This window comes from Podarcis muralis, chromosome 8 (genome assembly GCF_964188315.1).
Source record: "Podarcis muralis chromosome 8, rPodMur119.hap1.1, whole genome shotgun sequence".
NCBI classification, from domain to species: Eukaryota; Metazoa; Chordata; class Lepidosauria; order Squamata; family Lacertidae; genus Podarcis; species Podarcis muralis.
The window spans coordinates 194,589-474,398 of NC_135662.1; the positions used below are offsets into that span (position 1 = coordinate 194,589).

General features: G+C 55.4%; 5 protein-coding genes, 1 long non-coding RNA gene and 1 other non-coding gene across 8 annotated transcripts in view; 1 reads left to right on the forward strand and 6 right to left on the reverse strand.

Moving 5' to 3' along the window:
* The window catches only part of NRBP2 (nuclear receptor binding protein 2), a 17,743-nt gene extending 11,836 nt beyond the window's left edge, over positions 1–5,907 (reverse strand). Inside the window, exon 1 of one of the 2 annotated variants that reach the window (XM_028735858.2) lies at positions 5,664–5,907. In XM_028735858.2, the coding sequence (XP_028591691.2) occupies positions 5,664–5,798 (135 nt within the window). In that variant the 5' untranslated portion in view covers positions 5,799–5,907. The remainder of the gene's footprint in view (positions 1–5,663) is intronic. The other variant, XM_028735859.2, reaches the window with a different exon arrangement.
* A 12,205-nt stretch (positions 5,908–18,112) lies between these two features.
* On the forward strand, positions 18,113–21,426 carry LOC144328651 (uncharacterized). Its single transcript, XR_013393842.1, has 2 exons — positions 18,113–18,395; positions 18,518–21,426. It is a non-coding gene; the product is annotated as an uncharacterized LOC144328651 (long non-coding RNA).
* A 474-nt stretch (positions 21,427–21,900) lies between these two features.
* On the reverse strand, positions 21,901–24,710 carry LOC114600111 (epiplakin-like). Its single transcript, XM_028735894.2, has one exon. The coding sequence runs from the start codon at positions 24,637–24,639 to the stop codon at positions 21,955–21,957; it is 2,685 nt and encodes an 894-aa protein (XP_028591727.2). The 5' UTR covers positions 24,640–24,710; the 3' UTR covers positions 21,901–21,954.
* A 22,326-nt stretch (positions 24,711–47,036) lies between these two features.
* Positions 47,037–84,355, reverse strand: EPPK1 (epiplakin 1). Its single transcript, XM_028735860.2, has 2 exons — positions 84,280–84,355; positions 47,037–69,786 (listed from the first exon to the last, which is right to left on the reverse strand). Exon 2 carries the CDS (start codon positions 69,699–69,701, stop codon positions 47,985–47,987), a length of 21,717 nt encoding a protein of 7,238 aa, XP_028591693.2. The 5' UTR covers positions 69,702–69,786; positions 84,280–84,355; the 3' UTR covers positions 47,037–47,984.
* An 11,596-nt stretch (positions 84,356–95,951) lies between these two features.
* Positions 95,952–230,552, reverse strand: PLEC (plectin). Its single transcript, XM_077933604.1, has 75 exons — positions 229,948–230,552; positions 191,971–192,032; positions 190,309–190,398; positions 187,951–188,028; positions 187,756–187,848; positions 185,405–185,571; positions 182,863–182,978; positions 182,610–182,716; positions 182,402–182,521; positions 181,497–181,592; positions 180,657–180,784; positions 180,150–180,243; positions 179,891–180,045; positions 179,222–179,534; positions 178,569–178,646; positions 177,642–177,803; positions 177,445–177,549; positions 177,062–177,157; positions 176,721–176,846; positions 175,413–175,565; positions 175,157–175,311; positions 174,509–174,635; positions 174,196–174,379; positions 173,231–173,388; positions 172,899–173,077; positions 171,867–172,005; positions 170,515–170,871; positions 170,004–170,087; positions 169,775–169,879; positions 168,855–168,953; positions 163,916–167,296; positions 156,540–162,890; positions 141,425–141,507; positions 138,568–138,697; positions 135,532–135,778; positions 134,274–134,564; positions 134,018–134,029; positions 131,797–132,377; positions 130,678–130,749; positions 130,300–130,461; positions 127,028–127,194; positions 123,845–124,004; positions 122,607–122,691; positions 121,995–122,245; positions 121,509–121,628; positions 120,510–120,617; positions 119,847–120,065; positions 119,548–119,751; positions 117,526–117,745; positions 117,009–117,235; positions 116,640–116,762; positions 115,204–115,305; positions 114,624–114,725; positions 113,104–113,259; positions 112,630–112,860; positions 112,337–112,534; positions 111,488–111,616; positions 110,632–110,802; positions 109,396–109,551; positions 109,066–109,272; positions 108,776–108,895; positions 106,777–106,946; positions 105,829–105,988; positions 105,488–105,691; positions 104,441–104,566; positions 103,434–103,577; positions 102,694–102,882; positions 101,789–101,909; positions 101,330–101,499; positions 100,742–100,904; positions 99,662–99,816; positions 99,083–99,157; positions 98,591–98,708; positions 97,536–97,720; positions 95,952–96,726 (listed from the first exon to the last, which is right to left on the reverse strand). The coding sequence occupies exons 1-75, from the start codon at positions 230,450–230,452 to the stop codon at positions 96,169–96,171; spliced, it is 21,735 nt and encodes a 7,244-aa protein (XP_077789730.1). The 5' UTR covers positions 230,453–230,552; the 3' UTR covers positions 95,952–96,168.
* Positions 109,657–109,797, reverse strand: LOC114601440 (U4 spliceosomal RNA). The gene has a single exon (XR_003707762.2). It is a non-coding gene; the product is annotated as a U4 spliceosomal RNA (small nuclear RNA).
* Positions 153,439–156,541, reverse strand: LOC144328650 (uncharacterized). The gene is made up of 3 exons (XM_077932641.1): positions 155,816–156,541; positions 155,066–155,221; positions 153,439–154,568 (listed from the first exon to the last, which is right to left on the reverse strand). The coding sequence occupies exons 1-3, from the start codon at positions 156,116–156,118 to the stop codon at positions 154,383–154,385; spliced, it is 645 nt and encodes a 214-aa protein (XP_077788767.1). The 5' UTR covers positions 156,119–156,541; the 3' UTR covers positions 153,439–154,382.
* Positions 230,553–279,810: the final 49,258 nt, after the last annotated feature.

Below are 279,810 nucleotides of genomic sequence, written 5' to 3' on the forward strand. Positions count from 1 at the left end.
TGCTGTGGGAAACTATTAATAAATTTGCTAAGCTAACCCCCATGATCAAAGGCAGTATATTTCCGAATACAAGGAAGGGTGTGCATGTGTGTGTGGGGGTCTATTGGGCTCCTGCCCTGCTACTCAGCCTCTGTGGGGGGCACAGAGGCTGATGGGGATGGGGCAGGAGGCACACTTTCCCAGCCTCTCTGGGGGTGGCATCCAGGGCAGGCAAAGGAATGTGGGATATCTTTTAGTAAACAAACGCTGAGATTCCCAGGATGCTTGGGGGGCGGGGAATGTAGCCAGTGGTTCCCTGGGGGGGGGGAGAGAGATCGCCATGGCCCCCCAATTGGCCAAGCTACCTGGGCCCAGACCCAGCACATCTCCTTGGCAGAAATGGGCGGGGAAAAACAAGGCCCCGGCTGTTGCTAGGCAAGGGCAAAAGGCAGCCTGCCAGCACAGCCCTGGGCTCCGTCCTGCTCTCCTGCCTGGCTGGCCACTCCTGCCGCAGGGGAAGTTGAGGCAGAGGGCTGGCTCCTGGATGCGGGACCGAGGGCATGCCCTGCAGGGGGGCTGTGCCAACCCCTCGGCCCTTGGGCACCTGCCTCCTTGCTGTGGGGCCTCCGACAGCAGCAGGCGCTGGCAAGGGGGGGGGGGAGGCAAGAGCTGGCCCAGCACCTGCTGAAAGGCAGGATTGTTTGTGGCCCAGAGAGGACACCCTGTCCCGTCCGCCTGCCAGGTCTTGGGGCACCAGCAGACGTCTGCCTTGGCAGGCCAGGAGGGACAAAGGCCTCCAGCCGCAGCGCCAGCCCGAGTTCATTAAGAGGGGAAGATGGAGCCGTCCTGGCAGCCGCGCCTCATGGCCCAGTTCCTGCCAGGGGAACAAAGAGCCCCCATTGTCCCCATCCTCCCCCCCCACGCCCGGCCACCTGCCTCCCCCCAGGCCAAGGAGTGGGGTTGCCAGGGCCAGAAACCAGCCGCCTTCACCCTGGGGTGGCTCCGCTGCTGTCTGCCCGGCTAGCTGGCATGGGGACCCCCTCAGTCAAAGGCCCAGAAAGGTGTGCCTGGGATGACACACCTTGGCAACTTGCAAGAACAGGGCACACCTCACATGGGCACCGTGCCAAGGAGACCCACCAAGAGGGAAGGGGGTCTCAGAGGCAGCGTCTGCCAGGAAGGACCCTGCCTGCCCCCTGGCCACGGTGCGGAGGAAGCCACAGTTGGGCCAGTGGCCAAGCCCAACCAGGGAAGGCCTCCGACCCCACTGCCCATTGCCACTGAAACGGGTCGCAATCCGCCCACCTTCCCCACATGATGGGCAGGCGCCACCCGCTTGCCAGTCTCTTAGTTGGGATTGCAAAAGGGGCAGCCAAAGTGGACATCAGACTAACTCCCCCCCCCCCCCGGAAAACGTCTAATTGAAGGTCTACGTCCCCCCACAAGAGACCAAGGGGGAGTGACTCACTCCAGAGCCAGTCTTTGTGGCACCTTTTGATTAAGCAACCCCGGGGCAGGGTCCCCAGGAGCAAAGCCCAAAAAGGACTGCGGGGGGGGGGGACACAGGCATTTCTTCGTCCAACAGCCCCCACCATTGCTGTGCAGAAAAGGCTGAGACTGCTTTGCTTGTGCAAAAGGGTTCATTGCTCTTTCGCCTCTGGCTCTGTGGCCGGGGGGGGGGGGGGCAGAGGACAACCGTTTTAAACGAATGAAGGGTGGGGAGGCACAGTGAGGGTGGAACCTGGGCAAGCTGGGCAAATTCATTTCCTGGGGGGGAGGATGGCGGGGTCCAGACGGGAGCCTGACGTTTCAGGGAGGGATTGAAAAGGAGACAGGCAGCATCACACAGACACCCTGGGGGGCAGCAAAGGAGATGGGGAGGAGGGTCAGTGGCCAGAGGCAGGTCTTGGGAGACCTTCCTTTGGGAAATTCAACCTCCTCTTTGACAGCCTTCCAGGTGGCAAATGGGGGGGGGGGGGAGGAAGGCAACGGCTCTTTCCCACTGGCTCTGCTGCTGACTTTCAGTGGCTGGCTTTGCATTGGCTGTTGATATAATTGAAACCATTTTGGTTTCCAGCTCTGCTTACAACTTTGGTGTGCGGTTTATAAATGTTTAAATTTGAATTTTGATGAGCTTCATTTTTTTAATCATTGATTGCCTTGAGCAACATTCTGTTGGGAAGACGTGAGATAAATGTCCTTAACAACCACCCTCTCTGGGGGAAGGATGCCTGACAACTGCCACAAGAACATCGTGCTGATGCTGGTGAGAAATTCCTCGGGCAAAAGCCCTGGCTCAAGGCAGCTTACAAGAAGAAAAAATACTAACAACATAACAAAAGTGGTCATAAACAATAAACGAAATACTAAAAAGTATATAACCAAACTGAACAGTTTCCACATAAATGACAAGATACAAAATAAAGATACAAAAAACCAACAGCAACAACCCTGACAACAGAAGAAACCCAAACAGCACCCCAGCCCATGAGTCTGTTCAGCAGCCTCTGCTTTCGTAGTTGGAGTCAGTCTGAACTCCATCCTCCCAGGCCAGGTGGAGAAACAGCCAGCAAGGCTGGGAGCAGGTTCACCAAAACTCACAACCAAGATAGTCTCTGGCCTCTTCAGAGGCTGGAGGTGCTTCCTTTCTGCTTTCCCCCTCCCATCCCAGGCAGCCAATGAGGAGCAAGAGGGCTTGGCTCATCAGCCAACAAGATGCTGCAGGGCCATCTGGCTGGGTACCACAGCTGCTCTGGAGAAGCTGTAGTCATGGCAACTGCATTGCGAGACCCAGGAGGCAAACAGGGCCAGGCATGTGGAAGCCTTGCGGTCTCTGAGACTGCAAGAGAGGCAGCTGCCAAGGGGGGCGGGCTGCTCCTGGGCCTTTAAGGGTCATTTTGTGAGGGGACACTTTTGCAAAGAAAGTCCCTTGAAGTCCCAAGAGGGCCTCTGCACCATGACACCATTTCCCTCCTTTCCTTTCCCTCTACCTCTGCCTGCCTTCCTCAGACACACAGCCAGGCCACAATCCAGGAAGGCAGAAGGAACACGGGAGAGGACTTCTCGGTGGTGACTGCTCTCCCACAACTTTGGGACCTCAGAAGCCAGATGGGCTGGGCTCCCTCCTTGCACACCTTCCACAGGAGGTGAAGACAGTTTTATTTTGACTGGCCTTTGGGAACCGACTGTTATTTAAGGAAAGGGCGGGTCCTGCGGTGTTTATATTCTAATGCTTTAGTGGTTTTTTTTATATTCACATTGTTTAATTGTACTAATGTTTAATTGTTTTTTTAATTATTGCTTTCCCCCTATATTTTAGCTGCTTGTATTTTATCTGTAAGGTGCCCTGAGACCCTGTTGGGGAAGAAGGCAAGAAAATAAAATAATAATAATAATAATAATAATAATAATAATAATAATAATAATTCCTCAAGAGGCCTCATTCCAGAGCAAAGTGGAGCAGGCAGGCAGCAGGTCTGGAGGGGCTGAAGGCCGAACTGAAGGCCAAAGCCCCCCTCCCCCCCCCTCTAAGCCTGGCACAGCAGGAGGCCCTGATAAGCCAGCCCAGAGCCCAGGTCTGCTGCAAGATAAGCAGCCCTTCTGCAGAGGTCACCTGTGGGCCTCCTGGCTAGCACCCACCCCCTCCACCCATGGCACCCCACCCATGCTTATTCAAGGATCCTCCACCAAGGAGCAGAAGTGGAGGGCGGTTGGCAGGACTTTCTTCCTTAATAAGAGCAGGAGGCAAAGCGGGGAGGGAGAGGGGGGCAGGCCAGACCCACAGCTTGTTCTAGGCATTTTCCCCCATTAACTGCATATATTGCTTGAGTATTATTTTAAAAAAACGACCCTCCAAGCTTCCCATTCTCTACATGGACATTTTCTTTCAGAAGACAGGGATCACCGATCTGGTCCTGTGGGGCTCCAGAAGTCTGCCCAGCCCCAGAGGGACACCAGCACATCCAGGCTTGTCCCCAGAGGCCAGAGCAAGTGGCCCAATGGGTGGGCCAGGCTCCTGAGGCAGCTTTGGCAATGGTGGCGACCCCCACGAGGGAGAAGCCCCCCTCGGCAGGAGGTGGGTCATAGCAAGGACTGCTGGCACTTTGGCTCTTGGTGCCAGTGGCATCAGCCAGGCCAGTGGCAGGCGGTTCCATAGACCCGTTTTGTGCCAATGGAAGCCTGAAGCTGCCAAGGCTTTGCAAACAGCGGAGGTGGGGAGGTCAGCGCAGAAGAAATCGCCCTGCCTTGCCTGGGATGCGCCAGCCTGTGTTTGCATTCTGCCACCAAAGGCCTTGGCTCCCGAGACCCTTTGGACTGGGATGCAGCCACGCTGTGCGCAGAGGCCCAGGAATGAGTGACCAGGAGGGCAAGAGCCTCTCTGGCACTGGGCAGAGCCAAGAGCGGGAGCTCCACCCTGTGCCTCAGAGCGGCAGCGAGGCCACCTGGGCAGGATCCTCTTCCCTGGCACTTGCAGAGCGGGGCGATGGCAGGGTCCCAGCAGTCCTGGCCAGCAGAAACACAGGCAAAATCTCAGGTGTGTCTCTGGGCGAGTGCAGAGTGCAGCTCAGGGAGCCTCATTCCCAGGCAGGTTAAGCCACGCTGGTAAGAAGGAGGGGGTCACACTGCCTGCGTGCTGTGGGGCAGGCCTAGCCTAGGAGGAAGTGGGGTTGCCTGCACTGAGCAAACAGATCCCACCAGAGCCCCTCTTCCCAGCTGGCTCCCGGCTGCTGCCCCCACTATCGTGGCTGGGGCCCATGGGGCAGGCCCCCCAACACTGGGCAAGCAGGCCTCCCCGGGGGCATCCCCTGAAGGCAAACATGGGCCTTATCAGGAGCAGGAGCACCAGAGGCGCCTGGGGGGAGGGCAATGGAGGGGGGGCTCTGCCCCGTGCAAAGAAGGCGGGTCCTGTGCCAGGGAGAGGGTGTCCCTTCTCCAAATGGAGGGGGACTCGGAGGCTTCCTCCCGAAGGAGAGATTTGTTCAGGTAGGCAGGGACCCAGCCAAAGACATGCTCTGTCTGTGGGCGACAGGAGGGAGCTGTCTTCTGACTATGGGGCGAGGCGGGGCTGGCTAAGGGGGGCGCAAGAGCCAGGAGGGCAAAGCCCCCTGCCGCCTCCAGGGCTCTGCCTCGCCCTAGCGGGATTGAGCTGGGCTGCCTCCCGGCCCCACTTCGCTTCTGGGGCGCCACATCCAGATAAGCAGCCCACGAGAGGCCGGGACAAGCGCCCGACCGAAAGCAAGGGGCCCGCCTGGGACCCCCCCTCCCCGGCTCCGCACCGGGGCTGCCCCGCTGCCCTGTTTTGCAGGAACCCCGCGGCTCCCCCTCGAGGCGGGGAGGCGACTGCGAGGTGCGCCGACGGGTCCCGGGAGCCCCGCTCTCCTGCCGCCCCTCGTGCGCCCACCTCGCCGGGTTGGCGCGGAGACCAAGCAAGGCAGAGCTGCGACGCCCGCCGAGGCAAGGGGGGAGTCGGGCAGGGAGGCACCGGGGCGCTGCAGACCCGGCTCGCCCGGCACCGAGGAAGCCCGGCTCGGCCTCCGTCCTGCCCGGTCCCCGCTGCAGCTTGGGGGGCAGCCCTGGCCCGCCGGAAGCGCGGCGCAGACCCTCGGGGCGCCCCTCCTGCCGCTCGTGGACCCCGCGGCCCGGTGTCTCCGGGAGCTGCCCGCCCTCGGCTCCGCCGCCGCTACCTGCTCCTTGCGCTTCTGCCAGCGGCCGCAGGGACTCTCCTCCAGCACCTCGCTCTCGTCCTCGCTCTCCTCCTGCGACGCCGCCGACACCGGCACCGCCGCCGCCGCCGCCTCCGCCTCCGCCGCGCCCGACATGCCGCCCGGAGGACGGACGCGCCGCTGGCGCAGCTGCAGCCTCCGTCCCGCCGCTGCCCGGCCGCCGCTCCGCCGCCTCCGCCGCCCGAGCCCCCGCTGCCGGGGCGGGCCCGGGCTCAGCTCCGCCCGCCTCCCCGCCTCCCCGCCTCCCCGTCGCCGCTCCCGGCGCGGAAGGCGCGGCTGTCGCGGCGGCTCGGGAAGCCGCCCCGGGTCCGAGCGCCGGCCGAGCGCCGCCGCGATCTGCGCTGCCCTCGGGCGCCCCACCGAGGCCTCCGGGTCCTGGCGGCGGCAGAAGCCGGCCCGCCCCGCCGGAGAAGGGGGCCCGGAGCTCGACGGCCCTCTTCTGCCGCGGATCCCCCGGGAGGGGAGCCGAGGCGCCGCCGCCCTCCCTGGCCAGAGGGGTCCTGGCAAGTGGGCGGGCGAGGCGCGCTGCCTGCGGGCGGGGGGGGGGGGGCAGCCGCGGGGGCCAAGCAGAGCGAGCCCCCCACCTCTGGGCTCCGGGAAGGGGCTGTCGTGGCCCGCGCAGCCTCAGCCTCCGAGGAGCAAGACGCAGATTCTGGGTGGCGCGCAATCGGTGGGCTTTGCACGAACCCGGCTGCGGAGCAGGGAGAGGGGGCATCTGTCACCCCCCGGGGGGGGGGCTGCTGGTGTCCGACCAGGGCCGGATTGAGGTTTGATGCGGTCCTCAGCTCCTGAAGGTAATGGGGCCCTTTCTATGTCCAGCTGTCCTTTGTCAACAACAAATTGTCGCTGCTATATGGTAATGTATGGACATCATAGGTATCTCAAGCCATTTGCACATGTTGCCGTGCAAGCAGTCCATGCAGAATGGAGGTACCCTATATATAGAAAGGAGCAAACCAGGGATATTTGAGGGAGCAGGCGGGGCCTATGACTTGCATCACAGGAGCCTACACAACACAAAACACTGCTGCTGTTTGTAGGTTTTATTTTAGGTTTTTTTTATCTTATCTTTTGGAAATGTACACCCAGTTTCTACAATTTAAATTTTTTTTGGGGGGGGCCAAGAGAGTGGGGTCCTAAGCCATAGCCTTTTTAGCTTATACTTAAATCCGGCACTGTGCCCATCTTTGCCCGTGCAGAATGAAATTGTGCATGCACATGACAGAAGACCCCCAACAGCACCCTTGACAGAATTCCCATAGAGCATGCCCCCTCCCCAAGTCTGTCTGTGGAAGAGGGTGAATTGGTCAGGCGGAGAAATGTGGGGGGATGTTCTGTGATGAGCGCTGGCACAAAGCCAAACGTGGCCCCCCTTTTGTGTGGGGAAGGATGCTACTGGACGGGACTCAGGAAGGCAGGCCGAGATGTCCAGTGGCCGAGGCAGGCGGACCTGGGTCTTGAAATCTGCCTGTTGCTTGGCAAGTGCTCCTTCCATGTCCTGCTACAATTCTGGCTGGCTAGTTTGTCTTTCAAGTCCCCAGAATGGCTGGAGTTCAGTCGGTAGCAGAAGCTGCAGGGAGGAGGAGCCTTGCTGCGTGCTGCCCCCCTGGACCCAAAGGGGCTGCCCTCTGACCAGCCAGGGAGCCACCAGCTGCCCCACTGGTCTGCAAGGGGGCAGAGAGCTGCCCTGCAGGTTTCTACCCTGGAACCTTTGAGTGAAGGGCAGAGAATACCGGTAATTGTAATGAATGCAATCAATAAGAGAGACAGAGGCACAGAGACTCCCCATTGCAGAGCCGCTCCCTCGGGAAGGTGCCTGCTTGGGGGGGCTTGGGGCCTGTCTGGGGAGCAGGGTTGGGGGTGCCCTTCAGCCAGAGGTTCCTCTGGAGAGGGCCCTAGGTTCTGTTGCTGCTTTAACAGGGAGCCCAGGGTGTGACCAACTCCACAAAGCCGCCTGCGGCTTGACCAGGAACAGGCTGGGTGGGGTTCTAAGTCCCTTGGCCCATCCAGGCAGTGGCAAGACAATCTCTGACAAGGCTCCACAACATGGAGGGCCCAGCCCCCAAATCTGAAGTGTGCAGATAAGCCCTAGGCGCTTTCTTCTGGTCAGAAACAACAGCGCCGTGATTGTGCAACTGGGTTGAGGGTCATGGGATCCTCAGATGTTTGGCCTGTTCTTTGGAGCATTGTGAATGGGGGAGGGGGCAGGTAGCTCAGGGAGAGGCCCTTGCTCAGCCTGCAGAGGCCACCCCCCTCCCCGGGCCCAAATCCACTGCCAAAGGGCCGTAACTCAGTGAGGTCCTGGTTCAGCCCCTCCTGGCATCTCCACGTGGGGCTGGGGAGGCTCCTGCCTGGAACCCTGAAGGGCCAGTGCTGCCAGCCAGAGCTGGACAGATCAAAGGTCTGACTCGCTATAAGGCAGCTTCCTATGTTCCTGTTGGAAGGCCAGACTCTGCTGCAACTCAGCGAAGGAGGCACCTGCCCCTCCCCCTCCTCTTCTGGGACTCATCAGAGACAGCCAGGAATTTGGTCTTGGCAAGTCCTGGGCCTCTCCAGCTCCCTGAGGAGAGGAAGGGAACCTTTTGAGGCCCTGTCATGCGTGGCTCCAGGCTCCTCATTTCTGGCGGCTGCTGGATTGGAGCAGAGCACCCCATGAGGACTAGGAGCTTGGCTTTCCTTCAGTCCTCTGGTTGCCTGGGCTCTGCCAGGGGCTGTGGCCACCTCAGGCCCTGCCTCGGTTGCCCCCAGGGCTCATGCAGCCGGTCTCACACACCTCTCTTGGTCCTCAGGGGTGTATCAACCCTGCCACTCAGGGGGCCACTTTGCGGTTTTGGTGCAGTGGACGCAGGCTCTTGGAGCTGCCGGCCACAATCCGTCTCCTTGGCTTTATGGTGCCACTGAGGCTGCACACGCCCCATACGTTTAAAGCACATTCACACACACCCCTCTCCTAAGTGTGAAGGAGAGAAGGGGGTGTTTCTGTGTGGGTGAAAAGGTGCTTCATTGTGCATTCTTCATTGTGCATTCCCCTTCTGTGGAAGCACTGGCACTCTCCCCCCTCTTGAAGAAGCAGGCTCTGTCCCATGACAGGAGCTGTGTTTGCAACAGGAGGGGGCCACTCCTGTGCCAGGAACACCTCTCTCTGCTCCTTGGCAGAACCTGCCGCTTTGTGCGTGCATCTTGTCCAGAGCTGATTCCTGGAAAGGCTTTCATCCTCCCCACATCCTTCTTTCTCCTCCCCACCCCCGCACGTTGCTTTCAGGCCTGGAATAGCTCACTGTCCCACCAATGGAGAGAGGAGACGGGTCTCCTCCTCCTCCTCCACCCACCCCACAAGGTTTCTGGGGAAAGCAAACAGTTTGCAGGAGGAGACTGGAAGCAAAGCCGCTCCTGTCCTTATGAGGAGCAAAGCCATTCCAAGCTCAGCAGCCTGGTCCTGGGCACCTCCCTGCCCCCCCTCCAATATTACACTGTGCTTGCTGCCTCGCCCCATGGACCCCAAAGCCAGCTGAATTCTTGCTCCCTACTTCACAGCCCCTCCAGTGTTCTTTGCAACTCTGATGTGTTCCAGTCTGCCTTGAGCCAGCCACTCATGCCTTGGTACGAACGCGGCCTGGTTTCTACTGACATGAGATTTGATGGACAAGGGCTGACTCTTGTCAGGCACTCAAATAAGGCTGTCCAGAGCTCCAGGCTGCAGTGTCCTACACTGAAGGAGGAAGGTGCTGGTGTGATGTCCCTAAATGCTCTGGGCTCCAGAGGGCCACCTCCTGCTGGAGACCTTCTGGCGCCTTAGGTCTGGCAAGAACCGTCAGTCATGCCAACAGCTCCAAGTTCCATTGGCCAAGGCAGCTATTCCAGATGCCTTGTCTGGATACATCCCCCATCTTGAGGTGAGGATCTTCAACAGTGTTTTGTGCTGATATTCCAGATGAATGAATGCTGTACCCAATCTGTGCATTTTTCAGCTCTTGATATTTTGGACAGGATCGACTCAAGGTTTCTCCAAGTTGTGCTTTGTGGGACCATGCATAACACCCTCCCAAGCTGCCCAGACCCACTCAGCCTGCCATCCACCAGGCACATTTTCTGGAGACAGCTTCCTCGGAGTGGAGGATCGGCGGCAGAGAGCGGCTGCCCTTCTCCTCAACTGGGCTGCCCTGCGCAAAGCTCCACCGCAGCGGAGAGAGGCTGCTGGCCACGGCTGCTCCATCCCTGGGTCAAGCCTGAACCAAGGGGCAGAGGGGCAGCAGGATGGGCTTGGCAGTTGCAAGGTGTGGCAGCCCCCTCAACACTGGGGAGGCTGAGCCCCCTGCCCCAAAATATTAAGGGGGCTAAAGCCCACTCCGCCCTATACTCTGTGCCCCTGTGTGAGACTATCCATGATGGACTCTTCAGCTGTTCCTCTCCCCCCCCCCCAATATTTATGTTATAATAATTCTATGGTGTCAGAAATAAAATCTAAGTGAACAAGGTAAGCACACATAAATACGTACACAAACCACATGTCTGAAATAGTAGAGGAGAGCAATCTTGAAGCCATCTTGACTCTTAATGGCTCCAAACATTTCCTTTGCAGAAGGAAATACCTTACTTTTCCATTGTTAGCGGAGAAATCTGTGGGCTCCCTTGGAACAAAAAACAAGGACACCAGCCAGGAATACCAGAGCAAAACAGCAGCCAGTAGGCTTGGTCTTGATTGAAGACTGTCGCGACTGGACTCCCACCTGCCACCAGGTGGAACAAGATGGAAGCCCCCAACAAAAGAGAACCCCAACTTTTATTAGCTGCTAATCCCCATATTACACCCTCCCCAAACTACATCACTCATACATCACGGTTACATCATGAAAGGGGAGGTCTGGTGGCCGTAATCTGAGCATCCTGGACCCTGCCCCATGGTTCCCCTTGCCCTCCACCAAACACCCATCACGTGGAACAAAAGAGACATTTACATTTCCCTGTTTCCCAGCCAAGTTAATCACACCTTTTGTCTCCATCTGGGTTTGTTCTTTCTGGAATGGCCACCTGTCTAGCACTCAGGTATCAGGATGCCAGGGGTTATCACTCAGGCAGAGGGGCTGCTGAGGAGCTGAGCTCACATGTCTATAGGAATTTCTGAAGTTTCCCCAGTGAGCCAGTGCATAAATACATTTATCAGTGAATTGTTACAATTGGTATCGTGCAGCAAAGGCCTTTTGAATAGATAGGAAGAAACTGTGATGAAGTGTTTTGTGGGGACAAATCACAAAAGTCTCAAAAGTGATTGTGCTGATTCTGGTAGTGGGCTGCATGTGCAGGATATCTGCTGGAGGGGCAACCCCCCCCCATACACAAATTCCTGCAACACAGAGTATAACAGTAGGTTTATTTTACTAAGAAAGAATGTTAAAGGGGGCCGGGTAGTCGTATACACGGATAGTACATGGGGGAACTTGTGATTGGTTGCTGCTGCGAGCCGGAGATTGTCAGCTGCTATTGGGCGTGTTATTGGCTGCTGCAGCAAGATAAGGTGTTGATTGGCTGTCGCTGCAGTAATTGGGTGGGCGATTTGCGGCTTTTGTTGGTGAGGCGACAGAGGATAGGTGGTAATCCTCCCCCCAAAAAGCTCAACAACTCTGGGCAATCCTTACCAAAACACGGGGGGGGGGGGGGTGTTATACACGGAAAAATATGGTATCTTGGAAAATCCTTTCCTAGGAGTTATTTCAAATCCTTCAAATACAGTCAAAAGAGCACAGTTTGGGGAGGCCTGTGACAATGGCTTCAGAAACTAGGGTATCGTAAACAAAATCTGCCATTTCCCCCTTATGGAGTATCCAAGAGTCCGTATAGAGTCCTTGAGTGGGTTCCCTATCGGTAGGAGAAAATAACAGAGGCCAACCAGAGAATATTGAGAAGCAAAGCAGCTCGTAAGCCTGATCTTTATTGATGTGTTGCAACAGGGTGCTCCCCTCAAAAGCAGAAGGAAGAGGAGGACCCAGAACCCAGGTGTGCCTGCCCTTAAATAGACATTTTAAATTCCCTGCCCTGGAGCTCAAGACCACTCCCCACAAACATCATACCTACGTCACAGAAAAGGTGGTCTACAACAGAAATGTGAATGTTGCTGTTTTTCCTGTCTGCCAGCTTATCTGACAATGCCTTATCTGATTGCCTTTCCTGGTAGTCTGGCCATTCCTTTGAGATGGTGATTACCCAATTCCTGAGACAATGGGAAGGTCCCCTCACCCCCTCCCTCCTTGCAGCGAAAACATTTGGTCAGTTTGGCAGTCAAAATGGTTTCAGGATGGTCTTCCTGTGCTGCTCCAGACATGTGGTCCACATATGCTTGGTTGGTACATTCATGAACATTTATTATATATATAAGACCTTAATTTTTTTATTTCAGTGTCACCCCATGCTCGTGGTTCTTACTCCTGTGGGGACCTGTTGCGCAACAGTAAAGATTGTGGTCTACGGACCGTTGTTTCGCTCCAAATTACTTGGCTGGAACTTCCTTCTTTTTCTGACTGCGTAGACCCACAGGGGACTTGCACTCCGATGATCTGGGCTGTTGAGTAGTCTCTCACCCTGGATTTTTTTCCATAGCAGGCAGTAAAAGCCAACCCCAAAATGTTCATATAACGTATGTTTAACTCAGGTTTGAAACATCTTCTCCACAACAGAAATAAACCCTCCCTTTATGCCAGAAACACCCACCACCACCACCACCACCACTGTCAATATGTTTTTTTTATTTTATTATTTTTAAAACATGATATTTATTAAGATTTTACAGACAAAAATGAGTTACAAAATTAAAAAGGAGCAAGTAAAAAAGTAACAAAGAAAAATAATAATAAAAGGTATAAAAATGCAACAGAAAAAATACAAAATACATAGAAAGTAAAAAAAAAACAATTAAAAAGAAATCAGTATCTTCATATCTTATATTTCATTTACTTGTTTCCTGACCTCCTCACACCTCCCTTTTTTGTATTCCACTTCACATGGTTAATTCAGCAAATCCTTTCCCTCTTTGTTTTTATCTTAATTCTATATCTTAACATATTATAACTTCGTATTTTCATCTAATTATCAATCCATTTTTACATATTCTTTTTAACCTTATTGCTAAAGCCGTTTCATTTCAATCCAACATCATTTTAACATTCATTAATTTTACAATATTTCTGCAAATAGTCTTTAAATTTCTTCCAATCTTCTTCCACCAACTCTTCTCCCTGGTCTCGGATTCTGCGAGACATTTCCGCCAATTCCATATAGTCCATCACCTTCATCTGCCATTCTTCCATGGTGGGTAAATCTTGTGTCTTCCAATAGTTTGCGATGAGTATTCTTGCTGCTGTTGTAGCGTACATAAAGAAAGTTCTATCCTTCTTTAACACCAATTGGCCGACAATGCCCAGGAGAAAAGCCTCTGGTTTCTTCAAGAAGGTATATTTAAATACCTTTTCCAATTCATTATATATCATCTCCCAGAAGGCCTTAATCCTTGGGCATGTCCACCAAAGGTGAAAGAATGTACCTTCAGTTTCTTTACATTTCCAACACTTATTATTGGGCAAATGGTAGATTTTTGCAAGCTTGACTGGTGTCATGTACCACCTGTAAATCATTTTCATAATATTCTCTCTTAAGGCATTACATGCCGTAAATTTCATACCTGTGGTCCACAACTGTTCCCAGTCAGCAAACATTATATTATGTCCGACATCTTGTGCCCATTTAATCATAGCATTTTGTCCAAAATTTGCAATGATTGAAACAAAAATAACATTCCACTGTCAATATGAGGCCTGCCTGGGGTGGGTGGGGGGAGACTGTGCACTTCCTCCCCCAGAGAAATGCATGGCTGTGTCACCTTATATGAGAGCCAGTGTGGTGTAGTGGTTAAGAGCGGTAGTCTCATAATCTGGGGAACCGGGTTCGCGTCTCCGCTCCTCCACATGCAGCTGCTGGGTGACCTTGGGCCAGTCACACTTCTCTGAAGTCTCTCAGCCCCACTCACCTCACAGAGTGTTTGTTGTGGGGGAGGAAGGGAAAGGAGAATGTTAGCCGCTTTGAGACTCCTGAAGGGGAGTGAAAGGCTGGATATCAATTCCAAATCCAAACCTTAAAGGCCATTGCAGCTGCCTTGTAGACTTTGGGTCCAGCTGCATTTGCCCCACGGGAGCCCTAAACTAAGGCAGTCCTGCTCAGTGGGAGGCCCTGGAAGGAGCCCAGAGGAGTCCTTTGCTTGCCTCTCGGCTCCTTTGATCTCTAGGATGGGCTGAAGCAGCCTTGGCGAAGTGCCTCTTCCTCCTGCAGGGGGCAGCAGCAGCTCAGAAGAGGGCCCTGGCGGCTCCATCTATGCCAGCATCCTGTTCTCACAGTGGCCAACCAGGTGACCATTATGGGAAGCCCCAAAGCAGGACTTGAACACCAGGACAATGTTCTCTCCTGTGGCTTCCAGCAGGACTGTCTCTGACTGCGGAACCCATGAATTTGTCCAAGCCTCTTTTCAAGCCAATGCTTTTGAACTCTTTCGTTTCATCTGGGCTGATTTTGCTGCATGTATGCGGGTGGCGCTGTGGGTTAAACCACAAACCTAGGGCTTGCTGATCAGAAGGTCAGCGGTTCGAATCCCTGCAACGGGGTGAGCTCCCGTTGCTTGGTCCCTGCTCCTGCCAACCTAGCAGTTTGAAAGCACGTCAAGTGCAAGTAGATAAATAGGTACCACTCCGGCGGGAAGGTAAATGGTGTTTCCGTGCGCTGCTTTGGTTCACCAGAAGAGGCTTGGTCCTGCTGGCCACATGACCCGGAAGCTGCACGCCGGCTCCCTCGGCCAATAAAGCGAGATGAGCGCCGCAACCCCAGAGTCGGTCACAACTGGACCTAATGGTCAGGGGTCCCTTTACCTTTTACCTGCCTTATTCTGGTTCTTCCTCTTTTAAGCCTACCTTGGGCCCTTTGAGCAGCTGGCAAGAAGTGGGGGCTGTGGGCAAGAGCAAGTCCACCCTGACACCATCACAGGCCGGCAGCAGTCCTCTGTTCTGCAAAGGGAAGGAGCAGAAAGGGACTCCTCCTCCAGGATCTGAGCAGAATCCCTTGCTGCCGGCTGAGCACCCACCCACACCCCTTGCCTCAATTCCCTTCAGGGAATTGCTAGGTTTACACACAAGCAGAGGCCTAGAAGGGGAGTTTACATACAATAGAAAGGAATTTGCAGAAGGATGATCCTGGTTCATGTCAGGCTGAGATCAGGAAGCCACCAGCTTGCAATTAGGCTAATTGGCCGGCCTAAAAGAGTGTGACTTGTGTTATGCACAAGACACTTATTGGGGTAAATGCCAACAGGAGTCATAACACAGACGGGACCGAACCAGTTTTCAGGATCCTGGGGCAGAAGTGTTTGGCCAGGCACTGAGCACCAGGCAGGATGAGCTGGAGGCTGCAGCCGGAAGCAGGCAAGGCGGAAGAGACAGAGCGCAGTTAAACTATGGAACTCACTCCCACAGGAAGCAAGGGTGGCCAAGGCCAGTGGGGGGGGGGGGGCAGAAAGCATAGCTCCATCCCAACCATGCAAAAGATGCACGATCCTACATCTGCCCCCCCTCCAGCTGGGCGTGCCCAGGAAAGCAGCCCTTGTTTTATTTCTATATTTAATTTACATTCTGCCTTTTAGACAAAGACTCTCACAAGGCAGCTTATAGGCAGGTGACAAATGATGCCAGCAAATGCTTAGTAGTTTTAAAATAGCAGAGTCTAAATAGAAAGGCAGCAGAATCTCTCCTGCCCCCCTCGGGCCAAGCCCCACATGGGACACATCAAAGCCCCAGAAGAGAAAGTGGGGCTGGGGGGGGGCTGCTTCTTCTCCTGGCAGAAGCTGCAGCAGCCCACAGGTGGGGGCAGCTGGCTGACTGGCACCCACAGTGACTGGGCACCTGCATTGGTGCCCAGGCACAGCCACACCCACCCTACTTCTTAGTCCAGCCCTCCATTCCACCCCCAGCAGCCACACGGTGTGGTATTTCGAAGCCCAAGGATGTGGCACATTTCGAACCTCCACTAGGCAAAACATCAGAAATGCTCCAGCTCCTTTTGATTGAGAAAGCTGCGTGTCAGATGCAGGAGGAGGCACAGGAGACAGAGCAGCCGCTGCCATTCAGCCTGGGAGAAGCAGGTTCCTCCCGCTCCTATTTACAGCACAGCTGCTCACTGCAAGAACAGCCAGTGGCAGATTTACGTAGAAGCTAAACAAGCTATAGCTTAGGGCCCCACTCTCTTGGGGACCCCCAAAAAACCAAAGGAAAAAAAACCTGGATGTACATTTCCCAAATATAAGAAACAACAACAACAACAACAACAACAACAACAACAACAACAACAATAATATATTTATACCCTGCCCATCTGGATGGATTTCCCCAGCCACTTTAGGCGGCTCCCAACCAAATATTAAAAACCACAATACAGCATTATACATTAAAACTTCCCTAAAGAGGGCTGCCTTCAGATGTCTTTTAAAAGTAAGATAGTTGCTTATTGCTTTGACCTCTGGTGGGAGGGCGTTCCAAGGGCAGGTGCCACTACCGAGAAGGCCCTCTGCCTGGTTCCCTGTAACCTCACTTCTCGCAATGAGGGAACTGCCAGAATAAAAAACAAAATAAAACCTACGTACAGCAACCGTGTTTTGTGTTGTGTAGGCTCCTGTGATGTAAGTCATGGGCCCCGCCTGCTAGCCTGCTCCCTAAAACATTGCTGGTTCGCTCCTTTCTATATATAGGGTGCCCACATTCTGCATGGACTGCTTGCATGGCAACATAAATTACCATATACCATAAATTACCATGTAGCATATGGTACACAAAAACACACACACAAAAGTGACAATTTGTTGTTGACAAAGGACAGCTGGACATATAAAGGGCCCCATTACCTTCAGTAGCTCAGGGCCTCATCAAACCTAAATCTGACCCTGAGAACAGCTGTGGAACTTTCCCAGGCAAGGTCTGGGTTTTTCCTTCTCCCTCCCCCTCTCATTTTGTTTACAGGGAGGTAGCAGTGTTGCTCTGTAGTAGTAGAAACAGTTGCAGGAATTTATGTATAGGTTGGGGGGGGGGGTTGCCCCTCCAGCAGATATCATGCACATGCAGCCCACTACCAGAATCAGCACAATCACTTTTGAGACTTTTGTGATTTGTCCCCACAAAACACTTCATCACAGTTTCTTCCCATCTATTCAAAGGGCCTTTGCTGCACGATACCAAATGTAAGAATTCACTGATCAGTGTATCTCTGTACTGGCTCACTGGGAAAACTTCATCTAGACCTGTGAGCTCAGCTCAGCTCCTCAGCAGCCCCTCTGCCTGAGTGATAATCCCTGGCATCCTGATACCTGAGTGCCAGACAGGTAGCTATTCCAGAAAGAACAAACCCAGATGAAGACAAAAGGGTGTGATGAACTTGGCTGGGAAACAGGGATATGTAAATATCTCTTTTGTTCCACTTGATGGGTGTTTGGTGGAGGGCAAGGGGAACCATGGGGCAGGGTCCAGGATGCTCAGATTACGGCCACCAGACCTCCCCTTTCCTGATGTAACCGTGATGTATAGTGATGTAGTTTGGGGGGCTGTAACATGGGGATTAGCAGCTAATAAAAGTCTGGGGGGTCTTTTGTTCGGGGCCCCCATCTTGTTCCACCTGGTGGCAGGTGGGAGTCCTGTCGCCACAGTCTTCAAGCCTACTGGCTGCTGTTTTGCTCTGGTATTCCTGGCTGGAGTCCTTGTATTTTTGTCCAAGGGAGCAATCAGATTTCTCTGTTAACAAAACAAAATTTAAAAATTCCTTCCAGTAACATCTTAGAGACCAACTAAGTTTCGTGCATGCAGACTAAAGCTCATACCAATAACGAAATCAGTTGGTCTCTTAAGGTGCTACTGGAAGGATTTTTTTAACTCTCATTTTGTGTTGTCTTTCAGATGGTAAACTTGCAGGCAGGACTGCCTGGCTTTTAACTTGCATCCTGTGCGGAGTCAATCCGCTGCGGCCGCTGGTATTCTGGGCTCAGCCGAGGCGCAACGGCTGCGGCGCCCTCTTCGCTCCGGAGCCGCCCCAGACCTTTAGGGTTCGGGGAGGCGCGCGGGGGGGGGGGGGCAATCGCGGGCATCCGCGCTCCTCCCGGGGTTGCCGGATGCGGGCTGAGTCTGGCGCGCAACAGGCACCGCGTCTTCTCCGGCCAGGCGCCCTTTGCAGCGCACCGGGCGCAGGAAGGGCGACCCCGCGGGAAGGGTCGAGGCCGTCCTGGGCCAGCGAGGCAGCTCGACGGCCGAAACGGGGCGCGGCGTGGCGCAGCGCCCGGGCCGGACTCCTTCCCCCCACAGGGCAGCGCTCCTGCTTTCCCCACGGCGAGGCGTCCCGGAAGAGCCCTTCCTTGGCAGGCAGAGGGTCCCTGCTCAGTCCCCAGGCCCCTCTCCGTGTGAAAGGGGAGGGTGGGAAGGCGGGGATGGAAAGACCCACCAGGCAGAGTGGACTGGAGAAGAGGAGACCCAGAGATGACCTGAGAGCCACCTCCAAACATCTGAAGGCCTCTCAATGGAAGGTGGGGCAAGCTTGTCTTCTGCTGCTCCAGAGGGAAGATCCCGAACCAATGGAGTCAAGTGACAAAAAGGGAGATTCCAACTGAACACCAGGAAGACCTTTCTGAAGGTAAGAGCTGTTCCAAACATACTCCCTTGGAGGTGCTGGACTCCCCTTCCTTGGTGGTTGTTAAGTAGAGGTTGGGAGTTCCCTCGGGTCCCTTCCAACTCTACTCATCTCTGCTTCTACAGGTAAACGGTCTGAGTTGATAGGAGGCAACTTCCTGTGCAATTGCCATGAGATGGGAAGATAGTTCTGAACAGTCTCCCATGGACCTCCTGCCCATGCTTCTAGAACTGGGGTTGGTTGAGAAGGGGGCTTTGGAGCTAGCAGGGTGGCCAGAGATGATCAAGTACTTTGCCTGATGATGATGATGGCTCTTTCCAAGCCTGGAAGGAGGAAGCCCACCTGCCCACCTCTTCTCTCAGCTGGGTCAGGTGCTGACTCTCGCCTGTGAAAGGGAAGCTGTGGAGGAAGGAAGCTGCCTGAGGAATGGCAACCAGAAAGGGTGGTGAGGCCGAGGGGAGGAGGCCGAGGGCTGAGCCGCTCTCTGGAGGATCTATGGGTGCCCCTTGGTACCTGATGAGCAGCAGGGAATTTAGGGCACCTGTGCTCAGCCTGGAAATTACCCACGTCACAAAACACCCGTTCTGCCTCTAGTTTCCTCCTTCCAAGGAAACAGAAGCCCTGGAGATCTCGCCACTCAGAGAACTGGGGCATTGCTCCATATAGCACTGTGTCATTTGCCCCACATTCATACTCTAGTCTGCAGCTGCTGTCTGAAAGAGTCAGCACTGTGTGGTTTATGCGCAAGAATTTATGTGCATAGCGAAGAGAGGCAGGATGACGCCACACTTCACACTCTGAGGAGTCACATGTCAGCAACATCTTAACAAGGCCCAATGCTTTTGCAGAAGGCAAAGGGACAGAAGGGCAGGTGACCCAGAAGAAGAATCACTCTTGGGGTGGGATCTACACACATATAAAAAAAGGTGTGAAATGCTTTTTTTAAAAAACCGTTTTTGGAAAATACATTGAATTTTGCATAGCTTATTGTCGTCATCTAGTGTCACATTTAAAACATTTTATTTGCAGCTGTGTAGCTGAGTCCTTGGTCAACAGGGAGAGCTGGTAGAAATCCCAGAAACAAAAACGAAACATTTGCATAACTGGCCTCAAGAGAAATTGAAATCTGTGGGGTGAAAGGAAGCCCTTTGGAACTGGGCCTGGCTCCAAGCACCTCTGGGACCCAGGCAGGGGTACAGAATCAGGCTACCAGGAGAAGGTCCAGAAATATCTTTATTGGCAGGGACTAAAATGGAAGAAGGAACTCTGTGGGGCCATCTGCGAATGACCCACACGAAACGCCCTGGGAGGTTCCGTGTGGCTGTGCTGACGCTCATCCTTTCATGGCTTCTCCCATCATCGATTCTGCAGCGCTGCATGCTGGGAACTGGTCAGCAGTGACAGGCAGCCACCGCTGGGTCAAGCGCCTTTCCGTTCCTCCTGTTCCATTCTTCCTCAGCTGTAGGCAAATGTGGCATCAGCAAAAGGGGAGCACCCATGACCCCCCTCCCCAGTTGGTTACTGCCACCAATAGAAAGGGGCAGCTTGCCCATGCTGGTCTCCCATGACTTGATCCAGTGAGCAACTGCTGCCAGGATCCGTCCCTTAGTCTCTCTTGCCTTCTGAGCCCCATATTTCACTCTCTGTATCTGGAGTTCACATCAGGGACAGGCTTTCCTCCTGTCTCCAGAGGGAGGTGGTGGACTCTCCTTCCTTGGAGGTTTTAAGCAGAGTTTGGGGGGCCACCTGTCATGGCTGCTTTGGGGGAGATTCCTGCATTGCAGGGGGTTGGACTAGATGACCTTCTGGGTCTCTTCCAACTCTACAATTCAGTGATTCTAGAATCCAAAACTCGGCTGCTGCTGCTGCTGTGTTGTCGCAGTGCAACCAGCCCTGCCTTGGAGGCCTTCAAAGCACCCAGGGGGGGGGGGCTTCCTGCACTCCACCCTCACTTTCTTCATCACTAATGTTGTCAACTTTAATCTTTCCTAGCTTTGACTGAACCTCTTACTAGGACCATTTGGGGGCACTCCCTGCCCCCCCGGACTTTCCAGGCACTCCCCCTCTGTGGCTGGTTGTGGCTTTGACAGAGGGAGGTCTGGATACCTCTCCCCAAAGAAGGGCCTGGCAACCCAATGGTCCTGCTGGCCGAGCCAGCCCCTTCCCCCACCTGGCAGAGCCACTGGGATTGGGGCCTTTCTGGGACATGGTGCCCTGAGCATGTTTTGGAGCTGCAGGTTGGCACCGAGTCCAAGGCGCCTTCCTCCTGCTCTTAGTCACCTGCTTGCCTGCAGATCGTAGCCTGGTTTGGGGCGACGACCCTGAGGTCAGTTCCCCCTCCCTCGCCCTGCCAGGGGGAAGCAGGCTCAGGACCACATCTGAAGAAGCCCCATCACAGTCTCTTCCTCTCTCTCACACACCAACCTCATCATCACGGAATCGTAGAGTTGGAACGGACTCCGGGGGTCATCTAGTCCAACCCCCTGAAATGCAGGAACCTCACCTAATGCATCCATGACAGATGGCCGTCCAACCTCCTGCCCCTTGGCTGGAGATGCTGGCACGCCGACCCTCACCCGACTTCTCCTCCCCTAGGCATTTGGTGACAATGCCCGTGACCACCTTTTCCATTTGGTCAGCCAAGAGGATCCCAATCCGGAACATCTTGGAGATCCCAGGCCACAGGGAGGTTAGGCTGGCCTCAACCAGAGCCAGGGCTTTCTCGGCCGTGGCCCCGATCTGGTGGAACGCTCTGTCACAAGAAACTAGGGCCCTGCGGGACTTGACATCTTTCCGCAGGGCCTGCAAGACAGAGCTGTTCCACCAGGCCTTTGGCCAAGGCACAGTCTGACCCCCTCCTTTGGTAATCCTCACAGAACTCTAGCCCAATGGTTGCTGTTAATTTGATTTTGAATTGATTTTAAAATGAATTGATTTTAGAATGCTGTGTTACTTTTATTGTTGTTAGCCGCTCTGAGCCCGGCTTTGGCTGGGGAGGGGGGGATATATATAAAATTTATTATTATTATTATTATTATTATTATTATTATTATTATTATTTAAAATCCCCAAAGAAGGAGAGCTTCCCACCCCCCGAGGGAGACCGGTCAAACGGCTCTTACTAGCAGAAAGTTCTTTCTGAGGTTTAGCCATCATGGTAGTCCTTTCCCCAGTAGTCCTTTCCTGGCCAGCTAAGGGTCTCCTTTGGGTACCCTCCACACCTCCCACAGCTACTCCCTCCAATTCCCTGGGAGGGCTGAAGACTGCACAGTTCTTTGCATCAGGACTGGCCGGTCTGTCCTGTAGATGAGGCTGAACTCCATGCCTGGATGGAGCCCCAAATCTCTGTTTCCCCAATTAACCCCCCCCCCGCCCTCCCCCAGCCTCCCTCTTATAGTGGCCTACTTACACTATTATCCCCTGCCCTCCCCCCTCCCTTCTTGGCCTCCCCTTTCCCCCTCCCCCACCCAGAAGGGGGTGCTCTGCTGGCCCCCCCACTGCAGCCGCCAGCACCTCTCTGCTCTGGAACCTGTCGCTTGCTGGTGGCTGCCTTGCTCCAGAGCTACTCCTGCTTCTGCTCAGGCCCATGCACAACGGTGGTGGTCATGGTGATCTCACTGTAGGTCACCCTCCCAGCTTTGGGCGCTTCTTGTTCGTGCGACTGCAGCAGGTCATGCACAGAGCCCGACTGGGCCTGGGACGGCCCAAACATCATGTAGGAGGCCTCAGGGTGCAGGAGGCCAAACAGGTGTGGGATGCTGGTGGAGCTTCTCTGCCTGTGCGCCTCGACGACGAGGGCAGAGAGGATGCTGACCATCTCCTGGCTGCTCAGGGCTCCTGTGACGTATCTCACCAGAAGGTCCTGTCTTTTGGCCTCTGAGATGTATGTGGAGAAGAGCAGGTCCCACATGGAGATTCTCCGGCCTTGGAACTCCCCGAGGGGGAACTCGAAGGTGAGCACCTCCACCGTCCTGTCTGAGGGGCTGTCTTGGGGGAAGCCGGTGCTCCTCGCCTCGCTGGGGGCTCCTGCCCCTTGGCTGGAGATGCTGGCACGCTGACCCTCGCCCGACTTCTCCTCCCCTACTTTGGTGACGATGCCCGTGACCACCTTTTCCATTTGGTCAGCCGAGAGGATCCCAATCCGGTACAGCTTCAGGACCTCTTTCCTTTTCTTCTCTGGGAAGTACTTGGAGTGGAGAAGGTCCCACACGGACACTTTGCGCCCACGGAACTCGCCGACAGGGACCTCGACCATCCTGGACTTCAAGACCTTGTCCTTCTCATCCTGCCCTTCATCGTCGTCGTCATCATCAGCGTCGTCATCGTCGTCTTCCTCCTCGTCGTCTTCCTCAAGTGATGTTGCTGGGGAAGAGGCTGCCTCCTGGGCTGGGGCCTTTGCTGGCATTTGCTCCAGAGTGTAGAAGAGGTCGTGCAGCGAAGCCAGGATGGTGAGCATGGAGGAGAGATCCTCAGCACTGAACTGGCCATCTCTGTACTTCCTCAGGAGCTCCTCCTGCTTGTCTCTTGTGATGTAGTGAGAGAAAAGGAGGTCCCACACGGAGACCTGCTGGCCCCGGAACTCTCCGGCGGGCAAAGTGACCATTTTGGCCTTCAGCACATCATCCGATTGCTTGTTGGGCGAGGGGTCCGCAGCCTTGACCTCCTTGGCTTCGTTGGCCTCCTTGGCCTCCTTGGTTGCTGATGACTCTCGGCTCCGACTTTTCACTCTGATGGAGAACTTCTTCTTGCTGGCTTCTGCTCTTTCCAAGGTCTCACTAACAGCCAGTGTCATTTGTCCAGGGCTGAGCACCCCTGTCCTGTACAGCTCCATCAGCTCCTGTCTCTTCTCTTGGGAGAAATATTTAGAATAGAGAAGGTCCAGCACAGGGACACTTTGCCCTTTAAACTCTCCAAAGGTCACAGGGATACGCACCAACTGCAAAGATTGCTTCAGTTGTCTCTCCTGGTGGTCGGCTCTGTCCCCTTCGCCCTTCGCCATGCCAGTCACCTGACCCAGCCCTTTGGCTTTCTCCTCCTCTATTTTGGCCACAATGGCAGTGACCACCGTCTCAATTTGCTCCATGTTGAGGATGCCCATCCTGTACAGCTTCAGGATCTCTTTCCTCTTCCCCTTGGGGATGTACTTGGAGTGGAGCAAGTCCCACACAGAGACCTTCCTCCCACAGAGCTCCCCAGCAGGCACCTTGACCAACCTGGACTTGAGTGCCTTCACCATCTCGTCCCGCTCGGATGTCCGCTTGCTCTTCTCTGCCTCCGGAAACGCTGTTGTTTGGGTGGCTCTTTGCTTCTTCACACAGCTGGGGTTGCTTCTGGCCTCCACCTCGGTGATGATGGTCGTGAGGGTCTGGGTGATCTCCTCAAGGGTGATGGTGCCTGCTTTGTACTGCCTCAGCAGCTCCTGCCTCTTGTGCCGGGGGATGTACCTGGAGAAGAGGAGGTCCCAGATGGAGACCTCTTCGCCCTGGAAAAGCCCCACGTGGACTTGGGCCGTGGCAGACTTCAGGCACCTCCGCAGATTCTCGTCCACATGGACAGACCCTTTGTCCATCACCTGAAACATCAGCAGCCCAGTGACAGGGTCAGGAAAGCACCTGGGCAGCAGCTGCAGGTATGTGAGGTTGTCGCGGGCGTTGGGGTCAAAGCACCTTCTCGTGTGGTTGGCAGGGTTGGAGACCAGGTGGAAGATCTCTGCATCCAAGTAGCCCCACTTGTAGGCCACCTCTACAGGGAGGCGGTGGCTGTGCATGGGGTGGATGAGGCCCCCCGTGGCGACCTGAGCCTCCAGCAGGCGGATGCCGTGGTCCTTGATGAGCAGGCCTTTCTTCATGGCCTGGAAGAGGGAGATTTTGCTCCCGGAGAAGGGGTCAGTGTAGCCTGTCACGGCCTTCTCTGCAATGAGGAGAGTGTTGAAATGCTCTCGGTCGACCAGGCCAGCGTTCTTGGCATCCCTCACAGACAGCAGCCGGTTGTTTGTAAAGTCCACGATGTAGCCTGAGACGGCCTGGTGCTCCAGCAGAGCCAGGCCTGTCCCGTGGGTCAGGAGGCCTCGGTGCATGGCTTGCCGGATGCTCAGCCTCTCCTTGCCAGGCTCCTTGAGGATGCCCGCAATGACATGGTCCTCGCTCAGGTCGGTCGCACACGGAAAGGGCCAGCGTGGCTCTTCACGGACTTGGACTATTGGGGCGGCGTCCGTGCCCCCCTTGGGGAGGTGCTTGTCCTGTGGCATGGCTCGGGTGCAAGGGGGTCCAGGCGTGTCTTCTGGGTGGGTGATCGTGCAGGGGGAAGCAAGAATGTCTCTGGAGGAAGAGAGAGGCAGAAAAGACTTTGTGAGACAACTGTGCTCCCATTTTGGGGTCACAAGGGAGGCTGTTTTGCAAAGAAGGGAGAGCAGCCAGTGCCAGCCAGGCAGGGGAGCGTTTCCACACCTCCTGTCTGTCCCAAATGCAGACCTGTAAAGTTGGCCCTGGGTGGCACGTCTGGATCCTGCCCTGGGCAGAGGTTGCTCCCTTACTGGCTGCCAGGAGATGCACAACTGCCCTGTGAGGTGTGCCCCAGACATCTCTGGGATAAGCAGCACAGGCCAAGCATTCGGCAATGTCATTTAGCTGTGGCATCGCCAGCAGGTGGGGACAGGGGGAGCGAAGGTCCAGGACACCAGGAGGGCATTGGCTTAGAGAAGGCTAGCTCACGGCCATTTTCCAGGGTAACCGTGAGAATGCAGACCAAGCCCCTTCCCAGACACTTCTCTAGGATGATTCTCCAGCACATGTCCCCTCCCCACAAGTCTTGCCCACTTCTGTGCCAGCCCTGCCCCTCCTTTGTTGACTATTCAGGCACCAGGTGGGGTAACTGTGCCAGTTCAGTACCTGCTGGTGATGATGCCTGGTGCCGGGGGGGGGGGGTGTTTGGTCCTGGGGCAGAATTCCTGGCCAGGCTGCCTTGGAGGAGGGACTCTGCTGAGACCTCCTGTGACAGGAATTGCTTCCTGGGATTCCACCGGTTCAGGACAAGTGGGACCTGACGCTAAGCTGCTGGGGCCGCGGGCGGAGGAAGAAGAAGACAAAGAGGGCACCCTGCTTGTGCCACGGGGCTCAGCCAGACCGGCCTGGCCAGGCATGTGACCCTGTCTTTGCCCCCAGCCAGGAAACCTGTTTGCAGGCCCTCCATCCGTCCGTCCACAGGCTGTCGACTCACCTGCGTCATTATGTTAATTGCCGTGTTTTGGGGCTTGGCGCTGTTCGCTTTGGCTCATCTAGTGCTCAAATTGGAAGCGGGGCTGCCTGCCTGGTGAGGTAATGCCCCAAATGCTCCTAATTGGGGCTGTGGTGGAGCAAAGCCACTTTGCTGGGGAGGAAGTGGAGGAAAAGGGCTCCTTTGGAACAATTTGGGGAAACCACACAGGAGGCAGGGTTCGGGGGATGGGCGCGTGTACACAGGAACTGCACACACCCTTCTTCCTCTCTGTGTTTGTGTGAACGTGCCTGGGGCAAGCCCTTGCCCTCCCCGCTCAGTCGCAGAGTCACAAAGACAGGTTTGGATGCAAACACCCTCAGCCTTCAGCCTGAGCGGAAAGGGCAGAGAAGACCCACCGGCCCCTGGCTCTGACTCACCCCCCGCCCACTGCAATGGCCGGTGTGGAGAGGCAGCTGGGCGGGGGGAAAGCCCCATTCCCCAACCACCTACTTAGTGAGCATAAGGAGTTGGGAAGGACGCTGCTGGATCAGGCCAAAGGGGCCCTTCTCAGTCCAGCATTCTCTTCTCCCTGTAGCCCCCCAGATGTCCCTTGGGGGAAACCAGCAGGCAGGACTCAGGCACAAGAGCAACACTCTCCCCTCCTGTGACTCTGGAAACAGAATCATTGGACAATAGGACTGTAGTCAGAAGGCACCTCAAGGAGAATCGACTCTTCCCTTCTGCAAGGCAGGAATCGCTAGTACAGTGGTACCTCGGGTTACAGACGCTTCAGGTTACAGACTCCGCTAACCCAGAAATAGTACCTCGGGTTAAGAACTTTGCTTCAGGATGAGAACAGAAATTGTGCTCCTGCAGCGTGGCGGCAGCAGCAGGAGGCCCCATTAGCTAAAGTGGTGCTTCAGGTTAAGAACAGTTTCAGGTTAAGAACGGACCTCCGGAAAGAAATAAGTACGTAATGAATTTGCATCCTTCCCAATTTGCTCACACAAAGCATATGCAGAGGTTAGATTAAATCCAGTCTTTACTGAGCAGTCTGTTTGCAGGGAAGTTGTGCGCTGATGCCGGCTCCCCTCTCCCAATTCCCTTGCAGGGCTTTGGGTATCCTCCATCCCACACTCTTTTCTGCTTCACTTTCCTAAACACTGCTGCTTTTCAAAAGTGGATTTGTGGCGCTCGGGTAACAGAGGGATTTAATCCACTTTAGCTTGGCAAACCTCCACCTGCAGCCTGTACCTGAACCCCTTCCACACGATACGGGCACAGGGGAGTCCGCATGAAGTGCCAGAGTCACCAGGGAGCAAAGGCAGCAGGCAAGGGGGGCAAGGGCTGTGGGTGCCCCCTGTCCCGCTTGCCAGCTTCCCTATTGGGCATCTTCTTGGCCAGTAGGACTCTTGCTATGACTTCAGTTAGAGCTAAGTGGAACCTCTGTCTGCAAAGGCAGTCTACCCCACTGTGCTGGCTGCTGTAGTGCAAAAAGCAGCGAGGGGGGGGGGTTGTAACCCCCCTCCATGTCCCGCTTGCGGTCTTCCCAGTGGGGCATCTGGGTAGCCATGAGGGAAACTAGGGCCAGGCTAGAGGGGCCCACCTGGGCCTGATCCTGCAGGGCTGTCCTTGAAATGTGGAATAAATGACACACCAGATTGCAGTGAAAACACAAAAGTGCTTCATAGGCGCCGACCCAATGGGGCTTGAGGGGGCCCGAGCCCCCTCAAAAATTCGTTTGGGGGGGCTCCGCCCCCCCAATAATCTCCGGCGCCCCTCCAGCAGAGCGCCATCGCCGCCCCTCCCCCAGCCCAAAATGCACAGGGAGGGGCGGGCTGCATGCCTCCTGCCCTCCCTCCCGAGCAAAAGCTCCACCCAATTTCCTTTGGAGCTGATTAATAGGCGCAGCACGCTCTCCCCTATTCGCTCACGAGGAGGCGGCGCCACTTTATTTGCATATTCATGAGCTTATTTATTATTCATGAGCTTTCCCGGCCCCCCCCCAATATTTTTTATAAGTCCGCGTCCCTGAAGTGCTTCCAGGGCTCTTGTGGCAAATGCAGCCGAGGACCCCTGGGAAATGCAGCAGCTGCTGGATCAGGCCAGAGGGGGGGGGCTCATCCAGCATGCAATTCTCAGTGGGCAAAGGGGGTCCCAGAGGGAAGAAGCCCCCAAGAGCAACCGCAGCAGCAGCAGAGCTCTCCCCACTGGCCCTTCCCAGCAAGGTCACCTGCCATTGTGGCCATTAGGCTCATTCTCCCTGCATCTGTCTGATTCTCTTTCAAAGTTGGCCTTGAGCCCCATCAGGGGGAAAGGTGGGCTAAGGATGATGATGATGAAGGTCATCTAGGTTGGCGGCCATGGCTGCCTCCTGCATAGTTTTAACCGTGTGCTTCATGTGGAAGGACGTCCAACCTCCAACTTCACTGAATCTACGATCCCGAGAGGGAGAACACTTTCTGAACCCCACACCCAGTCTTGCCTGGTTCAAGGCCTGGAGTCCAGGGGGCTCAGAAAGGCTGCCCGCTCCCTCCTGCTCCCCTCTCTCCCACTGCGGCTTCTCAGAGGCAGACGGGAGCTGCCTGGGCTCCTCCAGGTGAGTGACAGGCCAATTGTCTTTTGGGGGAAGAGGTGCGGGAGCCGGATACATCCGGAGTGCCAGGAGGCAGCCAACCACATTCCATGCCCGCCTAATTGCCACCCGGGGAGGCTGGCCCGGTGCTGGAGTCCTGGAGGCAGAGGCCACCTGCTCTGCCAGGGCCAGCCAAGCAGAGGAAATGACACAACAACAACACAACAACAACAGCAGGAGGAGGAGGAGCCGGGAGCACAACTGCCCAAATGGCCTCCTGCCTCTGGGGCCAATTTGCCTAATGGTCAGCTGGCCCCTGAGCCTCTCTGGGGACCTGTGGGGCTGGCATGAGCCTGGCACAGGGAAGCGGGGAGAGGCTGTGCTCTGGCTTGGCCCGGGTGGGCCTGAGGGACTTGGCACCAAAACACAGGGTAGTGGGATTGGATACCCCTCTGAGGCTGCGGCAGCCGGGTGCAGAGAGGGGTGCCCCCCGCACTGCTTGGTGGAGCTGCTGGCCTTCCACTAAGGCCAGCAGGATCTGCCCCTTATCCCCTCCTCTCCTGACAAGCACCCCATTGCAGACCCTTCCTGAGTGCCTCTCACCCCACTGCTGCTACTTCCAGGTCCTGGCCAGCAGCTGAGCAAGGCGGTCCCTCCAGGAGCCCAGCCTCCTCTCCCTGGTGCTGAGCTCCTGCAAACAAGGTGCTGGGCACCTCCTCCTGCTCCTCTTCTGCATCCTGCAGCCCCTGGGGCTGGGGAAGAGTTGGGGGGCCAAACAGGCAGGTATCTTAGCCACACTTGGGGCACGTCTGGATGAGGGAGTTTGGCCAGCCTCCTGTGGGCTCCCCATGGGGCTGGGGGGCTGGAACCTGCAGCTTTGCCCTCTAAGCGTCACTGTGGCCCAGGCCCCCATTTGAAGTGGGGTGCAGAGCGGAGGGTGCAGCCGTGTCTGGGTGGGAGCGCTCCTGGAGAGAAGGCTGCAGCCTCGTGGGCGACTGAGCTGCGTGTGGGGCTGGTCTGGTCTCCAGCCTCCACTTGGCTGCTTCAGCACCTGGCCAGAGCCCCCCTCCATCCCTTCCTCCATCCCTCCCTCATTTCCCTACTTAATTGGGTCGGAAAGGCACTCCTGCTCTCCTCTCCACCCACAACTTTTTAAACTGAGTGAGGATAGGGAGGTCTTGAACTCAAGGGGGTGAGGGGTCCGCCAGCTGCCCCGCTGGAGAGAGGGGGCTGGAGATGATGGCTCCTCCACCCTCATCCTTGGGCTCCTTGCCAGACCCTGACTGGGCAACCCCATCCTGGGGGGCTAGCAGGGGCCTCAGCATCCCCTTGCCTACTTTCCTCTTGAGGATCTGAGCAGGAAGGCACTGCTGCCTCCGCCTCTCCCGCCTTGGCACCTCTCAGGTGCCCCACAGAAGGTGCCCCCAGCCCCTACCTGAAGGCTCCTGGTGAAGCGCTGCTCTGATCTCTTCTGCCTCGTCCGGCTGCCTCTTCTGACTGTCCCACAGGTGCTGCTGCCTCGGCTTTAAAGCTGGCCACCCCGCCCAGCGATGACACATGGCCCAGCCCTGCCTGCCAGGCCAAGGTGTGGGGCAGGCACACGCTGCTGCCACAACAACAGGGCAGAACGAAGCCTCTTCCCGCCTCCCCGGGTCCTCCTTTGCCACCAGGGAACCAGAGGCCCAAACAAGGGGAGGGGTCTTTACAACGGGGGTGGGGTGGGGGTGGGGTTATTTTTGGCCCCTGCCCTTTGGAAAGGCGTCTCCATTTTAATGTGGAAGCACAAACAGAAACAAGCCTAAAACCTGAATGCAGCGCAAGGAGCAGGAGGCATCATTCTGGAGTGGTTGGGGGGTCAGAGGAGGGCCAGGGAGAGCTGGGTCCCAATCCCACCGCAGCCTTGCAGCTCAGCCTCTCTCAGCTTAGCTGACCTCGCAGGGCTTGAGGGGAGGAGAAGATGGGGCAGGGAGAACAGCCAAGCTGCCCCCCAGCCCTGCTCCTTGGAGGAAGTCAAGGAGCCCCCAAGACCAGGCCAGCAGCTCCTCACAATAAACCCCCCCCACCGAAAGAGCTGCTTGAGCCACCCCTCTGACACCCCCCCAGGAGGCAGGCGGCTGAGGAGGGAGCCCCTTCTGCCAAGGGGGAAGACCCTGGAGAGGAGCCTCTGCCCTCAGAGCCCATCCTGCCCCACATGGAGAAGCCTTTCAGAGCCCCCGGAAATGAAGGCCCAGGGTACCCCCACCATAGCCAAGCTGGGCCAAGGGAGGCCGCCTCCTCTTTGCGAGGGAACAGTGGGCAGGCAAGACCTGGCCCAGGGAAGACTGCAGAGGGGTTGCCATCCCACTGCACTGAGCCCCTGCAGGGGGACACGGTCAAGGGTCCACCAGGGGAGGAGAATGCCAGTGGGGGTTCCCCTGCCCTCCCTGCTCCCAGCTGAGCCTGCTCTGGAGTGCAGGGTGGGGCAGCAGAGGGGGCACAGCCAGCCAGCCAGCCTCCCTTCCTCCAGCTGCTCTCGAAGGTCCTCCCCTCCTGTGGCTGCATCTGGAAGAGCCTGGACAGATGGAGGCGTCCCGGGTTCAACTCCTGACAGCTTCCCCCTAAATGAAGTCAAGCACTTGACTTGCAAAAAATAAATAAATGCAAAGTAACTGCCTCCATGCAGCCAGCCTTACAAAAGCTGAGAGCTGACAGCCAGAGCTGGGCAACAATGCAAGCAGTTTGGTCACCAATGCCAAGTCCCCCCCCCTTGTAAAATCTAGCCCAAAGAGGTCAGTAGCTCCAAGCCCCCCCCCCCCAGCATCAATTTCTCATACGGCACTCCCCCCCCCCACCAGGACACCCCATGGGGGCCCCTGTTCAGGGCTGGGAGCAGGCAGGCAGGTCTTTCCATCCCTTGGCTCTAGGCCTGTCCCTGGACCTCTGGGACGGATGCTGATGGCAGCCAGAGGTGAGGGAGGGGGCCGTGGTCTTTTGCACCGGGAGAGGAGGAGCTGGGCAGGGAGGACTTGCCCTCCCAGATCGAATGTCAAGATCACCATCCTTTGTTCATGGGGAGGCTTCAGCCCCACAGCTCAGCCAGTGCTCCCATCCAGCCACACAAGGACAACCAGCTTCTCCCCCCGGTTGCCTGCACCCCAATCTCGGAGCAGGGAGAGACTCTGGGGGCTCCCCACGGTTTGGTTTCCTTGGAATGAAGGTCCCTGAAGAGTGTGGGGTCTTCATGGAATTGTAGAGTTGGAAGGGACCCCACGGGACATCTAGTCCCTGCAGTGCAGGAATCCCAGCTAAATAATTCTTGAGAAATGGACTTCCAACCTCTGTCTGAAAACAGCTTTATTTACGCAACCTGAGCAGAGGGGCTCACAGCAGATCTTCCTCCCTGTCAGGGATCCAGCACAGAGCAAGGCAGACCTCTGTCTCTCCAGCGTCAGCCAAAAACTCACACACAAAACACTCTGGCTTTTGTTTGTCTCCCCTACAAGGTGGTGCTGCTTCCACTTGGGGGGTGGGATTTGCCCCCCTTTGTCTCTAGGGCAAAGGGCAGCCTCCCCCTCATGCAAATGCTAGTCCTTAACTGGCCGGCTAAGGCCATTACCTGAGCAAAGGAACTGGTCTGGCTGGTTTCCTCTGATAGATTCTACCCACAGTTTGGGAGGGAGCCGGGGCATTCGCAGAATGGTAGCGCAGGGAGGGGTTCCCAAAGACCATCTAGTCCAAGCCCTGCAGTGCAAGAGTTGCAGCTGAAGAACCCCTGACGGACAGCCACCATCCAGCCTGAGCCCCAAACCTATCACAGCCCTATTCTGGCTCATGGCTGACGTTAGACAGTTGGGGGGAAGTGGCAATGGAGGGGGTGTGAGAGAAAGAGGGAGAAAGTGATAGAGACAAGGAGGGAGGGAGGTTCTGGGTGTGGGGAATTGGGGGGGGGCACTGGGTGTCAGGGTGAATCTGAATGTTTGTGTTAATGAGTGTGTGTCCCTAACTGGGACAAAGTGTGCCTCTAAGGTGTGTGTGTGAAGACCCTGACCACCGCCCACCATGCCCACTTGCCTTTGCCCCCCACCCCATCCAGGGCCACCTGCTGCCAATGCCAAGAAAGGTGCCCGCTGCCACTCTAGGGACTGGGCGCCACCCAGGTTGCCTCTCCCCTTGTGGAACTGGCCATGGACTCTCCCTTTCCAGCCCCCTTTGGCCCATTCAGGAGCTTCTCTCCCCTCCCCCTCCCTGCCTCTCCACAAAATGAATGGGAGCTTAAAAGATGCCTTGGTGCTGGTGCTGAGCCCTGAGCCGGGGTGGGGCGGATTAATTAAAGCGCTGGACACTTTTGAGTCACGCCAACATCCGAGGCCTTCCTGGGTGCAGGATGCACTCTCTCCCTCCTGCAAGTCTGCACATCTCCCACTGCTGCCTTTTTGGCTGGCCAGTTCAGCTTCGCACCTCACTGCAATTGTGTGTGTATGTGTGTGTATGTACTTGTTGTTGTTTAGTCGTTTAGTCGTGTCCGCCTCTTCGTGACCCCCTGGACCAGAGCACGCCAGGCACCTCTGTCCTCCACTACTTCCCGCAGTTTGGTCAGACTCATGCTGGTAACCTCGAAAACACTATCCAACCATCTCGTCCTGTCGCCCCCTTCTCCTTGTGCCCTCCATCTTTCCCAGCATCAGTGTCTTCTCCAGGGAGTCTTCTCTTCTCATGAGGTGGCCAAAGTACTGGAGCCTCAGCTTCACGTGTGTATGTACTATTGGTGTTTAATTACAGTGGTACCTCTGGTTATGAACTTAATTTGTTCCAGAGGTCCATTCTTAACCTGAGGTACCACTTTAGCTAATGGGGCCTCCTGCTGCTGCCGCGGTGCGATTTCTGTTCTCATCCTGAGGTAAAGTTCTTAATCCAATGTACTACTTCCGGGTTAGTGGCGTCTGTAACCTGAAGCGTCTGTAACCTGAAGTGTCTGTAACCTGAGGTGTTTGTAACCCGAGGGACCACTGTACTTGTTGATTATTAGCATTCCTATGTTTTTAGCTTTTTCTATTTTATCTGTGTTTTTGCATTTTGTACCTACAAGAAAATGTGGGCTCCAAATAGATGTAATAAGAACGAGAGCAGCAGTCGGCTCTTTGCTCCTCCGTCTGACAGGTGGCCATTTCTTCACCTGGAAGGTTTGCTGGCTGCTTCCAAGACCAGCAGAAGCCCCTCAGTTGCCCAGGGGGAAAGGGGGCAGCAACTGGACCTCCCTGAAGCAGGTGGAGAGGGCAGAGGCCGCCCCCCAACCCAGCCCCAACATGGCAGCAGGCAGAGGCAGAGCCAGCCGTTGTGGCGCTTGGCTGGTTCCTGCCTGTTCTGCCTCTGGAAACCCCTTGATTATTTGCCACCACGTTTTCCCTCCTGACGCGGGTGGCGCTGTGGGTAAAACCTCAGTGCCTAGGACTTGCCTAGTCACTTGTATGGTCAGCAGTTTGAATCCCCGTGGCGGGGTGAGCTCCCGTCGTTCGGTCCCAGCTCCTGCCCACCTAGCAGTTCAAAAGCACTCTTAAGTGCAAGTAGATAAATAGGGACCGCTTTATAGCAGGAAGGTAAACGGTGCTGGCTCGCCAGCTGCAGCTTTGTCACGCTGGCCACGTGACCCGGAAGTGTCTTCGGACGGCGCTGGCTCACGGCCTCTAGAGCGAGATGAGCACGCAACCCTAGAGTCGGACATGACTGGCCCATACGGGGAGGGGTACCTTTCCCTCCTGGCAAGGAGGCCCATCGCTCCACTTCCCTCAGGCTCTGGAGCTGCTGGTGGCTCCGCTGGCTCTGTTTTAGGCAGAGGCTGCAAGTGGAGAGGGGTCCCTCCACTCACCCTCCCTCCCTTCCTTCCTTCCTTCCTTCCTTCCTTCCTTCCTTCCTTCCATCCATCCTTCCTTTGCTTGGCCTGCCGGGGGGTCTCTGGCCCCAGCCTAAGTGGCCTCAGGGGCCATGTCAGGCAAGTGCGGAGGCCGCTGGGCAGGCCATGGTGTGGAGACCCCCATGATCACAGTGATCGCAGGGCGGCCGAATCAAAGGGACCCCCTGAGGGTCCCCCAGCCCCACAGGTCTGCCCCCAGGCCCAGCCCTGCCTCCCGTGGCCTTGCTGGGTCTGCCACGAGGGACCGCAGCAGGACAGGGGTCTCCCGCCAAGCAGAGCCCACGGAGCAGGGCCAGGCCAGGCAGCAGAAGGAGGAGGGAAGTGGACTCAGCTGCTCTCTGTGGGGCTGACCCACATTTCTGCTGGGTTCCAGCGCTGGCTTGAAACCCTCCATGCTCCTGTTCCAGTTTAATGGCCCAGGAGAGGTGGTGTGGCATCTGAATATAGACTGCATTTTTAATCAAGGCATATATTGGCTTATATTTGATCAGGTTCCTAAATTAAATGGGCTTAGATTTTCAAATGTTTCATGCCAGGCAAGAAGGCCAGCTGTTTATAGAGAAAACCTTGGCCATTCTCCTAAGACAAGGGGCCCCCCTTTGATTTATAGCAGAAAACAATTCTCAAAGTCATAAAAGCTGGAATTACAAGTTAAAGAGCAAGGTTACGGACCCAACATAATTAAGAGTTAGTAAACAGTAAAATAAAACCATGTGCCTTAAACTTGAGCCAGATCTTCTTTCTAAGGTTAAAAGGCCAAGACCAAATGGAGAAGCATCTAGCTGGCAGAAAGAGAGGCTTTTTGGGAAGTCTTTTTAAAGCATTTTTGGGAAGTCTTTTAAAACTGTTTCTTTCTTAAACTGAGAGAGTTTGAGGAAGAGCTAATGGAAACGAAGCAGCTGGCTGAAGGGGGGGGGGATGTAAACTAAAGAACCTTCTTTAAAAACTGTTTTTTACTGAGTTCCTTCCTTTTTACTTTGAGAAGCTTTATTCTTTTAAAAGGTTACCTATGATAATGTATGAAATATATTATCTTAAATATATTGGTTTAAATGTAATTATGCAAAGGATCTAGAAAGAAAGAAATGTTAAATTCTTATTTCATAGAGTCATATTGCTGTAGGAGACCAGGGGGGGCAGATGAGCCTAGCTCCCTGCCAGAAATGAGACGCCAATCGAGCACTCATGACAAATGGCTGTCAGACATTTGTTTAAAGACCTCCAAAAGGAGATATTTCATTAATGATGCATGAGAATATGAACCCAAGGTCTCTGACATCTGTTCAAGATAAAAATTTAAGATTAACCATTTGTTTTAGAAGGCAATAGGGCAAGGAGGGCAAAGAGGTGAGCTGGTAATTAAGATTCCTTGTTGAGACACATGTAAAGATATATTAATACTTGTTTGCCAATTATAAATGGAAGGAAATATAGCTCTTTGTCTCCCATAAAAGGCAATAGGAAATGAGTGTATTTTTGTGATTGGTCATACCAATCAGCCAATAGGAATTCCAACCAGGCTGGTTGGACAGATGCAGCCAGAGGAGAAGCAAAGGGGGCTGGATTAAGGAAATATAAGTGCTGGCCATAATGGCAGGAGGCCAGGCCAGAGCTTGGTAACCATATACCACTGTGCCTCTCATTTATTTGTCTGACAAATAAATTATTATTTTAATTTCTCTATTGCTGCGTTGAATATTTCATTCCAGCTAAGCGTTAACCACAAGCAGGGTGCTACATTTTATGGTGCCCTGTGACTCGGATAAGTGGTCTGCTGGAACGCAGCCCCTTCGCCTACTGAGCAGGGTACAAGACAGAGGATCACTCACTGCCTACTCAGCGCGCAATGGAAAATTTTTTTCCAGGGGAACGCAGCAGTCTCGTCTGTCTGATACCCTGCCCACCGACGGCGACGGACCGGGGGGAAACGGAACCAGCTAAGGGTAAGTGCACTAAAGGGTTTTGGCCCTCCAATTAATTGGGAGGAAGAGAAGTCCTGATCAAACTTCTGCGTCTCAGTAAAGGGGAACTGAGTACGCTAGGTGGCTGGGTACATCAGATGGTGATCTGGTGTAGGGAAAAGGGAAGATTGGGAGGTAGAGTGTGGGTGAAGTATCTTGCGCATTGCATGTGTGAGAAAGTACAATGTGTAGCTGACCTAAGTGTGGAGTGAGTGCTACTTCGTTTCCCAGTAAGGTGTGTGTGTGAGTGACTGAGTGGATACTTCACAGGGCCATACAATGGGAGTTGGGGGTTCAAAGGGGGGAAATACACCTCTTGAATGTATGTGAAATAATTTTAAGAAAGCCTTCTCAGGGGCATATGGAGTCAAAAGGACGCCAGAGCGCTTGAGAACGTTATGTGAACTAGAATGGCCAAAACAAAATACTGAATGGCCATTTCAAGGAACCTTTGATATAAATTTAGTAAGCAAACTTTGGTCTAACATCACCAAAGAAACTGGAGGGTGCCCAGAACAATTTTCATATATAGATTCCTGGCTGAGCACATTAAATAAAAATCCTCCATGGATAAGGGAATGCAAAGTCCAACGATGCAAATTATTGGCTGTAAAAGCCAAAGCTAGGAAAGGAATCTTGCCAAACAAATTCAAACCCTCCACCAGTTGTAACCCCAAGGCAAGAAAGTGGAATGAATAATGGGGGTGGAGTCATAGAACTTGATTCCTTGATAGATTATGATAAATATCTTCAGGAGGCATTGGAGTCCTATAATGAAGCCCAAGCAGAAGTGGTTATTCCACCTGTGAGTCCCAGTAGAACTCCATCTACAGTCTCTTTTAGTGGAGCAACTGATTGCCTACCCCAAACCCCTGTACATCCAAGTCCTAGAGAATTATTACAGAAGTTACAGGGAGACCTTAATCGGTCAGCAAGCAATACAGCCAGGCGTATTAAGCTGCTAAAAGAACGCCTTGGGACAAATACCATCCCCTATGATTTGAGGCCCCTAGAGCAAAGTGAAGAAAAAGGTCACGTAGTAGCCCCTCTCAGAAGAGTATTTGATGCACTTAAGGAGCCTGTGCTGGTTAATGGGCAACCTGGACCAAGGCCACCTCGAACTTCGACCCTGCAATGTATTCCATTCACAACTACAGTCTGATGAATTGGAAAACGCCCCATCTTTCGCAGAAAAACCTCAGGCTATGATGGACTTGGTGACTTCAATAGTAATACTCTCTTCACCACTGAGGAAAGGAGAGACATAATTGAAAAGGCACAGATATATTTGCGTGAGCAGGCCAGAGTGGGAAATATTTATAATATTGACCGTCATCTCCAAGACAACTTTCCCTTGGAAGATCCTAATTGGGATCCAAACAATGCAATTCACCTGGCCAGACTTACCACCTACCGCCAGACGCTTGTGCAAGGTATTTGCAGGGCATGCCAGAAGCCCACTAATGTGTCTAAAGTTTCAGGAGGGTAGATGTGTTACCCATAACACTGTTTCGTGTTCGGTGCGCACCCACAAAAAGACTTAAGTTGTCACCTTTTGAGCTCCTGTATGGGAGGCCGCCCTCCTTTGTTCAGGATATTCCAACTGACCTCAAACAAATAGGAGACCATGTGACACAGGGATAAGTGCAATCTCTCTCCCGTGTTTTTGTCTCTCTCCCGTGTTTGTTTGTTTGTTGTTGTTTTTTTCTTAACAGGTGGGCCCTCAAGCACACGCCGTGCAGCATTGCTGAGCAGATTCATCAGCTCCAGGCTGGCATAGCATATGGGTGAAAGAGTGGAAACGTGATCCACTCGCACCTAAGTGGCGTGGACCTTACACCGTCTTGCTCTCTACTCCAACAGCGGTGAAGGTAGCTGAGGTGACCCCCTGGATTCATCACTCTCGTTTGAAGAAGTCTGAAGGCAGTTGGACGTGCAAAGGTGACCCCTCTAATCCTTTAAAATTGACTCTTTCTAAAAACCCCTGTATCTAGCCCTACCGGTAACGGGTTAGGTCACGGGCAACATTAGACGACCGGCCTGCTGCAGCCACAACTTGGAAGCTGGCTGACCTGCGCACGCCTGAAGCTTGAGGAGCGTCTGAACCAGCGACTGTGAGCGGGAAGATTCTCTTATACAATTGATTGACTGCCCCCTTGTGGAACAATTATCAGAGATATTACACATTGGGGATCCTTGGGATATATGTTTTGGTCTTGGTGGTTCCCCATTTCTGTCACTGGGGGAATTATATTGGGACTAATAGTTTTATGCTATCACAATAAGGTAATCTTTTGTGGAAGGAATGCATATGCTAGACATCAACATGATTTTATTATTAATCCTGATCTCTTGGTAAGGGGAAGGGTCCTTGAATCTGACCAAATTTGCTAAATATGGATTCAGCTATGACCACAATATGTGGGTAGGTTTAGCTGAAATGGTAGCCAATGTTGCAAATAGGACCAATTGCCTTGTTTGCTCTCTTGGGCCAGATGATTCAGAGGGAGGTATGCCCTTATTACCGATACCATTAGATGCCATTGGTATGGTAAGCGAAATGCCACACCAAACAGAAATACAGAATTCCCCCGGATGGAACTCAACTAAACCATTACAGTTACACCTGTACAAGGGGAATTCTGTGTACATAAATCATCAGATGCAGCTGATTCTACCATGATAGGCTCTTCTCATTGTCACTATACTTGGGATTATATTAAGAATAGTCATACCTGGGCACACGGTACTACCTATCGAACTCGGAATACCTTGCCCTGTGCACCTCCTTTTATTCATGCATGGAAAGTGGTATGGAACATAACTGTGACAGAGAAAGGCAATCTAACATACTGCACTGTGAACTCTCTGCCTCTTTTGATATTTCGCCTTCTGTACTCCACGTACCAAAAACCTCAGACCCGATGGTTGTGGTGGATATGTGGAGAATGGGCATACAAGAAACTCCCTTCCAAATGGAGTGGGACTTGTTTCCTGGGACGGGTATTACCACTAATGTGGATTTTGCCCACTAGTTCAGCTAAGCGAACACAAAGAAACGCTGATATTTCTCATATAGCAGGAGGAAGTACCCAAAGTTGGAGCGGTACTGATGATTGGCCACCAGAGCGCATTATAGCCTATTATGATCCTGCCTCCTGGAATCCTGGTGAGCTCATACAAGGGGCATGGGATCCTATTTATAATCTAAACAGAATAATTCGATTGCAAGCAGTAGTGGAACTTGTAACCAATGCAACGGCCCAGAGTTTGAGACTTATTGCACGACAGTTGGATGACTTGCCAAGCAGGGAGGCCTATGTGGAGTCTTGAACTTGACAGGGAATGCCTGTTGCTTTAACATTTCAGATAATGGTTTTATGTATGGTGCCATGTATCATCTCATGTTTTAGGAGTACAATTAGCAAGATGATTTCAAATGAAACTTTACCTCATATCATGGCACTATATAGAGCCTTACCTCAGGAATATGATGTAGATCAAGCTATCAAGGACGCTTTGTAGCCAGGTCCTTGAGCTTGAAAGGGGGGAATGTGGCATCTGAATATAGACTGCATTTTTAATCAAGGCATATATTGGCTTATATTTGATCAGGTTCCTAAATTAAATGGGCTTAGATTTTCAAATGTTTCATGCCAGGCAAGAAGGCCAGCTGTTTATAGAGAAAACCTTGGCCATTCTCCTAAGACAAGGGGCCCCCCTTTGATTTATAGCAGAAAACAATTCTCAAAGTCATAAAAGCTGGAATTACAAGTTAAAGAGCAAGGTTACGGACCCAACATAATTAAGAGTTAGTAAACAGTAAAATAAAACCATGTGCCTTAAACTTGAGCCAGATCTTCTTTCTAAGGTTAAAAGGCCAAGACCAAATGGAGAAGCATCTAGCTGGCAGAAAGAGAGGCTTTTTGGGAAGTCTTTTTAAAGCATTTTTGGGAAGTCTTTTAAAACTGTTTCTTTCTTAAACTGAGAGAGTTTGAGGAAGAGCTAATGGAAACGAAGCAGCTGGCTGAAGGGGGGGGGGATGTAAACTAAAGAACCTTCTTTAAAAACTGTTTTTTACTGAGTTCCTTCCTTTTTACTTTGAGAAGCTTTATTCTTTTAAAAGGTTACCTATGATAATGTATGAAATATATTATCTTAAATATATTGGTTTAAATGTAATTATGCAAAGGATCTAGAAAGAAAGAAATGTTAAATTCTTATTTCATAGAGTCATATTGCTGTAGGAGACCAGGGGGGCAGATGAGCCTAGCTCCCTGCCAGAAATGAGACGCCAATCGAGCACTCATGACAAATGGCTGTCAGACATTTGTTTAAAGACCTCCAAAAGGAGATATTTCATTAATGATGCATGAGAATATGAACCCAAGGTCTCTGACATCTGTTCAAGATAAAAATTTAAGATTAACCATTTGTTTTAGAAGGCAATAGGGCAAGGAGGGCAAAGAGGTGAGCTGGTAATTAAGATTCCTTGTTGAGACACATGTAAAGATATATTAATACTTGTTTGCCAATTATAAATGGAAGGAAATATAGCTCTTTGTCTCCCATAAAAGGCAATAGGAAATGAGTGTATTTTTGTGATTGGTCATACCAATCAGCCAATAGGAATTCCAACCAGGCTGGTTGGACAGATGCAGCCAGAGGAGAAGCAAAGGGGGCTGGATTAAGGAAATATAAGTGCTGGCCATAATGGCAGGAGGCCAGGCCAGAGCTTGGTAACCATATACCACTGTGCCTCTCATTTATTTGTCTGACAAATAAATTATTATTTTAATTTCTCTATTGCTGCGTTGAATATTTCATTCCAGCTAAGCGTTAACCACAAGCAGGGTGCTACAGTGGGGGTGCCTGGGAGGCCCTTGCCGTCCACCTCCCCCCCACCAGACCAAAGAAAAGCCCCTCACCCTCCCAAAGCATCGGGGGGGGGGGGGCTTTGTTAGCATCATACTCTCCAAGTGTCCTGATTTTCCAGAGACAGTCCCAGAATTCCAGAAGCCGTTCCAGCGTCTGATTTGATCCCAGAAGGTGCTGCTTTCCCACATCTTGGAGAACAATTGAAAGTGGTGGAGAGATCAGACCCGTCCCTCAGAGGACATGCATGGAGTATTGATTCCTTTATTGTAAATGGAACCTTATGCCGTCTACTCAGAAGTAAGTCTCACTGTCAGACTGGGCAGCCTTACACTCCAATCCGAAGCATTTTTACTCAGAACTAAGTTCCAGAATTCAATAGAATTTACTCTCTGGAAAGTTCCTGATCATTCTCAACAGCTTCTGTATAATTATTATTATTATTATTATTATTATTATTATTATTATTACTCACCCTTTCCCCTGTCAGGGACTCAAGGCAGCTTCCAGATAAATTTTTATTTCATTCCCTTTATCTGTGGAAGATGTTCTACATGATCCCTTCCCTCACTCATTTTTTCTTTACAACAACCCTGTGAGGTCGGTTCGGCAGAGAGGCGGTCATTTGCTCCAGGTGCCCCTTCTACATCAGGAAGCTGCTCCTCCATTTCATCTCCTGCACACACAGACGCCACACATGGATGTAGAACAGAATGTCCCTATTTCCATTTGAGAAATGTTGGAGGACATGAGGAGGAAGGGGGGGCTGAAAGGCCCCCTCTTTGGTGCCCCCCTCTGATCATCAAAGCCCTCTCTGCATCTCCCAAAAGCCTGGAGAGGAAGCCCCTAACCCCACCTGCCCACTTGGAAAACACCTGAATGATTCAGCCAGGTGTGGCTGCTCCAGCTGACACACGTCTGCATGCAGTATGTATAGAGATAGATGCACATTTGCACGCACATACATACAGTAGGCACTCGATTCTAAAACGTGGGTGACGTGACCTTGGTGCAGTGGTGGCAGAGAAGGAGGGCCTGGTGCAGAGTTCCTCCTCGCCCTCTTTCAGGGCCAGATCCTGGTCAGCTGGCACCCCCTGCTGGGTCCCCTGGCTTACTGAAGCCTGCACCTACTTGGACACCATACGGGGCAGCACCTCTGAGCCTGGGCAGAGAGATGTTTTTCCTGCTCACTGAGCAGGAAATCAGTTTTGATTTATTCAATTAACAAAATCATATATACCACTTAACTGTAGTAAAACCTCTAAGCAGTTTACAATTTCAACAAAACCCCTTAATTTAAAAGAATAGTGAACAAAATCTGACAATAGAGAGTCCAACCTAGCAGAAACCAGAGGCCTTTCTCCTGGGCATGGCCGGCCAATTGGTGCCAAAGAAGGATAGAACTTTTTTTATGTATGCTACAACAGCAGCAAGAATACTTATTGCAAAGTATTGGAAGACAGAAGATCTACCCACTGTGGAAGAATGGCAGATGAAAGTTATAGACTATATGGGACTGGCAGAAATGACCGGCAGAATCCGAGACCAGGGAAGAGAGACGGCGGAGGAAGATTGGAAGAAATTTAAGGACTATCTTAAGAAACATTGCAAAATTATTGAATGTTAGAACGATGTTGGTTTAGAAATTAAGTGGTTTCTAGCTGTAATGATTATGTAATTAAGAAAAGAAATGTTGAAAATCAATAGAAATTATGGGGGGGATTTGCTGAATTAAATAACTAGAAATTGGAATACAGAAAGGGGAGGTATGAGGAGGTCGGGAAAGTAAGGAATTAAGAAAATAAGGGATCGAAATTATACTTGTTGTTGTCTGTGTTTGTATTCTTGTTCTTTTTTATTTTATATAACTTTTTTGAAACTTAAATAAATATATTTTTTTTAAAAAAGAGAGTCCAACCTAGTAAGCCCTAAAATTAATTAAATCATGCTGAAATACAGTTTCAAACCAGCAGACAAATTGCCATCTCAGCTAAAAGCAGATTGAGACAGATGGGTCCTCAAAGCTCTTTGAAAAACTAAAAGAGGGTGGCGCCACTGAAATTCCTCTGTCTCTGGCGCCCACCAAGAGCTGGGCATGAAGACACTCCTCTTTGGGTGCTGAGGCGGCTGGTGCTCAGGTGAAGGGAGAGCAGGTGACAAGGGGGCCTCTTCACGGTCGCATCCTGCACTGAGGGGTCCAGGCCATGCTGAGGAGGCTGAGCCTGAGTCTGCCACATGGCCGCTGGGGGGCACCCTGCCCACACCTGGCAGCTTCTTTCCTCCCTCTGGTGCCCGCTGGGCTGCTTTCCATTTTCTGTTGCGTTGATGGAGTTTGGGGCATCCCCGGCCTACTGCCCAAATCATGGCCCAGTTTGGGACGGGGAAACTGGTAGGGCTGGTGTCGGCCTCTAGCATCCTTGGGTTGCTGACGGGAAGCAGGATGTGTCCAATAATGTAAGCCAAAAGGAGAGAGAAATGTTTTCAGAGATGCTGGAAAGAGTGGTTTATTGTTATATTAGCCCACTGCAGTTCAGCTTGAAGGAGATTTGCCCCGTAAAGATGATTTTGAGCTGCTGATAGAGGAACAAAGTGAGATAAGCCCTTAAAGCCAAAATGTGTTGTACAAAATATAAAAATAAACCACCATCCCCCCCCCCGCATCTTTGAGAAACCTTTCTCTTTCTTCTTCTTCTTCTTTACATCCTGCCAGGGCCCAGCGCTGGGGCCAGAGCTGAGGGTGTCCTGCTGACGCCTGGCCCAATTCTCCCCACCCCACCTTAAAAGTTTCCTTCCATGGCCCAGCTCAGGGCAGCTGCACCAGGCCCCCATTTAATTCCCCACAATGCCCCTGACCTAACATCACGCTGGGGCATTGTGGGAATTTTAAAGGGTGGATAGATCTGGAGCCAGCCCAAGAGAGGACACATTGCCCATGGACCCCTCAAACCTGCGGCCAGGTTTCTGGGAACTCCCTGGCTGGACGCTTCTCCTTGACCAGCCACATGCTGTGGTGCATGATCAGCTGAGCCTCCAGCACCGTGACATTGGGACGTGTTGTGGCAGAGGAGAGCCAGTGACCAAGAGGTGAAAGGGGTCAGGCCACTTCAGAGGCTCCTGGGCACTCACCTGCCACCCCCAACTCAGAAACTGTCCCCCATCGGAGTCTCGGCTTGGGGTGGGGCATCTCAGCAGGGCTTTCCACCTCTCGTGTAACACTGGAGCCCAGCAGGATCATCCAGTGAAGCTGAATGTTGGGAGATTCAGGGCAGAGGAAAGAAAGCCCTTCTTGCCACAGGGCAGAAGGGGGAAGCAAAGGCCTTCGCTCCCAGAGGCAGTGATGATGGTCACCAACTTGGATGGCTTTAAAGGCGATCAGACAGATTCAAAAAGGATCAGGCCACTGATGGCTACCAGATCCTGAGGCCACGATTCCTGCATTGCAGGAGGTTGGGCTAGATGACTCATGGGGGTCCCATCTAACTTTATGATCTCTCCACAGCTAGAAGCAGTAAGTGCCTCTGCATAGCAGTTTCTGGGTTCACGGCCTGCAGGAGAGCGTGGGAGCTGGGTGGAGACCCTTCAGGGCTTGCTCTGGCAGCGGGTCAGACCCTTGGTTCCTCCAGCTCAGTGTTGCTGGAGTCATAATAATATTAACAATATTAATTCTTATTCTTAATTTATTATTTATACCCCACCCACCTGGCTGGGTTTCCCCATTGCCTCTCGTACTTGAATATGCCTTTGGGGACTGAACCCTCCACAACAACATTGTTTCAAGGCATGGATTATCAAGGAGCTTTGTGAATTTTGCACAGAATGACAGCAAAACCATCAAGAGACCACAGAAGAGCTGTGTGGACAAAGAGGCAACCTGTGATTCAGTGAAACGGATTATGAGGCTCCGAAGCTCTCCATGCCTCTGAGCCATGTTTTCCCTCATGCCAGTGCTGGAAAAGCTCCTTTTAGTGACAACCAATCTCCCCCCCCCCCCCCGAAATGCAAAACTTGAAATCAATCTTTGCCCATTTTTCAATGCCTCAGGGTGGAGAGGAACAGAGAGCACCTGAAATACAATTATTTAGAAATTGCCATCATCTGTGCAGTGGATCTTTAAGGTTCAGCCAAAAACATTTGACGGTGGTTGTGTGTGCAAAGTAGTCTCATCATTTCATGAGATTCTCTTTCACTGTCTCCCGACTCTTGTGGCACCCCTCTTTCTTCCTCCTCCCTCCCTCCATATTTCCTCCATCCGCTACCCCCAGTTTCTCAGTTTGCCTCTGCATGGTTCCATCCTTATTTCGGACACTGTGATGTATTGGCATATTGCAATGTTGATAGATCACAATCTTGAAACCCAGCCATTGCCCGGCCCTCCCCAGTTCACTCCCCCTTTGCCCCAACACTCACTACTCAGGTGCCAGTCTGAGGCTTGAGAAGCCCATAGAGCTGAATCAGGAAGGGAAGGGAAGGCCTCCCTCATGAGCCCAGGAGAGGAAGATGGTTTAGGGTACAGGTGGTGATCTCTGCTGCCTCTTTCTCCATCTAGGCACCTCGCACTGTGGACTCCACCAGGTTTAACCCTCAGGAGGAAGGCAGTTAAGGCCTCCGTGGAAGTCTGCAGTCTCTGTGGCCCCTGCCAGGCAGGCTGCTTGCCAGGGCTGATCCTTGCCCGATGTCTGGATTTCCTCTGCCTCCAGGGTCCCGGTTCTGACAGATTCATCCCACAGTCTGAAATGGTAGCTCTCGGCCCTAAGGCAGGGGTGAGAGGCCAACAACACGTCAAGAGCTGGTGGGACCCAGTCACCGCCCTGTGGCAGCCGTGGGTCAAGGGGAGCTTGGCTTCCCCATTGCGGACACTGGCTGTGGGCTTCCTGGCTGGTTGCTGCTGCCGCTGCCTTTCTGAGATGGGGTGCACAGAGGGACCCCCAGCCTGGGCAGGAAGCTGCTCTTCTCTATCAGGGCTGTGGGTGGGCGAGGGACGCTTCAGGTTACAGACTCCGCTAGCCCAGAAATATTACCTCGGGCTAAGAACTTTGCTTCAGGGTGAGAACAGAAATCGTGCTCCGGCAGCGCAGCAGCAGCAGGAGACCCCATTAGCTAAAGCGGTGCTTCAGGTTAAGAACAGTTTCAGGTTAAGAACAGACCTCTGGAACAAATTAAGTACTTAACCTGAGGTACCACTGTAATGAGTTTCAGTTCTTTTCCTAATGATCCATTTCCTAAGGAACCCACACACTGAGTTGATGTCTTCATCAAGGTGCCCCCTGCGATCCCAAGGTCTCATTCCTGGTTTGCTGCCACCAGTTTGCTGCCACCTCAGGAGCGCATAGGTGCAATTGAGATGTTTTGCCCCAACATGCATCACTTTACACTTGTCAGTTTACCCCCATGAGCTCAGGGAGCTCAAGCCCCATTATACCACTTGGACAGTCATGGCTTCCCCCAGGGTGCTGGGAATTATAGTTCTTCAAGAAGTTGCCTAACATAGGGGTAGCCATTGTGGTGCCCTCCAGATGTTGTTGGAATACAATTCCCACCTTCCTTGACCAATGGCCATGCTCATGGGCTGATGGGAGTTATAGTCCAACAACATCTGGAGGGCACCACGTTGGCTACCCCTACCCTAACCACTCTCATGACCTTATACTGCACTGGTTACGTTGACTGCCTGCTTTATTCCAACTCAGTTTTAAGCACTGTTGACCTTTAGCTTTGGGACTAGGTTATTTGAAGGCCTTCCTGGGCTTGTCAGAGCCTGCCCTGACCATGAACTTGACGTCAGAGGGCCTCTGCTCACAGGTTTGGCTGTCCAGACCCATCGGCCCAGGGGGCAACAGAGACAGGCAATGTACAAGGAAGGGCCCATGAGCTTTCAAACAGGCCTTAAAAGATTTCAGCCAGCTTTTCGTTAAGCACACTGTGAGCTGGGCTATATATTGTTTTAACTGCTGCTGCTGGTTTTAATTGGGTTGTTTCTATGTATATTTAAGACTTATTTCAAGTTTTTCATGTTTTACGTAAGCTAGATTGGGAGGAGGACTTTGCCTATAAATACTAAATTCTGGAATGAATGAATGAAACTGTCCATCTTTAGGAGACTGAGAAACAATGGATCTTCAGAAGAAATGTCAATGCAGCCACATAGCCCTACAGAGAGTTTTAAAGTTGTCCTTTATTGTTAGCAGAAACAGTCAAGCTGAGTAGTTGCTCTGTGACATCCTTCCAGTGTCCTTTCTCATGAAGGACCCGCTCTGGAACTCGTCACAGAATGGAAGGGCCTTTGGACCTGGGCTCACAGCTTCAGCCCACTTGCAATGTTTCCAGGGCAGGTGTTGCAACCCCAGGTGTGGAAGAAACAAAGATCAGTGAAAATTGAAGCCAAGTTTCCTATGGTCCCCACAATCTACAGGGAAAAAGCAGCGCTTGACCAAAAAATGGATGTATGTGGAAATCAAGTATGCAGCCCAAGTCATTTCCCACTGTGAACTCCACAGACCAGCTTAAGAGATTCTGAAGGGGGTGGGGGGAGTAACATTCTGCTTTTGAGCACTCTCAATGCACCCTCAAGTCACGAATAATTCACTCTTGTCCTTGGTTGCACCCAGGTTGCACCATCCTTGAGTAGCCACCAGTGGTGATGGAGACCCCTCTGTTTCATGCAGAGATTGCTTGAAGTCACAGACACTATTTTCACACACACCGCATGCCTTTCAGGGCACACAAATGTTTCCAAATAGAAACCCAGAGTAGAATTTCCTAGAAAGTCCCTGAGGTACTTGCCACATTTAGGAGAGTGCTGTATGAGCAGAACTTCTTTCGGTTGTGACTGGCAGTCCAGGGAAGAAGTCCAGATGCTCAAGACAAGAATTGCCCCAGGCCCCCCACCAGTGTGCAAATGCAGCAGTAGAGAACGGAGAGAAACGAGAGCATGAAGAACTCTCAAAAGGTGACAGCGGATGAAGGGCTTCCTGCTGACAGGCCCGTCCTTGGTGTGCTTGTGAAGGAGAATGTTGGTTAAGGATGGAGGCTGGAGGAGGGGGGCAGGCAGCCTTTGGTCAGAGAGAGACGAACGAGCCACCGGCCTTTGATGACTCAGTTGGCTATGAGTGGGCACCCTGGTCCTTCCAACATACTTTCCCTTTTCTGCAGGACGTTTTTCTGTTGTGCTTCCCATGCTTGCTTTCAACCTCATCAATCATGGCAGTGATGGTGGATATCATTTCTTGAATGGACAGTGTCCCTGCTCTGTACAGTTCAAGGAGCTCTTGCCTTTTATCTTGAGGGACATACTTAGAAAACAGAAGATCCAGCACACACACCTTTTGCCCCTTGTACTCTCCGGCAGTCACGTGGACCATAGTTGTCCTCAAGGATTTCCTCAGCTGCTGCTGCCGTGCATGTGAATCAACGTGTTCCTCCGTGAGGCTGCCCTCTGCACTTGCTGGCTGATCTCTGTCACACTTTTCCATTTTGGTGATGATGTTGGTGAGAATGCCTATCAGTTCCTGCACAGAGAGCGCTTTGGCTTCACATTTGTTTAGAAGTTCCTGCTTCTTCTCCTCTGAGATGTATTTGGAGGAGAGGAGATTCCAGCAAGACACCATCTGCCCTTTGAACTCTCCAACTGGCACCACAAAACTCTCAGAGCGTAGCATGTTTTCCAAAGAAGAGGAAGGGGAGAGGCAAACGTTCTCATCTCTTTCTGGCAACCGTGTCTCTTGTTTTGGACTTGCAACACATCCAGAGTCAGTGACTTTCTCCTCCTCTGTTCTGTTGATGATTGAAGTCACGACGGTTTCCATTTGGTCAATGGTGAGGATGCCAGATTGGTACAGTTGCAGCAGCTCCTTCCGTTTCTCCTCAGGGATATAATGAGAATGGAGTAGATCCCACAGTGATACATGGGGCTCATGGAATTGACCAATGGATACGTTTACCAGTCTGGATTTCAAAGAATCCTGTGTTTTCTCTTGGTCTTCTGCCTGAGAAGTGTCAAGTGTTCTGGGTGGTTTAATGTCTTCAGTGGGAATTTCCTTACTTCCGCATGGTGTGCCACTACCCACTGCGGGTTCTGTAATAAGTGTAGTGATGCTTTGAATACTTTCTTTAACGCTTACTGTTGGTGCTCCATGTCTGTGTACAATCTCCTCTTTCCTGATATTAGAGACAAACCGTGAAAAGAAAGGATCCCAGACGGAAGCCTTTTGACCATGGACTTCTCGTATGGTGACATCAATATTTTTAAGGCGCAAGGTGTGCTGGAGAAGGTCATAGTATGATGACTCTGGAGCTTCAATATCCTTTTGCTCAGTTGTGTCACTGCTAAGATGTGAAGTCCTCTCCGGATGCTCCTCAGTTTTAGTGACAATGGAGGTGGCAACAGTTTCTACTTGGTCAATGGTGAGGATACCAGATTTGTACAGCTTCAACAACTCCTTCTGCTTCTCCTCAGGGATGTACTTGGAGTGAAGGATGTCCCACACAGAAAGTTTCTGTCCACGGAACTCACCTATGGTGACTTCCACCATTCGGGATTTCAGAGCTTTTTCCTTTTCTTCCCATTCCAGAAGTGATGCTTCTTCTGTCCCAGATGAAGACATGTCAGCAGCTGATAGATTATCTGCTGGAAATTTATTACCTTGCTCTGACATTTCAGTAATAAGAGTAGAAAGAACAGCTGCCAATTCCTCAGGAGTAAGTTGACAATTTCTATATATGCTTAGAAGCTCTTCTCTTTTGCCCTCTGAGATGTACAGAGAGAAGAGGAGGTCCCAGAGGGAGACTTCTTGCCCCTGGAACTCACCCACATGCAGGACCACAGTGTGATTCCGCAAGGGCTCTTCCCAGCTTCCTGAGGGCGAGTGGGATGCTTCCTTTGTTTTCTCCTCCTCTGTTTTGTTGACGATGGCGGTGACTACAGTTTCCATTTGGTCGATGGTGAGGACTCCAGATTTGTAGAGTTGAAGCAGCTCCTTCCGCTTCTCCTCAGGGATGTATTTGGAGTGGAGCACGTCCCACACGGAAACCTCCCTTCCATGGAATGCGCTTGTGGTGACTTTAACCTTCCGGGATTTCAGAGCCACTTCTTTTTCTCCCAGTTCTGGCGCGTCCATCTCCTCTTCATCATCATCATCATCATCATCGTCTTCTTCCTCCTCCTCCTCCTGCTCAGGGTCATCGTTGCTGGTGCTTCTCACTTTAATGTCCAATTTCCTACTTGTGGCTTCCTTTTTTCTGACCAGGGTGGTGAGGACATGGATCAACCGGTCCACTGATATCATCCCTCTCTTGTACAAGTCCAAGAACTCTGCCCTCTTTTCTTCCGTGATATAGTTGGAGAAGAGCAGGTCCCACACAGTGACCGTCTGGCCTCTTTGTGGCCCAGCAGGCATTTGGAGGGTCGTGGACTTCAAGGTCTTCTGCCAGTTCTCTTCAAAGGATGGCTGGGCAGTGTCTTGCTTTGGTGATGTTGCTTGAGGGGTACGTGGAGCGTGTTCGTGGCCTGTCGGCTTGGCGTTCTTTTCCTCCGTCTCGGTAACGGTGGTAACGAGGATGTGGGTGAAATCCTCAAGGGTTAGAGTGCCAGCTTTGTACTGCTTCAGCAGCTCCATCCTCTTATGCGGAGAGATGTATCTGGAGAAGAGGAGGTCCCAGGCGGAGACGTCTTGGCCCTCGAAGAGGCCCACGCCAACCCTGGTCTTGGCAGACTGCAGGGCCTTCTTCGTGCTGTCGTTCAGATAGAAGGAAAAGGAGCCTTTGTCCAACACTTGCAGCATCAACAGACCGGTCTCAGGATCGGGGAGACACCTGTGTCGGAGCTGCAAGTAGGTGAGGTTCTCGTGGGTGTTGGGATCAAAGAAGCCCTTGGTGTCATCGGAGGGATCTGAGAGGACGCGGTTCATTTCCTCGTCAAAGAAGCCCCGCTTGTACGCTACGTTGACGGGCAGGCGATGACTCTGCACTGGGTCGATGATGCCGCCAGTGGCGATCTGAGCCTCCAACAGACGGATGCCGTGATCTTTGACGATGAGGCCTTTCTTCATGGCCTGGAAAAGGGAGATCTTGTTCCCCGTGTAGGGGTCGTTGTATCCGGTCACGGCTCTCTCTGCAGAGAGAAGCTTCTCCTTCAGCTCGGCACCCACCAGCTCGGCAGAGACAGCTTCGTCCACAGAGAGCTTCTCGTTCTTCAGAGGGTCCGTCATGAACCCCGTGGCGGCCTGGGCCTCCAGCAGCACCAGGGCGGTGCCCGGCCTCAAGAAGCCTTTCCACATGGCCTGGTAGATGGTCATCTTCTCCATCTTGGAAGGGTCTGAGCGGGACGGCACCAGAACTCCGGCAATGCAGCTGGTGCCCTCCAGGTATCGCTTCACCGAATCTCTTTCCGTGACCTCTTCCACAGTTTTGGTTCCGTGCGTGAGTTCAGAGAGTGTTTCCTTGTCAATGATTTCCGAGTTGAAGAGCTCCGAGGCTGTCACCTGCCTCCTGAGCCCGGAGAATTTCAGCTTGTTGCTCTTTTCCTCCATCTCCTCAATGAGGATGGTGATTCTTCGGACGAGCTCCTCGCTGGTCAAGGATCCTCCTCGGTACTTCTCCAGGAGTTCCCGCCGTTTGTCTGTGGTCACGTATTTGGAGAAGAGAAGCTCCCATGCGGACTGCCTGTGGCCTTTGAACTCGCCCGAGGGCACCTCCATGGTCACCTGCCGCAAGGCACTTTCCAGTTCTTTCTCGTGCGAGGATGTTTCCCTGCTGGGACTGCGGGGAGCTTCTCCATCTCCGCCGTGGCTTCCTCCTGTCTCTGTGAGAAGGGGGGCCAGTGTGACGATCATTTCCTGAATGCTGAGGATTCCCGACCGGTACTTTGTGAAGAGCTCCTCTCTCTGGGCTTCTGGAACGTATTGAGAGAAGAGGAGGTCCCACAGGGAGACTTCTTGCCCCTGGAACTCACCCACATGCAGGACCACGCTGTGATTCCGCAAGGGCTCTTCCCAGCTTCCTGAGGGCGAGTGGGATGCTTCCTTTGTTTTCTCCTCCTCTGTTTTGTTGACGATGGCGGTGACTACAGTTTCCATTTGGTCAATGGTGAGGATGCCGGATTTATAGCATTGAAGCAGCTCCTTCCGCTTCTCCTCAGGGATGTATTTGGAGTGGAGCACGTCCCACACAGAAACCTCCCTTCCATGGAACGCGCTTGCGGTGACTTTAACCTTCCGGGATTTCAGAGCCACTTCTTTTTCTCCCAGTACTGGCGCGTCCATCTCCTCTTCTTCTTCTTCTTCATCATCATCCTTCACTTCCTCCTCCTCCCGCTCAGGGTCATCGTTGCTGGTGCTTCTCACTTTAATGTCCAATTTCCTACTTGTGGCTTCCATTTTTCTGACCAGGGTGGTGAGGACATGGATCAACCGGTCCACTGATATCATCCCTCTCTTGTACAAGTCCAAGAACTCTGCCCTCTTTTCTTCTGTGATATAGTTGGAGAAGAGCAGGTCCCACACAGTGACCGTCTGGCCTCTTTGTGGCCCAGCAGGCATTTGGAGGGTCGTGGACTTCAAGGTCTTCTGCCAGTTCTCTTCAAAGGATGGCTGGGCAGTGTCTTGCTTTGGTGATGTTGCTTGAGGGGTACATGGAGCGTGTTCGTGGCCCGTCGGCTTGGCGTTCCTTTCCTCTGTCTCGGGAACAGTGGTAACAAGGATGTGGGTGATCTCCTCAAGGGTTAGGGTGCCAGCTTTGTACTGCTTCAGCAGCTCCATCCTCTTATGCGGAGAGATGTATCTGGAGAAGAGAAGCTCCCATGCGGACTGCCTGTGGCCTTGGAACTCACCCGAGGGCACCTCCACGGTCACCCGCTGCAAGGCATTTTCTAACTCTTCCTCGCACAAGGATGTTTCCCTGCTGGGACTGCGGGGAGCTTCTCCATCTACACCGTGGCATTCTCCTGTCTCTGTGAGAAGGGCGGTCAGCGTCACGATCATTTCCTGAATGCTGAGGATTCCTGACCGGTACTTTGTGAAGAGCTCCTCTCTCTGGGCTTCTGGAACGTATTGAGAGAAGAGGAGGTCCCACAGGGAGACTTCTTGCCCCTGGAACTCACCCACATGCAGGACCACCGTGTGATTCCGCAAGGGCTCTTCCCAGCTTCCCGAGGGCGAGTGGGATGCTTCCTTTGTTTTCTCCTCCTCTGTTTTGTTGACGATGGCGGTGACTACAGTTTCCATTTGGTCAATGGTGAGGATGCCGGATTTATAGCATTGAAGCAGCTCCTTCCGCTTCTCCTCAGGGATGTATTTGGAGTGGAGCACGTCCCACACGGAAACCTCCCTTCCATGGAATGCGCTTGTGGTGACTTTAACCTTCCGGGATTTCAGAGGCGCTTCCTTTTCTCCCAGTTCTGGCGCATCCATCTCCTCTTCATCATCATCATCTTCCTCCACCTCCTTCTGCTCCTCCTGCTCCCGCTCAGGGTCATCGTTGCTGGGGCTTCTAACTTTAATGTCCAGTTTCCTACTTGTGGCTTCCTTTTTGGTGACCAGGGTGGTGAGGACATGGATCAACCGGTCCACTGATATCATCCCTCTCTTGTACAAGTCCAAGAACTCTGCCCTCTTTTCTTCCGTGATATAGTTGGAGAAGAGCAGGTCCCACACAGTGACCGTCTGGCCTCTTTGTGGCCCAGCAGGCATTTGGAGGGTTGTGGACTTCAAGGTCTTCTGCCAGTTCTCTTCAAAGGATGGCTGAGCAGTGTCTTGCTTTGGTGATGTTGCTTGAGGGGTACGTGGAGCGTGTTCGTGGCCTGTTGGCTTGGCGTTCTTTTCCTCTGTCTCGGTAACGGTGGTAACGAGGATGTGGGTGATCTCCTCAAGGGTTAGAGTGCCAGCTTTGTACTGCTTCAGCAGCTCCATCCTCTTATGCGGAGAGATGTATCTGGAGAAGAGGAGGTCCCAGGCGGAGACGTCTTGGCCCTCGAAGAGGCCCACGCCAACCCTGGTCTTGGCAGACTGCCGGGCCTTCTTCGTGCTGTCATTCAGATAGAAGGAAAAGGAGCCTTTGTCCAACACTTGCAGCATCAACAGACCGGTCTCAGGATCGGGGAGACACCTGTGTCGGAGCTGCAAGTAGGTGAGGTTCTCATGGGTGTTGGGATCAAAGAAGCCCTTGGTGTCATCGGAGGGATCTGAGAGGACGCGGTTCATTTCCTCGTCAAAGAAGCCCCGCTTGTACGCTACGTTGACGGGCAGGCGATGACTCTGCACTGGGTCGATGATGCCGCCAGTGGCGATCTGAGCCTCCAACAGACGGATGCCGTGATCTTTGACGATGAGGCCTTTCTTCATGGCCTGAAAAAGGGAGATCTTGTTCCCCGTGTAGGGGTCGTTGTATCCAGTCACGGCTCTCTCTGCAGAGAGAAGCTTCTCCTTCAGCTCGGCACCCACCAGCTCGGCAGAGACAGCTTCGTCCACAGAGAGCTTCTCGTTCTTCAGAGGGTCCGTCATGAACCCCGTGGCGGCCTGGGCCTCCAGCAGCACCAGGGCGGTGCCCGCCCTCAAGAAGCCTTTCCACATGGCCTGGTAGATGGTCATCTTCTCCGTCTTGGAAGGGTCTGAGCGGGACGGCACCAGAACTCCGGCAATGCAGCTGGTGCCCTCCAGGTATCGCTTCACCGAATCTCTTTCCGTCACCTCTTCCACAGTTTTGGTTCCGTGCGTGAGTTCAGAGAGTGTTTCCTTGTCAATGATTTCCGAGTTGAAGAGCTCCGAGGCTGTCACCTGCCTCCTGAGCCCGGAGAATTTCAGCTTGTTGCTCTTTTCCTCCATCTCCTCAATGAGGATGGTGATTCTTCGGACGAGCTCCTCGCTGGTCAAGGATCCTCCTCGGTACTTCTCCAGGAGTTCCCGCCGTTTGTCTGTGGTCACGTATTTGGAGAAGAGAAGCTCCCATGCAGACTGCCTGTGGCCTTGGAACTCGCCCGAGGGCACCTCCATGGTCACCCGCCGCAAGGCACTTTCCAGTTCTTTCTCGTGCGAGGATGTTTCCCTGCTGGGACTGCGGGGAGCTTCTCCATCTCCGCCGTGGCTTCCTCCTGTCTCTGTGAGAAGGGGGGCCAGCGTGACGATCATTTCCTGAATGCTGAGGATTCCCGACCGGTACTTTGTGAAGAGCTCCTCTCTCTGGGCTTCTGGAACGTATTGAGAGAAGAGGAGGTCCCACAGGGAGACTTCTTGCCCCTGGAACTCACCCACATGCAGGACCACGCTGTGATTCCGCAAGGGCTCTTCCCAGCTTCCTGAGGGCGAGTGGGATGCTTCCTTTGTTTTCTCCTCCTCTGTTTTGTTGACGATGGCGGTGACTACAGTTTCCATTTGGTCAATGGTGAGGATGCCGGATTTATAGCATTGAAGCAGCTCCTTCCGCTTCTCCTCAGGGATGTATTTGGAGTGGAGCATGTCCCACACAGAAACCTCCCTTCCGTGGAACGCGCTTGCAGTGACTTTAACCTTCCGGGATTTCAGAGCCGCTTCTTTTTCTCCCAGTACTGGCGCGTCCATCTCCTCTTCTTCTTCTTCTTCATCATCATCCTTCACTTCCTCCTCCTCCCGCTCAGGGTCATCTTTGCTGGTGCTTCTCACTTTAATGTCCAATTTCCTACTTGTGGCTTCCTTTTTTCTGACCAGGGTGGTGAGGACATGGATCAACCGGTCCACTGATATCATCCCTCTCTTGTACAAGTCCAAGAACTCTGCCCTCTTTTCTTCCGTGATATAGTTGGAGAAGAGCAGGTCCCACACAGTGACCGTCTGGCCTCTTTGTGGCCCAGCAGGCATTTGGAGGGTCGTGGACTTCAAGGTCTTCTGCCAGTTCTCTTCAAAGGATGGCTGGGCAGTGTCTTGCTTTGGTGATGTTGCTTGAGGGGTACGTGGAGCGTGTTCGTGGCCTGTCGGCTTGGCGTTCTTTTCCTCCGTCTCGGTAACGGTGGTAACGAGGATGTGGGTGATCTCTTCGAGGGTTAGAGTGCCAGCTTTGTACTGCTTCAGCAGCTCCATCCTCTTATGTGGAGAGATGTATCTGGAGAAGAGGAGGTCCCAGGCGGAGACGTCTTGGCCCTCGAAGAGGCCCACACCAACCCTGGTCTTGGCAGACTGCAGGGCCTTCCTCGTCCTGTCGTTCAGGTAGAAGGAAAAGGAGCCCTTGTCCAACACTTGCAGCATCAACAGACCGGTCTCAGGATCGGGGAGACACCTGTGTCGGAGCTGCAAGTAGGTGAGGTTCTCGTGGGTGTTGGGATCAAAGAAGCCCTTGGTGTCATCGGAGGGATCTGAGAGGACGCGGTTCATTTCCTCGTCAAAGAAGCCCCGCTTGTACGCTACGTTGACGGGCAGGCGATGACTCTGCACTGGGTCGATGATGCCGCCAGTGGCGATCTGAGCCTCCAACAGACGGATGCCGTGATCTTTGACGATGAGGCCTTTCTTCATGGCCTGGAAAAGGGAGATCTTGTTCCCCGTGTAGGGGTCGTTGTATCCGGTCACGGCTCTCTCTGCAGAGAGAAGCTTCTCCTTCAGCTCGGCACCCACCAGCTCGGCAGAGACAGCTTCGTCCACAGAGAGCTTCTCGTTCTTCAGAGGGTCCGTCATGAACCCCGTGGCGGCCTGGGCCTCCAGCAGCACCAGGGCGGTGCCCGGCCTCAAGAAGCCTTTCCACATGGCCTGGTAGATGGTCATCTTCTCCATCTTGGAAGGGTCTGAGCGGGACGGCACCAGAACTCCGGCAATGCAGCTGGTGCCCTCCAGGTATCGCTTCACCGAATCTCTTTCCGTGACCTCTTCCACAGTTTTGGTTCCGTGCGTGAGTTCAGAGAGTGTTTCCTTGTCAATGATTTCCGAGTTGAAGAGCTCCGAGGCTGTCACCTGCCTCCTGAGCCCGGAGAATTTCAGCTTGTTGCTCTTTTCCTCCATCTCCTCAATGAGGATGGTGATTCTTCGGATGAGCTCCTCGCTGGTCAAGGATCCTCCTCGGTACTTCTCCAGGAGTTCCCGCCGTTTGTCTGCGGTCACGTATTTGGAGAAGAGAAGCTCCCATGCGGACTGCCTGTGGCCTTGGAACTCGCCCAAGGGCACCTCCATGGTCACCTGCCGCAAGGCACTTTCCAGTTCTTTCTCGTGCGAGGATGTTTCCCTGCTGGGACTGCGGGGAGCTTCTCCATCTCTGCCGTGGCTTCCTCCTGTCTCTGTGAGAAGGGGGGCCAGCGTGACGATCATTTCCTGAATGCTGAGGATTCCCGACCGGTACTTTGTGAAGAGCTCCTCTCTCTGGGCTTCTGGAACGTATTGAGAGAAGAGGAGGTCCCACAGGGAGACTTCTTGCCCCTGGAACTCACCCACATGCAGGACCACAGTGTGATTCCGCAAGGGCTCTTCCCAGCTTCCTGAGGGCGAGTGGGATGCTTCCTTTGTTTTCTCCTCCTCTGTTTTGTTGACGATGGCGGTGACTACAGTTTCCATTTGGTCAATGGTGAGGATGCCGGATTTATAGCATTGAAGCAGCTCCTTCCGCTTCTCCTCAGGGATGTATTTGGAGTGGAGCACGTCCCACACAGAAACCTCCCTTCCGTGGAACGCGCTTGCAGTGACTTTAACCTTCCGGGATTTCAGAGCCGCTTCTTTTTCTCCCAGTACTGGCGCGTCCATCTCCTCTTCTTCTTCTTCTTCATCATCATCCTTCACTTCCTCCTCCTCCCGCTCAGGGTCATCGTTGCTGGTGCTTCTCACTTTAATGTCCAATTTCCTACTTGTGGCTTCCTTTTTTCTGACCAGGGTGGTGAGGACATGGATCAACCGGTCCACTGATATCATCCCTCTCTTGTACAAGTCCAAGAACTCTGCCCTCTTTTCTTCCGTGATATAGTTGGAGAAGAGCAGGTCCCACACAGTGACCGTCTGGCCTCTTTGTGGCCCAGCAGGCATTTGGAGGGTCGTGGACTTCAAGGTCTTCTGCCAGTTCTCTTCAAAGGATGGCTGGGCAGTGTCTTGCTTTGGTGATGTTGCTTGAGGGGTACGTGGAGCGTGTTCGTGGCCTGTCGGCTTGGCGTTCTTTTCCTCCGTCTCGGTAACGGTGGTAACGAGGATGTGGGTGATCTCTTCGAGGGTTAGAGTGCCAGCTTTGTACTGCTTCAGCAGCTCCATCCTCTTATGTGGAGAGATGTATCTGGAGAAGAGGAGGTCCCAGGCGGAGACGTCTTGGCCCTCGAAGAGGCCCACACCAACCCTGGTCTTGGCAGACTGCAGGGCCTTCCTCGTCCTGTCGTTCAGGTAGAAGGAAAAGGAGCCCTTGTCCAACACTTGCAGCATCAACAGACCGGTCTCAGGATCGGGGAGACACCTGTGTCGGAGCTGCAAGTAGGTGAGGTTCTCGTGGGTGTTGGGATCAAAGAAGCCCTTGGTGTCATCGGAGGGATCTGAGAGGACGCGGTTCATTTCCTCGTCAAAGAAGCCCCGCTTGTACGCTACGTTGACGGGCAGGCGATGACTCTGCACTGGGTCGATGATGCCGCCAGTGGCGATCTGAGCCTCCAACAGACGGATGCCGTGATCTTTGACGATGAGGCCTTTCTTCATGGCCTGGAAAAGGGAGATCTTGTTCCCCGTGTAGGGGTCGTTGTATCCGGTCACGGCTCTCTCTGCAGAGAGAAGCTTCTCCTTCAGCTCGGCACCCACCAGCTCGGCAGAGACAGCTTCGTCCACAGAGAGCTTCTCGTTCTTCAGAGGGTCCGTCATGAACCCCGTGGCGGCCTGGGCCTCCAGCAGCACCAGGGCGGTGCCCGGCCTCAAGAAGCCTTTCCACATGGCCTGGTAGATGGTCATCTTCTCCGTCTTGGAAGGGTCTGAGCGGGACGGCACCAGAACTCCGGCAATGCAGCTGGTGCCCTCCAGGTATCGCTTCACCGAATCTCTTTCCGTGACCTCTTCCACAGTTTTGGTTCCGTGCGTGAGTTCAGAGAGTGTTTCCTTGTCAATGATTTCCGAGTTGAAGAGCTCCGAGGCTGTCACCTGCCTCCTGAGCCCGGAGAATTTCAGCTTGTTGCTCTTTTCCTCCATCTCCTCAATGAGGATGGTGATTCTTCGGATGAGCTCCTCGCTGGTCAAGGATCCTCCTCGGTACTTCTCCAGGAGTTCCCGCCGTTTGTCTGCGGTCACGTATTTGGAGAAGAGAAGCTCCCATGCGGACTGCCTGTGGCCTTGGAACTCGCCCGAGGGCACCTCCATGGTCACCTGCCGCAAGGCACTTTCCAGTTCTTTCTCGTGCGAGGATGTTTCCCTGCTGGGACTGCGGGGAGCTTCTCCATCTCCGCCGTGGCTTCCTCCTGTCTCTGTGAGAAGGGGGGCCAGCGTGACGATCATTTCCTGAATGCTGAGGATTCCCGACCGGTACTTTGTGAAGAGCTCCTCTCTCTGGGCTTCTGGAACGTATTGAGAGAAGAGGAGGTCCCACAGGGAGACTTCTTGCCCCTGGAACTCACCCACATGCAGGACCACAGTGTGATTCCGCAAGGGCTCTTCCCAGCTTCCTGAGGGCGAGTGGGATGCTTCCTTTGTTTTCTCCTCCTCTGTTTTGTTGACGATGGCGGTGACTACAGTTTCCATTTGGTCAATGGTGAGGATGCCGGATTTATAGCATTGAAGCAGCTCCTTCCGCTTCTCCTCAGGGATGTATTTGGAGTGGAGCACGTCCCACACAGAAACCTCCCTTCCGTGGAACGCGCTTGCAGTGACTTTAACCTTCCGGGATTTCAGAGCCGCTTCTTTTTCTCCCAGTACTGGCGCGTCCATCTCCTCTTCTTCTTCTTCTTCATCATCATCCTTCACTTCCTCCTCCTCCCGCTCAGGGTCATCGTTGCTGGTGCTTCTCACTTTAATGTCCAATTTCCTACTTGTGGCTTCCTTTTTTCTGACCAGGGTGGTGAGGACATGGATCAACCGGTCCACTGATATCATCCCTCTCTTGTACAAGTCCAAGAACTCTGCCCTCTTTTCTTCCGTGATATAGTTGGAGAAGAGCAGGTCCCACACAGTGACCGTCTGGCCTCTTTGTGGCCCAGCAGGCATTTGGAGGGTCGTGGACTTCAAGGTCTTCTGCCAGTTCTCTTCAAAGGATGGCTGGGCAGTGTCTTGCTTTGGTGATGTTGCTTGAGGGGTACGTGGAGCGTGTTCGTGGCCTGTCGGCTTGGCGTTCTTTTCCTCCGTCTCGGTAACGGTGGTAACGAGGATGTGGGTGATCTCTTCGAGGGTTAGAGTGCCAGCTTTGTACTGCTTCAGCAGCTCCATCCTCTTATGTGGAGAGATGTATCTGGAGAAGAGGAGGTCCCAGGCGGAGACGTCTTGGCCCTCGAAGAGGCCCACACCAACCCTGGTCTTGGCAGACTGCAGGGCCTTCCTCGTCCTGTCGTTCAGGTAGAAGGAAAAGGAGCCCTTGTCCAACACTTGCAGCATCAACAGACCGGTCTCAGGATCGGGGAGACACCTGTGTCGGAGCTGCAAGTAGGTGAGGTTCTCATGGGTGTTGGGATCAAAGAAGCCCTTGGTGTCATCGGAGGGATCTGAGAGGACGCGGTTCATTTCCTCGTCAAAGAAGCCCCGCTTGTACGCTACGTTGACGGGCAGGCGATGACTCTGCACTGGGTCGATGATGCCGCCAGTGGCGATCTGAGCCTCCAACAGACGGATGCCGTGATCTTTGACGATGAGGCCTTTCTTCATGGCCTGGAAAAGGGAGATCTTGTTCCCCGTGTAGGGGTCGTTGTATCCGGTCACGGCTCTCTCTGCAGAGAGAAGCTTCTCCTTCAGCTCGGCACCCACCAGCTCGGCAGAGACAGCTTCGTCCACAGAGAGCTTCTCGTTCTTCAGAGGGTCCGTCATGAACCCCGTGGCGGCCTGGGCCTCCAGCAGCACCAGGGCGGTGCCCGGCCTCAAGAAGCCTTTCCACATGGCCTGGTAGATGGTCATCTTCTCCATCTTGGAAGGGTCTGAGCGGGACGGCACCAGAACTCCGGCAATGCAGCTGGTGCCCTCCAGGTATCGCTTCACCGAATCTCTTTCCGTCACCTCTTCCACAGTTTTGGTTCCGTGCGTGAGTTCAGAGAGTGTTTCCTTGTCAATGATTTCCGAGTTGAAGAGCTCCGAGGCTGTCACCTGCCTCCTGAGCCCGGAGAATTTCAGCTTGTTGCTCTTTTCCTCCATCTCCTCAATGAGGATGGTGATTCTTCGGACGAGCTCCTCGCTGGTCAAGGATCCTCCTCGGTACTTCTCCAGGAGTTCCCGCCGTTTGTCTGCGGTCACGTATTTGGAGAAGAGAAGCTCCCATGCGGACTGCCTGTGGCCTTTGAACTTGCCCGAGGGCACCTCCACGGTCACCCGCCGCAAGGCACTTTCCAGTTCTTCCTCGTGCGAAGATGTTTCCCTGCTGGGACTGCGGGGAGCTTCTCCATCTCCGCCGTGGCTTCCTCCTGTCTCTGTGAGAAGAGGGGCCAGCGTGACGATCATTTCCTGAATGCTGAGGATTCCCGACCGGTACTTTGTGAAGAGCTCCTCTCTCTGGGCTTCTGGAACGTATTGAGAGAAGAGGAGGTCCCACAGGGAGACTTCTTGCCCCTGGAACTCACCCACATGCAGGACCACAGTGTGATTCCGCAAGGGCTCTTCCCAGCTTCCTGAGGGCGAGTGGGATGCTTCCTTTGTTTTCTCCTCCTCTGTTTTGTTGACGATGGCGGTGACTACAGTTTCCATTTGGTCAATGGTGAGGATGCCGGATTTATAGCATTGAAGCAGCTCCTTCCGCTTCTCCTCAGGGATGTATTTGGAGTGGAGCACGTCCCACACAGAAACCTCCCTTCCGTGGAACGCGCTTGCGGTGACTTTAACCTTCCGGGATTTCAGAGCCACTTCCTTTTCTCCCAGTACTGGCGCGTCCATCTCCTCTTCTTCTTCTTCTTCATCATCATCCTTCTCTTCCTCCTCCTCCCGCTCAGGGTCATCTTTGCTGGTGCTTCTCACTTTAATGTCCAATTTCCTACTTGTGGCTTCCTTTTTTCTGACCAGGGTGGTGAGGACATGGATCAACCGGTCCACTGATATCATCCCTCTCTTGTACAAGTCCAAGAACTCTGCCCTCTTTTCTTCCGTGATATAGTTGGAGAAGAGCAGGTCCCACACAGTGACCGTCTGGCCTCTTTGTGGTCCAGCAGGCATTTGGAGGGTCGTGGACTTCAAGGTCTTCTGCCAGTTCTCTTCGAAGGACAGGTGGACGGTTTCATGTTCTAGTTTTCTCTGTTGGTTGATGCTCTGCTCCTCTTTCTCTTTGATTGTTGATATCAATGTAGCAATCATTTCCTCAATTGTTTTTTTTCCAGATTTGTATAGTCTTATGAGCTCTTGGCTTTTATTTTCTGTAATGTATTTAGAGAAGAGGAGATCCCAAAGTGAAACCACTTGTCCTTGGAAATCACCCACATTTACTCTTGTTGTCGTAGACCTCAAAGTCTTCTTTATATTTTCATCCAAACTGAAGGCAATTGAGGTCTGATCCTGTATTTGAAGCATCATTAGTCCAGTTTCTGTGTCATGAACACATCTCTTAAGCAACTGCATATACGTGAGGTTCTCGTGGGTGTTGGGGTCGAAGAAGCCCTTGGTGTCATCCGTGGGGTCTGAGAGAATTTGGTTCATTTTCTCATCAAAATAGCCCCGTTTGTAGGCCACCTCAACAGGGACACGATGGCTGTTGACTGGGTCAATTATGCCCCCTGTAGCAATCTGGGCTTCTAGCAGGCGGATGCCGTGCTCTTTGATGATCAGATCTTTCTTCATGGCCTGGAAAAGAGAGATCTTTTTCCCTGTGTTTGGATCAGTATATCCAGTGACAGCTTTCTCAGCACAAAGGAGCTTGTTGTGAATTTCTCCACCCACCAGCCTGGCAGAGATGGCCTCATCGACAGACAGTCTCTCATTCTTCAGGGGGTCAATGATGAACCCAGTGGCAGCTTGTGCTTCCAGCAGCACCAGAGCAGTGCCTGGCCTCAAGACATTCTTCCACATGGCCTGGTAGATGCTCATCTTCTCGGTCTTGGAAGGATCTGTCTTGGACGGCACAAGCACTCCGGCAATGCAGCTGGTGCCTTCCAGGTAGCGTCTCACCGAGTCGATCTTTGCCACGTCTTTTGCTGTCTGCTTTCCTTCCTCCAGGCTCTTCAGCGTCTCTTTACCTATTATTTCTGCTTTCAGTAGTTCCGAAGCTGTGACTTGTTTCCGTAGCCCTTGGAACCATATGTCTCTTCTATTTTCTTCTTTTTCTTTTATTATGTTCAGAATTTCATCTGTGATGTGCTGCAGAACAGCAGAAGATTCCAGTTTGTATTTTTTAATCAGCTCGTTCCTCTTCTCTTCAGTGAAGTAGCTTGAAGTAAGAAGGTCCCACAGAGACACAATCTGGCCCCTGAATTTCCCAAGTGTTACATTTACTTTGGTGGATGAAAGTATATTTTTTGTTATTTCATCTACATAGAAATAGTCCCTCTTGCTCAGCAGCTGTAGGAGGTACACCCCTGTCTCTTTGGTGCACCTGTGCAATAGTTGGGCGTAGGTAATCCTTTCCTGGGTGTTGGGATCCACAAATCCTTTGGTAGCATATTTTGGATCAGAAAGCCGGAGGTAAGTGCCCTCATCCAAACACTCCCGTTTGTAAGCCACCTCCACAGGGATGCGGTGACCATGCACAGGGTCAATGATGCCGCCAGTGGCAATCTGGGCCTCCAAAAGCCTGAGAGCAAGTTCTTTCTCTACGATGCTTTTTTTCATGGCTTGGAAGAGAGATATTTTGTTCCCTGTGGAAGGGTCAGTGTAGCCAGTAACGGCTTTCTCTGCAGAAAGAAGTTTCTCTCGAAGGTCTTCACCCACAAGCCTCACAGAGATTGCTTGGTCAACGGAGAATGTCTTCTTCTTCAATGGGTCGATGATGAATCCGGTGGCAGCCTGTGCTTCCAGCAACATCAGACCATGTTCTGGGGACAGGACCCCTTTCTTCATGGCTTCATAGATGGTCATCTTCTGCCCTTTGGCTGCTAAGACTCCGGCGATGCAGCCTGTTCCCTCCAGGTATCGCTTCACTGAGTCCTTCTGGGCAAGTTGCTGAAGGGCACCAGGCCCCTGCTGAAGCCCATCCAGGGTCTTCTTATCAATGATCTCAGAGTTGAACAGCTCTGCCGCTGACACGTCCCCCCTTGGTCCCTTCACCTTGAGGGCCTGCATCTGCTGCTCCGTTTCCTCGATGATAGCAGTGATGGCTTTGCTGAGTTGTTCCAGGGTCAGACCCTCAAACTTGTACTGGCGCACCAGCTCTTTCCTTCTCTGTTCTTGGATGTATGGGGAGCAAAGGAGGTCCCACATGGAGACGGTTTGGCCTTTGTACCTGCCAATGTGCATCTGCATCGGTTGTGCTTGCAGGAACTTTTTGGTTGCCTCGTTGATGTAAAAGTACCTTCCACCCCTTTTGACTATTTGCAGCATGTACAGCCCAGTCTCTGGATCTTGGGTGCATCGTTCTAGAAGCTGCAAGTAGGTGAGATTCTCGTGGGTGTTGGGGTCAAAAAAGCCTTGGGTATCATCTGTGGGGTCCAAAAGGACCTGGTTCAGTTTTTCATCAAAGTAGCCTCGTTTGTAAGCTACTTCTACGGGGATGCGGTGGCTGTGAACAGGGTCAATGATGCCCCCCGTGGCTATCTGGGCCTCAAGGAGACGAATGCCATGGCTTTTCACAATGAGCCCTTCGTTCATGGCCTCAAAGAGGGAGATCTGTTCTTTTGTGTAGGGGTGTGTGTATCCTGTCACAGCTTTTTCTGCGCTCAGCAGCTTCTCGTAAATCTCTCTTCCAATCAGCCCGCCTGCCAGCGCTTCGTCTACTGACAACTTCTTGTTTCTCACTGGGTCAAGGAGGAAGCCAGTGGCAGCCTGGGCTTCCAGCAGCACCAGAGCTGCCCCTGGCCGGAGGAGACTCTGCCTCATGGCCTGGTAGATGCTCAGCCTCTCCTGGCTTGGCTGTAGAAGGACTCCAGCGATGAAGTTGCAGCCCTCAAGGTATCGGCTGACTGAATCCATCTTGGTGACTTCCTGGACAGTTTTCTTCCCCTCTCTCAGTTCGTCCAGAGTTTCCTTGTCTATGAGCTCCGACTGGAAGAGGTCGCTGGCTGACACCTGCTTGCGCAGGCCCTTGAAAGTGAACCTCTTGCTCTGCTGATCGGTGTCTTCGATGACCTTGGAGGCAGCCACTGCAATCTCATCAAGGATCTCAGTGTTCCCCTCTTTGTAGGCTGCCACCAGCTCTCTCCGCTTGCTGTGGGTGATGTACTCAGAGTGGAGTAAGTCCCAGAGAGAAGCCTCTTGGCCTTTAAACCGCCCAATGTTGACACCGACAGTGACAGATTTCAGCACTTCCATGGTCTGCTGATCCGCATAGAAAGTGGCCTCTTCCGAGAGAGGAAGCAGCAAGTGTCCTGTCTCGGCATCCCGGACGCACCTCTCCTTCAGCTGCTGGTAGGTCAGGCTTTCCTGTGTGTTGGGGTCAAAGAAGACGCAGGTGTCGTCACTCTGCTGAGAAAGGGTCTTGTGCATTTCCTCATCGTAGAAGTTGTGCTTGTAGGCCGCTTGGAGAGGAAGGTGGAGGTGGTGGATGGGATCGATGACCCCTCCAGTGGCCAGCTGTGCCTCAAGCAAGGGGATGCCAGCCGTGGTGGAGATCAGCTCCTTCCGGATTGCCTGATACACTGAGATGGGCTTCCCTGAGTAGGGGTCAGGATAGCCTGTCAGGGCCCTCTCAGCCTGCAGTAGCTGCTCCACAAGTTCTTCACCCACAATGCCAGCTTTGATGGCCTCTTCTGCTCCAAGCCTCTGGTTGGTCACGGGGTCCATGATGGATCCTGTCGCTGCCTGGGCTTCCAGAAGCCTTGCCCCTGTGCCTGGGAGAAGGAGGCTCTTCTGCATAGCTTGGTAAATGCTCATTTTCTCATTGGAGGCCTGAATGAAGACCCCAGCGATGCTTCCAGTGCCCTGCAAGTATTTCTTCACGCTGTCCATCTCAGACACTTCTCTGGCTGTCCTCCTGCCCTGAGCCAGCTCTCTGAATATCTTTTCCGAAATGATGCCAGTATCCAGAAGCCAGACTGCGGGAACTGCACCTCTCAGGCCTTGGAAAGTGACTTGGCTTTGAGCCTTTAGTTCCATTTCCTTGATAAGTTCCTGGACAAGGGTGACCAGCTCCTGTAGTGATATTGCCTCAGACCGATACTTCTCCAGGAAGTCTCTTCTCTGCTCCTCCGTGAAGTAGCCAGAGTTCAGGAGCTCCCAGAGGGAGACCCTTTTGCCCTGCACATAGGTCTCCCTGAAGAGCTGCTTGATCTGCTCATCTGTGGTGGCAGGAGAAGCTGCTTGCGGCAGAGGTAGCAGGTGGACTCCAGAGGCTTCATCCTTCTGACACTGATCTATCAGCTGGCTGTAGGTCACCATCTCCTTTCTGTCCAGAGTGCTGAAAGTTTTGGCACCACTGCTTGGGTTGGAAAGTGTTTTGCTGAAGTCCTCATCCAAGTAACCTTTTTTCTGGGCAAATTCTACTGGGACATAATGTCCACAGTGCGGATCAATGACGCCCCCCGTTGACAGCTGGGCATCCATCAGCTGCCTGGCTTGTTTGTCAGCCACGAGGCCCTTCTTCATGGCTTGGAAGAGGGAGATCTTCTTGCCTGTGAAAGGATCCTTGTAGCCAGTGACAGCCTCTTCTGCCCGTTGGAGTTTCTCATAGAGCTCGGGGCCAACAAGGCCTTCCTTCACAGCCTCATCCAGGCCCAGTTTTTTATTCTTCACTGGGTCAACGATGAAGCCAGTGGCTGCCTGTGCCTCAAGCAAGGGCACAGCTACCCCTGGCACCACAATGTTCCTCTTCATGGCTTCGTAGAGACTCACTCGTTCGTTGGAGGGCTGCAGCACGATGCCTCCGATGCTTCCAGTGCCATAGAGGTATTTCCGGACAGAGCCCATGCGCAGAACCTCCTCTGGGCTCACAGCTCCCTCCAGCAACCTTTCAAAGAGGGTCCTGTCGATTATGCCCATCTCCATCAGGTGGTAGGCAGTGACGCGGCCCCTTATGGCTGGGAACTGGATGCAGGCCCATTTCTTCATCTCCTCCTCCAACATGAGCCGGATTTTCTCCAGGGTGACCTTCTGCAGGCAGTAATGGTTGAATATTTCCCTCCTCTTTCCCTCGCTGAAGTACTCGGAGTTCAGCAAATCCCACAGGGAGAGCCTTTGCCCTTGGAAGCGCCCGTATTTCACAAAGACCGAGGAGCCCCTGAACGCTTGCTTGGTGGTCTCGTCAATGAAGCGTGGCTTCTTGCTGTTCAGCGGCAGGAGGCAGAGGGAGGTTGAGGGCTCTATGATGCACTTCTCCTTCAGCTGCAGGTAGGTCAGGTTCTCATGGGTGTTTGGGTCAAAGAAGCCCTTGGTGTCATCACTGGGGTCCGAGAGAATCAGGTTCATCTTTTTGTCAAAGTAGCCCCGTTTGTAGGCCACTTCCACAGGCAGGCGGTGGCTGTTGACGGGGTCGATGATGCCCCCCGTCGCTATCTGTGCTTCCAGCAGGCGGATGGCATGGTCCCTGATGATCAGATCCTTCATCATAGCCTGGAAGAGGGAGATCTTTTCTCCTGTGTAAGGATCCCTGTAGCCAGTGACAGCTTTCTCGGCAGTCAGGAGCTTGTCGTAAACATCTGGGCCAATTACGTTGGCCTTCAGGGCCTCGTCCACAGAGTATTTCTTGTTGGCTGCAGGGTCAATGATGTATCCTGTGGCAGCCTGAGCCTCCAGGAGGATGAGGGAGGTGCCTGGCCGCAGGAAGCCTTTCCTCTTTGCTTGGTAGATGCTGATCTTCTCCTGGGAGTCGGGCAGGAGAAGCCCACTAATGCTGCCCGTCCCTTCCAGATACTTCTTCACCGTGCCCATGCTGACAACATCTTTGGCCAAGGTCTCCCCTTGGGTCAGCTTCTCAAACAAATTCTTGTTGATGATGTCTGAGCTCAGAAGCTGGGCGGGCGTCACCTTGTCCCTCAAGCCCTCAAAGGTGACTCTGGAGTTGGCAACGGCTTGCTGGATGGTATGAGAGACTTTGTCAGCCAGTTGCCGAGCGGAAAGGCGCCTAGAGAGGTACTGCTGGATGAGGTCTGTCCTCTGCTCTCCTGTAAAGTAGTCTGAGAAGAGGAGCTTCCAGAGTGAAACGTGCTTCCCCTTGAATTTCCCACAGGACACAGACACAGCCATGTTCTCCAGAGCAGACTTTGTGTTGTGGTTAATGAAGAAGTGCTCCCTTCCATGGCCTCCTGAGAGAGGCAAGAGGCAGAGACCCGTGTCTGGATCTGTGACGCATCTCAAGAGCAGTTCTGCATAGGACAATTTCTCCCTGGAGTTGGGCTCAAAGAACCCACGGATCTCATCTGTGGGATTGCAGAAGAGGCTCTCTGTGTCCTTGTCTAAGTGGCCCCGCTGACAGGCCATCTCCACAGGAAGCCGGTGATGCGTGTGGGGGTCGATGATGCCTCCAGTGGCAAACTGGGCATCCAGCAGGAAAATGCCAGGGTCCCTGGGCACAAGGCCCTTCTTCATGGCTTGAAACAGAGAGACCGTCTCACCAGTGAAGGGGTCTTTGTACCCTGTGACTGCTTTCTCTGCTGAAGACAGTTTCTGATGGAGCTCTGGCCCAACAACTCCTGCGCGGATGGCAGCATCGGCCGTGAACTTCTCGTTCCTTACAGGGTCTATCAAGCACCCTGTGGCAGCCTGGGCCTGCAGGAGAATCACAGCTGTGCCTGGCACTAGGAGGTGCTCCGCTAAGGCCTGGTACAGACTCTTGCATTCATTGGTGTGCAGCAGCGCCACACCGGCAATGCTCTTTGTCCCAGAGAGGTACCCCTGAACAGAGTCCATCTCCGCCACTTCCTGCGCCGTGAGCTCCCCGTCATGGAGGGCTTTGAACATGTCTGAGTCAATGATTCCAGCATCCAGGAGCTCATGGCTGCACACAGACCCTCTCAGCCCAGGAAAGGAGATTTTCAGTGGCAGCAAGAGCAGGCCTCTGGTGTGGTCACAAATGCACCTTCTCATCAGCTCCGTGTAGGTGACCTTCTGGTTGTTGTTTGGGTCCAAGAAGCCCTTGGCCTCCTCGTTCTCAGGGTCAGAGAGGAAGTTGCTTAGTTTCTCATCAAGGTAGCCCTTCTCATAAGCCTCTTGCGGAGGGATGCGGTGGCCTGTGGCTGGCTCAATGGTGCCCCCAGTGGCTAACTGGGCCTCCAGCAGATACAGGCCCTGTTCCCTTCCAAGGAGCTCTTTCTGCAAGGCTTGGTAGAGGGAGATCTTCTCCTCTGTGTAAGGGTCTGTGAAGCCCTTTGCTGCTCGCTCTGCGCAGAGCAGCTTCTCCTTCATCTCCAGCCCTGCCAGTCCCATCTCCAGGGCCTCTGCCACAGAGACCAGCCGCTTTCCCGCAAGGTCAACGATGCCACCAGTGGCTGCCTGGGCCTCCAAGAGAGCTGATGCAACGTCAGGCTGCAGCAAGTGATGCTGGACAGCTTCATTGAGGCTCATCGTCTTGCCAGAAGCGGCCTCCACGTAGACTCCGGCAATGCTCTTGATGTGTGGGTCTGCCTTGGGTGCTGCTGAGGTGCTGCTGGGGGAGATGTAGCCCCCTGGCATGGCTGCTGACCCTGCTGGCCCCCGGGTCCCTGGGCCCCTGGCCTCCATGCTGTTTGTGCAGTTGTTCTGAGTCTCCCGCTCCTGGCGCAAGCAGGCGACTCTTCTGCTCCCTTTGCGGGTGGCAAGCGGGTCTCTGCAAGGAGAGGAAAGAAAGGAAACAGTCAGTTGTCATGAAGAGCAGAAACCTTTTCTCTTTCACTTTCCCCCTGCTAGGCATCCTCTTATAAACTTCTGTTGTGCCACTTCTTGCTCTAAACTTCTTTTCTCTAAACTAGTAAGTCCCCAGTGCTGCAAACCTTCTTCACAGAGGAGTCGCTAAAACTCAGTCATTTTGGTGGCCCTTTTCTGAACCTTTTCCAACTCTACAATATCCTTTTCATGATGCGGTGACCAGACCTGCACACAGTACTCCAAATATGGTTGCCTCATAGATTTGTATAATGGCATTATGAGACTGGCAGTTTCATTTTCAATTCCTTTCCTAAGGATTGCTGGCATGGAATTCCACTCTTGATGCAACCTGAAACCTGACTGGCACCTGCAAAGTGTCCTTGGAATGCACCTTCTACCTTCACACACATTCCCACGGGGGAGACACAAGGGGAAACTTCCAAAATACTCCCTGATAATTGAGGAGAGAAAGAAACAGATTTTAAAAGTGTTTCCTCACAACTGCGCACGTCTGCTTTTCCGGTTGTAAGGACACTCCCAGCAATTACGAGCGATAATGGAGCAATGTTACAACACACCACAAGCAAAAGCTTGGCATGAAAACCAAAACCCTGGTAATAAAAGAGAAAGCAGGAATAAAAAGGCAGAGATTGCAGGAGGGGCCCATGTGGTGTGTGCAGAACCCACACAGTCCGGTAATGGGAAGCTGGCCTGGGGAGGCCCTCTGCGCTTTGGGCTGGGCCAGTCCCTCTGGAGGATTTGACAGGTGAGATCTTCCTTGGGTACACGGAGTCACTGCACCAGAAACCTGCCCTCAAATAAAGCTGGAACGGAGCCCTTGTCAAGGCCAAGCGGAATAATGATCAGCCACAGCGTATTATCTCACCCCCTGTTGCTTCATGAGCTCTCTGTCCCCTCTCAGCCTGGCTGGGGTGGGAAGGAGCAGAGTGGTGAAGGAAGCCCAGACAGGTTTGGCATCCTCCTGAGCCCAGCCCCAGCCGCTTTCAACTTCCCCGCTCCTCTTACATTCTGAGCATTTGCCAAGGTTGAGCAACAAAGGAGGGAGACAAGCCCAGGCGACCCACTTGCCTCTCCCCTCCCCAGCCCAGCCCTGTTCCTCCTGGTGGCAGATAATCCCCATCTGCGCTTGGCTTGCAGGAGGGGTCAGGGAGGGGGGCACGCAGAGAAGGGGGGACACAGCACCCGGCTGCTGGCTCTGAGACTGCCGGCCGCCATGGGTGCAACCCACACTAGCCCTGGGAGCAGCCCAACGTCATGGAAAAAAGAGAGAAACTGGTGGCAGGCCAGGCCTTGAGGGCAGCCAGAGCCTAGCCAAGCGAGAGGCTCACCGGTCTTATCTCAGGACTCCTGCGCGGGGCCAGCTTGCCTGTGCGTTTTACAAAAAGTAGAAACAATGTGTAAAACTTGAGCAGTTGCTGCTGAAGCTGGTGGCTTTAGAGGTCCTGAAGCCTAGTGGTTAGAGAGGTGCAAGGGAGGCCCTCCCCCTCCCTGCCTCCACAGCAAAATGCTCTTGGGGGGCAGCTGCAGTGGAAGGCATGGCAGGGGAGGCCTCTGTAAATGGGGGGGGGTGTTTAGGATGTGGTGCCCTCAGGGCTAGACTTCGTGGTCCAAGCCTGGGGCCCCACAACCTAGGCGTGGGGAAGAAACACCCACTAGGAGCAGGCAGTAGGTGACAGTGGCCGCCTGGCAGAGCATCAGTGCCCAGCGTGGGCACGTTAGGGCTGATGCCCGTTGTCACAGCATCCCTTTTTCTTTCCTGAAGAAGCCAGCTCCTGCCATCTTGGTTTCTCCAGGAGTGCCCCTCCCTCTCAGGGACTGAGCATGGCGGGGGGGGGGGGCAGCTGCAGCCAGCTGCTGCCTGGCTCCACGGTGGGCTTTCCAGAGCAAAATGGTTTGGGTCTTAAAGGAAAGGAAAGAATGCCTTCCTGATGCTGCCTGCTTCCCTCCAGACGGCTGCTTCTCAGGTGTGCAAATGGCCTTGAGAATGTGGCTTGCCCCCCCCCCTGCTTGCTTCCTTGCCCCCCAGTTCCTGAGGGCACCAGAGAGCTGCCTGGGCTCTACAGGGACTTGGGAGCCACCCTGTCGACAGCCATTTGCAGCTCACTTTCCCACAGTGGGACCCCGGAGCACCCGAGGGCTCCAGACATCTCCAGCGTCGGATTCTTGAGCTGCGGTTCCGGCATTTCAGGGGGTTGGACTAGATGACCCCTGGAGGTGCCTTACAACTCTACAGTTTTATTATTCTTTTAACCTATGATTTCCACACCACTTCACAATCTCAAAGGAACCTCGAAGTGGTTTACAACCTACCTTAAATAATTTGTAAAATTTCAAATGCTGCAAATGAGAATCAGACACAAGCGCAATAAGGAAGTGCAATAAAGCCTCTTTATAAATAACATTAGCAACTATAAATGAAATAATAATAATAGTAATAATAATAATAATAATAATAATAATAATATTTATACCCCACCCTCCCCAGCCAGAGCCGGGCTCAGGGCGGCTAACACCAATAAAATCACAGTAAAAACATATTAGGGAAAAGAAAAGAAAAAAAACAATTTAAAATACAGGTTAAAATGCAATTTAAAATACAGCCTCATTTTAAAAATGCATGAAACAGATGTTGTGCCCACAGTTCCTCCCCACAAATAGCAGCCTTGGCTGTGGATGGGCTGTGGCCTTCAAAGAGAGTGGCTGTGAATCGTAAATCTGTGAGGGGCAAACTGCAGAGCCCAGGATGCTTTGAGGGGGAAATGTGCTCCGCAAGTGCTTCAAAGGGATCTGGTGTGCAGGCAGAGGACTGGACTTCCAAGCAGCAACTGAGGCCTCACAGGAAGAACAAGAGAGCCAGACCCCTTGCCTCCTCCTCCCAGCCAGGTGGGGGCCAGGCTCACTCCCCCTCCCCCCAGGGGCGTTAAGCAAGTTCAGAACCCTCCAATCATTAACCTTTATTGATTGGCTTTATTTGCATTTTGCATGTAAGCCACTTTGGGAGGGTTTTGACCCTGAAAGGCAGCCCAAAAGTCCTGGTAACAAATACTTCTAATAGGTAGGCAGATGAAGGTGATGGACTACATGGAACTGGCGGAAATGACCGGCAGAATCCGAGACCAGGGAGAAGAGTCAGTGGAAGAAGATTGGAAGAAATTTAAGGACTACCTACAGAAACATTGTAAAATTAATGAATGTTAGAATGATGTTGGATGAAAAGTTATGTGGTTTTTAGCTACAACGCTATAAGGAGTAGGAAAAAAATGGACTATTAACAGGCAAAAATTTAATGTTACATTATTTTAAGATTAAAGATTAGGATAAATAAAGAGGGAAAGGATTTGCTGAACTAACAAATTGAACGGAAATACAAAAAGGGAGGTGTGAGGAGGTCCGGGAAACAAGCAAATGAAAGATAAGTGATTGAAAGATGGAATTGTTTTTTTTAACTATTTTCATTTTGTTTTTCTTTTTTTTTTGTTTTTCATTTTGTAAAATTCTAATAAATATCTTTTTTTTAAAAAACAAATACTTCTAATAGGTAAACAGTTCAGCCAGTGTGGCCAGCAGTGGGCTTTGCTGGGATCACCCCAAGGGGCTGAGGGTGGTCTGAGCTGCCCTTGGCAAGGCAGGATTGCATCCAGCCCCCTCAGACCAGAGCAAAGGCACGAAGTTAGAACTTAAAGGAAATGCAGAACTGAAGAGTTCCTGTCCAGCTGTAACTCCACTGCAAAATGGGGCTGAGGCATCATTCACACACCTCAAATATTTGCATGAGCTCCCTCCACCCCACCCCCCCAAATAGGCTCATGCCTTTTTCAAGTTAGAGGGGAGAGAGTTTTGCATGGAGCGTCTTTAAGACAGCCATGCGCAGAGCAAGCTCAGCACCAAGTCCCTTAACATTTCACTCTTCAGCACAGCGCAGTCTAGAAATAGCTGCCTCTCACATCTCTCCGGAAATTCTGAGGGAAGAAAAATGAAATCAGCCTGTGCTTCTGGTGTGTTGAACTTTTAAATAACTATGTTTGGTTGTAAAATAATAATAATAATTCCTAGGAACTGTCATTTGTTAAGGGTGCTAGGAATTACAGCTCTGGGGTAAGCAACAATTCCCAGCATTTTTAGGGGTGGAAATGTACTTTAAATGTGTGATGTGTACACATCCACAATCCTGAAAAGGATGGGAATGTGGAGGTAAGGGACAGAAACCTGTAATTCAGCTGAAATACATGCTGTTAATATTGGGTGGAGACAGATGAAGACTAATTGCATGCTTTAAAATGCGGGTGTTATCTCATCATTTGTGAACCGTAAAGGTAATGTATAATTCACTTAATTGATGCTGTACTCCTAATGGGTCCTGATATGAGCCTCTGAGGCTGGGAATGGCAGACTCTGCCAGGGTTAAACACTGTCCTGGCCACAGCAGGGTCTTCCTTTTACCACCAATGGCCACCCAGGGAGCAAAGACGGACGACCATTCTGTGGTTCTGTGATCAGTTGAAAGCTGACACTGGGCAGTTCCACAGGACCCCAAACAACGCACCACGTGCAGCTCTCCCACCCCATAACGCAACTCTGTACAAAGCCACTCCCCATCAGATGAGTGAAAGCAGCAAGGAAGCCTCTTGGAATGGTGGCCAGGATTCGCAAAACTCCAACCCCAAATGCCATTCATGGACATCCAGAACTTCAAGAAGTCTTATGCTATGTTGGATTTTGCAGTTCTTCAGAGGGGAGTTGGAAGAACTTTGCAGACTGTGAATGACTGAGTGAACCAGAAGGCCTAATCACAAAAGGGAAGTGCATTGTTGCAGCACAACAAATGAGGACAGAGATCCTAGATCTAGAACTTATCTAGACCAGAACTCATCCATCCACCAAGGATGTCAAGGTCTAACCATGGGCTGCTGTAAGTGATCCAAGTGGACAGTGTGATGGCCAGGTTCTGGAAGGGGCAGAAAGAACAAAATCTCATGCTGTGACTTCTGATCTAGAAGAACTGGATCAGAACAATGGAAGGATCCTTTAATCACATGATAGACCTTAGGAAAGGTGAGCAGCTGACCTTTGTGAACTGTAAGGCTGACCTGGCTTGGTTCTCAGGTCCTCCTTTTCAAGGTCTATTGAGATACTTCCCTTGCCTAAGCACTGAAGAATATGTCTGTTTGCTTTGGCACGCCTGATCAACATGACCCACAACGCAAACTCATTTACAGTAGCAGAATTTCAGTCATTTCTGGCATCTTGCAACTTTTGCCATATTGCCACCAGCTCAAATTACCCTCAATGAAATAATGGGGCAGAGAGAGCAGCACAGACTGCCAAGAAAATATTGAGACAGGCTGTCCCACCTGTTTGCTCTTGTAAGCTACAGGTCAACTCCGTTGATAGCAACTAGATATGATCCAGAATCAGTGCAATTCAGTGTGAAAACTATGCCATTTAGATCCAGAAGAGCAAAGAGGGAGCTTCTAGCATCAGGGCTCGTCCTCCACACTTTTTTTTTGCCCCACTGTTTCCCAGCTTGTGTCCAGGTGCTTCCACCCCTAACCCACCACCAGATGCTTCTCCCAGGAAAACACACTCTTTAAAGCTGAATTGGAACCAAGGGCAATTTGGGTTTTCTGCCCAGAGTCAGTGGTCAAGAGTGGGTTTTTGTGGAGAAAGTGCCAGGGCAAAAAACAGAAGGGGGAAACTGCTCAGACACAAACCTGGAAAGCCCGGACCCATGCCTCCAATGTGGAGCAAAGCTAAGAGTGGATGAGCCCTCAGTCCTGCTGGAGAACAGACACGGCAGAACCCAGTCCCTGCACAAGGAATCAAATGTGATCTACTTTGCAGAAACCAACAACTTGTTCTTGAGAAGGTAGAATCGCCAAACACAGAAGCAGTACCCAAAAATCCAAGTTCCTCTACTGACACTGCCTGAGCCCATTTGTAAAATTGACATCCATTGCTCATGCTTGGCAAACCCTCACCATGATCAACTCCTGCCCAGAGTCCTATGTCCCCAATGTGGAAGGATGTGTGGATCCAGAATTGGCCTCCACAGTCACTTATGGACTCATTGTTAAAACCGTGTTTATGGAAGACAATCTTACTCGACTACAAAGGATTGCCAAAGAAGAAGAACTCCAGTCAACTTATTTGGAAGCCTCCAGGATTTGGAGATGAGGGAGGGGTTGCCAAGCATTTCAACAGTGCCAGCTGATTTAATGGCTTCCCTCCCCTGCCCCTTTAACACTGGGATAGAGACTCTGCAGCCCTTGAGAAGCTGGTGGGCTATGACTGCCCACCATCCCTGGCCATTGGAGATGGAGCCCAACAGCATCTAGAAGCTCCCCCCCCATCCCTGCCCTGTTTAGGGCATCCCCTTCCCTAAATACATGGATTTCTCTACCCCGAACATTCCAGAGAGATTTCTTTATCAAGTAAGCATCTTCTAACAATTAGCTCCCATTAAGGAGTCAGTTTTCCCAGTAGTGATGTATGGAAGTGAGAGCTGGACCATAAAGAAGGCTGATCGCCGAAGAATTGATGCTTTTGAATTCTGGTGCTGGAGGAGACTCTTGAGAGTCCCATGGACTGCAAGAAGATCAAACGCATCCATTCTTAAGGAAATCAGCCCTGAGTGCTCACTGGAAGGACAGATCGTGAAGTTGAGGCTCCAATACTTTGGCCACCTCATGAGAAGAGAAGACTCCCTGGAAAAGACCCTGATGTTGGGAAAGATGGAGGGCCCTAGGAGAAGGGGACGACAGAGGATGAGATGGTTGGATAGTGTTCTCGAAGCTACAAACATGAGCCTGACCAAACTGTGGGAGGCAGTGGAAGACAGGAGTGCCTGGCGTGCTCTGGTCCAGGGGGTCACGAAGAGTCGGACACGACTAAACGACTAAACAACAACAACAACAAGGAGTCATTCTGAGCCATTAAGGAGTCATGAAGCAGTTGTTTTTTCAAAGCAGCAAAAAAAGCTAATGCTATACTAACCAGACTGTATCAACCTAAGTCGAGTGTCCTGATCAAAAGTCACATTCTGCCCCACCCAGAATGCCGTGTCCAGTTCTGGGCACCCCAGTTTAAGGAGGGTATTGACAAGCTGGAACATGTGCAGAGGAGGACAAGCAAGATGCTGAAGAAAGAAAGCCCTATTTATGAGAAATGGTTAATGGAGTTGGAGATATTTAGCCTGGAGAAGAGGCGACTGAGAGGCGACAGGATAGCCATTTTCAAATATCTCAAGGGCTGCCCCATGGCAGACAGAGCAAGCTTGTCTTATGCTGCTCCAGAGGGCAGGACCCGAACCAATGGATTCAAATAACAAGGAAGGAGATTTTGACTAAACATTAGGAAGAACTTTCTGTTTGACAGTAGAACAGGCCATCTTGGGAGGCGGTGGACTCTCCTGCAATGGAGGTTTTGAAGCAGAGGAGGTTGGATAGCCAGAGATTATTTAGCTTGGTCATTTTTTCATTTTAAAAAATACGTATATACCACTGTATCATAAATAAATACCATGGTGGTTTACAACAATATAAAAACATAAAAACAGACAATAAAGGTTTTAAAAAGTTAAAAACAAAAATAAATTAAAAACAGGCATCAGTAGACGATTGTGGAGGATGTATTCTTAACTGCCTGCATAGGCCTGGCAAGATATGAAAGTATTCAGCTGGCATTTAAAAATTGGCCCAGAAGGTGCCTGCTAAATCTCTAGTGGCAGGGAGTTCCACAGGACTGGGCCGATGACACGGAAAGGTCAGTTTCTCCTTCCTGTTTGGGGCTAGATGACCCTTGGGGTTCCTTCCAGGTCTACAATTCTATGTTTCTATCATTTGGAGCTATTCCTTTTCCTTTTCCCAAAGTGATCCTGCCCGGCTTCAAGGCGAACCCACCGTCACAGCCAGCAAGCAGCAATCTTGCAGGACTCTAAAGTCACAAATGGGAAGAGGCCGTCATAGCTCAGCCCCAGTGCAGCTGCGTTGCATGCAGAAGGTCCCAGGTGAAGCTTCCCCCTCACAGCATCCACATGCCAGGAAAAGGTTCACCCTCGGGCCAATGCCAGGGGCTTCTGCAGCTATTCGATGCACAGGACCCTTTGCAGGGGGTGGGGGGGGTGAGAGACTTCTGCTCCCAGCCCTGGCAGGGGAAGGAGGCAGGCGGAGGCTCCTGCTGGGCCTGGAAGAAGCCTCTTCCCTGGGAAGCACCTGCAAATGCTTGTTGGTTCAGGAGGCCCGGGATCTGCGCAGCGTTGACACCCCAGATTCCCAGTGATAAAAGCTGCTGGGCCGGTTGGGAGAAGGTTCTGCTCCCTGCAAATTAAAGGGCGTTGGTCTTGCCTGGAAATTGCTTCACCTGCCTTTCTGAAGAAGGGGGAGATTTCCTGGTCGGCCAACGAGGGGGACACTCCTCCTCCTCCTGAATTGACTGTTGCCTGCTTGGACCCAGGTCTGGCCTTAGACGTGGGCTGGGGCAGTGCCAGGCTTGGCACAGCTCCCTGGGCTTGTCCACACACATGGCAGCAACCACAGTCACACATCACACGTGCAACACCAACACCGCCTTGTTTGCACAGCTGCAGCGTCTCATGGCAACACACACACAGAAACTGGTCCCCACCACACCCAGCAGAGCCTGCGCACACGGCAGGACTTGGCAGGGAGGGGGGCAAACCCAGCACTGCCCAATCTGACCCTCCTTTATAGAGACTCCCATCCCCTGCCCTGGTCCCTTCTTAGGGAGTCACGCCCAACCAGACCCTTGGCCCACCCCTGTCAGTGCTGCCTGCTCCCAAAGGCAGCCCGGGCTCTCGAAGGCTTTCAGACAAGGGACGTTCCCAGCCCCACCTGGAGGGGCTGACATTGGGAACTGGACCTGCAGCAGCAGCAGCAGCAGCTCTGTCCCTGGGCTGCCGTGGGCCTGGACTCACAAGCAGATCCGTGTCTGGCTGCTTCGAAGCCCACATGGAGCTACTTCATGGGAACACGGCCCGGAAGTTGCTCTTGTCACCGTTTGCACCCACCCACTTCCACCCCCTGGATGCAGGCTGAAGGCAGAGAAGGAAATCTTAGGCATTGGAGGTCCTTTGCTGAAGGCTAATTGCATTCTGATGGAGGTGAGCTCTAATACAGAAGAACAAACCCCTGTGTTGCAAACTTAACACAACAAGCAACACACAGACCAGTATACTAGATAGCACTGTAATTCTTATTGCATAATATACATGATTTAGTAACAAAAACAAAATGTGTGCACTTGTAAATTCACTAATTTAGCTCTAAAGCATGGGTAGGCAAACTAAGGCCCGGGGGCCGGATCTGGCCCAATTGCCTTCTGAATCCGGCCCGCGGACAGTCCAGGATCAGCGTGTTTTTACATGAGTAGAATGTGCCCTTTTATTTAAAATGCATCTCGGGGTTATTTATGGGGCATAGGAATTCACTCATTTCTCCCCCCCAAAAAAATATAGTCCGGCCCCCCACAAGGTCTGAGGGACAGTGGACCGGCCCCCTGCTGAAAAAGGTTGCTGACCCCTGCTCTAAAGGGAAGGGAGAGCAGCTCAGACTGTCTCAAGCAGCTGACCTGGGATAGCATGAAAGGGAAGCAAGTGGGGAGCTTTTTAATTGAACCCCACGGCCTTGGTGGAGTTCTCTGGGGACAGAGCCTCTCGCCCCTTGCCTTGGGCAGAGGAGGGCATGCTCCGCTCCAGGTGCCCCCGTGTCCTGGGCCAGCTCTGCCTCAGGCTCCACAAGTTCATGTGTGGTTATTCATTTATTAATCTATGCGTCGCCTTCCACGTGACTCTCAAGGCCTTTTTACAGGCACACCATAAAAAATGCTGAAAATAAAAAAGTACAAAACAACAATTAAAGATGTGATCCAAAACAACACAGAACCAGCACCAAAGGCAGAGAGGCCTTTTCACTCAGCTAGAATTTTTCCCCAAGTCAAATCTGTCCCTGGTTGTTTATGGGAAGTGACAATCATGGATGCCTTGCTGGGACTCAGGAGGGATGCTGTCCATGGAAGACGAGTGACCCCCCCAAAAGGCCTGCCCCGAGTTACTGTGGAGGGGGCTCTTGAGATCTGGGGGGATTTGAAGAAGGAACTCTTCTGCAGGCCAGAGTGGCCGGCTAGGGGGCATGTCAGGGATCAGGGTCTCTCTCAAGTTCCCTGGGCCTGAGCTGCATTGGGCCTGAGCTGTTAATTCCAAAGCCTTGAACTTGGCCCAGAGGCAGAATGGCAGTCAGAGCTAGTCCCACAGACAAGGTCACAGCTGCAGCCTCATGAGTAGACCCTATGTACATGGTTGTACATAGGCCCCCACCCTCACATTATCACAAGGAAGGAGCCTGATGAACGCACTCAATATCCCACCTTTGCAGCAGTGGCACTCCAGACACTCTGCTTGCTGGGGGGGGGGGTCTCTATCTCTAATTCCCCAGGTGCCTTTGTAGCATCCATAGAGACCCACGGAAGGAGGAATGATAAAAACCGCCTTTAACATTGCGCCACGACAGGCTGGCAAGTCACACCTTTCAGCAGGCAATTATTCTGCAATTATGTGGTTTCAGCCTAATCCAAATGTAATTATGTGGAGAATTGCTGTTTATGAAGAGTGGATTGGCGCAAAGGAGCCTCTGGCACAAGGTAGTTGGTTGGGGACAAGAGGTACCAGGAGATGATGACCCAGTCTGGCCACCCAGGCAGCTCAGGAGATGCGAGGGAGGGAGGAGGGGGCCGCATTGGGGCTGGGAGGGAGCCTGGAGCAGCAGTGATACCAAGGGCAGGAAGACCAAAGACGCCTTGGCTGAAGGCCTGAGTGGCACCAGCACCACACAGGACACGATCCCCACCTGCTGCAGGCAGCAGGGCCCCTTTCACACGAGGGAGAGCCCCTGCTGACCCTCAGAGCACCCAGGGACCTCTCAGTCTGCCAGAGGCTCAGCCCAAGGAACACCCTGGCGGGTGCCCAGATCATTGCCAGAGCATAATTTCAAGGACTGCTGTGTCCTGCCTGACTGCCTGCCTCCCACAGCATCCTCCGGGAGCCCCAGAAGTAGTTTAGAGCTGGCCAGGAGTTAGGGACAGGTTCTTCTTTTACTAGTATATTCACTTTCAAAACACTTTTTTTCCTGAAACTGCAGTCTTGTCATTTTCAAATGTTTGCCATCCGCCTTCCTGAGCATTCAGGGATCAGGTAGGAGGGGGGAAGTTTGTGGCTGACTTCGGGGCTGGCCCATGCCTGCAGGAAGAGAGCAGAAGTTCCTGAACCCAAGAGGCACTCCAGACATGGAGACGTGAAGATGTTTCATAGCAGCTTTCTGGGGTCCCAGCCAGGGGGCGGCAAATGGGTGCCTTGTCCAGGAGCTGTGCTTTGCTCCCTCCTCCAGAATTTTGTGTGAGTGGAAAATTGTCTTTTGAATTTTTGTCATGACAGACAGTGACAGCTTCCACCTTGCTTTTATAACAGGAACAATTTAAGACTAGGAGCCCCTGAAAAAAAGTGGTGAATAAGGCAGGACTTCTGGATCCTTGGGGTCCCTTCCAACTTTACAGTTCTATGATTCTAGAGAGCAAAGGCACAGCGAAAGTCTCTTCTGGAAGACCCCACCCCGCCCGCCAAGTCTGCTCACCTTCCCTGACTGAAGGTGGATTTTGCAGGACCGCTCCTGTCACTCAAGAATTGCTTAAGGCAGCCTGCCTGGTAACCAGAGAACCTTTGCAGATTTAAACGCTGGACCTCTGTTTGCAGAGATGGAGTCAAACTCCGCTCTGCCCCCCCCCCCCACCTGGGCTGAGAAGGATGGGCTGCTTTTTGCACTGTGGATGTACCCCTCTGAAAGCATCCCCCCTTTTAAGTATTTCCCCAGAGACACCCCCCCCCCAAAAAAAAATACACTCTGAAAACCTACATTCACATACATGCGCCACAACTTATATCAGCATACATCCTTTGGAACTGGTCTTTGGTTTTCTGAAGAATTTGTAAAGGAAAGCATTCTTGTAAGTCTCAAACTCCATCTCACTGGCTTTATCCAAAATGCTGTGCCTGCGGTACTCGCCCCCTCCCCACCCCCCAACTGCTTGACCAGGGCTGCACAGAAGGGCGCTTACTCTGCTTCTAAACCCAGATTGTGTGTTTATTGTATTGCTCGTGTGATACAAGATTAAAGCAAAATTTTGGATAAAACTGGTTTGCAACTTTCTAGTTACAGCATAAACTGTTTTCTTGATGTTTTGGTCTCCCCTTGTTCACTGTCCCCTTAACATCCTTTTTTCTAAAGAAACAAAAAGCATGCCAGTCACTCAGTTGGCACTCTTCTCCTGGGGGTGCTCTGTGCCCCATCTGGAAAAGTAGTTCCCCCTGCTGCCCCCATGTGACGGGGAGGGCACTCTCAGGGCTGCAGACAGGGGCAGGGCAAGGGGCACAGACCCATAGCACAAACCTGCACCTGCTAATTCATAGGCAAATTTAGGCTGACTTGCAGAGCAGCTGGGGAGAACCTAAATTTGGGCTCTTGCTGTCAGGCCTGAATTTGCCTCTGGACAAATGAGGATGCTGGGTGGTCCCAGGGGTCTCATCGGGACTGTGATCTGCAGCACCTTTGGTCACCACTTCTGTAAGTGAAGCGCACATTTTGTATTTTTGCGTTGTGAACTGCTCTGTGATCTTCGGATGAGGAGCGGTATACCGTATAAATGTAAATGTAAATAATAATAATAATAATAATAATAATAATAATAATAATAATAATAATAAAGATTAAAAACACACCCACAGCATGAGATTAAAGGACCACAGAGCTTCCCCCAAATAAGCCTGGGAGTGTAGTTTACCCACCACAGAGCACCAAGAGCAACCAAGGATTCCTGGGGGGGGGGGGGGGGATGCCATGTGATTTAAATGGGCTTCAGATGTAAAGGAGAAAAGAGGCCAGAAATGGGGGGGCGGAGCTCTAGCAGAGACGACCCAGGGGCTTGTGCCCCCTGCCCACCCCACCTAAGAGGTAAGTAAGGAAGCCCCCCTTTCTGTCCTGCATCTGGACCTGATCCTGCCCTTTCCAGTCACTGCCAGCTGCCTTTCTAGACCGCGCATCTCACTTCTAAGCCTGCCTTCCAGAGCTTATCCTGCTCCTGTGAAGGAATGGGGAGTTAGCACAAGATTTTCCAGACCGGTGCAGGCTGGGGGCTTGCCCAAAGACCCCTTCAGGAAACGCTAGTGGGGCCCACAAAGCCAAGAGCCTTGGCAGCCCCATAGCTGGGCTCTGGATGCTCCCCGCTCCCCCACCCCCGGCCTCATGAGGCTCTGGATAAACCACAGGCACACAAATGTGGGGGACACTTTCATGGAAGGGACCCCAAAGGTCCAACCCCCTGCAAAGCAGGAATCACAGCTGAACAAATGGACACCCAACCTCAGTTTAAAGCCTTTCTTCATACCAGCTACTTGCCAAGAAGTTGCATTTCTTCAGAAGGCTTTGCCTCTCCTATTAGAAAAGTGAAAATGCCCCTAACAAATGAAGATGAAAACTCCACATGGATAAAATTAAATGCCTGACTAGCCAGTGGTGCCTGCAAAGGTGTCCCTTGTGAAGAGGAGGCCAGCAGGTCTGGCTTCACCTGAAAAAAGACCATGAAGGTGCAAAGGGCGTGTCGCTTGGAAGGGGCCACCACTGGAAAGGCCCACGAGCTGCTGGAGGAACCTGGAGCAAAGACCTCCTCCTCCTCGCGGCACCTGGGAAGCACCTTGAGCCCTCCTGAGGCATTTTCTCTGCCCCCTGATGCCTCACCTCTGACTGGCACAGAGAGAGAGGGTACGGGCCTAGAGGGCATCCTGCTGCCACTGCTGCTGCCTTGCTCCTGGTCCTGCCAGCCTTCACCAGAGATGCCCAGGGAGCAGCGTGGGCACCAAGGGCAGGCAGAGCGGCTGGTGGCAAGGTGGCAGGGAGCAAACAGGAGCAGAGGCAGACCTAGGCTCCCTTGAACCCTTGGCAAGGACACGTTTCAGCATGGGGAGGTGTGATTTTTCGCCCCCATACCTAACCAATCCCTAGGTACGCCCTGGAACAGGAGACCCAAAGGGGAGCCCTCGGTGGTGGGCTCGCAAGCACTGCAGGCAAGAGGAGCCACCTGGGCAGAGAAGCCTGAGGGCATGCATGGAAGGGGGGTCTGCCTTTGAGGCTGCTTCCCCCCCCCCCCAGACGTGTCCCCCGGCAAGAAGGCCTGCACTGGCTCCCAGCAACACGTGAGGCACCTGCCTGCCACAGGCAGCCCAGCCCCATGGCGCTGCTTCTCACTCTCATATGCCTGCCCCTGTCAAGGGCACCAGCGCCCAGCACTCCCAGTGGCCTTGCCAAGGGGAGCAGAGCCCCCCACTCGCCCCTGTTCCCCAGCTGATGGCCCCTAACCAGGCATTCCTCAGTCCTACCTGTGGGTCCTCTGCCAGGCAGGTCCTCTGCTGTTGCCGCCGCCTCCTGCTGCTCTTTCCAACTGTGCCAAGGTGGGACGGCCTGAGCGCAACCTTGCTTTTATGTCCCCGCCCTGGGATGACACACTGGCCCAACCCAAGTGGTGCAAACACGGGGAGGGAGGGAGGGAGGGAGCGCTCCTGCCATACACCTGCCTCTTCACTTCGCACAGGCACTGGAGGGGGGAGGGATGGTGTTCCGGAGGGAGGGGATGGTGTTCCAAAGGAAGGGTGCAAACACACGCGCACACAGAGGGATTTTGTGCAAGGCTGCCTGGGATGGGCAAGAAGAGTGTCGCTGGGGGAGAGGGGGAGACCGGGGGCTCACGGAGCACGAGAAGACCCTTTGGCGGGGTCCGGGCTCTCAAGTGACAGGAGCAGCTTGGAGGCGGTTTTGGTTCCTCTCCAGCTTGTCAATCCTAATCCTTGCCCAGGTGTGTCTGCAACGGAATTCCTGCCGCCTGATCTGCCCTTCGGGGCTTTCCCCGTCCTGCTGCCGCAGCAGAGAAAGCGAGATTCGCCAGCGCGGCTTCCTGGGAACGGGCCGGGCCGCGTTGTGCAAGTCGGGGTGGGAGCAGCGTGGGTGGAGAGAGCAGAGAGAGGGAAGCAGTTCTCCCTTCCTCTGAAGCAGAGGGGCCATCTGCGAAGCTGAATGTTGGAAGGGTCGGGGCAGATTGAGGAAATGTTAACCTGTGGAACTCACCGCCGGAGGAGCCAGTAATGGCCATCAGCCTGGATGGCTTTGAAAGAGGGCGGGGCAAATTCGTGAAGGACAAGGTTTTCTGTGCCTACTAGCCAAGATAGTTGTGTTCCACCTCCTTTCTTAGTGTTCCACCTCTGAAGGCTGGTTGCAAAGCATCACCAGTGGGGAGAGCCCAGCATTTTGCTTGGGCTCTGCTGGGGGGGGGGGGGGCTTGCCCGAAGAGGCAGGCTGCACTCAGCAGGCAGAACAATCCAGACGAGCAGCAACTACCCAACGCCAGTACTCCTCCAGCCAAACTGGGGGGCGGGGGTCAATTTTTTTCATCAGCGTTGATCACAAGGCAAAGCTTCTCCTGGTTTAAATGCCAGCCTCAGCCCCCTCTGGACAGGGCAGAAGAAGACCCTCCAGCCCACCCTGCCCTTGCCTACCCCGCTGCTCTGCTACATGACATGGATCCAGCCCCATCAGGATGAGTTGCCAGCACTCTGTTCTGCATCGCCTCCCCCCCCCCCCCCAGTCCCAGGGAGAACTGACATGGCCTCAGCCTCCGTCTTGTCTGCAGAGCTGGGCTGGGCGGCCCAGTGGGAAGAGTAACCGGGCTGGGAGAGCAAGGAGAGCAGCTTGCTGTGTGGGGCTGCTTATTCTTCCAGAACCATCCTTGCGAGAGGAAGAGGAAGAGGAGGAGGCAGCTGAACCTGCTCAAAGTTTTGTGCAAGGCAGTTCAGCCAGCCGCGTCTCCTTTCTCGCTGTGGCTTTTGGCCCCTGTGGACCTGGCTTGGTACAGAGAAGGAGAAGATGCAGGAAGAGGTGCCAACTTGAAAAAAATATTGGGCGGGGGGCAGGTACGCCCCACCCCACATAATTGATCACGAGATTCAGTGCACACACACCATTTGAATGGCATCAACTTGGGGGAGAGCAGAGTTGGGACTAGGAAAAGTACGCAGAGTGCTGAGATGCTCTCTGCAAGAACTCCCTAGTGCCGGGGCTTCTCAAGCTTGGATCTCCCTCTGCTGTTGGACTGCAACTCCCATTGTCCTTAGTAAGCCGGACCAGTGGTCAGGGATGATGGGAATTGTGGTCAAACAACAGCGGGAGGCCCAAGTTTGAGAAACACTGTGGTCCCAGCCCTAGACATCTGGGACACAAGTTCAGGGCCGGATTTAGGTTTAGGCTACTGAAGGTAACGGGGCCCTTTATATGTGATATTTTAGGGAGCAGGTTAGCAGGCGGGGCCCATGACTTACATCACAGGAGCCTACACAACACAAAACACTGTTGCTGTATGTACGTTTTATTTTAGTTGTTTTTTATCTTTTTATCTTATATTTTGGAAATGTACATCCAGGGTTTTTTTCTTTAATTTTTTGGGGGGGTCCCAAGAGAGTGGGACCCTAAGCTATAGCTTGTTTAGCTTATGTGTAAATCTGGCACTGCACATGTTGGAAGTCAGCTGTGTCTCCACCAGTGCGCAACCCGTATAAGTCTATCAGAAAAGCCCTGTAGGAGCTGGATCAGGCCCAAGGGGCCCACCCAGTCCAGCTCCTTGTTCTCACGGTGGCCAGCCAGATGCCTCAAAGGGAAGAAGCCCACCAGCAGCAGCCATTGTCCCCTCCTGCAGTTCCCCGCATTGGGCATTCAGAGGCAGACTGCCTCCCACAGCGGAGATGGAATATCGCCATCATGGCCAGCAGCATTGACAGCCCTCTCCATTCATGCCTACAACCTCCTTTCAACGCCACACAAACCGGTGGCCACCTCTGCTTCTTGTAGCAAATGCCCTCGTTCCACGTTGCACTCACTGTGTGCACAAGCAGTTCCGTGTCAGAAGGTGGGGGGCTCTCCTTCATGCCAGGAGCTCCTTCTGCCAGTCGTGCTTCTAGTTGTGCGTGGGTCTATGATGCCATACATGTATCTCCAATTGCTGGTTAAATAAAAAACGTATGTTCTTTGGTTCCAGATGTCCCAGCCCTCAGCTTCCTTGAATGCCTGCGAGTTCTCCTCTTCTGAGAGAGGGAGAAAACTTTTCTCTCTCCTCCTTCTCCAGGTCAGGCGTGACTTTATACACTTCTAGCATGTTACCACGTGTTGACAATACAGAGTTAAGTTTCTGCCACGCGCATTCCTTGAGCTGGGGAGCGTCCTTGGCCAGGAGCCGATGACACAGTTCAAAGACACGGAAGCGCCAGCCACCTCCTCGGAAGGAGCCGGCCAAAGCCACCCCCTGTCGCCCTGAGAAGGAAGGAATGCGCCACCGCCGAGTCTCCGCCACAGCTTCTCACGGCTCGAGGGAGTCGGCTGGGCGGCTCCTGCCACCCAGAGCTGATTGCCATCACCTGCCACCTGGATGTGCGCACTGTCTTCCTGTCGTGTTTGGCCCTCCAGTAATCGGGGTGTAATTTGTGTTTGTCTTGAGCTCCAGCCTTGCTAAGGAGAGGACAAAAACCTCGGAGGCAGAGGCGGCCTGGGGTCTGGGGCGAGGCAGGCAGGCAGGCAGGCTTCCAGGAAGCGAAGGAGCCAGACACGTCTCGAAACTGGAACGCGGGGAAGGCGTCGGGCCGGTTGGCTGTCCCTCGTGGCCCCGTGCAAGAGGGCCAGGCCCTCCCTCTCTCCGCAGGGGCCACAGAGTCTAGGGATGGAGGGCCAGGGTTGCAGGCAAAATACGGCTCTGGGTCCCCAGTGCCCCAAGACCCACCGGGGAAGATAATAACACAATAAAATCCGAAACAGGACCAATTAATTGCGCATTCATTCCAAGTGCAAACTATGTAGTTTAAATAATTGAACAAAACTGATGAGCTTGATAATATAATAATAATAATAATTTATTATTTATACCCTGCCCATCTAGCTGGGTTTCCCCAGCCACTCTGGGCGGCTTCCAACTGAATATTAGAAACAATACAGCGTCAGACATTAAAAACTTCCCTAAACAGGGCCGCCTTCAGTTTTCTTTTAAAAGTAAAATAGTTGTTTATTCCCTTGACATCTGCTGGGAGGGTGTTCCACAGGGCGGGCGCCACCACCAAGAAGGCCCCCTGCCTGGTTCCCTGTAACCTCACTGCTAGCAGCGAGGGAACCGCCAGAAGGCCCTCGGATCCAATGATTCCAGCTTTTCAAAGTCTGAGACTCCTTTACACCTCCAGCGCCTCCCTGTTGCCACCCCCTTGCCACTTAGCACCCCCAGGTAATCCACCCCAAGGGGGCAGGACCACCCACTGTGGGGACCACTCCTGTGAAACCATCTTGTGCAAATTTCCTAGCCTGGCAGCCAGCGCAGCAACTTCCCAAGACGTGGAATGGCAGCTGCAGCTGCGGGGCAATACCTGGTTGCACGTTTGTAAGAACCTAGTGTGGCTCTTTGGAACTCCCTGCCAATTGATGCTGAGCAGGTGCCTTCACTGTACTCTTTTCGGTGCCTGCTTAAAACATTCTTGTTTAGACATCTTGTTTACCCAAATGCTTAGATAGTTAAGCGATTTTAATCTGCTTTAGCATTTAACTTTTGGATGTTTTAAAATAATGCTGTAAATTTTTATTAGCAATGATTTTATTGTTTTATCTGTTCTGTAAACCGCTTTGAGGCATTTTTTTTAAAAAAACAACAACAACAATCAGATGGTATATAAACATCATGAGATAAATGAATAAATAGCCCCGGCCCCAGCTAAAGGACTCCGGCACGCAGCTGACCCGGTTGGTGAGTCCTGTGAGGAAGGTGTAGCGCGATTGCTGGGCAGCGGCGGTTCCCTTTCCCAGGAAGGCCGTGGCAGCGGCATTTGCATGTGGTTTATCTTCCCGGCTGCTTTGTTTGAGATAACGGGCAGCTCCACAAACAAGGCTGTCATAAAGACTTGCGCACCGAATTTGCATATGAAAATATTTGCAAATGTCTGCAAATGAAGATGCACAGGTGAGCCCCTGCATGTGAACAGGGAGGGGTCCCGTAGCCCCCAGATCAGGAAGGAAAGTGGGGAGGCGCCAGCCCAGCCTTGGGCACCAGCAGAGGGAGGGCTTTCTCAGCACCCAGGTGGATGGCAGAGGGTCCCCCCCCCCCCCGTTCTTGGCCGCCTTGTCAACCTGGGGTGTGCCTATTGATCTTGGCATTCGCAAAGCAGGCAGAGCCTTGGCAGAGTCCGCTCGCTGCCCTCCTCCGATCCAGGCATGTCCTGATGCGCTCGCTGGTGGCAACTGCCGGGAGGGCTGCCAGCTGGCGGGGGGGGGGGGGCGTCAAAGGACGACTTGTCAGTTCCACGGAAAAAGATAAGGCGGCCGCGGCTCCTACTAGACATGTTGGCTGGATCAGAAGAAGGCCAGTCGCTAAGGGCAGATCTACGGGACTCAGCACCCATGACTTTTCCGTTCCCAGGGCTGCCACTTCCAGCACCCTTAAGGAACTACGGTTCCCAGGACCCTTGGGGGAGAGCCTCGTGTTTCAAATGTCTAGGGGTGGCTCTGCCCCTTGCGCTCCTGAGAAGGGGCCTGGCCATGGGCATGGAGGGCCCAGTGGAGGCTGCTGGGTTCAGGATTAGGCCTTCCGCAGCGGGGGCTCAGCACTCCCTCAGCGCCTCAGGCTCGGCAGGGCAGTGGCAGGGCAGGCAGCGGCTTCAGCACCGCTAGACATGAAAGGCCTCCGAGGAATCCGCCTCGCCCCTCACTTGGCAGCCAGGCAGCCACGCCGCCCTCCGCTACGGCAGCAGAGGAACCAGGAAGCAAAAGGGTCCCGCGTGGGGCTCCCAGATCCGCAGTAAGGGGCTGAGCTGCCTCCATCACCCCAGGGCTCAGCACCATGGGCGCACCCACGGATCAACCCGCAACTAAACTCACCAGCAGAGGGCTTCAGAGGCCGGTGGGGGAGCAAGAAGGGGGCCAACTGAGCACTGCTCCCACCCAACGGGACAGATCCATGACACAGACTGAGTTGCTACAAGGGAGGAGGAAGCTGCTCGTTTGCAGAGCCAAGCCTTGAGGGAAGTCGCCAGAGCACTAGGGCAGGATTGGGGCTCCTGCCCAGAATGAGGCACCTGTCTCTGCTCCAGGAGGGCTGTTCAAGCCCGTCCTGGGCCCTGTGGGAGGAGGGCTGAAAGGGGCTCTAAGAATTGCTGGTATCCGTCTGTCTCGGGAAGTCAATGGAGGAGAGCGCCTTTGGGGGTGAAGTCAAACCGCTGGAGAGTTACAGCGCCTGCTGTGGCTGTAGAGGCCGATACGGGAGACACGTTTGCAGCTGCTGGGGAGAAGCCAAAATATGATGGGGCAGGAAAGGGCCGTCTGAGCTTCCTCTCCTTAACACGCCCCCCCCCCCACAAGCCGGCGTAAGCAGCACCCGCCCCCGCGCTTGCTGTTGGAAGTGGAGGCTGGCTCCCCCCTCCCTGCTCCCCAACATAGGCATAGATGAATGACCTCATGTCTCCTCCCCACAGCTTTAAAAAATCTCTGCGCTACGTGTGAATGCTGTGAAAAGGGAACAGTGTTCCGGCCCAGCGGAGGCAAAAAGGCCTCAATTGTGGGGTGGGAGTGTGGGGAAAGAGCTCTCTGTGAGCCCCAGAATGGTCTTCTCCCGGGACATCAGACTTCAAGAGGAGGAGGAGGCTGTGACCTGCCTTCATCCCAAGGATGCTCGTATCCGGAAAGGGTGAATCACCTGGGCAACTTGGCCCGTCTCTGCAGGAGGCGCAGCCCAAGAGCACCCGGAGGATGCCTCAGATTCCATCCCGGAGCAAATGCGGGTGGGACAGGCGGAAAAAATTACTTGGCAGTTTCTGCAGAGGCGTCAAAGCCAATGACGTGGGGACGGGGGCAAAACGCCAGGAGTGGGGCAGAACTTGGGAAGGGCTTCCTCAGCGGCATGAGGCGTCTTGTTTGGCAGCGCGCAGGGTGGATGGGGCCAGCCTTGCCCACCATCCTCCACCCTAAGGATTCCGGGGACCACCCCCCAGCCCCGCCAGACATGGACGAATCAGCTGCCCCCTCGGGCTGCCGCTCTGCTTGAAGCTGGTCCAGCAAACCAGACTCTGAATTCTCTGGCCGAGCGATCAGCCCCTGCTTGTCCCGTCCCAAATGGTGGGTGGCTGCAATTTTCATTGGGACCATGGTGGGTGGGGAAACGGTTAACCCCCCCTCCCTTCTTGCTGCACTCCCATCAGGCTGCACTGGCTCTTGGAAAGGAAATGGTTAAAGGGCTGGGGCCGACTCGTAGGGAGGCGAGATGAAGGTTCCTCGAGAGGGGAAAATGGCAGGGCCGTTCTGTACAAAGAAAGCAACATTTTCTGCGGGGGGAAGACATGAGAGGAGGAGGCCTTGATGTCGACCTTGTGCAGATGCCCAGTGAAAAGGGAGTGAGCCAAGCGTGGCTCTTCTTTCTCAGCGGGTGTGTGGCTGCAGAAAGGGTCGCGCTGCTCTCCCCCGACTTTGGGGAGGTTGCCTGGAGTGGACACCTCCCCGCCAACGTCTGAATGCCTTCCCAGGGGGATGAAGGGTGCTGTGGGCTCCTTGGGACGGAGAGGCCTGCCGGCGTCAAAGGATGATCCACTGCCTAGGTATTCGCAGCAGCAAATGACGCACCAGGCGAGAGCTTGTTCCTTCGCACGCCTCGCAAGGAAGGCGCCTGGAAAGCGCAGCGAACTTCCTTGAGAAAAGCCGAAACGAACAAAAAGGGCAAAGCTCCCGCCTTGCCGCCTGCGCGTCGCCGTCGCCCCCCCCCCACGCCCCAGGCAAGAGGGGCTGGGCAGGCTGGGTGGATGGTGCTTCCCAGCCCCACCCCTTGGGGGCGCCAGACTAAAGCTGCCCAGCTGAATGGGTCCATCTAGTCCCGCACCCCACTTCCCAAAGGGAAGCCCCCGTGCAGGGCAGAAAAGGAACGCAGCACACACACACCCATTACTATAGGGCTGGAAAGGGGAGGGAGGGAGAGAGGAGTATTTCTCACTTTTCTAAAAGGTCAAGGGAGATTTCCTCCACCCCCAAAATGGCAGAGAGGGTCATTCGGACCGAGGACAAGCAGAGCCGTGAGTGCTCACAGGTTGGCAGTGATCCCAGGCAGTGCTAGAGGAGGAATTCAAGTTGAAACCAAACCAGCAGGTTAAGTGGTTAGAGCCTCGCCTGCTTCCCCAAGGGCAGATGGCAAGACTGGCAGCAAAGCCAACAGGGGATTGGGAGTCCCTGTCCCAGGAGAGGCCGGCTGCGTAGCACAGGAGCAGCTGCCAGGCTGAGCTTAAGCCTCTGCTGGCACAAAGCAAATGTGTTTGTGTGAACAGGAGGGGTGTGTGTGTGTGTGTGTGTGTGTATGTTGATTTCTGAGCCAGCCCCCCTGTCGCTTTGCCAGGCTCTGAGCTTTCTGTAAACATCGCCTTGCAGTGCTGGCACACTTGTGGGCGCCAATAGTCATCCAGGCTGCAGAGCCTCTCGCCCTGCCCAGGAGCCCTGAAACCCAGCGCCAGCCTGGCTCCCATAGGCACCCCTAAGCTGGGGGAGGTTGCAGGGGCCACGAGGCAGAGCTTGGCTTCCGTGGGGCGGGAGGACAATGGAACATTCAGGCGCCTTTGGATCTCAGTGTAAGAGGCCCGCTGGAAGTCTGGCAAGGTCAAAGCCAGAGGCCACAGAGCTCTCATGCCACCTGCTGCAGGTGGGAGAGTTGGTGGGTGGGCTGAGGGGGTGGGACCAAGCCAGGAGGAGGGATGGGGCCTGATCTGGCTCAGCCACCCCAGACCAGTCAAAGGGTGTTAATGCAGTGGGAGGGAGGCACACACGCTCTTGCCCAAAAGTCGTCCAACCTGTACAGGCAGACTGAGAACCCCAGTAGAGCCAGATGGAAGCTCCCAGCGGAGGCTGCCTGGGCCACCAAGGAGGAAGAACTGGCTGCCCAGCCCTCTCCAGGGAGCCTTGCGGAGGTGGCCTGTGGGGACCCAAGAAACAGAGGAGGAGGTTTCTCAAGGTCCAGGGACTCCCTTGGCCGGGCAAAACAGACAATGCGCCAAAGATCCCACAGACGAGAGCAGGCGGGGGACAGGTTTGGGCAGCGCCGGCAGCCAAGGTGTGCAGGCAAATAGCTCCCTTTGATTCTGCCTCACAACCGCTTCCTGTTTGTTTAAGACCAGAGAGCCAAGCCTGCCTCGTCTTGGGAGGGGGCAGAATGAGACAGCGGCCTCCATTAGGGAACAACCCCCCCTCCCTGAACAGGCCAGCTCTTCCAGGTCCCCAGGCCATCCCAGTGTGGTTTTGGTCTGGGGCCTAAAGGGAAATGGACAGAGTACACATGCACATTCAACTGCCTAGTCCAGTGGTTTTCAACCAGTGTGCTTTGGCACCCTGGGTGCCTTGAAGGGTCAGGGGTGCTGTGGCCTCCATCCCTTTTACCTCACACCCCCATGCCCTCTCTTGTCTCTATCTCCCCAAGGCTTGCACAGCTGTTTGTTGCAGCAGCCCTGGCTACAAGCTCCCCAGCTGAATGGTGCCTGTGGGGCTGGCCAGGAGCAGGGGACTCATAAAGGTTGAAAACCTCTGGCCTAAGGCGTGTGTGTTACCCAGGAGATTGCAGCCACAGAGATATGAAAAGAAGATCCGTTCCATTGTCTGGTGAGATCACTTCCTGGTTCGCATGGAGCAGCAGTTTTCAGCAGAGCCCAGAGACAGAAGTGCCTAGCTGTACTGAGGCAGCACCAGGTGTTGAAATTTTGCACCCTAACAAATAATTTTGTGCCCAGGGCAGCTGTCCCTGCAACCCCACTCACGCTGCGCCACAACCAAGAACCACATCGCCTGAGGGATTATGGTGGGACTTTGATAGAACTGAGAAACAACTGTTTTGCCCATCACCCTTTAGCAAAACCCAGCTGTGCTTTGCCCTTTAAGAAACCATCTTGACTCCACTGGTGTTAATTGGCTAACAGGAGAAGAGCTATCAGAAGCCTAAAGTGCCTTCGTTCAATAAATCAGGCTGCAGGATGTTCCCTGAGTGCCTGGTGCCAGGGCAAGGAGGCTCTGAGCATACTCAGAGTGCCTTGTCAAAAGAAGAGACTAGATGTTTGTTAGATACAATTCGGAGTGTCCCCCCAGCACACAGGAGGAGAAATGCAGCCATGAAATTGTCTGCATGATACAAAGGAAGGAAATCTCTGGGCATACACTGAGTGCAATGACACCAACTGCACCTGTGCTACTAAGACTTTTAGAATATTAATAAACTCACAGGAATTTTTTGAAAATAATATGAGCCTTGAATGGAGAGGGAGTCAAGAAACTAGTGTGTGCCAGCAGCAGGGGACACTCTCCACGTGTGGAAGGTTAATGATTTAACGATGGCACCTGCTGTCTGCCCAGCGTGCAGCTACAGGCACCCGCAGAGTGAAGTCTGCAACAGGACTTCTTGAAAACGGAAAACCACAGCACTTCAAAGACTGCAATGTGCACACAGCCTGAGAGAGGACTTAGCTCTGCAGAAGCCAGGCTGACTGCGCCTCAGCAGGACTTGTTCTTCCGCATACCTGTCCATTCTACCTTTCATGAAGCTTCACACAGGTTTGCCTGGAACAGACATGAAGCAAACTGGGCTGCAACTGCACAGATCCCTATTCCAAAAATGGGTTTTCTTTTAGCCACTTTCCAGTTCTCAGGTACTAAGGCTGATCTTAGGGACAAACTGTGTTTTTATCGGCTCATCAGCAGATGAGAGATGCCCCCCACCCCCAGAACTAGGAGTTGTGAGGGGAGAGAGACTCTGGTAGCCGGGGGCGGGGGGGGGGTCACCTGTGGCCACCCAACCTCCAGCCCAAGGAACCTTCAGAAGGGAGTTGCTGCCATGGGCCTTGAGTGGACGGGCCTTTTCATGAGCTGAGCAAAGTGGAATAATAGGAGTCACAGGGTGGGGAGTGTGCACATGAACTTGGCTTGCTTTTATCTTTTGACTGCTATTCTGTTAGTGTTGCTGATATTTATTTTATGTTGGCATCCCTGTCTTGAGAGACCCCGGAGTGTGCCTCTGGGGACGAGGACAAACCGCTGTGTTAGCAGCACCCAAGTGAGCTCCCTGGGGTGCAAGGCTGGTCAGAGCGTAGGGAGGTGGTGGGATGCTCAGACCAGAAGGGGGGCCTCTCTGGTGGGGCCCAAAGGAAAGCAGAGCACCAGCTGGGCTGCAGGAGTTGCTGGAAGGAGGAGCAAGAGGTGAGATCCGCTCCGCATTTGCGCAGGGTCTACTCCTGAGTCTTTTCTTCTCCCAAAGAAATCCCACAAGGCAAGGAAGGTTTGGGATCAGAGTTTTCCTTCTCGTAGAGGAGGTGGACGAGCCCCATCTGTCCCTAATTTGTTAATCATATACTATTATTTTTGCTTTAATTGTGATGCTTTCTTCAGGCGTTGCTGTTATAACAGCGTTTTATAGATTGCAAATGTTTCCCTGATGATTTGTTAATTATCCTATATGATTTATGCTGTGTTTGTGATGCTCTATCCTTGCTATTTGTTGTTTGTAAGTCACTTTGGGGCTCATTTGAATGAAAAGTGACAGAGAAATAGATTCAATCGATCAATCAATTTCACATCTGGAAAGATTCTGACTAAACCTCCTGAGGGTCAGTGCTGCTCAGCGGTGGAAGGGGTGACCTTGGAGGAAGGTGGCAGAATCTACTTCATGGGAGGTTTTTCAACAGATGCTGGATGGTCATTCCTGAATTGCAGGGGTGGACTGGATGGCCCTTGGGGGTCCCATGCAACTCTACAATTCTGTGGTCTGTGTTCTCCGCGGACTCTCAGCTGGGCCCTATCTGGACCAGTCCATTTTTCCGCTTTCAAAAGGCGGGGAGCTTTCCCTGCCAGCGCCCTCTGCTGGCACCCCCTGTTTTCAATCCCAAGGAGCCCCCGGCCACCCCCCCCCCCACCGCCCCAAAGGCAAGCAGAGCCTCTTTTGGCAGGCAGGCAGAGCACACGAGCGAGAGAGGAGTCGTGAGAAACCCTGGTCTTTATTGTCCTCACTGAGCACATCCACAACCATGACAGGCGAATATTCAGCCTGGCTAGAGAGCGGCCGGCAAGCAGGCATGCTCCAGGGGAAGAGGGAGGGAGGGAGGGAGGGAGGGAAGGGGGGGACACTCCAGGCAAGGACCCCCCCCCCAGGGCTGGCAGGAGACGGGCTTAGCACCACAGGGAGGTGGCCTTCCTCACCCCAAGAACCTGCTGTGGGGCCATCCAGGGCTCCGCAGGTGGGCAGAGCAGATGCCAAACATCCCACCTGGGGCAGGTCCCCCCCTCCCCAGGGACTGAGGTGGGTGCTGAGGAACCAGGTGAGGAGCAGGGAGGGCCAAGGATGAGGCTGTCTGGAGGGGCGGGGGTTGCAGGGGACAGGCTAAGGGGTGAGGAAGGACTGGGGGAGGCCCCCTCCCACAAAGGCATTTGCATATAATTGGGGGGATCTGGGTGCCTGCTCTGGAGGGTGGATGGGGGTAAAGCAGCCGGGCACTGAAGGGGGGGGTGGGCATGGGGTGAGGTGGGCTCTGCCACCTGCTCAGCCTCCAGCCTGGCCAAGCGGGTTGATGCTGGCCACCAGTTTGCGCCCTCTGGGGGTGGGGGCGGCAGAGCTCCTTGGTGGAGGCCTCTGAGCCCGTCTCCCATGGGGGGGGGCTGCCCCGACTGGCTCCAGGCGCCACAGTGGTCAGGACGGACAGTCCGTCTTTTCGGCAGAGGCTGCGTCCTTCAGGGCGGGGGGCCTCCGGGGGGCTCTGGGGAGGAGAGGCAAAGAGGAAACCTCTGTCAGGGACACTGCAGTGGTGACTCCTGCACCGCAAGGGCTTAGACTAGATGGCCTTTGGAGACCCCTTCCCAGAAATCCCCCAGGGCAGCTCCACCCAGCCGCCCAGAGCCAAGGCCCTTGTGCACCCAGCCCTTTGAGACTGGGGGGGCGGCAGGGCGTCCAGGTGTGGGGCAAAATTCAGTTTGTGGAGAGGGAGCAGCTGGGCGAGGAGCAAGCAGGTGGGTCAACCTGCCCCATGGGGAGTGGGCCTCCTCTGAGCTACCCCAGGCGATGAGGGCGACTGGGTTGCTCAACAGCTTCCTCTAGTCTAGAGAGAAGACCCTGCCCCCCCCTCGCCCTCCTTCCTCACCTGGAGGGGGCTCAGCCTCAGGCTCCGCCCCGGCTCCTCCTCCATCCTCAGAGGCTCCTCCCCCATCATCAGAGGCTCCTCCTCCTCCGGCAAAGGTCAGCTCCGCCCCGTCCGTCACCAGAGAGCTGCGGGAGTGGAGGCACCGATCCCCGGAGCGTGTCCTGCGCAGGACAGACTGCAAGGGGGGAGACAGTGAGGGCAGGCGCTGGGGCAGCCCCTCTGCCCTCTGGGGGTGGCAGGCCCAGACAGGGGAGCCTTTCCGGGGGGGACGGTGGCGCCACTCTCTGACTCCCCAGAGCAAAGCGCCTCCAGCCTGACAAGGGAGGGAGGAAGAATGCCCCCCGTCAGGTGTTTGTGGGGGCAGGCTAGAGGATTTTGTGCAATATCCCCCCCACCTCCATCCCACCCCCTGATCCCTCCCCACTTACCTTCCTGGTGAGGGGGCTGCTGGGGGCTGAAGCACTGCTGTAGAGGCTGAGACTGGAATTGGAGCGGCTGGGGGGAGACAGCGCCTTGGAGGCGGGGGCTGCGGACTGAGAGCCGCTCCCTTTGCCCCCCGCAGGGTCCGGCGTCAGGTATTTCTCGTTGATCTTGAGGTTCGTCCTTCCCTTCACTGGGAGAGGAGAAGAGGTGAGCGCGGGGAGGAGGCCGCTTCCAGGCCAGCAGGATGAGGAGCACAGCATCCAGGGCCTGGTGCTTCCACATGACACGGCAGTGAGAGGGGCTCCTCCACACTCAGGACCCTCAAGAAGGGGGGGGGGGTGCCCACATCGTCCCTGAAAGCTGTTGGGTTCACAGCCAAATCACAAATGCATGTTTTGGCAGACAAGCCCAGGTGAGCACACAGAGGGTTCTTAGACTTCCTAGAGAGGACCCTCTGTGTGGCCACTTCTTGCCTCCTCTGGGCCGAAATTCTGTAACAAAGGAGATAATCTTTTATACTTCCTGCTGCCTTTGAGGAGACTCTCTCTCCATCATGCTTCCAGACTGACCAGATGTGTGTCTGGGGGCTCTGGACACCCACAGCCTAAATCGAAGGCAACTTTTGTATTTTGTACCTCAGATGTTTTCTTTCCTGTATTGTATATGCTGCCTGCATTGAAATGTAAGTAAACCTTTCTTTGTTTATCTTACTAAAAACATGTGGTTCATTCTCTGCAACGGAGGTGAAGAGCGGGAGGCCAGGAGACCACAAATAAAAGGGATAAAAAGGTGCAACTGCCTCATTCCTTAGCAAGCTGCAGAAGCGTTTTATGTTGCTAAAAAGGCTTGGCAGGCCCCTACTTTTTGTATGTCGTCCACACAAATGGATTTACATTTTAATCGACACAATCCGTTTCCCACATGCCTCCTCTGCCTCCTGCTGACCCACAGAGGGAGAAGCAGAGCCCCCTATTGCCCCCCCAACTGAGCCTGCCGAGAAGGCCCAGGAGGTGCCCATGGAAGAAAGGCCCCCCCTCCCACTGCCACCCCAGCCCCTCACCTCTGCAAGGGTCGTTCTTCACCAGGAACTCATCCAGGGCGATCCAGCCTCCGCCCACACGCACCATCAGGGTGCTCCGCAGGATGCGGACCATGCGCAGCTGCTGTGACTCCCCAAACTGCAATGGGGGGGAGCAGTGAGCTAGAGGTGCCAGAGAAAGCCCCCGCTCCATGAAGGAGTCGTTGTGCCTGCCAGGGACACAAGAGACCCCCTTGGGGGGTTTCCTTCTGACAAGCGGTTCAGCTTTCAGCCCCAACCATCCGAGTCCCTCTGCCTGGCTGCTCCCAGGCCTGGCGGGACTTTGCTGGAGGGCTACCTGGTGGGCGCCAACTCCTCTGGGTGCTGCATTGAGAATCCTAGAGCCCTAGAACCCCAGGGACCTTCTAGCCCAGCCCCCCGCAATGCAGGAGTGCACAGTGGCCCCTCCTCTCCAGGAGCCCAGCAGGCCCCTGTCCGGGGGGGGGGCAAGGGGGCTCCTGGCCAAGCACTTACTCTGTACCGGTTGGCACTGATCTGTTCCACCTGGAAACGCTTCTCACAGTTGCACTGAGCCACCTGCCTGTTCACCTGGAAAACAAATGGAAGTGGTGGGGGGGAGGGGGCTTCTCAGAGAAGGAGGAGGTGAGGGTCAGGGGCTGGCTGGGGGGACAGGCCTAAGGGCAGGCCGAGTGGGGGCGGGTTGCCTCTGCCTCCCTGGAGCCAGTGTGGTGTAGTGGTTAAGAGCGGTGGACTCGTAATCTGGGTTCGCATCCCTGCTCCTCCACAATGCAGCTGCTGGGTGACCTTGGGCCAGTCACACTTCTCTCAGCCCCACTCACCCCACAGAGTGTTTGTTGTGGGGGAGGAAGGGAAAGGAGATTGTGAGCCGCTTTGAGACTCCTTCGGGTAGTGATAAAGCGGGATATCAAATCCAAACTCTTCTTCTTCTTCTTCCCTGGCTGGGGGACACCCAACCCCCTGCCCTCTGGTAAGACTCCTCTTTGCAACGTCCTCTGACAGTTGCATCTTAATGCTTTTTTGCAACCGAGTGGCAGATGCTGCTTCCGAGGCCAGTATCTCTCTGGGCCGTACCTCGTCCTGGATCTGGTCCGCATCAGCCGCCCTGCGCAGGATGTCCCGACTGGGGTGCAGAGCACTCACAAACTCATAGTAGTCAATGAAGCCATCCCTGTTCAGGTCAAAGATGCTGGCCACAGCGCTCATCTCCAGCGGGTTGGTGGGGAATTCTGGGGAGGGAAAGAGAGGGCGGGGCTGGGGGCTGGCTGGGCACTTGGGCCCCACATGCCACATGGCCAGCCCCACAAGCCAGGGAACCGCCACCAAGAAGGCATTGCGAGCCTGGAATGTGGAGGGCAGCCCACGGGGCACATCTGGGTGGGTGCTCCACCGGGGGCTAAGGTAGAAGGTGGGTCAGAAAGAGCAGCTGCTGCCAGAGAGGAGGGGTCTCCTCTCCACATCCCCCTACTAGTCCTGCCATGTCCCCAAGTGTGCTGAGTTGGGGGTCTGGCAAAGTGAATGGTCCCAAAGCAGCTGGGGGTCAGGAACCAGAGTCAGGTGAAGGTCAACAATAAAAGGGACCAGTGCAGTTAATTCTTTATTCAAAGGAACCAAAACAGCTCGGGCCCAGTGATCCCAGCAACTTTCCCCAGTAGGTCTTGCCCCAGTTGCAAGGACTGAAGACCCCCGCAGCTGCCGAAGTCCCCTCCTCTCCAGGGTTTGTTTCAAGCAAGCGGAGACTGTGGCAGCTCTCCTCCTCTTCTGCCCTTTCCGTTTCTCTCCATGTTCTGGGAGACCAGCGGAGAGGGGAGCTGGTCACAGCAGGAGGGAGAGACCCCCTGGACTCTTCAGCAGCCGGTCTCCCCTCTGTCTCCTGCCTCTGCTTCTGGACTGCTCTCTGCCACAGCCTCTTCCTGCTCACTAAGCCCTGTTGCCTCTTCCGCCTCCAACGCCTACTGCTCCCAGTCTGCTCCCTCTGACCAGGCATCCTTGTCCCACCACCAATTCACGGGCTCTGAACCTTCTTCCCCTGGGGGTTCCCTGGCTGGCGCCTCGCCCCACTCCTCTGCATCCAGCTGGTCCATGACACTGGGGAGGTGTTGCCCACGCCCCCACTCCTGCCCCTTCCTGGGCACCTGACCCTGCTGCACTCACTGGAGGAGAGGACACTCTCAATGAACTCCTGCTGGGTGATGCGCCCGTCCTGGTCCCGGTCAATGCCCCGGAAGACGTCCAGGATGCGAGATTTCATCTGGCTGATCCACTGCATGTAGCGCTTTCGCCAGACCGAGAAGTCAAAGTGGGCAAACTCCTCCAGCTGAGAGAGAGAAAGATGGGGCTGCTGGGATGGGGCCAGGCTCCCCCCGCTCCCCATCCATGTCCCCACCCATGGGAAGGAGGGGGGGGGCAGCAGCAGAGGATGGGCCTGGCTGCAGCTGGATCCTGTCCAAAGGGGCCCATCTCACCCAGCTTCCCCCCCATGAGGGGCCCATAAGCAGCTGCCCAAGCCAGGTGGGGTCAGAAGGACAGGAGGGGGAGGCCTCTGACCCTGCAAGGGGTTCCGGCTGGGGCTTAAGGTTCAAGGTGCCAGAGGGACCCACATCAAGGGCTTCATTGGAGGGCATCCCCCAAACATCTGCCCTACTCAAGCCCCACCCTCGACTGCCTCTTTCTCTCCCAGCCACGCAGAGCCAGGACGTGGGCTCCCCGCTGCCCCTCGTTCCAGTGCCCCCGGCTCCTCACCTCTCGCTGGCGCTGCTGGGCGTTCTGGAGCCGGTACTGGCGGTCGAGGGCCAAGAGCCAGAGCTGCTGCCAGCGCTGCACCAGCTGGGCCAGGAGGGGGCTCTGGGGCGCCAGGTCCTCGAGGGGCACAGGCCGAGCCCGGGGGGAGAGCTTCCTGGCACTGCGCCGCCCTGCAAGAGAGGAGTGTGCCTGGCTGTGGAGCAGTGGGCCGTTGAGGTGCCCCCACTCAGCCCTAGGCCCAGCCTCTTCCTCCCTCTCTTCCATCCAGTGGAGCTGAGTGTTGCAAGACTCAGTGAACATAAAAGGAAGGACTTATTCACACTGGTCAGCGTTAATCTGTGGAACTCCCTGCCGGAAGCAGCAACGGCCACTACCTTGGATGCCTTGAAAAGAGCATTGGGCAAATTTGTGGAGGAGGCAGCATGCAGGCCTCTTTCCCTTTGAGGGAGGGGCACTTACGGGAAGGCAGCTTGCGGGAGCCAGGGGCCATCCCCCCCGCCTCAGGGGCTGTCTTGCGCTTGCAGCTCTTGGTGACCCTCTCCACATCTGGCTGCTTGTGGGTCAGCTCCTCCATGAACACCTGGGGGGGGGGAGAACGAGAGAGGGGAGGGAAAGGGCAGCTGCTCCTCCCTGCAAGGTGGGGCCACAGGGAGGCTGGTTCCACATCCAGCTGCCTCAGTTCTTTGTGTCTCACTCCTGCAGGAGTGGGGGTGGAGTTAGCCCCCTCTCCCCACGATGGTGGGGAAATCTACAGTCCAAATGACAATTATGTTTGCCATATGAACCTCACAGAGTTCCTGTATTCCTAGAGAAGACAGGTCTGTGCGACGTCACACACCCTACACCCTGTGGCAGGAAATGGGACAAAGGATTTCCATCTTTTCCGCTTCCTCTTTGCCTCAGTCTCCCTCTTCCTTCAAGCCAGCGATGTGAGCAGCCGCACACGCCTGGGCTCATTTCAGAAACGGATTTTGCATTTTGTAACTAAGACGTATTTTACCTGCTACCTACTTTAAAGTATTTGCTGCCTGCATTGAAATGTAAGTAAACCTTTTTGTTTGTACTAAAATGTGTGGGTCATTCTTCGCAACAGAGACAGAGGGGAAAGCTAGGCAGACCACAAATCTATTGGGATAAAAGGTATAATCGACTAATTCCTAGCTTCCAGTAAGTGGCAAAAGAGTTTTTACTCTGCCAAAAAAGGGCTTCACAACCTGTTTACTCTCATTCTTCTCACCCACACATGGGACAGGAGGCTTAAATTTTAATTTGCTGGGTTCATCCTCATTCCATCTCCCTCAGGGATTCCCCGCCAGTGATGCCCACAGGAATCCAAGGCCACAAAGTCAGGATGGGCCAGTTACCCCGTGCTGGGCGCTGAGCTCCTCCAGCTGCTCCGCATCCTCTGGGAGGGGCTCCTCGTCCCGGAGGCTCAGGGCCTCCTCCGCGGCCGTGATCCAGTCCATGAGCCGCGCCACTTCCTCCCGCTCCGTGGCCAGAGAGGCCGCCTGCACCTGCAGCCGCTCCTCTTGCTGCTGGGCCCAGCTCAGCACCTGTGGGACACAGAGGGGCTGGCGCCAGGGGGTCCCAGGGCAGGCCGGAGGGGGACTGGCACTCAGCCTGGGCCTGCCTCCCTTAGCCTCCCCTCTCCTCCCCTGCTGGTCCCACAAGAGTGGGAGGTGGCACAGCTCAAGCCAGGCCCCCTTTTAGGGAGGTTTTGAAGAGACACCCCCTGCCCCCCAGCAGCTGGGACTGGCTGCATGTCCGTAGCCCCAAGGCTGCGTCTTTCTGCCCCGATTCAAGGCTGCGGCTGGAGGCTGCCCTCCCTCCTCTACCCTTATCTCATTCATTCGTTGCTTTTGACTGGCACCTTTTTCTCCCAGGGGAAATACATGGTTCTCCCTCCCCCCCCTCCAACATTTAATCCCCACAACAACCCTGTGAAGTAGGTAAGGGTGAGAGAGTCACACCCAGTGACAGCTTAATGACCGAGTGGGAGAATTTGAGCCCTGGTCTCTCCCAGGTAATAGTCTGACACTCCAACCACTCCATCACATTGGCTCGCACACCCCCTCTGCCCTCGCCCTGCGGGCACCACCCTCACCTCCTCAAAGCGACTCCTGGCGATGGTGACCCATGACCGGATGGTGATGACGGAGTCCGGGTGGGAGGTGCTGAGGATCTCCTCCCCCAGGGAGCTGATGCACTCCAGCTGCAGCTGCTGGCACTGGAGGCTCTGCCTCAGATCCTGCAAGCAGAGGGGAGGGGCGCTCAGCGCCATCCAGCCAGCGGGTGGGTGCAACCTGGCACAGGCTCCTCCTCTGGGCATGGCGGGATGGGGCCTGTTTCTGTGGGAGGCTCTGCAGCCAAATCACAGATTGAATGGCCGCAGAGTCACAAACATCCTCTACACCAGTGTTTCCCAACCTTGGGCCTCCAGCTGTTTTTGGTCTACAACTCCCATCATCCCTAGCTAGCAAGACCAGTGGTCAGGGATGATGGGAATTGTAGTTCAAAAACAGCTGGAGGCCCAAGGTTGGGAAACACTGCTCTACACCTTTGTGGTGGGAAGGAGAACAATGGAAACTTAATCTTTGCTTCTTCCTGTCACTACACATTCTTTTTTCTATCTGCAATGGGGGAAGACATTTCTTTGCTTTCTCCATTTTGAACCAGACTATGGTTTTTTTGTAGCATTTAAGGATTATTGCCTGCCTGATTTTCATCACTGTACCCGTAGAATCCTGGCAAGACTTTGATGTAAGTAAATCCGTAGAATCCTGGCAAGACTTTGATGTGAGTAAATGTATTTTCTTATTCATTAAACAGTCTGAGGGTGATTTCTTTGTTAAGAGGGAAACATAAAACGGGGAGAAAATAATCCAAATCTGCCTAAAGCATCCTTGGGTAACATAATTGTTCTAGAAGGTTATGCAGCCTTGTCCCAACAGCTTCTAGAGATAAACTGTGCACGGATAGTGCTGAAATAGATGTTTGCTTTCTCAAGAGGAAGGATTGTTACTAATAAATATTCCCTCCTATTCATCTAATTCCATCCAAGGAAAAGGGGTGGGGAAGGGGCTGTCTCCCCCCCCCCCAAGGGCTGCCCACCTGCAGCTGGCTCTGGCACTCCTGCACAGCGGCCTCCTCTGACGGGAGGGCACCAAACTTGATGGACTTCTCCAGCTCCGTCAGGCGCCCCAGGAAGGAGTTCACCAGGGCATGGAACTCCTCGGCCTGGAAGGAACAAGAGGTTGGCATCACAGCGGGGAGACCCATCTGGGCAGGGCTGGTTCCCCCCCCCCCAAGGAAAAGCTCCTCCAGCCCCACCCAGCCACTACACCTGCATAGAGGAGTGGGTGTCCCAGCAAAGGCAGGGGCACATGGGGGCAGGTAGAGAAGCAACGGCGGAGCCATTGGGAGCAGCCAGAATGGTGACTGGCAGAGAAGGGTCGAGGTCGCTTTCCTCCCCACCCCCTTCCCCAAAAGATCCTGGGGTGGCTTCCCAGGCCTGACCAGGGGGAGGACCCTGATGCTGTGGCTTCTCCAGTACCCCTCCCTCAGTGGCCCCTTCCAAGCGCCCTTACATCGGAGGGTCCTGAGAACCAATTCTCCCACAAAACCAATATCCAGTTCATTCTCAGCTGTAGCTTTAGCTTTGTTTTTCTCAAATTTCTGTGTTTCTGCTTTGTTTTGCCAACGAAAAAACCTTCTCTGCCATGCAAGTGCCTACCAGCCTCTGAGACTCTAAGGATCCTGGCCCTCCCTGAGCCTTCAATCCTGGCTGGTCTGAACCAGAGGCCGGCCGGAGAGCAATTGGGCTGCCCCAGGGAGGCAGAGACCTCGCCTTGCCCAGAATCCTTTGCCAGGTCTCACAACACCAAGAGCTCCTTCCCTCCCTGCTCTTGAAAGGCGGCTAAGGGAGAGCAGCTCAGAGCCAGCAGCCCAGACCCTCCAGAGTAAGGGGGCTTGGTGGGGCCCAGGTAGCCTGCTCCTGACCTTGGGGAACAAGCCAGCCCACGCCAAGCAGTCTGGGCCTGAGAGGAGAGACAGCAACCCAAGACCCCTTTGCCCATCTGCTGCCCGCCTGCCATGGCTTCACGGCTCACGAGAGCCCCCCTCATCCTCCTCTTGCCCCCCTCAGCTCGCCCCACTTGCCTGCCGCAGGGCAGCCTCCAGCCGGTCCTGCTTGGAGACGGAGAGTTGGCAGACGATCTCCCAGCGGTGGCTGAGCTCTTCCACTTGGCTCTGGAGCCACTGGGAGTCTCCGGCGCCACCGCTGCTGCCGCGCATCAGATCCCGCAGGGAGCGCCTCAGCGCCTTGATGCAACTGGCTCTCTGGCCCAGCTCCTTCTGGAAGACCTGCGGAGGGAGCGTGGGGCAGGCACATCCAGCGGCTGCTCCTGGACACTGCAAGCCCACCACCCCACCAAGGGGTCTAGGCACGCCTGTGCCCCCAGCCCAAAGTGGAGCGACTCCGCTGCAGACCCCCCACAGACCTTGTGCTTGTCCATGAGGGCACTGACCAGGTCCCTGTCCCCACCCACGGGGGTCTCCTCGGCCAGCTGGGGCTCAGCCCGGTACAGCCAGTCCATGAGGGTCTGCAGGGCGTCTGTGAAGCGGCCGGAGAAGAGCAGACCTTCCTCCAGCTTGCGCTGCCTGGAAAAGAGAAAGGCGGCCCAAGGTCAAGGGGCCAGCAGATTCTGGCCAGTGGAAGGGGGTGGATGAGGGGGAGCCCCCCCACCTCTTTCCATGCAGAAGGCCTCAGGTTCCATTTCCAATGGAGCAGCTCCATGCAGGGCTTGGAGAGACCCCAGACTCAAGACCTGGAGAGATTTGGCTGCCTGTCAGCGCCAGCGATACTGAGCGAGATGAACCAGTCATCTAACATGGGAGGTTTGATCAGCAGCCAAATCAGAAATGCATGATTGCAGGAGAGTCACAAGAAGGGGACTGTATGATGTCATAGCCTCTAAACAAAAAAAATTCCTTCCAGTAGCACCTTAAAGACCAACTAAGTTAGTTCTTGGTATGAGCTTTCGTGTGCATGCACACTTCTTCAGATACACACTTCTTCAGATCTTTATAGCCTCTAAAGTTTGTGGTGGGAGAGGGAACAGCAGAAAGCGTAATCTTCCTGTCACAGCTCACTCTTCTTCTTACCTGTGATGGGGTAGGATATCAGTAAGCTCTCCACCAGACAAAGCACAAAGTTAAGGATCATTGTCTGCCTGATTTTCATCACTGTAAGCGCTGAACCCTGGCAAGGCTTTTGATGTGAGTAAAGCTTGTGTTTTCTCCTTTACTAAACCGTGTGAAAGTGATTTCTTTGTTTAGAGGGAAACATAAAACAAGGAGAAGACAATCCAAGTCTGCCTAAAGCATCCTTGGCCATCATAATTGCTCCTCTGTCTGGCCCAAAGCCCCACCCCCAAATGCATACCCACCTCTCAGCCGCCCGGCCACAGATGGCCTCCCACTGGCCCCTCAGCTCCCCCAGCATCTCCTCCAGGGTTTGGGTGTCGTCAGGCAGCAGGGCCTTCTCCCGGAGAAGGCGCCCGCTCCGCAAGGTGGCCTCGTAGACCGGGCGCTTGGCACGCAGCCCCTTCTGGAACTCCTGCAGGGGGGGGCAAGGGAGGGCAAAGGACCCAGTCAGGAGAGCAGGGAGGGACACAGAGCACACCCCTCCTTGAAAAAGACCCCTTGTTGCTCCTTAAAATGCCAATGGGAAGGTAACTCCTTGACCAGGAGAGTAGATATGGCTTCACGAGTCCACTCCTGCGAGGTGGGCCACAACTGCTCCCAAGGACAGCTGGGGCCATGGTGGGTTTTGACACGAGTCCAGCCAGGCTCCCTTCCCGCTCCTGACCAGGCCTGGGCAATGTATCACTATATCGCCCAGGACAGGTCTGAGGGGCAGACTCAGCGGTATATCTTGGGTGAAAGCGCCACCGCTCTTGATTCCTTTCCAGTGGCCGCTGGTGGCAGAGGGACTCAGGAGTGGCAGCAGTTTCACCAGTAATATACAGTGGTACCTCGGGTTATATATGCTTCAGGTTACAGACTCTGCTAACCCAGAAATAGTGCTTCAGGTTAAGAACTTTGCTTCAGGATAAGAACAGAAATCATGCTCCGGCGGCGCGGCGGCAGCAGGTGGCCCCATTAGCTAAAGTGGTGCTTCAGGTTAAGAACAGTTTCAGGTTAAGAACGGACCTCCAGAACGAATTAAGTACTTAACCTGAGGTACCACTGTACTGTTGAGTGAAGCCGCCATCCCACTCTGCCCTCATCCGGGCAGAGGGAGAAACAGGCTGCACCCGGGAGGCGCCAATATAGCTTGTTCCTCCCTCTGCTTCTTTAAGCAGCTTGGCGGAGGAGCGCATGGCTGCCCTTTTAAGGAGCCTCCAAACTGCCAATGGCTTGCATGAGCTGGCGGCCGGGTGGGGGCTCCATAAAACGGCTCTGCTGAGCGGCGCACGGTTGCTGCTCCTGTCAGCCGAGCAGTTAACAGAGCCCCCAGCCCATCGCTGTATTGTGTGAGCCAGCAGGGGGGCGGGGGCTCCGTAAAAGTCCTCCTGCCCTCAGCTGAGGGAGCCCCAATGCTTCTCCAGCTCACTTGCAAACCAGAGAGGCATCGGAGCTCCCTTAGCTGGCAGGCGGGAAGCTTCATGCTTCCCAGCTGAGCAGCCCTGATCCGTCTGCTACTCGTGTGCAAGCCAAAGAAACATTGGGGCCCCCTTTGCTAGGGGCAGAGCTGCTTCCTCCCTGGCGTGCTGAGGACCCCAACGCCTCACAGTGCTGAGGTGGGAAGCAGAGTCTTGAACAACGCAATGTATCACCAGGTCACAATATCTGAAAACCTGACATCGCCCAGCCCTCCTCCCGACACAAGCCCAGGACGCCAGGCAAGGTGAACCACCTGCCTGACCCAGCAGCCAATGATTGCACCCTTGGTGTGGGGCAGCCATGGTGCACAACCGCCACCCTGGCCTAGATTTTGTAGCCAAAAGGGGAGAGGCAACGAGCGTCTGGCTGGGCAGCGAAGGGGTGGGGGCAGCCCAAGACCCGGGGAATCAAGCAGAGGTTGGGGGGGGGCTACCTGCCAGGGAAGCTTTATAAGCAGGGATATGTGTGCGACTCTAAAGTGAGCCAAAAAGTCACAAAAGGGGGCAGAAGGGGGCAGAAGGGGGCAGGATGGGGGCAGAACAGGGTGTTTGCAGGCTTTCCCAATCATATTGAAAAATGGGTGATCCAAAGATATGAGATTTCATGCAAGTTCACAATGACCCGGAATGCAACCCCTGCACAGACGGGGAGCTGCCGGTAGTTGTGATTCCTGCATTGCAGGGGGTTGCCCTAGATGACCCTTTGGGGTCCCTCCCAACTCTGTGGTCAGGAGGATCCAGAGAGGCCTCCAAGGGACACACACACACACACCGCGCTCACCTTGTGTTCCTCCAGGAGGCTCTTGATCTCTTCCTGGCTCACGGCAGCATTGCTGGTCCCCTCCAGGTCAGGCTCCACCTCATCCAGCCAGTCCAGGAGCAGCTGCCAAGACTCGCTGAACTGCAGGCCAGGGGGGGAGGGGGCTGCAGTCAAGTCCCCCTCATGCACCCCCCCCAGGAGCCCACCCTCCCACCCGCCTGCATCTCAGCAGCGCCAGGGCTGGGGCTTCTCCCCATGTGCCCACAACCGCCCCCCACATGAGACAGGAGGTTCCCCAAAGGGCGCCATACCTGCTTGGTCCGCTTGCGTGCCTCCTCCAGCTGGCCCCCCCTCTCGCCCACATGCTGCGCCACCTTGGCCAGCCGCTCCTTGGCGGTCAGCACCAGGCTGTGGATGAGGCCGCAGTCCTGCTTCCGGCTGAAGCCCTTCATGCGCATGGCGACTGCCTCCAGGCCGGCCAGCTTCTCGCTCTGCGCCTGGGTCTCCTTGGCCAGGGCCTGCGGGGGGAGGAGGGGGGAAGTGGGGCAGCTGAGCACCCTGGCCCTGCGCCCAGAGGAGAGGGTGCCTCCCACCCGGACTGCCCCCCCGGGGTCTCAGGCCACGGCAGGTGGGCAACTCACCTTCTGCTCCTGGATCTGGCTGGTGACGGTTTCCAGGACGTAGCTGGGAGGGGGCAGCCCCGCCAGGGCCTCCTCCGTCCTCCCCACCCACTGCAGCAGCTCCTGGGCCGTGGAGTGGAACTCGGTGCTGACCGTCAGCCCTTCGCTGAGCTGCTCCTGGGGGGCGAGGAGTAGTTGCTCAAGAAAACATTCCGCAAGTTCTGCTCGACTCTATACTTTTACGTGGCTTTTTATGTATTGTGGCTTGCCGTTATTTATCTACCTTAGGAATGGTTTATCATAATTGTTGAGAGAGAATTTCTGTTTAATTATTATTTGCTGCTATTTTTTTATTATTATAATTAGCAATAATCGCGCCTCGGATTAACCTCATTGGCTACGATACTGCCACTGAACAAAGCTTATTTGCTGCTATTTTGAGGGTGAATGTAATTGTGTTGCAACGGATTGCTGAATGTTACTTTATTGGATGCACGCTGTTTAGTTTAAAGCCACATTTTTTTTATTATGACTTTCTTTCATTGGATCAGATTGTTACAGGAAAGTGATCTTTGTTGCATATTTTGTTTTTCCCCCTGCTGGTAAACTGCCTCGTGTGTAGCAATGTGTTATTTATTATATTTCTATGCCCCCCCCCTTTAACTGAGGATCACAAGGCAGTTTGCAATACTAAAACACAAAAATGCAGACCACAGCAACAAACAAAAACAATACCCCGCCCCCAGTTCAAAAGGCCATAGACTGTTCAATTAGACGCAGCGGTTCTCCACCTGTGGGTCCCCAGATGTTGTTGAACTACAACTCCCATCACCCCTAGCTAGCAAGGCCAGAGCTCAGTTGAGAAAGGCTGAATTAGAGAAAGGCCTGGGCGAAGAGGAATGTTTTTGCCTGGCACCTAAAGACAGGCAATGAAGGTGCTAGGCGAGCCCCCTGGGAGAGCATCCCACAAGCGGGGGGCCACTGCCGAAAAGGCCCCTTCTCCTGTTGCCACCCTACAGACCTCAAGCAGAGGAACACACAAAGAAGGGCCTCCAATGATGACTGCAGGGTCAGGATCGGTTCATGTGGGAAGAGGTGGTCCTTGAGGAACTGCGGTCTTCGGCCACTTACAGCTTTAGAGGTCAAAACCAGCAAACTGAATTTGGCCCAATTTGAAAGGCAGCATACAAATTAAAAGAGGATTGCAACAAAATCCAGGAGCCGACCAGCCCTGGGCCTCATCCCAGCGCCACTCACCTTCCGCTCCTGCACCAGGCTGGCAACGCTGGCCCACTTCTGCTCTAGGATGCTCAGGCTGTGCTCCATACTGGAAGCCCGCGGGGGGTGGCTGGTGGCCAGCAGGCGCTGGAGCTGCTCCCGGACGCTGTGGTACGTCTGCTGCTTGGACTCCATCTCTCGGCACAACTCCTGCCGGAAGGGAAGGGCAGATGTGAGGGGCTGGGCGTGGGGGGCGTGGGGGGGGGTGAGTATCTGCGGTGGTGCCTTTGCCTTCCTTCTGTCTCGGTGACTCACGTGAAGCAGGAATAAAGTAACAGAAGGAGCTGTCAAGTCTGGGCGGGGGATAAAAGGCCTTGCAAAGATGCTGCTGGATGGATCAGCAATCTGGCTTTGCAAGAGGTATGAGGGTCCCCTGACACACACAGCCTTTGTAGGAGCCAACTTTTGTATTTTGAACCTAATACGTTTTCTTATGCTGCCTGCACTGAAATGTAAGTAAACCTTTTTTGTCTATCTAACTAAAACATGTAATTCATTCTCTGCAACAGGGGTTAGGAGGAAGGGCAGGGCAGGAGACCACAAGTAAAAGGGATAAACAGGTGCAACTGCCTTGTTCCTGTGAAATATATGTGTTTTACTCTGCTAAATAGGCTTTGCAGGCCACTTACTCTTTGCATTTCTCCCACACACCTGTAATAGGAGGTTTAAATTGTACTATACAGATTTAACTCTCAATCCATCTCCTACATAATGTTTGATGTTTGATTGTGTTTTTATATACGCCATAAACTGTCCAGAGTGGCTGGGGAAACCCAGTCAGATAGGCGGAATTTAAATAAATAGTAGTAGTAGAAGTATTACAGAAGGGACTCACCAGATGTGCTGCCAGCTTGTCCTTGGTGGTCTCTGGGTGATCCCAGCCGGGCTTGGAGAAAAAGAGCTGGAGCTCCACGTGTTCCAGCCACCGGAGCAGCTCTGTGATCTCCAAGGTCAGATCCTGCACCTGCAGGCGGAAGAAGCCCTGAGCAAGCCAAGCTGAGCCCCTCAGATGGTGGTTCTCCCGTCACAGAGCCTGAGTCTTCCTTATTGGAGGAAGACTCCAAACATCAATAGGTGGCCATTGGGAAAGGCAGAGTCCCCACAGGCCAGTGATGGGGAGACTGGGGGGGGGGTTCCCTTTCCCCTGTGTCTTCCTTAGTGGATTTGGGATGACACCCCCCCCAAAAAACAGCAGAGGGTAAAGGTAAAGGAACCCCTGACCATTAGGCCCAGTCGCAGATGACTCTGGGGTTGCAGCGCTCATCTCACTTTATTGGCCGAGGGAGCCGGCGTACAGCTTCCGGGTCATGTGGCCAGCAGGACTAAGCCGTTTCTGGCGAACCAGAGCAGTGCATGGAAACGCCGTTTACCTTCCTGCTGGAGCGGTACCTATTTATCTACTTGCACTTCGTGCTTTTGAACTGCTAGGTTGGTAGGAGCAGGGACCGAGCAACGGGAGCTCACTCCATCGCAGGGATTCGAACCGCCGACCTTCTGATCGGCAAGTCCTAGGCTCTGTGGTTTAACCCACAGCACCACCCAGAGGGTAGGGAAACACAAACACAGAAATAGACCACCACCACCACATTTCTCCCCCAAAGCCCCATTCCTGGAGGGCGGGTGCAAAGAGAGCTCTGGGCCTGACCAGAGGGGCTGCATCCTGCCCCCTGCCCTGTGGAGCTACCTGGCTGAGGTTGTTCTCCAACTCCAGCTGCCGACGCTCCGTCTCGCCCAGGAGGAAGTCCCAGCGCTGGCCCAGCTGCTGGAGGCTGCCCTGGAGCCCCTCCACCGGGTCCCCTGCCCCAGAGAGCACCAGGGCCTCCCCGGCCTCCCTCACAGACTGGACGGTCCGGGTGCGAGAGACGACATCGTTCCGCAGCACCTGCCCGGGTGAAGAAGGCCGGCTCAGTGGGCTTTGCCCGGGAAGGTGCCAGGGACCCCCGCCCCCTCCCTCGCTTCCCCTGCCCCCCTCCTGACCTTGTGCTTTGCCAGCTCAATCTCACAGCTCTGCAGGTCCAGGCTGAGGGCGGTGGGGGCCTCCAGCTGCTCTGTGGTGCGAAGGAGCCACTGCAGGAGCTCCTCCAGCTGGTTCTGGAACTGACCCAGACCCAGGAGGGCGGCTTCCAGGCGATGCTGAGGAGGAGACGAGAGAGGGGCAGGGCAGCCTCCATCAGGGGCAGAGGCTGGCCTGGTTGGCACAGGTTGCCCCTGGTCAGGAGCAGAGGGGAAAGATCGACAGGTGGTTGAGGAAGGCAGCCAAGCTGCACACCAGAGAGAAAGGAAAGCCATTCTCCACTGGGCCACTGTTCAATTTCTCAGACCCAGACCCAGACCTGACCAAGCAAAGGGGCAACTCCACCCACCAGCCACAGGAGGTTTCTCTCCTGAAATGCTCTCTCAGCCCCTGGGCACCCTAGTCCAGCCGTCACACTGGCCACCTGTCGTCCTCACCTGCCGCTTCACAATTTCCTCCTCCAGCCAGTTCCAGCGGTCGCGGAAGCTGCAGAGAGCGCTGGGGGGCCCCTTGATGTTGCCCCCCCTGGGGCTCACAGGGTGCCGCAGGCTTTCTACATCCACCTTGACCTGGTATAGCTCTCGCTTGAAATCCTGGGGGGGGGGGGGGGACAGAGCAATTTATTTATTTCTGCTCTCCTCCAGAGATCAATCTCCATTTTGAACTGGACTATGAATATTTGTAACACTTAAGGGTTATTGCATGTCTGATTTCCATAACTGAAATTGATGACCCCTGGAAAGAAGTTGATGTGAGTAGACATTGTATTTTCTTGTTTACTTAACAGTCTGGTTCCTTTGTTAAGAGGGAAACGTAAAACAGGGAGATGATCATCCAAGTCTGCCTAAAGCATCCTTGGATATCATTGTTCTAGAAGGTGAGGCAGCCTTGTCCTAATAGCTTCTAGAGATAAGTTGCACATGGAAGGTGATTAAGAATGCAGCTGAAATAGATATTTGCATTTTCACACAAGAAGAGGAAGGTTAATGAATAAATAATATATCCTCTCCTGCTCATCTACATCCATTCAAGGGAACCGTCCCAGGTGGTCCCTGGGCACCTGCCCAGCACATCTTTTGCAGCAGCATCAGGTGAGAAAGAGATGATCGGTCCAGGTCTCCGCACTGGCCAGGGATGGGTTTTCCTTCTAGTCCTGAATCACTCTCATGGAGTGCAGGGAAGGGTTCCACTGCCTGCCCCACTGTACACCCTGCCCCATAGCTACTGTTGCAAGCATATAAGGAATACCTGTTGCCCATTCAAAATGTGTTCAAGAATCAACAGTCGCAGCAGTGGAGAAAAAGAAAGCAAAATTTATTGCTGAGCAATCAAGACCCAGTGGAATATTTTCCAGAGCCTGGGTACCTGAGCCCCTAGGGCTTTGGCTTTATATACCTGATTGCAAACAGCATATACTGCAGCAAAATCAAACCAATGAGCAGGGACAAGAGCCCTTCCTATGCCCAGGTAAAGAAGACTTCTGCTTTTCCCATAGATGTGCATAAGAAATCACCGACGGCCTTTGCCCTCATTTTCATCAATAAAGAGGAAAAGAAACCTCTTTGGCAGCTGAAGACCGAACGCCCCTTTCTGTTATCAGGCTAGAACATGGCATTATGGGGCAGACATTCGCCTTCCCGTTTCCCCATTTTTGGCCTAGCATGAGAAACAGTCTGGGGAATGTTCCCTGTAGAAAAAATGCCAACACATCAAACTTATTGTTTCCTGCAAGCACAATAGCAGGGCAGAGAGAAACAGGGCAGAGAGAAACTCTGGACTCCTGAGATTTTAGGCACTTCTAGCCTTAATGAAGCCTTGGTGATTTAAGCATCATTAGGATACATGGTTATATAGAAAACATAAAGGTAACACTCTTCCAGGTGGCCTTGCCACACTACAACCAAGGAGTCCAGAGCACACAGCCCACTCCTCCACTTCTTCTGAGCATCTCCCTTACCTTGAGCTCTGAAAGCTGCCGCTTGACCAGGTCCAGGTCCCCCCCGACCAGAAACTCCTCTGCAATCTTCAACTCAGCCGCCTCCAGCCAGCTCAGGAGCCTCTAGGGAAGTGCGGAAAGGGGGGGGGGTCCCAAAGAGGAATAAGGTCTGGCAGCCACAGCAGTGTGTGCATGAAAGTGCTCCAGGGCCAAGCAGAAGCCCCTCTGTGGGTGGCTGAGTCTGTGGGTGACTGAGTCACCCCCAGGACACCTGCCTGGGCCAGGAGGGGGGTGAGCTGCTGCCTGCCAGAGACCGACTCTGGCTCAGTCTGTGGGAACAACCCAGCCAGGGAGCCTGTTGACCTGACTCTTGGCCAGGGGAGAAGCTTATGGGGTGAGGGCCAAAGCCTTTGCCACAAAGGGGTTATTTCAAAGCCCAGCGGGGGGGGGGGCAAAGGAAGGGGGTCAGGAATACTCTCCTGCTCACCCTATAACGGCCAACAGCCACAGGTTGCTCCCCATCCACCTCATTAAGGCTGTGGGTGTTTTTGTCCCAGGGGTCCACCGCATGGCCTGTGCCCAAGTAAGAGACCCTCCTCACCTCCATGGTCTGCTGGTAGTTGAGTGAGGCCTGCAGCTGCTCCTCCAGGCGGGTCTGGCGTTCGCCCCACACCTTGCTCAGGCTGTTCCAAGAAGAGTAGAGCTGCAGAGAGAGGAGTGAGAGAAATATGGGGGGGGGGGTGTTAAGCTGCAGGGTTTTGGGAGGCCAGCCCCTGTAGGCTCTTTCACATTCTGAGGGCCAACATCACACAGGGACCCCATGCCAGGCTGGCACTCTGTGCCCAAATGCATCCCATAAAGGGCACCCACTTGTGCTTGTGCCCTGTGTGTTTGCACCCCTGGGGCACAATATGCCCCCCCCATCCCCTGGGATTTGGTACAGAGGCGGCTGTAGATTTTACAGCCAAATGACAAATGCATGTTTTGGTAGACAAGCAAAGGAGAGAGTTCTTAAACTTCCTAGAGAGGACCCTCTGTGTGTGACGGGTTCTTTTGCCTCCTTTGGGTGGGAATTCTGAAACAAAGGAGTTAATTCCTTACTCTTCCTTCCACCTCTGAGGAGACACTCTCTCTCTCTCTCTCTCTCTCTCTCTCTCTCTCTCTCTCTCTCTCTCTCTGCTAAGCAGACGTGTGTCTGGGGCTTTCTTTTACACGCAACTCCTCATTTGCATGGGGGCTACGTTCCAAGGCACCACACGCTTACATGTAATTGCATATAATCAGAACACCCATCGGAACACCCATTGAAAACACCCCATTCCGCCCCTTTTTGTGACATTTTTTGTGACGTTTTAGGATCACTTTTGGGTTCAGCGCAATGCACATATATATGGTCATGTCCATATTTGTGTAAATGGGGAGTTGCCTGTATTGTAACTTAGAAGTATTTTTCGGCATACTACTTTGCTGTATTTGCTGCCTGCATTGAAATGTAAGTAAAAAATATATATATTCTGTTTAGCTTACTAAAAAGGTGTGGTTCATAACGCGCAATGGGGTTGAAGAGGGGAAGGACTGCAGACCACCAATAAAAGGGGATTCCTAATTTCTAAGTTTTAGTAAGCTGTAAAACATATAATTGTTCTTACTTTACTAAAAAGGCTTCACAGCCCGCTTACCTTTTGTATTTCTCCCACACATGTGGGACAGGAGGTTTAAATTCTAATCTACAGATTTAATCCTCAATCCATCTCGTACAGCGGCCACCACATGTCCAGCTCAGCTTTGCTCTCTCATCCATCCAGGCTGCTCTTGGCAGCCCTTCTAGGGTGCACAGGGTCAGTTCTTGCTGGGGGAAGCTGCCAGTCAGTGCACGCAACACAGAGGGAAATGGACCAGTGGGCTGGCTCAGGAGGAGGAAGCTTTCTATGTGCCTAGGCCAACACTGGGGCAATGGGGCTGCCCCTTGGCAAATGGCCCACACTGCCCGTACCCTGTGGGGTTTCCCTGCCTTAGATGGGTCCCTCCCCAGCTCACATCATCTAGGCTCTTGGTGACGTCCGGTTTGTCCAGATCTCCACAGGACGACATCAGCTCCATGCCCAGGACGCCCAGGGAGTCCAGCTCGCTCTGCAGGGAGTCGATCTCTTCTCGCAAGGCCTGGAGGGAGAAGGGGTGATGGGGTCAAGGTCCCGTCTCTGAAACCAGCCCCAGGAAGGCCTCCTCGCACACAGAAGCTGCAGCATGGCAAAACCTGAATCACTGCCGGCAGGAGCTGGGAGCCGGACGCAGGGCAAAGCCAATGGGGCAGGTGGGTGGGGGCCATGGGAACACCTCCCCTGTCAGCAGTTCCCAGGATCCCTCAGGGAGAAGCAGCCTGGTGGTTGCTGAGCAATGTCCTGGTACCTGCATGGCCCCAAGCCTGGCCTGGATGGCCTTGGGGTCCGAGGCAGCCTCCTCCGGCTCCAGCACCACCTGCTGGATGTCTCCCAGGGTGGCGGCCAGGTCCGAGAAGCCCTGCCAGAAGCGGTCGGCCAGCACCAGCAGGCCCTGCAGCCAGTTCTCCCGCTCCTCGCTCTGCTCCCAAAGCGCCTTCCACTGGCTCAGCAGCTGCTCCACACGCTCCTGGATCCCTGTCCGCAGGTAGGGGGGAGGCCAAAAGAGAGGGGTCCTGGGGGCGGGCTCAGCAGGAAACCGGCCTCCCCCACCCCAAACAGGAGAGGGACTCATGCCCTCTAGGCCACCCAGATTTGTGACCCACAGGGATCCTGCGGTGCTCAGGGCAATGGCCTCTAAATGTGAGCAGTGGGTCTCTGGGGAGCAGGAAGGAGGAGACCCAGAGGCTCTGGCCAGCCCCACAGCGGGGCCAGCTGCTTGGAAGAGGGGTTTCTGCGCCTGGTGCTGGGGAAGGGGCCCTGCCTACCTCTGTTTCCGCTCGCCTGCATGGTGGCCAGCAGCTCAGCCCCCTGCCCGCGGAGGGTCTCCAGAGCCACTCCCAGCTTCTCCAGCTCCGCCAGCCGGAGGCCGTTCTCCCGGATCTGCTCCCGGAGCCAGGCGGAGTCTCCCCGCACCGCAGGGGGGTCCCTCGTGCGGCTTTGCAGCCTCTCCAAGCTCTCCACCATCAGCTCCATGCGCTCGGACAGCTGCAAGCAGGGGCACAGCAGAGGGTTGGCCCAGCCCCACAGGCAGCCGGCTGGCCTCCCACTGACCCACCCAGAGTGGGTGCTGAGCCCCAAGTCTGGGCCATGCACAGCTGGAAGGGAGCCGGCAGCATCCGAGGCTCTGGGGAAACCGAGGCACATGAGTGGGAGAGCCCTGCAGGAGTTGGAGCCTGGCAGCACCTTGAGCCCCAGAGCACCCGTGGGTCTCCATGGGGGTCAAGAGAAGGCCTGTGGTCCTTATGGCTGAAAATGGGTCTGCCCTAATGGCCCAGCGGGAGCCATAGCATTGGCCTGGCTGTAGCAGCCCCTGCCAGCCTCTCTGGGCCTCATCCAGCCCAGACTAGAGATGCTGGTTGATGGCATCTCCCTGCCATGAAGAGATGCCAGGCCTGGCTCCCCTGTGGGGGGGGGGTCCCTCCAAGCACAAAATGCAGGCAGAGGAAGGCGGTGAAGCCATCCAAGTCATCTCACGGTTTGCTGCCCAAATAACTCACTTGTCCGTTTACACCGGAATGAGATTGTGCCTAGTACATCTCACCCCGTGGATTTGTTATTGAGGATTTGGTCCACAAATGACAACATTTTGGAGGTCCCAGGTTGCAAGGTGGTTAGATTGGTCTCAACTAGGACCAGGGCCTTTTCAGTACTGGCCCCGACTTGGTGGAACGCTCTGTCCCAAGAGACCAGGGCCCTGCGGGACTTGACATCTTTCCGCAGGGCCTGCAAGACAGAGCTGTTCCACCTGGCCTTTGGTTTGGACTCAGTCTGACCCTTATGTTTCCCTCCCCTTATGGTTTTGACTTTTAAAATGAGGCTGCATTTTAAATTGCATTTTAACCTGTTTTTAAAATTCTTTTTTTCTTTTTCTTTTTTTTCTTATGTTTTTACTGAAATTTTATTGGTGTTAGCCGCCCTGAGCCCAGCTCGGGCCAGGGAGGGTGGGGTATAAATAATTTTTTTTTCCTTAGGGGAAAACCCTGTGTATCTGCATTGTTTCAGACATAAGCCAGCCGGGGGGAGGAGAGGTGAGGGTGTCAGACTGGGACAGAGCAGGGTTCGAATCCTCCCACCTGGCCACGAAGCTGACTGGGTGGCCTTGGTTGAGTCTAGTTTGGTTTCAGCTTGTGGGGATAAGATGAAGAGGAGAACCATGTGCCCCACTGTGGACCCCTTGGGATGGAAAGGCAACAAACAAACAGAAAACTATCACAACTCAGCTTCCTGGGTTTGGGTGCTCACTTGGCCGGAGATGGACGTTGCTGCTGTGTGAGGCCAGAGGTGCTGGCCAGTCAGAGACAGCAGGGAAGTGGCTGACCCAGGTCTGTTCCCATCCCCCACCACTGCCATGCCTGTGTTAGGACATAGTTCCGTTCCACCCTTAGAACAGGCATGTGGAGTTGTTGTATGTCACAAGTCTGTTTACTTCCAGCACAGTTTGCTGGGAACTTCCGTTGTATATAGCTTTTCCCTGTGCTATTTGCTTGGACACGAAGGGAAGAAGACATGTTTTTTCCTTTGTCCTGCTGCTGAATAAATGCTTGTAAATATGCTTACATATGCCTCTGTCTGCTACTTCTGTTGCAAAGAGTTCTTATCTCTGCTAGCTTGCGTGCTCAGTCTCTAAAGGTCTCTGAGGCTTGAGTCGCAGTTTTGATGCTGGTCCGAGAACCAGAGTTCGCCCGGCTGCCGGCCAGAGCCAGCTGGGGGCCTGCCCTGCCAATTGCCCCCGTCTCCCAGGACGCATCCTAACAGCCTGCTGCCCCAGAGACCGTCCAGCTGCTCACCTGGCTGTATCGAGGGATGGCCTCCTCCAGCACAGCCGCCGCCTGGCGAACCCGTTCCCGGATGCTTCCATACTGCTCCTCGGCCGCCTGCCAGCCCTGCTGGAAGGGGGCAGCCTCCTGCGGACTGAGCTCAGCTAGCTGCCCCGACAGCCGTTGCAGCTTGGACATCAGGGGCTTGTGCTCTGCAATGGCCTCTCGGAGACCCTGGCCGGGCCGGGAGAGAGAAGCAGGTGAGGACCCTCGGCCTCCCCTGGCACCCTCAGCCCCCCTCCAGTCTCCCTCAAACCCCCCCCCCTCACCTGCAGCAGCTCCTGGTGCTCCCGGAAGGCCTCGCAGCTGATGCCATCAGGGGAGAACTGCTCCACTGCCCGCTGCGTCTCCTCCAGCCATGGGCACAGCTCCTCACGGGCCTCAGCGAACTGCGCCAGCAGAGACTGGGCACGCTCCAGGCGCAGGGTGCAGGCCAGGCTCTGGCGCAGGAGGTGCTCCGAGTGCTCCTGCAGGGGCTGGACCAAGGGCTGTGGGGCACACGAGGCGTCAAGGGGGGTCAGATTGGAGGACAGAGAGGGCACCCCCACCTGGGGCATGGCCAGTCTTTCTCAGATCAGGCTCTGCAGCCCTGTTGACGGAGGGAAGGGGGTGACAGGGACCTGCCAGCCAGAGGGTGCTGCTCTTGTGCCCCCGGGGGAAGAGAAAAAGGCCCCCACCCAAGTGGACTTTGCAGGCCTCTTAGCCAGCCCTCTGTTTTTAAGCCAGAGGGCAAGTATCAAAAATCTTTGGATTTTAGGTGCTCCAAAAAGGTGCTCTGCAGACAAACTGGAACCGGCTCCCAACTTGCTTCCCTTAATGGAGTTGCGTTGGAAGGCAAGCAAAAGGGTTAGAGCTCCTCCACTGACACCCAGTGGCTGAAAGGGGTATTGCATGTCAAGAGAGCCTCCCCCTCCCCACCCCACTGGCCTCACCTGGAGCTGCTGTTGCACTTCTGGGGGGCAGAGGCTGAGCAGTGGGTCAGCGATGGCCACCAGCCGTTCCACGAGGCCGTGGTGGTGCAAGATCTCCGCCGACAGGAGCTGGGAGGTGGGGAGAGTCACCATCAGGACTGGGCCTCGCAAGGCCCCTTTGCCAGGGCAGGGTTGCCCCCAGAGTGGCCCTGGGGAGAGCAGGGGGGTCCTTGGCCCCTGGCGGAGCTCCTGTGTGCAGGGCAGGCCTCTCCCTCCCCCTGGACGCCATCCCCAGTGGAGGTGCCCTGCCTGGCCACTGCTGGTGAGACACCTTCTTCTTCTTTGGCGCTCCTTCATAGCCAAGTAAGATTGTCTTCCAATAACATGGTTTTAACAGTGAGTCCGTAAGAGACTGTGGAGGCCAATTCTGGATCCACACATCCTTCCACAGTGGGAGTTGATCATGGTGTGGATTTGCCAAGCGTGCCTTCCTCTTAGCACGCTTCTCCCTTGTGTCCTGAGTTCGAGTGTCTTCAAAGTCCATGACACCTTTGGTAAAGGCTGTTCTCCTTTTGGAGCACTCGCAGGTCAGCGTTTCCCAATTGTTGGTGTTTGTACTACTTTTTTTTAGATTTGCCTTGAGACAGTCTTTAAACCTCTTTGGTTGAGACACCAAGCCCTGAGCGGCTGCCGCATGGGGGCGGAGGGCTTGGCTGTTAGACCCTCCCCACCCCCTGACTCTATAGTCAGCTGGGGGCCACGGGGAGGAAGGGAAGGAGGGAGAATCTATGGGGAGGAGGGGGAGGAGCCTGTTTGGGGCATGAGGAGCTCAGTCCCTCCAGTGCTCCACTGGCCTGCTCAGCTCCCAAGGCCAGAGGCACTGTGGCAACACCCTAGGTGCTGGCCCCGTGGAGAGGCACCCAAGGGTGCCCCTGCAGGACTGGGCTGCCCCAGGGCAGGGCTCCACCTGCTGCTCCCAGCCAACCCTCCCTCCCTCCCTCCCTCTCCCCAAACACCCACCTTCAGATCGGCCAGCTGCTGCTGGATGGCCTCTGCTTCCAGGTGCACCTGGCCCAGCTCCTCCAGGTGTGTGCTCAGGTGGGACACCTTGTCCATCTCGGAGCCCAGCACCTGCTCAAACTGAGACAGAAGAGAGGGCCTTCAGGATGAGGGCGCAGACAGACCACTCTGGGCAGGGACAGAGGGCAAGAAGACTCAAGGTGGCTCCCTTCTCTGCCCACAGCGGGGGTTTTTACAGCCTAGAAGTTGCTGGGTGAGACGTGTCCTTCTTCTCTTCCAGGAGTCCTTCTCCTCCTCCAAGGAAGATCTGGCAGCTCAGCAGCAGAGAGTGAGGGAGCAAGTCAGGTGCCCCCTGGGGAAGCTCTCCTGGCCTGCCCCAAATATCTTGCCTTAAGGCAACAGGCCCTCTGTGCCCGTGACCTCCTCACATGGCATTGCAGGGTCAACTCTGCAGTTCTATGACTCCTTCCCTGAAGTGCCCATTACCTTCTCTCTGTCTGCAGCACTGAGCTGGCGGGTCCCGTCATCATCACCCCCCAGCTGGCCCCCCTGCGGTGCCAGCTCCTTCTCCAAGCGCTCCAGCCAGAGGGCCAGATCCTCCTCGGTGGGGCCCAGCCGGCAGGAGGCCTCCAGGGTCTGCTCCAGGCGGTGCAGGATGGCAGCGCTGCTCTGGCCCACGAGGAGGAACCTCATTCGCAGGGAGTCCATCTTCTCCTGGGCCAGATGGGCTTCCTCTCCTGGGGGAGGACAGCAGCACCGGCTCAATCCCAGGAGCTGCACCCCCCACCCAGCCCCAAGACCCAGGGCCCATTTCCAGGAACCTAATCCTGGAGGAGCCGAGATGCCAGAGGAGCCATTGGGGCTGCTGGAGGAAAAGCGTTCCTGCCCCAAGAAGCTCCGCTGGTCTATTCTGATATCTGGCATTTGGTGCAGCCAGACTGGTGTGACCCACGTTGGGAGGAGCACTGTTTGTGGGGGGCTTTCCTTCTGATGCTGCCAGCCCCCCAGCTGCCCTGCCTGCCCTGCTCCCCCACAGGGTCATCTCTTGAGGGTGGGTGTTTTTGGAGAGCCCCAAAGTCACTGCCATCCCCCACTTGCCTGCCACCATCTCCAGAAGCTGCTGCCCGTGCTCCAGAGCCCGTTCCAGGTCAGCCGTCTTGGACCGGATTTCCTCACAGAGGTCCTGGAGGGAGACAGAAGCAGGTGGAATTGGTGCAAAGAGACCCCCTCCCTCACATGAAAACTCCCCCCTCCAGCTGAGGCCAAGAGGCGACTGAAGCGGCTCTGCTGGTCCTGTGAGGTCTGGAGAGCCTCAGCTTCCTGGAGCACAAGTCCCTCCTGCCTGCCCCATGCCCACTGCAGTGGGGCACGTGGAAGGAGAGGGCTCAGGAACAGGGTGGGCATGAAGGGGGTGAGGAAGCCACTCTTCCAGGGGTCAAGGGGTAGGGGCTTCTGTCCCCCCTCACCACGCCTTCCTCCACCCACCTCCAGTTTACATCTTGCTGCTGCCCGAATCCTTGCAGAAATGCTTCTGTGTCTGTTTGCAAAAGGGGAGTTTGTGGGTCTCCTTGGGACATGGTCACAGACGTGCACTCTGGGGGAAAGCCAAACCCCACTGCTCTGACGCAGACTGGCCCCCTTCTTGGATGATATAAATCTCCTCTCCAGACTCCTCACTGTGGCTGGGCTGTATAGACTCACCTTAAAACCTTGGTCGCATGCAATGGCTTCTCTGTAATTTGTTTTTTATATTGAATATGCTCTGTGTATGGTTTGTGTAAACAGCCTCGGCCCAGTATACCTGAAGGAGCGTCTCCACCCCCATCGTTCAGCCCGGACACTGAGGTCCAGCGCTGAGGGCCTTCTGGCGGTTCCCTCCCTGCGAGAAGCCAAGTTACAGGGAACCAGACAGAGGGCCTTCTCGGTGGTGGTGCCCGCCCTGTGGAACGCCCTCCCATCAGATGTCAAGGAAATAAACAACTGACTTTTAGAAGACACCTGAAGGCAGCCCTGTTTAGGGAAGTTTTTAAGGATTGATGTTTTATCACTTTATTATTATTATTATTATTATTATTATTATTATTATTATTATTAATTACTGTTATTATTATGTTGGGAGCTGCCGAGAGTGGCTGGGGGAACCCAGCCAGATGGGCAAGGTATAAATAAATAAATTTATTATTATTATTATTATTTAATTGTTTGTATGGTTATGGGTTTGTCTGTGCATAGCTTTATGGTAAATCAATAAAAAACCAATCAAGAAAAGACCCTGACTTGGGTCTCCTTCCCTCTTGAGGCTCCCAAGGCCACTTCCCCCTCCCAGGCCGCCATACCTGGACTTGCTGGAGGGCTCCCTGCGCCTGGCTGAGGCTCCCGTTGGCTCTCCACAGCTCAGCCAGCTTCCTCTCTGTGGAGGCCAGCCAGTCCTGGAAAACGTCTACAGACTCCTGGAAGGTGTGGGCTGCAGGAAGGATCTGCTCCAGGGAGCTGTGCCTGTTGGAAGAGAGAAGAGGCAGGGTCAGAAGATGTTGACGGGAAGAACCTCCAGCACCAGGCTCACCGGACCCAGGAAGACACACAGCCCTGCGCAAAGGCTGCCTTTCGGCCACAGCAGGCAACAAGGAGCCATGAGGACCAGCGCCATGAAAAGGCAGGTCTAGGGCTCGTGGCAAGCAGGTCTCCCCCTGCCTTTGTGGCCTGGCTGGTCTGACGGATTGAGCTGCCTCTTCCTTGTGCTTCTGGAACACAAAGCGCCCACCCCCCCAAGAAGGGAGCCAAATGCCAGGGCAGGATGGAACAGTGGTGTTCCAGGAAGGCTCCACGTGGGGAGGCAGAAGGTGCCAAGGACGTCTGAGACTTGGGTGAGGACAGGAAGGAAGAGCTCAGAGGTGAAGCTGCTTTGGATAAGAAGTTTAACTCCAGTCCGCTTCCCAGACAAAGCGGGGGGGAAGGGGGGGCTCTGAGCACCAGGGGAGAGCCCTCCCTCACATCCACCTCTTTGCACAAGGAAGGGGCTCTAGGCTTTGACTTGCAGCAAACGGTCCCCAGAGCTGCCTCATCCCTTTGCCGTGCAATTTCACACCCACCCTCATCCATATGGGGTGCATGTGCCCCACACCAGGCTCACAAGACTCTCACAAGAGAGCAAAACTGAGGGCATGTTTAGGCCTTAGCTGACCTCAGAAACCCCTCCTCTCCCAAAGTAGGACATCCTTCCTGAGCCTCCCCTCTGTGAAACTGGTTTAACAAGTATTGATAAGTTTCCAAGCAGAGGAGCAGATATCTTGGCTGAGTGAAGCAGGTCTGTGTCAACGGATTCTGGAGTCAATGTTGGAAAACATGAACTCTGAGCAGGATCTGATTTACATCTGCAACCCATTTTGTGATGTATCTGTGGCGTTTTTCTGAGGTTTTAAAAGATGCTACACACCTTTGCTACTCAACTCCCTTGCATTTGGTTGGGGGGAGAGACTCTGTTTGCAAATGGACTGATAAAGAAAAGCCAGCCTTGTGGATTTCCAAGAGAGGAAATGGCAGGTTGACCGTCTTTCTGTTGGCTCTCTGCTGCCAGAAGATAGTTACGTAGTGATGGATGGTAATCAGGTTGAAGTTCTGGCTATCAGATCACTCTGGGATAAAGAGGGATTGAGGGAGTAACCGCAAATGCTCTGGTCAAGGCTGTTCTCTGATGTTGGTCTTTGGGGACTGAGATGGGGCTACAATGAGTCAAGGTGAGTCGAGGAACCAACACTGTGTCCAAATGCCATGTAAGAACCCTTCATGGGAATAAGATCTGCATCCTCTCTTTGTAAAACATTTTTGGGACAAGATAATCTGTTAATTCAGAGAGATTACACTGTCTGCTGATGAAAGATCATGACTGGAAAAATTGCAAGAGCTGCTTTCTGTCTTTAAGAAGAAGGGAAAGAAAACTGGTCAGTGAAGTGTCTAAAGCAGAGCGAAAAGCATGATTTGTGCTTGGCAATAAAGATTAAACGAACAAGGGAATTCCTCGTGTGAAAAGTCTTTAATTCTTTTTCTTCTTTCCAAAATGAATGTTGCTGGGAAACTGAAAGTTTTCTCTGTGGGAAAATAATATTGTTGTGACTGTGATCTTAAGGTGGAAATCTTAAGGTAGAGACAGGACTTATAAAGAACCTGAGTTGTTAATAACATCAAACGCATCCAGTGTGGCAAAGATACCTTTGGATATCCCAGTGACTGTTGGTATTGTTCAATACAGTAGTTGATGGCCGAAGAACTAAAAATGATCAGATCAGCTTTTGATGAAAGGGGGAAAGAAATGAATCAGAGAGATATGAAGTGGAAAATGGAGAATACCTATGAAAAGCTGGCAGGACTGGATGATGTTGAAACAAAATTGGAGAAAGCAGATGGTGAAATGGAAATGCCTTTTATACAAGGACTTGGGAGGAGAAGGGGAAGGTAAAATGATCTGAATTTGGCATTGATGGAGCTCAGAAGGGGGAAAGCCTTCAGTCCTGGCTCTTCTTCCGTTCTAGCAGAGAGAAAGCATTCTGAATACAACTTGGAATGAATTCAGAGAATGATGTAACTGAATTAATAGTTCTCTCTCTGGAAAAAGGATAGGAAGAAAGGTAAATGGAAAATCCTAGAGGAGGAGAATGCTATGGTAAACACAACAGGAAATGGAAATTGAGTATACTGAACTGGGTGTGAATTTAAGGATATGTAACAAGAAAAGAATTATGGAATATTATTTCAATATGTGATCCCAGTGGAGAGGCTTTATCATGGGCAAGGATGGAATAATTTACTATTAATATGGAGGTTTGTTGGTGGGAATTATTGGAGGTAAAGTTGATATTTAAAGAAAAAACGTAAGTTGATATTTACTACTACTAACAATAATTTGGGAATCCCTCTTGGACTTTTTTGGGGAAAAGGAAATGAATCATTTAAAAAAAAAACTTGGACCTCAAATAAATATTGTTTAACAGAATGTTGTAATGTTATTTAATTTTATGTAACCAGCAGATGGAAAATCGGAACTCCTTTTTATCTTTCTTTTTTGCTTTCTCTTTTTCCCTTTCCCTTTCCTTCTTCCGGCTTCCTTCTCTTTCTCTCCCCCCCCCCCCCATAGCTGTTTTTGTTTCTGGTTTTAAAAATTTGCATTAGTTTTCTATATCTTTCTGTATAATGAAAAGCATTAATAAAAACCTGAATACAAAAAAGAAAAGCCAGCCTTGATTTCTACTATGTGGCCTTGCCTCTGTTTTTGTTCATTTCTCTGACCGACAAGGTGGTGTTGTGAGTGAGGGGAGAATTGCACCAATGCCCCCCCCCAATGTATAACACCTTGGGTTGCCCCTGCTTTGCCCTTTCACACTGCCCTCCCCATCAGACCCGGATCTGCTTTCCTGAACGCCTCTCTCCCTGCCTTCAAATCTCTCCTCCAGACTCACATTTTCTAGGGTGCCTTTGGCACAACCCCTGAGCCCCCACCAAGGCGCCCTCCCCCTCTAGGGACTCACCTGGCTTCTGCCCCCTGGATTAGCGTCTGCCACTTCTCCTGGAGGTTGGCAAGGCCTCCGTCCCTTCCGTGCCCGTCTGTGGTGCCAGGGGGCTCAGAGGGTGCCCGTCTCTCCTGCAGGAGGCCCTCCACATGGGACCTGCGCTCCTCCAGAAGGCGCCTTAGAAGCTGGTTGGGGTCAGAGAAGGCAGAGGGTGATGCCAAGCTCCCCTCAGGGACACGCTCCAAGGGGGAGGACAACCGAGTCTGGCACCGCCTTGGGTGCAGCAACACCCTGGCAAAAGAGGCTGGCCTGCTCCACTCCGAGGGCCAGGAGGAACTTTTTCATTTCATAAGAACCCAGATCAGTCCAAAGAAGACCCATCAAGCCAATTTTGCTTCGTTTCCATCAGCCCTTCTCCATGGCCTGGTATTTAGGGGTAGACTGCCTCTGAACAGGAAGTTCCACCTGGCTTCCATGGGAAAGGCTGGTTTTGAGAAGAGATTCAGGGGCACCAGGGTGGTCTCTTTGGGGAAGAGGTTCTTGGCGTCAGGAGCAGCGAGGGATAAAAGGCAGCAAGTGGAAAGTGGACGGAGAGACGTTTCTCTCCCTCTTGTGTAATACTTGACCTCAACGGGGTCACCCAGTGCAGCTGAATAGTGGGGAATTCAGGACAGACAAAAGAAAGTCCTCCTTCACCCTCCGCACAGTCAAATGACCGAATCTGCTCCTTCAAGGTCCAGTGATGACCAGCAACTCCGGAGGGCATGAGGGGGCCTCAGTGCCTGACCCTGTGTCCCTTCTGGCATCCCTCTTCAGAGAACAGGGTCCCCCCCAACACTTACTTAATTCTGTCAATTATTTTGTGTTACAGCCCTTGTGCTTTACAGTTAGCTCTTCCAACACTTTTAAGTAACAACTAATCATTAAATTGTACGTTCTAACCTCTCCAGCTTTATGACATAAGAAAAGTAGACCCCTCTCTCTGAGCTTTGCTTCCTGCAGTGAGAATGCAGAGGGCAAGAGGGGTGCAGAGCCCCCCAGAAGACTTTGACCGTGGGACCCCCTCCTCCTCCTTACAAGGCAGGCAGCGGCAGAACCCAAACTGGGCACAGGGACTGGGCAGCTCAGAGGCTGGTAATCCCATGCTGCCAAGTGTGGCTGCTCCCAAGATGGCCAAGTCAGATGTGGGAAGATGATGCCTATCTCTCTGGAAGTGCCCAGGGGGCGGAGAGAGACTCCCAGGCCAGGCCAGGCCAGCCATGCCCGCTCCTCCCCAAACGCAGGGGAACGAGCTTCTACTTGCGCTGTTCATTTAAAGGAGAGAGCCAAAGGTTCCTCTGGGGTGGGGTTTACTTTCTATTCTCCTTCCACAGCCCCAGAGGAAACGCTGAGGCCAACTTACAAAAGCGCCCTGCTTTTCACAGAGTCATAGAAATGTGATGTAGGAACCCCCCCCCAAGGGTCCTCTATGCCAACCCCCAGCAATGCAGGGATCTTGGCTAAAATGGTTACCCCAATGCCATCATCGCCACGACCCCCACCTTCACTTGCCACAGATTCACGTCCATAAAGGCATCTAGAGGCATCTAATCCACAAAGCACCACATCACATGCACCCCCCCCCCAAAATGCAGGGAACCCCCTAATAAACATCACACCTTGCAGAAATGTCAGATTTAAGGGGTCAAACTGCCATAACCCCCAATGTCAAAATCGGTGCACCACGGCGCCCCCTCATGGCCAGGCTTGGGAAAGAGCAGGTAATATCACTTGTTTTATGAGTGGGACTGTCGGCTGGCAAATGTAACAACTTGCACAGCAGCAGCAACTGACCCTGTTTTGCTAAGAAAATGAAATGCATTGTAAAAAGATTTGTAAGTGATTCATTCTGTTAAATAAACTTGCTAAATCGCACACTGCTGCCATAATTCCCGGAGAGTGAGATGGTTTAGGCAAGGACTCCACCCAGGAAGTGTCAAACCGGGTTTCTCCAAGACAAGAACTGTCTCAGTCACAGAAACTGATAAGCTCCCTTGTGATGTTTGCCAGGCTGCCTGGTGAATAGGAGGTGTCCCTTCTGCCAGTCTCCCAAACTGCCACCGGACTGGAACTTGCCAAAACTGAAATATCAAGGCCAAGTGTAAATTCTCACGCAGAATGTGTGAGACCAGCAATTCACAAAACGCCTCGGTGGACATGGTGTAATTTTGACCTGTTTGACCAGTTGTAACTCCTCCTAATTTTGTGATGCACCTTTGATGTTTTGTCCATGATCCACTGGCATCTTAGGGGTGGGGTTTCTCACTGCTGGGTGGGAAATTACAGAACACCCTTGGGGGGGGGGGGTTCCTCCTTTCCTGTGTGTTGACTCTCTGTCCCGACAAATAACCTATCAAAGGCACAAGACCTGCTTTGCTTTTTGCCTGCTTCTCTTCTCTCTCTTTTTCGTGCACTGACAGGGGAACCGAGCATCCAGCAAAGCCCAGGGTTTCCCTGGGGTTTCACAACAGAATCAGAGCAAGTGGCAAGCAGGTTTTCTTCATTTTGAAATGAAAAAATTAAGGTCTTAAGTATATAATAAAGGCTCATAAATGTACCAAGCAAAAACATGCATAAATATATAAACCACATGTCTGAAGCAGCACAGGAAAACAGCCATGAAGCCATTTTGACTCCCAAACTGACCAGGTGTTTTCTCTGCAAAGTCAAATGGAAAAGCCTCCCCATTGTCTTTTCCTTCACAAATCCTGTCTTAAGGGTATGTCTGTGTATGAATAGGGTGAGCCTGTGACCTGGCTCAGGAACTAAGTATTTATCATTACAAAATACTGGCCAGGCTCCCCAGGGTATCCAATCAAGTGAGCATTAAGAGGTAAACAACACACTCAGATTTCTGTTGTAGACCACCCCTTTCTGTGATGTAGGTATGATGTTATGGAGGGGTGGTCTGGAGCTCCAGGGCAGAGAATTTAAAATGTCTCTATAAGGGCTTGCTCACCATTGCTCAGGGTTCTTCTCCCTCCTGCGTGTGGTGAGGACCCTGTTGCAACAGTTCAATAAAGATCAGGCTTACAAGCTGCTTTGCTTCTCAATATTCTCTGCTTGGCCTCTGTTCTTTTCTCTGACGGATGGGGAACCTACAAAGGACTCTATAAGGGCTCTTGTGTCCCCCATAAGGGAATAAGGGCAGGTTTCCGTTTATTAGTTTCCAGGCCCTTTATCATCTTGGGACCCCTCCTCTGCTCCCCAAGGCCTGGCACCCCAAGGTGTGACGACACCCCCACGCTCACCTTCTGCTCCTGCAGCTGCGCCTTCACCACTTTGGCTTCGGAGGAAGGGGGCTTCTGGTTGGCCATGAGCTCCTCCATGTCGCTGACCCAAGAGAGAAGCTTCCTCAGAGTCACCTGGGCCTGCTCTGCGCCCCACACCTCTCCTAGGAAGGCAGCAGCTGCCTGGGGGAGGAAGGAGGGGGAGCTCAGAGTGAGGCCAGCAGCAGCTCTGTGTGGGGGAGCCCCAGTCCCACAGCAAAAGCCTCCTGGCACCTGGTGGGAGCATGGAGGTGGGGAGGCAGACTTGCATGACCCCAGCCCCACCTCCTCCTCCTCCAGCCCCCTACCCTGCCCTAGAGCATGACTGAGGAGGCTCTGCCTCCCTGCCCCGGCCCTTACCTTGCTGCTGGGGCTGCTCCATGGCTCCAGGGGGTCCCCCTGGCCAGCAGGCCAGCTCTGGCTGTTCTGGAGCTGCGGGAGAAAAGCAAGCACAGGGCGGAGGGTTTGCACCCTCAGACTCAGGAGGGAGGGAGGGGGCCTGCAGCAGCCTGCCCCCCCCCCACACACACACGGGAGCAGGAGGCTCAGGCCAGCACTTCCAGGAGGGCTCAGCTTCAGGGGAACCAGCACCAGCACGTTTGCATGGGGGGGGGGTGTCTCCCTCCACAGAACGGCCTTGGCTGCCTGGCCTTCTGGATACGCAGGGAAGGAGAAGTGTGTGGCGCCTGGGGTGGCTCTGCTGGGGCCCTGCATGCAGAGGTGGATCCAGCCGCCTTCCTGCTGATACAACAAACTGTCTCCCAGAGCCCCCACCCACCCAATGCTGCCCCCAGGCCAGGCACCCCAGGCAGCTTCTGACAACCTGAGCATCCTCACCAAGAGATTGGGAAATGGCCCCAAACTGCATGCGCCTGGGAGGGGTGTGGAGCAGAAGAACAGGGGGGGCAGCACGGATGCTGCCGTCAGCTGGCCTCACTGCAGGCACCAACATATTGGGCAGCAGAGCGACCGGCTCCAGAGTGACTCACCCCACGTGGAGCTGCTCATTTTCCACACTGGTAAAAAAACAGCTGTAGATACATGATCTTATCTCTGTTATCCACAAAACCACCTTGTAAGGCGGACCAGCCTCATTCTATGAACATAAGAACCAAAGTGGAATCTGCAGGATCAGGCCCCATCTAGCCCAGCATCCTGTTCTTACAGTGGCCAACCAGATGCCCCGATGGGAAGCCAGCTAGTGGGATCTGAGTGCGAGAGACCTCACCCCTCCTGCAGTCTCCAGCAACAGGGATTCAGTAGCACTGGCGCCTCTCTGTGTGTCACAGGTGCCCCCCCCCAATTCCTCCCGGGGCCAAAGTGGGATCCGGACTAGGGGCCTCCCAGTTTCCAGCCCACTTTCCCAGCCCCCCCCCCCCGCAGTGCCAAGACGTGGAGCAGCCAAGGGAGTGAAAGCAACGCATGTGTACGTGGGGAGGAATGGGGACGTCCTGGGCTCCCCCCGCCCCGTCTATTAACCTCTGGCAGGGCTCCTCCTGCGCACTCCGTGAGCACCTTGACCCGCCTGGTGACGGTGGGCTCTTTGCTCCGGTCGCCCCCCGGGTACTCGGTCACCTCCATGATCTCAGTCACAACGGTCTCGGTCACCTCCGTCACCTCCGTCACCTCAGTGGTGGTGAGGGGCTTCCAGACCCAGCCGCTCCCGTGCGCCAGCCCCCGGGGGGGACTCCAGGCAGCCCCCGCCACTGCCGCCTCCAGCTGGGCCTTGAGGGGGTTGCTGCAGCTGAGGGCCCCCCCGTTCTGCACCTTGACGTCCATGTTGTTCTGCTTGGGGAGGGGGCTGCCCTGCTGGCTCTTGCTGGGCCCCCCCAGCGTCGCCACGCTCCAGCCATTCTCGATCACCCGGGGGCTGAGTGGAGGCTTCTCCGGGGGGGCCCCGGGGCCCCCTGCGTTGTTCCTTCTGGAGGGGCGCCCGGACGCCAGGCCCAGGTCCTTGAGGTAGGAGTCCTTCAGGAAGTCGTCCGGCTTCTGGTTTTTCTCCCCCAGGCAGCTGGGTCTGCCCCCCGCGTTGCCCATGGCTGGCGGCTGAGGAGACCGTGCTCACAGCCCTGCCTGAAACAGAGAAGGAGGAGGAGCAGGAGTAGGAGAAGCCACCTTGCCTGCCCGCGAGCGAGTGGGAGGCCCAGGATGGCACCCACAGCAGGCACCATGCCCATCGTTGGGGGTTCCTTTTTCAGTCCACAGAGCCACCCAGAAAGTCTTCCATAATCTTCTTTCTCAGTGCTGCTCAATCTGTTGGTGAATTCCCATAAGCCCCTCACTCACTCCAGTTCTCCTTCAAGAATTCACATTACAACTTATCCAACTACAGGTCTAAGGAAATTAAAGAAAAACTAGGAGGTTCATTCCTCCTCTCTGCTCTCCAGCCATCTGGCCAGAGTAATGGCCAGACACATCATCTCTTCACAGCCTGTCTAATAAAGTAGCCCGTTGCTAAGGAAACTCTGTTGCTAGGGGGGAAAGTTGTTGCTATGGGCAAAAGTAGGCAAGCATCATTTCAAGTCTATCTTTGGACCCCCTCAAGACCCAGGCCAGAAGTCCAAGCCCAGCAGGACCTCTGAAACCGAGCGGAACTGGGGACCATAGCCAGACCTCTCCCATAGGATCAAATCCCACCAGAGGATTTTGGAAATACTCGCTTCAAACATTGTCGGGTTTGGACTAGAGGACCCTTTGGGTCCCTCCCTTCCAACTCTTCAGTTCTGTGATTCCACTACATTTACACCCGAACTTTCCTCCAAAGGAGCCCAGGGCATCAAACGTGCAAGTGCTGCAATACCACAAACAGAAATCGCCTCCCTAATCTCTGGGAACCAGGAAACACTTGACGGGATTAAGCGCTTATGCATTTGGATGAGCCCAGTCAGAAATTAAGCCCAGCATTTAGGAGGAGCCCAGAAGGTGTCAGCCTCTCCTGGACTTGCTGGGGAAGAGGAACATGGTTCTTGCTGGCAGGGAGGCTCACGGAAGGGGGCTCCCACCTGGTGAGGGTCTCACGGAAGGGGGCTTCCACCCAGGGGGGCTGCACCCATCCCGCCTGCAGCCCTCCTGGCTCAAGGGAGGCTTGGAGGCAGAGCCTGAAGGGTGTTTGCCTAAAGCACCCAAGGGTGACTGGGGCTGAAACTCAGTCGCTCCTATGGCCTGGGGTGGCAGGGAAGGAAGCTGGCGATGGAGGAGCTGCTCCAGGCAGCCGAGCTCTTAGGGGGGCACTCAGCATCTCCTCTGTGGCACAGACCTCCCCAGAGCCAGGGCTCCGTCCCAGCGTCCCGATGCAAATGAGGGGGAAGCCAGCGAGACAGACGGACCAGCAGCTGCTGCTAACGGCCGCCTTCTTGCCGGGACCCTGCGCTTAAACCTGGGCAAGCCCAGCGGAAGGAGAAGCCATCTGTCCGCAGAGCCCCCCTGACAAAAGCCTCTAGAGGGGGCGGTCCAGGGACAAGCAGGGCGTCCGGGGAGCCATCCATCAAGCGGCCCCAGACAGGTGGCTGCCCACAGCCCACCCATCACCCCCTGCCTGACAAGGCCATGCTGGCCAGGGGGAGAGAGCGTCCTTGGCAGAGGCACCACCTGGGGCCACCAGTCGCACAGACACACCCCGGCCACCTGCCATTGGAGGAGCCTCAGAATGATGGCAGAGCAGCCCCCCCCCCCGCCATGCCACTGACGGGACCCCCTCTACCTGCTTGCTCCCCTGGGGGAAAGGGGAGCAGAGGGGCAGGGGGCAGCCAAGCCTGCTCTTCTGCTGAGCCCACCCGCCAGGTGCCACCTCTGCCCTCCACCTCAAAGACCCTGCTTCCATTTGGCCTCTTCCTGGTCTGGGCCCCAACTTTCGTCGTGGGGAGGGGCAAGAAGGGATGAGGCTGCCCCGCGGGGCTGGCGTGGTTACCTTCATGGCGTGGCACGGAAGCTCCCCGCAAGGCTGGCGGCAGGTTTGCCACGCGGTCGGTGGCGGGCCAAGGGCACGGCGTCTGCCTCCGCTTCTGCCTTCAGGGGCTCCTCGGCCGCTGCCCCCAGGACGGACGGAGAGGAGCCGTCGGAAGCCCCCGGCAGTGGGGGGACTTGGGCTGAAGTTCCATCGGGAGAGGAGGGCCGGTACTGCCGGTGTGTCTGGCCCAGGGTCCGGCGTGTCGTGCAGGGAGGAGGCCTTCGCTGGAGCAGCTTGGTGGCGGGCGCCCGGCGGCAGCGTGGAGCCCCCAATGCCCCCTCTCCCAGGGCTCTCCTGGTAGCTGTCAGTCCAGGCCGGAGAAGAAGGATGGATGGAGGGATTGCAGGGTGGATGGGGGGGAGCCCTCCCAAGGAGAACTGGCACACGAGGAGGGAGAAGAAGGCACCTCCCAGGAAGGCCCGTGGATCTGGGCCCAGAAGAGCCCCACCAGCAGAGGCAGGCTGCCCTGGGGAAATGGAGGCGAGCCCCTCTGGCTGCCTGGCTGCTGCAGAGACCCTCCCTCGCTGCCCCCCACCCTCTGCCCCGCTGACCCCCTCAGCACACTCAGGCTAATACAATAAGCCCTCTCGCATTAACTCTTTGCTCGCTGCAAGACAATCGCCGCCGTTACTGGGGAAACGCAACAGGGCTCCCAACTATCCCGGAGCCGGTGGGGGAGGGGGCAGGCGCCTTTGCCACGGAGGAGGAGGAGGAGGAGAGAGGAGCTTTTCCCAGAGGAACAGCCCCCCACCAGCAGGACCCCTTCCCCCCCCCCTCACTCGGGTCCAGCCAGTGTCGCCATCGCAGCCCCAAGAGCCCAGGGACCCTGGGCAGCTGGTCCTCCGGGGGGGGGGGCGGCCTGGGACCCCTCCTGGCTTGTGGGCCTGAGGCTTGATGCTTAATTCAAGGGCAAGTCGGGCAAAGTTGGGGGAAGAGAAAGAAGGAAGCCCCTCCGTCCTCCAAAACGAGCCCCCTGCACCTCAGTGGGCTGGCTCTGGAGCCCACAAGTGAAAGAGAAACTCTGTGTGAACAGAAGGGGGGGGGGTCAAACCCTCTGCAGAGCAGGAGGAAAGGGAGAGGTTGCTTCCGAGCTGGGGGGGGGGGGGTTGGACCGATCTTCCCCGCTCTGCTTCTGCCCTGGCTGCCAATGCCCCCCCCCCAGCTTGGAACCCACTGTGGGGTGGAGGGAAGCCCCACTTTCCCCTTCCTGGTTGCCCCCCAGAGCCACAGGGAGGGAGGGTGGGTGCAGCTGGGGCTGGCATCCTCACCTGGCATGCATGGGTAGGCAGCTGCCAGGCTCCTAGCGCTCTCATGGGGCCCACGGCTGGCACCTGCCCTGGGCCAGCTTTCCGTGTCCTCTGTGGCACAGGGGCGGCTGGCATTCCCATTCCCCACAAGGCTCTTGAGTGCCACTACTTTTGTGCGGGAAATTGAGATGGCAGGACCGCTGCCCGCTCTGCCAGCTTCTCTGAGGGCTGTGCCATGGCTGCTGCTGCTGCCCACCCCCACCAGAGTCTGCCAGGGCCATGGCAGCAGGGAGGTCCACTGGCGGGCATGATGCCCCTTGGCCACCCACGGAAGGGGCTGCGTGTGGTGCCCAGAGCCAGGGGAAGCTGAGGAGCAGGGATGCTGCTCCAAAGGAGCGTCGTTGGGTCTTGGGGGTCTCTGCACAGACTCTCAGGCGCCCATGGCACAAGTCCCATCGTGCCCAGAGGGTAAAGAACGAGCGCACACTTTCACGGAAACGGGTCACCCTGCAAAGCAACAACCAGGCTGACGGGCCCTGGTTCTGTCTCTCTCCACAGTGCCCCCCTCCACAAGCTTGGTCTGGAATCCCCCCTCCCACCGCAATCAATAAATCAGTAAAATGCCCCAAACAGGAGCCTCATTCGAGACTCCGCCAGACCTTTTAAAAACTGGTCCGGAGCCCCCCCCCCCCCCCCGCTCCAGGCTGACCTGGTGCCCCCTTGTGGCGCATCTGGGATGATTTGTGCTCAGGAGGGCAAGCTCTGTGTCCTGGGATGGTTTGGCTTCTGCTGCGCGGCAGGGCAAGAGCGCCCCCTCCAGGCAGCAACGAGGAGAAGCAGCACAGCGCGACTCACAGCCTGGAAGGTCCGTTTGAGCCGCTGCTTCCATGAAATGCTGCAAAATGCCCTTGCAAAAGGACACCCGCCTGGAGGGGCCACAGCAGCAACTGCAAAGGAGCTCAGTGCTGGGGGAACCCAGCCAGGTGGGAGGGGCACAAATAATAGATGAGGGTGACGACGACGACGATGATGTCCTGGAACTCTGTGCCGCTCAGATGACTGATTCTGATCAAGGTAACATCTCCAAGGACACCTCCCCCCCCCCCCCAGAAGAAAGGGCCTCTTGCTAGTCCTGCAGATAAAACCACAAGACAGGAGCAGCCCCCCCCCTCAAAAATGGTGCTCAAAGTGCCCACAGAGCAGCAGAGAGGAGTCAGTCTAGTTGTGGCTAGGGCAACCCATTCAGATGCGTGGAGTACAAGTAATAGAGGAGTAGCAGTAGTAGTAGTAACAACAGACTCCTTCATTGGAGGTTTTCAAGCAGGGGTTGGCTGGCCACCTGTCCTGGATGCTTTGGTTGAGATTCCTGCATTGCGGGGGGTGGCTGGGTACTCTACGATTCTATGATATTATTATCATAAAGGCCCTGCCTCTGAGTGCGTGCAGAGTGCATGGCCCTGCGTGGTTCAGCTGGTGAGAGCCTGGTGCTGAGAATGCCAAGGTTGCCGGTTCGATCCCCAGAAGGGACAGCTGCATATTCCTGCCTCGCAGGTGCGGGACCAGATGAGCCTCAGCTCTGGGTGGTTCTATGATTCTCTTTCCCCCTTGCAAGGGGGTCTGGCTGAGGGGTCTGGGGGTGCTGTGGGATGAGCTGAGGGTGGCCCTGCTCTCCCTGCTTGGTCACACACACACACACCCGCCAGCCGGACCCCTCCTCTTTGGCGGAGAGGAGCCCCCAGCCCAGCCCCTCTGGCCGCAGCCTGGCGCAGCCTCAGATCCTGGGAGCCGGGCGGTGGGCTCTCTCCGAGCCCCCCTTTGTCCGGCATGAATGAGCCTTTCAGTTTGTGCCGTCAGGGGTGCGGAGGGAGACCATGTGCCCAGCAGGAGCAGAACAAAAGGCAGTGGGGGGGGACCCTTTCAGCAGCCTGGCAGCGGCTCAAGACGGAGGGCCTGGGCCTGCTTGGGCGGGGTGGGGGGTGCGCACGCATGTGCACCGCCACACACACCCGTTAACCCCTTGTACGCTGCGCTGCTGCCCACACGGGGATACAAATGGGGAGGCCAAAGGAAGGGGGAGGCACCTCCCGGCCCCCCAAGCTGCCTGTGTGTTGCTGAGGCCTCTTTGCAAGGCTGAGGTGAGCCAGGCTGCGTAAGGAAGGGCCTACAAGCGCCAGAGGGCATCATGTGCCACACACCAAGTGGAAACACAGGCCAGGTCACAGCGCAAACCCCAGAACGACATGAGCGCCACTCGGTAAAACACTGGGGGCACAAAGTGACACAGGGGCAGGTTCTCCCCCTGCCCAAAAAATCCTACACTTGCCATCCTCAGACACCTTGAGTTGCACAGGGATGTGGACCACCAGGGCTGTGCCCTCCAGGGCTGGCACTTTCACCATGTTGGGCAGGACGAGGTGAGTCCGCCGTGAGCCACCTCATTCCTGGCTTCAAAATGCACTCTGTCCTTGCAGAAGGCAGGGGGGCACCCAGTGGGGGGAGCGCTCATAGAGGAGATTCAGCATCTGGTTGGTCCCTGTGAGAACAGGAGGCTGGACTAGGGGGACCCCTGGCCGGATCCTGCAGGCTCTTCTTAGGCATGTGAAACTTAAGTGCTGGTGGTTCAGGTTTTCCAAATTTCCTTCTTTCCATGCAAGCTGGTATCTTGCCAAGAATGCAGAAGAGCAGGAATCTTTTGCAAGGTACTTTGCTGTGATCGGACATCCTATGCACTTTTAAAATGGGGGAGGCTGCAGGGGGCGGTTATTGGGTTGTTGTTTTTATTTTGATTATGTAGTTTGTGGTTTTATATTTTGATTTTTATTCTGTGAACCGCCCTGAGACCTCCATGGAAAAGGGAGGTATATAAATTCTAATTATAATAATAATATGATCAAGCAAGCTCAGCTCCTGGGAAACTGAGCTCACCCAAACCAGAAAGCCTCCATAAAGCAGGAGCTGGTGCTGACCGGGGCAACCTGGAAGCTGTTGCCTCAAGATGAAGAGCCTGTTCTGGTGGGGCTGAGAAGCCCTGTCGTGCCCCCCCCCCATCCCCATTACCTCTGTGGCAGAGTCCCGCTCAGGGAGGCCCGGCAGCCTCTTCTCCAGGGAATCCAGCCAGTGGCACAGGGAGAGCAGCTGCTCCCGCATGTCTGGGCTGCGCTCCTTCCAGTCGCCCCTCGGCCAGGCCCTGGGAGCAGAAGCAGAGTCAGACCCCACCATGGCAAGGAGGCTGCCTCGCCTTCTGCCCAGTGCCCAGTGGCCACGGAGGGCACTTGCAGCTGGGCCAACGCAAGGGCTTCCTCTTCACCTCCTCCTCAATGCTCCATGGGACATCGCTGGCAAGGCACGTAGCCCCCACCTCTGAGCAAGGGGCCAAGCTCAGCTTTGGGATATTCTGGCTGGCAGGAAAAGGCTGGGCAGTGTCCCACATGCCACCCAGCACTCCGGCTGTGCCAAGCAGCCCCCTGGCCAAAAATATTATATATATTGATATGGTGCTTCTATCCCTTTGTGCCCCACCTTTGACATGCCTCCTCAAGGAGGCCACTGGCTGAGTCCATGTCCCTGAAGCCTCCCTCCAGACAGGCAAGCAGCGAGAACGACACCACTTCATTTATTTTCCTAAAGCGCCAGCCTGCTCACCCGGGTGTGTCTCCCCGTCTTCTTAATAAAAATGTTTGTGGCTGTCTCAGGGACTAAGCCTCAGGGGGATCCCAGGGGAAGCAAGTGGATCTTGCAGGGATGGGAGGAGCCGTGCTGCTTGCTGGGTCGTGGCCCATGTGGGGATCCAATGCTGGATGATTCAGGACAGAGAAAAGAAAGTACAGAGTTAACCTGTGGAACTCCTTTCCACAGGAGGCAGGGATGGTCACCAACCTGGATGGCTTTAAAAGAGGATGAGCAAATTCATGAAGGAGAAGGGGGCAGTCGATGGCTCCTAGCCCTGATGGCTCTGCTCGGCTTCCACAGTTGGGTCAGCAATGCTTCTGAATCCCAGCTGCTGGAAGGGGCTCTTGGGTGCTGCTTGCAAGCCTCCCTTTGGGGCAACTGCATGGCCACTGGGAGAACAGGAGGCTGGCCTAGATTACCATTGGCCGGATCCTGCAGACTGGCTCTTCGGAAGTTCTATCCCAGGCATCCCCAACCTGCAGCCCTCCAGATGGTTTTTTTGGCCTACAACTCCCACGATCCCTAGCTAACAGGACCAGTGGTCAGGGATGATGGGAACTGTAGTCCAAGACATCTGGAGGGCCGCAGGTTCTATCCTTTCTGGTCAGTGCAAGAGGGACAGAGGAGCAGGGACAGAGCCCAGTGGAAACATGAACAGGCTCTGCCCTCTGGCTTCCTGGGGACACTTTAGGACGCCCCTCCCACCACGTGACACCTGGCTCAACCGGCTCAGTGGCTTTCCACGAAACGGCTGCTTGAATGTTGGAGCAATCAGGGTCAACCTGTAAGCTCTACTCATAAGGGAAGATTAAAGGAAAACATTTAACAGCCAGCAAAGGGGTTTTGAGGTGGACTCAGCACAGAGGCCAGCCGGAAAAAGCCTTTGCAGTGGATGGGAAAGGCAGGCTAACAAGGAGAACGAGTTGCAGAAGAACGTAAGAAACCATCCAAGTTGGTGGCCATCACTGTGGCAGCGAGTTCCGCGGTTAAACTCTGCCCTGCTTAAAGAAGCTCTTTTTCCCCTCTGTCTTGTATCTCCAGCACCAGCTTTCTTGGACGACCACCCAAGTGTTATGAAAGAGGGAGGGCAGTTTCTCTCTCCACTTTCTCCAGGCCAGGACTAATTCTATACCCTTCTGACATGTTGCCTCTTACTCGACTTCTCTCTGAGCTCTTTCTCCAGAGAGCTCCCAGCGCCTCAGCTGGGGATGTGGGCCCAGAGGGTGGCTTTGTCCCTCTGGGGAAAAGGCTCTGCTTTGGCTTTGAGGCTAGAAACCGACCAGGCGGCCAGGAGCCCCTTCCTTCCCCCTCGGCTGTTTGGCATGGAAGGACGCCAAGGGCAAGCTGGCAGGGCTTTAATCTGATGTAAAGGGCAGCTTCCACTTCATTGAAGACATTCTCAGAGCAGGCTGGGGGTGCCCTCGCCAGATGCCACAGCAGGCAGCTCATGGCACAGCCCTAGCGCTCGCTGGAGCAGCACCAGCTTCACACTCACCAGCCCCAAGACGTCCACATCTCCCAGATTCCTGGTTACGTCTGCCATGGAGCCCTGGATTTGGACATGCCTGCCTCCCCTAGACACCTGGTTGGCCCCTGTGAGAGCAGGGCGATGGAGTGCCTGGGCCCCTTTGGCTCTTCTGATGGGGAAGGGCCACAGCTCAGGGACAGAGCATCTCTCTGCATGCAGAAGACTCCAGGCTCCACCCCCAATGGCATCTCCAGGCGGGGCTGGGAATGCCCCACATGCAGCCCTGCAGAGCGGCTCCCAATCGGGGCAGATGATGCTGAGTTACAGAGACCAGAGGTCTGACTCAGGGCTCAGCCACACCTGCACTTGCCCCATGCCTACAAAGCACGGGTCCAAGTCCTTTTCTGCTGCTTCTTCTATGCAGCTACCATCTCCAATGCTCCCAAAACGCCTGTGTGATGCCACCTCTGACTTGAGTCCCTTCCTGGAAACCCACCTTACTCATAAAGCTCTTGGTTCACCTGGGCCTCAGCTTGAGCAGGTACAACGGAAGCACCACCTGTTGGCTCCCTGTAGCCTCTGCCATGCCCTACAGGGCCACGTTTTAGAGGGAAGGGACCCGCCCTCTTGCACTCTGACAAGCTCCACATACATGAGCCGCCTGCTATGGCATCTGACGAGGGCACCCCCAGCCTGCTCCTAGAATGCCTTCAATACATCCAAGCCCGGCCCAAACGCTTCCAGTCTCCAAAATCTCAGTGATGGACCCCTTCATACCTCTCTGATCCCTGTTCTGCGTCTGGAGTTGGGGGGTCCGAGTTCCTTCCTGGGAGGCCAGCAGGATCCACCATGAAAAACGTCTGCAGAAGAGGAGAAAACACCACAGGGAGATGGACATGGATACGGTCAGGTGGTCAAATCTGAAGTGAAGGAGGCTTTGGGGACAGCTCAAGCCAACCAAACAGATTCCTGGGCTTGCCTTTCTCCTGCAGATTTCTGCCTCAGACTTCACCTCCAGACACTTCATGGAGAAAGTCTCTGAAGTTGTGATGGGATTAAGGGCTCATTCACATTTCCTTTTCCCCCTGGAGAAAACCGCTCTTTAGTGCTCATTCAGAGCAAATGGCAATTCCGGTTTTCTCTGGATTGACGTTTGCTCCAATTTAGAGCTAAAGAGCAGGTTTTCCCTGGGAAAGGAGAAAACCAGTTGGACCTGAGCTTTCTAGGAGTAGGAAGTGTGGAAGAGCCCAAAGTTGCACCTAGCTGTGCTTTCTGCATTGCAAAGGGTTGGACTGGGTGACCCTTTGGGTTCCTTCCAGCTTACAGACCTGTAATTCTGTGAAAGAACGGGAAGCCAGCAATGCGGCAGCAACAGACCCTGCCTGCAGAAAGCACCAGGCATGGCCATATTTAAATATGTTGTTCATCATGTTTTACATTCAATCTTTCCTTTTAAAACTGATTTATAAAGAGGGTCTTCTGACAGCCGTATTGTTCTAGGTTCTGTCTGCCGTAGAAGAAGAAGAAGAGTTTGGATTTGATATCCCGCCTTTCACTCCCTTTAAGGAGTCTCAAAGCGGCTAACAATCTCCTTTCCCTTCCTCCCCCACAACAAACACTCTGTGAGGTGAGTGGGGCTGAGAGACTTCAAAGAAGTGTGACTGGCCCAAAGAAGCTGAGAGACTTCAAAGAAGTGTGACTGGCCCCAGCAGCTGCATGTGGAGGAGCGGAGACGCGAACCCGGTTCCCCAGATTACGAGACTACCGCTCTTAACCACTACACCACACTGGCTCTCTGGCATTCTGCACCCACAAGGAAGTGGAAAGGCCTCCTGAACTATGGCTGGTATTTTGTTCACTTTGGGGCCAGGTAAAACCTTTCTTAAAAAATAATAATTCTCCAGGCTTTTAAAATAGTGTTGCTTCATCTACTTGATATTTTGGTTCATTGCCTCTCAGGTTTAGATTTTAGTTCTTTGTTTTGATATTGACATTTTGAATCTTCATGCATATATTCATGCCTGGAATCTGTATTTCGAGGAACATTTTCAAAAACACAGAGATTTACAACAGACCCTCCAACATCTCTCTGATGAAAACAGGCATATATATTCCATGGCCTCCAAATAGGAACATCCTATTTAATACCCTTCAATATTTCTGTGATGAAAATAGGGATGTCCTAAGGAAAAGCGGGACAAATCAGAACCCAGGACGGCTTCTGTAAATCCAGGTCTGTCCCTGGGAAATAGTGACACTTGAAGGGCCTGTTATGGAAAATAAATATAAAGAGTGCACTAGATAAACATTTGATCTAGAAGAAGATTGTAATAATGTGTAATACATATTGAGAACTCGGTTGTTTATTTGTTATCGACAGTTTTGATGTTGTGTTTTTAAGTTCAATAAAGTAATTTTAAAAATAATGAGGGCCTGTTACAATGATTATTGAATGGCCCATTTTCAAAGACTTTCCTCTGAACTTAGGACCCCTGCATGTATCCTTCCTGGTTATTGAAGAACAGATGAGAACTTGAGAAGAGTCTGCTGGATCCGGCCAATGGCCCACCTAGTCCAGCATCCTGTCCTCACAGTGGCCGACCAGATGCCCCAGTGGCCGGGAAGAGCAGAGCCATCACGTTGTGCCCAGGGCAGTTGTGCGCAACCCCACTGTGAATTCCGTTTGCATCTGCAAAAGTTTTGGGGCACCAGTCGTCTTCATTGCCAGTCAGTGCCTCTCTCTTGTAACTTCCTGGTGAAAAGCAGTAACTTTCCATACTTTCCGTGGCACTGCTCCTTCATTGCAGCAGCTTTTGTTGCTCTGTAGTCCCTCTGGACAGCAATGATGCTGTTGCACCACAGAGCAACTAGTAAAGCAGAAGAAATCCACCATTAATGCACCATTCATGAAAGCTTTGGGCTGCTGTGGCTGCTGTTTCTTGCTCTCATTGGTGTATCCCAGTGGTTTTCTACAGATCATTATGTGAACATGTGTGGATCGAGGTCAAGCAGGGAACTGAGTGGGCGTCCTTTGGGAGATGCAGCCTGTGGTTGCAACTTTGGATACATCCCTGGCACCTCAGCCATTAGTGTGGACATGGTGAGGAACATCTTCTCAACTAGATTAGCAACTGCTGGGATTAATTTGTTCTTCCTGGCGTAGTTCCTCAATCTCTTCCCCCAGATCTTCAGTCAGCTGGCTGAAGCCATGGAGCCTATGGGATCCCTTTGGGAACCTCTTCTGTCCAGCCCCAGCCAAGCTGCCCCTCCTGATTTCACTTATGTATGTAGATTCAGGCACCCTACTTGGCCTGAGCCCCCTCCTCCTCTGGCTGGCCTTGGGAGGCTTTCCAGGTGGTCCTTTTTGTGGAGTATTCATTCTGAACTGTTTGCAGGGAGCTTACAGGACGCACCCCTTTCCTTACTGCAAAAGGTCCATTGTAAAAGAACGAGTTTGTTGCAAAACACCACCTAATCCATTTCCATGCTGCAACCTGCCTTTGCCAGTATGTGGTTGAATCCCACCTGCAATACTGTCTGGAAGTGGTCTGAGGCAAACGTGAGGATTTTAAACGTTTCTTCGCTTTACTATATTCCTAGATTGGCCCCTATATGTTTCCCGTTTCCTTGACTGAATTTGTCTTGCAAGCTCTTTGAATTTGATAATGGCACATGATGAGACCGGAGGATCTGGCCTCCCAGAGAGACAAGGCAACCTCGCCACATGCTCTGGCATTTGTTTCCTGCCTCAGAGCATCTCCTGCTCATATCTGCATCACAGGCAAACACACCAGTCCACATGTGTGGCAGCAGTTTGGCACGCTGACCGCAGCTGAAACGGCACAAAGTCTTCTCCTTCCCACAGAACGGAAAGGCTAGTTTCTCTCTGAGCCTTGAAGCGGGGGGGGGGGGGCAATGGAGGCTCCTGAGCATGTTCCCCTCATTTATGGAATTGCAGGGGGGTCCATGATGTTCCCAGCCCCCCTCAACCCCTCGCAGCATCTCCAGGCAGGGCTGCAAAATATGCTGGGTCAATAGTCTGCATGAAGGCAATGATCTGGCTGGAGTGCATGTGTGGAAGGGCAGACGCTATGGGCTTGGGAAGGGGGCACAGCAGGCGAGGACGCCTTGCAGGGGGTCTGCCCTGATGCCTGGAAGCAGGGGGAGTCAGGAGAGCACAAAGGGTGGGTTTATTTTTGAATGATGGATTAACAGCAGAGCACCCAGGACTTGCTCCACAGCCCAAACTAGGACTCTGGCTTGTTCCCACATAACTATGGAGGGAACTGCACCCCAAGAGGGTATTTTTAACAATCAGGAATGTATGTTAAAGAGGTGTGGGTCACGCACACTGCATCCCCTCTTCTTTGGCTAAAAGCCACAAAGAGTCAAACTTTTGGATTGAGACACACTTGTGAAGTTGGGAGTCAGAAGTTCTGAGACATGACTTAGTTACGGAAGCCTTTGACGCTTCCCCAAGTTGGTGACTGTCTCCTGAGGGTCTCTGGATGCTTCTAGAGGCTCAGATCATTGTGAACAGTCCTGGGGAAACAGCTCTCCATCCACTCCAGAGGACTCTCCATTAGATGCATCCGGAGATGGCTCCTCTGATTTCAGGATGCTTCTGAGACTCCCTCAGACATCTCTTGTAAGTCCTTTCCCCTTCATATATCAGTGATGGAGGCAGGGGCCCATCCCTCTCGTTTGCACTTGGACCTGTACCATCTTCTTGTGCCCCTTCCAGTATTTTTTGTGTGGTCTGGACTGTGCGTTCAGCCAGGCTGTTGGACTGAGAGTAGGCTGGGCTTGAGTGGTGCCACAATGATGCCCAATTCTCTGGCAAATGGAACATAGGCAGACACCATCGCCCTGGGAATCCCATGGCCGGCAAAAACTAATTTGCCACTATTGTGGCAGCTAAATTGTCAGCGAAATGGAGAACTTTTGAGTAGTAATCTATTATCAACAGTGTCAGAGTTTAAAAATGTCTGCTACAACTGGTGAAGCACGTGGTCACTAATGGAGTCTTTTTCTGCACAGCCAAAAATAACTCTTTCGCCAAGTGTTCAGCATGGCATTGGATTTGAGAATGTGCTGGCTATAAACATCCCCTTCCCTTGGTGTAGATAGACAATATGCAGGCCATACCATGGGAGTTGCAGGAGCATGTGAAAAGGATCCAGGGGTCTTAGACGACCACAAGCTTAATATGAGTCAATGATGTAGCTAATGCTAGTATTTGTTAGTATTTGTACAGTGGAACCTCGTGTTATGTACCGTCCTCCTTACGAACGCTTCGGGTTATGAGCTCCACTAACCCAGAAGTAGCAAACTTTGCCCCGGGATGCAAGTGGAAGTCACGCAGCAGCAGCGGGAGGCCCCATTAGTGAAAGCATGCCTCAGGTTAAGAACGGACCTCCAGAATGAATTAAGTTCGTAAACGGAGGTACCACTGTGCTGTATTTGTTAGAAAATGTATTTTACTAAGAATAAATTGTACTGGGGAAAAGGAAACCAACGTAATGTAATAATGCAATGTAACAGCTGCAAAATCTTGCGACTCCAATTAAGGTCACAGAAATGCTGAATTGTTGCCTTGTTGGTTTGTTAACTGCCTTTCAGAGTGAGCTTGTGGCTGTCTTAGGTAGTGATAGGAGAGGGGGCAGAATGGAGGTTGGCTGGTTGTTTCACCATTTTGCTGTTGTTTTGCTGAGTGTGGAAACTTCAAGCAGACACTACGTTCAGGAGTTTGTGAGGACAGACAAAGCTATGGACTGATAACTTAAGAAGTTTTTTGGAAGCAAGAAGACCCTCTCTTGGGCTCAAGGGAGAGGAATGCATTGCACTGGACTTGAAATGCCTAAATAACATGACTTATTGATAGTTGCTTTCCTGCAAGTAAAGATTCATCTTCAAAGTCTTGTGTGTGGAGTCTACCAGTAAAGTAGATAAATAGGTACCGCTGCGGTGGGAAGGTAAACAGCTTCTGTCATGGTGTCCCATTGCACCATTGCTGGCCACATGACCTGGAAAAAACCATCTGTGGACAAACGCCGGCTCCCTCGGCCAGAAAGCGAGCTGAGTGCCACACCCCATAGTCAAGTTTGACTGGACCAGGGTCCTTTACCTTTACTTCCTCACTAGAGCTTTCAGGGTGAAACTGCTACATCACTCTGCATGACTCAGAAAAATAGACAACGTATTCTAGGCTGCATTTGCAGAAGTCTAGTGTCCAGAAGTCAATCTATTCTGCCCTGGTCAGACCACACCTGGAGTATTTGGGCACTACAATTTAAGAAGGATGTTGACAAGCTGTAATGTGTGCAGAGGAGGGTGACCAAGATGATAAAAGGTTCTGGAAACCAAGTCTTATGAGGAACAGTTGAGGGAGTTGGGTCTGAGAGGAGATAAAATAGCCCTCATCCAATATCTGAAGCATTGCCACAGGGAAGATGCAGCGGGCCTGTTTTCACCTGCTCCGGAGGGTAGGACCCAAACCAAGGGAGTCAAGTTACAATAAAGGCGATTCTGGCTGAACTTCAGAATGAGGTTTCTGACAGTAAGAGCTGTTGGACATTGCAACAGGTTCCCTCAGAAGGTAGTGGACTCTCCTTCTTTGGATAGCCATGTGTCATGGGTGCTTTAGTTAAGATTCCTGCATTGTAGGGGTTGGACTATATAGATGACCTCAGGATTCCTTCCACTTCTGCTGTTCTGTGATTCTGTGAGTCTTTGCAGCCTTGCTGGGGCCTGTCCAATGGGCCTGGTAAAAAATCACTTCCAAGGGTTTGTGATCCGATTGGACCAGCACTGCCATGACAAACAAGTATTGACAAATGAAAGTGAGATGTTCTTTGTCAATGTGTGCATAGGTTTTTCCAGCCTGTCTTAGGGCTCGAGAGGCAAAGGCAATTAGCTGCTTCTTCAACAAGAGACACGACCTTTAGATGCACCTGCTTGAAATTGTAGTTGCTCTTGGGGATCAAAGAACCTTAAGACGGGGGCCGTTGTGACAGCTGTCTTCAGGCTGACCAAGGTTTGCTGGTGATTGGAGTCCCTTTGCCCTTGTGCATATTTCCCTAGGCGGACTCTTGCAGCACCCTCAGGGCTGGCACATTGGGGACATGCCGAGAAAGATACTGTATGTTCTTGTCCACCAGCAGAGGCATCTGAGGCACAACTTGGACTTTGTCTGCATCAGGTTCAAGGCTGTCTTTTGAGCCAAGTCCCTGACCTTGTCAACCAGCAACTGGACTTCCCCTGGGTTGAACTGGGCACCACTCTGATGTGCTCAGTCTAGAACCTGTTTAGGGTTCTTCCTTTGTAGCTGTGGCTGTAATCATGTCACCTGCTACAATGCCTGCACCCATGTCACCCACACACTCTTGGTTCTTGGGCTGAACGTCTTCATATCCTGATTTGATGCCCAAGGGGCAGGCAACCCCGAGGGGAGTTCAGCCGATTCCTGGTCAGCCTTGACCTGCCAGTAGCCCTCTTTCTAGTCTAGAATAGTGAATAATCTTTGGCCAGCGAATCTGTGCCGCACATATTCCATGGAAAGGGCAGAGAAGTGTTGTCTTTCGATGGTCTTCTTTAGGTCCTTGGAGTTGGAGTCAAAACAAAGGTGAAGAGAGCCATCTTTTTTCTGGGTGATGATTAGGCTATTAACCAATGCTGTGGGTTTGGTCACCTGGGAAATGCTTGCCGCCCTGTCCAAATGGTACAGGGTCATAAGTGAAGTCAGGTAGCATATCTTACAACACCTGCGGATTACTGGCTGAAGAGTGGGGTTCTATGAACATATGGGGAGTGCCTGGAAATGGACCAAGTCCATCAGAGGCATCTGGAAAGAAGCACAGCAGATCCGAGCACAGTTCAAAGTGTTGGTGCTGACCTTTAAAGCCCTAAACGGCCTCGGTCCAGTAGACCTGAAGGAGCGTCTCCTCCCCCATCGTTCTGCCTGGACACTGAGGTCCAGTTCCGAGGGCCTTCTGGCGGTTCCCTCCCTGCGAGATTACAGGGAACCAGGCAGAGGGCCTTCTCGGTGGTGGCGCCCACCCTGTGGAACGCCCTCCCACCAGATGTCAAAGCGATAAATAACTACCTGACATTCAGAAGACATCTGAAGGCAGCCCTGTTCAGGGAAGTTTTTAATATGTGACATTTTAGTGTATTTTTCATCTTTGTTGGAAGCCGCTCAGAGTGGCTGGGGAGGCCCAGCCAGATGGGCGGGGTACAAATAATAAATTATTATTATTATTATTATTATTATTATTATTATCCTGTGCAGAGGGTGTTGGGAGCCACTTGGTGCAGCCTCCTGACGGAGCCCAGGGCAAGGCAGGCTGATCTCCCCAGCAGGGCTGGTTCATCGTCCCCTGGGCTGCAGAATGTCAAAATGGCTTCACACAAGCCTGCCCTGCGATGTGCTGTGGTCGCTCCTTTGGATGTGATCTGGTCCCACCAAAAGCAACTCAGATCACATCTGCTGCTGCTCTCTGCACCCGTCCTGGCCTGGGGATGAGGCTCTGTCTTCAAGTATGGCACTTGTTTCAGTTAAGGGAAGGGGGAGCGTCCTTCTCCTTCCCCTGCAGGAAGGCTGGCCAGAGAGATGGGGAGAGATTCAAGGCCCTGGGCTGGGGGGGGGGTTGGCACAGGGGAGTCCATGGGAGCCTCCAGACGCATTTTTAATAGCTCGGATTGAGGGATGCATGAAACTTTGACCCCAGCTGGGCTTGGAGGGCCAGAAGGCAGGTGGACTAAGCTATGGGCACCTGCAGGATTTTTTGGGCAGTGGAACTGGAAGTAAGCACTCCCAAGGAATAAAGATACAGAACTCACAGGCTGCCCATTTCTAGCAGATCTGGCCTCCGAGAAGCTGGCATCCCAGGCCTGCCCTTTGGTTGGTTCTCAGTGGGTAGACCGGCTGCCTGTCTAGATTTGTGGGCAGGGGTGGGGGGACTGGCATCCATTCACAGCTGAAACCTTCCATTTCCCCCTCCTGCCCCAGCCCTTAAATAATTACACAGCTGCTCCCTTTAAAAAACCCCAAACCACCACCACCCAAAACATGAGGCGAGCAACTCTGAACTGCACTTCATGCCGGCCTCTCCCCTCCTTTCAGCAAAATGGGAAGGACCACGTGGGGTAACTCTGCTGCCCAGGAAGGGCTGCCTCCAAGCCCCTGCAGAGCTGCTCTGAGTCCCTGGGCATCACTGCAAGGGGCAGGGCATGTCTGGCAGGGCCCCTGGGCAGCTTCATCCTGCAGGGCCCAGATCAAGTGTGCCTGGCTGCCTCCCTCCTCAGCTGCAATTCCACCCGGCTTCCATTCCACTCCAGATTTGTGCCCAAGGCCTGCCAAGTCCATTTCCACAAACCTGGAGAAATTGTGGGAAGGGGGCTGGCACGACACTGCAGTTGTGGGGCTGAAGAAAAGGGGCAGCTTCCTTGCAAAGCTGCTGGGCACGAGAGCTGCCCTCCGTCAGCCAAACTCCCAGGCGCCATTGCAAGGGGTCAGGGTGGGGGGAAGAGAGGCAGCTATGGGTCTCAGTCCAGCCCCACGGAAAGGGGGGTCTCTGCCCCTCACACCCCTGCTCACAAGGCCTGGCACTCATCCTCCTGCTTCAGAGAATGGCAGAGTCAACAAGTGGACAGAAACCTCTCTCTCTCTCTTTCACAGCGCAGTGGGTGATGCAGAGGGTGCCACCCCAGGGTGCTGCTGCCCTGAGGGCCTCCCCCCCCCAGCTGAACGGAGGCAGAATGTGGCTCTTTGTGGCCCATCTGTCTGGGCCTCATGGCGAATGGAGAAAAGAGCGAGGGCAGCCCATTCATCCTCCTCTGGCACTCCCAAACCTCTGGAAATGGCAGCCGGGCTCTGAGGGAACCATTAAAACGTGGCCATGGAGGGGGTGGCCTGAGGAGAGCTGGACGGAGGGACGGCACTTCGGCCTGGGAAGGTGCGAGGCAGTTGGGCGGCAGCAGAAAATGGCTGCCTGGGAGGAAGGCTCCGCAGCTGAGGGAACCACCTGCAGGAGGCTGGAGGAGAAAAGCCCAGAGGAAACCCTGGCAGCTTATGGAGGCAGGAGGCCTTGAAACTTTAGATTTAGGATGGAAGGAAAGAAGGAAGGGGTGCCCAACACTGGCAGCACCAGAAATTGTTTTTTGAGGTGAGGCACAGATGAGGCAAATTATATTTCTAGGTGGACAAAAATCTAAAATAATGGTGCATGTTAATGTGGAGCCCACCTGAAGACCCGTGCTTTTGGGAAGTGCGCTTTCCACCTTGTTCATAAACGAGCCAGAGTTAGATGTGAGCTGTGAGGTGGCCAACTTTGCTGATGACGCTCAATTATTCAGGGTTGATGGAAGAAAAAAAGGTTTGGGAAGAGTTCCAAAAGGACCTCTCCAAAGGGTGCGAATGGGCGGTTTAATGGCAAATGCAGTTTGTTTTAAGCACCTGCAAAATGATGCACAGAAGCCCCCCCCCCCTAGATATCGAAGTGTATCTGTGTGGCTCTGCACTGGCCCTGCTGACATTATACTCTTGCTCCACAACTCCACGGTGTGACCACACTGGGAATACGGTGGGAAAGAGCTCAGAAAAAGGCAGCCAAGATGAGTCAGGGGTGGAAGCTGGTCCCTTTTTAGGAGAAGTTACAACTGGTGGGGCTCTTTCGTTCAGAAGAGAGATGGGGCTCCCACAGAGTGTGTGTGGAATCCTGCAAGGTGTGGAGAACTTGAAATGAATGTGGTCAATTGATGAGGCTGAAGAGCTTCAGGACAGAGAAAATAAAGTAGCTCTTCATCAAGGACACAGTTAAACTGTGGAACTCATTGCCACAAGATGGCCACCAACTTCAGACAGCTTTAAAAGAGGATTTGACAAATGAATGCAGCAGAAGACTCTGAATGGCTACAGGCCACAATGGCTACGTTCTCTGGCAATCACAAGGGTTGCGCTCAGCTTGGAATTATGGGCTTCCCTCCAGGGCATCTAGTCTGACACTTCCCACAGGTCTGGACTAGGTGGGCCTTAAATAAAAAAATGGAGGGGGCAGCTCCCTGCCCATTCTGCACCCATCACTCTTCACTTGGGCAGGATTTGGGCACTGGCGGAGGAAGAGGAGTGAGGGGGAAGCGCATGGCCCCCGGCAGCGCAATCCCAGTGGGGTGTCATTGTGGCTGCCACCCCCCACTGGGCACCACGCCCCTGCAGGTGGCGTGCCATGCCCCTGCCTGTGCCTGTGCCATGCCATGCCTCTGCCCCCCCCCCCCGGTGCTGGAAGATGAAGCTCTGCCACTGGATATGGGCACAGCTTGGGGAAAAGGGTACTCAATGGGAAGAGGGATGGGGCAGATTTGGCCCATGTCAGGTTCCCCTGCGGCTCCTGCCAGGAATGGGTACCTGGTGAAAGACCCAGCAGACCCTTCCTGGATGGCAGCGTATTGCTACCCTTGCCTGGCTTTAGTACATTTTGGCTTTGCATTTCTTAAACAGTGAATTGAAAGGACTTTTTCCTTCTTCCAAAAATGTCTCAGTATTTGCTATCCTTTTCTAAGTTTGACCTTAGATGCCGACCCTTCTTCTTTCATGAAATGACTTAGGTGCCCCTGTTGAAGACCCCCAAGTTAAGGCAGAATGGGCTTCTAGTACCCTAGCACAACCCTCAGGCATGCCACCCACCTCTATGAGGCGGGCAGAGTGCCAGGGATCCCTGCCAGCCTGAGTGCCCAGGAGCTGCCAGCTGCAGCGGAGCCTCCAAGCTCCTCGTTAAAACCGAAGAGGCCCGGCTGTGCTTCCAAACAGCTACATGAGTGTAGTTTGCTCAAGGGAAGGAAAACCTCTTTGCTTTCTCTTGCCTTTGGAAAGGGGCAATGCGAGGAGCCAGGCTCCTGGCCTGCTGCCATCTGCTCCAGAGGAGCTGGATAGAGCCGCCTTTTATGTGCCCTGGGACAAAGAGCAAAACAGGAACGGACCCAGGGGTGGGCAGGAGGGAGGCAGGCCTGCCGCGTTCTGAGCCTGGCAGCTCCAGCAACACTGACACGAATATTCAGGCTCCCCAAACCCCACTGAGACCCATCCTAGCCAGAGGCGGCTTCCAGCCTGATCTGTTCCCAGAATTAAAACATACCTGCTTCATAATCCCTCTCCTTTTTCCCAGAGTTTCGGCATTATTCACGCAGAGGTGCTTGGTAACAGTTCGTGAGCTTCTATGGATACTGGTGGGATCTAGCTCTCAAAGTTAGGTGAACTACAGGTCTTGGGAAGAGGGTGGGTTGCCTTGTGACCCCCTTGCGGGCTGCAGGCACCGTGGGGTGGGAGCCTGGGGCAAAGGGACCTTAACAGCAGAGGCCACAACTCCTTCTGCATGGCTTGCAGCTCCAACCCTGGCGTGACTTTGAGACGGACTGCTTTGTTCCAGAGCACCAGGCTGCAAAGACGTGTTGTAAGGAAGGCATGGGAAACATCAGAGCCTCTTCTCCACACCCAGCCAAGAGGTGAATTCACACCAGCGACTTCTCTGGGGTCTCTCTTGCAGAGCAGCCCCTGACTCCAGGCCCACGTGGGCAACCCGGTCAGTTACTCACCGGAGGTCTGAAGCTACTTTGGGAAGCTCTTGTGGAGAACGCTCCTTCTGGAAGCACCGCAAAGACCCCACAGCCAACTCCCCCAGGCTGGGACCCACCCAAGGGCTTTGAAGCAAGGAGGGCGGGGAGTTTGGGGCGCTAGGGAGGGGCTCAGTGTCCTTGGAAGAGGAGCGAGTTGTCACGAACAAACCACACAGAAGCCGTTTCATAGAATCTTCTTTACTGCCCCCGGCGCAGAGGGCCTGGTTCCATACTGCATGTTTTTACAAACACTTCATGGTATTTACAAGTTTAGTGTTCTGCCTCCCAAAAAACAGAGATGAGCCTGAACAGTTTAGTCTGAGAAGAACGAGGGCCGCCTCCGCTGCTTTGAGCAGAAAGAGGCAGGAGGGGAGCCAGGGGAGCTGGGGGGGGGGGGCGAGGGAGAGAAGGGGGAGGGCACCCCCAGCCTGTGCCAATGGCCGACACAGAATATGGATACAGGCTTGCTCGAGTTAATACATCATGCAAAAGCAAGGAAAAAAACCAACCAACTGGATAATGAGAGAATAATATAACATCAACAAATGCCAAGGAATGGGATGGCTTGATTCACATGGAGCAAATAAGGATGGGCTGGCGGAGAAGGACCTTCCGATGCCGGGGGGGGGGCACAGCATCCTCTTGGCTTCCGCAGGCAGGAGTTGGGGAGGCTGCCCAAGGACACCCCCCACCCCGCCGGGCTGTGGCTCCAGCAACAACCCCCCTCAGGACTGAGACCACCTCTGCTCTACTGCTGCCTTTGCCATCTCTTATTGCTTTGAAAAGAGGGCAGAAACGCCCTGTGTGAGCCCGGGAGGAGCACCTTGACAGAGGAAGACTGACCCTACTTATGCTGGAGGGTGGGGGGGCAGGTGGGGGGGGAGGCAGGAGGCAGCACCCTCTGAGCTGCAGCAGGCAGCAGGGTGGCTTTCCGATGGCCTCACTCCCCTGCCCACAAGTGCCTGGCTGCCTTCCTCCAGAGCGCAGCACAGCAGCTCTCAGCCTCGCCCCCCCAAGGGCCAGGGGACCAGCTCATCTGCGATGGGCAGAGGACCACTCCAGCTTTGCCAGGCAGCTGTTCCCAGGCCACCTAGGAGGAGGGCTCTCTGTGGCCGCCCCTGCCTCCCTACCCCTGCCCCCGCCTCACTGGCCCCTGACCGCCAGCCGCGGCCCCTGCTAGCTGCTCCGCTGCGGCTGCAAAGGGAGGGGGGAAGGGTCTGCCTGGGTCCTCAGTGCTGTCCCACTTGCCCCAACACTGGGGGACGAGATCCGCGGCAACTGGGAAGGAAGTTGAAATGGACATCCAGCAACGCTAAATAAAGTGAAGAAAAAGAACAGGATGGGATGAGAGAGAAGAAGTCACACGTGACAATGATGCCATCACATCAAGCCAGGAAGCCACTGCCATGCTCAGCCCCGCTGGCTCCTCTGACCCCCGCCTGCCTGCCTGCCTGCCACTCCCTGCCCACGATGGACCCTGAACACCCTTCCAAGGAGGTGAAGAGGCTGAGGCTGCCGGCCAGAGACCAGGGGAGGAGCAATGGCCCATCAGCCTCAGAGCCCCAGAGGTTCAGGAGGAGAGAAGCAGTGGGAAAGGGGGTGGCTCTTCCCCAGAACAGGGGGCCACTGTTCTCATTCTCAGGATCCGTGGGGAGCACTCTTTGCACTTGCATATTCTATTTCTAGCTTCCCTGGGTCTCCCTCTCTGCAGCTCTGCCCGCCTTCCATTCAGCACCACCTCAGCCCCCGGAAGCCAGCGCAAGAAGCTCACAGCCCAAAGCGGAAGGAGATTTCAAGCCCCACAGTTACCTTTGTGGGCGAGAGCAGGGGAGGGAAGGCTGCTGCATCTGCTGCCGCCTCAGGGCCTCCTGCGGAGCTCCTCCAGGACTTGCTGACCTCAGAAAACCAGCTCAGGAGTTCTCCCAGCGACAGGGGGGCTTCTTTGGTGGGACTAGGAGAAAACGTCTGAGAGAAAGAGCGCATGTTATTACGAAGGAACACAAAGCAGCTGGGAAGAAAAAGCACAAGGACGGTGCCCGTTTCAGGGCGCGGCTGCTTCCGTAAGCGCCCATCCTGCCATTTGCCCTCGATAAGAAGAAAAAGCGGGACTCTGAAAGCATAAGACCCAGGAGAAGACCCAGCCTTGGTGGTACCCGTGAGCACCCCCAGGGGAGACAGCTTTTAGCAAGAGGCCAGGGAACTGACCTCGCTGAGCTGTTGTGGCTTCAAGGGAGACCGTCCAGTTCTAACCTTTGCCTGTCCATGTTTTCATACAGGGCGCTTCCCAGATACACAGAACCAGACAGACAGACAGACAGACAGACGTGCAGAGGTCACAGCCAGCTAAGAGCAGCCCACAGCAGTGCAAAGCTCCCCGTGTGCTGAGCGCGGCAAGCAGAGCACCACAGAAAGCGCCAGGAAGGATCTGCAGGTTGGAGGCGTGGGCAGGGAGAAGAGACGGGCAGAGGGGGAGGCGTGGAGAGAGGCAGGCAGGCCCATCCGCAAGGCAGCAGCAGCAGCAGGAGGGAGGAGGAGGCGGCAGCGCCAGGGCACACTTACGGTCTGAGCCGCGGTCTGAGTCCAGGCAGCGGAGGGGAAGCCAGCCAGAGAGCAGCCGCGGTGGAGTGCAGACAGCAGTGGTCTTGGTCGTCCGGCCGAGGGCCCGTGAGAAAGAGCAGTCCAGGCGTGGCGTTGGAAGCTTGTGGCAGCCGAGGGGGGCTGTGGGGTGCCCAGGGGGCGGTGGGGGCTCTCTTCCTTCCTGACTGGAGGCAGAGGGTGCAGCTTGCATAGGCAGGAGGTCAAGAGGCTCCTTGGCACGAGGGTCGTCCTCTCCCTTGACGGAGGGAGCTGGTGGGGCTCCATGGAGGAAGGCGCTGGCTGGTGAGGAGGACAGAGTGCAGCTTCTGCCCAAAGGGCGGCATCCGCAGGTCCCTGCCTGGGGTTATTCTACTCTGCAGATGGCACAAAGAGAAACAAGCTCCCGGGTGGCAAAACTGAGGGCGGGGGAAGGATGGTGGAGGATGACGACGGAAACGCTCTCTCTCTCTCTCTTTCTCTCGATATACAAATACTGTCAGAACAATCATATATATTAATATATTAGTCTAGTCTTTTTTTGGTTAAACTTTAGGCACTGCTTTGGAAGGAGATTGTGTTTTTAAACATTACAAAATAATAATAATAAAAATGAGAAGGTTAGCCAGCAGCTTTTCCACATGCAGAGCAGGATAAATGCAAAAGTTATCTCAGGCTTTAAGGAGGCAGGAGGGCTGGGAGCATGTTAGGCCACGGGCAGCTGCGGCTGCCCCTGCAGTCCAATAGATCTCCTGCTGCCGCCTTCTCCTCCTCCGCAGCTCACGCTGGGGGGGGCCGAGATGCCAGCAAGGCTGGGGGGGACATCTGTGCTGCCGCCGCCGCTTGGACCTGATGTGTATCTTCGGCCGTAGTTGGAAGCAGTGTAAGAGGCGGAAGAGAAGGACATGGAGAAGCCGGAGCCCGTCGCGTCGAAGCTCCCTCGCCTGGAGCCCGACCGGGATCCTGTTCGTGAGCCGGATCGAGACCCTGAGGTGGAGCCGGAGCCGCTGACATTGTAGGGGCTGTAATAGCCTTTGCTGGACTGGGAAGAGGCTTCCAGGAGACGCAGGCCGGTGCCCTCCTCCGTCATGCTCCTGTCCATGGCGTCCTTGTAGGAGATCTTGAGCTTGGTTTTGGGGCAGGTCAAGTACTTGGAATAGGTGTTCACGTCCCGGAGCTTCTGGGCCGTGCGGGCATCGATGGTGCCCTTCTGCAGCGCCTCATCCAGGGGGACCCGGCCAGTCACCTCCGGCTCAATCAGCCCTCCAGTCAGATACTGCACCTCCAGGAACCGCTGGCCGGCCTCGTAGTACAGCCAGCCCTTCTTCAGGGCTTGCGCAGCGGACATCTTGGTCTTGGTTCTGGGGTCCTCAAAGCCATAGAAAGCCTTCTGGGCAAGGTTGATCCTGTCCACCATGATCTTGTCCACTAGGCCTTTGTTAACGGCATCGGCGACGGAGAACTTCTCCCCGGAGCTCGGGTCAATGATCCCTCCCGTGCAGGCCTGAGCCTCCAGCAGTCTCTGGCCAGTGATGTTGTCCACCAGGTTGCGGTGCATGGCCTCTGTGATGGAGACCTTCTCCAGGGTGTCTGTGTCCAGGATGCCAGCCACTGGGCCGGTCTCCTCTGTGGGGTCACTCCAGGAGGTCAGCTGAGCTCTCCCGTGAGCTGGGCTTACGGGGTAGGAAGAGGAGGAGCCGACGGAGGAAGATCTGGATCGGAACCCGCTCATGTTGCCAGACAACATGTCTGCAAACTCTGTGATGGACAAAGTGCCCGAGCGGTACTGGTCCAGGGCAGACTGGTCAATCAGGCCCTTCGCAATGGCGTCGTCGATGTCGTACTGCCTCCCTGACCTCCGGTCAATGATCATGGATTTGACCACCCCGTCCGAGGAGGAAATTGTGATCTCTTCCCATTCGCACTCCTGCTCAGAGAGCTCCAAATAGGTCTGGTGGTCAATGAGGCCTTTGCGGTAGGCTTCGTACACGGACATCTCCTTCCCGGTCTCTGGATCAACGATCACCACCCTGCGCTTGCGGACAGAGGACTTGGAGGAGGTCTTCCTCTCCCGCTTCTTCTCCTTCAAAGGCAGAAGGCAGAGCCCAGTCTCAGGGTCTGTCATGCACCTCTCCATCAGCTGCAGGTAGGTCAGGTTTTCCTCAGTGTTTGGGTCAAAGAACCCCTTTGTGTCATCACTAGGATCCAGGAGGATCTCATTCATTTCCTCATCAAACAGGCCTCTCTTGTATGCCATTTCCACAGGCAGGCGATGGCTCTCCTCTGGATCAATGATGCCTCCTGTGGCAATCTGAGCTTCTAGCAAACGGATCCCGTGGTCTTTCAGGATCAGGCCTTTCTTCATGGCTTGGAAGAGGGAGATCATCTTGCCAGAGTAGGGGTCCTTGTAGCCTGTCACAGCCCTCTCTGCCGAAAGCAGCTTGTCCTTGAACTCGGGACCCACGATGCCCATGCGCACCGCTTCCTCCACAGTCAACTTGAGGCTCTTGATGGGGTCAATGACATACCCAGTAGCTGCCTGGGCTTCCAGCAGCTCAAAGGCTGTGCCGGGACGGATGATGCCTTTCTTCATGGCCTGGTACACAGACAGCCTCTCCTTGGAGGAGTCCACGTAGACGCCAGCAATGCAGCTGGTGCCCTCCAAGAACCTCTGCAGGTTTTTGGAGACTTCTTCCACAGAGGTCAAGCCCTCCTGGAGGCGCTGGGCGGTTGCTTCATCCATGACTTTGGAGCGCACCAGCTCTTCAACCGAGATCTGCTTCCTCAGGCCCCTGAAGGTCAGCTTGCGAGTGTCACAGAGGGGCAACAGCAGGCAGCCATTGTTCTCGTCCTTCCTGCATCGCTTGAGGAGCTGTGCATAGCTGAGCTTGTCGTCGGTGGAGGGATCCACATAGCTGCGGACCTCGCTGGGCTCAGACAGCTGGTCGTGCGTCTCCCTGTTTAAGTAGCCACGCTGAATGGCAATTTCTAAGGGCAGGTGGAAGCCCAGGTGTGGGTCTATTATGCCTCCAGTGGCCAACTGGGCATCAAGCAGCCTGAGGGCTTCCTCAGAAGGGATGAGATCCTTCTTCATGGCCTGGAAGAGAGAGATTTTCTGCTCGCTGTAGGGGTCGCGGTAGCCGGTCACAGCTCTCTCGGCAGACAGGAGACGGTCGTGCATTTCTGGGCCCACAACTCCTTTCCTGACGGCCTCATCAACAGTCAACATGTCATTTTTGATGGGCTCCACAATGAAGCCAGTGGCAGCCTGAGCTTCCAGCAAGGGCCGAGCCACCTCTGGGCTGATCAGCCCCTTCTTCAGGGCTTGGTAGATGCTGATCTTCTGTTTGCTGGATGGAATGTAGATTCCAGCAACACAGCCGGAGCCGTACAGGTACCTCCAGATGGTCTCGATCTCCAGGATCTCGCGGATGGTCTTGGAGCCCTGCTTCAGTGCATTGTATATTTCCAGGGAGATGATCCTGGCCTCATAGAGGTCCTCAGCAGTGATGCGGCGGCGGACATAGTCATAGGAGGTGAGGTCTTGCTGCCGGATGATCTCTGTCTTCTCAATGATCTCGATGATAATGATGATCATGCGCTCCTTCGTCACCTTGCCGGAGCGGAACTCATCCATCAGCCGATTGCGTTGCTCCTCGGGGATCAGGTCCGAGTTCATGATCTCCCACAAGGACATGGAGGAGCCAGCCCTGTCTCCCACCGGAATGTCAACCTGGGTCTCCTCAAACACCTGCTTGGTCTCGGCCTCAGTGTACACCTGGGTTGTCTCCACCACGGTGGGTCTCTCAGGTTGCTTCAAGGGCAGCAGATAGAGGCCGGTCTCGGGGTCTTCAATACACCTCTCCTTCAGCTGCAGGTAAGTAAGATTCTCCTTGGTGTTGGGGTCAAAGAAGCCCTTGGTGTCATCTGTGGGGTCCAAGAGGGTTCGGTTCAGTGCTTCATCAAAGTAACCTCGCTTGTAAGCCACCTCCACGGGGACACGATGACTGTGCACGGGGTCGATGATGCCTCCGGTAGCGACCTGGGCCTCCAGCAGGCGGATGGCGTGTTCCCTGAGGATCAGCCCCTTCTTCATGGCCTCAAAGAGGGAGATGGTGTTCCCGGAGTAAGGGTCCTTGTACCCAGTCACAGCCTTCTCGGCGGACAGCAGTTTCTCATGGAGCTCTGGTCCCACAATGCCAGCCTTCACCGCCTCATTGACATACAGCTTCTGGTTCCTGACTGGGTCCACCATGAACCCTGTGGCTGCCTGGGCCTCCAGGAGGACAACTGCTGTGCTGGGCAGGAGCAGGTTCTTCTTCATGGCCTCATAGATGCTCAGCTTCTCCTTGGTTTCTTCCACATACACACCAGCAATGCAGTCGCTCCCTTGGAGGTACCTCTTCACGTCTCCCGTCTCGGAGAGGTCCCTCACGGTCTTCTTCCCTTCCTTCAGCTGCTCATACTGGGCCTTGCTGAGAATCTTGGACTCCCAGAGCTCGCTGGCAGGCACAGGGGCACGCAGGCCACTGAAGGTCAGCTTCTCTTGCTTTTTGGTCTCAGTCTCTTCAATGATGGTGACAATTATTTTGATGACCCTCTCGATGGTGACTTTGCCGGATTTGAACTGCCGTATCAGCTCCCGCCTCTGCTCTTCAGTGAAATATTCAGAATGAATCAGCTCCCAGATTGTGACCGTTTTGCCCTTCAAGCTGCCAGCTGGGACTTCCACCACTGCCTTGCCAAAGGATTCCTTAGCCTGGCTATCAGAGTAGACCTCCTCCTGCTGAAGCTGGATAGCCTGGTCAGAGAGGGAGAGCAGGCGAAGGCCCGTCAGCTTGTCAACGTGGCATTTCCTCTGCAGCTGAGCGTAACTGGCCTTCTCCTGGGCGTTGGGGTCATAGTACAGCTTGGCATCGTCGGCTGGAGCAGACAACGTCTTGTGCATCTCTTCACTGAAGTAGCCTCGCTTGCAAGCAACGTCAAGGGGGAGGCGGTGGCTGTTCACGGGGTCAATGATGCCCCCGGTGGCAAGCTGAGCGTCCAGCAGACGGACCCCTGTCTCCTTGGCAATAAGGCCTTTCTGCAGTGCTTGGAAAAGCGAGACCACCTGCCCCGTGTAAGGGTCCTTGTAGCCTGTCACAGCCTTCTCTGCAGACAGCAGCTTCTCATGCAACTCAGGGCCAACAATTCCAGATTTGACGGCTTCGTCCACAGGGAGATACTCATTCCTCACGGGGTCAATGATGTATCCACTTCCAGCCTGGGCCTCCAGGAGCATCAGGACCACCTCTGGCTTGAGGAGGTTTTTCTTCAAGGCATCATTGAGCAATAACTTCTGGCCTGTTGACTCTACCAAGATGCCTGCGATGGCACTCGAGCCTTTCAGATACTTCTTGATGGCCTCATCGTTGGCGACATCCTTCACGGACTTCTTCCCCTGGTGCAACTGGTTGTAAAGATCCTTGTCAATGATTTTGCTCTCCAGCAGCTCGGCAGCTGGGACAGGCGCCCGGAGCCCATCGAAACAGAGCTGGCTCTTCTTCTCGCTCTCCTCCACCACTGTGATGACCAGCCGGATTATCTTCTCCACGGTGATCTTTCCAGTCTTGTACTGGCGCAGAAGGTCCCGCCTCTGCTCCTCAGTGAAATACTCAGAGTTGATGATTTCCCAGATGGTCACGGTCTTCCCCTTGAATTGGCCGAAGGGAGCGGACACTGTGGCTTTCCTGAAGACGTCTTTTGCCTCTTGGTCGGTGTAGACCAGCTCTCTGCCTTTGGCTGCTTTGTCTGTCAGCGGCAGCAAAGTGAGGCCAGTCTCCGGGTCGGTCACACATCTCTCCATCAGCTGCAAGTAAGTCAGGTTCTCCTGGGTGTTGGGGTCGAAGAAGCCTTTGGTGTCATCCGTGGGGTCAGAGAGGATCTTCTGCATCTCTTCATCGAAGAAGCCTCGCTTGTAGGCCACTTCCACGGGCAGGCGGTGACTATTGATGGGGTCGATGATGCCTCCTGTGGCAATCTGAGCTTCCAGGAGCCGGATCGCGTGGTCTTTCACAATGAGATCTTTTGTCATGGCTTGGAAGAGGGAGATCTTTTCCCCCGTGTAGGGGTCTTTATAGCCAGTCACTGCTCTCTCAGCAGACAGCAATTTATTGTGCAGTTCAGGTCCCACAACTCCCTCTTTCACAGCCTCGTTGACGGACATCCGCTTGTTCTTTATGGGGTCGATGATGAAGCCAGAGGCAGCCTGCGCCTCCAGCAGGATGAGGGCTGTGCCTGGGCTGAGCAGCTGCTTCTTCATGGCCTGGTAGATGCTCACTTTCTCGTTGGTCGGCTTAACCACCAGGCCGGCGATGCTGTTGGTGCCTTGCAGGTACCTCCTGATGTCATCCCTCTTGGAGAGCTCCTCCACCGTCACCTTCCCTTTGGTCAATTTGTCCAGGTTCTTTCGGCTCAGGATGCCAGCCTCCAGCAGCTTCTTGGCAGGCACTTTCTGACGGATTCCATCGAAAGCCAGTTCTGGCTCACCATTCCGAGAGATGCCATCTACCATGTCTCGGCCGTTGGGCACAGCCTTCGACTGAGGTGCCTGCGTGGATGGGACAACCACCTCCTGGGGAAGGTCATCGGTCTGGATCATGATCTCCCTGGTCTGAGCCAGGGCCACCCGCTGCTCCTCCTGCAGCTTCTCCAGCTTCTCCCTCAGCTTCTGGTTTTCCTCCGCAAGAAGCTTCTCCTGCTGCTTCCGCTGCTTTTCCAGCTGCTGGAGCTCCTCCTGCTTCCGGCGGACATTCTCCTCGGCCTCCGCCTGCTTCTTCTTGGCCTCCTCCAGGGTGGCCGCCAGCTGCTGCTTCTCCTGCTCCATCTGCTTCTGCTGGCGCTCCTGCTCCGCCTTTAGGCCCTGAGCCTTGTGGACCTCGTCCTGGAAGAGCTTCTCCAGCTTGGCCTTCTCCTCCTCCACGAACCTCTCCTTCTGCAAGAGGATGTCCTTCTCCGACAGGAAAGTCTGCTGGAGGATCTGCGTCTCCTGGAGCAACTGCTCCTTCTGAGCCACCTGCATCTGGGGGTGGAGGGAGACAAAAGGGAGGTCAGTTGCCTTACACAAGATATGCACACAGTGCCCAAAGAACAGTCAACTGTCAATAGACGCCGACACAGCAGGTTACATTCAAAGCCAGCACTGAAGGGGGGGCACATGTTAAGGGTCAACCTGGCTGGCCCTGAGAGGCAGCACATGAGGAAGTTAGGGAGTTACCACAATTTCCATGTGAGTAAACAAGCAGCGGGAAAGGGTTGGGGGCACAGAGGGACACTGTACCCCTTCCTTGGAAAGTGGGACCAGGATGTGCTGGAGCAAATGGTGCCCTCTCTGGGTTAAGCGAGTCTTGTGCATAGCTGGCCTCCAGCTGCTCTTGGGCCCCAGCACAGACAATGGCCAGGAATGGGGGGGGAGCTGTAGTCCAGGGGTGCTGGGTGGGCCACCACAGAGGAAAGTAGACATGGGAGTTGCCCAAAGGCAGCCTTTTCCCTTTTGACAGGCCTCTCCTTGAAGGAGCCTGAGTTCAGCTGTTCTGAGGAACGACAGCAGAACCCCGGCCCTTCTCTGCACAACGGCCAGAATTGGGCTACCACTCCTCTCTCCCACCCGCCTTTGACTCATAGGTGGTCTCAGGTGCATCAGAAGGAGGGGGCAGAGTGGACTGTAAAACCATGTCAGAACGTAGGTGGGGGGGGGGTCACATTGTTCAATGCTCCACTATGCAAAATGAATAATAGAATAAAATAATATAAACTATCACAGCATGGAGCGGACTTTTATCCTTGCAGTCCAGTTTCATTTGATTTGCAGAGATAGTTTACACAGAGGATCATCTGCTATCTAGACTACTTTTTCATAAAAGGCACACAACCCTCTTACCAGATGTACAAAAGCCTGAGCAAAAATGTGACACCCCCCCCCACCTGCGCTCTGAAGTGGTACAGCCTGCCCTCTCCAGGGCTGCTGAGTGGGTGGAGCTTCCGTGTGCCTTCCTCCCTGTGGGGGGCCCTGGGGGGTGGGGCCTGTGGGCACAAGGAAAGGGGTACCTCCTCGGCCTGCTGCTGCAGCCGCTCCGCCTCACGCTTCAGCCTCTCCTTCTCCTGCTCCAGCTCCGCGATGGCCTTCCGCAGCGCCTCGGCGTCCTGGTCGCTCTTCTGCCTCTGGATCTCCAGCGTCTGCACCAGGGTCACCTTCTCCCGGGTGGCCAGCTCCGTGTCGTGCAGCTTGCGGCTGATCTCCTCCGCCTGCTTCTTGAAGCGCTTGGCCTCCTCCTCGGCCTTGGCCTGGGCCAGGCTCAGCTCCGTCACCTGCACCTTCAGGCGCTCGGCATCGGCCGTGATCTCCAGCTGCCGGCGGCGCTCCGCCTCCAGGGTCTTCTGGAAGCCCTCGGCCTCCTCGGCCAGCTGCATCTGCATCTGCTCCTTGTCCTCCTGCAGCTTCTTGGCCTGCTCCTGGGCCAGCTCCTTCTGCTTCTGCAGCATCTCCGCCTCGGCCTTCAGCCGCGTGGCCTCCTGCACCGCCTGCATCTTCTCCTTCAGGATCTTCTCCGCCAGCGCCCGCTGCTGCGCCAGGTCCTCCTCCGCCAGCTTGCGCATGCGCGCGGCCTCCTGCGCCTCCACGCTCAGCCGGGCGGCCTCCTCCGCCACCTGCTTCATCTTCTCCGCCTCCTCCGCCAGGAACTTCTGGGTGTTGTCCTTGTCCTTCATAATGAGGATCTTGTTCTCCTCCTCAATGCGCAGCTTCAGCTTGACCAGCTCCTCCATCTGGATCTTCACCTTGAAGAGCTCCTCCTCCACCTGCGCCTTCTGCTTCATGGCCTCCGTCACCTCGTTCTTCAGCCGCTGCTGCTCCTCCTCCAGGATGTTCTTCTGGTGGTCCGTCTCCTCCAGCCGAAGCTTGACCTTGGTCAGCTCCTGCTCCACCTGGGCCTTCTGCCGAAGGGTCTGCTCCGCAAACTTCTTGTGCTTCTCCATCTCGGCGTCCGCCAGCTGCTTCTGCTTGAGGGCCGCCTGCTCCGCCTGGGCCCTCCTGGCCGCCTCCAGCTCAGCCTCCTTCCGGAGCTTCTCCGCATCCTCCTGGGCCTTGGCCTTGGCTTGGGCCTCCTCCTCCGCCCGCTGCTTCATGTGCTCGGCTTCCTCCACCAGCTGCCGGGAGAGGGCTGCGTCCTGCTCCGCCTTGACCCGCGCAAACTCTGCTTCCTCGGCCGCCTTCTTGGCCCTCAGAGCCTCCTCCTTCAGCCTGTCCAGGATGCTCTGCTCCTGCTGCCTGCTCTGCAGCAGCTCCTGCTCCTTCTGCTGCACGGCGGCCAAGTGGGCCTTCTCTTCTGCCGCAATCCTTTTCTGGGCAGCCTCCTGGGCCAGCTGGATCTGCCTCTCCGACTCCCTCTCCGCCAGCTCCTTCTGCCTCTTGGCCTCCTCCACCTTCGCCTTCAGCCGCTCCACCTCCTCCAGGGCTGCCTTGCGCTGACGGGCTGCGTCCTGCTCAGCAGCCAGGATCTGCTTGACCTTGGCTTCAGCCTCCCGGCGGCGGTTCTCCTCCTCCAGGGCCAGCTGCCGCAGCCTCTCAGCCTCGTTCTCGGCCTGCTCCTTGCTGCGCTGGATCTCCTCAGCGTTCTGCTTGATCTTGCCCAGCTCCAGCTCCAGGTCCGTCTTCCCCACAGAGGCCTTCTCAAAGTTGATCTTGAGGATGCGGATCTCCTCCTCAATGATGCGCCGCTGCTTCAGCGTCTCGTCCACGATGGTCCTCTGCCTCTCCAGCTCACCTTCAGAGGACTTCTTCAGCTGAGTGATCTTCTCCTCAATGTCCTGCTTGTGCTGGGAGGCCTGCTCCTCCAGCAGCCTCCGCTGGTAGGCCTCATCCTCCGCCAGCCGCCGCAGCCGCTCGTTCTCAGCCTCCTTCTCCTTCAGGGCGATCTCAGCCTCCGCCTTCTGCCGCGAGGCATCATTAATGGCCGCCAGTTTCTCCTTGAGGATCCGCTCGGCCTCTGCCCGCTGCCGGCCGGCCTCCTCCTCCGCCAGCTGCCGCTGCCGCTTGGCCTCCTCCGAGAGGGCACGCAGCCGGGCCGCCTCCTCCGCCAGCTCCCGCAGCTTGTTGGCCTCGGCCTCCAGGATCTGCTTGGACTTCTCGCTGGTCGAGCGGGTCTCCTCTTCTGCTTTGGTCTTGCTCCGCAGCAGCAGCTCCATCTCGGCCCGCAGCTTGGCCAGCTCCTCCTCCAGCTCCTTGCGCTTCTGGATGGCTTCGCTCACCTCGTTCTTGAGGCGGAAGAGCTCCTCCTCCAGCAGCAGCCGTTGCTGCTCCCCGTTCTCCATCTCGGCCTTCAGGCGGATGAGCTCCTGCTCCGCCAGGAACTTCTGCTGGGCGGTGCCCTCGGCCAGTTTCCGCTGCTTCTCCAGCTCCTCCTCGGCCAGCTCCTTCTGGCGCAGGGCGGACTCCTCGGCCTTCGACCGCTTCCGGGCCTCGCGCTCCGCGTCCTCCTTCTGCTTCTCAGCCTCTTCCTGCGCCAGGGCCTTCTTGTGGGCCACCTCCTCCGCCTGGAGCCGCAGGCGCAGCGCCTCGTTGGCCTTCTGGCGCCACTTCTCCACCTCCTTCTCGGCCTCCTCGCGAGACGCCTCTGCGTCCAGCTGCAGCTTCTTCAGCCTCTCGGCTTCCTCCTGCAGGTGGGTGACCGTGATGTGCTCCTGCTGGAGGGACATCTCCAGCTGCGCAGTCTTCTCAGCGAAGGAGAGGCGCCGGCTCTGCAGATCTGCCTCGGCACTCTTCTGCGCCATCTCCTGGGCCACGTGCACCTGCCGCTCCTTCTCCAGCTCGGCCTGCTTCATTCTGCGCTCGGCCTCCTCTGCCTGCAGGCGCAGCTTCTGCAGGTCCTCCAGGGCCTTCTGCTTCTCGCGGGCAGCCTGCTGCTCGGCCTGCACCTTGCGCTTCAGCTCGTCCTCCGCCTCCTTCTTCTTCTGGGCCTCGTCCTTGACCTGCTTGCGCAGGCGCTCAGCCTCCTCCTGGGCCAGGCGCTTCTGGCGCTCGGCCTCCTCGGCGCTGTCCCGCAGTGCCTGCAGCTCTCCCTCCGCAGCCGCCTTCTGCTTCTCGGTGGCATGCAGCTGCAGGCGGATGATGTGGATCTCCTCCTCCACCTTCCGGCGGTTGATCTCGGCCTCCTCGATCACCTTGAGCTTGGACTGGATCTGCGCGTCCGAGCTGAGCTTCATCTGCTTCAGCTCCTGCTGGATGGTTTGCTGCTGCTGCACGGCGTCCACGGCCACCAGCTCCCTCCGGCTGACCTCCTCCTGCATGCGGCGCTGCAGCTCCTGGGCCTCCCTCTCAGCCTGCGCCTTGGCCTGTGCATGGGCGTCCGCCAGCTGCTTCTGCTTCTCCAGCTGCGCCTCCACCTCGGCCAGGCGCTTCCGCTCCTCCTCCTTCAGCTTCTCTGCGGTTTTCTGCGGGGGGGAAGGGAGCAGAGAGAAGGAAGGGGGGAGAGAAAGAAAGATCACACAAGAGAGAGATTGGAGCAGGGGGTGAGCGAGAGGGGTAGGGGTGGGGGGCATGGTGTGACGGCGGTGGCGGCTCTTCCCAGGAGGCTGCGGGAAGACGTGTGGCAGTCGGGAGAAGCTGGCGCTCACGTCTCTCACTTAGTACAACAGGCAAGAAAGCAGGGAAGACCCACAAACCAAGGATGACGAATGGATGGATGGATGGATGGATGGACGGACGCAAGACGATGGCAAAGACACACACAATGGAAGACAAAATGGCTGCAGGACGAAGAGAGCAGTTGGCACACCTCCACCAGGCTCACCAGGCAGCGAGAAGCAAGGTGCCCTCCAGGCAGAGACTCCCCCCACGGACAGCCCAACTGTGGCAACAGGGAAGACCCATTCGCTCAGCAAAGGTGGGGAGGAGGAGCCAGCCCAACGTGGGGTGTGAGGCGAGGAAGGGCGCGGTGAGAAGGTAGAAAGCCCCGCGGCCCCCGGGCGGCCCCCTGCAGGCTCACAAAGGCTGCCAACTTCATCGCCAGGTCCCAGGCCTGCCCTCCAGGTGCCCCCAAGGAGCACCTGCAAGGGGGGGGCAGGGGAGAAGTGAAGAACGCTTCACCGGGTGGAAAGCCCAGGGGTCTGCTCCCTTGCTCCGCTCCCCACGAGGCAGGGAGGGAGGGGGAAACGGAGCATGCACAGAGCGCACCACAGAGACAGAAGCCCCGAATTCTCAGCCCAAGAGGCCGGCACCTCCTGGCTGGAGAACGCAGGCGGTGGCAGGAATGGCAGATGATCGCAGCAGGGCAGCGGTGATGGCAACCCCCCTCCATTCTCCTGGCTGCCTCCAGACAGTGGGCAGGACTAGGACCCCCCCCCCCATCCCGCTCCAAAAAACTCTGCTTCTCCATTGCATCTGAATTTCTGCCCTTCCTTCTCAACCTACTAGGAACCACAAAGGGTTCAGCCCACAGGAGTTGCAGGAGGGGGGGAGGGAGAAGCAAGGTGTGCGCAGGGAACAGGGTCCATGTGGGGGGGGTGTCGGCATGCGCACAGTGGAGTACCTGGTGCAGAAAAGGCCCGGATCCTCCTGGTTTTTAACCCTCCATTAGATCCCCAACCAATACAAACATCCCCCAAGACAAAGCTCTGGCAAAGCGGCTGGACTTCCAGAAGGCAGAAATCAAGAGTTAGAAAGGTTACAGAGGAGCATTTCAGAGCAGAAGAGGACAGGACAGGACAGGGGAACTGGGCGGGAAGGAGCCCCGGCCCAAGAAGCAGGTGCAGCTGTACTAAGTGTGTATCTGGGAAGTGCCTCTGGCGGACGGGACAGGCCCAGTGGAGGAGCCCCCCCCCCCGCGGGTTAGGGGGCCTCGCGGTCCAGCGTTAGTCATGCGGAAGAGGCAGTCAGGCAAGAGGGATGCTCTGGCCCAGGATGGACCACGGGGGGGGGGGGGGCAGGTGGATAAGGTTGCAGCCAAGGCATGCTGCCCCCCACCCCTCCTCCCACAGGCTGCACACTCACCTCCTCCTGCTCCAACCGCCGAAGCGTCTCAGTGATGAACTTGATGTACTGGCTGCTCAGCGTGGTCAGCTCACTGTAGCGCGTCCGCAGGTCCACGTACTGGGAGACCAGAAAGCAGAAAGGTCACGGTGGGGTGGGGAGTGAGACTACAGCCCCCCCAGGTCTTCCAAGGCCCCTGACTGGACTCGGCCAGAGGGAGCCACCTCAGAAGGCCTCTCCTGCTCCCCAGGGACATGTCTAGTTGCCACTCAGGAGCTTCTCCTCCTCCTCTGTGCCTTTCTCTTTCCAAAGCCATCAAAACTGGCAGCCATCCCTGCACATCCTGGTGCAGTGAGTTCCACAGTCCTAAATATGCCGTGAGCAAAGGAGCCTTTCCTTTTGTCTGTTCTGGATCTCCTGCCAATTCTTTTAGCAATACAAGGCAGAGTGAGAAAAAGGTCTCTCTAAAGGCAAACATCTAGCACATGGTCAGAAGCCGATTTCCACGCATCCATCTTCAAATATCTCAAGGGCTGTCACACAGAAGAGGGAGCAAGCTTGTTTTCTCCTGCTCTGGAGGGTAGAATCCAAGCCAATGGCTTCAAGTTACAAGGAAGGAGATTCCCACTGAACATCAGGGGGAACTTTCTGACAGTAAGAGCTGTTTGACAGGAGGACGGTCTCCCTTGGGAAGTTGTGGACTCTCCTTCTTTGGAGGTTATTAAGCAGAGCTTGGCTGGCCATCTGTCATGGACCCTTTAGCTGAGATTCCTGCATTGCAGGGGGGTGGACTAGAGGATCCTTGGGGTCCCCTCCAACTCTCTGATTCTATGGCGGGAAAACTCAGTCTGCCTTGCGTGGCATATCTCCACTGTGCCTGCTGCCCAGGATGGCTCCAGGGTCCCTCTCCCCCCAGCCCCACCCAAGGGTGCCCCTCTCACCTCCTGGATGATGCTGTCCGAGGCCGACTGAACTTTTGGCTTCTTGGCTGGAGAGGCCACTGGCTCCACCTGCGCCTTGTAGGTCACCAGCTGGAGCTCATAATCCTTGTAAGAAGGGGGAAGGGGCAGAGGCAGGGTCAGCACCTGGAAGCCCCAACTTTCCTCGGCCCCCAACTCCCCTCCTCCATTTGCACGGGACTCCGGCCTCTCCGGCCCCCGGCTGCCTCACCTTGATGGCATCAATGTATTGCTTGGCAAAGCGCTGGCACTCCTCCACCTTCTCCCGGTTGCGCTCACATTCCTCCAGGAGTTTCTAGGGAAACAAAGACAGCTGTCAGTGGCCCCGCAGGGAGAGGATGGGCAGGGAAGAGGCTCTGGGCTGAAGAAGGGCCACTGCCATGCCAACCCATGTCCTTATCGATCAGGCGAGGGGATTCTGTGGGGTGGGGGGGGCTGTGCTTTAGTTAGTGGGCCGCCAAGAGCCCTTCAGATAGCTTCACCCAAAGGGAAAGCAGTTGCTCAGAGCTTTCGCTCGGCATCGGCCTTGCGGTGGAAACCCCTAGTGAGCCACCCCATGAGGCGACGCTGGCAGCCTCCCCACGGACCCAAGAGGGACCCCCACCAAAGTCAGCAGAGGACAGGCCACCACCAGGGAGGCAATGACAGAGGCCTGGAGAGCCTCCGCTTCCCCCAGCGATGAGATAGAGCTGCAGGATCAGGGCTGGGCTGGGCTGCCTCACCTTCTCCTGCAGCAGCTGCTCCCGCACACCCTTGCTGCTGGTGATGGGAACGGCCTGGAGGCTCTCCTGGCGCTGCCGGGCGTCCTGGATCCACTGGATGAGGCTGTCGTAGCTCTCGCGGTAGTAGCGCAGCTGGCGCCCCAGCTGGTCCAGCTCCCTCTGGCGCAGGTCAATCTGGGCCAGGATGGCCTGCCAGCGCTCCAGCAGCTGCTGCACCCGCTCCCGGTAGCGGTCCAGGTCAATGTCCCTCTCGCTGTGGCCCTGCACCATCCGCTCGTTCACCTCGCTGGCCTTGCCCAGGTCGGCCTCCAGGGTGCTGAAGATGGGCTGGTGCCCTTCCACCTGCCCACGCAGCCTCTGCAGAGGAAGACGCAAAGGGTCAGGCCTCCTCGCAAGGAGCAGCTGGGGCCGGGCCCCCTCCCATCTCCCCACCCTCCTGACCTAAGCAGGCACCAAAGCTAAGAGGTCTGGGGTTTTCCCCACAGGCCCTGATAGCTGTAGGTTATGAGAAAGCTAGAGCAATAATCTGCCAACCAATTTGGGATGTGGAACTGCAATGCCACGTGAGCGAGATGAGTAAACACCCAGCAATAAAAGATAGTGGGAGAGGATTTACCCCAGCAAATTATTTGTCAAAATTACAAATACCTAAATACAGACGGTCATTTACCCTTGCTAGATTCAACGTGCTGCCATCTGCCTTATTGCAGGGCAGATTCGAGGGTAAACCATACGTAGAACAAGTCTGCCCCTGTGGCTTGATGGAGGTAGAAACTCTCTCATGCCTTGTTACGCTGCCATTTCTACGGGAATATACGCTTGGTATTTATTAACCCTGCTATGCAAAAATCTCCAAATGAATCTGAACTTCAATGTCTAAAATCCCTAGTAGAGGACAAGGATCCTGAAGTCACATTAAAGGTAGCCAAATTCTGTGCGATTGTCATAAAACTTAGGGAACATGCTGTGCTATCATAATGATTAAGTTTTTAAATGATAATTTTAGGTTACCGTATTTTTTGCACCGTAACACTCACTTTTTTCCTCCTAGAAGGTAAGGGGAAATGTCTGTGCGTGTTATGGAGGGAATGCCTACGGGTGGCATGCCTACGGATTTTCCTCTAAAAACTACGTGTGTGTTATGTTTGGGTGCGTGTTATAGAGCGAAAAATACGGTATATGTTAGTGACTAAGTTTTAATTTATATATTTTTAAACTGTTGCTATATCTGTATTGCCCCTGTTATACCTAATTGCAAATTCAAATGTATCCCTATCTTGTTTTATGACTTCTTTGATATTGTATGTGGGCTGGAACTGGTCTGGGACAGAAATAATAAATTCAGCAGGCACCTTCAGCTCCGTCCTGGTGGCCTCCAGGGCCTTGAGGTCAGAGGGCACCGCTTGCACATCCTTCAGCTGCTCCTCGTACTTGCGGACCAGCTCCTCTGCCCCTTGCGTGCTGCGGATCACCAGGTTAATGGTCTTCAGCCTGTGGGGCGAGAAGAGGGGAGCTGGAGGTTTGCGTGGGAAGGGAAGGAGAGCCCAAGCAGCCTCCCATTTGCTCCAGACACCCGATGGCAGCGTGCAAAAGTTGTGACATGGGTGGTCGCTTAATAATAATAGTAATTTTATTATTTGCACCCCAGCCACTCTGGGCGGCTTCCAGCAAATATAAAAGCAGAATAAACATCCAACATTAAAAAACGTCCCTCCACAGGGCTGCTTTCAGATGCTGCATTTATTTGTGATGCAAATGAATGGCTGAATAGGAGAATTTTATGGGTTTGGCACAAAAGAAGGCAGCGCTACGTCAATTCAAAACAGCAAGAGAGCAAAACCCAGCCAGAGTGGCAGCGCCATGCAAAAAGGGCTGGAGCAAGAAAAAGTGATTTGCCTGGCACCAAAATGACCTTCAGGCAGGTGCTGAGATGCTGCAATGGGGGTTACTACTGAGAAGGCACCTCCTGGCCCCCTGCCATCGCTCACCTGGCGAGGGCACCCACAGAAGGGCCAGGGGGGTGGCGAGGTCAAGGACCAGGTGGGTCCATGTGGATGAGGCAACCTGCTTCCCCTGCGGAAGAAGAGCCAAGAGGCTCTCACTACCCACCCCACAAACATCCCTTCCTCACAGGTTCATCTCCCAAATGTTTTCACAGGTTGGGCGAACACAGACCAAGTCCAGTGAAAGAGCCAATGGGAGAAAGGAGACAGTAGACGGAGGATGCAAAAGCAGCCCCACTGTCCGGGCAGCAGGTGCAGAGAAGGGCACCCACAAGACCCAAGGGAAGAGGGCACCAAAGGCCTCAGGAAGCGGAAGCAGCTCCTGGCAACTCCCAGCTGACCAGGTGGGCGGACAGAGTCCCAGGTGAGAGGAGGACCTACTTTTCCAGGTAGATGCTGGAGAGGCTGTACACCTGGTCCATCTTCTGCAGGGTGATGTCCAGCTCCGAGTGGAGGGTGGGGGCTGAGCTGGCCTGCTCTGGTTGTGCCAACACCTCCTCCGTCTTGGCGCTGACTTTGCCCAGGTTCTTCTTGATGCCCTCCAGTTCCAGGTGGATTTGCTAGAGGGAGGAGAGAGGCAGAGGAGGGAGCAGAATGAAGCCCGCAGTGAAGCCACAAAGTGGGGGCAGGATCCGCAGTGGCGGTAGCAGCGTCAGACTTGGCAGCGGCTGCTCTCCTGCCAGGGTAGGAAGGGATGCATGGGGGGGCAGTACCTGCTGGTCACTGATGCGCTGGGCACACTCCTTGGCAGGGTCCTTGTCCAGCGGAGAGCGGATCTTGTGGATGGTGCGGGACTCGCAGCCCTCCAGCTGCAGGCGGATGTCCTTCAGCTGAGAGATGAAGTTCCTGCAGAGAGACTCCTCTTGCTCCCCTGCGGCCCCAAACAAACCAAGCCCAGGTGAGTGGAGGAGCAGGCAGACACAACTTCCATTGTGGGGAAGGGGCACAAGGGGAGAGAGGGGTCTCCTGGGCCAGGCCTCCAAAGCCAGCCTGTGGGAGGAAAGGGGGCTGGCTGGGGTCCAGCTGAGCAGGGATGGAAGGACAGTTTGAGAAACACCCTCTGCCTGCAACACCTCCTATTTGGGGACTTCCCTGGCTTTTTTTCTGGCCCACGTAGGAAAAGTCTGGAAAGTTAGCCTTGGTGAAGACTTGACGTTTTCATCCCAAAAAAAGTTTTTGATTTGAGTTTCCATTGAAATGAGGCTGTATTTTAATATTTTAATATTGTATTTTAATTTTGTTTTGAAGTTGTATTTCAATTAATTTGTTTTTATATCGGGTGTTAACCGCCATGAGCCCAGTCTTGGCTGGGGAGGGCAGGGTATAAATAATTATTGTTGTTGATGTTGTTGTTGTTGTTGTTGTTGCCATGGGGGGCAATTCAGGAAGGAGGGAGGGCACATAGAATTGTAGACTTGGAAGGAACCCAAAGCAAGACAGAGGCAGCCCCTCAGGAACCGGGGAAGCAGGCAGGCGGCCTCAGAAGATCATGGGATCTCTTGCATTGGGGCTTTTTAAGCAGTGGTTGGGTGGCTGCCTGTCTCTAGCTGCGCCTCCTGCCTCCTGAAAGGGGACCCAGGAGATTTATTTGGCTGCAGATGCCAGGGAGATCCCTCCCCTCGAGTGGGCCTCCCCCCCCATGGAAGAGCCACGGGGCCCCTTTCCCGGGGCGCCTCACCTTTCTCCAGGCCGCGCAGCAGCATCTCGTACTTCTGTGTGCAGAGGGTGTATTCGCGCTCCACGTGCAGCCGGTCATCCGGCAGGAAGTTCTGGGAGTCCTGGCTGTTGCGCAGGAACTCCTGGTAGTGGGTCTCCAGGCTGCGCAAGGTCTTCCGGTAATCCTCGGGGGGCATTGTCCGGAACTGGGGGAGGCGGAGAGGCCAGGTCAGGAGGGGGCTCTTCCCCTCCCCCCTCGAGCCCAGCTTGCGGGCCCCACACACCCACCCCTCCCTCCCACCCACCCCAGAGCTCCCTTAGCCCCCGGTCCTCACTATGAGCAGCGACCAGGACTGGATCTGCTGGATGTCCCTCTGCAGGTACTGCCAGGAGAGGAGGCTCTGCATGTCGATGTGCAGCTGGTGCCAGAAGGTCAGCAGGCTCTGGTGGCTGCCCTCCAACCTGCAGGCAAAGAGGAAGAGGAGGCTGCAGAACCGTCTTGGGGGCTGGGAGTTCCCCTGGGTCGCCTGCCCCAAAGAGAGAGCAGAGCGGGCAGAGAGGCAAAGTGCCCCCATGCCACCCCCAGAGCCCAAGGAGCAGTACAGCAGCTCTCCTTCTCAAGTGGGGCCGGGGGGGGGAGGGCAGAGGCCCTGGGGGTCTCTATGGATGGGCACTAGCTGTCATGGCTCTGCTTTGCAGCGCTTCTGCACCCAGAGGGCGTTGTGCCCACATCCTGCTTGTGGCTTTCCCACTGAGGCAACTGGTTGGCCACTGTGAGAAGAGGAGGCTGGGCTAGAGGGGGCCCCTGAGGGCCTGATCCAGTTCCTGTGGTGTTCGCGTGAGTTTGCGGCAGTGGAAGCTTCAGCGATATCTCTCTCTGCTGATATGATCCAAGAATTTAATCATGGTTTCTAATCTGCCCCACACGCCCTCAAGGAGAAAGGAAAGCAAGGGGGTTGGGGGGTGGGGTGAGGCTGACTCACCTGCTGACGGCCTCCAGGGCCTCCTTGTTGGGTGGGGGCACCAGGAAGCAGATGGAGGGCACAATGGCCTCGCTCCCGGCCACGTTCAGCACCTTCCACTTGTACGGCTGGGCGTTGCTGAGGAGGGTGCAGGAGTCGCCCTTGTGCACTGTGATCTGGGGGGGGGGAGGAAGTGAGCAGCCTCAAAAGATGTACCCCAGACCCAGTTCGCCCCCCCCCCCCGGTTTCCAGACACGTGACCCCCACACACACTCACCTCCATCTGCTTGTAGTCGCAGACGGCCTGGAGAGGCAGTCGTCCCTTGAGGGTCGTGCTGGGGCTGCGTGGCTTCAGCTGGACAATGGCCTTGGCTCGCTTGGCCAGCCCGGCCAGCTGACCCTGGTACTCAGCCAGGTGCTCCTTCTCCTCCTGGCATGGGGGGGGCACAAAGAGGGGCGGCAGGAGAGGAAGAGTTAGACTCACAGGGAAGTAGAGCTGGAAGAGACCCATAGAGCACCCTAATCCCTGCAGGATACGGGGGTGTTACCGAAATTTATGTAAAGGTTGAAAGGAGGCTTTCCCCTTCCAGCAGACATCATACAGCGCCCCCTCACCAGTATCAACACAATCACTCCTGCAAATGTCCCCACAAAACACTTCATCACACAGTTTCCTCCTATCTCTATTCAAAGGGCCTCTACTGCACATTACCAAATGCAACAATTCACTGATAAATGTATCTAAGTAAAGTGGTACCTCTGGATACGAACAGGATCCGTTCCGGAGTCCCATTCACATCCAGAAGTGAACACAACCCACGACTGCACGTCTGCGCATGCCACGATTCGCCGATTCCGCACATGCACGTGATGTCATTTTGCGTTTCTGCGCATGCGCGAGTAGCGAAACCCGGAAGTAACGTGCCCCGTTACTTCCGGGTCGCCGCGGAGCACAACCTGAAAGCGCTCAACCTGAAGCACATTTAACCCGAGGGATGACTGCACTGGCTCAATGGGAAAACTTTAGAAAGTCATACAAAATCGCTCCAGTATCAAATTTGCGCCATTCGACTGTTCAGGAAAGGAATGGCTAGCAAGGGGGGAGTCTGGGATGTGGGCAGCCATGATCCCTCCAGCCTGAGACCACATACTCAGCAGACCCTCCAGGAATGGATTGAGTTCTCGGACCTGACCGGGAATACCAGGAACTTGTAAATATCACTCAATGGGTGTTTGGTGGTGGGCAAGAAGGGTTGGGGAAAAACCTTCTGCCTGAAACCCCTCCCGGTTTGTGACATATGCATGCTGTATCTATGATGTGTGCATGATGCTTCACCAAAGGTGTTTATAGGAAAAAGGGAAAACTTAGAAAAGAGGAAGCATCCCTTTTTGGGGGGCTTCTTCCTGCTTCTCCACCGCATGGAAGTCCTGTTGCAAGAGTCTTGAATAAAGACCAGGCCTACTGGCCGCTGTTTTGCTTCTATACTCCCGGCTGGTGTCTTTGTTTGGCTATCCAAGTGAGCCCAGGGAGTGTCCTTTGACGGTGCAAATGCATGCCAGGTGGGGGCGCAGGGGGCGCACTCACGAGGGAGTCCTGCAGCAAGTCCTCCAGGCGCGTCACGGTGATGGAGCGGTCGCAGACAAACTTCTTCCGCATGGTCTCCTGGGTCTTGCGCAGGAATTCCTCCGCCTCCTTCACGTCGGAGAAGAACTTGGGGAGAGGGAGAGGGAGAGGCGGGTGAGGAGATGCCCAGCTGGGTCTGGCAAGAAGAAAGCTAGCCAGAGGTGCCCCCCTCCTCCCCAGGGACAATTGGGGCCCAAGAGCATCCGCAGGAGGGCAGCTGGCTGGCTGCAGGGGAGAAGGGGAGCAGCCCAGCCCCAGAGGAGTAGCGGGAGTCCTGCCCGGCCAGCCCCCCGCCCACTTACCTGGAAGTAGGCGGTGTTCTCCTTCAGGTGGGCCTCAATGCAGCAGCACAGCTGGAGCATCCAGCTCCATTGGGTCTGCAGGGCAGCCTGGAAGGCCTGGAAAAGGGGAGAGAGAGAAGCTCAGCCCTGGGGCAGGAAAGTGGGGTGGGGCACACCCACCCAGCTCAGCTCCCCTGTGTCTTGTGAGACATTGGGGGGGGTGGCAAGAGCCACACACACCCCCGGAGAGATAATGCCAGGATGTGGCTGCCCGCCGAGGCCTCATGAGGCCCACGTGGCAGAGGCAACCACAGCCATCACGAGCTGCAGCCGTCATGGGACCCACTGGCAAGCCTCACTCCCCACCGGGCCCCGATCCTTCCTGGCGGCGCGCCCAGCCTCACCTCCACAGTCTGCTTGCCCGGGTGCTCCTCCCTCAGCAGCCGGTCTCCCGTGCTCTGGATCTCCTTGATCTTCCGCTCCCGCTGCTCCAGCTCCCGCATCAGGCCCTGGAGGACGGGGCAGAAAAGGCACAGTCAGAGGGCAAAGGGCGGCAGCCCCCCAAGCCACCCCCCACCTCCCCAAGAGGATGGGGCCTTACAGAGTAGCTCTCCTTCTTGGCGGCCATGTTGCTGTTGCGCTCGCTCCAGTCGTAGTTGACCTCCTCCTCCTCCTTCTCGTTCAGCCACATCAGCTCCTTGGTGGCAGCCGCCACAAACGCCTGGAGGCTCTCGAGGTGGCGCAGGCGGGCCTTGGAGGAGTTCTGCAAGGACACAGCAGGGACGGGGTCAGGCGCCCGGCCTGCCTCTGCACGCGCACAGGGGTACCCACCCTCTCCTCCTCCTCCTCCCTCCGGGGACAGCCTGCCCTCGCCACCCTGTCCTCCAAGCTGGGATGGGGCCAACACCAAGGAGGGTCCCAAGGCTGGGCTGTGCAAGGCAGAGAAAGGATTTGCCCTCTTTCCTTCGTTTGCCTGGGCTCTCCTGCCCACAAGCCCCATTTGGCTTCTCTTCTGAGCGCCAAGACCCACATTTTGGAGGACAGGCACACACAAGGAACAGTGTCCATTATTATTATTATTATTATTATTATTATTATTATTATTATTATTATTATTTAGCAAATGTATATACTGCTCTTCATCCAAAGACCACAGGGCAGTTGACAACATCAAAATGCAAAATGCACAAATTTTTTTTTACAAAAATTAACCCCCCCTCCCAACAATTTAAAAGGCCACAGACTGCTTATTTAGCCAAAGGCCTGGAAGAAGAGGAATGTCTTTGCCTGGTGCCTAAAGATATGCAATGAAGGTGCCTGGCAAGCATCCCTGGGGAGAGCATCCCACAAGCGGGGAGCCACCACAGAAAAGGCCCTCCAGCTCTCTTGTGGAAGAGGCACCTGAAGAAAAGTCTCAGGTGACGATCATGCACAGGGTCCAGGAGGAGAAAGGAGATCCTGTTCATGCCCTGGAGAGACCGGGATCCAGCCCCTCCCCCTCCCTGCCCTCAGCCCACATGCTCCTCACCAGCAGCTTGGCATACTGCAAGTCCAGCTTGTTCAGGCAGTCCCGGTAGGCACTTCGTGGGCCGGGGGAGAGCTGGGCCTGGGGGGGGGCAGAAGGAAGGAAGAAAAAGGCCGAGAGTTCCAGTACAGGCAGCAGACACACGGCAGACACAAGGGCAGGCCCATAGCACCACCCCACAACCCCCCTCCCCTTTGCACGTGAAATTGGGGGGGGGCAATGGAGAGGGAGCTGCCTCTGCCTGGCACCTTGGGCACGGCATGCCCACCAAGTGGGGGAGGCATGGGGGAACTATTTGGCTTCTCCTTAGACACCCCTGCCTCCAAGGCAGAGCCCAGGCAGAGGGCAAAAAGGATGTTCCCTAGAATTGGTTCTGAGCAGTGGAACGGAGCTTACAGTCCTGGGGACCAAAAGGGGAAAACCCACATTTCAGAGGACCTCCTACCCCCCAATAAAACTTTCCTCCTTTCAGAGGGACAATTATGGTGGGTGCAATAATATTATTCCTGTTAATAATAGGCAAAGGGGTCAGGGTCCCATTTCTGTGATTCTTGCATTGCAGAGGGCTGGACTAGAGGACCCTCAGGGGTCCCTTTCAACTCTAAAGCCAGGCAGTGCCGCGGGGAGGGCAGCTGGCAATGGGGGGGGGGCCTCACCTCATCCGCTCTTGCCCTCTCGATCTTGGCGCGGAACTCCTCGATGGACTGGTGGAGTCCGCGGTGGCTGCCCAGCTGAGACTCCACGGTGGGCAGGTCCACGCCCCACTCGGCCGCGTTCAGGCGCCGCTGGTTGTCCTCCACCCAGGCCAGCAGGTCCTGCAGGTAGCGCAGGGTGACGTCGTCCAGCTCCTGGCGCGGCGGGCGCTGCGTGACGGGCACCGTGACCTGGGCGATGGGGGCCGACCCAGACTTCAGGCGCAGGTTGTATTCTGTGCGGATGGCCACCAGGCGCTCGTGCAGGCGGTAGACCCTGCGGGAGGAAGGGGGCGGTGAGCGGGGGCAGTGGGGGAGTCGCCTGCCAGGGGGCACCTCCTGGCAGCAGCAGCAATGGGGTGCATTCAGCGGACTAGATGCTGGGTGTAAGTTGCCACAAGGGGGCGCTAAGCACCTGCCTTCACATTCTGGGGAGGGGACCCCCTGCTCATGCCAGACACCCCTTGGCACATCACTGAGGAGCATTCACCCTGCACTACCACCTGCTGCCATCAGGCACAGGGGGGCGCTCTTGGCTTGTGCAGAGCAGCCCAGGCAAGCATGGAGTGAGCAGAGGCCCGTGGGGGCCACAGGAAGCCCCGCGGGGGCCGGAGGAGGAGCAGCGCTGCTGACCTGCGGTACATCTGCTCCCCTTGCGGGTGGCGTCCATCCTTGAGCGCCTGCACATCGTTGAAGAGCAGGCGGATCATGGCATCGGCCTTGTCCAGGTCGCGCTCGATCTCGGCCGACTTCTGGGGCGCCTTCCCTGCAGCCAGCAGGCGGATGTCCTGCGGGGAGAAGGGGAAGCAGCTCACCAACCGGCCCTGCAGAGCAGACCGCCCCAAGGTCCGGGGCCCAAGCAGGGGCCCAGCCCGCAGAAAGGGCCTCTCACCGACTGCAGGAGGGTGTCCGCCTGGTTGAGGTGCTCCTCGCAGAGACCCGACTCCATCTGAAGTTTGCTGACAATGCGCTGCAGGCGCTCCAACCTGGAGGAGGGAAAGGCGACAGGTCAGTGCTGATCCGCTTGCGCCCCCACCTCTGGGCATCTCCCACCGGCCTCCCCAGCCCCCCCCCAGCAAAAGCGGAGCCGCGGGGCCCACCAGCAGCTGTTCCTGATGCTGCTCGCGGCTGCCTCCCCGGCCGGACTCTGCGGTTCAAGCTGTGCCGTTTCCTGAAGAGATCGGCGCAGATGAGTCACCAACCGTGTGTTTCCCATTAAAGCTGGGCTGGGCTGGCAGCCGGTTGGGGCGGAGGGGGGAGAGGGAGGGAGGGAGGGGGAGGGACCCAGCCGGACTCTCGTGCTCCCTCCCCCCCCCCACCAAGGAAGGAGGGAGTGGCACCCTCTCTCTGTGCCTCCGCCCCCCAGGCAGGCGGACTCCCAACTGCACAGCTGCCCCACCTCTCGAACTCGGAGCGCAGAAGCTTCTCCCGCTCCAGGATGGCCACGTGCAGCTTGCCCCACTCCTTCTCCACGTCCAGAGGGTGGTAGCCGGGAGGAACCTTCAGCTGCCCAGACTGGACAGACGGCTGCCACGGGGGAAGAGAAGCGAGGAGACAACGGTCACAGGAAAGGCAAATCAGCTGGACAGCCTGCACTGCAGGGGCTGGACTAGATGACACGTGGGGTCCCTTCCTACAACTCTATGCTCCGATGAGCCCCAAGGGGCCCATACGTGTGTGCCCACATTCCTGGGCTGACCTCCCCTGCTGGCCAAGGGCAGCCAGACCCCACCTGGTGCAGGTCCAGAGCCAGGATCGCTCCACCTCCTCCAGGCCCAAAGAGAGAGACGCTGGAGAGCGTTGCACTTGGCACCTTCTGCCTGCCAAGCAGCAGCTGTTGTTTTTTTCCTTTTCCCCTCATTGTGTTTTTACTGTGATTTTATTGGTGTTAGCCGCCCTGAGTCCGGCTCTGGCCGAGGAGGGCGGGGTATAAATATTATTATTATTATTATTATTATTATTATTATTATTATTATTATTATTATTATTTCATTGCGCTGTGGGCCCCCCTTACCCAGAGCTTCAGAGTCTGCAAACTGCCAGGGGAGGGGGACTGGCCTCTGAAGACCTAGACCTGTCCCACCCCACGGCCTAAACAGGCCCCCCTTTAAAGGATTAAGCAGCCATCAAAGGACATTGGCCAGATCGCAACACAGCCCCCACCCAGCGCTACCCCACGCGCGTTTCCCCAAGCCTGCCCCATAGCAAGATGGGGAGGGAAGAGAAGAGCCCCTCTCACCTCCAGAGACTGGTAGATGGCCTTGGAGCGGTTCTTGTCGGCCTCCTTGGCGGGCAACTCCGTCTCCTTGAACTTCAGGAACTGGCGCCACAGGATCTGGGGTGGGGGGAGGAAACGGGGGTCAGCGGGGGGGGGGGACGGCAGAGCGCAGGACTCTCCAGGGCTTGTGGGCAAAGGCTGGCACTGCCCCTCTCCAGCACAGGAAAGAGAATTAGGAGTGGGTCCGTTCCTTGGGGTCTCCTTAGCTCCCTATGGCCCACACTGACTGGCAGCCGTGGCTCTCTGGGGGTTCAGGTAAGTCTGAGTCTGGGACGTCTTGCCTGTCCAGCCGCTGAGAGATACCCACAATCCTCCTGTTCTGCTTTTCTAGTGGCTTCCTAACTTGCAGCTCCTGCCTTGCAGGACTAGATGACCCCCAGGGTCCCTTCCAACTCTACCATCCTTCGATTCTATGGCAGCCCAGGGCCAGAGAGGTATCCGGAGGCTGTTGGGAGGCGCTCAGCCTGGCCCCCTGGACCTCTGCCAGAGCAGCCCATAAAACTCGCACTCCTGGGCCTCCTTCCCCTGGGCACCCTGCCTGGGCACGCCTGCCCTAACGCTGGCAGCCGCCAGGATCCTCTCATGACCAAGGAGGAGGGAGCACACGGCCTGCCCTTTCATCTGGTGCCAGCCAGGGAAGGGGGAAGGGAGCTGAGGAGGGGAGCCACCGGCCCGGCCCTGACTCAGGAGACCCAGCCTGGAGGGACAGGCTTGGAAGCAGGCGACTGGGGCAGGGCCAAGGGGGAAAGGTCGTGGGGGGCGTCCTGCCAGGGAGAGCCAGGTTGCGGGGGCAGAGCAGTGGGGGCTCAGGTGGGCCCAGTCTTGGTGGGAGAGGTGGGCTTGGGCCAAGATGGGGGGTGGATTACCTCGATCTCCTCAAAGCTGGAGGGGAACTTGCGCTCCTCAAAGACCACCGTGTGATGCCGGATCCATTGCAGGAGCAGCGTCACCACCTCATAGTACTCCTGCCAGCGCAGCTGCAGCTCCTGGAGGGGCGAGAGGGAGATGTCAGAGGAAGGTCCCAACCCCAAGCCCCCCCTGGCCTCTTCTGCCCCCCAAATGCCACCCACTCACGTTGGCCTTGACACCGTCCACCACGTCGGGCACGCGAGGCATGGCGTCGTAGAGAGAGGAGACGTAGGTGATGATAGACTTCTCGTCGGGCTGAGGAACGTCAACGTCTGCAAGAGGGCAGGAGAGCGGCCGTCAGCCCCCAAATGCCCTCCACAGAGGGGCCAGGCTGTGCCCACTTGGCCACCCACACAGGCGCCCACTCCCCTTGAGTTGCAACTCCCCAACCCCACGATTCTCCTGCATCCCTACGCACCTTCCGGGTCCAGCAGCCGCGTCACTCCCAGCTCGTGGTCGGCCACGGAGAAGGCCTGCTCCAGGTTCTCCACATTGGTCTGGCGGTACACTTTGTTCATGTCAATCAGCATTGGCCTGTTGGGGGGAGAGGAGAGGCTTCTGAGCTGCCACTCCTGAATTGCAGGGGGGCAAATCCAACCCTTTTGAGGGGCTTTCAACTTTGGGGGGGGGCAGCAGCACATTTGGAAATCTAAGGGACAGCGATGGACACCAAAGCAAACCCATTTTGACAGTAGGAAAACTGGCAACACTCAGGACTGCCCATCCCTAACAGGCAAAAGACCCATCGCCCACAAAATATTGAAAAGGGCAGGGAGTGATCTATCTGACTGGGGAGAGCCTTGGTGGGGCAGCATCCCAGACGTCGGAAAGGCTGAAGATGTCCCACAGGAAAACAGGCATTTGGCCTCCTGGGGTGTACAACAACAACTTCTTCTTGAGTCCCCAAAGGGGGGGTGTTCAGAGGAAGAAGAAGAAGAGTTTGGATTTGATATCCCGCCTTTCACTCCCTTTAAGGAGTCTCCAAGCGGCTCACATTCTCCTTTCCCTTCCTCCCCCACAACAAACACTCTGTGAGGTGAGTGGGGCTGAGAGACTTCAGAGAAGTGTGACTGGCCCAAGGTCACCCAGCAGCTGCAGGTGGAGGAGCGGAGACACGAACCCGGTTCACCAGATTAGGAGTCTACTGCTCTTACCCACCACACCACACTGGCTTTCTGTTCAGGGCAGGGGCAGGCTGAATTTAGAAGCCTGGCCCAGCCCCCTCCCCACAAATTGCAGCAACAGGCTGCTCAGTGCTGGGGCCAAAGCCGGGGGGGGGGGGGAGATGCCTTGGATCAGCTCAGAAGCATCTCCTGGCAGCAAGCAGCAGCAGGCAAGCGCCAGCAAGAAGCAGGAGCCCAACCCAAGGGAGGATCACACCTGGCTGTATCCTTCTAGGTAAGCCCCAACAATCCCGGCCAGGTGGCAAGGAGCAGGAGCCGCCACACGCCAGGCGGCAGAGCACAGAAAAAACTTCCCGCTTTGCTCAGGTAAGTGAGCCAAGCCATGCGGCAAAGGGGAGGGCAAAAGAAAAACAAAACCAAAAACCAGAGTAAGGGTGGGACTGAGCAGTGACCACCTCCCTTAAGCTGGCAAGGAAGCCCCCAGCTGACACCCCCGTACACAGTTACAGGAAGGAGAGGGAGGGGAGCGCAGGGGAACATGGGGGGGGGCTAGGAGACCCTCCTACATTTCCTGGAGCCGCAGTGTGGAATGGACGGAGTAGAGGGAGCCGCTGACGTTCCGGCCCCCTGCCAGCGCCCATCCTTCTTCGCCAGCCCCGTTGGAGCGCGGCAGCGTCTGTGCCCGCAGCCCAGAGTCCACGGTGGGCACCTCCTCACAGACCATCACCACCCGCTCCTCCTTGGCCCGCAGGGATCCAGACCCCACCAGGCCCCGGCGCCCGGCCCGGCGCCTGCCACGCAAGTGCCCGCTCATGCCCACGCGCTCGGAGGAGGGAGCAGCAAAGGCGTCTGCTGCCTCTGGCCCCACTGCACTCCCTGCTCCGAATGGAGCGCGCCGGCAGGGTGGGCCGGATCCCCGCCCTGCTCCCAGCCACGTGTGGGAAGGTGGGGCAGGCGGGCGTCAGGCTCAGACTTGTTGCAGCTTTGCAGATCCGCCATTGCCATCCGGCCCACCGCCAGGACTGCTCTGCCAACAACCTTCTCCCTGAAGGGCCCACACTCTTCCAGGCTGGGGCTAGGGTGGGGGGAGAGGTGTTCCCCACAATTCTTGGGGACCCGGAGTGGGGGGAGAAGGGGAGCACAAAAGGTGCAGGAGGACAGCAGCCCCCCCCGCCTTCTCCCCTGCTCCAGGCCACCTCTGAGCAAACAAGCCCAGCCAAGTGGGTGCAGGCAAGCTCTCATGGGGGGGGGGGGAGAGGAAGGGGGGGCAGGAGGAGGAGATGGGGCAGAGCTAGAGAGCAGGGGCTGCAGTCCCACAAGCAACGCCTGCACTGCTCTGCATGGAGGCCCAGGGCTCACCCAGAGGGAGAAGCAGCAGAGGGGGCCATTATGCCCCTGGCAGACCACCGAGAGCCAGAGTCAGGCCGGCTGAGACTCTAGTTGCAGGGATGGAAGAGAATTGGGGGGCTAGGAAAAATGCGTGCTGCCCCCCCTCCTTTCTACTCTCAATATTCAAGCACCTTTCTGAAGAGAAAGGATATTTGGGGCAGCAGGAAATGTGGGGCGTGTGGGGATTGCTTTCCCTTTCCTCCGCTGCCTCCCCAGATCTCCTTCCCCATTTCGTCCCTCTGACCCCCCCCCCCTTCACGGCGTCTCACTTCCCCTCCTTTTCCGTCCCTCCACCAAACCACAAACCCGCAGGGTCTCCCTCGAGGGCTGGGCTGCCTGTGAGTCATCGGACGAACAGCATTGAGATGCTCGGCGTCTATCCTACTTTCCCTGCATCCAGATTTGCGTTTGAATAAAACTCCCCCCTCCTGCAGACCCGCCCCTTACTTGTGGCGGTGGATGATGGCGTTGAAGAGGCGCCCGTCTCGCCAGCTGGTGGTGAAGTTGTCGCAGCGCAAGCCCTGGTAGCCCTCGACCATCCGCTGGGACCACAGCAGCAGCTTCTCCTTGGCGGTCATGTCCTCCGACTGGCCGCTCACCTGGATGTCCGAGATCTGCAGGCGAGGGAAGCCGAGGGGTGAGCTGGGCGGGCACGGGTGCAGGGCACCCAGGGCCAGCATCGTTCTGCAGCAAAAACCCACGGCAGCCCCACTGCCCTTGCCAAGGGGGCTGAGGAGGAGGAGGAATGGATATGTGTGTTCGGGGCAGGGGCATCAAGAGCCAAACGGGCATCGGGCAGCCAAGCAGAGGGAGGATGGGCACCTTCTCCCCTAGGCATCCTGCCTGCCTTCTGAGCCAGAAGGGCATCTGGTTGGCCCCTGTGGGGACAGGGGGCTGGGCTAGAGGGGGCCCCTCAGGTCTCATCCAGCAAGCTCTGATGGTGTCCTTATGTGGCTGGATTAAGGCAGCATCCTGTTCTCACAGTGGCTGCCAGATGCCAGATGCAGAGAGGGGTGCCCACTGGGTCCCCCAAGAGGCACGTGCCCCCCTCCCTTCTCCCTACGCCCCCCCCTCTTCTCTGGGGCACAAGCCAAGGTGGTTGCATCAGCGTCTAGCGCTGGAAAATCTGTGTGTCCTGGAGCAAGGGGTGAGTCAGGCCCAGCCAGCCACAGACTCCTCTCCTGCTGCAACCACAGCGCACAGCAGCGGCCCCACCCAGAGTGCGCCTCCCCAGCAGCACCTCAGGGTGCCCCTCCCCCCCACGAGGCAAGAGCCTCTCTCCTGGGTCTCCTTCTATGCACCCTCACTCTGCATAAAAGAATGGGGGGGGGGGAGGAAAGGAGGCAGCGAGGGAGGGGCCTTTCCAGCAGAGCCCTCCATTGCCCAGTGCCCCCCAGGCAAAGCCTCTCCTATCCTCCCAACTGCCTACAATTCACTGATTGGTTGGTTGTTTTGCTCCAGTTACACCTCATCTTTGCTTCCAAGAAGATCAAGGCGGCAGAGAACGGTTTAATCCTGCTCATTTAACCCCCAGAACACCCCTGCAGGGCAGGCTGAGAGGCAGCGACCGGCCCAAGGTCACCCTGCGATCTGAATCACCCAGTGGGGATTCAAAGGCCGCTCTCCCAGGTCCTCGTATGGCCCTCTAACCACTGCACCCCACTGCCCCTTGTCTTAAAATGCTGGCGCATCTTCCGTCTCATGAGGGGACCCAGCCCACAAGGTGGAGCAGCTCCCTGAGCCGGGGGGGGGGGCTGAACTGTGGGGCTGGGCCACAACTCAGCCAGGACTCTTCGCTGGAGCAAAATGTGACTAATCGGTTTGACTGGTTTGTCCGAGATCTGGATGACCAACAAGCCAAGAGACAGGAGCTGGGGGAGGGGATTCTGCACCTTGATCTATCGGCTACTTTTAAAATGAGGCTGCATTTTAAATTGCATTTTAACCTGTATTTTAAATTGGTGTTTTTTTCTTTTCCCCTATTATGTTCTTACTGTGATTTTATTGGTGTTAGCTGCCCTGAGCCCGGCTCCGGCCGGGGAGGGCGGGGTATAATTTTTTATTATTATTATTTTATTATTTTTATTATTATTCCCTTCCCTTCCCCTCAGAAGACCCTCCCTGCCCTGCCCTGGCATGGAATGAAGAGTATGGGGAACTTATTCCAGAAGATTGTTGTGATTTTGAGGAGATAGTGAACTGACAGGCTCAACTCTTCCTGGCTCCGGTTATCTATGTTTTCTTACTTTCTCTATCCCTTGTAAAAAAAGAGTCTTTGATGTGTGGTCTGTTGGCAAACGGCACTGGTCAGTGAAAGCCTTTGATGTCTGGCCTGGCTTTTTGTCTTTGATGTAGAATAGCTCCTAGCCAAACCTGTCCTGGCCCTAAGAGGGCAGGGCATCTCTCAAATGTCTAGTGTTTGAGCATGGCAGTGAGAAGCTGCGCACGGACTCATGGCCAGAGGGTTGGGCAAAGGAAGACTATCGGGGGGGGGGGGATCACTTTGCCACTTCTTTGAGCTTCCCAGTGGCAGATTGAAGTGCTGCTTGGTAATGTATATTTTACTTGCTGTTCAGAATAAAATCTGTAATCTTCTCAGCCACTTGCCTTTGTATTGCTTCTGAATCTAATTTTAAAAGAACCATCTTGCATTTGACAAGACCGGTCGCTGGCTGGCAGGCCTCCGAGGCCACCACAAGGCAGGTGGCTCTGGCATAGCTGCGCTCAGGCCCATTTCCCATGCCAGGGCTCAGCGTCCCCTCAGTGCACCCCCACAGCAGGCTCCCCTCCCCACTCACCTGGAAGTGGAGGATGATGGTCCAGATGAGGCCCAGAGTCAGCTTGGGGTTTCCGTCCGCAATGTCATCGTTCCGGATATTGACCAGCTTCACCTGGGAAATGGCACATCACGCCAATTATCGGGGGGCTCCAGTCACCCCTGACCCCTCAAGGCAGGCCAGGCCGGACTCCCTCCCTCCCTTCACCAGTCTCACCTGCCGGTGCTTCAGGTAATCCAGGGCAATCTGCACATTCTGGAGCTTGTGGAACCGCATCCGGCCCTTTTCGCGGGGCTGCAGGGGGAGCGGGAGGGAAGTCAGTGTCTCTGCCCTGCCAGGCTCCACATCTGGGCACAGTGACCCCCCCCAAAAAAACAACAACCCTGCCCTGGTCCAAACAAGCCTCCCCAGCAGAGGATCCCAGCCCAGCAGGAGGAAAGAGGGGGGAGGCCAGCCCCCAAATCCTTCCTGCCAGACGCAAGTCAGAAAACAATGTCCAGGAAATGCTCCCCCCTCCCCCCCCCACCGGACACCTTCAGGCAGCAGCCAGTGTAAAGGCTTCTGTCATCCGCCTCCTCCCCCCCCCCCTTCCTGGCGTGCTTCCTGCGCCACACACTAGCCCATCTGAGGAACCCCCTACCCTTGCCCAGCTATGGGGCTGGCACAAGAAGAAGAGGCAGGACGCAGATACAGAGAACCCCTCTTCCCTCTTTGTAAGCGCAGATCCTGCCCCCACCCCAGCCAAGGCCCGGCTGAAGCCAAACCTGGGGGGCTGGGGAATCTTCATTGGCCCACCCCCTTCATTGGCCCTCCTCCCCCTCCCATTTAGCACCCTGATGCCCACAACCTGATGGGTTCTGGGGCTCCCCTCTGCCTCCGCCATGGGCACGAAGGGAGGACAACGCCCCCCCCCATCCAGGCCTGGCATCAGCTAGTCATGGGCAGAGGCACCAACTTCCGAGGGAGAATGGAGGGGGGCGCCACCATGCATGTGATGTCAGGATGTTGGGCGGAGCCAGGAGCAGAGATGAATGGGGGGGGCTGCATGGTTTCAATGGCCAAGAGCTCTTCCTCCACCGCTTTTGAGCATTGGGGAGCCCCCAAAATATTGGGGCCCCCCAAAGAGCTCAGCCCCTGGGAGTTGGCACCTCTGGCCGCATGCCAGGCAGGAGCAACAGCACTTTTGCGCCAGCAAGAGAGAGGTGGGTCGCCTTGGCACCCACCCCAGCAGCTCAACCCAGGGCAGGTGTGCGGGTGGCGGGTGCAATGCCATGCAGAAAGCGACAAGGGGGGCGGAGCAGAACCACTCACCAACCGCAAGTTCCGGATCACGTCGCGCTCTCTGGGCTACAGGGCGGCGGCAGGTGGGAGCCGAGCAAAGAGGGGGGCAGAGGCCAAAGGGCAGCAGTCAGAAGGCAGAGTCCCGCCCGGAGGAGAGACAAACAGAGCGGGCAGCAGAGAGAGAGAGAGACAGAGAGAGAGAGACCCCCGTGCAGCGCACAAGAGTTACGGTGTTAGAGCGCATAGACAGAGGGGGGAGGCGGGGGGGGAGCAACCGAAGACGAGAGCGGCAGGTGAGCAGCTGTTATGCCCAGGCAGGGCAGGCACCCAGCGTTGCGCTGCAAAGTTCCTGGGCCAAAAGGTGGGCGACGCCTCCTCAAACTAACTCTCTGGGCCTCTGGAGTTGTGGGAGGTGGGGTGGGTGCTCTGAACCCCAAAGGGATTCTGGGTAGGTCTTGGGGGGGCCCATTCCTCTAAGGGGCTCCAGGGCTCTCTGCCTGCCTCTGCCCCACACTTGCTGCCACACGCCAAGGCTTCTCTAGGGCAACCCTCCCGCCTGCAAGTGGGGCACAGACGGACTGTGGACTGGAAGATTGGGGGGGGGGCGTATTTAGGAGACCCCTGCAAGCAGATGAAAACATTAGCAGGATTCTAACAACACTTGTAACGTAACAATTACTACAGACAATTGCAAAATATGGATGATGAAATAATACGCAGTTGAAAGTGTTGGCCACAGGGCCCAGGATGGAGGCAAGTCTGGAGATTCCAAGAAATCTCTAAATATGGACATGTATTTGGTATTGCTGTATCTTTACATTAGTAAAATCAAATGCAAATTATGTTTTTTTAAAAGGAAGATGGGGGGGGGAGCAGCTGAGCAAAGAAGCCCCCTTCCTGCCCCCCCCATGCTTCTCTCGCTTTTTAAAGAAGGACCTGGACTCTCAGACTCAGGTGGGCTGCAAAATGGAGTCAGCAGGCACAGAGCACTGGATAGGGGGACATTCTCCCCCCCCAAAAAAAAGTCTGCCCAGGAGCTGGCAACTCCAGGCTCAGCAGGGAGATGGACCCTGGGGGGGGGGTCTGGGAGGGGGAGCCCCAAGCAGGAGGGCAATAGGGAGGGGGGTGGGGAGCAGGCAGGAGAGGAGGGGGCTAAAACACTCCGGGGGGAGGCAGCAGGAGCTGGGGGCAGTGCAGCGTTCGGAGGGGGCCTTGTTGGCCAGACTTGCTTTCCTGCTATCTGGGGGTACAGGGGGGGCTGCCCGTCCCCCCGGGGGTGAGGATTCTACGTACCAGAGTATCTCCTGAGAGCACCTCCAGGAGGGAGATGAGGTTGTGCCCATCGCGGAGGTCTTCGTAGAGGTCGTTGACGTGGCGATGGGCCTGGAAGGGGCAAAGAGAGAGTCAGGACCGGCAGGGGGGAGCCAGCCAGCCCCCCCCCACCCTTTTACCACCAGCAAGCAAAGGCCAAGGCCTGAAACTACCCTCTCCCCAACCTCTCTAGGGATCCCAGGCCCCAACCACACAGGGGGCACTGATCCCATCCTGAAAGGAGCCCCCACCCCCAGGCTTGGCCAACCTTAAAACGTTTCACCCAAAAGGGATCCCCTCTCCACTCTTAGATGCCTCCGAGCGGATCCCTAGTTCTGCAGACCCTCCTGGCAGCAGCCGCCACCTGGGGGGAACACAGGGCAAGGGGTGGGGGCTGGAGTTCAGCAGCAGGGAAGCTGTGGGAGCCCCCCCCCCTTGGGAAACGGGGAAGTCCCCTGAAAGGCCAGGGAGTCACCGGCCAGCAGCCTGACTCTCCCCGAGGCACTTTTGGGTGTTTGGATGGACAGAGCAGAAGGAAATATGGAGAGAAAGGAGGAGAGAGCAAGACAGAGCCCTGGGCACCTCCTGGGCACCTACCTCTGCTCGCCAGTGCTGTTGCCAGGAAGGAGGAAGAAGAAGAGGAGGAGGAAGAGGAGGAGGAGAGGAGGCAGGGAGAGAGAGAAAGAGGTTAGGAAGAAGAGGAAACAGACCCAGAGAGAGCCCGGGGGGCACAGCATGCCAAGGGACGGAACCTGCAGGGTGCCTGGCACTGGTGGGTTCACACTGGGCATCCCAGCCCTTGCCCCCACCAGGCCTGGCAGGGGCACCACATGGCCAGGGGCATCCAGGTCCCACCTGGCAGGTTTCTACCTCTCATGAGGCTGCTGCTGGTGGAGAGAAGAGCCCCCACCCTAATGAATGCATTCAGCTTTTACTCAGAGGAGACCCATTGAAATTGATGGTCAGCTTAGCTGGTTAGAGCATGTTGCTGAGGTTGCCAAGGTTTCAAAGCAAAGGAGTCCCCTCCGGGGATGGGGCTGCCCCCCAGGTGCCACTGGCTGGCAAGACACTGGAGGGTCTGGGTGTTGGGGGCCATGGGGCCTGCAGCCCCAAAGGAAGGAGGAGGACAGCCCAGCCCCCCCCAAGTGACTGTAATTCCTGCATTGCAGGGGGGCTGGACTAGATGAGCCTTGGGGTCCCTCCCAGTTGGACAATCCTACAGTTCTGTGGGCACCTCTGGCAACAGGAGTCACAGGACTGGGTGGGGGGGCAGACCATGCCCCACAACCACAGAGATAATAGACCCATTCAGAAGTGAAGCGGGCTGGGGGGGGTGTTCTTTCCACCAGAGGGGAAGGAAATACGGGGCGTGTCAGATCCAGAGTGGGATGGTTGTCTGCCAGGGGAGTGGGAGAGGGAAGAGAAAGAGGCAACCTTCAACCAGCCCCCCCCCCATGTCCTTGGCAAAGCTGGGTCTTCACCCACCCAAAGCCCCCCCCCCCCCAGCCAGAGTGTCCTCAGATTGATTTAGTTGGAATATATTTCTCTCTCGCTTGGCAGCCCTGAGAGGCTCTCAGCCTGGCCAGCCACCTCCCTGGGATTTTTATTTGGGGGGGTGCAGGGGAAGGTGTCCCCAGCCCTTACCTTGATAAGGTGTTTGTTGACCCATTTGGTGAAGGTTTTCTTCTGGACCCGATCCCGTTCGTCTGCAAGAGAGGAGAGGCGGACGTGAGTCGAGGGGCTGGAGGGAGCAGCTCAGAGAAGGTTTGGGGGCAGCCCCCACCTCCAGGAAGGAAATTGCGGAGGGGGGAGGCGGCAGTGGCAGCCGTAGCCAGAATCACCACCAGGCGCAGGGAGGTGATTCACCCGATGCAACAGGAAGGAAATGCAAGAGTGACTCAGGAACCGGGTGCCAGCCCCTTGCGCCATCACCCTTAGCAGGCCTGGCACAAAAGCCAAGGCCCCCAGCAAGAGAAAAAGAGGACCCCCAAAACTTTTGGAATCCACTGCCCGCTCAGTCCCATAAGCTCATGCCCGGTGCCCCCCACCCTGTCCTAGAAAAAGGATTATTCGGGATAGCAGTTTGCATGACCCGCGAAGGAAGATAATAACACAATAAAATGCAAAGCAACGACAATTAACCGCACGTGTATTCAAAATCCAATTAAAACTAATTAAGGCAACAAAACTGATGAACTTTATCCGGTGATACCAGCTTTCCAAAGTCCTGCGCTTGCTCTGTGCCCTCCGCTTTCGCCACCATAGCCCCTCCTCCTCCGGCCAGCTGCACACAGGGAGCCAGGCCTGAGGGGCTTTGCTGGGCCAGAGTCCTTCCCTCTGGCGCTTGGGACGCCTCCAAACCGGCACCCCACGAGGGCACGGGGTCCAGAGACATTTTCGGGGGTCCCAGTGAAGTGCCACCAACAGGTCCACCTCCCGTGGGTCTGGCTATAGTCCCTGTCCAGTCACCCAAGTCCATGACTAGGGCCACATTCATGGGTCACCGGAAGCCCAAAGAGGCCACAGGAATCAGGAGGAGTGTCCCCCCCCCCCCGTGACAACAATGGGGCACCCAGGGAGAAAGGAATCCAGCTGCACAGGTGGAAAGGGAAGAGAGCACCCAAAAAACCCCACCCTCCTGGAAAGACCCTGTACTGTAAGAGGTGGCAGAAAGAGTCATGGCTCCTCTGCCCAAACTTGGTGTGAGCACAGTCTGCCTCAACCCCACGGCGCCCTCGGACAGGGGGTTGGACTAGATGACCCCTGAGGTCCCTTGCCACTCCACGGTTCCATGACTCTAAGACAGGATTCCCTGGGGAGGGGGGGTCTTGCCCGGGAACAGGATGCCACCTGGGCCAGCAATCTAGCTAAGTGGTCACTGGGTGCCCCTCTCTGCCCCCAGGGGACCCTCGGCCACCCCCTGGCGCCTGGGCCGGGCGCCCTGGCTCAGCCCCCATGTGACCGGTTGCCATGGCTTCCGGGCCAGACCAGGGGCTGGCTTGTTGTGTCTCGCTCCCTTCCTCCTCCTCCTGCTCTGGCTCCTGCAGGCTGGGATTTGCCCAGCAGAAGCAGAGCAGCCAGGAGCCCTGGAAGCTCAAGGCCGGCCCCTCCCCACCCCTACAGGGAATGTGCGGGGAGTGCCCACCCCACCCCAAAGGCCTCATGTGCTGCCCCCCACTCCTGGCTGGCGACCTACAGCCTCCTCAGGGGCAGGGCAAGGAAGCTCTCCTAGAATATCCCCCCCACCTGGATTTTGGGGGGCTGGTGGAGAGTCAACAGGCGCAAATCTGCAGAGGGGCGGAAAGCCTAACCTGTTGAATTTCTGCCTGTTAAAGGCACAGGGGCCCCACTAAAAGGTGGCAAGCCCACCCAAGTCTGACAGCAAAAAAGCAGCCCCAGCCCCTACTCAAGGTGGGCACACACAGCACAGCCACCCCAGGAGACCCAGCTGTGCCAGGCTTAGGGGGCCCCCAATACACCGAGAGCCCAGGGACACCCTGGAGTGCCTTTCAGGAGCACCTCACCAGCACCCCAAGCCCCAGACCCGCTGCCAAGGTGAGGGCACCTGAGGAGCAAAGCTGCCCTACCACGAGGTGCCTGTGCAGGAACACACAAACACGCAGCCCAGGGGCAGCCACAATCCTTCTTGGACCTTCATCCTAGCCAGAGCCTCCCACTTCCCCATAGCACAGGCCCCGAGGGCGGAAGGAAGGAAGGAAGCAAGCTGTGGGGAAAGGCAAAATGCCCCACCCATCGCCATCTCTGTCCCAGGTGGGGCAGCATTAACCCCTCAAGCGCACCCACCCAGTACCTTTCTTGCCCTCCGATGCCCTGAGGACCGCCTTGTACAGGTTCTCGTCGGAGTTGCTCTGGTCGGCCAGCCCCGGGGAGGTGGGGGGCCCATCGGCCGCCTCTCGGCTGCGCAGCCTCTGCCGGGACATGGTGGGGGCAGCGGCTGTGGGCACAGGCTCCGGGCACAAGGCGCTGAACCAAACAGACTCGGCTCCTGGCAGCATCTAGATGCTGCCGCCAGCAACTGCCTGAGCCCTGCCCCAGCCGGGATGGGCCCTCAGCCCCTCCCCTGAGCCCTGCCCACCACTCTCTCCCCGAGGGAGGGGACTGGGCTTCCCCTGCTCTGCCCAGCCCAGCCCGGCAGGAAACCTCAGCTCTGCCCAGAGGGCTTCCTGAAAACTTAACCGCTTCCTGGCCAGCCTGCAGCAGAGGCCTGGAAGAAGAGCTCGCCTTGCACCCAGCAGAAAAGGCGGATCAGGCCCCCTCTGCTTCCGCAATCAACACAGAGGGGAAACACAGCGCTCCTGTTTCCACCCAGAGGAAGAGCTTCTTCCACCACTTTCATTCATGGACTCCCAGCCAGCTCCACTCCCTGATCTGATGCAGGCAGGCCAGCAGAATCACAGAAGTGTAGAGTTGGAAGGGAGCCCAGAGGCCATCTAGTCCAACCCCCTGCAATGCCAGAATCACAGCTAAATAATCCAGGGCAGGTGGTCATCCCATCTAGTTCTGAAAGCCTCCAATGAAGGAAAGTTCAGCACCTCTCAAGGCTGTCTGTTCCACTGAGGGCAGGAGCGGGGGAAAGGGTCGTGGTGGGCAGTGTGTTGTGGTCTGGGTTCGAATCTCCACTTGCTGGGTAGCCTTGGGGAAAACCCTTCTCTCTGGCTAGCCTACCTCACAGGGCTGGTGCGGAGATACAATGAGATGCTGCCCCCAAGGGACTTGCAGAAAGGGCACCACGTGGGCCAGGTCTTCTTAGCACCAGGGAAGAAGGTTGCTGCCAGCAGACTCAGAGGAAGAAGGCAGGGCTCCCAAGGCCCAGGAGGCAATAGCTGGCACCCCCACCCTGCTGCTCTCTCCCAGGGCCACTCAGCCATCCTGACAGGCCCAGAGTCTGGAAGCGTGGGCACAGCATTGGAGCTTGCCCGGGGGGAAGGCACCAGGCTGGCACGAGGCTGGGCTGTGACTCACCCTGCTAGTGGGGCAACGCCCAACTAATGGCCACAGGGCTGCGGGGGTGTTCGTGCGCCAACCCTCCCAAGAGCCCCTCCGTTCACACCGGGAGGCGCCCTGTCAGGTGTGGGCAGGGAGGAGGGGGCAGGGCTAAACCTTGCAGAAGGTGCAAGGGAAGGAGCAGGAACCCCATGCACACCTCAGGGGGCGGGGGGGCAGCACCTTCATCCTCCCCAGTGGTTCCTCAGATTCCCCCCCCCCCTTGAGGGAAGAGTCTGGAGAAGGCCACTGGGTGCCACCCCACCCCACCAACGGTGCAGCTGGGAGCAGAGAGACACCCAGGGCAAAGTCTGCAGCGGCGGCTGCTCCAGTAGCTGCCCCCCCCCCGCCCCGCCACGGCCCCAGGAGCACATTCCAGGGCAGCCAGGCCCAGGCCCCGCCTGGCTCCCCAGAAGCAGAACTGGGCTGGGTCCCAGCACACCAGAGGAATGTGCAGTACAACAGTTTCGAAACCACAGAGAAGTTCCAGCTGCCGCCGCCGCAGCCGACACATCTGGGCCAGCGGCCTGCACTCTGACGCCAGAGGACGTGGGGGCGCTGCTCACATCCTGCCCTGGTGCCAAGGCCCACACTGAGTCACACCAGCAGCAGCAGCACCCCATAGGCAGGGGACACAGTGGCTAAGGAATTGTGGGGGGGGGGGGAGAGAAAGGCTCTCCTGGGGGCAAAAAGAGGAAACAGGCAGGAGGCAGTTAGCTGTTTGCGCTGCTCCTCCCTGTGCTTCCCTCCACCCCACAGCCGCCCCTCCCTGGGCAAACCCAGGAGAAGGAAGGGCAGAACAAACAAGGCCTCAGGGAGAGATGAGAACAGGCCCAGCCCCAAGCCAGGACTCGCCAGCCTCCAGCACCAAGGGGCTCCTCCATCAGGACATTTTTGGGCCCCTCCTTCGCTCTCAAACAGGGAGCAGGGCAGCCCCCCCCCCAAGTGTGGCACATGGAGAAATTAGGGGACTTTGGACTCAAGGCCTTCATCCCCTTTGGACCAGCACTAGGGCAGGGCTCTCCAGGAAGCTTCCATAGAAGAGCATCAGAATCTGACCAGAGGCCCTGGAGGGAATCAAGAGTGGCAACAGATTCCCCAAGAGTCATCTATTCCAGCCTCCTGCAAATGCAGGAATCCCAGATAAAGAACGTAACCTTTGCTTATAAGCCTCCAAGGAAGGAGAGTCTGGCCTGCAGCAGCCTCTCCCCTCAGGAGCCCATTCTGTCCCTGGACCTGCAGGCAACGCCTTGCAGAGACAGCCTTATCTTCCTCCACAAAATCTCTCAAAGCCACTGTGCCCAGAGGGAGCAGATTCCAGGGGGTTAACTATGCGCCTTGCAGGTGAGCTGACGTGTCACCGGAAATCACCCCCCCCCCCCCTTGTACACTCGTGTCGCATAAGCACCACACTCACACCTACACGCACCCCCCTTTTACTCAACCAGGGATGACCCTTCAGAGGGCTGTCTCCTAAAAGCCTTCCGTAAATAAGGAAGCGCTAACCTGTCATTTTCCCTTTGACTCTCCGTGCCGCCCTATCTTTATTATGGGTAGACCGGACGACTGAACTCCAGGTCAACCAGCAACCGCGTTAACCAATCAGCGTTACCGAACAGCGCCCCTTGCGGCGGCCACGCTGGTACTGCAGGCTGCAAGCGTCTGCTCCCTCACCTTTTGACAGCTCTCAATTGACTGTTTCCAAGTTCACTGAACCGTGACTGACCTAATCAAAATGTTGCAAGTTGTTTCCGAAAAGGGAAAGTGCTTTGAACTTCAGTGACTGTGTTCTTTAAAAATTCACCAAAAATCAGCCGTACTATGGATTCTCACCGGACCACTTTTATTACGCTCCATATAACAAGGACTATCAAAGGGGGTTGGACTGGGGTTGGCCGGCCATAATCCCTGAACCGTGCAGTCACGTACCAAGCTGCCCTTCTCCGGATGGCGGGGCAGCCTTGATGGCCCTCGGGAGGGCCCAGACGGTATGCCATCAGAAACACAATAGACTGCTTATGGGAGTGTATTCCACCCGACTCCGAATAAAGGACTCTGGCCGGATCCCCCTCAGGGGGTAGGAAGACTTCACCTTTTCCTTTGTTTCTGTAAATGACTTGTGAGGAGGGGGCAGAGGAGGTCACTGCCAGGTGACCGGCTGCTCAGATTACCTAGGAAACTCCTCCTCGACTCCTCCTGTTCATTAATAAAATTATGATGTAGATATGATGTAATTCTGTGGGTGTAGTCAAGGGGATTAGTGGTTAATAAAAGTTAGGGTCTTCCATTGTTCGGGGCTTCCATCTTGCTTCACTTCGTGGACGGTGGGAGCCCTGTCGCGACAGTCTTTCCTTAATAAAGACCAAGCCTACTGGCTGCTGTTTTGCTCTGACTTGCTCTGGTCGGTGTCTTTGTTTGTCCAAGAGAGCCCTCGGATTGTCCGGTAACAGTTTTTGGCGACCACGAAGGGACGCTTGGTTCTCCTACAGAGGTGAGGGGGGAGATAGAGGGGATCGGGCGCCACCGGGTAACCTTAGCTCGGGGATCCCTTTCTTCCTCTCCCTGCCTCCTCTTTGTGGGCGGTAATCAACTGTCACCAAAAGCCCAACCAGAGAGAGCAAAGGCGAGGTAAAGCCGGCTAAAGAAAGGATCCCGGGATCTACGAGGGACATCTTCGAACGTGAGTATGGTTTGAAGACAAATACATTGGGAGGGGGGTGGGGAAGTAACGTCCTCACGACAGCCAGACTTTCCTTCTGTCTTTTCCAACGTTCCCCGCGGGGTCGTCCAGGAACGTCCTTCTACTATCCTTTTCTCCCAATCCTCCCCTTTCGGAAAGTGGCCAGGGAGATTGCTGAACTATACTGTCTGACGTTCCCCCTCGGGGTCGTCCAGGAACGTCGAAACCTTTCCCTTTTCTCTCCCCAAGTTCTTACGCGGTCTGTGACCGGGGAAATTGTGGTGCTTTACTGTTTTCCGACGTTCCCCCTCGGGGTCGTCCAGGAACGTCTTAATCTCTCTATCCCTTTTCTCCCCCGTTTTCCGTCTTGGAAATAGGTCCGGGAAAGCGTGGCTCTTTACTGTCTTTCTCTGACGCCCATCCCTCGGAGTCGTCTGGAGGCGTCCCTCAAAGCTCTCTTTCTTCCTCCCTATCCTTCTATCTGCTAATTATGCAAACGAAGCCGCCCCTCCTGCCCGGCGACCTTTGTTAGGGATGACCCGGGTACGTGAGAAAGCAAGGTCGTTTGTTTCCTTTCCATACTTGACTTTTCTCGGATCCCGATCTGGCATTGCACTGCGCAAGCGTCCAGTAGGAGATTTCGAACTTAGTCCCAAAGGCTAGGCAGGAGGCTGTCGTGAAGGGAGAAGGGGCGGAACCCGGGTTGGGGCCCCACACTAGGGACAGTTGTGTAAACTGTGGTGTAAGGATCCGCTGTTGTGTGACGGGTGGAGTGAGAGACCCGTGGAATAAGGTTTGGTGTCTAAGGTTGCAAAGGTCTAAGTTGAGAAATCCAGCCAAAGGATAGGCAGGTCTAAGTTCAAGTAGGGATAATAGAGGTACCTCATTTACTGAAAGAATATTATTTTTCCCTTTTCCCCCCCCCTTTTTTTGTATGTGTGTGTGTGTATTGTAGTCTTGTCCTCGCCCTTCCCCTGTTTGTGCTCTTTCCCTAACTATAGTAAGCAGTAGAGCGATGGGTGCCCACGCATCCCAGCACTCTGACTGGGCTCCTCCCGGTGACCAGGCATCTATGAAGCCTTGCCGCCCTGGAGAGGACTCCGATACCCCTCTACAATTTGTTCTCCTTAGTTGGAAGGAATTAAGAGGGAGAAAGGGACTCTCAAAGTCGAAGCTGAGGGATCTCTGTAACATTTCGTGGGTCGCATTCACCCACCATTTAGAACCGACCTCAAGGTGGCCCCCCCACGGGTCCTTTAACATCGAGAGGATACGAGCACTTAAGACGTACTTGGCCGATGAAAAACCCCGCCAACTCTATTACCTAAATGCTTTCGTCGAAGCCCGGGACTTGTTTCAACAAAAGCAGGCTCAAGTCGTCCGACAAATGGCCGTTCTTAAAACGACCAGACCCCCCCCTTATGATGAGATTAGAGCCCAGGAGGAACAATTGGACAGAAGTCTCATCCCCTTCTACTACTCTGGGCCACGTGCTCCCCAACCATCGGGACCAGGGACAGGAGCAGGCGGAGGAAGTGGAGGGCAAAGGGAAAGCGCAGCCAATAATACCACTGCCCAGTCCCAAGCCTTGCCAAATGCACAACCACCTAACCCCAACAACAGTCCGCCAAGCTCCAGGGGAAACGAACCGGACCTAGATCTAGGGCCCTTGCTCAATGGCCAATTACTGAACGGAGGTAGAGAGGGTCCCGTCTCCAGCAGGACCCGAAACCGAGACGTTCCGTTAAACGGAGAGGTGGAAGGTGCCTACCCCTTGCGAGCTCTGCCCATACCGCCAGTCAGAGCTGGAGACCCACCCCGCATGGTCTTCACCCATCAACCTTTCCTCACTTCGGATTTGATGAATTGGTCGGACAAAATGCCCTCCTTAAGGGACGACCCCGATAAATGTCACCGCCAGATAGCCACCATTTTCTCGACTCATAATCCTACGTGGGCGGATGTGCACATGTTACTTGGTGCCCTCTTTAACGAGGCAGAAAAAAGGGAGATACTGGCAAAGGCTGGGGAAGCCCTGACCCGGGAAGGTTACCAACCAAATCGTCCCGCCACCATGACCCCACTGACTGCTCAAACTATACTCAATGACCCGGACTGGGACTATAACACAGATAATGGGATATGGGGTCTAAAGATCTTCAAAAAGGCCATCCTAGATGGAATCAAAGCTGCTGGTCAGCGAACAGTAAACTGGACAAAAGTCCAGACCGTCCTTCAAGGACCAGAGGAACACCCGTCTGACTATTACACCCGACTAGTTTCGGCAATCAAAACCTGGGGTGGGATAGACCCAGAAAATACCCAGCATGAAGTCATAGTCAAGGGCTTTTTCAAGGATCAGGCTACAGCGGATATACGGAAAGCCTTGAATTCCCACCTGGGGTACGATGGGAAAACTATAACTGAAATACTTTCCATCGCCAAATCAGTGTTCAATTCTAGGGACGAACGAAAGAAAAGGGATCAAAAACCTGACTCACCACGAGTACTGGCTTATGCGGGAGGGGTTCCCCCTTACAAGGATAAACAATGGGGACCCGACCCAAGGGAAACTCGTATTTGCTACAAATGCGAACGAAAGGGACATATCAGGAAGTTTTGCCCCTACCTTACTGACGCGGCAGAACCAGGGTTCGGCGATAGAAAACTATCCAGAACAGACCCACCTTATGGACATAATTCAACAGTGACCCAACCACAACACCGCACCGGTCCTCCCCCTCCTCAACCTAGACCCAGGAACCACCCTCAAGACCCGACAAACCCCTTTAAACCAGCCAATCGCACTACAAATCCGGCTCACGAAATGGTAATGGACGAGTATCAATCGTACTGACAACTAAAAGCAGGTCCCGACCTTTTCCCATATCTCTGCCCCGTCTTGCAACTCTCGTCCTCTGACCCAATATGTACCCTGCAAATCGATGGACAAACCTACAACTGCCTTTTGGACACTGGGGCCACCTACTCCACCCTTACTGGTAGTCACCTAACCCCAGGGGAAGATACCCGAACCGTAATGGGACTGGACGGAATTCCCCGAAACTGCCCTCTTTCCAAACCTGCAAACGTCTCGGTTGGACCCCTATCTGTAAACCATACTTTCCTACTAACCTCTAGCCCGGTAAACCTCTTGGGAAGGGACCTGCTCTGCAAACTAAATGCCACTATACAGTGTGGCCAGGAAGGCATTTACTTACACATGCCGGATGAATCGATCTTTAATTTCCAGGGAGTCCTGCAAGAAGCCCAGACTCAAAATATTGACCTCCCACCTGAACTTCTGAATAATGTCTCTCCAACCCTATGGGGAACAGAGTCAACCTCCGTAGGGCTCCTAAAATCTGCAACTCCAGTGATAGTAAATTACAGGCAAGATTTACCCTTTCCTTGCACTAAACAATACCCTCTTCCTCCCGAAGCAATACAGGGATTAACTCCGATGATTGAAGAATTTTTAAAAATGGGAGTTCTGGTCCCATGTGCATCCCCTTGCAATACCCCTCTCCTCCCCGTCAAAAAGCCCAATACAAGCCCGGTCAAATGGCGTTTAGTACAAGACCTTAGGCTCGTGAACTCTTTCGTCATTCCCCGACATGCGGTAGTCGCTAATCCACACCATCTCTTAAGCACCATACCGGAGGGAACTGTAGTTTACTCGGTCATAGATCTATGCTCTGCCTTTTTCAGTATCCCAGTAGATCCTAAGAGCCAATTTCTTTTTGCCTTCACGTGGCAGACCGGGCAACTAACTTGGACTCGGCTGCCCCAAGGGTATGTGGAATCCCCAGCGATTTTTTCATCAATCCTGCACCAAGATTTAGCAGATGTGACCCTACCGGGAGGCTCTGCTCTGAGGCTTTACGTCGATGACATCTTGCTCTGCGGGCGGGACTTAGACTCGTGCAAAAATGACACCATTGCCCTCCTGAACATATTAGCGGATAAGGGACATAAGGTGTCCCCGAAAAAGATACAGTATTGTAAAGAGGAAGTCAAGTATCTAGGTCACATCTTGGGGAAAGGCACCCGCGCCCTGACCACAGATCGGATCGAAACAATCACAAAACTCCCGTTACCAAAGACAAAGAGACAACTTAGAGGGTTTATTGGAATGAGTGGATTCTGCCGAGCTTGGATTCCCCGCTACGGAGAATTCACCCGTCCCCTTACAGCAATGACACACGAAGACGCCCCAGACAAATTGCAATGGTCTGCAGAGGCACTTGAAGCATTTGAATCTATAAAGAGGGAGTTAAGATCGGCACCCGCCCTTGGACTCCCAGACTACAGACTACCCTTTACTTTATACGTGCATGAGAATAGGGGAGTAGCTTCTGGAGTTCTTACACAACCATTCCAAGGGAAAAACAGACCCGTTGCTTACTATAGCCTCCAACTTGACACTACAGTCCTAGGGAATGTGGGATGCCTCAGAGCTGTAGCAGCGGCAGCCCTGCTCCTTGAAAAGGCACAAGAGACAGTTTTAGGACACGACCTCACCGTGAACGTTCCCCATGCGGTCGCTACCCTACTCAGCCTGCAAGGATGCCAGCGATTCACTATCCAACGCCTAAACAAATACGAAGCTATTCTCCTCAGCCCATCCAACGTTACTATAAAACGAGTAAACTCCCTAAACCCTGCTACCCTCCTTCCCCTCCCCGACGACGGGACCCCACATCATGACTGCTCCCAAATAGTCCGGCACCTAGAGAAGCCCAGAGAGGACCTTGATTACCTCCCCCTTACCGACCCTGACCTCGTTCTGTACACAGACGGGAGCTCAAAAGTTGTGGGAGGGGAACGCAAAACCGGATATGCCGTGGTCACTGACGAAGGAACCCTTGAGGCACGGCCCGTTAACGCGCGATACAGCGCACAGGCTGCTGAACTCATCGCACTAATTAGAGCCTGTGAGTTAGGAGCAGGACAGAAGATCACCATATACACAGACTCAAAATATTGCTTTGGACTGGTACATGCAACTGGCCAGATCTGGTTACAGAGGGGTTTCTTGACTTCAGCAGGCACCCAAATTGCACATGCCCCCTTAGTACAACGCCTCATGGACTCTATCCACCTCCCCGAAGCTATCGCAGTAGTCCATTGTAAAGCGCATACCAAAGGGAAGGACCCCATCTCCATAGGAAATAGATGTGCTGACCGCGCGGCGCAAGAAGCCGCCCTTCAACCTCTCTCCACCGACAATGAATTCCAGGGACCCCAAATTCCATCAGATGTAAACTTCAATGAGATGTATCAAACCGCCACCAAAGAGGAGATTAAGGGGTGGGAAGAACAAGGCGCTCACTTTGACAAAGGGATCTGGTATTTCCCAGATAAAAGACTTATTATGCCAAGACTGTGGGTACCTAAACATTTAAGAGTTCTCCACCAACTCACCCACTGGGGAAGAGAGAAACTTATTGACACTATGCAACGCTGCTGGTATGCCCCGGGCTTGGCTCTTGCTGCTAAAACTGTTGTGAAAAACTGTCACACATGTCAGAGCTTTAATCCGAAGCATACCGCCAGGTGTCCCTCAGGAGCAAGACCATGGGCTTTCGTCCCATTCGAAAGCCTTCAGATAGATTTCATAGACCTACCCCCGTGTCAAGGCTATAGGCATGCTCTGGTAATCATTGATCAATTGACCGGGTGGATAGAATGCTTCCCCACCCGCAGGGCCACGGCGCACGCCGTCGCAAAAAACCTCATCCAAGAAATCATACCCCGATTCGGAGTGCCTAGGCACATAGACAGCGACAGGGGTTCACATTTTACTTCAGACATAATCCGACAAGTTGCCGGTGCCTTAGGGATCAAATGGAGATTACATACCCCATACCACCCTCCCTCCTCGGGGCAAGTCGAACGGATGAACCAGCAGCTTAAAATGCAGCTAGGAAAACTTTGCAAGGACTCTGGCATGAAATGGGTTAATGCCCTTCCATTAGTTTTGCATAATCTAAGAGCCTGCCCACGCGAGAACCTAAAACTATCTCCCTATGAATTGCTATTCGGCCGACCCTCCCCTGTGTATAATACCCAATTTCCAACCTCAGAACTAGAGGTGGGCGAGTCAGAATTAACCAAATACGTAATACAACTCCAAAAACAACTCGTAACCCTCCACAAATACGCAGCCTCAGGCCAAAACATCCCACTAGATGAAAACATCCACCCATACAAACCAGGCGACTGGATACTAGCAAAAACTTACCATAAGGTACCCCTACAGCCCACGTGGGAAGGCCCTTATCAAGTACTTTTAACCACTCCAACTTCCGTTAAGGTAGCAGAAAAAACAGCCTGGTTGCACCACACCCGCTGCAAACCTGCTCTACCACCTGAACCGGACACAGAGGAAACACCATACTGCACCCCGCCTCGCCCGCCACACCTCGACCAAGTTGCAGAGGACGCCCAACAGACCGGACCAGATCGGGGCACGAATCGAGCCCAACAGACCGGACCAGATCGGGGCACGAATCGAGCCCAACAGACCGGACCAGATCGGGGCACGAATCGAGCCCAACAGACCGGACCAGATCGGGGCACGAATCGGGCCCAACAGACCGGACCAGCTCAACCACTTGCACCAACCCACTGGACCTCCGAACTTGTTCCGCCAACCGACCAGAACGACCAACCCCCGATTCGTCTTAGACTCCGTAAAACAGCTCCGCTTTTGACAGCTCGGCAGTTTGACAGCTCCGCTTTTGACAGCTCGGCAGTTTGACAGCTCCGCTTTTGACAGCTCGGCAGTTTGACAGCTCCGCTTTTGACAGCCTCACGGTTTGACAGCACCGCTTTAGACTACGTTGAAACCCCATCACGATGACAACCGCCATACTCATTTTCTCCATCCTGACCACAACCTCAGCCCTTTCTCAACACGCCATAACCACTCATGCCTCCTGCCCAGGATTACAAATGGAATACAAATACCTTGACTATGGGATTGTGGATATGGTAAAAAAGGGTACTCCAGACCGCATCGGAGATTTCGACTTCTGCTTACCCGAGACCCGCGTTCTCCTTCGCCATTGCATACTACCAACCCTTACCAATCACCAAACCTGGGAACTTTTTATCCGCTCACCCTCTTACACACCACTAGGCAAATTCGTCCTCACCAAAGATGACTCGTGGAACCGTGCCCATTGCTTCAATGGTTCATATGTGCTTTTCTCTGATGGCACCCCTCAAAAGACCCTAAACTGGACATTCCTAGACAATGGTGGCGCTGAGTCCGTTTACACGGACAAGAATCACGCCACAAACCAAATAATACACGGATTCTACTGCCAACGAGTGGACTCTGCTCCTCGTCAGACCATCCTGCAAGGAATTTGCCTCCGAAGGTACTGCTGCGTCTGGGACATCGGACTCGCTTCCGATTGGGACGGGAAAGCGTACCTTGAAGGCTGGCACCACTCAGTTCCTCCACCGACAGAATGGGACAGTACCGGACCCCAAAGGTGCGGAGGACTCACCACAAACCTCACCTATCTGATGCGACAAGATCCGCTTCACCCCGCTGGCACGGCACCACGGCAAAGGGGGGAACTGTCAGTATCCGAAAACCCCCAGAATAATGACCTTTTATCTACCTGGCACTCAAACACCTACGTTAAATTAATTTCTCAAATCGCACAACAAACAACAACCAACGAATGCTGGATCTGCGCCAACGCTCCCGCACATCTTCATAGTGGCATACCATTTCTGGGAGTGCCCCTCACCCTACAACAACATCTCTCTGCGGACGTACGATCCTGGAACCTCACCGCCGTGAACCTGACCCACCAGTACATCTACCTGACTGGACCCACTACAGGCGATCTCTGCCGAAGGTTCAGCGGAAGCGACAAAGTCATTGGCGAAAGCACCTGTAAGTACACCATTGACATTGCTTTAAATGGCAGGATCACCCTGTGGCACCAAGGCAACCCCTCCATCCACCCCAGTTTGGTAGCTGCTTGGAGGCGCGTTATGGCTTTACCCACCTCCTGGACCCCCTCCCCAGTCTCCCAATGCTTTTTCCGCACCTTCCTTACCGGTCGCATTGACTCATGTCTACAAGGGTTGTTCTGGGTTTGTGGCCACCGTGGCTACGTCTGGGCTAGCCCCCACTCCCGTGGCGCTTGTTACCTCGGCCTCATCCTCCCGGGAATCCGGGTCACCCAAAAACTGCCCCTCGGGAGAAGGCGAAATAAGAGGGCAAAGGACTTGTCACAGCTCTCCGATGTAGCTGCCAATAGCGAAACATACGGCCGGGCTCTTTTTCCCGCGTACGGAGCCGGCTCTAACCATGTCGATATACTCAAATTAACGGACATCTTGTTAAATTTCATGGAGGAGTCTAACGCAGCTACTCAGTCTATCCTGACGGAACTTACGGAGGTCCGTCAGACTGCGATACAGAACCGCCTTGCTTTGGACTATGTTCTCGCCTCGACTGGAGGCGTATGTGCCCTCGTCGGAACCGAGTGTTGCACGCACGTATCCGACCAAACCCTTAACATCACCGGACACTTAAACAATATCCATAAACTGGCCGACGGACTCAAGGACATTCAGCACGAAGGGCTTTCAGACGTACAGCTGTGGAACTGGCTGCCTGGGTCAGGCTGGATAAAACAACTCCTAGGGAACGGACTCCTGATCCTCATCACTGTAACTATCTGCATCGCTGTTTTCTGCTGCGCGATCCACTGCTTCCCAGTGTGCTGTCAGACCTGCGGACCTTGCCTTCACACCCCTCGTCAGCGGTCGGCTGCCACTTATGGATTACCAACACCAGGAACTCGGCCACCCCTCGTTGAACTGACGCCCCTGGAAAACCACCGCAATCTGGACACTAGGTATGACATGTCGAACTTTTATTGACTTATGCGGAGAGAAGGATTGCGCGGTCTGCCTACCTTCGCAATCTTATCTCCGAAGGGGGGAACTGTCACCGGAAATCACCCCCCCCCCCCTTGTACACTCGTGTCGCATAAGCACCACACTCACACCTACACGCACCCCCCTTTTACTCAACCAGGGATGACCCTTCAGAGGGCTGTCTCCTAAAAGCCTTCCGTAAATAAGGAAGCGCTAACCTGTCATTTTCCCTTTGACTCTCCGTGCCGCCCTATCTTTATTATGGGTAGACCGGACGACTGAACTCCAGGTCAACCAGCAACCGCGTTAACCAATCAGCGTTACCGAACAGCGCCCCTTGCGGCGGCCACGCTGGTACTGCAGGCTGCAAGCGTCTGCTCCCTCACCTTTTGACAGCTCTCAATTGACTGTTTCCAAGTTCACTGAACCGTGACTGACCTAATCAAAATGTTGCAAGTTGTTTCCGAAAAGGGAAAGTGCTTTGAACTTCAGTGACTGTGTTCTTTAAAAATTCACCAAAAATCAGCCGTACTATGGATTCTCACCGGACCACTTTTATTACGCTCCATATAACAAGGACTATCAAAGGGGGTTGGACTGGGGTTGGCCGGCCATAATCCCTGAACCGTGCAGTCACGTACCAAGCTGCCCTTCTCCGGATGGCGGGGCAGCCTTGATGGCCCTCGGGAGGGCCCAGACGGTATGCCATCAGAAACACAATAGACTGCTTATGGGAGTGTATTCCACCCGACTCCGAATAAAGGACTCTGGCCGGATCCCCCTCAGGGGGTAGGAAGACTTCACCTTTTCCTTTGTTTCTGTAAATGACTTGTGAGGAGGGGGCAGAGGAGGTCACTGCCAGGTGACCGGCTGCTCAGATTACCTAGGAAACTCCTCCTCGACTCCTCCTGTTCATTAATAAAATTATGATGTAGATATGATGTAATTCTGTGGGTGTAGTCAAGGGGATTAGTGGTTAATAAAAGTTAGGGTCTTCCATTGTTCGGGGCTTCCATCTTGCTTCACTTCGTGGACGGTGGGAGCCCTGTCGCGACAGTCTTTCCTTAATAAAGACCAAGCCTACTGGCTGCTGTTTTGCTCTGACTTGCTCTGGTCGGTGTCTTTGTTTGTCCAAGAGAGCCCTCGGATTGTCCGGTAACAGTTGCCAGGGTGACTCAGGGCTCCAGGTGAGGGCACCCCTTGCCGGATGCTTCCGGTGCCTTGCAGTTGCCGCACTTGTGGGGCAGGACCTTATTTGGGGGGGGGGGACACTCGCAGCCTGCATCTGCATTGGGAGTAGAAGGAGCTTGAGTCCAACCCCCAGAGGGCCTGCGCAGGTGAGCCAGCCCTGGAAGCGTAGCAGGTCCCTGCCCCAAGGAGCTTACATTTTAAATGGAAATAATGGTGCTTCCTCCTGTTGCAGGAATTTATGTATAGGTTGGGGGGGGGGGTTCCCCCTCCAGCAGATATCAGGCACATGCAGCCCACTACCAAAATCAGCACAATCCCTTTTGTGACTTGTCTCCGCAAAACACTTTATCACAGTTTCTTCCTATCTAATCAAAGGACCTTTGCTGCACGATACCAAATGATAAATGTATCTATGTACTGGCTGACTGGGAAAACTTCAGAAATTCCTATAGACATGTGAGCTCAGCTCCTCAGCAGCCCCTCTGCCTGAGAGATAACTCCTGGCATCCTGATACCTGAGGGCCAGACAGGGAGCCATTCCAGAAATAACAAACCCAGATGAAGACAAAAGGGTGTGATTAACTTGGCTGGGAAACAGGGAAATGTAAATATCTCTTTTGTTACGCTTGATGGGTGTTTGGTGGAGGGCAAGGGGAACCATGGGGCAGGGTCCAGGATGCTCAGATTACTGCCACCAGACCTCCCCTTTCATGATGTAACCATGATGTATGAGTGATGTAGTGGGGGGGGGGTGCAACATAGGGTTTAGCAGCTAATAAATGTTCGGGGGCTCTGTTGTTTGGGGCTTCCATCTTGTTCCACCTGGTGGCAGGTGGGAGTCCTGTGGCGACAGTCTTCAATCAAGACCAAGCCTTCTGGCTGCTGTTTTGCTCTGGGATTCCTGGCTGGTGTCCTTGTTTTTTGTCCCAGGGAGCCCTCAGATTTCTCCGTTAACACCCCCCCCCCTTGCCTCTCCATCCTCTGCTCCCCCCTCCTGTGTGTTTTGGATCTCAGGCTCCTCAGGGCAGGAAGGATGCAAAGTGCTGACTGTTCGGCTACATTTCTTTCTGCAACCAAGTTCCTAGTGCTGAGGCGTCCACACCCAGCCGTGAGCAGAAACTGAGGAATTTATGCAAATTTGCCAAAGGACTGGGGTTGGCAGGGATCCCTCAGCTCCTCCTTCCCCTTTGCTGCCAGGTGAGCCTGCCAAGGGCGGGAGGGGCTCCCTCCTCCTCCTCCCCAGCCGACAGAAGCCCGACCAGGAACATTTTCCAGGCAGGACACCAGGCCGGCCGCTACTTCCTCTGGGCTCCCCGCCCACCAGAAGGAAGGGGAAACTTTGATTCACAGTCTTCTGATGCAGCCTTGTAATTAAAAATGGTTCCCAGGAGCTGAACCCGCCCCCCGCCCCCCCGCCAGACAGAGACCACCCCAAAGGCATGGAGGACTTGGGAGAGAAGGAGCGGCGTTTGCTGCAAGGACCTCAAGAATGGCCAGTTTGTTTTGCTGTTCGCTGCATTGTGAAAAACAATAAACACACTCGCATGTAGAGATGTATTTTAAGACTTCCACTCGCCCGCGTGGCAAGGGCCCCTTAGGGGGTGCCAGTCCAGGCACAGAGATGGGGCAGCCCCACCAGAGACGGCTCCAGCCGAGGAGACTCTAGTCCACCGCGCTCCCTGGGCTCTGGCCGGCAGCGGCGCTGGCAAAGGGCTCTGAAGGGTCGGGAGCGCGCACCCAGCCAGGACTCCCTCCCTTGCGAGGGAGCGCGCGTGCGCGGGCTGGTTGCTATGGGGACGGGAGGCGGAGACAGCTCGTTCCGCGCCCCCTTTAACCCTCGGCTCCCCGCGGCTGAGGACGAGGAGGACCGAGCCTGGACGGCGCGCACCCTTGGCAGGAGGGAGGGGTGCAGCTGCTGCCTGGCAGTGCCCGCCTCCCACCGCCCGCCCGCTCGCCGGCAGCCACGCACCCACCTACCTACGCAGCAGAGCTGGCTGTAGAGAAGGCGCTGGCGGTAGCGCTCGGGGGCGCTGAGCCACTCCGAGGCGCCCAGGAGCACCTCCCGCTTGTAGGCGAAGTAGGCGCTCACCGACGGCTCCGCGCTCCCGCCGAGGGTGCTGCTGCTGCTGCTACGGGAAGCCATGGCGACGCGCTCTGGTTCCCTCCCGCCCGGCCGGCTCGACGGCTCCGCCAGCAGGAAGCGCCCCGCCCCGCGCCCGCCCCTCGCCGCCAGGCCCGGCTGCTGCCAGAGATGCGCACCGCCGACGGCCCAGGCCTGGGTGGGATTGGGACTGGGACTGGGACTGGGACTGGGACTGGGAAAGGGGAGCCCAGAGGCCGTCTAGTCTAACCCTAACCGCGATCTAGGCCACTGAGCACGCAGACAAACGCCCCCGGGCGCACACGGCAGGCGCGCGCTCTGCCAGCAGCAGATCCCCAGTGCCGCGGGATGCGCAAAACTCAGACCCCAGGCTCTGGGGAAGGGCGCGCCTGTTCCAGTGCTGTTTTCAGTGTGCATTTGATACCTGGCTTCCTCTAGTCATCATCCTCATAGAATCGCAAAGTTGGGAGGAACCACGGGGGTCATCTAGTCCAACCCCTCGCAAGGCAGGAAACGTTTTTGCGCAACGTGGGGCTCGAAGCCACGACCCTACTGACTGAGCTACCCCAAGCCCGTCCCCTTCAAAGAATTCTTTGCTCTTAATTGTACAGCATTAAATGTGTATTCGACACTTTATCTTCCTCTGTAGGGTCTTGTTGCGAAATTATTAAAATAATGTCTTAGTTTCCTGTTAATTGTGTTGCTCTGCAGGGATACATTCTATTTGTTTTCCTTCTGGTTTTGTTCGATGTTTCCACGCAGCTTGTAAACCGCTTTGAGGTTTGCCGCTGACTTCAAAACACAAAGCGATAGAGAAACGAAACGAACGACAAAGAAATAATCATTAACCAGCCGCCTTCCGCAGACTGGCGGGAAATGCCAGGCGGGCACCAAGCCAGGAGTGGCCTCCGAGAGGGGAGCGGGCCGCCTCCCCGACCCTCGGAGGAGGCAGACGAGCGACAAGCGCCACCGGAGCCCCCCGGCAGCTCCGCAGCTCCGGCCCGCTGGGCGCTGCGGGACTCGAGCCAGCCGGGCCCCGAGGGAGCGAGCGAGGGAAGCCCCGCTGGAACCGCGCGGGGACTCCGCACGTCGCCCTCTCGTCACCAGCGCCTTGGCCGGGCGCCTGGCGAGGGAGCCGGCGACGCCCTCGCCTCCCTCCCGCCCTCGCGGCGCAGTCAGCCAGTCCCACCAAAGTCCCATCCAGATGCCTCTGCTCCCTATCCAGCTCTCCAGAGCCGGGCAGGGGGCACGAGGGGGCCGGGCTGGGCAACCTCTGGCGCCCCCCGTGGGGTCTCGCTCCTGCCCACGAGCGGGAGCCCCTGGCACACGGTGGGCCTCCCTGCGCAGGGAAAGGCCTGCCAGCCTGGCTATCTGGCCTCGCTCCCCCCGCCTGACCCCCGGCTCCCACGTGCGCGTCTGCGCGGGACAGATAAGGCCGCGCGCGGCTGCGAAAGGGCGCGATAAGCGCAGCTGAGGGGAGAGAGGGGTGCTTTTTCCCCTGCAGGCATCCGGCCCCCAGGGGGCTCCCTGGCCCCTGAGTCACGCTGGGAAATTCTCAGGGCCAGCCTAGTTCCCAGGGTCTGGGCGGGGTAGGGGGCAGAAGCAGGATCCCGCTGCCCCCCCCTTCCCTCCCCACGGAGCAGAGGGACAACTGAGTCACTTGGCATAATCAGAACCAGATTCCTGCACCAGAACAGCATCCGCCTCCCACCCCCCTTTTCTGGCACAGCAGGGCGGGAAGCTGGAAAAAGTGAATAAGGACTTGGGGGGGGGGGTGCTGCGTCCGGGACAGGAAGAGCACGCAGGCGGCCTTTCCCGCTCACCAAAGCAGCGCCACACACCGCCCCGCCAAGGCCCGCGCTCTGCACATGCTCAGAGGTGCCCTTTATGCTGCACACGCACCAACACGGCTCATTGTCGCGAGGCGGCACCGACTGTCCCAGCCTTGAGGTCTGACTTCCTTCGCCCGCCCCCCAACAAAAAGCATCCCCCTCAAAGAGAGAGAAAGACCTGGGGGGGGGGGTAGAAGTTGTGGGGGAGGAGATGGGTGCTGCTCCTGAAACTGCGGAGGAAAAGCGGGAACTCCCTCCTAACACAGAGGACGTGAGAAGAGCCCGCACAGCAGCACCAGCACAGGGGGCGCGGCTGCCCACTCTGCTCCCACCCCATAGGAAAGAGCGGGCTCTCCGGGTGAGAGACCCACAAGCAGAGGGGCTCATCATTATCCCCTAGGCGGCCGCTAGGGGGCTCCACAGCCCCTCCAGCCACGCCGCCCCCCTATCCCACCTGCCTTTTACTCATATCATCTGCCAGTGTCCAAGACGTGGGCAGGCAAACTAAGGCCCGGGAGCCGGAGCCGGCCCAATCGCCTTTTAAATCCAGCCCAGGGAGGGTCGGGAATCAGCTTGTTTTTACATGAGTAGAATGTGTGCCTTTATTTAAAATGCATCTCTGGGTTATTTGTGGGGCATAGGAATTCTTTCATTTTTTTTCAAAATATAGTCCGGCCCCCCACATGGTCTGAGGGATGGTGAAGCGGCCCCCAGCTCAAAAAGTTTCCTGACCCCTGGTCTAGGTTGTTTGTGCCCTTGTTTTTATTCTCGTTTTTTTTCGGTTTTCTTTCCCCTCCCCAAATGCTTTTTATTGAGTTTTCTTTAACCTAAACAAACAAAATAAATACTCTAAAATTCAACAGTCCACTTATTTCGTTTTTAATGTTTGTTTTCTGAAAGTCACTTTGAGTTCACCTTGGCAGCAGAACTCCACTAATAAATATTATTAATAATACCATGTCACCAGCCTAGAGAAAAGTGGATCGTTCCCCCCCCCCCCCATGGGGTCAGAGAACACAAGGGAGCGAAGCACCAGCCTCAGGACCAACAAATATCAGAATATGGGCCCCCCCTCAGCCCCAGCCCCTGGGAGAAGGGGGTGCTGGACTAGAAGGGTCTTTGGCAGGTCTTAATGGTCAGGGGTCCCTTTACCTTTACCAGTCGCCTGTGGGGAAAACAGCAAGCAGGAATCCCCTCCATGGGTCCCAGGGCAGAGAAGAGCCATCAGGGCAAATAGCCATCATAGCCCTTCTCTAGGTATTGGTCTCATCCTCTCTTAAGGCCATCCCAGTGGGGGGCCATCCCTGCCTCCTGGGGAGCAAATGCCACACTTTAATTCTTCAATGATTCTCCCCACACTCAGCTTCACTGAAGGCCCACAAGTCCCCAGGTACTGTATTTTTCGCCCTATAGGACGCACTTTTTCCCCTCCAAAAATGAAGGGGAAATCTGGGGCGAATGCAGGCCGACCCCTCTCGCTCTCCAGGCTTCAGGAAGACATCCACAGCCTAGGCAGTCCTGCGGGAGGTCCCGCAGGGGTCTCAAGGCTGCGGATAGCAGCCTGCTTCCCGGAGCGTCGGGCGCCCTGAAAGCAGAGCGCCCGGCGCTTCAGGAACACATCCGCAGCCTAGGCAGCCCTGCGGAAGGTCCCGCAGGGATGTCTAGGCTGCGGATAGCAGCCTGCCGCCCGGCGGGCGGGGCGCCCTGAAGCAGAGCGCCCCGCGCGCCGGACAGACATCCACAGCATGGGGAGCCCTGCAGGAGTTCCCCGCAGGGCTCCCCACGCTGAGGATAGCAACCTGCCGCCCAGCGGGCGGGGCGCCCTGAAGCAGAACGCCCCTCGCGCCGGGCAGACATCGGCCAGCCCCACAAGCTTGAGGGACAGAAGGGAGGCGCAGCGCCACCATCCTGCTGTTCCTCGACCTGGTTCGGTTTCCCCGACCTGCTTTTGGGGGGGAAATAAAGGGGGGGAAATGTTCCTTTATTTCCCCCCCAAAAAAACTAGGTGCGTCCTATGGGACGGAGCATCCTATGGGACGAAAAATACGGTATGTCCAGAGGGAGAGTGGAATCCCAGAGGCTGTGAAGAGCTCCCACTGCCTGGCCTGAGGCCAGTCCCTCTCCCCCCCCCCCCCCGCCTGCCTCTTCCCCACAGCAGTCTGGTCTGTGGTCTGGTGAGGGAGAAACAGCCCCATTAGCAGCAGCCACAGTAACCAGGCCTCTTATTTGGTTTCCAGGATAAACAGCCTCCCTCGGCGCTCACCAGCTTGCAGACAGAAGCTGCGCCATCTAAAAATAGACCCAAGCCAGAACTGGGTGGGGCAGCCCCTCCCCGATTGCCTTGCCCCACAGGGCCCCCACCGGCACAGGGGCCAGGCACCCCCTGGAAAGCCAGCAGCCCTGTGCGGAGTCCAGAGGTGACCTCCACAGCAGTCAAGAATCTGGACACACCCTGGAAGCTGATGCATCCTGGCAGGTGCGACCTTGACGGGGTGGGGGGAGGGCAGCGGCAGCACCCCCCCTCGAGCAGGCCTGGCAAGAGGCCAAGGACAGCCACATAGGGAGGCAGGCAGGCAGGCAGGTGGCAAACAGCAAAAAGCGGAAGTTTTCTGCCCAGAAACAGGCTGCAGCCCAACAGGGATTAGCAGAATCAGCAGGGAGCAGCCAGAGAGGAGAATCTCTGTCAGATGGCTCAGCTGCACCCCCACCTGACACAAGCAGGAGGAGCTGGAAGTCCCTCTCCCTCCGCCTGCCCATTCCACCCCCCAAAAAACCCTCCATCAACACTGGTCAGAGTCCATGTCAATCCTGCACTGTGTGGAACATTCAGCACAGACTGCCTGCAGGCTGAGCTTTGGGGCAGAAGTGGTCAGGAACCCAGAGGCACACACACACTCACCCCCCCCCAGGCCTGCCTGCTTCATTGCCCAAGCTGTCCTTTGCCCTCCACCTGTCAAAAAACCCCATTCCCTCCCCTGCTCTGCCAGCTCCTGATCAGAGCTGTCAACTTTTCCCTTTTTTAAAGGGAAATTCCCTTATTCCGAATAGGATTCCTCTCAAGAAAAGGGAAAAAGCTGACAGCTATGCTCCTGATCCGCCAAAATGATCAGGGGGCTGAAGCAGAAAGACAGAGAGGGGCCCCAAACACTCCCTCCCTCTGCACACACTGAGACACAAACCCCTCAAGTGCTGTAAGTAGACGCCACCACGTATTTAAGTCCATGGAACAACAACAACACAAAACACACACTTTAGTATGTAGTATTTAACATTAGCAACCACGGGTGCCGATTCACTGGAGGGGCAAAGCTTGCAGTGGGTGTTGGGGCCCGGGCAACACCCCCCCCCCTCCAATCAGGGCTGTCGCTTGCAACAACTTACAGTCCTGGGGCAAGGAAAGGCTCCAGCTCACCCACGAGGAGGCCTGGGCAGAGAGGACTCTGTGAGCCATTGCCCTGGAGGTCAAAGGCAAAAGGTTAGACAAGCGCAGGAGCCGCCTTGGTCCAGAGAGACAGCAGGAAGCAGGAGGCATCGGGGTCCCCCACTTTGGGCAAGCCTGACAGCGCCCCACTGGCACAGCAGCTTCCATGGGCAGGAAGGCTAAAATTTGGGCTTCGAATTCTAGAGAAAAGGCAAGTAAGAGGTAGAACTCTATAAAATTATGCACAACGTGGAGAGAGTGGATGGAGGCGGGTTTTTCCCTTCGGTCCAGTATACCCAAAGGAGCGTCTCCACCCCCATCGTTCAGCCCTGACACTGAGGTCCAGCGCCGAGGGCCTTCTGGCGGTTCCCTCACTGCAAGAAGCCAAGTTACAGGGAACCAGGCAGAGGGCCTTCTTGGTGGTGGTGCCGCCCTGGGGAACGCCCTCCCACCAGATGTCAAAGAGAGCAACAACTGCAAGACTTTTAGAAGACATCTGAAGGCAGCCCTGTTTAGGGAAGCTTTTAATGTCTGATGCATTACTGTATTTTAATATTTTTTTGGAAGCCACCCAGAGTGGCTGGGGAAGCCCAGCCAGATGGGTGGGGTATGTATGTATGTATGTATGTATGTATGTATGTATGTATAAATAAATAAATAAATAAAAATAATAATAATAATTATTATTATTATTATTATGTCTCACAGCACCAGGATGTGTGGGCTTCCAGGGAAGCTGCATGTTGGAGGGTTCAGGGCAGCGCCAAAGGAAGGACAAGGGAAGAAGGCCGCGATGGTCACCAACTGAGATGGCTTTAAAAGAGGACTGGGCAAGTTCATGCAGGAAAAGGCTAGCCATGGTTCCTGTCTGCAGTGACTACGCTCTCCCTCCACCCTTGGGGAGCTGCTGCCAGGAATCAGAAGAGAGGGGGCAGCTGCTGCTGCTGCCCCCACATCCTGCTGGTGGGTTTATTATTACTAGCAGTACCAGTCGTAAAGGTAAAGGACCCCTAGACGGTTAAGTCCAGTCAAAGGCGACTCTGGGGTTGTGGCACTCATCTCGCTTTCAGGCTGAGGGAGCCAGCATTAGCCCACAGACAGCTTTCCGGGTCGTGTGGCCAGCAGGACTAAACTGCTTCTGGCAGAATGGGACACCGTGATGGAAACCAGAGCGCACGGAAGTGCCATTTACCTTCCTGTCACAGCAGAACCTGTTTATCTACTTGCACTGTTTGGTGTGCTTTCGAACCGCTAGGCTGGCGGAAGCTGGGACACAGCAACGGGAGCTCACCCCATCATGGGGATTCGGACCACAAGTCCAAGAGGCTCAGTAGTTTAGACCACAGCACCACCTGTTCTCCTAGTAATAGTAGCAATAGTACCCCACCCATCTTGACTAGGTTGCCCCAACCACACTGGGCGGTTTCCAACACACATAAAAACATAATAAAATGTTAAAAGGCTTCCCTATACAGGGCTGCCTTCAGATGTCTCCTAAAAGTCAGGTTGTTGTTTATTTTCTTGACATCTGATAGGAGGGTGTTCCGCAGGGTGGGCTCCACTACTGAGAAGGCCCTCTGCCTGGTTCCCTGTAGCTTCACTTCTCGCAGTGAGGGAAGGAGCTGGACCTCCATGTCCGGGCTGGAAGATGGGGGTGGAGATGCTCCTTCAGGTCTACAGGGCCATTTGGGCATTTGACTGGATGAACAGGATGCTGAGTGGGCTTTCTGCCTAATTCAGGCGCTTAGCTCATCTGCCAGGCCAGGGACGGTTTCCTTGAGCACTGAACCACTACAAGTGATGCAGCAAAATAGTACATATATAAAGAGAAGCCTAGCCCTGCCATTCTGCCCCCATCCAAGTCGCAGAATGTTGTGCCTCCCCACCAGGGTGGATAAAAATCAATGATTTTTTTAATTATTATTTTTTTGTATTTAAATAGGTTTTTTGTATTTAAATTGGATTTTTAAAATAAAATGCGGGGGGGGGGGATCTTTCTAAAGATAGTTTTCTATTTAAGTTACATTATAGTCCAAAGGTTATTCATCAGGAAATAAGGATTTGTTTTAAGTTTTTCATGTGTGCTAAAATTCAGTCTAAGTTTTGTTTTTTTTAATTGTTTAACCACATCAGTTAACAAACATGGATACATATGCTACAATGTTTTAGCTAAATAAATGGTTTAAATAAATGGTTATTAAGGAAATGATTGTTTTTCTCCTTCCAATAAAGTATAGCAGAAAAGTTGTCCAAATATAAACAGTTAACTTATTAAACCTCACAATAATTTCATAATTATCAGTCAATGTATTTCTAATAGTATAACCAAATCAGAATTTTTTGATGTAACTGTAAAAACTACTCTGAACAATTATTATTCCAAAAATGAAACCTTCATCTGGTTCCCCACCCTGCCAGCCTCCCTCCCACCTGGGTCCCCAACCGCCACCGGCAGTTTCAAAGCCAGGAAGCTCCAATTTCACTGTGCACAACCAGACTGCGGTTTCCTGATCACGTGGTGTGTGGTTTTTTTTGGGGGGGGAGGCTGCCATGGCAATGGAGGGAAGGCCCCACCCACACTGGTGCCCGGAATGAGTGGCAGAGTGGCAGAGATTCCGAGAAAACCACCAGCTCAGCTTCTGACAGAAGGGGCAGAGGGGAAACAGGAGTTGTGGGCAGCCATAGGAACCTCCTCATTTGTGTCACGAAAGTCAGAGGATGTCACCCATGGGTGGGGCACCAAGGCCTGCGCCAGACATGGGACCTGCAGATGTTAAGACACAGAAGCGGGTCTCCCACACACAACATTTGTTTTTTATTAAAGTATAGCAGCCTCTTGCAAAACAGCAGCGCATTGTACAGAAACCACACAAAAAAACCTTTAAAAGCAGGAATAGAACCACCATGAAGACGGCACAATTTTACTGAGCTCAAATCCCTGTGCCACCCGAAACCCAAGCTTAAGGGTGGGCTTTGGTTCTGCAGCACCAAGGGAAGATGCACTCTGCACATGCTCAGAGAAAGTCCCAGACTGAGCCCTGGACTCCTGCTTCTGCATTTGGCTGGGCACAGCACTGCTTGCCAAACGGCACCACAGAACCGGGCCTATGGGAGGGGGAGGGCAGCTGTGAAATCAGAGCTGAATGCAGCATGACTGGGCAGCATGGCGGGCTGGGCTGGGCCCAAGAGAAGCAGGGAAGGCGGGGGGGGCTCTCTCCAGGCTCCCCCACTCTGGGAAACAGCTGGGGGCAGCAGCAGCTGGCAGGGGGAACAGAGCCCAAGAAGGATGCCAGCTCAAAAGGCTGGCTGGCACATGATCCCCGTGAGAAGGATGGGGGGGGAGAGAGAGAGAGAGCACCCAGTGGTGACACTGCTATGCAACTCCAGCCTTTAGCTGGGGGGGGGGGAGAAAGCACAGCAAGTACAGACACCTTTGCCCCAGAGACCCTGCAGGACAACAGAGGAGGAAGCCAGGAGTCCTTCCCCCTCCTGCCCCAAAGCGCCGCCAGAGAAGCAGCCTGGCTCCTCCCCACCCCCCTTTTGAAAACATGCTCAGAGGCTGCCACCTGCGCTGTCTGGCACAGCCCCACCCAGGCTGAGGCACAGGTGCTGCTCAGAGGTGACCAAGCCCAGCTGGCATCAAAAGGAGAAGGCTGCTGGTGCCTCAAGGAGCGTGTGGCAGAGGGGTGGGGCTGGCATGCTTTTATGTGAGCCATGATGCCACTTCCCTTGCCAGTCCTCTGTTCCCTGGGACCCTCAAGGGAAAGATGTGCTGTGCCTGCTAGAACAGAATGAACAAGGCGGCATGGCACTGCTGCTGCCGCCGCCATCCCACGGAGTTTGCTAAAGGCCAAAAAAAAGACATTACGCATGTGGAGCCCTGAGCAGCTGGCAGGAGAGGGTTAAACTCTCCCTCATCCTCCCCCTCCCCAATTTCCCACTGAACATCACCCCTCCCCAAAGTGCTTTCGCTACCAGAACAAACTGTGCCATTGACATGCATTCTCCTGCTCCCCCAGCAAAGAGCTCTGGTGCCCAGTGCCCCACACATTTGTGTGGGATCAACACAGAACTGCCAAATGCCACATTCCTTCATCTGAAAGGTCACCAGCACATGTGAGGGTGAGGGCGGCATCCTAGGGTGGCCCCAGAAGTGAGATCTGGGGGTCTGACAGACAGACACTGGCCCCCTTGCAGAAGACCAGGCAGCATCCCAAACAGAAAACTAAAACAGGAATGTTTGGCCAAAACAGATTCTGGCTCCCCGATGCTCCCCCCCCCCCCCAAGGAGGGGGGAAGTGTCCTCTCCGGAGATGGTCAGATGGCATCAGAAGTGGCACTGGAAAATATTCCAGGGGAGGGAATCACGTCATCAAGCAGGAACATCACTTTCACTATCCAGAAATTAACCTCCTCCTTTCCTGCGCTTCCAACAGAAATTCAATCCTACTGATCTTTAGGCAAAGCTTTGCTGCTCCCATTTAAAAGCCAAAGAAGCAGCAGCAGCAGCAGCAGCTGCCACCCTCCTTCCTGGGGGGACACCTGCTCATTCTTTCCCCCCCCATACCTACAACTAAACCTGCCCTTTGTCCCACTCCTCTTGCCCCCACCCAGGTGGGCAGCTGCTGCTGCTGAAACATGCAATGAAGCCCCCCCCCCAGTCATTCCTTGTGGGTTCTGGCAGACCCCCAAGGGCAGTGGAGACAGCCCTGCGGGATCAGCACCCAGAGAGCAGCAACTCCCCAACAGAGACCCTCTCCAGCCCCACAAGCAGCTGGCCCAGTGCTGTGCCTGCATTCCCCCCATCTCATGGGGGGGGGGTATTGCCTTGGCAGAGGTAATTCCAGAGTCCAGTGCAGGACACAGCTTGACGTCACAGGTCTCAGAAGGGAACTAATTCCGCAGACCTCATTCTGCTACTATCTAGAAGATACTCCAGCTTGGAGTCAGGGAGAAGAGCCCCTCCGACTTGGGGGGGCATCCAGTGGGGCAGTTTGAGAGGCCAGTTGGTGGAGCCCCAGAAGGAGGAGAGTGTAGCGTCTCACCCCAGCTACTCTCGCTGAGGAGGAAGACTCTGTGAGACTCCCACCCCCCTGGAGAGCCAGTGGAAGCGGAGGAATGGGCTTCCTAGCCAGGCGGGCTGCGCTGCATCAGGTCAGCAGCAGGAGGCGCCCCTGCTCCCCCTCTCATCACAACAGCCTTGTAAGGTAGGTCGCCTTGAGCGCGGCCCCCGACCAAGCTCAGCCAGCGGCGCTGAAGGCAGCGAAGGGACCTGAAGGCGGCACCCAAAAGCCGCCAAGCAGGGGTCCACGGAATCGGAGACCACGAGGGTCACCTAGTTCAACCCCCTGCAATGCAGGAATCTTTTGTCCAGCTTGGGGCTCCGACCCACAACTCTGCGGTCCAGAGTCCCCCACTCTGCCGACCGAATTATCATCCCTTCGTTGCACAAGACGCCGCCGACTGACAACCGACGGAGCGGCTCTCCTGGCAAAGGCCGGCTTCTCGGCACGCGGGCGCGCCTTGCAGCCACGCAGGGGTTAATGGGCGCGCGCCCACGTGTCAGTGTTTGGTTGCCGGGGGGGGAGGGGGAGCTCAGTCGCCTCGCCCCGCCCCTCGGCGCGCGCCCGCCTGCGTGTCTTCGGGGCCCCAGCGCCGCCCGCGCGCCCTCTCGCCACTCACCGTCCTCGCCGGGGCTCCCCGCGCGGCGCCGGTACCAGACCAGGGCCAGCGTGAGCGCGTGGCCGGCCACCACCAGCGACGGGAAGAGGTTGCCGCCGCCGGGATCCATGGCGGAGGCGGCGGGCGACGCCGAGCAGGGCACGGAGGTGCTCCGACGGCAGCAGCAGCCGCTACGCCGAGTCCCTGGCGCTGAGCGAGCGGCCGCCCCGCCCGAGCCGCCAGCGCAGGATCCTCCTCCTCCTCCTCCCGGGGCAGCCCGCAGGCCCGCCCCCCTCGGCCCGCCGCCCGCACTGCGGAGCCGCCGGAGCTCGGCCTAGCCCGGCGCAGCCTCGACGGCGCGAGCCGGCCCCGCCGCTGTCCCTGCGCAGGCAGCGCTCAAGGTTACCCGCGCGCCTTGACCACTCCCTTCGCCCTCGCCAGGGCAGAGCCCAGCGCCTTGGCACGCCCTCCCCCTCCCCTTAGCTCTGCCCCTTCGATCCAACCATTAGGCAACGCAGCCACACGACCGAGGGAGGCAAGGAAGGAGAATCGCGGGTCTCGCTCGCGCCAGGCCTGATGCCCAACCTGCCAAGTGCGCTTCGCATTCCCCGGAGCCAAGCGGGAGGGCGAGCGCGGCGCTGCCCCGGGTGGGCAGAGCAAATACCCCCTCCCCTCCCCCTCCATCAATCACGGCCGGCAGCGGCCAAGCTTTTTATAACTGCCAGGAACTCGCCCGGCCGGCGCCAGTGCCTCCCCGCTCGGCCGTCCGAGACCCACGGCTTACCCGGCACGATCTTCATGGGAGAGCCGCTGTCCCGGAGGGCACCCCCCGGCCGCGCAAGAGGAGCAGCTACAGGACGCGGCAGCGGCAGCCCCCGAGTGAGGGTCCGGAGCTGCGGGCTTCACGACACCGCCAGCCCCCGCGGGTCCCCCGTGGCTGTTGGGGAGGGGGCAGTGGCGCAGGCGGCCTATAAATAGCCCGGCGACGGCGAGGACGGGCCTTGTCACGGCTCTCGAGTTAGAACATTACACCGGAGCGAGGAGGAGGAGGAGGAGCCAGGCTGCGCTCGGCCAGAGACCCCACAGCGCAGCTGCCCCCTCCCCGGCGCGGCAGGCACCTGTGCGCGTCCCCTCGGACAAAGGCGCCGCCGGGCGCGCCTGCCTCAGCCGGGCCTCCGCCGCAGTTTCTCCTCCTTCCTGACCCTCACTCTAGGGGCGAGGGGTGCTCTCCGCAAGCATCTTCCTACAGTGGGGTTGGTAGGGGGCTTCCACCCCCAGCCCAGGGCCTGCGCCGCTCGCGGGAGAGATCCTCTCCCTGGGGCCAGCGGCGAAGCTGCTTAGGAGGAATTGGCGCATAAGGAGCAGCGGGCCGAGGGTTAGAATGTCAGGTTCGGGGGTGACGGGTATGCTCCGTACCCACCTCAAACGCCCTTCGTGTCACCCCCACCCATCGCCCTCCAGCAGGGCTTGGCCTTTGCGCCAGGAGAGGACGCTCCGTCCGGCCTCACCCAGGGGAGAATTCCAGGCCAGGGCATCGAAGCAACGGAAGGCAAGACTCGCTTCCAACAGCCTTGAAAGGCAAGGAGTGGCCGCTTGGAAAGGGGAAAGGTTGCACCATCGTCGTCGTAAAAATGCTATAAATGTATCTGCAGGGCTGGCATTTAACCTTTGCTGCCCTTCAGCAGCACCCCACAGCCAGCGGGGGATTAATCCTGATGCCACGGGGCGGTCAAGCACCTGGGTCCACCCTGGAGGTGGTTCTGATGTAGGAGAGAGATGAGCTGCCCGCGAAGGTTCTGCTCTTTGCGAAAGAATCGGAGTCGATTAGTTGAGAACAATTAAGGCAGCCGCAATGCAAGTTCGGTAAAAGAGGTGGGGGGGGGGGGAGAGGTCAGGGAGACCACCCAAGGGTAGTTCGTCATTCACTGGAGTCATAGGGCAGGTGGAGGATTCCTAAGCTGTTCATTCCAACCCTCTGCCAGCCCCAGGGCGCCCCCAAAGGCCTCTGTGCTCCAGTAAGGAAGAGCCCACCAGCTCCCTGGGTAGTTGGGACAAAAGAAGAGCCTGCAGGATCAGGCCAGTGGCCCCTCTGGTCCAGCATCCTCTTCTCACAGTGCTCAACAAGATGCCAAACTGTGAAGCCTGCAAGCTGGATCTGAGCACAACAGCCGCCCCCTGCTCACCGGAGATTCCCAGCACAAGCTCAAGAAGTTCCCGGGAAACCTTTCCTCTCCCTCTTGCGACTTGCGCCCCTTAGATCTGGCCTCTCCTTGCCTTCTGGGGCTGAGAAAATGAGCCTGGACCCTCCTCTCTGAACCAGCCCTTGAAGTAGCTATTGAGCCCCCCCCCCCCAGGTTTCTCTGCCCAAGGCTAGATGCGCAATAATTCCTTCAACATTTCCTTTCAAGTTAAATTACAGTTTTCTCTCTCCTTTCCTTTGAGGAGCCTGGTGTGTGCCTGTCAAATGTAAGAGATCCTCTTCACACCTTTCACTTCTGGCAGGGATCTAAAGTGCTTGCCTGGAGTCCTAGCTGCTTGATTTGTGTGGAGGGGAGGGGTACATCTGCACCCACTTGCTGGCAGTGGGCCTTACTTCCAAGTAAACATAAATGAACAGGATTAGGTTGCAATCCACAAACAAGTTCTGTGATTGGCTAGACATTCTGGCTACAAGTCCTGGCCTGATGACTTTCTACTCAGAGGAGAACCTCATTCAAAAGTACCAGCACTCTCTGTAAGTCCCAGAGGCCGGAGTCTGCACAGACGGGTCTCCAGACGTGGGCAAACCTTCATCAGGATGCAAACTTATAATAGACAAAATTATAAACTAACAAATCACCAGGACCAGATGAAATGAGCAAGCCTACAGAAGAACAATGCAATTCTGGGTTGCATCAATAGGAGTATAGCATCTAGATCAAGGGAAGTAATAGTGCCACTGTATTCTGCTCTGGTCAGACCTCACCTGGAGTACTGTGTCCAGTTCTGGGCACCACAGTTCAAGAAGGACACTGACAAACTGGAACGTGTCCAGAGGAGGGCAACCAAAATGGTCAAAGGCCTGGAAACGATGCCTTATGAGGAACGGCTAAGGGAGCTAGGCATGTTTAGCCTGGAGAAGAGGAGGTTAAGGGGTGATATGATAGCCATGTTCAAATATATAAAAGAATGTCATATAGAGGAGGGAGAAAGGTTGCTTTCTGCTGCTCCAGAGAAGCAGACACGGAGCAATGGATCCAAACTACAAGAAAGAAGATTCCACCTAAACATTAGGAAGAACTTCCTGACAGTAAGAGCTGTTTGACAGTGGAATTTGCTGCCAAGGAGTGTGGTGGAGTCTCCTTCTTTGGAGGTCTTTAAGCAGAGGCTTGACAACCATATGTCAGGAGTGCCCTGATGGTGTTTCCTGCTTGGCAGGGGGTTGGACTCGATGGCCCTTGGGGTCTATTCCAACTCTATGATTCTATGATTCTACAAGCCTTGCTAAAGAAGAGCCAGCGTGGCTTCTGGAAGGACATGTCGTGTCTCACAAACCTAGTAGAGGTCTTAGAGAGTGGCAACAAACATCGACATCCATACTTGGGACTTTTAAACAGCTTTCAGGTGAACAAGAATAAGAGGAGATATCCTCTTGTGGATCAGGAATTGTTTAAGTAAAAGGAAGCAATAGCAATAAACAGAGCAGCAAGAAATAGACAGTTTTCTGAATGGAGAGATGTAGGCAGTGGTGGAGCTTCATGCTCCGGCGCGGGGCGGGGCTAAGAGCAGGCAGGGGCAGGGCTGGGGTGCGTCCTGGGGGCATGGTGCTGCCCATAGGGGTGTGGGGCGTGTCCTGGGGGCGTGACACACCACCTGTGAGGGCATGGCACCCAGCGCAGGCAGAGGGACAGCCACAATGGCAGCCCACCAGGATCGCACTGCCAGGGGCGATGTGCTCCCCCCCCCCCCGCATTCCCCTTCCTCCACCACTGGATGTAGAAGTAGAGTTCCTCAAGGATCAGTATTGGGGTCTGTGCTTTCAACGTGTTCATAAACATTCTAGAGTTAGGTGGTCAAGTTTGCTAACAATAAGGTCATTAAAACAAAGAGGTTTGGTCCTTAAAACAAAGGCCCTCCAAACTGAGTAAATGGGTGGTAAAATGGCCAATGCAATTCAATATGAATAAGTGTAAAGTATTGGAGCAAAAAAAAAATCTTCATTTCACTTAATATGCTCATGGGATCTGAACTGGCCACAACTGACCATTAGTGTGACCTTGGGGTCAGTGGATCACTCAATGAAGACTTTGCCCCGGGAGCAGCAGCTGTGAAAAAGGTGAATTCCATGCTCAGGATCAATAGGGAAGGAATTGAAAATAAAGCTGCCAATATCACCAGGCTATTAAAGAAATCTATGGTGCAACTGCACTTGGAATACTGTCCACAGTTCTGGTTGCATTACCTCAAAAAGGACCCTGCGGAAGTGGGTAAGGAGAAGTTCTTCTCCATCTCTCATAACACTGAGGAAGCTGATGTTGAGAGCCACAGACAAAGTCCTTCTTCCCACCTCAAGAGCACAAGCTCCAGGGCGACTCAGCCAGACTGGCTCTCTCCAGAGGACCCATTCAGGCTCTCTTGCCTTGCATGTTTAGAACACACCAGCAGACTATGGTAAGCTTGAAACCAGGCCCAGGTGAGGGAGCCGCCATCTAGCATTTTAAAGTAACCCACCTTAGCCTGAAGGGAAGAGGAGAAAGCGAGAGCTCCCCCATGCCAGGAGGAGACCCAGGTATGTAACTGAAGCTCCACCACTCCTAGTGGCTTCTTAGCTTTTTAAATTATTGCTGTTAGTAGTCTTACTGCTGCTACTACCTTGAGACCCCACCTTTTCTTCAACGCACTCAAGGTGTCTTGGGTGATTCTCCATCACCCCAATGCAGAAGGTCCTGCGTTCAGACCCCAGCAGCATCTCCAGGCAGGCCTGGGACAGATTCTTATCTGAGAATCCTGGAAAACGGCTGCCTATGGCATGGATCTGAACCCAGGTCTCCCAGACCCTAGGCTAACTCTCTGACCCCACCACCCTGGCTCTTAGCTAGCTTCACAGGAAAACTGAAAACAACCCTGCCAAGCAGTTAAGTCCAGGCGCAGGCCAAGCACTTGTGGGTCAAAGGGGAAGGAGGTCTGGGGGTCGAGACCCCCTCCCTGTTTCCCTGGAGAGCAGCTGGTGATTGGACTTGGCAGGGGTGGGCTGTTAGGAAGCCGCAAGGACACTTTGTGGCTGGAAAAAGGACTTGAGTAGCAACCATCTCATTGCAGCGAGTTCCACAGAACAAAGTAGAAAAATCCTCACCAGCCCCTTCCTGGTTACCTTAGGGAGAGGCTGGCTGGTGGTTTTTACTTGCTCAACACATGTCACTCCATTGGAAGAGCAGCTCCTCTCTGAAACCTTCCTCAGCTCCCAGCTCCCCCCTCCCTTGCTCCTGCCAGGCTCTCCAGGGGCAGCCAATGGGGTCCTCCTGCCCAGTGGGGAATTGCTCTGGTCCAGCTCCTGGACAGCCAACCTAGAGTTGCCCAGGAAGCTGCTACAGGGACTTGGAGACCAAACTTCCAGCAACTGCACACACAGCTTGCAGTCACCCAAACCAGTCTTGCCTGCAGGGGGTGCCCTGTGCTCTCCCAACATCTGCCAAGGGGGCAGCCCCTGAAGCCCTTCCCCAGCGGATGAATGGCAGGCAGGGAGCATTTACATCTGTTCACCCCCTGCGGAGGGAAACCGCAGAGGCCTCAAATCAGGGCCAGTTTGGAAGAAGCAGCTGCAGAAGGAAGCCAGATGGGGCGGAGGGAGGGAGGGGTGCGCCACGCCCTAAAGGAGCAGGAAGAGGCTGACTCTCCAAAGGGGGAACACTCCGCCCCCCTCTCCTGTTCCCGCCCAATTGTGGCTGCAGGGTCCTTCTCCAAAGCATGACCTGTCCCAAGCCCTTCCTTGGAGCTCCTCCCAGGCATATACTGCCCCCCCCCCGCATACACCTAAGGGAGAGCAAGGCATTATCTCCTTGTGCTCCTTCACAGAACTGATGCCAGCTGTTGGCAGCTGGGGGAAAGTGAGGCAGCCTGGAAGAGGAGTCCCTTAGGGCCACTCAGAGGCTGGGGGCTGGGGCTCTTTTGCAGGGAGAAGAGGGGTTTGCCTGTGGGGGGGGGGAGAGTTGTCTCTCGGCTGGGTCCATGCAGACTATCTCCCTCGACTCAGGAGCCCCTCCTGAACACAACAGAGAGGCACTCAGGGCTCCATCCTGTGCCAAGAGGATGGCTGTGGCACCTGGGTTCTGGGCGAGAAGACCTGGCATCGGACGTTCTGCCTTGCAGCTCAGGAGGCGGCTGCACTTCCTGTCCTCCTCCGCTGCTTCTTTCCCAGAGACCTGCCTCTCAGTCAAGCGGCTCCAGGTGCCAACTGTCCCCCTCCCCTCTTTCCCCCCACCCAAATGCCACAGGACGGCCGCTCTGCCCTACCTTGCCCCTGCTGGATCAGGTCTTCCATAAAGTAGCGGCCATCCTCCCAGTCCAAGGCTGGAGCTGCCATCCTGCTGCTGCTGCTGCTCGGAGAGTGCAGAGCGCACCTTCCCTTCCCGCCAGATCCTGCCTCCCCGCCCCAGCCAGGACAAGCCCGTGCAGAGCCCCACAGCCGCCGCCGCCGCGGAAGCCCCTCTTTGCCCGCCCCAGCAGCAGCAGCAGCCACACCCCACAGGCCTCGCCTGCCCGCTCCCTCCAGCTCCCCAAATGCGCTCCAGCTGCCCTCCGGGAGCCGCCAGGATTCCTGCGGGGGAGCCTTTGGTCCGAGGCTTTGCCTGGGAAAGGGAACTCAAGAGGCAGATGTTGGGACGAGGGGGGGGCGAGGGGGGGCACGCAGACTCCTGCAGGAACTGGTGGCCAAAAGAAGCTGGCAGGACTCTGCTCTGGGGAGGGGGTCTTGTGCGCAGTCCCATTCGGCCCTCCTTCTCCCTCCCACTGCACAGTCTCGCCCCTTCTTTGCACCGGGGAAAAGCAGCCACAGGAGGTGCCCCTCCCCCAGGCCTGTGCTGCAGAAGAGACCCCCCCTCCCGCTTCCTTGATTTTGACTCCCCCAGGCAAAGGGGGCAGGCAGGGGGCGGGCTTATTGAAGCAAGTTCTCCAACGGCAGACATCCACCTGGGGGTCCCCACTACAGCGCCACGAAAATAGCTGCTTGGGGCGGCAGCGGTGGGGGGGGTGTTCGGGCCTCCCTCTCTCCCAGAACCAAAGCAACCAAACTCTCCCGGGAGGGCCAGAGGAGGGGGGAGGAGGAGCCGCCGCCGGTGACTCACGCTGCTGGAATACAAGGCGGGTGCGCGACGCATTTCCTTCCGTGCGCAACGGAAAGTTGGAGCCCCCACATGACCGGCGGGGGGCGGCTGAGGCCCGGCCCCTCCGCCTCCTCGCAGCGGCAAAGGCAGGGCCGACACGTTGCAGCCCTGCCCGGCAAGCGAGCGGCCAGCTGGGGTGGGGAGGGTCGCCAGCAGGAGAGCGCCCTGCGCGCCTGGTGCGGGGCTGTTGCGGGCATCGGGGGGGGCGTATTATTGCAGAAACGCTTTTCCTTCCCGCACACTCCTCCACAGACCTCCCCCCCCCCCGCTGAAACCAGCAGCCCGGAGGCCCAGGAGATGGGCGAGGCAGCCCCACAGGCTGCGCGCGGAGCGACGTGGAGGGCGGGATACCGCGGAGCCAGGTGTCACCCACGCCCTGGGCACAAATGGGCACCCCCACCCCATCACGCGCAGAGACCCCCCCACCCACCCAACCTGCTCTATCCAGCGCATGGGCCGCGGGCAGAAGCAGCCAGGCCGGTCCAGGCGAGCGCACCTGCTGCCCCCTTGCCCCCTCGCTCGTGCCCCCTTGCCCCCGCATCCCAACCGCTAAGATACCTTCGTCCGACTTGCCCCCTTTCCTCCGGCGCCCCCTGCGCCGCTTCTTGCGGGGCTCTTCCCCCGCAGCAGGGTCCATGGGCAGCCCAGGGGCCTCGCTCTGACCTTGGCAGGCAGAAAGACGAGGCGCCGCCACCGGGAGCGGCCGCGAAGAAACGGCTAAGGATAGCCCGGCGCAGCAGCTGCTGCCCACCTGTCAGCACGGCGGCGGCGCCCCCTCCCTCAGGCACGCCGGATCTCTGGATTTACCCCCCCCCCCCACCCGACACGCGCACAGGGCAGGGGGCCTCCTGCCCACAGCTCACACCCACGTGGCACACATGCCGGCGGCAAAAGGGCGCCCCAGAAACCGCGGGCTCCCCAACTTCCAGCTGAGCCCGGGGCAAAGGCCTCCCCTTCGCCGCTGCCGCTTTCCACCCCCCCACCCCCTTCCTTCTAGCTCATCCCAGGCACGTGGAAGCGCGGGAGGGGGTCGCGTTACTGGGCCAGCATCAATGAATGGATGGAAGAATGAATGGAGAAGCCCGCCCTGATGCAACCTCTGACCCCAGATTTTGCAGGGGATGTGGGACAAATGATCTGGACACCCCCCCCCAAGTTTTCCTCCTCCTGAGCCTACAATCATGGAACAACACAAGCGGCACCAAGGATCAAGAAGGCACCCAAGGGTGCTAGCTAAAAGGTAAGACTGGAAACAGCCCTGAGCTTTTGGCCCCAAACTGCATCTGCCCCCCCCCCACCTCCCAGACATCATGCCCAATTCCTGACACACCCACCTTCCCCCACCTGGCTAGGGAACTCACCCACCACCTCTGCCCTTACCCAGCTGCAGCTCACTTCCCCCAAACCAGCTCCTGCCCCATAGCTCCCAGGCTTCCCCCACGTGGAGGGCATCTGACCTTCAGCAGGAGGGGCAGCAGAGGCCACCTGTGGCACTGCCCTGGCGGCAACCAGCTCCACGTGCCCAGCAGGCTCCTCCTTCCGGCGGTACTCCTGGCGTGAGGCCTCCTGGGGCTTCGGGGGGCAGGCCAGCGGGCCTGGCACGGTCTGGGTGCGAGGCGGGCGCGGGCGTGGGGTGGGCCTTGCCATGGCCACGGGGCGGCGGACACGCTGCAAGGTGGCAGGCACAATCTCTGGCGGCAGGCGCAGGTACTGGCGCAGGTGCGCGATGCCCTCGTCTGTCAGGTACCAGTAGCAGTGGCGCCAGGCAAAGCTCTCACGCACCAGGCCGCGGGCGTGCAGGGAGCCCATGGCCCGCTGGACTTGCAGGTGGGTGATGCCCGGCAGCTGGGGGTGGTAGCTGTGAGGGCGCCGGTCCTTCTGGGCCACCATGACCCCATCGCGGAAGAGCAGCTCGTAGATGGAGCGCAGCTGCTCCAAGGGCATCAGCATGCCAGCCACCATGGCGAAGGCGGCAGCAGAGGAGGCGGCCTAGCCTGGCTCTCCAAAGGGGCAGAAAAGTCTCTGTCTGGCCGGCTGGCTGCCTTCAACAGGAAGCAAGGAGGAAAGGATCCGACCGACCGCCCTCCCCAGGAACCTCAGCCTGGCAAGCTCACAGAAGGCAGCTGAAGCTCCCTCCGAACTCCTCCTCCCCCAGCAGCTGAGAGCGGGAGGGGCAAGAGCACATGCCGGCTACTACAACCTCAACCTCTGCGCCTGCCTTGGAGCTCCCCCACCCACTGGGGGTGGGCACTGCCAGGCCTGACTCAGCAGGGGAGGGAGGGGAGCAGGGCTGGCCAGCCCACAGACTCGTCATCTAGAGCCCCAGGGAGGAGCCCCAGGGAGGAGCCGTGCCTCTGAGCGCAAGCAGGAGCCGCCACTGCTGTCATCAAAGTTTCCTTCAAGTTGGCAGCAGAGGGGTGGGGTGGGGGCGCCTTCCCTGCCCACAGAGCTCCCACCCGCCAAGCGGAGAAACCACTCCAATCAGGCGGGGGTGGGGTGGGGGAGGCCAGCCTGGGAAGAGAGGAGGGCAGCTGCAGTGGCAAAAGTGGGGGAGAACAGCTGGGACGCCTTCTGCCCCTTGGTGGACGCCTCCTGACTGAGGGAGGGAGGCAGGGTGCCCAGAGAAAGCCCAGCCCAGCAGGGTTAACCCTTGGCACCTCATCACACACGGGGCACCCAAGAAGGCAGAAGAGATCCCTCCCAGCAAGCTCCCCAATTCCCAGGAGTGAAAACTGAGGCACAGGAAAGCTCAACCAATGGGGGAGGGGGAGAAGAGAGAGTTATTTATTTGCTGGCTTGCTTGTTGTATAAAAGATATGCACTGTTTGGTCGTTTTTCAAAAAAACCTCAAAGTGGTTTATGAATAGAATGACGTGATCAAGTAACAATTCCTAAAACATTCAAAAGAGAGAGAAAACAGATTGAAAACATACACCCACATCCTACATATCTGGGGACGCTTTCCGAAGCAAGAATGGTTTTAGCAGGCCCCAAAAAGATTACATGTACAGTGAAGGTGCCAGTCTGGTGTCAACAGGCAGGGAGTTCCAAAGTGTAGGTGACGTCACATTAAATGATCAGTCTCTTACACATATGGAATTGGCATCACCTGCAGCAGTGCCAGTTCTTCTGAGTCAAGTGATCAAGTGGGCATATATGGGGTTAAGGTGATATTACAGGTACATTGGTCCCAAGTAGTTAGTAACACTTTGAACCTGGTCAGGTGGGAATCACCTATAATATTTCAGGGCTCCTCGCTAGAGCTGGGCAGAAAGGTTTTGCCCCTCCTTGCCCCTCAGCTGCCCACTCTCCTCACTCCCCCGGGGCTATTTCTGGCACAAGACATGGATGCTATTTCTATGGCTGAATGAGGCTTGCAATGCCCGCCCCCAGGCCTCCAATTATAGCCTCAGGCCCAGGCTGTATCAAGCCCTCCCCAACACACACACACTAATGGCACCCCCTCCCCAATTCAAAGCCTGCCTGGCTCCTTCTGTTCCTATGAGCCACCTCAGCACCCAACTCCCCTCCTTGCGCAGAGGAGAGGGACCAAGATGGTCAAGGGGCTGGAAACCAAACCTGATGAGGAATGGTTGAAGGAGCCGGGTCTTTTTAGCCCGAAGAGGCGACGGAGAGGCGACATGAGAGCCATCTTCAAATATCTCAAGGGCTGCCACAGGGAAAAGGGAACATGCTTGTTTTCTCCTGCTCTGGAGGGTAGGACTCGAACCCATGGCCTTCAAGTGACAAGAAAGGAGATTCCCACTAAACATCAGGAAGAACTTTCTGACAGTAAGAGCTGTGCATCACTCTCCCTCCAGATGTTGGGGATTATTCTTCCTTGGAGGATTTTAAGCAGAGGTTGGGTGACCATCTGTCATAGAGGCTTTAGCTGAGATTCCTGCATTTCAGGGGGTTGGACTAGATGACTCTGGGGGTCTAAGTTCTAAGATTTCTCCGCAGGGGGGCCAGAGGATCTGCCCCTAAATAGCCTCCCCACAAGCTCAGAGTGATAAGTGCAGGTGGCAGAGCTCCTGTCGCCCTCCCCCTTCCTTCACTTTCCCAAGGACTCCAGGAATAAACCTTAGAGCCATCTGCCCTTCAAGGATCAACCTGGGAACAAAGCCCCCCACCCAGAAGCAGGACCTGCCCCCCAGCAAGTGAGCTTTACTTGGAACTGTGTGGAAAATGAAAGGCAGCCCAGCTCTGTTTCAGGAGGGAAGCTGAGCTGGATTTGCCCAGGGCCACACCTGGCGTCCAGGGCAGAGGCGAGGCCACACCTTAGCTCTCATCTCCATCAACACACAGACACAGGCGCACACATCCTTCTCAACGCCAACCCCCCAAGACACATTCCCAGCCCAGCCCTCCAGCCAGTTGGCGCCCATTCCCCCCCCCCCATCACTGGGTGAGGAGGGCATGACAGCAGGAAAAGCCAGCTCCTTTCCCAGGCTCTCCTGCCCTGCCCCCCCCCCAACCAGGGCAGGTTCCTGAGCTACCAGCCAAGGTCAATATTTGTCCAGGATTTGCCTCTGGCTGCTGCTTCCCCCAAGACACAGGGGGCCCCACCCAAGGCATGCAAAGCAGACACTGACTGCCCTCTGGCGAGGAGAGAGGACCTGCTGCAGACATCCTCGCCCTCATCAGGGAGGGAAAGCACTCTGCATATGCTCAGGGGGCACAACCATGTTTTCACCGCAAACGCTGCAGCGCTGTCTTCTGGCTCTGGGGCCAAGTCCTGCAGCTCTCTTGACTTTTGGCCCCGGGGGCTTGAGACAGGGCAGAGGGTGGGGGGGGGACAGGGTGTAAAGAGAGAAACAACCCAGATCTGGTCTGTAAGGAGCCTCCCTCTTCCTGCTTCTCAGTAGCCGTGGAGAAGGAGGGTCATCAGCCTGACTGGGTAAAGGTAAAGGGACCCCTGACCATTAGGTCCAGTCGTGCCCGACTCTGGGGTTGCGGTGCTCATCTTGCTTTACTGGCCGAGGGAGCCGGCGTACAGCTTCCAGGTCATGTGGCGAACCAGAGCAGCACACAGAAACGCCGTTTACCTTCCTGCCAGAGCGGTACCTATTTATCTACTTGCACTTTGACCTGCTTTCGAACTGCTAGGTTGGCAGGAGCAGGGACCGAGCAACGGGAGCTCACCCCGTCGGGGGGGATTCGAACCGCCGACCTTCTGATCAACAAGCCCAAGAGGCTCCGTGGTTTAACCCACAGCGCCACCCGTGTCCCTCACCTAACTAGGTGGAGGGCTGCAAAACTCCCTTGGATAAGGAGTGCTGCTCCTCCCCCCCCCCACACCCCAGAGTTTACCTGCCCCCCAGCAGGAGATGCCTGTTATTCGGGTCCACACCTGCACCCAGAGCGGCCCCCTATACTCCAAATGGGTACCCCAGAGAAGCAGGCAAGAGGCGGCAGGGGCAGCTAGGCCTCAACAAGAGCAATGCCAGTGCCCTCCAGGAGGGGGCGCCAGCAGCTCAGCCTGGGCAGACAAAGAGCCTCCTGCCATTGCCCCCCCCCCTTGGCCTCTGGCCCAGAAGCAGCAGGAAACAGGCTGCATTGTTCCAAGGAGCTAATCATTAGCCAGAAGCGTCTTGGGGGGCTGGCCAGGAGCGCCTGAGAAAGGGAGGCAGAAAGCCAGAGAACCTGGGAAGAATCCGCCAAAGTCCAAGGGGCCAGGGAGGGGGGCACCAAGGAAGCAGAGGCCGACACCGGGGGGGGGGGGCGCCTTGGACCTTCTGGATGCCAAGGCCTGCTTCCTACTCTCTGCCCCACCTGAGCCACACAGGCAGAGACTCAGACCCAGAGGGAGGGGCCACACCAGTGTTAGCGGAGACATCTGGGGGCTCCCTTGGGCAAAAAAACAAGGACCCCAGCCAGAAATACCAGAGCAAAACAGCAGCCAGTCGACTTGGTCTTGATTGAAGACTGTCGTGACAGGACTCCCACCTGCCACCAGGTGGAACAAGATGGGAGCCCCAAACAAAAGAAGACCCCAAACTTTTATTAACTGCTAATCCCCATGTTACACCCCCCAAACTACATCACTATACATCACGGTTACATCAGGAAAGGGGAGGTCTGGTGGCCGTAATCTGAGCATCCTGGACCCTGCCCCATGGTTCCCCTCGCCCTCCACCAAACACCCATCAAGTGTCACAAGAGAGATGTTTACATTTCCCTGTTTCCCAACCAAGTTAATCCCACCCTTTTGTCTTCATCTGGGTTTGTTATTCCTGGAATAGCTCCCTGTCTGGCACTCAGGTATCAGGATGCCAAGAAGTATCACTCAGGCAGAGGGGCTGCTGAGGAGCTGAGCTCACAGGTCTATAGGAATTTCTGAAGTTTTCCCAGTGAGCCAGTGCATAGAGACATTGATCAGTGAATTCTTACATTTGGTATCGTGTAGCAAAGGCCCTTTGAATAGAAAGGAAGAAACTGTGATGAAGTGTTTTGTGGGGACAAGTCACAAAAGGGATTGTGCTGATTTTGGTAGTGGGCTGCATGTGCACGACATCTGCTGGAGGGGCAACCCCCCCCCATACATAAATTCCTGCAACACCAGCCAGAGGCAACTCAGAACCTGCACTGGGCAGGAGGAAATGGCTCCAGCAAGTGAGCCAAGCAGCAGGAGGACAAGGGAATTATCACTGTAGAGTTGGAAGGGATCCCAAGGGTTATCTAGTCTAACCCTCTGCAGTGAAGGACTTCCTACTAAATTATGGTGGAAGCTTCCTTATGGCGGTTCATTCATTCATTTCAAATCATACACACTTCCTGCAGAGCAGTGTACAGTAAGACACCAGCGGATATAAACAGATGGCAGGAGAGAGCCAGCCTGCAGAGCAGCTCACATAACTGGCACCCAGTCAGGCAAGGAGCCTCAGCCCAAGAGAAAGACAAACAGGATTTCTCAATGAAAACATCAACTGACCCATCTGCAGCGGACGATTCCATGCGAGGGACTGCAAGGAGGGGGCTGGCTTGAGAAGGGAAAGGTCTAGGGCAAAGGGATGGTGTGAATGCACTTGGGGTACTGGGGGGGCTGCTTGCCCCACCCAGAATCAGAAAAAAATGACGCCAGGAAAATGCACCCTGAACACCCCCTCCTGCGGGGCCTCCTGAGGTATGCATAGAGGATTAGGAAAAGGATCAGAGGCTCTGAGGAACTTGGCCCCACACCACCAACCCCCAGGCCCCAAGGAGGGCAGTCTCCCCCCCCCCCCCAGCACCTCCCCTGAGAAACATGTTGCACCTGCTCCTACCATTGCTGGGAAGTGCTGAGGAAAGGCCAGTTGTGACAGGGGGGGGGGAGCAGGGAAGAAGAAGCACTGGCAGGGAGAAAGGGGAGAGTTCTCCCGCTCTCAACCTAAGACTAGAACTCGTGGGCACCCAAGGAAGCTTGGAAGATTCAGGCCAGATAGAGAAAGGACTTGTTCAGCCAGCGCAGGGTTAACCTGTGGAACTCCCTCCCCCAGGAGGCAGTGAAGGCCACTGTTAAAATCAGGAATGGGGGGCAGTTAAAAGACTCCCCCAAAATCCCAAGTCCCCACCACAGCCTCTAAGGCCAGGACCGTTGACACAGGCACCAGACATGCACAACAGCAAAGAGGCTCAGAAAAGCAGCCCCAAAAATTGTAGCAATAAGCAGATACCACATGTATCAGTACTGTTTCCTCTGACTCTCCAATATAGAAAACTGTAGAAACTTCAAAAAAAAAATCCAAAACTCAATGGTTTGACGGATTTCCTAGGTTCCAACGGCTAATGACTCCTCTGGAAGAGGGGAATCCCTTAAGCATAAGGTCCCATACTCCTTTCCCCTCCACAAGGTGTGAACTTAGCCACACAATAGGAGGCGACCAAGGGCAGCCCAGACCCCAGACAGAAACCCAGCAGGATGGTGGATTGAATCCTGATACTTCAAAGGAGAAGCGCAGGAGCTCCCCTTGCAGCCAGGGGGAGGTGCAAATACTATTATTGTTCTTTGGGGAAGAGTTAAAAGGTGTGACACCTGGGGTTATTGACAGGGGTGGGTGATGGGCTCATGTTTCTACACGCTAAACACTGTGACATATTTTGTGAAAGAAGCCTGTATTTTAATGTTGTATTTTAAGTTGTATTTCAATCAATTGTTTTTGTATCGGGTGTTAGCCGCCCTGAGGCCGGTCTTGGCTGGGGAGGGCATAAATAAAAAATATTATTATTATTATTATTATTATTATTATTAATCGATGATGCTGTTGAAAAATGTATTATGGGAAATGGGGAGAGGTCTTAAAAGTCCACGCAACCCCATGCTCAGGGTTCCTACTCTTTTGTGTGTTTGAACCTTGTTGCAACAAATAAAGGTCAGGTCTACTGACCGCTGGTTTGCTTCTTTAACTTGGCTGGAGGCTCCTCCTTTTGCTGACCAGAGGAACTCACAGGGAGTGGCACCCTGACAAGCTGGGCAGCGGAATAATTCCACACCCCAGGATTTTTCTTTTATCACAACTTTTTGTTGCCTGAAATTCGGATTTTGTGGGATAAAATATAACTGACAGAATTCTACAGGATGTGGGGAAAACAGTCAGGCTCCAAGGACCCCCAGGCAGGCAGATCTAGATGGGGGGGAAGTCAGGCTCCCCCACGTTTCCCAACTGCCCTGCAAAGCACCGCCCCCCTCCACCAGTGATGGGGGGGCAAGAGGCAGCAGGGCATCTGCTCAGAGAGGTCCTGGGGATGCCTGGTTTCACAGGCCTCCTCCACCGACAGGCGCAGCTCCCACCCCACTCAACACAAACCGAAATATGTCACCGCTGCAGCCGCAGGAAAGCGCAGCGTCAGCAAAGCTCAGTGGCTGAAAGCAAGTCAGCCAGTGACAGGCAGGCGCCCGGATCTCTGCCTCCAGCCAGTCCCGCCTGCCAGGGAGACACATGGACGGACGCACACACACACATGCCAAAGCGCCACTGGACATCAGGCCATGGCAACCACAAGCAGCTCTACGGGCCCCACGGAGAGGGAGAGAAAGACAAGCCAGGCAAAGCAAGGAGAGGAGGGGGTCCCTGCTTAGGACCCCACAACTGTGGAAACCCCAAGGTGCCAGCTTCACAAACCCCGCTCAGCCCCCCAGAGCCCTGGCCCAGCTCCATCCTTTCTCTGCTCTAGGAAACTGTTTTCTTACAACCTGGGGAAGTTGCTCTCTCACACTCTGGCTCCCAGGCCTCTCAGAGGGGCAGCCCACACATTGGTCACACTGGATACAGGCAGGCAGGTGTTTCTGCAAGGGGAATAGACCCCCCCCAGTCCCACCCACCGCCCAGGGATCTGTTGCTTTGGCTGGGCACAATTTGCACCCAGGGTTCAGAGGAGGAGCCAACTGTGCAGCTTATGAAAACTGAAATCAAACCCACAAAGGAGCTTGGTGGGGGGCAAATGAGCACAGATATGCCACAAGGGGGGGTGGACCCTCCCCAAATGATGCTTTGTTCTCTCCAAACAAATCATCACACCTGGTGCAGTTTGGAGAGCAGTTCAGGGGGAAGGACAGGCAGAGTATAGGGACAAATGCCGCCCCCCCTGCCAGCTTCACTGCTCTCCAAAGGCCCCTTGAAGAGCACAGGGTGTGGGGTGTCCTGAGAGGGAGATGGGGCACCAGAGATGTCATGGGGCCTCTTGGAACACCCACCGTCCTCCCCATCTCCTCCTCCTCTTCCGCCCCACACCATGGGGGAAAGCCTTTGCAGAAGAGGGGCAGGACAGAGGCTCTGACCCCCCTCCTTACCCCAGCCCCCATCACTGCCCAAAGTGGGGCTGCCCAGGGATCTCCGCTCTGAGCCAGGGAACAAAGAGGCGGCTGTTTGCAAGGGGAGCCTGGCAGGCTGTGCCAAGCGAGGAGGGCCTGGAGGGGGCAGGGGCCGGATTAATAATCAGGCCGGGGGAGGGGGCAGCCTGTTCTCATGGTAAATCAGGCAGGCTGGCACAAAGGCACCTCTGCAGTGCCTTGGCAGCCCAAGTGGCACACACTCAAACCACCCTGGCAATTTACCCAGGATCTGCCATACTGGGCCCCTCCCAGCCCACCCTGCACGGCACAAGCCCCCCTGGCCTGATCCCCAGAGACCAAGGGCAGCCCGAGGATCCCCACTTCTGCACAACAGCAGCCCTTCCCTCCTGCAAGCAGGCCAAGCCAGCCTGCAATGCCCCCCCCAACTGTTCCCAATGGGGCTTCTGTGTAGTAAAACCAGTCTAACTGGGCAGAAGGAACCTCCTCTGAATATAGGAGATAAATCAAAGATGGGAAGACGGTGAAGGGCACTGACAGGGGCATGTTTGACTGCCACGTGCTGCATTGGGGAGAGAGGGGGGGTGTTGCTGTACCTATTTTTACTATTTTTTTATTGTAGAATCATAGAGTTGTAGAGTTGGAAGATTCCCAGGGGTCATCTAGTCCAACCCCTGCAATGCAGGAATTATATATAAAATGTACGTTGTGAGCTGCCCTGAGGTGTGACGGGCAGAATACAGATTTAATAACTAAATAAAAGAGCCTCACTATGGACTAGTGTGCCACAAAGGCTGCCATGATTCAATGAGCACTACTCAGGGCTGGGTGTGTCCTCCCGGACTCTCAAATGAGCCTCCCACCCACAAGGCAGCCTGGAAGATGCCTCCCCCCCCCAACTGCTGAAGCTCTCCCTGGGTTTCCTCCCCAGCTGCCAACACTCTCCCCCCCCCCCTCTGGCCACCCCCAGGGCCTGGGCTGGTGAGTTACTGTGAAATCAGGTACCAAGCAGAGCCAGGCCAAGTGGCCAGGCCCTGGGGGTGCTGCTCTCGGACTGTGCACCCCCCCACACACACACCCCATGGCATTTCAAGGGCTGTGGGGCAGAAGGCAACGAGTGTAGGGCAGGCCATAGCTGAGGAGAGGACTCAGCTCAAGCAACAGCAGCTCAGGGCAGGCGCCACGACTCTCACCTCACCCACTCTCGACAGACCCACCCTGACCCCATCAATCAGCAGAGGAAACAAGCTGGGTGCCCCCCCCCCCCGCCACCTCCCCAGCTGAAAATGGAATTAAGCATCTCAGGCTCTGCCAATTGAGCTATCTCTCATCGCTTACTCATCGCAGGAGCTCACTCTGGGGGCAGAGGGGACCAGTCCCCAAAGTTGGTGACACTGCCATTCAATGGGTGTGTGTTTGTGTGCACCACATATTGTGATCAATTAGATGGGGCAGGGCTTATCTACCCCCCCCCCAATATTGTATTCAAGTTGGCATCCAGCCAGCTCCTATGCCAGGGACCCTGGCACCCCACCAGATATGAAGAGTCTTCTCTGGAGCCACGTCTCGCCCGAGTGGCACAGCGGCAAGAGAGCCCCACTGACGCTTTGCAGGATCAGACTCGTGGGGGGACATCTAGCCCAGGTGGCTGGGCACAATCAGGGCAGACGGCAGCATCCGGCAGATGGGGCTAAACTGCCCCAGAGCCCCTGGAGCAGAGACTCTACACAACCACCAGGCAGGTGACTCTCTGCTGACTCCGCCTGTGTGTACTTTGCAAAGCTCCACTCCCAGGTGAAGGGTCAGACCCAACCCTCGGCTGGAGGTCATGGTGCCTCTCAGCTGCTCCCCTACCAAAAACAAACACTCCCGCCTGGCCTTCACAGCGCTCTGCACATGGCCTTGTGCCTCTTATCTTCCCACCCCTTTGCAGATTCCCCAACACGGGTTTCGCTGCCTGCAGGTCTCCGATGCAATCAGACAGCTCCGTCCGCTCTCCCTTACTGCCCCTGATCCGGGGAGGGGGGGCAGATCAGGATACCACCCCCGCCCTCTTTCCCTTCCTTCCTCTACCCCTCCAGGAAACCCCTCGGCCTCCTGTGACAGAAAGAAGGCTGAGCAACGCCTTCACTCCCTTCCTGCCCCATGCCGGGTTTCAGACTGTAGGCTCCCGGGGCAGAGACCTGCTTCCTGCGAAGCCACAAGCGGCGGCGGCGGCGGCGCTTTCAAAAGCGGGCGGCTCCCCGGGGATCTTTCCCAGCCCCACCGGAGGGGCTGACCGCGGGACCTGCTGCGGGAGCGACTCCCCACCCAGGAAACCAGGGCGTCTCTAACCTCCGTCTGAATGCAGCCCTACGAAGAGGTCCCCCCTTCTCCCCGCCAAGCTCAAGCTGCCGCAGAGGAAACTCGAAGAGGGGCTTCCCTCCGAACGGGGGGCGGCCCGGAGTCGCAACCCCGCCTGCACCGGAAGGGCGGCTGCCCCGCAGAGAGCGCAGGAGCCGCGGGGTTCCCGGGGGCGAGTTGGGCGGGCAAAGGGCCAAAGGTCAGCGGTGGCCGGAGCCCCGCAGGCCTCCCGGATCCATCTCGAGGGTGCCCCGCTCCTCCGAGCGCCCCTCGACGGGACGGGCCTCCGGAGGGCCCGGCATCTGATCCACCGCCCCAGGCCTGCCGCCGTCCCTCACCTGGCCGAGGGATGGGGGGCGGCCTGCCCCACCCAGGCGCGCGCCCCGGACCCCTCCGTCGCGCCGCAGTCCTGGCAGGGGCCGCCCCGCTTCTGCCCCCCCTCTCTCCCGCAGCGCGTCTCCCGGGGGCGCAGCCGGGCGGCCGTCGGGTACCTTTCAGCGAGCTGATCTCATGCTGGATGGAGCGCGCCGTGTCCATGGCGGCGGCGGCGTTGTCGGGGGGTCCTGCTTGGCCGTCGCCCCCCGGGGGCTCTGTCGGCGGAGGGGGCCGGGCCCACCGGCAGCGTGGCAGCCAATCAGCGCGCGGGGCTCCGCCGGTCCCGTCCAGCAGCGAGCGGGAAGCCGCGCGGTCCTGCCGCGGCCACTGCGGCACTTTGGAGGGGGGGGGGGTGGCGCGTCGCGCAGGACCCGCCCCGCGGCCAGCAATGCCCGCCCCTCGCCCCGCACGTGCGCCCCGGCTGCACTCAGCCAAGCCTCACCTCCGCACACACTTTAGTGACACCCCCCCCCCCAAAAAAACCCCAAGTCCGCTGCAGCCGGACGCAGCTTTTGCAAAGAATAGCGGCCTCGAGGGTTGGAGGCCGTGAGCGGCGGCTGCAGCAACTCAGCCCCAGCCAAGTGGGGGGGGGGGGAGAGAGGCTGCAGCACCAGGAAGCCTTGGCAAGGCAAGAGCGGCTCCCTTGCAGCACACCAGCGGGGGCTCCTTCTGCCAGGGCCCCTCCCCGCGTGGGACGCAGGTAGAGCGCGCCTGGACAGGGAACTTTCACTTGCTGGCACATCTAAGCGCTGCCTCAACTCCTGCCTGGGTGAAGTATCAATGGCACAGGAGGGGGCAAGTCCTACACCCTGCAGGACGCCGGGGGGGGCTCACACATCCAAAATATGTTGCTCTCAGACTTGGGGAGTGCTTGGAGGCCCCATGAAGACTTCAATGTGGGCTCTGCAGGGCTCAATCCTAACCCCCATGTTCTACATGAAACTGCTGGCTGGGGTTATCCGGAGGTTCAGAATACGTTGTCAGCAGTATGCTAGTGACACTCAGCTCTATTTCTTCTTTACATCTGCAGGTGAGGCAGTGGAAGTGCTGGACCACTGTCTTGCCTCAGTAATGGACTGTATGAGAGCTAACAAACTGAGGCTCAATCCAGATTAAGACTGAGGCACTGTTAGTGGAGCAGCTTAAAAAGCAAAGACATCACCTTGCCAACAAAGGTCTGTATAGTTCAAGCTCTGGTTTTCCCAGTAGTGATGTATGGAAGTGAGAGCTGGACCATAAAGAAGGCTGATCGCTGAAGAATGGATGCTTTTGAATTCTGGTGCTGGAGGAGACTCTGGAGAGTCCCATGGACTGCAAGAAGATCAAACCTCTCCATTCTGAAGGAAATCAGCCCTGAGTGCTCACTGGAAGGACAGATCCTGAAGCTGAGGCTCCAATACTTTGGCCACCTCATGAGAAGAGAAGACTCCCTGGAAAAGACCCTGATGTTGGGAAAGATGGAGGGCACAAGGAGAAGGGGGCAACAGAGGATGAGATAGTTGGACAGTGTTGTCAAAGCTACCAGCATGAGTTTGACCAAAGTGCTGGAGGCAGTGGAAGACAGGAGGGCCTGGTGTGCTCTGGTCCAGGGGGTCATGAAGAGTCAGACATGACTAAACAACTAAACAACAACAACAACACTGTTAGTGGGTGGTTCCTTAGACCAGATGGGTGAGAGGTTGCCTGCTCTTGATGAGGTTACACTTCCTCTGAAGAAGCAAGTTCGTAGCCTGGGGTTACTCCTGGATCCTTTGCTGTCGCTCGAGGCTCAGGTGGCCTCAGTGGCCCAGAGTGCGCTCCATCAGCTTCGGCTAGTGGCCCAGCTACACCCCTATCTGGACACGGATAGCCTAACTACTGTTGTCTAAGCTCTGGTAACCCCAAGGTTAGATTACTGCAATGCGTTATACGTAGGGCTGACTCTGAAGACGGTTTGGAAACTTCAGCTGGTGTAAAATTCAGTGGCCAGGTTGCTCACTGGAGCATATTACACCGGGTCCAACTGGCTACCAATTAGTTTCTGAGTCCAATTCAAATAGATGAAGGGCAGTAGTAGTAGTAGTAGTAGTAGTAGTAGTAGTAGTAGTAATAATAATAATAATAATAATAATAATAATAATAATAATAATAATAGGAGAGCAGAGCATGAGAGGGGTGTGTCCTGTGCCCTCCAGAAGGGGTGGGGTGAGGCCCATGGCTGGTGCAGGAACACCTGGCCAAAAGACAGCTGGGGCTACTGGACCCTGGGAGGGAGGGAGGGAGGGAGGGAGGGAGGGAGGGGGGATGGATCCTGCTCCTGCAAAGCACACCTCTTTCTCCTCCTGCTGCTGCTTGACAGGAGGCAGCTCTAACAGGCTGTCGGAAGAACTCTGCTGGATCAGGGCCATGGCCCACCTCGCCCAGATGCCTATGGGAAGCCAGGGAGCAGAACATGAGCCCACGAGCCCTCTCCTCTCCCGTGGGGTCCAGCAATGGGTCTCAGAAGCATCGCTGCCTCCAACTGTCAAGGCAGAGGGTAGCCGTCATGGCTGGAAGCCAAGAGCCTTCCAGAGCCACCTTTTCCATGAAATTGTTTATGCCTTGTCCACAGGGAGGACAAGGGGGAAGGACTGAAGTCACAGGAACTGGAAGTGCGGCCTTCGTGATCAAGAGGAGTGTGGCAGAGGTCAAGTGGAATCTCCCCCCATCTGTGCAAGTCATATAATGGTAGAGTTGGAAGGGACCCTGAGGGTCATCTAGTCCAACCCCCTGCAATGCAGGAATCTCAGCTAAAGCATCCCTGACAGAGGACCAGCCAACTTCTGCATAAAGACCTCCAAGGAAGGAGACCTTCTGAGGGAGTCCGTTCCACTGCTGAACAGCTCTTACTGCCAATAAAGTTCTTCCTGATCTTCAGTCAGAATCTCCTTTCTTGTAACTTGAAGCCACTGTCTGCCCCCACATCACTCAGAGCCTCCCACCACCAGCCTGGTGCCAGGGGATGCCCAGTGGGCACAAGGCTGCAGAGGTTGCAAGCTGGCCTCCCCCCCAATGCCCGCTGGCAGAAACGCCAGCTGAGATGTGCACGCCCCCCCAAAAAAATAAAATAAAAACTAGCTCCTGCCTCTGTGTCAAATGTGCAGAATTCCTGGTTCACTGTGGGGCTTGGGACTGGAAATGGGGGGGGGGGGGCAGAGGGGAAGGGAGAGGAAGTGACTCAGCACCAGCAGCTGTGGTTCCCAGGCCCCCAGCAGCAGCCAGCACAGGGTCCTAGTGCCTGACGGGCCCATCTGAGGGCACTTTTGGTGTGGCTTCACAACGCAAAGCAACAGCCCACAAGCATAGGGGGACAGCCAGCGTGGCAGCACCTGGTGCGCTGATGTTCCCAGCTCCACAAGGTTGCTATTTGTGTAAAAGGAAAAGGGGGGGAGCACAAGGCCTGGCCCCAATCCCAACCACAGGTGGCAAAGCAGGCTCCAGCCTCAGCGCTCCTCCACTGAGCCAGAATGGCTCCTCCCCAGCCCTGGAACCAGAGATCTGCTGAGCGGAAACTAGCAGGGGCTTCTCCCACCCCTGCCCCATTTAGAGCCCCAGGGGGTCCTAGGGGAGGTGCCCCTCATGTTGCAAATCAAGGCCTGCCTGAGTGATGAAAGAAAATATTTCTTTACGCTACAGGGGCTGCAAGAACACTAATTGCCAAAAATTGGGGGAAAAGAAATAATACCGACAAAAAAGAATGGCAAGATAAATTATTGGGTTATATAGAATTGGCTAGAATGACTGATGTATTTAGGGGTCAGCCCAAACAAAAATTTCAAAAAGATTGGGGGAAATATAGAGATTACCTTAAAAAGCAGTGCCCTCAAATTAATACTTCGACTTGTTTCGATTAACTTCTGCAAATAAATTATGCTGTAAAAGCTAAAAATGGAAAGAAAAGGGGGTAAAAATGAAATAAGAAGGAAACAGAGAGATGAGGTTCTGTGGAACTTCTGCATTCAGAGGCAGTCTACCTTCTGGCCAGCAGCTGCTGAGACCATCACCAGAAGAGAGCCAAGGAGGAAACGATGTCCCATTTCGGGTGAAGGTGCAAGGCAAGAAGACTCCAGGGCAGGCGCCCCCAAACTCGGCCCTCCAGATGTTTTGGAACTACAGTTCCCATCATCCCTGACCATTGGGCCTGTTAGCTAGGGATGGTGGGAGTTGTAGTCCCAAAACATCTGGAGGGCCGAGTTTGAGGAAGCCTGAATTCTCGGAGGCAGCAGGCGGAATCCCAGAACTAGGTTCTGCAAGATCACACCCTCCAGAACTTGCTTGCAGGAGGAAATGGCCAGAGCGCCCGCTGGGCTGTTTTGCCAGCCCCTGGGTCCCCGACTGCTCTGCACCAGCCCCAAGGCAGAACACACACCGAGCGGCTCTTGGCTCTGATCTTGAATACTTCAGAACCCGCGCAGACTGCAACAGAAGTGGCGACTGAAGCAGGCAGCTCAGAAGTATCAGCTCCTTCTGGCATCTTTCCTGGAGGAGAGGAAAGGAACGTGGCTGGATCCTGCCTGTGGTGCAGAGAAGGCTGCTCAGTCACGCCTCTTGGAAGGGAGAAGAACCCCTATAGGGCCCTCCTCCCCAAAAGGGTCCAGATAAACCCCTTTCTGTCCACTATCAGAGAACCTAAGGAGAGCCTGCGGGATCAGGCCAATGCCCATCTAGTCCTGTTCTCACAGTGGCCAACCAGATGCCCCAGTAGGAGACCCTCAAGCAGGATTCGAACTCAAGAGCAGCCCTCTCTCCACCTGTGTCTTCCAGCAACAGGGATTTGGACGCACTGCTGCCTCCTAGAACATGGGGCCCATTGTGTAACACGCCCCACAGAAAAAGGAAGGCAGAGTCGGCACTGGGAGGAGATCCTGAAAACCCCTGCTTTCATTTTATTCTTTCTCTAGTCAGTTTCTAGCCCTTAAGATGACAGAGCAGACAGCTTTAAAATGTGTGGGAAGTCGTAACTCTTGAAATCCCAGAAACTGGAGGAGGAGGAGGGAGCTGGCTAAGGTCCCCTGGGGTCTGGCAAGATGGACATGAGAAGCCGCCTGCCTCCTTGCAAGGCCTGTGCGGACTCGCTCTCCACGCTTCTCAGGCCAAGGTGGGGGGGGGGGCAGTTTCTTTTCTTTCAAACTGGGGACTGAAACTGGCGACTTCTGCAAGCCAAGCCTGGGATGAGGCTCCAGCGTGTCTCCTTCTCCCGAACCAGGATTAGCAGAAGCAGAATTTTGCAAGCCGTAAGAAAGAAGTGCAGAATAAATTATGCCTCCCCCTCAGAACTCATTTGGGGAGTTTTATTGAATAAAGGTGAAAGGACTGCCTAATGAACACAGGCTGCATCTGCAGGATTTAGAAAACGGCACAGGATTTGATGGGTTACTTTGGGCCTAAGAACCCCCCTGCTTGGATCAGGCTGAAGGGAGCACCCCCGGATCAGACCCTCGTTCTACGGGGGCCAAGCAGACGCCTCTTCTGGAAGCCCACACAGGAGCAGGACCTGAGGGCAACAGCTGGGCTCTCCTGCCCTGTGCTGGCCAACAACTGTCCCTCAGAAGCATCACCTCCTCCAGCTGTGGAGGCCCAGCAGAGCCACCAGAGTCAAGAGCAGGGCCATTATTCTAGGAAAAGAGGTGCCAGAACTCATCTTGAATGCCTCCCTTGTTCCCTTATGATGGCAATGGTGCCCACCTGAGCAGTGCCCAGAACTGAGTTCCGGTGGGTTCTGGCTTAAAAGAAGCCCTGGTCAGGAGCCACTGAGAGCCTCCATGAATTTCTCCAATCCTCTTTTAAAACCACCCTGAGTTTGTGTCCATCACTACATCTTGTGGGTGGGAGTTCCACAGTCTAACTATGCACTGCATGCAGAGCTTACTTTCTGCTTCACTACATGGCCCCGTTGGGTTCCAATGTTATTCAAGAGAGGGAGAGAAGCTTTCTATCTGCTTTTTCCGCAGCTTGCGTAATTTTAATGCACCCCCATTCTTTATTCACCGTTTTCCTGGGCCAGGCGCCCTCCTCCCTGCCCCAAGCAGGCAGAGGAAGGTGCATGGGGGCACCCAGAGGTCTGGGCCCCCTGCATGGCCACTTGGCTGGGGCGGGGCAGAGCTGCCTGGCTCCATCTCTCTGCCTGCAGCAATCCCTGGGGGGGAGGGGTTACCATTTGGAGGAACTCCACAGCCCATGCTCTATCCTTGCCCCCCCCCCCCGCGTGAGTCTGAACCAGCAGGAACATAAAGCCCCCCCCCCCCCGAGGCAGAGCACCCTGTCCTTTGCACCACGCCGCTGCCACAGGAAGGCCTGCCAGGCCACTTTCCAGAATCAGCCGCAGCAGCAATTCCAGCCGCACTGCAGCCTTGCAGGGCCATAAATCCTGGAGCACCAGCAAGGAGGATGAGTCTGGCCAGCCAGCCGGCCCTCCGGCATCTCCCAGTCTTGCGCTTGGGGGCCTGGCTCTCTCGCTAGTATCTCCATGTTCCTGCATTGCGCCTCACCCCACCCACTGCCCCTTCCACACCAGCTCCCAACAGGACCAGTGACAGGCAGGAGCTACACTGGCCCCACAGGCAGGCACAGGTGGCTGCTGCTGCTGCTCCAGCAGGTGCTCCCCCCCCCCCAGGCTAGAAGGAGCAAGGCAGGGGTGGGCGTGACTCACAGGAGCCCCAGCTGAGTGCAGCCGACAGCCAGGATTGGAAGAAGGCTCTCACACAAAACTATGGCAGGACCACATTTGGAATATAGTGTGTGCAGTATTTGGTCGCCTCACCTCGAAAGGGATATTTCAGAGTGGGAAAAGGTTCAGGAAAGGGTCACTGAAATGGATCAGGAGGGGGAGCGATGGAGCAACTCTCCTCTGAAGAAAAGCTGCAGAATTTGGGGCTTTTTAGCTTAGGAAAAAGGCAAGTTAGAGGCAGCAAGAGAGACGTTTATAAGAGGACGCAAGACCTGGAGGAAAATAGAAAGAAGGACGTTTGTCTCCTTCTCCCACATAACACCAATTAAGTCCTTCTTCACACAGCGCAGTTAACCTGTGGAACTCCCTCCCACAGGAGGCAGTGATGGCTTTCAAAGAGGATTGGATAAATTCATGGATGGGGGGGGGCTCTCAGGGGCTATTAGGCAGGATGGCTGGGTTTGCATTCACTGCTGAAAACCCACAGGAGGGGAGAGGGCTCTTGGGCTGGAATTCTGCCTCTGGATTCCCACAGGCAACTGCTTGGCCTCTGTCAGGGCTTCTGCTGCAGAAGGCAGAGCAAAGCAGAGGATGCTAAGCCACCACCACCCCTCATGTCCCCCACCCACAGGAAAGCATACCTGGCTTATTTATTAGATGTTCAGACCACCTTTTAGCCCATGGTATCCCAGGGCAGTGTTCAAAAAGCAAAGGACTTTGTTGGCCCCAAACTGGAAATCACAAGAAGTTCCCACCATTGCGGAGCAGCAGACGAAAATGACGGACTATGCGGAGCTAGCCAAACTGACCGGCAGGATTCGGGATCAGGACGATCAGAGATTCCAGGAAAATCAGAGTAAATTTATTGTATTCTTAAAGGATAACTGTAAAAACTTAAAGACACTAGCAGGATTGAAGTAATTCCTACAATGTACGGTAGATAAGATAGATAAGATGCAAAAAGTTAAAATACGTGGCTGGATTTGATAAGGGACACCAACTGAAGGGAAGGAGGGAAGTTGCAAGCTCAGCAGAGCAAAAAGATTTATATGTTGATTAATGTACTGTAAGAATGAATGTGTAAAGAAAATAATACAAATTTATGGGGGCGGGGGACAAAATGCAAAGTCAAACCAGACCACATAAGTAGCTGGCATCCGCCTGTCTTGGGAGACAAAGGAAGAGTGTGCCTTGGGGTGAATTCCACCCTTGGCAAGTTCAGCGCCTGCTTCTGCACTGTGCAAAACTAATTAAATCCAGGGCACCCCACCAGAGCAAGTAAATAGTAGCAGGCATGTTGTTTTTAAAATGCCCAGATCTTTTCCACAACCAACTGCATGAAACAATCCAAGTTTTTTCCAGTAGCACCTTAAAGACCAACTAAGTTAGTTCTTGGTATGAGCTTTCGTGGCATCTGAAGAAGTGTGCATGCACACGAAAGCTCATACCAAGAACTAACTTAGTTGGTCTTTAAGGTGCTACTGGAAGGAATTTTTTTTGTTTTGACTATGGCAGACCAACACGGCTACCTATCTGTAATCCAAGTTTTGACACTCTGGCCTTTAGAAGCCCCCCCCCCCCCATGCTGGGCTCTGGATATATTACTTCAGGGCCTCCCCAGACCCTCCCAAACTCTCGCTTGTAGGAACTGCCTTGCATGCAAAGAAACAGGTGATGCAGCTCTGGTTACTCCTGCAAAGAGAGGGGTGTGGCAATTGCGGGGAGGGGTTGTGGAAGCATTTCTCAAGAGGCAACAGACACTCAGCAGTTCCCCCCCCCACCTCAAAAGTGAGCTCTGCAACTACCAGCAGACCCCTTTGAACTACTCCGTGCAATGGCCCACGTTGGTCAACACAGCTGCCCTACTTTAATCTTGGAACAACCACACATAACAGGGGCAGATCTAGGCTGGCACCACCCACAAGTCGCTGCCAGATTTGGGGGGGGGGCATGGCAAGGATGCAGGTGGCGCTGTGGGTTAAACCACAGAGCCTAGGGCTTGCCGATCAGGTGGTCAGTGGTTCGAAGCTCCCGTTGCTTGGTCCCTGCTCCTGCCAACCTAGCAGTTCGAAAACACATCAAAGTGCAAGTAGATAAATAGGTACTGCTCCGGCGGGAAGGTAAACAGCGTTTCCGTGTGCTGCTCTGGTTCGCCAGAAGTGGCTTAGTCATGCTGGCCACATGACCCAGAAGCTGTACGCCGGCTCCCTCGGCCAATAAAGCGAGATGAGCGCCGCAACCCCAGAGTCGGCCACGACTGGACCTAATGGTCAAGGGTCCCTTTACCTTATGGCAAGGAAGATACAACTCCCAAATAGAGAAGAGGCTGAACTTTGCCTGCCACTTTCAAGTCATGCTTCCTGCATTGCAGGGAGTTGGACTAGATGCCCTCGAGATCACTTTCAGCTCTGCAAGTCTAGGATTCCACCTGGTGGGAGGAACATGTGCAGACAGCCGTTGTCGCCGCAGAACCACAACGCAATGCCACACACGCTTCTGCCACACACGCTTCGGGAGGAAGCAGGGCTTCTCCACCTAGTCCCACCTGGAAATGTGCCCCCCCCCTCCGGCAATCACAGTGGGGGCAGCAGCCAGCGGCTGAAGCAAGCCACACTCCGCTCTCCAGGGGGCTAAGAGAGCCTGGGCTGCCAAGGTGGTTTGGGGGGAAGCCAGAGCCATGCAGGGGCCCCTCCCTCTCCAAGCAGCCCCTGGTTCAGCTGGAGGGACCGGGACCAGGCAGCAGAGGCCCAGCCGTCTCTCACAAAGGCACCCCTTCCCTGGCTGGCAAGTGGCAGGTGCCAAAGCCAGAGTGGGCGAGAGAAGCCTTTGCCCACCTTGTACCTCCCTGAGTCTTTGGACCACAAATGCCACCAGCTGAACAGGTTGAGACGGAGGGGAATCATAGTCCAAAGCCTCTGAAAGGCACCAGGTGGGGGGAGACTGGGCAGCAGTGCCAGGCCAAGGGGACCCAGGGGCTACTCCCCACTCAGCATCACCCAGGAGGTCACAGAACTTTAGAACTGTAGCATTGCAAGCCCCCCCCCCGGGTCATCCATTGCAAGAATCCCTGACAGGTGGCTGTCTAACCTCTGCTTGGAAACCTCAAAGGACAGGGGGGTCCACCCCTTTCTGAGGGAGAAAGTTCCACTTTCAAACAGCCCTCACAGTCAGAAAGTTCGTTCCTTAATGTTCCTTACTCTGTCATCCTGACTCCTGCGAGGATTTTAAAAAAGGGGGAAAGGAGAGAGGGAAAACTGCCATGGAACAAATAAACTGCAGATTTCTGGGGTTCCCAAATGAGCCCCCAATTCCCAGCCCTGAGAGCTGAACTGGGCACAGCCCCACCCACCTGCTGTCAGTCAGGAAAAGAGGAGGGCAGCCTGTCTGTCCTTTGAAGGGCAGCTGAGGAGCATGGAGGCAGCACCATGGGACTCCTGGGGGGGGCAGGGTATCCCCACTCCGTGCCCATCATCCCTGAGAGAAATCAAGGAGGACTCTGGCAACAAGGGCAGCCTATGGGGGGGGGGGACTCAGAGGAAGGAGGGCCAGAGTAAAGGGAGGAGGGGCCCCAGGAAGCTTCTAAATAGCTCCCAGGTCCCTCTCTCACCACAAGCAGGCAATTATCTCCCTTTGAGAGAGGACACACTCCTCTCCCCCCCCCCAGCAACCACTGCCCAGCATCCTGCCCAGGGGACCCACTGCCCACCCCCACCCCAGCATTCACATGTTCTGCAATCAGAAAATGTCTGGAAATTGGGGGGGGGGGGAATGCCAAAGATTGACAGAGAGAAGCTGCTCTCAGGGGTAATAAATAAATCAGCACGTGCAGAGTGCCTTTGTCTAAGTGGCCACAACCAGCCTGAGCTGAAAGGGGAGGGGTTCGGGTCAAAGGGCAACGGCACCCCACCTCCCCAAAGTGGAAGCTAATGTGAAGAGATGTGCATTAGGAACTGAGCATAGAGCATCTCCAGATCAAAAGGGTTTTTCAGCTCTCAGGAGGCCAAAAAATGTGCCCTGGCTAGTTGGAAGCCCTCAAGGCGTTGTCCTTGGCCCAGGAAGGCAGAGCAGAGGAGGGGGGCTCTCCTCCCCAGCTCCCCTCAGTCACTGGCAGAACCCAGGAGGGGGGGCAAAGGAAGCGACCCCCGGCGAAGTCCACCCATTGCTCCATCTGGCTCAGGATTGTGCCCACTGATTGGCACCAGCTTTCCAGGATTTCAGATTTTGTGTATAAAACTTCCAAGGAGAGAAGGGGGCAAGTGGGCACCCAGAGTGAGCCCCCCATCCTTGGCACACACAGCCCAGCACCTGCTCCCCAAGGGGCAACCCTGGTCCGCTTTTCCCATCTCCTGTCAATGCGCAGCACCTTGTGGTATGTGGGGCCCCTTCCTCAGGACTCTGCCCCACACCCTGCCAACCTCTGCCCCCCCCCCCCGCACAGAGCAGCCCCGGACCCCAAAGCCTCGCCCCTTCATCGACAGCAGCTGCAGAGGGAGGGGGGCAACCAAACCCCCAGCTCAGCTTCTCCTCGGAGGGACTGAAGTTGCAGCTTCTGCTTCCAAGATGGTCCGCTTCACCAAAACCAGAACCTTCCCCCAAACAGAAGCGAGCCTGCCCCGCTCTTCTAAAGAGCAACGCGCTTCTCGCGTTTCCTCCGATTCAAAAGGACAGGAAGGCGGAATATCGACACGTTAATTGATTTTACTAATTGGCCCCGCGGCCCCCAAGTCTGCCCTGCCCCCTTCAGCGCGCTAACGGAGCGCATTAATGGAGCCCCGAAGGGAAAGGGCAGCCGGGCTCGGCCAGGACCCTTCCTCTCCAGCAGCGCCCCGGGGTCTCGCCCGCCTGCCCGGCTCCCCTTCGTGGGCCAGACGGCGCGGCCTCGCTCCCCGGCGCCCGGGGCTCCGCAACAGGTCCGGCCCGACGCAAACTTATGCCCTATTAAGGGAAGGCGGCGGCGGCGGCGGTGCGTGGCGCCCATCGGGCACCGGGAGCTCCCTGGGCCGCCCGCCCGCCCGCCCGCGCCACGTGGGGCGCGCCGCCCGCCGCCCGCCTACCTTTGTACTTTTCGCGCACGTCCTCGTAGGCTTGGATGAAGTCCTTCTCCTCGGGGTTGGGGGGCAGCAGGCTGAGGTTGAAGGTGGCCATGGCGCGGGGCGGACTGGCCGGCGAGGGGGCGCGCCCGGCCTGCCTGCCTGCCTCTCCGGGGGCGGGGAAGCGCGACGGGGCGGGAGGCGGCTCGGCCGGGGAGCCAAGCCCTGCAAGGACATTCCAGCTGCCGGCCGGGCCCGACCCTTTAAAGGCACCGCCGCCCACGCCGCCCAACCCCGGCCGGGGCGGAGGAGCGACGGGGCGGGCCGGCCGACGGACTGCAGCGGAGCACCTGCCACCTCCGACCTCGGGGCCAGGCCTGGCCAGGGATCCCGCCGTCCCCTTGGGAAGGAGGCGACGCAGGGCCACTTCCAGACTCCTCGCAAGAGCCCAGCTCCCACGGGGAGATCCCAGCTAGCCCGGTCTCCTGTCCTCCCGGGGCCCACGGGGGTCTCTTCCGGGCCTGAGCGCAACTGCAGCTGCTCTCCCCAGCTGCAGCTCCCCACAGCTAGACCTCAGACAGGGAAGGGAGGCGGTAGCCATTGTGGCTAGTGGCCTGCAATAGCCTGGTCCTCGTTCCCTTTTAAAATCTCAGCCATGCCACCTCTAGTGGGAGAGAGTTCCATAGGGCGCAGGGTCAGGCCAAAAGGGCCCATCTGGTCCAGCATCCTATTCTCACAGTGGAGGTAAATCAGGACCAGAAAGCTAGGGCCCGCTCCGCCTCCTCTCTGTGGAGGCAGAACAGAGCCCTCCTGGCTACATCCACAGCCCTTGATCTCCTCCATGAATTTGGCTAAGCCTCTTTCTAAGCCATCCAGGAGGGTGGCCTCTCCATCACTGCCACCAGAGGTGGGGGGGGGGCTGCCTTGGTTCTTCCCTCAGTGACTGGTATGGGGAGGGTCTGTGCCTGGGGACCCTGGAATCCTAAGAAGGGGACCCCGAGATAAAGACTCTCTAGCTGGCTGCAGAGGGATTTCCAGGGCAAGTGTCCTCCTCCTGTGGATTTCTCCTCCAGGTCCCCCCCCCCCCAAGTCCTTCTGCCTGAGCCTCTGGCCCAGCCATCTTCTCTTGGTAGCAGGAGTGTAACTCGAGCGGGTGGGTGGGCAGGCGGGCTCCCCCTCCCACAAAGCCCAGCAGGACAGACAGAGGGAGAGAGACGGGGCCATGTGTCCTTTTATTGCGCCAACCCGCCTGCCCCACCCCCTGCAAGCTATGAGGCCAACAGGTATTTATAAAGCACCCGCTCTGACTCCAGCAGGTTCCAGGGATTTTTCCAGCAGAGTTCTTTCTCTCTCCAACCCCCTCCCCCCAAAAAAACTCCTCAATGGCCAATTATCCCTCGTCTTCCCACAGCTGGCACATGTGCCCCACCACTGACGTCAGCGGCAACAAAATAGCCCCACGGCTGCACCAAAAGTCCTGGACGGGGGGGGGGGGAGGAGGAGTGAGAACCCCAGCGGGATTATTTGTGCTGCAGAACTCAGAGTGCCCCAGCCTGGCCCAAGTATGCGCTATGAAGTCAATGTGCCCTCTTAGGGAATGACAATCACCTCGTGTTCCTAAGCCTGCAGGACAGCACGGTGGCACCAGAAAGGGGGGCCAGGGGGTTTGGGGCAAAGCAGGGGGCACAATTCAGCCGGGGAGGGGGCCACCCAGGGCATTAATTCAGGCAGGACTTGGAGGACCAACTGGCGTAGGCCGGGCTGCCCACCCACTCATCCCCACCTGGGCTTGGGTTTGGGGGTCCTCCTCTGCACCCGGTTTGCCAAGGTCTCCTGTATGATGGGGAGAGAGGAAAGATCAAAGGTCGGGCTGGCTCCTGCAGGGATTGAGACCAGCCTGAGCCCCCCCCCCCCACTCCAGCCCCAGAAGTCATGCTCAGACTTCTGGAGTTGGCCCCCTGGCGGTGTGCCAGGAGCTGCTGTGACTCAGCCCTGGGGCAGAAGGGAGTGGTGTCAGGTGGACTCTGGGCAGGCTGTGGCCATGCCAGGCTGATCACTGGCCTTTGACAGGAGCAGGCGTGTCAGAAACCAGCCAGGGAACTCCCCTGGGGTGCCCCGCCTGGGTTTCCCAATGCAGCGCAACAGAGGGCATCTGGAGGGGCCAAGAGGGAGCCTCTGCCACTGGTCTGGCCAGCTGCTGGTGGCCTGAAGGCAGCCAGCAAATGGGTTGCTCAGGGAAGACCCCATAAAAGCTCCCTGCCAGCCGCCAACTGTTCGGCTCGGCTGCTCCGGCTGCAAAGAAGCAAAGGCAACCTGGCCGGCCCTGTGGAAACAGCCCCAGCAAGAACTGAAAGAAGCACCTCTGGACTGGAGGGAACCCAAAGGCCATCCAATCCAGCCCCTCCTCCCCACCCCCATTCCCAAGACAGAAGATTCAGAAGAGATAAGAGACTTCTGCATGCAGCACAGAGTTGAACTGTGGAACTCCCTCCCACAGGAGGCCACCAGCCTAGAGGGATCTATACAAATTCATGGCAGAGGGGGCCAGGGAGGGCTCTGTTCCGCCCCCACAACTGGGGGCAACAATGTTTCTGGATACCAGATACTGGAAACCACAGGAAGGTTTCCCACAGGCCTCTGGACGGCCACTGGGAGAATAGGAGGCTGGACTAGTTGGCCATTGGCCTGATCCTGCAGGCACTTGTACTGTTCACATGATCCTTTTTACGCACAAGAACCGGCCTGGGGTGCCAGCGCCTTAATGCAGGATGGTGGCTAGAGGTAATTCAGGGCCCACCCTCTTTCTTACCCATCGTGAAGTCAAGCTAGGCTCAGTGTTGGGGGTCACCATCAGTGGTCCCTCATAACCAGCAAAGGGGGACACACACACACAAGGAGCACCCCAGAGGCCTCTGCCCAGATGACTCATGCTAGTAAGCCAGGCTGCCTGCCAGATTCCTTTCCCCAGCATCATCGCTTCCCAGCTCTTCCCAGTGTCCCTTGTGGGTTTGGGTTAACCCCGTGGGAGCTGAGCTGCATCCCACACATCCAACCATCACGAGAACGGCAACTTCGCTCACAGAGAAACCTAGTTATGACTAAGGCAAAGGAGAGTCCACAGTCTCCCAGGAGAGACTGTTCCACTCTCAAACCGCTCGTGTGCCGACTCTTAGGTTTGCAGGAAGCGCACCCCAAGGGCAGAATTGGACCGCGACATTTCCCTGGACCTTGGTAGGGAGAAGCTGCATGTGGCAGAATTACACACACACACACACACACACACACACACCCCTCCCCCAGAGGAAAGAGGCTCAAAAGTGCTTAATTGTGCCTGGATCGCTGCCCTCTAGTTTTCATGCCCCCAGCTTGGAATGAGAAGAAAAGGGAACTCTCTCTGGATGCCAGGATACCTCCTTCCATGGGAAGAGCAGCTGCCTTCTGGTGGGAGCTGAGGGGCCTCCTGACACCCCCCCCCCCCCAGGATTCCTAGAGCCAGGGGCAAACATTTCAGCCACAAGGTCACAAACTCTGCTTTGCCAGGCTAGCCTGGATCCCTGATGGGAATAAGAGGAGGAGGAGGAGGAGAGCAGGGACTTGGGTCCACTTCCACGCTGGCTGGGCCTGGCAGGAAACTCTGGACTCCACAGGCCAGCGATCAAAGGGCTCCTAGGTATGAATAATGACCCCCACCTGCATTCCAGAGCAGGGATCGCCTCTGAACCTTTGGCAGGAGGAGGGGAGGAGACGCAAACTTGCCAGACAAGAGGGCTTTGCTGGCAGTGATCTAGGGGTCAAGCACATTCCTCTCCCAGGAGGGGAATCCCACAGCCCTTCCCCGGCTCCTCTTGGAATCACAGAATTATTGAGGAACGCCAGGGGTCATCTAGTCCAACCCCCAGCAATGCAAGAACCAGAGTTCAAGTGTCCCCGACAGGGACTTGACCCTTAAACACCTGGTGCCTTTTGCCCCACCCTCTTTGGGGCACTCCTCTTCCTGGCGACAGGTCTCCTGGCAGACATGGTAGCATTTCACAAGACAGCCAGGTGTGGGGCTGAGGGGCTGCACCTGGGCGAGCAAAAGTCCCTTCATTTCCCTGAAAACAGGGCTGGGCCTTTCAGGGCTCCTCCTTCACCCCCCCCCCCCCAGGGATGGCTGGAAGGAGGAAACTGGCTCTCTTATTGGTAATCAGCCTCTACTCAGAGCACAGGAGCAGGATGATGCCCCTCCAGGCTGGCCCCAGCCTCTGCCCAAGATTGCTTAAGGCAGGTGAGTGACCTGCTTGGGGGGGGGGGCAAAGTGTCTGTCCAGGGAGGGTGATGTCATCTCCCCAGGTGGCTGCTATTTGCTGATCCTCAGCACACCAAATCAATAAGCTTTTCAGAGAGAGAAACCCACTGAACAAGCCCAGCCAAGAGGGAGGCCACACCTGTGTGCAGGGCGAAGGGTTAAGCCGGCACAGCCCTGGGATTGCAGGTATCCAAAAGAAAGACAGGTGAGGCTTCTGAGTCCTCCGGGATCCCCCCTCGGGCTGGAGGGAAGCAATGCAGGGGGTTTGAAGAAGAAGAAATTGAGGAAGAAATTCAGATGAAAGAAGAATGGCAGACAAATTAATGGACTATGCAGAATTGGACAAAATGAGGGGAAGGATTTGAAACCTGCGGGACCAGAGATTTACAGAAGATTGGAAGAATTATATGAATTATTTGAAGAGCAACCGTAATCAACAAATTACGCCAGTAGGACTACGAGAAGTTTTGTAAGGAGAAATATACGAAGTGTTACAAAGTAGAAAAAGAGAGAGATATTGGCTATGAGTTTGAAATGTAAGAGGGAAAATAAGAAATGCATACTAAGAGATTAGATCGGAAAATTTTCAGACAGGACTGATGGAAGGCAAAAAAATTGAATAAGATGTAAAAGTATGTTTAATTATTGTTGAAAATGGTATGTTATAAAACTAATGAAAATTTATATTTTTAAAAAAAGGAAGCAAAGGGCAGAGCTGGAAGGGATCCTCAAGGGTCATCTAGTCCAGCTGAAGAATCCCTGTCGGATGGCCACCCAACCTCTGCCCTGAAACCTCCCAGGAAGGAGAGCCCACCGCCTCCCCAGGGAGTCGGCTCCATGGCTGAGAAGCTCTCATTCGCCAGGAGCAGAGAGAGAGTCACCTCCAGCTTCCTCCCTTGAGCTGCCCCAGGGCGGTTTCAGAGGCTCCCCTGGGAAGCAGGTGTTTCTCAAAACTGGGGGGTCATAGCATGTCCCTTGCAGAATAGAACGCATCTCCCAAGCTCCCCATGGCCTGCCAGAACTGCAAGTTAAAAGTCAGAAGATCCCTTGGATGAGCGAAGAAGAAGAAGAAGAAGAAGAAGAAGAAGAAGAAGAAGAAGAAGAAGAAGAAGAAGAAGAAGAAAATTTATTTATACCCCGCCCTCCCCAGCCAAGACTGGGCTCAGGGCAGCTAGCACCAAATATAAAAACAATGGATTGGAATACAGCTTAAAAAACAAGATTAAAATACAACATAAAAACATTAAAATGCAGCCTCATTTCAGCGGAAACTCAAATAAAAAACTTTTTGGGGGGATGGATATGTCAAGTCTTCACCAAGGCCAAATATCCAGACTGGTCCTGCGTGGGCCAGAAAAAAGCCAGGGAAGTCCCCAAATAGGAGTTCCATCACAGGAGGAGAAAGGAAAAAGAAAGAAAGAGGGAGAGGGAATCAAATTGATTCCAAGCCAAAGATGAGGAAAATATACACATTTTTGCACCCTCAAGGGGTGTCCACCCATCACTAGTGAAAGATAGATAGGAACAAAGTTGCTTTCAAAGCAAAGACACACAAATGGGGAGTTCCTTTACAGTCAAACCTCGGTTGCCAAACATAATCCGTTACAGAAGCCCCTTCAGCTTCCAAAATGTTCAATAACAGAGGCGCGGGTTCCGATTTGCTGCAGGAGTTTCCTGCACTCAGCAGAAGCCGCGTCGGATATTCGGCTTCTGAAAAATGGAACATTTACTTCCGGGTTTTCAGCGTTCAGGAGCCGAAACATTCCGAAACGGAGGTGTTTGGGATCCGAGGTCTGACTGTACATAAAATATGAGGGTTGTTTAGTACTGCTGGGCCCTGAACCAGCACCAGGGGGAGGGGGGCGTCTCCCTGTCACCCACTGTGCCCTTTGGAGACGCACCTGCCTTTGCCACCTGATCCAAAGCGCCACCGAAATAGCTGTAGAATGAGGAGCCCTGCCAGGCATTGTGCAGGGGGCACGGCAGGCGGGGAGAAGACCCTCTCCAAGGACAGCGGGTCCTGGGAAGCAAAGGGAGCCTGGCTTGGCCACTGCCCACCCCCACCCCTTGTCTGCCTCACCCCACTCCGTCTGAGACCATTGAGCAATGCTGCCCTCCTTTCTGGCAGCAGTTCAATGGATGTTGGAAACTGAACCCAGGACCTTCTGCAGGCAAGGAAGATGCTCTCTGGCCCCATCCCCAAAAAGATCACCGATGGGAGCTTCTCACAGAGCCAGGTTCAAAGTCCTTCTATTAATTGACAACGCCCTGAAGAACTTGGGTCCAGGGCACCGCAGGAATCGCCTGAACCCTTCTGATCCAGCTCAATCACTGAAGGAAGCTCATTTTACAACATCTGCCTCATTGACCCAGTCCTGTGGCACTCCCTGCCAATAGAGATTCAGTGGGCGCCTTCTGTGCCAACATTTAAAAGCCTGCTGAAAACTTTACCATCTAAGGCCTAAGCAGGCAGTTAATACACCCCTTCCACAATCCTCTACTGGTGTTTGTTTTTAATTCTTTTGCTTTGAACTTGTTTCTAAGTTTTTTCTTATTTTACTGTGTGGCTTTATATTATTGTAAACCACTGTGATAGAAATGATACAGTGGTATGGAAATGTTTTTTTATATAAATAAAGAGTCACACCCCTTCCACTCCCCCTGGCAGGTAGGCAGACCTCTTTCCCCATGAGCAAATGCCCACAGCCAGGAAAGGCTCCCATGGGATGAGTGCGCACGCCAGAGAACTCCTCCAGGGAAGACCATCTCACCTGCAGCCCAGGAGAGGCTCCGCAGCCTCCATGCGCTGGCATCAAGGCAGCCAAGCCGGGAACCTGAGACAGGTGAAGCCAAGGACACAGAGGGAGGGCCCAGGGCGGGCAGGACTGGGCACTCCAGGCCCCTTCCTTCGCAGGGCTCTCTGCTCCCTCAGGCATCCTGGCATGCCACCCAGGTCCAATTCCTTCAGCCTTCAGAAGTGGCACCTGGGCAAAGCGCCAGAAGGGGCACAAAGACAGGCAGAGGAAACCAAGTGCCCTCAAGCTGGCGCCTGGAGGGCAGGGACACCCATAGAGAAGCTGCAAGGGAAAGGGGCGTCTCTATGGGATTCAGAGCTCAGCCTCAGTGGAAAGAACTGCAGCCCCTGGTCTCCCTCAGAGCAGAAGGAAAAGACTTCGGGGGGAGCCAGTGAGATTCTGCCCACCAGAGAGAAGAACCAGCTAGAAGGGAGAAGCCAAGGGCGCCCCCCACCCCCCACAAGGCCAGGCCCCCGCCCTCAACCAGCCAGAGCAAGGCAGAGCACACCCCAGGGCTGTAACTCATCGGCAGAACACCTGGGTTCAGTCCTCCGCACCTCAGTACCTGATGGACCACCTCTCCCCATAGAAACTGACCCTGCAGGTGTCCTTTGAGGCCCTTCTCTGGGTGCCCCCTGCCTAAGGGCTCCAGAGGGTAGCAACACGAGAACAGGCCTTTTCTGTGGTGGCTCCCCATCTGTGGTTGGCTCTCCCCTGGGAGGCTCACCTGGTGCCAGCATCACATGTCTTCAGGCGCCAGGCAAAAACATTCCTCTTTACCCTTCGGCCATTTAACAGTCTATGTGCAGTGATGTCCAAACTTTTTTCAAAGAGGGCCAGATATGATGAAGTGAAGGGCCGTGGGGGCCGACCGAAGGCCATCCAATGTTGTTGAGCTTCTCTTAGGATGCAAGTTGTTGAGGGTGTTTTTAGGATTTTACCCCAGGAAATAGACTGCCACAGGGGCCGGCGGGCCGGATTAGGCCCCCAAAATAGACTTTGGACATGCCTGGTCTATGGTATTTTAAATGTGGGGGGACTATTATCATGATTATTCTATTATTACGCTATGTGTTATTCTTTATTATTAAGCTGCACAAGTTAACTTCTCAACGTTGTACACTGTCTGTCCCAGACTGAGCAAGTGAGCCAGGCCAGGAGGTGGTGGACTCTCCTTCCTGGGAGGAGGGGTGGGGTATAAATATATTATTATTATTATTATTATTATTATTATTATTATTATTATTATTATCTGTCATGGATCCTTTAGCTGAGATTCCTGCATTGCAGGGGGTTGGACTAGATGACCCTGGGCTCCCTTCCAACTGCCATTTTATGGTTCTGTGGTTCAAATCCCTACTCAGCCATGGAGCTCACTGGGTGACCTCAGGCCAGGAGCTGCTTCTCAGCCTAAGCTACCTCACAGGGTTGTGGCAAGGATAAAAATATGGAGGGGAGAACTATGCACATTACCTTGAGAGCCTTGGAGGAGAAGATGGGATCATGGAATCATAGACAGAAATGCAAGAAGTAAATACAGTGGGCCCTCGGGTTGCAAATGTGATCCATGCAGGAGGCACATTCGCAACCCACAGCATCCGCAACCCGCAGCGCCACATCTGCACACGAGCAGGTTGCAATTTGGCACTTCTGTGCATGTGCAAAGCGCAATTTAGTGTTTCTGTGCATGCACAAGCGCCAATACCCGGAAGTAACCCATTCCGGTACTTCCGGGTTTTGGCGTGTCCGTAACCCGAAAACGCGCAACCTGAAGCGTCTGTAACCCGAGGTATGACTGTAAATAAATGAGCTGTCCGTGGGTCCAGTGCCAGGCCTTGCCCTCCCTTCTGTGGGGCTGAGGGAGGTGCAGAGAAGCTGGACTGGACACTGCCCAGGCTGAGATCAGGGGAAGGACCCAGCCAGGAGTGCTGGCCTAAGGGAGGAAGAGGAGGGGGACACCGTGGCCCCCGCTCTCTGCCCTGGCGGCTCCTGGGTCTCTGCTTGGCTCCTCTGGGGGCTCCTTTGCTGCCAATGGACAAGGAGGCGCTTGGGGGGCGAAGGGACCTGTATTGCAGGGCCCCCTGCTGGAGGCTGCTCTCACTGCAGGCAGGACCAAGGCAAGGGGCATCTCTGCCCACACAGCCACCGCTGCAACACCCCCACATCCCCACAACCCCAGCCCCTCCCCGCAGGAGACTAGGCAAGAGGGGCCCAGGCCCCCATGGTCCCACCCAGCACAGGAGAGAAACAGTCCCCCCACTAAGGACAGAGAGAAACTGGTGGGTGAATCTGTCCCTTTCAGGTCCTCTCAGTTTCTTGCCCTTCTGCTCTTCAGTTCTCCAGGCCAGTTTGCAAATTAAAGTCTCCATGAAGATCTATCAGCATGTTCATGCAAATGTCTCTCACAATATACAATGCAGTTTCCCCTAATAAGCACCTTTCTGCACACAAGGCTATGCACACTTTATCCCAGTACAGTTGTACCTTGGTTCTTGAACTTAATCTGTTCCAGGAGTCTGTTTGACTCCCAAAACCATTTGAAAACCAAGGCACAGCTTCCAATTGACTGCAAGAGCATCCTGCACTCAATAAGAAGCTGAGTCAGACATTCGGCTTCTGAAAAACGTTTGAAAACCAGAACACTTACTTCCGGGTTTTCAGTGCTCAGGAGCCAAAACGTCCAAGTACCAAGGCGTTTGAGAACCAAGGTGTATGTAGAGCTGGAAGTTACCTGGCTGCGAAACTGCCCTGCAAAATCAGGAGAATTTCAAAGGACGCAGGGGTCCAGTCTAGTCTTTGCCTTGCTTGGAAAAGTGGGAATTAGGCTGGGCCAGGGATAGACTGGGGAATGGAGTCAGTTCACATTTCCTTGGATTTCTCTCCCCCATCCTTACCTGGGGCCAAAGGGAGTGCAGGTGACTCTCAAGGTGGGGGAGGGGGAGACCTTGAGCTGCTGGAACACCGGCAGGACCCAAGGCAGACCCAAGGAGAGTCACCCAGAGCTGCCCACTTAATTTACAACAAAGTGGCAGTGCATAGGGATTTTTTAAATCATATAGTTAGAAACTCATTATGTAAGGTCTGGGACAGGTATCACAGGTTTTAGAGCCTAAGATACCCTGGTGGATATCCCCAGAGGAGATGATATCAGTAAAAAAGAAGAATATGGATACAGATTGGGTAACCTACCAGCAACTGATAAAAATAGAACAGGGTCAATAGGTTACGATTTTTTTCAATGAATCCAGGGACACTTTTCAACTTCAACGGATTTTGTATGGGGACTGATTCGTAAATCCGGGGACTGACCCCGGGAAACAGGGATGCCTGGTAACCTTACAATACACATACAACCTCAATAAAAATTAATTTATCAGTGTGTTTTTTAAAAAGGAGAGTGACCCAGAGGTACTGAATGGAGCAGGATGACACCCCCCCCCCCCAGGCAGAGGGCCAGCAGCAGCAGCAGAGGCTGGAGGCCTCAGCGTCAAACAGAGCAAGCAAACAAGACCTGCCCACGCCCTGCTGGCTATGGCAGGTGGTGGCTGGGCGTGCCCCTCCCTCTGCCAACAGGAAAGGAGCTGTGGGGGGCATGAACCTGGACAGCACAAGGGTGGGGGGTCTGGGGTCTGCAGGGTCTCTCATTCTCACGCCAACAAGCCTCAGGGGTTGCTGTGTTGTAGTGATCAGATGGGATTACCATGAGGAATTATAAAATATACATCAAGCCACTGTGTCCACGATGAATGCATTGTGTTGACTGGGTTTAATGTATTGACAATAATTTCTGATTAAATCCCATAAGCTTCTACATTTATGCCATATTTCCTCTACTGTCCATTTCTCTTGCTTGACCAGTCAGGCACACAGCACCCAGGCAGGCATCCTGGGTCATCAGAGACAGTGGGCAGTTTCTTTGATGTAGCTTTTCTGATATGTTAATCTTAGGATGTTAATCTTAGGGCCAGGAAAGAGATCTCACCTGAAGGTGATAATGATCACTGTCCTCCTGGCCATCCTTCTTATCAAGTTTATTGCTTGTTTATCACCTTCCAGGGTTGCCAGACAGCACTCCCTTGTAGTTCTGTTCTTTATTTACCCCAGAAGTGCATGCTTAATTAGCTTTTGTAGTTTAACATTGTCCCCAAGTGGGGTTTGTTGAAAAGCTCAGAAGAAATCTGATTGGTTCTTCCGAACACTGTGTAAAAGGTTCTTGTGAATAAAACGACCTGGGCCACAGGGTGGAGAGAGAGATTATTATACGCACCCTTCCCAGAGTCTTGCTGGTTCAAGCCTCTGTGTGTATTCTTATTAATCAGAGTTCAATCCTTCCTTTGCTTTGGGAACGCCTCACTGTGTAAAACCAGCAACTGGCTCTGCCAACGGCCAGGAAGAATAAAGGCCAAGGGGGAGCTCTTTGCCCTCCCCTCCAACCAAAAAGAAAGCCCTTTACAGCACATCACAGAAATGGCCAAAAGGCTCTTGAGGCCAAAACCCAAGACCAAAGCTTGGACTGCTCCTGTGAGGCCTGGAAGGAGTTTCAGGTTTGGGGGAAAGGGCTTTCTGTTTGCCCAAGGCTTGCAGCATTTAGTTTTTCAGTTTTGCATTTGCTTCTGAGTTTCATTGTTTTCCATATGCAAATCGTTTGGTTCTTTCTCTCTTTGGCTTCTTTTAATATTGCTTTTGTTGTTCTTGTGAAATTGTGAAATTGGAAGCCTCCTTGTAGAGTCATGAAACCGAAAAGCAAAACAGATTTTTTTTAAAAAAGCTGAATATAATAACTAGAGAGAGCAGGTGCCAGCCAGCTGCTTAGCAGGAAGGTGCCAGGATGCTCTGCAAAGCACCAAGGTCTTGTCCACATTGGAGCATCATTCAGCTGCTATTCCATTCCCGCCCGCCCCCCATTCAAATTAGATGCAGAGCAATCCACACCTGCACGTATTTGAATTTATATATGAGGAGCAACTTCCTCCTTCCTGTTCCCTTTTGGATCTGTCCCTGCCATCCGATGGGTTGTGCATGCGCACAGATAGTGGAGCATGAGCCTTGCTTTTTAAATAAAATTTCCCACCCAAGAAGTCTGCAAAAGCACAGAGCCAGCCTATTGTAACTTACTTGTGCAAGATTTGTGCAAGTCTGAGTGATCCGAAAATATATGTACACACACACAATGTGATTATATATAAATGGCTGAGCTCCTGAAGTGCTCTCACTAGCAAACTGGGGGCGGGAGAGAATGAAAGCAACTATAAATTCTCAGCAAACGCTTTTCAGAACGCTGCCCAGTATATCGGGTGTATAGATTTTCAATGCAGTTTGCTTCTGCAGTTTTCTGGTTTTGATCTGAGGGATCAAACAAAAAAGAATATTCCTTCCTTCCAGAGCAGACTGGAAATAGTTAAGAGCACAGCTGGGAAAGTCATGGCATGGAAAGGGGAGCAGCAGAACCACCCACCCAGAAACACTGAAGCAAATCGCTGGCGACCCCCAGCAGAGAGGTCTGGAGCCCAATTTCCCCCAGACTTGCTGCATCTTCCCCATATGCAAGCATGGAGAACCTGGGGCCCCCCAGGTGGTACCCCCCAAGAGCAAGTATGGCCAATAGCCAGGGCTACTGATGGGAGTTGCTGGCCTCCGTCTGTCTCGAGAGACAATGGAGTCCGCCTCCAGGGGTGAAGTCCAACCGCTGTGTTAGCAGCACTGAAGGGACTTCCCTGGGGTGTCTGGAGGTCCTGGGCTGCCCAGACGACAAGACCCCCCTCTCGGCATTGCAAAGGAAAGCAGAGCGAGACTTTGGCACCAACCTGGCTGCAGGAATTGCCCAAAGGAGGCGTACCAGGCACCACCCAACCGCCTTAGGGACTCCCCTTTGGTTTACTCCTGAGCCTTTTCTTCTTCCAAAGAGATCCTGCAAGGCGGTGGAGGTTTAGGACCAGAGTTTTCCTTCTCCTAGGTGGGCTCCCTTCCCAGTTGGATGAGCCCCACCTGCCCCTCACATCCCTCTTTAGTACATGCAGGAACTACCTTCTTGACCGCTGGACCCCCCTCCTGGTCTTGTTGATGGGAGCTGTAGTTCAGCAAAATATTCCCTATTCCTGCCGTATCCCAAATTTCCAGGGGAAAAGCACTGAGCCTGGTGTTGTTTGGTAGCAACATCATGCGAAGGACGCAAATTAGACCAGGACACATGCAGCTGCAAACACACAGTGAGGACCAGCCCCATGTGAGCCCCACAAAGTCACAAAGCACCGCATGCCTATTAAGCCAGCTGCTAGAAGCAGTTTTGCCATCCCCCACAGCTGTCTTCCCTGCAGGCAGGCAACATGGATTCCACATCCATTCAGAGCCCTCCCCAGGTATTTCCTGAGAGGTGCCAACCCAGACCAGGTGTCTCCCCAATCTGCCACCTGCTGATGACTCTACACCCCTTGAAAAAAAGAAATATACCTCCAGCCACATTTTCTCTGCACTCCTGAGCAGAGACAACGGCACAAGGAATCTTTCTGCGTGAAGTGAGGTCTCTTTCTCTCAGAAAAAAGGGGTTTGGGGATCCCCTGTGCATAACATCCTAACTTGTTCTACTTATAATGCTTGTTTTTCCATCTCTGAAATCGCCTGAAGCCTGAACTGGAATGCATTTTTGTTGTTTCGGGGTTTTGTTTTGTTTTAATTAACTTGGGTTTAGGTTCTGTTTGTTCCTGAACATTTACGCCCCTTGCTTCAGGTCACTCCTGCAGCTGCCTGGGGGATTCCCAAGATCTGGCCCAGACCAGCCTCTGTGTTGCCCCTGCCTGGATCTTTGGGAGGAAAAACAAGTGCGGCACATGAAAAGCAAAGCCCCAGCGCACAGGCTCCGCACTGGTTTGGAACGTGTGCGTGGCTCTGCCGGATAAGCCCTGGCTTTGTGGCTGGCTCCCCTCACGTAGGTGGCAAAGACTGGTTGGACAGCTTTGATGTTTACAGAATCGTAGCTAAGCTTTGTGCAAAAGCTTATTGTGGCCCAGAAACATACCTGGAGCCAGGTGAGGAGGACAGAAACCAGTTAAGGTGCAGAAGGGAAGTTCCCTGCTCTTAACAAGCTGAACTTGGACAAAGTTGGCAGGCTGGTCTGTGGCCGGGTTTGGTGGAGGGGCTGCCCTGGCACTCTGGCTCCCCTGCTCAGAATGGGCCACACTATCAGAATGAAAATTTACTCATGCCACACTGATTTTTCTTTTTTCCTGATAGGCAATACATTGTAAAACAAAACGAAACAACTCCTGGCACTGCTCAATTTATAACACAGAACACAACTGCTTTATAATATGACTAAGGGACATCTAGGGACGCAGGTGGCGCTGTGGGTTAAACCACAGAGCCTAGGGCTTGCCGATCAAAAGGTCGGTGGTTTGAATCCCCGCAATGGGGTGACCTCCCATTGCTCGGTCCCTGCTCCTGCCAACCTAGCAGTTCGAAAGCACGTCAAAGTGCAAGTAGATCAATAGGTACCGCTCAGGCGGGAAGGTAAACGGCGTTTCTGTGCGCTGCTCTGGTTCGCCAGAAGCGGCTTAGTCATGCTGGCCACATGACCCGTGAAGCTGGACGCCGTCTCCCTCAGCCAATAAAGTGAGATAAGCGCCACAACCTCAGAGTCGGCCACGACTGGACCTAATGGTCAGGGGTCCCTTTACCTTTAAGGGATATCCAGGAAATATAAAACAATGCAACTACATAAGAACATGAATTGTTCCCAAATACAATATTTGTTCTTGAATCTTCCTGCCACACTCGCCCTCCTCTCCTGCCACACCCTTGGAGAACCACTGGTCCAGGTGCATCAGAATCTCCCGCCTGAGGGAGACACACCCCTTTCTGTCACATAATGAACAAACCTCTGGAGGGCACCGGGTTGGGGAGAGCTCGTCTGGCCTTCAGCCATGCAGGTTTTATTTGCCTGCATGCAACAACTGTCCGCCCAGTCCAAGGGGTCTAACCATCCAGTCACAAAATGATAAAACACCACAATGTTGTTTGTCTTGTAAAGCCCCAACAAACAATAAAAAGCAGCAGACTTGTGATCCCTGCATTGCAGGGGTTGGACTAGATGACCTTTGGGGTCCCCTCCAATGGCTCCAGGACTTATTCTCCAACAGCAGCAAAAGGCAAAAATGCCAGATCCCTTTGCCTGCCCCTATGTGCCCCCCTTCTCTCCCGAGGGCAGCATAAGAGCAGAGGGCAGGCCAGATGGGCTTCTTCTTCCCCTATGGAGGGGCTTCCACTGAAGAGGCCCTGCTGCCCCCCCTTGTGCTCATTCACCCACTGCCCCTCAATGGACAGGACCTCTGATGTGGACCACAGCGCATGGGAAGGGGCAGAGAGGAAAAAGTGGTCCTTAGGCTGCCCATTAGGTCCCAGTCTGCTAAAGGGAAGAACCAGCACCTTCCGTTGAGCCCTAAAATAAGCAGGGAATCAACAAAGAATGAACTGGATCTTCAGATAGGATCAGCTGTTTTCCAGCAAATGTGTGGCTGTGGCATTTGGACCTTTTTGCAGTTTCCAGAGGTGTTCAAGGGCTGCCCCACGGAGAGCAGATGACAGGAGTCTAGTCTGAAAGTACTTGATGCAGTATAACACCTGCTTGGTGTGTGTCTGTAGCAAGATCAGTTCATGTGGCCTGTCCTGCTTCCAGCTTTTCAGACTGGACTAAACCTAGCAGAGAAAGATAAGGGTCCAGGCTTACTGGGGGTGGGGTGGGGAGCAGGATGCTGCCATGGCCTGGCCTGCAAACTGAGCTGGGCCCCCTCTGTCGCTTGGCGCTGGGCTCCTTCCATGACCCTAACAAGGGCCTCAAGTGAGAGGGGGTTGTCGCCAAATAAGCTTTACTCAGAGTAGTCTCACTGAAATGAACAAACATGACTAATCTCAATAGGTCTACTCTGAGCAAAGCTTCCCTAGGAGGCGAGGCTCAACTGACGGCCTCTGGGATGTTTTATTGCCTGTGAGATCCCAGCCGAGGTCCCTAATAATGCTCTGCTAATGAGATTTCATCCTCAGGCAGGCAGAAGAGCTTCCTGCATTTCAGGCCCAGGAGGAAACGAGAGGGAGGAATATCACCCCCCAACACCTGTCCTGCCCCCCCCTCCACTTGCATTTACTAGGGTGGCTGTTAGGTGGTAATTTTCTGAAGCACCAAAATTTTTGGTATACAAAAAGCTTATTTAAACAGTGAGTGTTTTCTCCTAACTTCAGAAGAATGGAGGCAGCTTGAAAGAGAAAGGAGATTTGGGGCTTTAAGTCCCCCCCCCCACTGCCCCCCCTTGCTCCCTGCAGCTGCAGCAGCACCCTGAGCTGGGGAGTTGGGACTGTGAGGAGGAAGGTCTTTCCCCCTTGCAGGGGGCTGCTGCTGCCCCCGCTGCCGTTGTCAGGTAGGTCAGAGCAGCAAGAAGAGCAGGGAGGCCCCATCCCCTCCCCATTTCTGACCATAACTGGCCTGCGGGCTTCCTGGCCCCCAGCACACCTTCCCCCCAGGCAGAAGGCAGCTCCCCCTGGGCCAGAGGATGATAATTCCACAAAATAAGCGACCGTGGGGAGGACAGTTAAACGCTGCAACTGCAACTGTTGATGACACAGCATGCAAAAAATAACGGCTCATCAGAAATGTCCCAACTCAGTTGTAGCAGAAGCTGTTAAGGAGGAGGAAACGGGGAGCAGGTTAAGAGGCACTTTTGGAAAATCTCCGGGTTCCTTGCCAAAACCTCCTGAGCAAACCTAGCAGTCACAGGTTGAGAGGCCAGAACCATCCCTCCCCCCACCTATCTGTTTTTATTTATTAAACTTCCACATATATATTTCAAGGCAATGTACAATCGGCAATAAGAGCACCTCAAAATCAGCAGGAGAAACGCAATGCAATGTGGCCTCCCGCCGTCCTTCTCTCAATACAAGGTCACCCATCAAGGCAACCAAGGCTGATTCAGTTTCAACCCAGATCAAAATGAGTCAAGGAGGTCCGTTTCCTCCACAAATATCTGTGTTTGTGCCCCACGACCATCTCAAGTGCTCTGCCCCCAAAGGGGGTATTTGCAACAGGGTGGGTTTCCTCCGAGGAGGGGCCACCCTACCACCTCCTTCAGGGCAGCAGGCACCCCGCCCCCCTCAACACAGAAAGGCTCACCAACCCTGGTGATCTAAATTGATATATGAGAATATGCAGGAATGGAGGGAAATTTAAAGGCACCAGGGAAGGGAAGACGTTGAATGTTTCTGTTAAAAGAAAGATATTGATGGTGGAAATATATTTTTGAAAGCGAATGTGAATTTGGAAATGGTAATAATGAAAAATGTGAATAAAATTTACAAAAAGAAAGAGAGGGTCTCCAACCCGTGACCCTCCATCACACCCAGCGGCAACCAGGCCAGCTTCCATCAGCCAGGAAGGGCAGCGGTCAAGAGGGCACCTCGCTGGGCACAGACTCACATGCACCCTCTCAAGGGTGGCGAAAACGGACCCCACAAACCGTGTCTGGATGGAGCAACGGAAACCTCACCAGGAGCTGCATCAAACATGGCATCCTTTTCCCTACAGAGGCAAACAACTTTGCCCCCCAAGTGCCCCGTGAGCAACTCCCAAGGGGTCTCTGAGGCTCCCTCCACCAACGTGGATCTCAACTGCCTACAGACCATCCTAGAGAGCTCTGCTGGGCAATTACTCAAGAGACGTGACGCAAGCCCCCGACACTCAGCTGCAACAGGAGACCCCAAAGCACCCAAGCACCCCTGGCAAGTGGCCCCCAGAGGGACCCCTGGGTGCACAACAACATGGCGCCACAACACAGCGCAAGGAGGGCCAGGGCCAGGGATGGAGGCTCACAGAAGCTCCTGGTGCCCTCGCCAGGGTCAACTCAGGAGAGCCGCTCACCCTCTGGGCCCCGATCCAGCAAGACCCCCTGATCTGGGCCTCCCAGCCTCAGCCCTCTCTACCTGCAATGCGGATGACCGCTCTCTCCGCAGGGTCCAGGACCGTCCCGTTGCCGGACGACGCCTTGGTCCTCTTGGTCCGCTGGTGCTTGGGGAGGTTCCAGGGCAGGGTGTCCCCCGGACTAGGAGAGCCCCCGCTGCTGCCGCTGGAGCTCTCCTCCGCCATCTTCGGCTTCTCCTTCCGGCGGGAAGAAGACATCACCTCCTGCAAGGCGGGGAGGAGCAGGGTCAGAGATGCAGAGACAGGGAGCAGCCTGGCCCCACCCTGGACCCCCATTCTGCAGGACGGGGGGGGGGGGTCCACGTGGCCAGAGCAAAGCAGCTTGTCCTGCAGGGAGGGCCTAGGAGCCCCCACCCCACCCTCTGAGGATCTGCCTGTGGAGCCAGCTGGCTCGAGCCAGCCAGCCAAGCCGCATCCTGCAGCAGGGAGGGGAGCAAAGTCCTCATCCCAAGGGGGTCACTTGGCAACCTGGCGGGAGGGAGGGGGGATTCCTGGCCAGCCTCCAAAGACCCCCAGTGGGAGCCAAGCCGTCAGCCTCAACTCCCTGCTGCCTGTCCTGGCTCCCAGTGGGGCTGCTCAGGAGGAGCTCCCAGAAGGACAGCTAGCACCATCCTGCCCCACACTTGGGGGTCACAATCCTCCAGGATAACCCTGGCGCTCACCCAGAATCCCCCTGGCCTGAGAAGACATGTGACACCAGAGGGCCAATCCCGTGCTAGGACCAGCTCTGCTTTTGGGGGGGTGATATAGACACTCCACCCCAAGCAGCTGGCCTTCAGTACTCGAGGGGAAGCTGGGGGGGTGTCTGCATTCCTGGTGGGGTTCCAGGTTAGGGGGAAGTGCCTGGAGGTGGGGGGCGGGAGGGAGAACTTCTACTAGGTTGAAGGAGAAGCACTTGCCCCAAACAGCCCCTTGGGGACTATGAAGATTCAGAGCTGAGCCACCCATGGCACTAACCACTGAACAACACTGCCAAAGGCTGAGGAAGTCCTGCCAAGACCCGGTCTGCCGCACCCCCAGCCTGGCACCATGAGATGAGGAGTTCTGTGCTGCAATTCCTGGGGCTCACCTGGGCACGATGGGGGCCAGGAGCAAAAGCCCCCACACAGAATGCCTCAGCACAGCACAGCAGTAGAGGGAGGTAGACCCCCACCGTTTTTCAAATGGTTCTTTATGTCCCTCCTAACTAGAGGCAAAAGTTGCTCCAGGGCCAGAGATTGTCTCCAGGTATCTTAAGCAAGCCAGCCAAGCCACACATTCCGGAAGAGGAGGGGAGAAAGGCAGACGTTTTTTACGCCCTTCCTTACCAGGAAGAGAAATGATAATTAGCCAGGCTCCAGGCATTAAACAAACCCTTTTCCCTCCCCAGTCTTTCCTCCCTATCTCAGAAGAGAGATAAAAGTGAAACCACAACACTCTCTATAAAAAAACGAGAACTCATGGAGCTCCTAGGAAGATGAGCCTGGGGAGAGGCGTGGCCTAGACAAGAAAGCAGCATCAGGTTACACTGTGGAACTCCCTGCCACAAGAGGCAGCCATAGCCACCAACCCAGATGCCTTAAAAGAGGACACGTTTATGGAGGGTAAGGCTATCCCTGGATCTGCAGTTGCAGGCAGCACTGCCTCCCAATCCCACTGCTGGGAAGGGCATCTGAGCAGAGGAGGAGGCCTCTTGAGCACAATTCAAAGTGTTGGTGTTGACCTTGAAAGCCCTAAATGGCCTCGGTCCAGTATATCTGAAGGAGCGTCTCCACCCCCATCGTTCTGCCCAGACACTGAGGTCCAGCTCCGAGGGCCTTCTGGCAGTTCCCTCCCTGTGAGAAGTGAGGTTCCAGGGAACCAGGCAGAGGGCCTTCTCGGTGGTGGCACCCACCCTGTGGAACGCCCTCCCATCAGATATCAAAGAGAAAAACAACTACCTGACATTCAGAAGACATCTGAAGGCAGCCCTGTTCAGGGAAGTTTTTAATATGTGACATTTTAGTGTATTTTTCATCTTTGTTGGAAGCCGCCCAGAGTGGCTGGGGAAACCCAGCCAGATGGGCGGGGTACAAATAATAAATTATTATTATTATTATTATTATTATTATTATTATTATTATTATTATTATTATCTTGTGCTCCTGCTTGTGAGCTTCTTCCTGTCTGGGCATCTGACCTGCCCCTGGGAGAATAGGATGCTGGGCTCCATGTTCCCCCAGCCTCATCCAGCAGAGGAAGCCATCTCTCTTTCCCAACCCAAGAGGCTCTCGTGGCCTCAAGCAAAGCAGCTGAGGTGCAAGCCCACCCAAGACCCCACGCCCCTTACGCACATGCACGCACACACACCCTCTGCACATAGACACTGGCACCCATGCACTGACAGGCACGCTCCCCCTTCAGAGCGCTCCCACGTGCATCCTTCCCCTGGCACACCCACCCATTCCCTGGTACAGGCTGGCCCAGGTGTGTGTGTGCCTCTATGGTCCTGCCACACAGCCAGGGGTTAGACTAGACAGCCCCTGGAGGACCCAAACTCTGGCTGCTGCAGGAGCACTTTGCTCTCCACCACCTGCCCCACCAGAGCTAGGAGCCCAGCCCCACCTGCCTCTCCCCTCGGCAGGCCCCACTTCCTCCATGCTGACTCACCCCCTGCTCTGGGGAAGGGGGCACACAGGTCCCAGAGTCTCTGGAGGACAGCTGCCACCAGCCGGGTCCCATTTTGGCCCAATGAAGGGGCACAGGCAGGACCTGGCAGAGAGATGGGCAGAGGCCCCTGGCTCAGGGCTGGAGCATCCTCAAGGACAGCTCTTCCAGGTCAGGGTGGGGAAAAGACACACCCCCCCCCCGTGGGTCCACTGCTGCTGCCCATCAGTGTGGGGCCAGCTGTGGCCTGACTCTGTGCCCAAGGGAGCTCCTTCTGTCCCCAGGAGCCCAAGAGGCTCCCCCCATGTCCTGGTGGGGAGAGGGGGAGGCAGGAAGACCTGGAGCGCCGCCCCCCCATTCCAGAGAAAGCGTGGCTAAGCAAGGCCAACCCTGTGAGGCTCTGCTGCCTGCCTTCATTTCAGCAGCCAGTTCCAGGCCCCTGAGACCCTCCCCCCCCCAGCACAGAATGCAGCCCCCTCTCAGGTGCACCCCCTCCGCCCCAAACTGCCTCTTGCACTGGGGAGCCTGACGTCAGGCTGCCTCTGCCAGGAAGTGTGTGTGGGGGGGTGATTTAGCATCCTCCAGGGCGGCTGGGGGCTGCAGTGACAGTGCCAGCTCTGCCTGCTACTTGGCACTTCGTGGTTGCCATGGACACAGCTTCTTGGGCACCAATAGGAAGCCGGCAGGGGGGCACAAGCCCAGGTGAAATCAGGAGGCGCCCCACCCCCTGCCCCACACACCCCTCCTGCACAGGGGCTTCTCTGTGCTGTAAAGGCCTCTCTCCCCAAAGGGCTCCGCAAACTGGCCCCTTTCTGGCCAGCCTTTCCCCTGTGGGTCCCCCAGCCCCACTCACCCTTTCTCTGGGTCGCAAGAAGCTGCACGCTGCCCTAGAGAAGGACTGGAGGAGGGCAGGAAGGCCGGCTGTGAGCAGGAGCTCCAGATCCCAGCTGGACTGCATGGCCTCAGGGCCAGGAACCAGCCCAGCAGGCCAGAGCCCAGGCCCAGCTCCCCTAACCGGTTCCCGCCCCTGGGGGCCTGGCTTCTCCACCCTCTTCTCCCCACCCCCCAACTCCAGCACCCCCTGAGGCCAGGGAAGAAACCGCAGGGTGGGGGTGGGAGTACAGGGTGCCCATGCCCCACAGCAGCACCCTCCCCCTGCCCAAGGGGCTCTGCCTGGAGAATGCAAAGTGCCCCATGGCTTCCGCTTTGCTTTGCCCACACAGCAGGGCCCGGAGTCTGCAGGGGGCGGCCAGCTCTGCCCCACTCTGCTCCCTGGGGACATCTGCTGCAGGCCAGGCCAGGCCAGCAGAGAACACAGACCAGCTCCCCACGACACCCACAGACAGGGCACAGTGGAAGCAGCAGCAGCAGCAGCAGAAGCCGGCCAGGGGATGCGCCGTCCTGGCATCCCTCGCCCCTGAGCCTGGCACTCTCCTGCCGCATCTTAGGAGGGAAGGAGGGCAGGCGGGCAAGCCGGCAGACCCCCCACCCCCGACCACTCACCGTCTCCGGGTGCGCGGGTGCGTCCTGCCCCTCTCCTGCCCACGAAGCATGTCTGCCTACCTTGCCAAGGCAGCCAGGAGAGCGGGCCGGGCATGGGCAGGGAGCAGCTGGCAGGCTGCAGGCGGCATGGGGAAGGGGCGACCCTGGCGGGTCTCAGCGCCTGGCAGGCGTCACGCGGAGCCCGGCAGCAGCGCCGGCAGCGATAAGTCGGGCTCGCCTTAGCAACATGCAGCCGTTTTTTGCAGCGCAGGCTCCGCCTCCCGCCCTGCTGAGCACTGCAGCTCCTGCAGGGTGTGTGTGCGCGCCTGTGTGTGTGTGTGTGCATGCGTGTGCGCGTGTGCGACAGAGCCGGCGAGTGTCTATCTCGCCTCCGCACCCGCCCAGCGCCGAGCGGCCGGGCCGGCTGAATTATTAACCAGGGCACAGGCTGGCAGCAGAACAGAGCCCATTCAGACCCGGACAATGGACGGAGCCCATCCGCCCGCCCCGCTGCCAGCCTCACAAACACAGAGCGCCCTGGCAGCCGGACCCACGCCGGGGCCTGCCAAGCAGGGGGGCACAGCGCGCCCTCCCTCCTCCCCTGCCCACCCCGAGGCAACTATCCTGCCCCCAGGGTCCCTGGCCTGCTGGCAGGGGGGCGCTGGGCGAGCCCCGCAGGCCTCCCCACTGGGACCCCCATCTCCCCCAGGGTGGGGCAGGCAAGGAATTCTGCATCTCTGCCAGGCAAGGGCAGCTCTCTGACCTCGGCTGGCCTGACCCACAAGCACGGGGATATCCGGGGCCTCTGAACACACAAACCCGGGGCAACGTCGCCTTCAGCGGAAAAACAAAACGAATAAATAGAGCGCGCACTGGGGGGAATATCGAGAGCCCCCTCTTTCCCCCCCCCTCCACCTTCAGCCCCTGCTCATCCCGCCTGAGGATGTGGTTAGAGGAAAGTAACGGCAGCCCTGAGGGGGGGCCACGGAAAATAAAAGGAAGTTGGGGGTCGCGCACCCCACTTCCCCTGCCCGTGGGGAGCCCCACTCAGATCACACCACGCGGCTTCATTTGCACCCCAACCACCGCCCCCCCCGACCTTCCTGCAGTCCAATTCCTGATTCCCCTTTTGCCTGCCCTCCCACTGTGGGGCTGGGGGCAGAGGACCCCCACCCTAGCTGCCATGCCCCGCTCTGAAGAGAGAAGCCCCGGCCTCGCCCGCACCCCATACAAACACACCCCACTGCTGCCCCCACATCTCCTGCTCGCCTCCCGCCAGGCGGAGACTGCAGGCAGCTGGGAGCCCCACCCTCGTTCCCCACAAGCCCGAGGAAACTCCGCGCCCCACCCAGGAGGAGCTCGGGCGAAGCCAAGAAGGCGCCGCTGGTCTCTGCCCCCCAGCAGTGCTCAAAAGGGAGCCGAGCTTCTCCTCCAGCGCGAAGCTTCTGCCGGTTGGAGAGACCGTCCGCTCGACCCTGTTCTTCATGGGTAACATGGGGAGATTGGGGGGGGGGGACACTTGTGTTTTCCAAAGCCCGATTCACCCCCTGAGACACAATGTGCCACGTAGGCCGGGGAGCGGGGGCTCTCTGCAAAGTGGCCCCTTCCCTTCTCGGTGGAGGGGTGCCCAAAACGAAAGGAAGCCACCCATGGGAGTCACCTAGGGCAAGAAGGACCCAATCCCCCAGGCGCAGGACCCCCCTCCCAGGGCAGCTACCGACCCCCAGCCCCTGGCTCCCCAGTGCTTTTAAGAGCCGTGCAACAGTCAGGCATTCAACTGGTGCAGCCTCCGAAAGCCAGGAGACACGCAGAACAGCTGCTTAGTGCCTGCCTGTCACACCCCAGCTAAAAGTTCAGGAGCCCCCCCCCCCAAACTGGAGCAAGAAATAAAAGTGGCAGAAGAGGCCTTGGGCCTCTGCTTGTGAGCTGCTGGTCCAGGCTGTGTTAGGGTCCTTCGTGGGCACTCCACAAGCAGGTGGCAGGGAGTCCCGCAGGCCATAACAGCAAGCCCTGAAGCCTAGAGATGGGCAGAGGTCTTGGAAGCAGGCACTTTAGCCTAGTCCTACCTGGAGATGCCAGGGGGGGGGCAGTTGAACCTGGGTCGTCCTGCATGCCAAGCAGACGCTCTGGCACTCAGCTACTTCCCTCCCCTTATTTGTGGCCCTTAGGCAGGCAGGGGCCCTGTTACAGATGCAAGAGGGCCCCATGCAGCCAGGCAAGAGCTGGCCCTGGGAGCAGAGGAGCCCACTCCTTGGAAGAAGGTGGCACCCACAGCTCCCCCCACCCACAGCCCCCAATGCGCTACCTACAGGCCTCCTGAAGCAGCAGCAGCAGCAGGAAGAGAAGGCCAGGCAGCGGCGGGTGAAGGTCGGCTGCATGTGAGCCCCCAGGATGGAGCCAGGGGCCCCAAGTGGCTCTTTGTGGGCAGCGTGGGTCTTGCCGAACGCAGCAAGCGGCCCAGGCTTAAATGGCAGGGGGCAGGGGGGCGGAGGAGGAGCAGAGGAAAGGCCTCTTCCTGCCCACCACCCGCGTGGTGCCTTGTTGATCTGGCACAGAGAACAAGGCCAGGCTGTCCGGAGTCACAGCAGCCCCACCCAAGGCCCCGGGGCAGGCGCTCAGCAAGGCTTCCTGGTGGACATTGCTTCATAGAACCAGAGAAGGGTAGAGCTGAGCGGGACCCCCGGCGGTCATCTAGTCCAACCCGCCTGCAAGACAGGACACGCAAGGGAAGCATCCCTGACAGATGGCCACCCAAACTCTGCTTAAAAGGAGGTTCCCCAGAGCAGGGGGATGGCAGGCAGAAGGTCTCAGGTTCAGTCCCCAACAGCCTCTCACCTACATAGTTGGGGTTGGACTAGATCAGTGTTTCCCAACCTTGTGCCTCCAGCTGTTTTTGAACTACAACTCCCATCATCCCTGACTAGCAAGACCAGTGGCAAGGGATGATGGGAATTGTAGGCCAAAAACAGCTGGAGGCACAAGGTTGGGAAACACTGGACTAGATGACCCTCAGGTCCCTTCCACCTACGGTTCTGTGATTCTCTTCTCTCCGAGTTGGGCTGGGAATGTCCCCTGCCCAAGACCCCGGAGAGCCATTTCTGCAGACAAAACTGAGCAAGGTGGACCAATGGCAGCTTTCAGGCCCCTGCCTGAATCCCTGGACTAGACAGACCAGCCTGTGTAAGGCACCTTCTTCCTACGCTCCAGGGACAGAGACGGAGAAGGGCTGTTGGGAAATGGCAGCATCCCAGATGAATCCATGAAAGGATGAGTCCTAGGCAGGCGTCATCCTGCGGCACTCACTGCCACAAGGCAGCTCCAGGGACTCAGCTACATTAGTAAAGAAACAATTTGGATGCGCTATAAACATGCAAACGTGGGACGCGGGTGGCGCTGTGGGTAAAACCTCAGTGCCTAGGACTTGCCGATCGTATGGTCGGCGGTTCGAATCCCCGCGGCGGGGTGAGCTCCCGTCGTTCGGTCCCAGCTCCTGCCCACCTAGCAGTTCAAAAGCACCCTTAATTGCAAGTAGATAAATAGGTACCGCTTTACAGCGGGAAGGTAAACAGCGTTCCGTGTGCTGCGCTGGCTCGCCAGCTGCAGCTTCGTCACGCTGGCCGTGTGACCCGGAAGTGTCTGCGGACAGCGCTGGCTCCCGGCCTATAGAGTGAGATGGGCGCACAACCCTAGAGTCTGTCAAGACTGGCCCGTACGGGCAGGGGTACCTTTACCTTTACCTTTATAAACATGCAACACTAGATGTCGCCAGAGAGCAGGAACTTTTTATACCCATTTTTATATAGGGGTTTGCTTGTTTGTTTGTTTGTTTGTTGTTATAACCATCTAATTTCTGACTTATTTATAGTGGGGGGGGTTTCCCATGTGTGTTTTCCCACATCAGGAACTGTGCACATTGACCTATAGAGTTTCACAACTGGCCAAACAGCCCCAGCCCAGAGGAAGGGGTCAAAGTGTTCAGGCTCCGCTGCCAAACCCCCATGGCTTGCACATGGGACAATTGTGGTGGGTCCCCCTGGAGAGACTCCTTAGGGAGCCGGGAGCATCTGTGCTCACCTTCATCCCCCTCAGATAACAAGCCTCTGCATGCCCGTCTCTCAGAGGCAAGAGTGAGGTAGAAAAAGGAGCCTTTGCAGGATCCGGGCCTCTTGGGTCCCCTCTTCTCCACCCTGGGACGCCCAGGGTCCTCAATGTGGCGCAGGTGGGCACCTGGCGCCTTCAAACATCCTTCTTGGCATCTGCCAAGCCACTCTGTCCCTCCCAGGTGTTTTATTATTATTATTATTATTATTATTATTATTCTAGAAGGTGGCTTTCGGATTCTTCACATTCATTTGTTTAGTTAGGGGGAGTTGCCTGCTTCGTTTGTTTGCTTTGAGTTGAGTTTTATTTGTTAGAGAATATTAGGAGACATTTTGCCTGTTGTGCTTTTCTGGAGGGGAATTCTGAGCACCAGACTCTCTTCTTTGAAATGAGAATTTTGCAGTACCCATGACAGTTGCGTAGATTTCCAAATAAGTTCAGAAAATGTTGGAGACCCCTCTGGTTTGCTCTGGTGTCCAGTTCTGCCCCCCCTGGCCTCTTGCCTCTCCCTTGTAAACTGCCTGGGAGAAACCGGGGGGGGGGCTCCCTCTCCCTTGGCACAGGTTGGAAAAGTGCTGCATGCATCCTTCACCCTCCGGTCATTGATTGATTGATTGCATTTGTTTATTTTGCCCAGAAGCTCAAAGTGGCATATACATGGTTCTCCCCCTCCTCACTGAATCTGCACAACAACAACCCTGTGAGGTAGAGCAAGCCGAGAGGCAGTGACTGGTCCAGGGTGGGCTTCATGGCTGAGTGGGGAGGACTTGAACCCATGTCCCCCCCACACACACACCCAACATGCCAACCATCGCACCACCACTGGCTCTCAAACTGGGTTTTGGAAGTGCTCATCCTGCAAGCCTCTCC

Excerpts from the sequence above, each read along its gene's own strand:
- EPPK1 (XM_028735860.2), bottom strand. The coding sequence starts at position 69,701 with ATGGAGGCCAGGGGCCCAGGGACCCGGGGGCCAGCAGGGTCAGCAGCC.
- LOC114600111 (XM_028735894.2), bottom strand. The coding sequence starts at position 24,639 with ATGCCACAGGACAAGCACCTCCCCAAGGGGGGCACGGACGCCGCCCCA.
- LOC144328650 (XM_077932641.1), bottom strand. The coding sequence starts at position 156,118 with ATGGAGCCCCACCAGCTCCCTCCGTCAAGGGAGAGGACGACCCTCGTG. Across the intron at positions 155,222-155,815 it reads CTCAGACCGCGGCTCAGACC|ACGTTTTCTCCTAGTCCCAC; the intron begins GTAAGTGTGCCC and ends TCTTTCTCTCAG. Across the intron at positions 154,569-155,065 it reads CCCTGCTCTCGCCCACAAAG|CGTTGCTGGATGTCCATTTC; the intron begins GTAACTGTGGGG and ends CACTTTATTTAG.
- PLEC (XM_077933604.1), bottom strand. The coding sequence starts at position 230,452 with ATGGTGGCTGGCATGCTGATGCCCTTGGAGCAGCTGCGCTCCATCTAC. Across the intron at positions 175,312-175,412 it reads GCGACTACAAGCAGATGGAG|ATCACAGTGCACAAGGGCGA; the intron begins GTGAGTGTGTGT and ends CCCCCCCCCCAG. Across the intron at positions 168,954-169,774 it reads CGGACAGCATCATCCAGGAG|TACGTGGACCTGCGGACGCG; the intron begins GTGAGAGGGGCA and ends CTGGTCTCCCAG.